General features: G+C 32.3%; 13 protein-coding genes across 19 annotated transcripts; 5 read left to right on the forward strand and 8 right to left on the reverse strand.

The window, feature by feature from the left end:
• The first annotated feature begins 17,783 nt into the window (after positions 1–17,783).
• LOC124538867 lies at positions 17,784–24,570 on the forward strand. Its single transcript, XM_047116104.1, has 4 exons — positions 17,784–17,895; positions 18,098–18,173; positions 23,142–23,303; positions 23,590–24,570. Exons 2-4 carry the CDS (start codon positions 18,098–18,100, stop codon positions 24,408–24,410), a joined length of 1,059 nt encoding a protein of 352 aa, XP_046972060.1. The 5' UTR covers positions 17,784–17,895; the 3' UTR covers positions 24,411–24,570.
• LOC124538866 (coiled-coil domain-containing protein 174) lies at positions 24,564–28,399 on the reverse strand. Of its 2 annotated transcripts, none has more exons than XM_047116103.1 (7): positions 28,342–28,399; positions 27,727–27,938; positions 26,980–27,162; positions 26,491–26,623; positions 26,121–26,271; positions 25,818–26,039; positions 24,564–25,369 (listed from the first exon to the last, which is right to left on the reverse strand). In XM_047116103.1, the coding sequence occupies exons 1-7, from the start codon at positions 28,342–28,344 to the stop codon at positions 24,618–24,620; spliced, it is 1,656 nt and encodes a 551-aa protein (XP_046972059.1). In that variant the 5' UTR covers positions 28,345–28,399; the 3' UTR covers positions 24,564–24,617. The 2 variants fall into 2 exon arrangements, with proteins under 2 accessions (XP_046972059.1, XP_046972058.1); XM_047116102.1 differs by lacking the exon at positions 28,342–28,399 and adding an exon at positions 28,047–28,335.
• Positions 28,400–30,330: 1,931 nt separating this feature from the next.
• LOC124539013 (ubiquitin-conjugating enzyme E2-17 kDa) lies at positions 30,331–32,386 on the forward strand. Its single transcript, XM_047116316.1, has 3 exons — positions 30,331–30,628; positions 30,934–31,219; positions 31,298–32,386. The coding sequence occupies exons 1-3, from the start codon at positions 30,585–30,587 to the stop codon at positions 31,421–31,423; spliced, it is 456 nt and encodes a 151-aa protein (XP_046972272.1). The 5' UTR covers positions 30,331–30,584; the 3' UTR covers positions 31,424–32,386.
• Positions 32,387–32,721: 335 nt separating this feature from the next.
• LOC124539012 (RNA exonuclease 1 homolog) lies at positions 32,722–36,413 on the reverse strand. Its single transcript, XM_047116315.1, has one exon. The coding sequence runs from the start codon at positions 35,976–35,978 to the stop codon at positions 32,829–32,831; it is 3,150 nt and encodes a 1,049-aa protein (XP_046972271.1). The 5' UTR covers positions 35,979–36,413; the 3' UTR covers positions 32,722–32,828.
• An 821-nt stretch (positions 36,414–37,234) lies between these two features.
• LOC124539015 (deoxyuridine 5'-triphosphate nucleotidohydrolase) lies at positions 37,235–39,754 on the reverse strand. Its single transcript, XM_047116317.1, has 3 exons — positions 39,398–39,754; positions 37,914–38,050; positions 37,235–37,579 (listed from the first exon to the last, which is right to left on the reverse strand). The coding sequence occupies exons 1-3, from the start codon at positions 39,505–39,507 to the stop codon at positions 37,377–37,379; spliced, it is 450 nt and encodes a 149-aa protein (XP_046972273.1). The 5' UTR covers positions 39,508–39,754; the 3' UTR covers positions 37,235–37,376.
• Positions 39,755–43,882: 4,128 nt separating this feature from the next.
• LOC124538696 (histone-lysine N-methyltransferase trithorax) lies at positions 43,883–62,326 on the forward strand. Its single transcript, XM_047115836.1, has 13 exons — positions 43,883–44,667; positions 45,690–46,932; positions 47,168–47,359; positions 47,435–47,769; positions 47,851–48,411; positions 48,491–48,664; positions 48,792–49,001; positions 49,266–49,427; positions 49,514–59,104; positions 59,189–59,412; positions 59,522–59,649; positions 59,765–59,955; positions 60,131–62,326. Exons 1-13 carry the CDS (start codon positions 44,515–44,517, stop codon positions 60,302–60,304), a joined length of 13,338 nt encoding a protein of 4,445 aa, XP_046971792.1. The 5' UTR covers positions 43,883–44,514; the 3' UTR covers positions 60,305–62,326.
• An 818-nt stretch (positions 62,327–63,144) lies between these two features.
• On the reverse strand, positions 63,145–65,636 carry LOC124539045 (dynein light chain Tctex-type 1-like). Its single transcript, XM_047116367.1, has 3 exons — positions 65,503–65,636; positions 64,592–64,760; positions 63,145–63,299 (listed from the first exon to the last, which is right to left on the reverse strand). The coding sequence occupies exons 1-3, from the start codon at positions 65,524–65,526 to the stop codon at positions 63,145–63,147; spliced, it is 348 nt and encodes a 115-aa protein (XP_046972323.1). The 5' UTR covers positions 65,527–65,636.
• A 234-nt stretch (positions 65,637–65,870) lies between these two features.
• LOC124538751 (ras association domain-containing protein 8) lies at positions 65,871–71,584 on the forward strand. Its single transcript, XM_047115932.1, has 10 exons — positions 65,871–66,142; positions 66,428–66,538; positions 66,671–66,795; positions 67,054–67,242; positions 67,677–67,905; positions 68,177–68,293; positions 68,688–68,890; positions 69,106–69,220; positions 69,894–70,020; positions 70,208–71,584. The coding sequence occupies exons 1-10, from the start codon at positions 66,071–66,073 to the stop codon at positions 70,306–70,308; spliced, it is 1,389 nt and encodes a 462-aa protein (XP_046971888.1). The 5' UTR covers positions 65,871–66,070; the 3' UTR covers positions 70,309–71,584.
• An 86-nt stretch (positions 71,585–71,670) lies between these two features.
• LOC124538752 (inhibitor of growth protein 1) lies at positions 71,671–74,666 on the reverse strand. The gene is made up of 5 exons (XM_047115933.1): positions 74,420–74,666; positions 73,684–73,890; positions 73,357–73,542; positions 72,791–72,910; positions 71,671–72,612 (listed from the first exon to the last, which is right to left on the reverse strand). Exons 1-5 carry the CDS (start codon positions 74,553–74,555, stop codon positions 72,290–72,292), a joined length of 972 nt encoding a protein of 323 aa, XP_046971889.1. The 5' UTR covers positions 74,556–74,666; the 3' UTR covers positions 71,671–72,289.
• Positions 74,667–77,513: 2,847 nt separating this feature from the next.
• Positions 77,514–204,165, forward strand: LOC124538797 (microtubule-associated protein Jupiter). 6 transcript variants are annotated; one of them, XM_047115996.1, is made up of 6 exons: positions 77,514–77,747; positions 89,516–89,620; positions 199,007–199,160; positions 199,789–199,951; positions 201,040–201,132; positions 202,728–204,165. In XM_047115996.1, the coding sequence occupies exons 1-6, from the start codon at positions 77,689–77,691 to the stop codon at positions 202,859–202,861; spliced, it is 708 nt and encodes a 235-aa protein (XP_046971952.1). In that variant the 5' UTR covers positions 77,514–77,688; the 3' UTR covers positions 202,862–204,165. The 6 variants fall into 6 exon arrangements, with proteins under 6 accessions (XP_046971952.1, XP_046971953.1, XP_046971957.1 ...); XM_047115997.1 differs by having other exon boundaries at positions 199,789–199,927; XM_047116001.1 differs by lacking the exon at positions 201,040–201,132 and having other exon boundaries at positions 199,789–199,927.
• Positions 204,166–205,634: 1,469 nt separating this feature from the next.
• Positions 205,635–207,392, reverse strand: LOC124538843 (D-aminoacyl-tRNA deacylase-like). Its single transcript, XM_047116074.1, has 5 exons — positions 206,913–207,392; positions 206,742–206,832; positions 206,406–206,532; positions 205,937–206,045; positions 205,635–205,757 (listed from the first exon to the last, which is right to left on the reverse strand). The coding sequence occupies exons 1-5, from the start codon at positions 206,953–206,955 to the stop codon at positions 205,660–205,662; spliced, it is 468 nt and encodes a 155-aa protein (XP_046972030.1). The 5' UTR covers positions 206,956–207,392; the 3' UTR covers positions 205,635–205,659.
• A 1,801-nt stretch (positions 207,393–209,193) lies between these two features.
• On the reverse strand, positions 209,194–210,577 carry LOC124538828 (D-aminoacyl-tRNA deacylase 1-like). The gene is made up of 5 exons (XM_047116040.1): positions 210,538–210,577; positions 210,350–210,440; positions 209,921–210,047; positions 209,503–209,611; positions 209,194–209,392 (listed from the first exon to the last, which is right to left on the reverse strand). Exons 1-5 carry the CDS (start codon positions 210,554–210,556, stop codon positions 209,244–209,246), a joined length of 495 nt encoding a protein of 164 aa, XP_046971996.1. The 5' UTR covers positions 210,557–210,577; the 3' UTR covers positions 209,194–209,243.
• A 2,160-nt stretch (positions 210,578–212,737) lies between these two features.
• Positions 212,738–217,789, reverse strand: LOC124538876. The gene is made up of 2 exons (XM_047116120.1): positions 217,631–217,789; positions 212,738–214,674 (listed from the first exon to the last, which is right to left on the reverse strand). The coding sequence occupies exons 1-2, from the start codon at positions 217,662–217,664 to the stop codon at positions 214,307–214,309; spliced, it is 402 nt and encodes a 133-aa protein (XP_046972076.1). The 5' UTR covers positions 217,665–217,789; the 3' UTR covers positions 212,738–214,306.
• Between the last annotated feature and the right edge of the window lie 43,435 nt (positions 217,790–261,224).

Consider the following 261,224-nt stretch of genomic DNA (forward strand, 5'->3'; position numbering starts at 1 on the left):
ATAACGTCCCGCATTGGTTTATTAGGCGACAGATTGCCTCGTGATTTGCGCTTGTCGATTACGTTAAAAAATGTTAGAAATGTTTCCGAAAAATAAGTTAATTTTTCCTTTAGTATTGATATATATGTATTCAATCTTATTGTGTTTCTTAATGCATTTTCCAATAAAAATAAATAGTTATTATAGAAATAAAATTGCCATTTCAATTACAGCCATGTCTTAAAACCTTAAACTAAAGCCTATAATTTTACTTTCAATTTTGAGAGGAGATTTTAAGTTAATCTGCGTGGTGTGAAAAAAGATAAACTGTTTTTCAGCGCAAAATGGGATGAAGCATATGAAACACATTAAAATTCTGAGCTACTTACTTGCCCGGATTTGAACCCTTCAATCTCAGTTAAGATTAACGATTTTAATCACCTCGCTGTTTCACACTAACGCACTGAGGGATGGCTCTGAACAAATATTAAAACCGTATCGTCCAATATATATATGAGGCGCTGATAATATTAAAGATAGTTGCTGTAATGTTTGCTAAATATATTAATAATTAACGAACCCTTCCAGTTTAAGAGCTTAACCAAATCACCCCTAGTTCAAGGGATAATTTATATTGTATGATTGTTCGACAATTTATGGCCCAAAACTGTTTTGCACTGTGATTATCATTTATCGTAAGTTGTCCTAACTAACGCACAAAGATTCTGACTGTTATTATTTAATTAGTTTTAAAAACTGATCTATTTTTCTTAGATAAATTTAAAATGCAAAGTCTCAATAAAATTTAAATAAATGAAACAAAATTAGCCAAGTCGCTGAAGTTGTAATACTCAAATAATTATGTTGATTTATTATAATAGAACAATAGCTAGGTAAACTTAAACTTGCATGTTTAACATCTACGGTAAATAAGTATTACGAAATCACTCACACAAGCCACGCAGCCTATACTTTACTAAGGTACATTTTAACGTACGGCCTACATATGTTATTATACCTAAACGTATATGTGATAAGTGTAAAAACACTTAACTTACTAACATACAAACAGTAAATTAAAAAAAGAAGCACTTAAGATTGCTAAGTTATTTTTCATATGGATTAGAAAATTCCCTCACTCCCTTTGTTCCAATAGTTGGTTGATACACGTGTGGTAGAATTTCGTTAAAATTAGACACGGGCAAGTATCATAGTATAAATTAATTTTCCTACAAATTTGTAATCGTTAAGAGCTGAGATGGCCCAGTGGTTAGAACGCGTGCATCTTAACTGATGATTACAGATTACAGAGATTACAGATTACAGGCAAGCATCACTATATATATATATATATATATATATATATATATGTATTATGTGCTTAATTTGTGTTTATAATTCATCTCGTGCTCGGCGGTGAAGAAAAACATCGTGAGGAAACCTGCATGTGTCTAATTTCATCGAAATTCTGCCACATGTGCATTCCACCAACCCGCATTGGAAAATCGTGGTGGAATACGTTCCAAACCCTCTCCTTAATGGAAGAGGAGGCCTTATCTCAGCAGTGGGAAATGTACAGGCTGTTACTTTACTTTTTTCTTACTTTTAGTTTCATAGCAATATTATGCTTCGATGTCGAGCATAAAATGAATTATAAATACAAATTAAGAACATAAAAATTCAATGCGATCAATGCACGCGTTCTAACTACTGGGCCATCTCGGCTCCTAACGATTACTAATTTGTAGCAAAATTAATTTAAATAAAATTATCGTTTACCCTTTTTGGGCTTTAATCTTTAATGTTAAAATAAATCACAGATTCTTCTCTGGAATTTTTAGGATCACGAACTACGAACCATCCATAAAAAGTTTTCGTGTATCTTTTTTAGAGTTGGCAGCGACTGTCTGGAAATATCCCTAGATCGATTATTTCTTCTCCTGTTACATTTTTTATTTGAAGGTTAAGTTTCAAATGGACCAGTGGACGCTATCTCCCACTAAATTTTGGAGCTACGATGTTATGTCCCTCATGCCTGTGGATACATTAGCTGTTCCTTCAAACCACCACACCGATAAAAAGTATTGTTATTTGCTGGTAGAGTAACTGATGCGTTATTGGTTTTTTGGTTGGAACGCAAACGGGTTCACAGCTATAAAAACATATTAATTATATATGCGATAACCTTTTTTAGCCTCAAATTTAAATGAGAACATGAAATTTCCACAGCAATCGGATTAGTATAATTTTGACCGAATCCAAAAGCGAGAAACACAACATATCTCTCTACATTAAAATGATTATTATATAACAAATCTAAGCATACATTTAATAAATATGAAATTATTAAATATGTTACGTTATAAAGTACATGAAATTTAACTATTATGTGTTTAGTTTCCCGTACCCGCGGACAGTATATTACTAAGCACACTACATTACGGAACGGTCCGCAGCGATTATTTATATTTTCGTCGCCATCGATCCTGGCGCTTTATTTTGTTGCCGGGAGACCTTTTTGAATAGGTAATGTGGCGCATAATTTTCTCTCGCCTCGAAAGAGGACGCTCCTAGTGACTCTCATTTAAAAGGTACTACGAATTAATTTTACCTGACATCGAGGATATACGGAATATGTTACCTCGTAATGAGGTGCTCTCTTCACTTATTTTAGAGGTTTTGCCAAAAACATTTTGCATTAAAATTGTAATGCATTGAGTTTTTCAGCTATTAATATATCTCCACCAATAATATAATGTCAAGGAAATACATTTTTGGTGGGACCTCTAAAGAAACAATGGAGTAAAATACCAACTTACTCGTACTATCTACTCACTCTCGTGTTAAAACTAAGACAATCGCTAAATGGACCGTACCATACACACGACGCAGGCGATTTCACGGACTCATCAATTTTCGGTGCGGACAGCTGCTCTGCAAGTACGCATTGAAACCGAAAATTGAAATCGCTTAAATTTTTACATTACAGGTATAATAATTGGCAAAAAGGAGAGAAATAGAAAAAGTAAATTTAAAAAACCTTCATCAAAATTGAATGTAATTGTGCATCGGAACTTATTGTATGAATATTTCTTAAATTCTCAAAACACTTTAAGCCAATGCCAATTAAATCTTAAGAAACGGAGTCGAGAAGTTTCCTTTGAAGTACCAAGGTATTATTAAGCAGGTTTTAGGAATAGATCTCTATTCTCAGATATATATTCTACGTAATGATGTATACTGTATATTCATCATTATAAATTTATAGTAAGAAAATATTTTAAATAACAGGATTTATATTTTATTTCTTGACTGTTGCTGTTGGCCGTTGAGGAATTCCTTTCTCTGGAACCAATCCTGGGTATCGAATCAGGTCATGCATGCAAAATTTGCCCTAAATAAACTAGCATTGTAAGTTAAACTAGAGCTTGCGAATGAATATTTAATAGGTTATTAAGTATTACTAGTGAGTTTTTTAAATTAACATAGTGATTTTTATTATTACAGTTATTTAATACGGGATATTTATCATGTTTTTTTTTTTAATTTTAGTTGATGGAGCTCGATCGACGTGTCTATAATAATATCGTGAACAAGATACTCGTAGGTAATGTCGAAATAACGAGCACTTGTAATTACTGGTGTGTATACTGCAAGACTTCGCTTTTATTAAGAAGATTACTTAGGAGTTTCGTACCTTTTTCGTCAAACTAAAATGAATTCTTTGTTAAATTTTCAAAATTTAGTAAATTGTAATCAAGAATCCTTTAAAATGAGACCATAACTTATTTTTTTATGTGCAGCTATCATCACAAAATCACTGGGATAAAAATCGCCTTTCGCTATTAATATATGATTTTAAATACAACGCCGTCAAAACTTAAGACAAAACATTATTTATTCAAACAGACTCTTAAAGCGGTTTTGAATCGTCATGTTACGATGTTGAATTAAATGCAAAACTACCAACAGTTTGGAAAGTAGATTCTACCAAGAGGAGCCGGTAAGAAATTCTACAGTTTCTCATTTACGCCATTTTAATTACAGAGCATATCATTTAAGTACCCACGATTAAATTAAGTTATATCATGGCTAGACATTAACGAATACTAAGTCTAAGATATTTTCTTTATTATGATATTGAGAACTATGTTTTATTTATAAATATTATTGGGCATGAGATTAAAATTTTTAGTAGGCCAAGTTAAAAATAACTAAAGAACATTATTAAAGAACGAATATCGTGCCAATATGGATGATACTTTGAGTACTCGGAAACTAGGTGTTATCAAAGTTTGCATTTCCATCTATTAGATCGTATCACATGTATTGCATACAGACGTATCAGCTATGAAACTTTTGATTGTGTACTTGTGTAAGGCACAAAACGCTTATTAAGCCAAAACATTGAGAAATCGTGCCAAAATAGTCCTTACTCGAATATAAATGTATGTACCTTATAATATTCATTATCTCACCAATGCAAAGAATAAAGGACATGACTACACTTTAAACATACTTTTTGAGAAAACATTTTAGTATATATTTTTTATGCAATGTAAACTGTAGTTAAAAGTAATATTTGACTATGAGCAACAATTTATAAGGCAGCAGATTTAGATATTTTCTTTGAAAAGGCGGTTCAAATTGAACTCCACTACTGGGTTGTTCATTGATCAAAATTTGGAATTAAGTTATCAAAAATATTCTTAATCTAAATCCACTTTATGCTAACATTATTATAACTAAATAAATTAATAAAAAATTAGAAAAAATGGTTTAAATAATAATAAAGCATCACAACTAAAATAATATACCTACCTCAAACAATACTTTATTTGTAAAACCATATTTTGTCCGGTTTATTAATTAGTTTAGTTCTTTCTTAAACTTTTTTGTCGAATAGATAATGTATTTCTGAAAAACACGATAATTTTATAACATGACTTAAAGAAAATTTAAATACATAGTCGCTTAAAGGAAGTTCCTTCTGTAGCTTATAATATTAAAGTCTTCTGAAGACACTCGACTTAGTGGAACCCAGCCAAGTCAAGTAGGTCACGACCTAAGTTTAAGGTTCTCGTACACTCCTGAATAATTGTTTTAGTAACAAGTCCATTGCAAACATTTGATTTAATGCCCCACAATCGTACTTGTTTCTAATATTAAATAAATTCTAAGTAATACATATTTTTCAACAATAGGAATGTTTGCAATTCACTTTTCACGTCGCTTTTTGTAATTTTTCTAACCTACATGGTATTTTGAACAATCAACCCAAAAAATACCATTTTTTTATATAATATATACGAGGTAAAAAAAGGAATTATATGCTGTATGATTCGTTTTTTTTACAGATTATATAAATGTTTATTTACTAGCGGCTTGAACCGAGATGGCCCAGTGATTAGTAGGCGTGCAACGATATTTGCGGGTTCAAACCCAGGCAAGCACTGCTGAATATTGATGTGATGTCATAGTTTGTGTTTATAATTCACCTCGTGGTCGGCAGTCGAGGAAAACATCGTGAGGAAACCTGCATATGTCTAATTTCATAAAAATTCTTCCAAATATGTATTCCACCAACCCGCTTTGGAACAGCGTGATAGAATATGTATGTATGAAACCTGCAAACCTTCTCCTCAAAGGGAGAGGAGGCCTTAGCCCACCAGTTAGAAATTTACAGGCTGTTGTTGTTGTTGTTGTACCAGTGACTTCAGTGTTGATGTAAATTCGATCAAAATGAATCAATAAGCTCAATAATTACAATTTATTAATCAATCCTTTACATGTTATAATCAAATTGTACTCTTTATCGTCTACAGAATAATCTCCTTTTAATTAAGGGAGGTATCAATCTCAATCTTAACATTTAATATAATCTTTAACTTTGATCATCAATTGATAATGCTGAAAAATATCTGCAGCATGTGATTAAATATTGAAAAAAGAATATATTACATAAAAAATAACATATTAATCATGTGGATTAAAAAATCGATGTTCGATAAAGTTTATATTTAGTTCGCGTGCTAATTTTGTCCGTATGTGGAGAACCAGTTGTCGCCCGCGTTAAAGGGATCGATCGTCGGGAATTAGACATAAAGTAGCCTTACTTACTACTTTATATCTAACACTAAACTTCCATGATATATGTATCATGTCCTACTGCCAACCTCCGTATAGATTTTGATATAAGTAGAGGTAACATTTCAGATAAATATAGGCGTGATGCAAGACAACGAGGTTAGGATAACCGTAGCCAACATCTTAAGTAGACAGATGGCTAAAACAACGACCCCAGTCAGTAACATCCCGTCGTAATAACAAATCAAGCACTACGTTCAAAGTGTTCTCATATAATGACAAAATACAATATAATAACATATTATATTATATTTTGCCTTAGAATGGGCGTCATTTGGATCCCGAGTTGGCTCAGATTTCAACGTTAAACTTCGTACTCAATTATAATCTAAGAGCAATACCACACTCCGAAAAAAATAGGCAGTTTCATTTGCTCACTGTCTTTTGGCGTTATCACTGTTGACGTTATTTCGTATTCCCTCATATGTTTGTGTTTTCTGTATGATTAAATTGCAAAATTCCCGTCAATTTCAGTTGCTTTTATTCATAAGTTTCGTACTTATCTTTAAAACCTTTCTGGCCGTTATGATATTTTTTCAGGTGAAATAATAAGTGTTTATTTGCAGTATATGAAAATAAGGTAGGAGGAAATCTTAAAGCGATTACATACGAGCGGGCGGTTTGCACAAACAGTTTGCAGCAGAGCTAGCGAGAAACGTAGCCTTTATTGCGTCCTGCTTTGCATTCATATCCCACTGTTTGAACGATTCCGCCTCACTGTTACGTTTCTCATGGAAACTACATTAGGTATAAATGTAGAAACTTCCCACTGCTACATATGACTTCATACATATGCTATACTATATGTTTGTCAAGTTGTATGGCTATAAAGAATAACGCTAATTAAATATTTGATAAAGACCAGTACTAATATTATAAATGTTAAAGCAACTCTAACGCTTACTTTTTCTCGGCCAAACTACTGACCTGAATTTGATAAAATTCGGCTTTATACGAGCTTGAACCTTTTACTATCATCTGATGCCAAATCTCTTAAACACGAGGAAAGTTGCGGGTGACAACTAGTGCTTTTTATAAATATTAAATGTGCAACGATAAAAAATGTAACTGAAGATTAATTTAATTAAATCGATATTTACAAATCATAGACTTAGAAAATAATTACTATATTATTTTTATAATTACAAAATTAAAACAAGATTTAATATTAGAATTTACGACAAGAAGAATCGATTGGATAAAGGTATACGAGAGACGATACTTAATAATTAAATTATTAAGGGATATATGTTGGGGCAATGACTGCGTCGGGGTATATAAAATCGCAGAGCTTAACTAAGTTTGTAAGCATCTTCGAAGTAATATATTATTTATGAGATGGTCTTGGCTTACATGAAATCAATATCCTGATGAAACATTCAGGAAGTTTTATGATTAACCGCCCCAATTAAACTCCTTAGATAATGTACAAAATCATCTACTAACTATAAAACAAGATATCGTGTTGAAAATAGCGATTAATCCTTATTTTAACCATATATGAAAATAAACTAGACAGTAAAAAATTGTCAATTTACGTCATATTAAGTAGTAAAAACAATGTAAATTGGCCAATAAGTTCGAGTGGTTTGTTAAAAAACATTAAAAAGTCGACTATACACTTTCTGGTTTCAATTCTTTTGAGCAGATTCAGGGTTTTGAATATCTATTTAGTCATTCGAGATAGAACACGTGAAGCGAACCAGGAAACAAACTACAGTAATGTCTATTCAATATTACATTTGTTTTGGTAATATTGATTCTGATTGCTCCAAATTTTTGATATTGCTAAATGTCATCGATAAGCATTAAGGAATATTATTCATGGATCTTTACTTGAATTTTATATTTCTATCTCACTTGCACTTCTATTTTAGGTCTTAACTACGTTTCGCCTCCGCAGGAATATATCTGGTAATGCCTCGATGGTGGGCCTGATTATGCAGGACAAACAAGCGAAGTTCCTGGAATACAGAGAACTCTGAACAGTATCCTTGCGACGTTTATGCCGATTGTGGTTGGAAAATGTGCGCGTAGCGGCTCTGCCTGCACTATTCAAAGGTTTTCTTTGGCGAAGCAAGTTAGTGGAGGCACACACTTCACGCACTCGGTCCTTGCCCCCGTTCAGCATTATGATCTACAAAATGACACCATCGTCTTACAGCATACCTTTCAATTCTGAAGATGGCATTGTGATAACCCGCGTAAGCGTATTTTTATAAAATAAAATGTAGAGTAATAAACAAAAACATTTGCCGCAATTTTATGTGTCGTTTTAATACTTGTTGTTCCTAATACTTGTCCTTTTTTGTCTATGAAAAGCACAATTGAATATTATTTAATCAATTCGCAATGCTGCAGTTTATCAACAAGATAATTGAGCAATCGCGTGGCTGTTAATAAAGATACGGAAAAACTAAATTGCAATTCACGCAAAAAGTACCTTAATTGATTATTCTATTGAAATAAAACAGAAATAAATTGGGAAAGTTTCAAGTCATCAATATATAGAAAAACAATTAGATATGGATACCAGATATATCTTTACATTATGTTTTAGATTGAAGAGTAGTTGTAATGTATATGTAGTTGATGAATATAATTAAACTAATCCAAAAACGAAGCCTACGGTGCCAAAACTATAACTTCGAAGAAAAGTTTTTTGATAGAATTAACTAGGTATATTATATTATATAGGAAAATCATATCATCAGATCGTAAGTTTTTTTTTTGTAATAATTATCCTAATCAAAATAAATAAGTATTTTTTTTGAATGTCTGTTAGTAAAATAGAACATTTAGGTATGCATATTTCATTTTGGACCGGTAGTTTTGAATATAATTGGAAAATACGGAAGAAACAAAGACGTAAGTGGATAAAATTAAACATTGCAATTTGGTCTAGTTGCTCAAAAGATATGACAGGAATATGATACAGCAGTTAAAGTACTATTAGTATGGAGGCAAGTCTCCGCACGTGCATTCCCCTAGGGACTGTGCCGTTAGGACATTTGCACGTTTCAACCAAGAAACAAATCCTAAATTGGAATGCCATTACTAAGGAACAGCCAAGTATACAGCAGCGTAAAGTATACAGCAACCCATTAGTCAGTGAGTGAAATAGGAATATTTCAAATTAAAAAATAACCTCGAACCAGTCCTCCTGTTACCAGTAGAGGAAATAAAGTGAGATGTTATACTTTTAATGAAGCTTTTTGCACCACTACTCCGAGGACCTGGAGGAGAATTATTGAGGCGATTTTGTTCTAGATTTATCCCGTGAGAAAATAGAGTGCATTTCTGCTTTAAATTTAATTTAAAAAAAAACCTTTACAAATAAAATCTCATATATATTTTTATGCCTCACAGTCACTAACATATCTTGCAGTGTATGGAGTTATATTCGCTTTTACTGATTTGCAAATGTATAATAATTTGACATTGAAATTCAAGTATGTAATACAATAAAGTACAAATATTATATATATTTGAAATAATGAAAGTTATTTTACATATTTGATATACTAATTTATTATACTTAATGTACATTTCATTATATAGACTTCTATGTAATTCTAAATCTACCTTGTTTTTTCTCTCGGTAAAATCTAAATTCCAAACTGGTGTTTACAATAGATTTTAATTAAAACAAATATGATTACAAATTTCTTAAAAGGACTCATTTGATTTTTTTTATTTACCAGGTATTATTTACATGTTAAGAAAAATCAAAACCTAATGTAAACGATTCCATTCCGTAAATTTGAGCTCTTTTTAAATTGTAAATTTTTATTACTCCTTATACATCAACTTTCTAAAATTCTTTCATTCAACAATTTTTCTTATAAACTGCAGCTTGAGTAGTTTCATTTGATTTCTTATATACTGTACCCTGAGTAGTTCTCTATTAGCGAACAAAAAGAGCTCCTGCCCTTGCTTTTAGCGACTCTCATATGCTTTTATTCAATTCCAATTTTATATTACACAAGTTGAACCCGCGCCTTCACCACGATTAAATTCAGCTAGCTTACTTGCTTGCTATTTTAAAGATTAGGCATTTTATAATGATAATGGATTTAATTGTTTTTATCCTAATCGTTTTTTATTTGTACCGAAAAGCCTTATTAGTGTTCACAGTTGTATGTTTAGAAGTATGGCAACACAAAATGGGCTCCTTTTGTATTTTATTCCTTATAAATTATATGGTACCCATAAATTTTTTCATTGTTTACCTGCAGCTAAAGAACTATATTTAACATTACATATAATTTACTTCTTTTAGATAACATGAAATTTAACTCATCCTGAGTTAACTACCCTTACCTAAAAACTACCTACAACCCAACGATTTAGAAATAAACTTCTATGTGAATATTTTCTTGTGCGAATGTTATCGATAGTTTCTCAAGCGTAACATTTGGAGTATTTCAATGTCGCATACGCTTCATAAATTTCATACCAAAATAAATGCGTTTTTAATAATTGTTTTAATATTCGACGACCTCCATGGTCGAGTGGTGTGTACACCGGTGTTCATGGGTACGCCACTTTGAGGTCCCGGGTTCGATTCCCGGCCGAGTCGATGTAGATTACCATTAGTTTTCTATGTTTTCTTGGGTCTGGGTGTTTGTGGTACCGTCGTTACTTCTGCTTTCCATAACACAAGTGCTTCAGCTACTTAAATTGGGATCTTAGTAATGTATGTGACGTTGTCTCATATTTATTTATTATTATTATTATTATTATATTATCTTTTTTAACTAAACTGAACCATTCAATACATTTTTTTTATGTTAGATCATGTGAAAATATCTACAACTACATCATTTTGATGCTTATTCGTTTTAGTACCTACGATTAAATAACTTATTTTCAAATAATTATTTAAATGTTAGTGTAACAAGTTTTGACGTTTTAAAAATAAATTTAGGGGCTTGGCTAACCTCCAACCATGCGGTTCCAACAACGCCCATGTATATTGACTCAATTGACATGACCTAGATCTGTACATGATGAGACGGTCTGGTATATGGATCAATATTATTTATTTCTAATTTTTAAAACAATAATTCAATTTAAAACCATTTTAGTGTATAACTTAAATTTATATCATGCAAACTTTTTACAAACAGCAAGACATTTATTTAATCATTTAACATGCTTTATTTTATTCAATTATAATGTAGCAAAATATTGTAGAAATTAATAAAAATTAACAGACAACACTATTCACTGAGTGATTTAGATTATGAACTAAAATTAAACATATTGAGCTAATACTCTTCAGTTTCAATATTTGTCATGATTTTTATATTATTGGGTAATTTAAATATTTATCGTACCACATTTATAAGTTTTACAACGCTTACTAGAAAATAAACTGCTCCTTCATATGAAATTTAATAAACAGGATGACAATCTCGACGCTTCTTTTCCTGGTAATACATGAATATTTATTTATATTAAATATTATATATGTAGATATTGTTCGTTAATAACTCCCATTTCAAAACAATAGTATTATTTAAAACTCTTAAGTTATTTGAAAGTAAATGCATATTTCACTCATGAGTCAGGGACGATAAATGTAATTCATTGCAATTGTCAATTGTCGTCTGTCACATCTTGTGATAGCTAATAGGAAATTCCATCTGGAGATACCTGCAGACCGCAAATGCCTTGCATTGCGAAACAGTGACCCAATTACAAATCTCTGGAGCGCGGCCAGTGTTTAAAACATTATCCAGAATATCCAAACCCTACATTGCAGCTTATGAATAAACTATTATTTTCCTTTAAATATTTTATGAATCCCTTAAAAATAACTTTGCCATTACAAGAGGAAATACATGAGAAAAGGCGTTGAGTTAGAAGATATGCGTTGATTTATAAAGGTAGAACTTTGTATTATTTTATTGGTGAAAAAAAAACTACAAATTTTTGGCTTTTATTTTCAGTAATATCCACATTCCGAAACGATGATAAAGTTTACCGGTTCACCCGACCGTAATGTAGGCATTTAACAAAGTGACTAGGTACTCAAAAGAATTTCGTTCAATGTTGAATTAAAAAAATACTTCATATCATTAATTTCCAATCAATGTAAGAAACTCATTATATTAAATAAATTTAAACAGACATACCGGCAAAGTCATTCATATAACAGAAACATACATATACAAGTAGTGAAACTTAAAGTCCAATAATGCATTTTTCGTTGTTAGAAGTGCTTTGTTTTATTTTTTTAATAACTTCCGCATTGTTTAAATAACTCGGCAATTAAAGCATAGAGAAAATATAAGCGAAGTGTATTTTTAATTGATGAATTGTGATTTATTTAGCGATAATTTTGATGTAATGTCGACTACCGGACGACCAGTAGTATGTATTAATGTGTATTACTTAGCACTATTATATTCTAGCAAATATTATATTCATTTTAAATGCGATTTTTTTTATTTCATCTGCTGCAATATTTTTTATTTTACATAAAATCAATATAAAAATTATTTTTGTTTAATTCTATGATTATCTCATCTTATTTAGTGTAATAACAATTTACAAGAGTTTTGCCATTGGATTTGCTAGAGTTGTCCTTGAATAAAGAATTAAAGTTTTTTATAAAAATATGGTTTATTTTATTATTTAAAATGATTATCAAAGTGATATTGAGTTTCATAAAACGTATCAAAATTACAATAAAGATATATAGTATCGCCTGTTTTAACTTGTTGTTTTTTTTTAATTTACGTATTCTATTGATATCACTAAACATTATATGTTTTATAATAAAATTATATAACCAAATAAAATATAACTCACAGCCCTACAAACGCAACGTGCATTGTATTATTAGACCAGCTGGCAAGGTCGAGTGTCGCTCGGATGTCCTGCACTTGAGGTGCATCTCGCATCCTGCATTTATTGCACTTTACACGAGTGTCACACGCTGCGGTCAATATCGCACAAAATATTAAATAATGAAATATTTGCGACAATATTTCATAAAAACAATAATGGAATGCAATTCAATGCAATGGACTCTAGTCATTGAGTAAAAACTTAACATAATATTACCAAATCTTAATATTACAAATTAAAAATAGAATATGGAAGAAATATAATATTATGGCTACATATCACACAAACGTCAAAAGTTATAAATTGTTGTTTACAGAAAAGAAATAAATTAATATTATTTTTGTTTATTTAAAAAGTTTCATTTCATGATAAATTGACGGTTAGATATTGTTAATGAAGTTTTTATTACTTTTAGTAACAGAAGTTGATCGAGCAACTAATAAGGATAATTTAAAACAACAATTGTAACATGCAAACTAAATTCATATTGTAATAAGTAAAGACAGAGAAGTTGTGACAGTGGATGACATTACCCAAATCAGCCTGACGTCGGTCTCATTGTTCTACATAAGCGTTGTATCATCACAGAACCCTTTTGACTCACGTCCCAGTAACGGGAATTAATGTACTCGTATTTGCAATAAATATATGAACCCCAGGGGAAATTGTGGCCGCGAATGCGACAACATAATTCACCGTTCAGGACAAATGTCCTGGTTTATAGTGGGTTTTGTTTGACACGTCGACCTATAACTTAAAATAAATAATTTAAAGCAGCACATTTCAATAATTAATTTCAAATAAAGAAGTATTTGTTTTTGTATCAATATTATCGGTTTTCTTCTGGTTAAAAAAATATTAGTTTTTTTCTATCATGATATAGGTTGTGGCGGACGAGCAAATGGGCCCACCTGATAGTAAGTAGTCATCATAAACCATTCCTTACATCGCTTTGGGCCACTAAGTTAACTAAGATGTTATTTCCCTTGTGCCTAGTTATACTGGCTCACTCAGTCTTCAAGCCGAAAACACAACAAGACTGTGTACTGCTATTTGGCAGTAGAACATCTGTCGGATGGTCGGTAACTAAACAGGCGGTCTATAACTATATTACTTCTGGCTAGATGTTTAAATTAGACTATAATAATAGATATATATGCTTTTAAGATTATTAAATTCTATTTACGATATTCTATTAATTTTAAACTTTGTCACATACAAAATATAAGAAACTAGGAGATAGATAATATAAATACGCAGAACGTTCAAAACACGGCTTGTTTAAGTTATAACCCAACTTCAACTCGTTTATTTCTGTCAATTTAGGACAGGCACAAAGAAAAATTACCTTTGTCCGTTGAAATGAAAGACTTGGCAAGCTTAAGGGCACAAAGGAAAAAATAACATCGGCGGGAGATGGGTTATTCTTGGCATGACGACAGATAAACGAGGGGCGATGGGGGCCGCGTGCAATAATGTAATCACTGCGGTGACTTCATGGTCGATAAATAAATGATTTGCATGTACGATCAACGCGATCAATTGGACAATACAATGTAGAGAGTAGAATATGCAGCAAGCGTAGTATTCGAGCTTATTATATATATATGGTGGAGTAGCGTGGTGGAATATGTTCCAAACCTTCTCCTCAAAGGGAAAGGAGGCCTTTAGCCCAGCAGTGGGAATTTACAGGCTGTTGTTGTTGTTGTTGTTGTTGAAGTATTCGAATAGCAAAATAACAGGCAAACAGACTTTTAAGTGAACTTTAAACAAGAAATAAATAAGACGATTTTATGTTACATATTACGACTTAAGAAAATAATGTGCTTGTGCACCTCGTACGTATAACTTGACAGTTTGTATCGAACAGGTATTCCATGTATTCAACTTCACTTTTATCAGGCCAAATGATTCATATATAAAGTATCAATCGAAGAGATGAAAACAGCGATCAAAGCAGTTCCATAATATACAAATATAGGGACCTAAAATAAAAACCTTGCTCTTGAGAACGATCTTAGCGAAAACATAAAGACTGTACAAGCGGATACTTGAGAATATAAATTCTTGATATTCATGCGTTTTTAAAATAATTTGAATTTTATGGAATGTAGCAAATCTGTACTATTTTTCAGTTATTAGCTTTAAGATTAAAATTGATATTAAGACAATTTAAAAAAGCATTGATCGAAGTAAAGTACATTGTGCGTGCTATTTATATAAACATGCTATTTGCAATTTTATTACTCCCTTCATTTGAATATCAATCTGAATAACGTTATCGTTGTCAATTTGATAACCAACCATATTGCATCCCGGCGGCAACCCCTCTGCCCAAATTGCAAATCTATACAAATAGAGACATTTATTCCGCTCCGCATAACAGCAGTGTCACCTGGAGGTGTACGAAATGAAGATGAAACACCGTCCCGCCTAACCTTTAAATAAATCTCGACGCTCACTCCCCTTCCGATATTTCAGAACCCCTTTTACAACTTTACGTGAGGTACTTATAGATACATTACGAATATTTATATATTTGACAATTACTGTCTTAAAAAATCGTTTCTGAATTTTGTATATTTTAAAATATCAACAATGAACATATTAAGTTAAAGCTTCATTTATAAGTAGTAATAATAAAGGCCACATTATCAATTGTGGTCGTTTGATTCATCGCACTACATAGAAAATCTAAACTCCACATCAAGCACTTTGTATCTTTCAATGAAGATAAGAGTATATATAAAAAAATATAACTTGTAAGCCATTAAATATGTGTAGCACATCGTAAACACAGGAACTACGGTGTACATTCTGTTTCGTATACTACAAGTTGTTCTTTTGCAAAAGAGCATTATGATATGAATGATGCGGCAGCAAGGCAGCGTCGCATTGCAGACTGCACGAAGCGCCGATGACCTACATCACAATACCACACTACAATATCTACAACCTAACGTAAAGAATTTACTAACGAGCTCTTCGTTTACTCCACTTTTAACTATTGTTGTTGCTGTCAAATCTTAGCTGCATTCGTTTGATTTATATTTAATTTATAAACAGCTGTGCTGTTACTACAATTGAAACATAATTTATACCACAGACATTCGCTCCCATGAGAGCTCAATTCATGATAGTTACATAAAACAAAGTTATGTATCCTTTGACACCTTTCATGTCTATAATTATAGGTAAAATTGGACAAATACAATTTATTTATTTATACTATATTGTAACTTGTAAGCAATTGTGATTGAGAATAGCGAGGTCTTATATTTGTTATTTGCAAGAAGATCAAAATGGCATGAAAGTATTTAGAAGTTTGAAACATGTTTAAACTATAAGCTTATAAATGAAACTATGAAGTCGCTTGTAATTGTGTGCCCTTACCTTTTAGTATTGAAACTGAAAAAAAATACTTACAAAACTATAAAGAATTGTGATGTGTGTGTTCAATTATAATGATAAAAAATAAGATTATTTCAAGCTTCTCGCTAGGGATTGCGCATAATATTAAAATTTAATACAATTTCTAAAGAAAATGCTAAATATTAAAAATTTATAAATTATGTTTTCGAATATCATATAAAAATCAATATTCACTTAAAAGCCGTCTATGCTACGTCCGTTTCAGAATTTAATCTAAAATAAACTGATTCACATCAAAATTTATATTGACGTAACTAACACTTACTGTATAATTATAATATGAATGAGAAAACTTTTTTTTTTTTAGTTTTTTTTTTTTTTTTTCAATTTTATTAACATAAGAATTAACAACATTAAATGCTTAAATATATATATACAAATATGAACTAAAACTAGTTACTGTATAAATCTTGACCGCGTGGAATGGTGGCAAGAATGCTAGCAGCATTTCCCCGTTGAATCGCAATTCCGATCCTCTGGACAAAAAACGAACCAGCCCTCCTGTCACCAGTGGAGGCAATGAGGCGAGGTGTTATACTTTTGATACTTTTTTATATGTTATACTAGAATGAGAACGTAGGATTGTAATTTAATAATATGTACATTTTTACAATGCTCTATCATATATCTAATAAAATAGATAAAGTAGTATATCTCAAATATTTAGATAGGATTTAGTAATTAAGAGTACCGATGATATAATCAAAAATTATTTATATTTTTTTAAAACATGATAATCGTCCACACGATAAGAACTTCTGAACGAGTAATCTAGGTATTTCTCGACTTTTCGTAGTCACATATATGATCTGAGAGAATCGGAAAGGCTTCGCATATGAAGTAGAACTATGGAACTCAATTTAGACTTTTAATCTGACTGTACTACAATGATCGTCCAGTTAAAATCATCCGTCGATCGTCCGTCTAAAATATAAAATATTGAATTTGACTGTTTTAAAACTTTTTGTTTGAATGCAGAACGAAAAAGTAAGGTATATTAAGGTATATTTATTTTTTTAAAACTACTTGTACTGATTTCTTTCAAATAGCAGGTTTTAGAATGATAGTTACTAACTACTGTATCATCATATTTAGATAAAATTTTATATTATAATATTTTTTAGGAAAATAACGACCCGAGTACCGTAAATTATACGTTAATGATATTCAAATAACGTGTTCACCTTGCTATTAGGCTTTAGAAAGAAGTTTGTGTCTACGAAAGAGCCCTTCGCAGGTTCGAAGTTCCCGCCTTATACGTATAGACAAGTTTGACATACAACAAATTAAGCGAATGTAACTTCCAACAGTCTCGCTAGTGTCGTATTTATAGCGTGTACGTCACACAGGACTGCTACGTCACCTCTACGAGCTACAGCGCCGTGCAGTCCGCGCGTAGCCACGCGTGCGGTTACGTCCTATTGTCTTATAGATAAAGTAATAAAATATACTTTACAGTTTACAACAATAATTAAGGTAAAAAAAAACTAGTTACTTTTATAACTGAATTTTTAATTGAAAACTATTGTTATATAAAAAAAACAACTCAACGATTTTCATTTGTATTAATTTAATCATTTTGTATAATTTTACTGTTAGGTATAAATAAAATTCATAATATGATAGTTGAAAATTATTTATTGTTAAAAATTCATTTCCTATTACGCTCTGGCATCAGATGGCGGGAACGAAGTTTTGTGGTTCTACTTCGAGATTACTTCTGCTGAGCGTTCCGGCTTTCATTATGCTAAGTGGTGAGTTTATATCCAATAAATAATATGATTATTTATAACAAAGTTATTACGCAAAAACATTATTATTACGGAATATACTTTGTTGGATTCAATTTGATTTCGTGAAATAGGGTTGCGCTTACGACTATGCCTATCATTTTTCTGACATCACTATTTACGAAAAAAAAAAATGTACCCATGTTATTACATTTGGTGGCTTCTGATTTCATGTTCAAATATTTAAAACCAATGTTATAACGAAATAGCATGACATCTATTTAATAACGGACACAGATACAATCAGTGAATTTATGATATCTCATAAACTAATCTATTCATGTTACAAATATAAAGTGACATCAATAAAACTAGGGCCAGACGTTATACATATTTATAGTTATGACAAAAATATATTATATTGACATATTTCAAAACTAAATTGAAATTCGTTTAACTTAAATACTTCTAAACATTTTAATGCTAATTATTGTAACACAATAGAAGCTTAAAATACGTTTGTCTCATTTTTAATTTCATGTTTTAAAATACATATTTCATTTGTATATTAATTTAATTTAGTATTGAATTCTAATTTTAAGGTAGTTTTAATTAGTGGAAGTATTTTTTTATGCAATCGGAACAGAATAAACCTATTTTTTTGCCCTAATAATATTAATCACAAACGAGATGTGCCTTTGGCGTATATTTTCCACAATAAAAATTTAAATTATTTTAATGTGCAATTTTGTTGCCAGACAATAACAATTTTTTTATGGAAATTGAAACATATACAAATAAATGTTGTGTATTTTTTTATTCTACTCCGATTAATTACTCCGCTTACTCTGAATGTTATGTATACAAATGTATTTATAAAGTTCTTATTTTCGGCGTTTTATTTTTCATGCCATAAAGCGTTTAAAAATATATTATTATTATTAATAAATATAAATGTGGACAGACACATCATCAGACAGATCAAATAAAGAATGGATAATTGTAGTCATAATGGTATATACAATTGTACAAATAACGTTTTCGCTTTGATAAAATTTCCTTGAATACTCTTCAAACATCATTATTTCTATAACGTTCGTCTTTGGTAGGTAGATAAAGAAAACAAACGGCATGTGTCTTTAATATTTTATTCAATTTCTTACCAAGCGGGCCTTCAAGGCATATGTTATTTCACACGTATACAATATGTAAGGGTTCTATTACGTTTAAAATTAAATTGATTTTGAAAAAAATATTTTTATTAAGATTATGATATCATAACATACGTTAATAGTGTATTAATAGTAGTATTATATGCAATACTTCATGGGTATTGTAAATTTGTGTTATTTTTCATTTACATTATTTAAAAAAAAAATCAAATATGAATGCCTCAAGGGATTTTTCTACATTACAAATGACATCATTATTATAGAAGAACTGAAAACTTCTTGCTAGAATTTGAAGTAGTATCCCATGGGTATAGTCCCACCACGCGTTTTTCGCGGATGGAATATTATAGCTTCCTTTCTTGAATTGAGAGGATAAATCCGTCACAAAACTTTTGAGATAGCAAGGAAATTAAATATAAAAAAAACATTATTCACTTTTGTAATATTTGTAAACAACACTTGAATAGCATTTGTTTAATTTGTGTGTTATTGACTTTTTAATTGTAACTTCCATTAATAGTGAAATTATAATATTTGTACTTCGGACCGCGCTTAATATGTAGTTCGGAAGGCGTACCCGCCGGGAAGTCGGCTTACCAAAGGAGCTTGTACAATTTATTTTCCTAGTGGTAAATTTCTCTCGACGCGACCCGAGCATAAAACATTCACGCGACAACTTGCGCCTACTTTCCGTGTCAAGTGCTTGCACAGTACCTCAAAGAATAGCAAATCTATTCTTCTTCTTTAAAATAGGTTCGTTTATCAAAGTAAATTATTTATAAAATGGGCGTTTGCATTTTTTCAATAATCTATACATTTTTATGAATAAAATATATGGCTGAATTAAAAAAAAAGACAACATTCAATTATAAACATTTATTTATATCACTTTTACAGTTGCATAAGTAATAATACGTTGAATTGAATTTAATCAGAGTATCAAAAATTGTATATCAAGTATTTGTAAATGAAAAAAAAAAAATTTATCCTACATTTCACTTATTTAATCGGATTTAAATTACTGACACAAAAATTCAGACGACAAAATGCATTCATATCTGAAATACGCATCTACAGTCCTGCACTTTTAGTACATATTTTATTCAACATAACGCCCATAAAGCAACAAAAATTTATAGTCCTACGTGTAGCGACCGCAATATGTGGAACTACACAAAGAAAATAAAATGAATTATACACGTTAAAAGACGGAATTCGAAAACATTGTTTTAACATCATCGTAAAATTAATTCTATAGACAGATTGTACCATAGGTAAGGTTGAATAATTATATAAAAAAAGTGAAACAGTTTGTGTAATCAAAGTGTAAATATATTGTTATGTTTATGTTGGATAAATATGATATTTATGTAATCGTTTAGTATAGAAATATTATCCTAATTTACTTAATTTTTCGCGACAGTATATTCAATACCTTTAATAATAAGTATATTGTCAAGAACTTTTCAATATTTGTTCGATGTAAGTACCACGCCATCTCTAAAAACGTACGGAAGCTATATGGGCTTATTCTAGTATCCATGAGGGACTCTAAAACCACGTTTATTATTCCTAGAAATGACAGCGAAAATATAGAGCAATATTTTACCAAGCGCAATATTTACACTCGCACCGTGGAGAGTAATCAACGCTGCCTCGCCACAAACCTGAATAAATGATCGCACTAACCAATCTTCATCGGAAATGGTATAAACTAATGACGTTAAGGATGCTACATATTAAATGTAATGCACTTAGATGTACTGAGTTACAAAATCTCTAATACTAAGTCTTTTTTTCCGGTATTCGACAACAAAATGACGAATCCTATTATCACTTATTATAATGTCCTCCAGAACAACTCAAGAATCTTTCGACCGCGAAAATTTCTTGATGTTTTACTATCTGCACAAAAAATATTACAACGTATGAAATAAGCTCGAACAGATGGAATTTGTATAGGTACACAAGGTTCAAGAAAATCGACTTCACGAAGTTGCCAAGGAACGAGTGTAGTAAAATACCAACTTTCTAACTTCTACTCAATTTCTTGTCAAAAATGACAGATTTTGAAACAGTTTCTCGAAGTCTGCATCCGTGTAAGTTAACCAATAGAAAAATGGGATGTTTTATACATTGTAATTACCAGTTATATGATATTCAATTATTCAAGTGGGTGTATTGTATTCAGTTAAAAGATCCAATAACAGTAATTTATACTCTCATATACTAAACAATGGTGTTTTATAATCAAGTATATTGTTTAGTATAATTTGCTAAATTTGTTGAGCAATAATTAATTCAGCTCTAGGCTATGTACCATTTACAGTTTAATAAAATATGTATTTGAAAACAATGCAATATATTATGTATTTATCGTAGTAGCAAGAGCGGCGCTAACAAGACTGTGCATATTTATGTCCAATTTAAATATTATTTAGGAATTCAAAAATTAATATGATGACTATAACTAATTTATCAAACTGCAACTGAAATAACAAGAAGATGCGTCTATACAAGAGGAATAATTAAATAAGCTACAAGATATATTCAAACTGTCCAGTAAGTAATGAGTAGGGTCGATCATAATATTAATGAGATTACCAATTATTAAATATTAATTACACCAATAAATGTATTAGATACCTATAATATTACACATACTATACATACCTTTCAAAGGCATGTGAAACAAGAAAGCGGATTTTGGTAGATAGCGATATTGAGTAGGGGCTTGGAAAAGCTTAACTGGAAATCGTCTTACTCTATTTATCAGATTGAACCGCCATCTCGAAAAAAAGGTTAAAAAAAATTATGTGTTCACTCAGCTCTTATGAAACAAAAGACGATTATAAATGATCGAATTAACCAATCTTCATTAGAAATGGTATAAACTAATGACGTTAAAGGAAGCTACGTATTACATACAATGCACTCAGATGTAGTTACAAAGTCTCAAAATACAAAGTCTTTTTTTTATTTTTACGACATGAAAATGACGATCCTTATTATCACTTATGATGGAAGAAATTATGCTCCAAAACAACTCAAGGGTTTTTTGATGACAATTAATCTTAAACACGTATTATCTGCGCATATCTTACTTACTTCTTTTTATTTTGCTTTAAGTTCTATAAATTAAGTCGTACACATTATTTACCTACTTTATGGTCATTGAGATATTTAACGAGAAAGTAAAAAAATAAGATATTGAAATTTTCTTCTATCTTGATAAAACTTTTGGAGTTTGTTGATTATTACAGCTCATAAGTGTTCTTAATGTGTTTGTATGTTCTATCTGATTCTTATTACCCGAAATGATGGCGCTCGAAGAGAATTCAAGCGCAATGCCATTGTTTTACGCGCCAAACATCGAGACATGACATATTCTTGTGGCCGTGGTTTTCTTTCTATTTACTCAAAGCTATTAAAATAAATAGCAATTAATGTTGACATTACAAAATTAACTAAATCTATATCAAACAACGATGCTGAAAATACGTACTCCACAGTTTAAATTCAATCTTCCCTCGTGCAAGAATTTCTTCATCACTGTGTACCGTGATGGAAGAAGGCTATAGGCTCATGTAATACCATTTTACTGGTCTAAATTCTTAGCTATTATCCAGGATTTAAACAAATAACTTCATTATCAGCACATGTAACATATTATATGTATTTGTATTATTATAGCCACTAGAAATACGAAGCAGTCTATAAATTAGGCCTGATATATGAGTCAATTTTCTACAGAGTTATTTATGCGTATGTACAGCAATAATGATGATTATTCTTTTGAAATTTATTCCTTTTTACCTAGGAGCTGTAGTAACGGAGAAGACTCTTAGCTGCTATTGGTGTGGACCACTGGCTGAACAAGTGCATCGAAGCCAGCGCGCTCCACCATGCGAGGCAATTGATGATCAAGTCACTGTCTGCGATCCCGACTTTCCATATTGCGCAGTGATCGCTACTTCGCCACGTCAGTAACAAAAATTTATCTTTTTTCAAGGATTATTTAAAATACGTGGAAACACTTTAACGAGTGATCTCATTTAAAATTACTAATAATATCTAAATCAATTGCCGGTATCTAGAAATCTTAAAGTAATTGGTATATTATACAATTTTGGTCTGTTATGGTGTTAAATAAAAAAAAATGTAGAGCCTTACGATTAACATTGATTAACATCTTGGAAAATTGAACACTCCTTAATTAAATTTGACAATAATACAATTTTCATAAAACAACAAATGTTTCATTCCAGCATATGTCGAATCAAGACTCTGCGTCAAACTCTACCAAGACGAATGCTATCCACTTTTCTGCAATTCAACTAAGACATGGAAAATGACGTGCCCATGTCGAGGCGAATTATGTAACGGCCATAACACCGAAAGAGAAGACGAAGCTTTTGCCATTCTCGCAAAACTAGTCACTAAGACTAGAACTACCCGGATTAAGAAACGAACGCAACAAAGCACTGCGAAATTAATTCCCTCAGGAGATGAAAAAACTTTAATCGTCACAAACATATCTGTTGTAGAAAATAATGAGTTAAATAATAATTCAGACCACAATATAACAGGTAACGTACAAGTGACTGAAATAATGTTAGGAGATGAACCTGTTCTTCAAGATACGAAAAAAGAAGATGTACCTTCATCGGAAATGTCATCTACATCAGACGGAATTAAAGAAATTGACCGAACAACATCAACTCTTGATAATTCGGACAATAATATAAACACATCGCCAGCATCGAAAGATGTTACGATTGCAACCGAAATAACGAAAAGTGAAAAGCTTGTTGATAATATTGTAAAACCGAGTGAAGAATTACCTGCGGCTGAGGCGTTACAGCAAAATACAACCCCTAAAGGTTCTAGTGAAAAAACAACATTACCGACTACTTTGAGCTACGAAACAACTTATCAAACTACAACTGACGGTGATTCAGAGACCACAACGATGAATAATGATAAGAAAAAAAATGGAGGAAACAAAGCATATATTAACATCTATCTTATTTTCGTAACACTTATTCCTTTACATATTTACAAATACTCGTCGTCATATTTGCACTAGATAATTTTACGCTTTAATACAAAATGTTGATCTCTGAATTTAGTTTTAAATTGTATTTAATGCAAGAAATGTAAGTAGATTTGTGATATTCACGTGATATTATTTTTTTGTTAAATTGTCACAGCATATTTTAACACAAATAAAAATGCAACGTTATTTCTTTCGTATATTTATTTAACCTAATTCATAAACTTTTATTTTCCATCATCATTCAAAAGTAAAGTCATAACATTTTGGTAATTGCCTAGTACTCTCTTTGGGTTCTAAGCTCTTAGATCCTTGTGCCATTGCTTCTCTTAAATCAGATGTAAAAGGTTTTTCTCTTCTGGCTTGTTTTGAAGTAGGGCCATAGTATTCGTATGTGGGAGGTGGTTCGACTTCAATACAATCTGTGTCGCATTTTCTCTTTTCAGGCATATTTCTTTCCATACTAGAATCTTCTTCATCACTTAATTCATTGTTTATAGGAATAGGATCTTGGGCCCTCACGAAATTTTTATATTTGACAACTATTTCGTCTTTTTTCGTCGAAAAATATAGACCCTTTTGTGTTGCACTTATATCACCGATAATTGGAGGTGAAGGTACATTTACTGGTCTTACGTCAGCCCAAGATTTATTCTTGCTAGTCTCTGAGTCCATTTTATTGCCTCGTGTATCAAAGCTGTACTTTGATTTAACAGAGTTTGATGTTTTTGGAGGGGCAAACTCATCATTTCGCTTTGATCTTTGTTGTTCAACATATTCTTCCTGTGTCATTTCTCTAAACTTTTTCACACCAGTGTTAGTACCTTCTTTTCCAACATCCCATTCGCGTATGTAAGCTTCACGAAACTTTTGCCTTTCTTTTTCTTTTTCTTCTTTTTTCTTTTCTTCTTCTTCTTTCGCTTTCTTATCAGCTTCAGTTTTTTGTTTTGTAAGAAACTCCAATAAACATGTCGTAAAATCTTTTTTCTTTTCTGTAACACACATCCAAATTATTTAAGTTGAACTTGTTATAACTTAACTTTTAAGAGGTGCAAAAGTCCAACGTCTAAATAACGACGGGATAACAATGTAGGTAAGAATTATTGTTTATATATTATGTACCACGCCAAACGTATGACATCAATCTTTTACAGAATAATCAATAAAGAAACAATTCGAAAGGAAACTACAATAATGGACAAATATAAAAATAGTTGCTATTATACAAGTTCTTGCCCAAGCAGAGAAAATCTCAAAGTGGACCTTACTCTTTATCTTATTTCACAAAAACATGATTTGCCACCGCAGGATCAAAGACCCTTTAATTCAAAATATGTTTTAACGTCTAGGGAAGTATAAGGAATTTGAAAAGGGGAATGTTATTAAAAAAAAAATGACTAGACATCATTTTGCTCTGCCGTTTTTACAAATAACACCAACCTTCAGGATCTTCGGGCGGTAAGCCAGCTCTAGCTCTCTGTCGAGCGCGCGCAGCTGCAACCCTCGCCGCTATTAGTTCGTCCCGTTTCTTCCGTATCTCCTCTGCCTGTTCTTGAGCCCGCAAAGTATCCTGCCTTCGCTTTACAAGCTCTTCCATTTGCTTGCGGCGCTCTGTTTCGTCAGTACTAAAGGCATAGTAACCGACACCATGAATTCTTGCCTCTGTAAAAAAATATTTACTCAATTATAGTTGAAGTGAACTGATACAACATTAGAATCAAAAAGCAAAAAAAAAATACATACCATCAAAAAGTATATCTTGGTAATGGATATCCTTATCCTTGGCTAACAGCTCTCTCTCTTGTTGTTCCCACTTATCCCGCAATGATTGTAGGTAGTCATTTGTCTTTTGCACTAAAAATGGTTTCTCCGGCTGTTGGGGAGGTTCTGGTACCTAAATAAAATACATATTTTTTGTATTACAAGAAATCTTTAACTGGTATACAAAAAAATATTCTTAACAAGTCTTATTCTTAAAAAGTCTCTAAAAGTAAACTTAAATTTATTTTAATAAGCCATCTAGAATAAATACAAGTATTGTTTTATACAAAAAAAAATTACTTGCATTATTTATTCATCATCAAATCAAATCAAATCAAAAAGTTATAATTACCTGTTTATCCAAATCCTCATCCTTAGTTGCATTTGTCATTGCCTTCATGAGTTCCTCATCTCTCTTTCTATAATGCTCCAAATCAGATTTAAGACATTTTCGTGTTCTGCCGAGGAAGTCAGTAAATTCAGTCCTGTGAATTATTAGAATATAAAATTAAATAACTTTTATCACAACAATTAAATCTTGCACTGTTTTTATGACATTCAAGTAGTAATACTGTTAATTTATTCTTTTGGATAAAAATATATGATTCATCATGATTTATCTATTATGTTTACGTTAAAAATAATATATATAATTCTTAACTTTTATGTTCTACTGACTAATTTCAGACACGGTGACTATATCATAATATAGTGGAACAAGTGCACTTTATAGTTTATTACTCTCATAATTCATAAATGTACAATAAGTATGAAATGAACAATTTTTAAATAAACTTCAAAAATTCAAGTGTAAAATATTAAATAAATATCAAATACATACCATTGACTATCATCATCCTCAAAGGGTAATATTTCTTCTGATTCTTCTGATTTGGGTTCAGGTTTTGATAGAACTTCTTGTTTCTTCCCCTTGAAGTCTACCAAGAAATTACTAGCTAGTTGTGAGTTACCTACACCTTCAGATAAATGCTTATATAATTCAGCTTTCTTTTCCAATGCAGATCTTTAAAAAAAGGTTAAATTATATTTTAAAAATCCATAGTGACAAACTATATTATATATATACATTAGCATCAAATCAAATAGGAAATCTTTCAGTAATTCATAAACTTCATGGGATATACATTATAGCTATCAAAATAATAAAAAAAAATTAGCTTATTTATCAAATACCAATATAATAATATATATATAATATGTTTTTATTTCACTAATTTCCATGCTATTTCAAGGGATAGCATGGAAAAATTGGAGTATTGACTTATTCTGTGTCACATTTGAAAAGTATTTTTTTAGTATTGCAAAAACATGAATGTATATAACATAAAAGATAATTCAGATATCCATATTTTGTAGAAGATTACATTAAAGATAAAGGAGAGAAAAATCCAAATACGAAGAGTAAAAAGTCTTATGACTATAGATTATCAGACTGCAGCACTGGCATACTTACTGAGACCTAAGGCATCTTACTAATTTGAGCTACCCAAATTGTTAAATATTTCATCACCAATGTATCTAAGTATCTATATGAACAACATTATAATTCTTTAAATTTGTTACTTACTTTGACCTTCGACAAGCCTCAAACTCTTCAGCATCTACAGCTCTTAAATTATCTTTTAAACTTTTTTTTGTGGGGTTATTCCCTTCGTCTTTATTCTTTTTGTTTTCAGATTGTGAAGGTTTAAAGTTATGCTCTAAATTATGCTGCGGTAGATGTTTCTTTTCTTGTATTTCTTCTTGTTTTTTAAGTAATTCTGCCTTTAAGCTTAATAACTATAACAAAAAAACCTCAAGATATTAAATAACTCTTAATTACTTACGATACGTATTTGGTAAAGGTACATAGGTAGGTATAGGCTTATTATCAAGATTTTTACTTACTGTCGATTTATTAAACAATATTTTCTTTTCTTTTTGTTCGTTCATTTTGGAGATTACGTATATAAATTTAATGGAAAGAAATATACGTCTTTAAAAATGTAGTGTAATTATTTATATTTATCTTAGATAATAACATTACACATATAAGAGAAGTAGTTTTAATAATAATACCATAAAATTACTAAAATTGTTCATCAACTTAATAATAAAAAAAAACTACATTAGCTATATACTATATAGTAGTTGGGATTTGGGTTTTAGAATTTTAGATACATTATTATATTTGTACACTGACCATAGATATAAAACAACAATATGATCAAAATATGGTTATGTACACCGTCAATTGTCAGTTGTCAGCTGTCTGCCATTTAAATACCATAATGATTTACCTCATTATTACAAAATAAAAAAATAAACTTTATTCAACAAAGACTCGTTACTCTTACTTATTAATCCTCAAAATTTAATTTTGAAAATGATGAAAATAATTTATTATGGCGTAATTAAGTTACTGATGCAAGCGAAACCAATGACTAATGAGAGAAAGCAATGTTTATATCAAAATGTATCAAATGATTTATTTTTATTTTACGACATGACAAATCATTCAGGTTAATTCAATAAAGAATTGAACCAAGATAGTAATCTTCAGGGACTGTAGATTAACCATAGCACTGAAAGTTCTGAAGATCGGAAGTAGCTGCGAGCTGCTAAATCTAGTCCATTTCAAGCCCCAAAATGCATAAGTTAAACGCTAAAAAATACCATTTGTCGTATCTCTACAATTTGAGAACATTCCGATATCAGCTAGTATCGTTGGCGTTGATATTTTGAAGCTCGTTTAATTTCGCGGTCAATTGGAAGGCAAAGCCAAATTGGCAAAAAAAGTTGGAGTGCTGACCAAGGCAAGACAGTATTTCATGTCGGCCAATCGCCCTAAGATTTTACAAGGCGCAAATTCGAAACCGAGTACTGCTCTTACCTCTGAAAGGGTGCTCCCCAGTATCCAACGCAAAGTGGCTTGAATTATTGACGGTCGCCTACAATATCGACGAAGTTCTTTCTGATCTGCTTGATTCTTTGGCTTTGTGTAGAGAAATGCTGAATTTCACCTACGGACATCTCGTCAAAATACCAACTTTCACCCGTATAAAGGTGAAACACATCTAGGTGAGATGTCCACAAATCCACAACAGCGTGATTTTTAGACATTTTTTGCCTAGCACAACGATTCTGTCGAGCCACCTTTCGCCGGTGGTTTTCCAAACCGATATGACTCGGGAACCTTCAAGATAAGAGTGTGCACTTTCCGGCCGGACCAACGCACCTGCAAGCCCCCTAGTTTTGCAGATGTTCATGGTCGGTTGGTGATAGTCACTATTTATCAGGTGTACCTCCTATTCTTTTGCCATCTATCAAATAAAGAATAGCTTCTTCAATGCCATGGTGAGATAGATTTGCATTTTGCGGATCGACGCAAACCTTTTACCCGAATAAATTTTTTTCAGACAATCTTTTATTCATTTTAACATGTGTTTTGTACTTTTTTTTCGCTGAAATGCATTGTACAACTACTTAACAATTAAGTAATAACTAACATAAATAACAAATAACTTTTATTGCAAAAACATTTTTTTTTTTGTGAAATAAATTTCTTGTGTGTGATCCTTAATTTGTTGCTCTATTTACCATACTATACCATACCATCAACCATTTCCTGAACAACGTCCCACCCGATTCGACATGCACATTCAACCGAGCTCTATACGTCTATCTTACTAATTTTTTTGACGCATAATACTCTAAAAATGATTATGACTTAATTGTAAAGCACGAAGAAAGCTACGAAAAAGGTTGTTGTAAAAGTTTTCGAATCTCATCGGATAGCCGAGTTATGCTGAAACACAAATTTATCCCTCTTTTCAAGATAGCGGCCTTATAATTCTTCATGTGAAACATTTATAAAGAAAAATTTATTATTCATAAAAAAAATAATAACTAATGAAACTGATACTCTAAATATTATTGCATAAAACATTCATTATAATTCATAACCAAAGCTATCGATGGTATCGATAGTTTTGTGCCATCAACAGTTAGTGATTTTAATACATGATTGTATTGTATTTCTCAAGACATGAAATTATTAGACCAAGTACATAAATATATAGCTATATTTAAATATGTTCACTTCAACTTGCGCCAGTAAAATACAGCTGTAATGTTTGCTTAATCCATAGATTCTGTGGCATAGACTAATGACAAAAGCATTATAGCCAACCTTAAGAAAACTCATGACACACTTTACAATTGACATCTTCGCATCGCAATGATCTCAGTGGTTTTTTTAATGATTTCATGGTCATCCTGACAAACCTTTCATTGGTGGTGACGACGTCTTATTTTGCAAACAAAGAAATATACGCTGATTAAGTTAATTCGATAATATATTAAGTAAACACGAGTACATGAGAGCCACCCTTCTCCATAGTTTCCTTTTCTCCTTCGTATAGTGAATTGAGTGTGTGAAACAAAATGTCAACTCCTGCCAGAAGACGTCTGATGAGAGATTTTAAGCGGTTGGTATATTTGGCCTTAATTAGAAATTAAAGTGAACAAAAATAATGTCGTTGCATGTAAAATATAAAATTAACAATGCTGATTCATCAACTTACATCACTGTCACCTTCATTGATTTCTATTCTGTTCCACATAACAATTCAAGAACAAATCGATTTTTTACTACCTTTCAAATAGTAACCACAATATAAACGGTAGTAAAGCATTACTAAGTGTCGCTAACTCAAATTTAGAATTTCGACGCGAATATTTTAAACTGTATATTGTACAAAAATGTTTTGAACCACAACTTTTCTAATTATAGCTTACAAGAAGACCCACCTACTGGTGTCTCTGGAGCTCCTACGGATAATAATATCATGATCTGGAATGCTGTGATATTTGGACCTCATGATACTCCATTTGAAGATGGAACATTCAAACTAACCATTGAATTTACAGAAGAATACCCCAATAAACCACCAACGGTTCGATTTGTATCCAAAATGTTTCACCCAAATGTATATGCTGATGGTGGTATTTGTTTAGACATATTACAAAACAGATGGAGTCCTACATATGATGTTTCAGCAATTTTAACTTCTATACAGGTAAAAAATGTGAAGTTAATAAGTTACCTAGATATATTTTATGGAAGTTGTTATAATTAATCAAATTCTTCCTTTCAGTCTTTATTAAGTGATCCCAATCCAAATTCACCAGCAAATTCGATGGCTGCACAACTTTACAAGGAGAATCGGCGAGAATATGAAAAAAGAGTCAAAGCATGTGTAGAACAGTCCTTTATTGATTAGCATGGGTCACACATTTCAAACACCATGTTTGAGAAATCTCTGCTGGTATTGGCTGACACCTCCATTCATTGGGACTTGTGTGTAAATTTTGAATTGTAACTTCATTATCAAAACCTGTTTTACTGCAACCACCTATTCAAGCAGTCAAAATACACAATTAATTTTACATAGTTAAAAACTTATTGTAAACATTTGTCACAGGTAGAATACATGATAAAAAATATTCATCAATATTAATATATATATTGACAATATAGGAATGTGTGCATTGCATACCATTAACAATAGGATAGTAGTGAGTTTAAAACATTATAAAATATAATGTATTTTTGTTTTTTTTTTATTCTTATATTCAAATAAACTGTTTTGTATTTTTAAGTGTTTGGCTATATCTTAACAGCATAATGTTGCCAAATTTTCAGCGTTCTTTTTTAACAAATTGTCAAAATAAATTCTCTTTGATATTAAATCACTTTTTCCAATTCCTTTACTACAGTTAAATTCATCAATTTATATATAAACATTGCTTTTTATATTAATATTGCCACACATCTTTAGAAAAAAATACATTATACATTTTTTTCATATTAACAAGTCAAAAATAATTTTTATGTTGTATAGAATATTCTGTAACTGAAAATAATAAATTTTTTTAAAATATTGAAATTTGTTTTGAGTTTAAGCAATGTTGACTAAGAGAAAAAACATATTACTTTGTTTATTTTTTTTTAATTTACTATACTTGTTTAATTAGTTACTATAACTTACTGCTTTAATTTACAAAAAAATAAATAGAATAGTTATCTAAATACACACAAAGTCGAATGGTCCCAATGAAGGATATCTAGGAAGATGTTGAAACAATTTTCTTGCCTTTTGGTGGACTGAAAATTAATAGTTTCAACTGATTAAGTAGGTGTGTGTACAATGTTTGTCTTCTAGTAAATATTATTTTTGGTTTCATTGGTGTTTTAATTACATTTTTATAACAAATGAAAGTTAACACAATCATGTATATTTCTGATCTTAAATATGCTTATGCTTAAGATATATTGAAACTAATTTAGCAAAGCCACACATTAATTAATTGTTTATTAAATAGGATTTGCAATAAAAGCATTTTTATTAAAAAATATTTTATAGAAAAAGCTCTTACACCTTTATAAGAATTGTGAACAATTTTATTGCTATCAAATAAATAAACCTTAATACAATATACAAACTGACCCTTAATGAAATTGAATTACATTACAAAAAAGACTGATCTACACCTATTTATATTATAATACCCATTACACATGATGTTTACATACTGTTTCTGGATATATTATTTTCAACATTTTTAATATCACAACTTGTGTATGATTATGTTATAATCACCTAATAGTTACCATTCCAAAAATTATCATCTAGTCTTAAGATCTTCTTTTACTTTATAAAGAATAAGCTCCATGCACACACATGCATCTTCAGCGCTGTCATGTCCGTCTACTGAATTTTGAATAATTTTTTTTAAGTATTCTGATGATAGGTTTCTTAATGCTCTCTTGTATGGTGGACCCATTTTGTGTGGAAATAAGACACTAGTATCAATAACTGTATCATGGATAAGTTTAAGTGCTTTAAAATCAGACTCTAAACTATGACCTATCAAAATAGTTTGGCTAGTAAACATAGCAAGTAGTGTTGCTTGTACTTCCAGAAGCGTAGTCTTTACTTCTGCCATTTGTTCTTCAGTGATTCCTGAATATCTTGTATTGTAGTCAATAATTGGATGAAGAGGCTTGATAAGAGTCTCATATACTACTTTACATGCTGCATCAATTACTGTTACCCTGGTCAAATCTAACCCTTGTGTTGTATAGCACATTTCACAGTCCAATGAGTATACACCATAATCCTCCATTATATTTTCAGGTGGTAAGGTTTTCACATAACCTTTTAGATTTTCGAAATCAACATATTCATAAACATGACTTGAAGCTATGCAACAACCATCAGAAGTCCCATCCTGACTGCAGCACTGATAGCGAGCCTCGCCCCTCACTCTATATTTATTGTTAGGGTGGTAAATACACTCTTCCTTAATTGCTGCGAAGCCTTTTTTGTCTACTGTATAATTCTTTTTACATCTGCAACAAGTTCTTATAAAGCCTTTCGGGGGATTTTGTTTATTCTGACCATATATGATAGCTCTCCCCTTTACACCACTACTATGTGGCCTGGGATATCCATTTTGTATTAGTTGTTCTTCTGTTAAAATCCATTTTTTTATATAATTATACAGCTTAGCACCAGTTAACTGTTTTGTGTCTATAGCATTATTTCTATTTTTGCTCTCTATACTCCATGAACCAGCTGTGCATGATTTACTTACTGTTCCTTGTTGTCCTCCTTTTTGTAATGTTGATAAGTCTCCTCCAGATTTCTTTACTCCATTACATTCTTGTAGTTCTTTTTTTAATCTACTTATTGTCAGAACCGCAGAATTTTTATAAATTTGTACAGTAGAACATTTTTTACTTGTTGCTAATTCCTCATGCTGGGCTCTGGCATAAGCATCTGTTGCTGAGATGTATATTTTTAAGCTGTGATCGATCATAAGATTTAAATATGTTGACCTTATATTAACTGGAATTTTTGAACCAAGTGGTTCAAGAACCCCAGGTCTATCTATAAACTTTTCATTTGGTATGTGTGCCACTCTTTGGGTACCCTTCTTAACAGTTTGTATAGATGTACTAGGAGAGGGGTCTGTTTGCTTGACAGAGCTTACACTAGAAGGAATAACTTTTTTTGCAGATAACAATGTGGATGCATAGGGAACATGAGCAATGCGAATTTTAGAACTACTCTTAGTAATATCAGGCTTTGGAACTAAATTTGTAGTCATCACATTTTCATTAGTACTTTTTGCAGCATGAAATTCTCGTACTTTGGCTAATCTTTCTGCCATAGCTTGAGCAGCATTACCTTTAAAATCAGGTTTCACTGGAGCTTTGGGTAATATTTTAATATTCTTTTCAATAGTTCTTGATATTCGTTTTTTACTTTGTGTTATGATTTCTTCATTTTCAGTTTCATTTTCTAACTTATCAGGTTCTATTTTGTTTATTTTTTTAGTTGGTACATACTCTTCAAATATTCTTTTACATTCTTGTGCAATAGTTTCTTCATCAGATTCCGACAACTCGTTTAATTCATCTTCAATGAGTTCATCATAATTATGATCCTCTTCATTGTCAGATTTTATTTTTGTAGCTGATTTATCATGTTTCTTTTTATGTTTTTCCCTTTTTTCTTTAGATTCTTTGTGGCGATGTGATTTATGATGATTGTTATCAATGTGCTGTACATCTTTAGCTTTACTTTCATGTTTTGAATGTTTTGATGAACTACTTCTTGAATGTTTAGAACTACTATCTGAACTTTTGTCTCTTGAATGTGACTTTTTGTCTGATTTATCTTTTCTCTCAGACCTGTTCTTATCTTTACTTGAACTTTTATGACTACTTTTTTTATCAGAACTTGTCTTTTTATCTGGGGAATCCTTTTTCTCACTCGTTTTTTCTATTAATTTGTTTGATCTATCTTTATCAGATTTCTTCGAGTCACTTTTATGTTTATCTGATTTAGAGCTTTTTGTTTTATGCCTGTTTTCTTTACATTCCTTAGAATCTTTTTGTGGTATGTTTTTAATATCTTTATCTGTTTTTTCTTCATCAAGAATTTGGTCTAAAATATCAAACTCTGGTCCTAAGTCATCTAATCCATTAAGATCATTTGAAAGTTTTCTTTTCTTTGTGTCTGGTTCATCTTCATCACTTGAAAAACAAGGGACTAATGATTTTGGTGTTGGTTGGTAGGTGACAGATGGTAATTGACTTTTAACCTTTGTCGGTTTATACTCTAATATTTTCTTTTTATTAACATTTTTATCAGAAGGGATATAATTTACTTTGGAATTCTGTGTCTCATTAAGTGTATATTCTGGTATTTCAGCTTCTGATCCGGGCAAGTACTTTTCTTTTGATTCACTCGATCCTTTTGGAGTATAAGGATCCAACGGTACAGTTTCAGAACCTGGGGTATACTTTACAGGTGGTAAATAAGTGAATAGCTTTGAACCATTAGTATCTACAGGTCTCTTAATCGGCAAACTAGCTGGCTTTCTCGGTGTATATGGCACAGGAATATGTCTCTTTTTTTGTTCATTAGTATCATCGTTATCAGAATCGGTATTGTTTATTTTATTTAGTTCGGCTATCGGTGTAGGGTTGTAAGTAGCTTTGGACGACTGAGGTTTTAAGTTATTTGCCTCAGTGTCAGGAGTAGCTTGCGTCGATGAAGATGTGCCACTCTCGGTTTGCTGTAAAACTTTTTGGACTGCAGCTGACACCAGTTTTTGAAGAATAGCTCCGCTTTCCATTCCATCGTTACAAACGTTTTGTGGTTCTTTCTTAACATGACGAAAATGGCAATAGGGACGCTCACACAATCCGCTGTCATAAAAAGGACAATTAATCCCTTTAAAATAACCCGTTGAGGGTAACATTGTAAATATGCTTTCCTATTTCATTCAACAAATTTGAACCACTGCTTTAACTCTTATAACCACAACTGAAAACATACCTACATAACATAATATCAGTTTGATTATAACCAGGCACAGAGTACGTACTAGTACTACATTATGTATTAAATGTCGGAACTTGCATATCCATTATCCATAGACTAGACCATCATCTATATCATGAAAATATATTTTACAACACTATTTAATAATGTCTGTTGCATTATTTTAATTCAATGTTCTGTTCGTGTATTTGAGATTTTATTCATGACATTTTATACATTACTTTAAAATAAAGGCCGGCTTTTAAAAAAATCGAGATATTATACTATATAGCAAAATATAGACAGTCGTTCGGAACTAAGAAATATGAAACTTATGTCGTTTGTTATAGCTTTGGTTTTCCCTTAATATGTATTATCTGGTTATAATCCGTATAACTTAAAAAGTATTACAAAAGTCAGTCTTTAGAACTGGTTGGATACATGTATCTCTCTTTTTTCTGCCTTAATTTAAGAAAAGGAGCAGGAAACCAAGTTTTACTTAGTTACTTTGCGTTTTGGTAACTTATACTGTTAGTAATATTTAAATAAAAAATTATGTCATGGTTATATTTATTTCAAAATTTACGTTTCACAATATAACTTGCATGATCCATGTTTTAGAAAATGGAAACATCTTAGAAAACATTTTGCCAATATGGAAATATTTCTAAAAATTATTAACTTGTTTCCTTTGACTTTTCATGGATTGTCAAAACTAGTGACAGATGTTCTAGATAAAGTAGCGAGTTGTCTAGAATATTTATATCCTGACTTCGGTGTTTAATTTGTTAAAATGTTAAACAATGCTGTGAAAGACTACGCTGAATATTTAAAATTAGATCTGTCCAGTGGTTTTCAAACAGTGCAAAATGTGATTGATAATATGATAACCAGGCTTGAAGAGTTAACTAGTGTTCTACAAATGATAAAGTTAAAAAATAAGGATTGCAGTATAGCTATCACTGAAGATATATGCAAATACCGAAATGAAGTGACGACACTGTCAAAAAAAATAGCAACTTTAAGTGAAATAGTTTCAAAATTACAAAATAATATAGAATTGCTTGAAAAGAGAGTAGAAAAAGCAGAATCTGATTTTGGTATACAAACTGATAATAAACTGAAAAAATTTTTGAAACCATTTCTTATGAGAAAAGAACCACAGCCTACTAATACACCAATAACAACTCAGGATAAAATTGTTCTTTCAAGTGTATTAGATAAATTTGAAGGGAGTAATAATTAGACATACACATATAGTACAAAGATATTTTTAGAATTATTTATCCAGAAAATAAACTTAATTACATATTTCTTAAAATATACATGTTTTATTTTATTGGGTTCCTGTAGAGCCAAATCCACCAGCTGCCCTCTTTGTTTCAGTTAAGTTTTCCACTTCTAGCAAATCAGGATGAAAAATAACTTCACATATAAGCTGAGCTATTCTATCGCCTTTTTTAACAACAAAGTCTTCATCAGAGTGATTAAATAACACTACACCAACATTTCCTCTGTAGTCTTCATCTATAACACCAGCTACAAGTAAAAAAATATTATTATATATCTTTAATAAAAAACACATTTATTCAATTAAAGTTGTAATAAAGTACTGTTTGCCAAATAAATAAAATATGGTTGAGCTTTTAAGTCTGATAATTTTGTACAATCCTGCATGAATTATAGAAAAATTAAAAAAAAAATCTAGCTCTAGATAGAAGACAAATGGTGTTATTTTATTATTATTTAAAGTACTTATTGCCATTTTACTTTAATTAAAGTGTTAATTGTTTTGGCAAGGTACAGAAGGTAAGCAAACTGAACACTGACACCTATAAAGTTAATGCATACAAATTATTGATATTAGACTCACCTCCAACATCAATGAAGTTTTTAACAGCTAAGCCAGATCTCGGGGCTACTCGTCCATAACAACCAGTGGGCAATTCAATTTGTAAATCTGTTTTTACTAATTCTTTGCCCTTTGCTGGTACTTTGTAATCATAAGCACTGAAAAAGTGAAAAGATTAATTTAAGTTTTCAGGGTTAACGGGTTTCATTTGAAAATATTACATATAATTTAAAATCAGTTAAATATACAACAGCATATTTCTGCCCCTGATAGATAACTTACATTAACTATCATTGTTTTAATAAAAAAGAGGTGATAAATAAACTCATATAACCTTACTCAATTTTATTTGTCATAAATTTTAATTCTTATAATACATTAGTTTTAGTAGTACATAAATATTTCTTTAAACATGAAAAAGAATTTGGCAATTTCTTAGTTCTTTTGTTTTATTGTTTCATTGCATATCATTATAAAGTATATAGTTATTTTAATTATATATATTCAAGGTATATATTGTTATACCTTGGAATACAACAAATTTATGTGATAATAGGCTATTTGACAATGTGAAAAATAAGGTGCCATTTATTGTAATCAGTACATATGAGTTTAAAAATGGTTATTTATTAACTAAAGTTGAAAATAATAATCAATTTATTAAAAAATCCAAATTTTATTTGTGGATTTTTTAAAAGTTTGTCTCTTAACACAAAACGCTCCTAATTGGCTGGGCTTATGATGAAGTCACTTGCTTGTTAACCTTGCTTGCCTACTATATGTATGGCAGATTAAAATACAGGCAAGTGACGTCACAGAGCCTATTGCAGCAACATTTTGTCCAAGTAACATTTTCGCTTGCTATTTAAATATGGAACTTTTAATATGATAATTTTCTGCAAATATGCACTAGAAATAAAAAAATCTACTTTTACTGGGTTCCTTACACCTTACCTTTACTAAATAATATAAAATAGATTTTAAAACCAGTCAAATAGCCTATAGTGATAGTATAGGTAGGTGGACTGACAAATGAATGACAAACAAAAAGTCCAAAAATTATTGCTGTCATGTACCAGAATATCGAATACCTGTGGTACTTGGCTGGTACCCACAGGGGCGAACAAAAAGCCCTATTACTAAGTATTAATATATTTTATAATATCTTAATTGTTACTAATATGAAAATCTTAACCCCTGCAAAGTTATAATATTTAATTATATAAACATATTTTATAAATTATTAGTATCAATATATTTTGTACGACACTAAGTAACTGGTTAAATTATTTGCAGATTTTGTCTCTATAGAAAATACTGATATCATACATTACAATTATACAGATAGGTAGGGATACAGTATATGAAATTTATATAATAATTGCTAACTAGCTAGCTTAACTACATGTCAATTTCTTGAATAAAACGTTAGTTTTGGTATGTGCGTATTTGTTCATAACATATTGAAATGTAATTTATTCATCATAATTGAAACACATAATTACCTTTTCAAATCAAATCCTGCTGCACGATCTGAGCCTTTTACAGGCGCGAATGCATTATCAGTAAGGCGTGTGAATTTTAAAAGTGTCCTTAAATCTTTGTTTCCAGGCATGGTGGTTTTAGTTAATAGTGAAAAGCTTTTATGTGCACTTAAATTTTAGCAAAATCTTTTAAGTATCATAGGAATCGATGGGAATATAATATCTCAAATCAATCGAGAATTGTGTGAGACGTAATAAACGAAATACAAACTTCTTAAATATGAATAGCAAATGCCGTTTAACGATTAACGACAAAAATCAAAAATGCCAAAATAATAAAATATATCAGGGAAGAAATGGCGCCAAAACTTCACGTCTAATTCGTGTCTATGGTTATGGCTCTTTGAAGTAGGTAATTGTCCATACACAATTGTACATTATAATTATGTAATTTATTGCATTCTTTTAAAACCGCAAATCTTTAATAAAAATAAAGCATACTTATTTTATTTTGAAATTGTTTCAGGTCTTCAAAGTGAGCTGTTATTGTTGCAAACATAAAAAAATATTTAAAAAAACAACAACTTATATGTAATAACATAACAAAGTTATTCTAAAAAATATTTTTTTGTTTATACATCTGTATTTTCTGTTGAAAAAGTTATAATATTTTTTAATATTTTCTATTCGTTTATGCATGCCAAATGCCAAGTGGCAATATAGAGTGATTAATGATTGTTCACTTTGGACATTATAAAAAGTAAACACAGTAAATATAACGATTCTGTTTGTGTACTCTATACTGAATTGGACCATAGTTAAATAACTCAGAAAGACAACAACAAAATTGAGGTCACTGAACTAATCTATCTATATGTATCTAATAAATATTAATTTTAGTTTCTTTAATATTTATTCTATCATTGTATCAGAGAATATTTTTCTATTTCAAAAAGAAGCTACAAGAAAAGTATACTTAATCAATTATCAGACTTACATAGAACATAATTTTCGAATTCGTTTTCATTCGTGTTTGAATCTTTTTCCTTTGAGTCCAATCATCACAAATAGGTAGTTAATGAAATGCGACGTGCTAAATTCCAACAGCGAAAGATTTAAATATGGCACAGTTTGCATTTTATCAATACGGATACTCGAACCAAATGAATAAATACAGGAATAAATATAATTTAGGTAGTTAATAACACGAATAAAGTAAACACAAATGCTTACATTGATTAAAATATTCTCTATGCAGACATATATTTTTCTTTTTACCAATACCAACTGACAACATGAGAATTTTAAGCCTGGTTTCGAGTGTTTAGGAGTGAGTATAACTTTAAAAAAAAACTTTAATATATTTTAAAATATAAGAACATGTTTAGGTATTTTAAGAGAAAAATTTCATACAAAACTGTCAGTCTGTTATTGAGTACAATGTGTTAGTAGATGATAGGCGGGCTAAAGAAAAAAATGTTGTAAAAATATTTTTAATTTAGCCTACTTAGTTGGCTTAGTGGCTGGGGAGGCATAAGGCCGCATATCTCAAGGTCTTAGGTTCCAACCCTAGGTAGAGGCGATAAAAGGTTTTGCGGTATTCCTATCGACAATAAATCTCAGTAACTGTACAGTCCCGTTCCTCAGAAATCACCTAAAGCAGATGGCCCTGACCTTGAACTCTTTCTGATCGTGTCGGATTTGCCGTCTCATCAGGTTATGGGAATGTCTGCGGAGTTATAGCATAATACGCCCTGCGTAGTTGGTTGGTCTCTCTTAGATTGGCTTGGATTGGAGACAGCATCATGATAAGCATCAGCACAATATTTTTTAAAATACCCTGTTATATCAATAAAGTATAGACATTAATGGGACAAATTTTTTTTCAAATAATCAGCGTTATTCAAACATGCAAGTTAGGAATACGAAATTAGTTTCTAAAAATTCTTATTTCCTTTTTTAATCATTAATCAATCAGTGTAATGAGGAGATTAATATTTTATTCTTAATTATTTGATTGAATCCAATCCTATCAGGGAATGTTTTCTTTAGACGGTATACATATGTATATGTTTAATTATTCGATAATACTTTGATGAATTCGACAAATATTATCGCCTAACCAGTTATCAAGTTGCCCTTGCCAATTTATAGAGGTCAAAATGACAACATATTCTAAGCTTAGGTACTAAAAATAAAACATTAACAATACAAAAAAATCATTTATAGCAAAATAAGGCTATAAATAAATTAATTCGCTCTTAATGTGTTTGTCTTTTAAACAAATGAAGTCTTTATTTTCTCAAATTCAAAAACAAAATTTCTCAATACCTTTTCGCATACTTTTTTGTCGTAAATGCGTTAATAAATGGTTTTTCTTATTGTTACCGTAATTAATTACCAATTATGCTATCAATTAACACATCGTTAATAGCATCGATCAATTTTAAATATTAATAAAATGATGTAAAAGAGAGAGTTACACTTGTGACTCTACTTTATAAATTAAAACTAAATGAAATATTTTTATGTTTCTAAATTAATAATATTCCTATCATATTATGTGCAAAAGAAATAATATCTTTACAATAATTATCATACTAAAAATTTAATTTTATAAATTATTTAAGAGTGTAAAGACTGCATGTCTCTACACTCTTAAGTAATATTAAATAACCATTTTGTTTATTTAGAATGTTTTTTTTTCTTTTTAATTAAATATAAAGTTCTGAGTTTAATCTTATAAATAATTTACGTGTTAACTAATTGATAGAAGTTACTATTGAGAATGCTATGATATATTTTCTATTCAGTAAAACATACATAAGAAAATATTTTTAATATATTGTAACGTAGTTTAGGTATGAATCATTATTTTTTACCTACTCTAGCAAGCAGAACCCAAATAACACAAAAAATTACTACCTGCTATATGGGTCTGTCATACATTTGGACACAATTCGAATAGTAAGCGGCTGATCTACAGCGATTATCCTGCTTCCTTAAATCGGTCTCAGTGAAAAATGTCCACAGGCGGCGGGAGTCGCGTCGATCAATATTTTGTTAAGTACACGGAAGTTAACTTTATAATTCTATACCGCTTAAATTTAAACTGTACACTTCATGTCTGTCTAAATGTAAAGTTGGTTCTTCGAGTTTTTAAATCTAATTTGTTTCAAAACCATCATATAGTGCGAAAGAGTTTTGTAAATTACTGTGATTCATCAGGGTGAGCCCCCAGAAGGGGAGTTTGTCCATTTTTATATTTACACCGTGTCCCTTGCGGCATGCGCGCCGCCTCACCGCCAGTCTCGCTACTACAGTTTCACGCACCAACACCAGTGCAACGAAAGTGATGTAAATATTACTCCTATCACAATATTTACACTTTAAATCTTGTTTACTAAATAAAGGTAACATTGTTCTGTTAAGTGTAAGTGATCAAAACTGATAAGTTATTAACTTTAAGTGAAAATTATTAAGAAAAGTGAGTGCGGACAATTTCACTTCGATCGAAATCATATCTCACGAGGACATACAGCCGTTTCTCTATGTATTTCAGGAAGTGTTTCAGTACAGAACTTTTTGTTCTCATAACTCACGCTAGAGGTCAGTATTAAATAAAACATAGCGCTTTTACAAGTTATTTCATTCTTCTAAAGGATATTTATATCACGTATATGATGTGTATATATAAGTATAGTTATAGGTAGCGTTTAAGGACCGATGCTCTTCCCTTTTTGCATCCCTTCTCCGCCCTTTACGCATGATCGACCGGTAGAGTTTAGGGGTACATTATAAGTAGGGTGCGGGTAGCTACTATAGGTACAATATGTTTAGGGGTATGGATTTTTATCCATTATGCTTAAAAAATTATTTCACCATATGAAACATTTTGTATAAACCAAAATATTTTATAAAGGAATATATGGACCAAATAAAATGAAAGATTGATTGAGAATTTATTCTTATAAATAAAATGTAATGCAAACATGTTAGCTATAAGTCAATTACAAAGCAACAGTACTTATAATGAATTACATTATTAATTTAAAACAAGAACTATATACAAACATGTTAAAAATAATAAATAAATACATACATAGTTAAAAAAAAACGAACAAATGTCTTAATAATATCACAAATGTAAGTTTTTAACTAGGAAAATGTTCTAAATCAACATCACACATCAAAAAATAAATTCAGTAGGTATACTTGATTTATCGACCTTGAAGGCTGAAAGTAATACAAAGTTAAACAAATTATTTGATTTCGTTACATGTAGAGCACTATATTTTGATCCAAAATAAATAAAACGTAATGAAGTTACCACAAAATCATATTAAAATGAGGAAATGTTGTTATTGTGCTTTACAATTAATGGACATTCAAAGCGATCATAAATAATGACCGTAGAGCAATCGCGCAGATAGATGAAAACATTACATTTTTATTGATAAAAAACTGCGAAGAGTGAGTGAAGTGACGCGTCTATGCAGATAGTTACCATATAGAGCAAGACGTAGCGAACGACATCGGACATGTTTGTTTTCATACCGGTCCGAATTAACGTCGCGATTGGTTCAAAATCCATAACTGGCCTCCGAGAGCCAGGTGTCGTTCACACCGCGGCCTCGCGCGCCTCGTCTCGTTAATCACTCGTGTTCGCTATTGTTATAGCGCGTCGCACAGCCATCTTTGTCAAATTACAAGCGATTCATTTCAATAATTTGGTTGTGTTTTAACAAATGGAACAAAACATAGATACTGTTACCGATGTGTCGTGTGATAGAAACGAGTACATTTCTACATTCTCTTTTGTTTTATCGTTGACGCTACGTTGAATGGAAGCGTTACGACGGCTTACAGTGTTAACGATCAGTGTACCATTAAAATGATGGATGATGTCGTCTTTTGCAAAAACTGTGTAAAGTGTCTATCTTGTTAAATTATGTGAAGGGCGCTATTTGTGTTTATGTTTGATTGTACATGTGATGAGAACTGCGTCGTAATTTGTCGTACACATTGCATAAATGAGTGGAATGGCGTTGCGGAGCGCGCGGGCCGGAGCATGCGCGCCAGTTTCCTCGCGACCGCTGGGAACGCACTAAGTGTCCTTCGTTTATGTGCATATCAAAATGGGAAGGTCTAGGTTCCCCGGTAAACCGCTAAAATTCCAGAATAGAAAGCGTATCAGTGTCCTTTCGGGGGCCGTCTATCATGAAACTGCACCAGAAAATCATTCAGCCAGTCGAGGCTCGGCTGCCAACGATTTTGCTGGAGAGAAAGAGGTAAAGCGTATTCCGTGACATTTTTGTTAGTGGAAGAAAGTTACATAAAATAGAAAATGTTTTTGGGATATGTTATGTTTACGTAATAAGTACAAGCATAAATGAAGCGCCAAGCGTATTATGGTGCCAATACAAGAACGTATTTTGACATTCTGGTTTCTGTTCATTATACGATGTCAACAAAGACAATCAAGTTAAATTCAACAAAATAAACATAAAACTAAGGATTCTAACTAAATCTAACAATATTTTAACTTGCACTTTAATTATAACCTAACTTTTGAGTATGGTAGAGCTAATGGTTTGGTAGAGATTTATTATACATAACATTGTGATTCAATACATTTAATGTAGCAATAATGGATTTATTAAGACTTATAGACATAAGGTCTTTGAACTGTTACCAACACTTCATTATTTATTATTAAATTACACTTTTTTTTGTAAACAAATGACAAAGAAAGTCTTTATTGTGAAATTTCATATGGCATTGACAGATCTGTCGTTTATTTTAACTATTAGTTCTGAATCCATAATTAATTATAATAATTGTGAAATTACATGTCTCTCTCATCTCAATGTCATATCATAATTTGTCATGTCATAATATACAACATGTACACATACTTAATATTCTGTTGTTTTTGAAGTATAAAGCTCTATTTCCACAGACATACTTGGTAATTTCTGTATTCTTTTATTACAATTTTCTTTTTTTTAACATTGTGTATTCTAAATTGAGATAACTAATTGAGCAAGAAAGTGTACAACATTATACCACAACATACACGTAATTTTTGTATTTTTTTCATATTTCCCAGATAAAATGGAAAATAAATCCATGATATTTGCTTACAATTTAATTTAAACTTGAAATAATTATAGATTTTTTATAAACTAACATATTTGTCTTTGAGGTAGAGATTTGTCTTAATAACAAAATCTCTTCGTAGAAACTTTAAATAAAATCATTGCTATCCTATAAATAAAGGTCCTTTATCATAAATATGTTAATATTTCAGGAAGAAGAGAAGAAAGAAAATAGTGGTGAGAATGAGGCAAGTTCGGCTAATGAAAATAATGTAACAAATAATATTGTTAAAAATAATCAAGATCCCCAAGATAATACTGATTTGGCAAAATCACCTGTTCGTACAAGATCACAAAATAAAATGGAGTTACCTAAAAATGAAAAGGTTAAACCAGTGAAGAAAACAGTGACATTTGGAACTGTAGAAAGTTGTGAGGATTTGTTTTTGCCACTTAAAAAGGTTCCAATAAAACACCATGCCCCACTCGTGTCTATTATTAAAAAGAAATCATCACTTAAACAGACCGAGTACTCCACATTTAATAGTATATTAAAGCCAGCTAAGTTGACAGATTTAAGTTCAAAATCATCGTTAGAACATCAAGAAGGATATCTGAGGAGAAATTTGAACCCTCTATCTAAACCTATAAATAAATTTTCACAGTTTAGTGACAGTCGTAGTACTTCACCTCCACCAAGGAATATATCACCAATTGAGAGGGATAGCATTAATTCCACCAAATTTGTCTTACCTGTAAGGAGTAGTCACTCATCAAGAGTAATTAAGCCTAATAAAAGATTTATTGAAGGTGATGAACATACATTAGTTGCAAGTAGTTTATCAACAGGAAAAGTCTTAAAGAAGCCAAAATTAAAAAGGCTAGTATTTAACAATCTACATGATGATGAAGATACTCCTGAAGAAGAAGAATCTGAAAAATCTAATGACAATGAGAAAACTAGAGATAAGCCCTTATTAACATCAAGTCTGTTCAAAGACAAAACAACAAACTCATTTTCTAATCTCAGTAACACTAGCTCAAGGAAACCAGTACGAGACTTCTTCTCATGCGAAAGAGAAGCAAAAGAGACGGAAATCTCACAAGATGAAAATTCTAATGTTGAAAGTTTAGAGAAGTTGAAGTCCCCTGAGCCAAATAAAGAGGACAGATCAGGGCATGCCATGAGAAAGCTCATGGACATTTCAGATGCTAGTAGTTCAACAAGCAGTACTGGTTCAGAGTCTGAAGAGAGTTGGGAGAGTGACAGCCTTGAAGGTAGCGGAGAAGAAGGAGAAAGACAGCCTCCTACTAGTCCGGAAAAAGATAAGACATCAGCTTCACAGTTATTGAGTGGTAAAGTTATTATTAGAGAAGCAAGATTACAGTTAACTACCCCAGCACCATCTACAACTGGACTTGATGGCCCATTCTCAGCTCTATCAACAGTATCATGTAAGTTTTTCTTATTTAAATCTGTTTAAGCATCAGTTGATTCAAGTATACTATGTGAAAAAAATCATAATGATCAAGTTCATGTTTTAATTTGCGCATAACTTTTTTTTTTACACAGATTTATCATAATCATAGCTATACAAAGAGAATCTTACCTTTTTGTCTATACTCATAATGATTATCTGAATCAATAATACTTCATTAAACACTTCTTGTAAAAATATCTTTTTTTTAGCTAATAATCCACCTGCAACTGTTACTTGCGGTGTTTGTGGGGCAGTCAGATTCTACAGATTTGTACGCCAAGCAAGAAAATTTGGCATATACTCATGCGAGTCTTGCAGAAAATTTATTTCAAAGCTACTAAAGAAAGACAAAATGGTTTTACGAACACAACCAGTGGTTACACATTGTGTCAGGGGTGAAGGTAATGAATAATTATTATATTAGAAAATTATGTTATTATAAAAAAATATGTTTTATTGATTAATATATTTTTTAGGTAACTGTCATGTTCCCCCAGTAGTTCGATCACAACAGTGGAAATTACTTAAATGTACAAACAAGTCACGTTGTCCGGCTTGTTGGCTCAAATTATGTTTAAAGGCTTTCCAAGTGCCCCCACACATCCGAGCCACTTTAACAGCTATGTTGCCTCCATACATGCGAAGTGGGTCAAAACCTTCCGGACCCTTGACACAAGCACATCCTCTGAGAATAGGGTCCAGTAATACAGCTACTACTCAAGCACCATTTAGTGCATTGGCAACAGAAAATGACACTAATATCTTTGCCATTAAAACAAGCAAAAAAATTGACGAAATTGACAAGGTTGAGGTAAGCTATTTTATTTAAAAAAAAAAAGGGAATATTACATTATCAATTAATATTCTTTAAATGTATTAATAAATGTTACAGAAGGAATCTAAGCCACAAAAAGAAATTCAAGAAAATGATGAGTCTAATGAAGAATTCAGTGCTAATAGAAAGCGTCGCATAACTAGGGTGAAAGTTCGGAAGAAAGATAAAGGTGAATCTAAGCAGAGTGAAGATCCTAAGAGGCAAAAAATGGAACTTAAAGGTCCTAGAGTTAAACATGTGTGCAGGAGTGCATCAATTGTGTTAGGACAACCAATTGCAACATTTCCTACTCTTGAGGGGAAAGAAAAGCAAGACAAACCACTGCAATCTGATGATGATGGCAATTCAATGCTCATTGATGACAAGGAAAGAGTTACTCCAGATATTTCCAGCTGTGACTCTGAATTGGACACTGAGAACAGACCAATGCAAATAGTCCCAGAAGCTATAATTGTAAAGGAAAGTGATTCAGACCCACTAACAGAATCTAAGAAGAGAAAGATAGATTCAACAGTTTTGACAAAAGCACTGAGTAGAATTGATTCTAGTGAAGATGAAACTGTCATGGATCTCGTTCCGAGGAAAACAACATTGAAACCTCTTACAAATATTACCAATGTAACTCAAATAAAAATTTGTTATATAATTATATTTTTTTTGTTTGAGAGCAATCTAAGATTTTTTTATTGTCTTATAGGTGCGTGGCCGCGTTCAGAAATGTGGCCAAAATAGACCAGAATTAATCTGTGTTGACTTTTGGGAGAGCTACGATCCTGACGAAGTTTGCAACTCTGGTTTTGGGCTTATAGGCACTATCCCATTTACTTTAGCAAAGCTTTGCTTTTTGTGTGGAAGTGCAGGGAAAGAAAAGGTAACATTATTGTTTTTATTTTTTAATATTTAGTCATCTGTTATTTCATTATACTATTTAACTAACCACTAGACCAACAAAGATATTTATATACATAAATGTAAAAACATTGTATATGTTCTTTCAGATGCTTGTATGTGGGAGTTGCTGTGAATGGTACCATGTATGGTGCGCAGAGGAGGCAGGTGGCGGCGGCGACTGGACATGTGCGCGGTGTGTGTGGTGTGCAGCTTGTGCGCGCCCTGCAGCCAGGCTTCGTTGCCGCACATGTGCTAGACCCTATCATGCGGCCTGTCTGCCCGCTGCTCCGCCAGATCACCGAAGCGATTGGCCTCAGGTAAAATAGTTTTCTAATAAAAATTTGTACATTTTAGTAAGTTTGTAAATATGAACATTATACTTTGATGAATTACATTATATTAGATGAAAGATGATAGAAAAAATATTTCAAAGTTTTTAACTAACGCGAAAATAGTTCGTAAATAAAAAACAATGTTGAAAATGTGAAATATTGAATATATTATTAAAAAAAAGTAAAAAGTCTAAATAGTATTAATTTTTTTTTCTATTGATTTTAATAGTATGATTTTTAAAATTTCAGATCTGCAGTTCATGCTTAAAGTGCAAGAGTTGCGATAGCAGCCGTGTTAATAAGTTTGTAGGAAGCCTGCCTTTCTGCAGACCCTGTTTTAAACTCCGTCAAAAAGGAAATTACTGTCCTCTGTGTCAGGCTTGTTATAGGGACAATGATTTTGATAGTAAGGTATGTATTTCAGTATTTTTGTTGTTGTTTTGTTAAATTATTACAATAAGTTATTTTTATTGATATCATTATATATCTTATTACAGATGATGGAATGTGGCTGGTGTGGAAGGTGGGTCCATGCTAGTTGTGAAGGCTTATCTGGTGAGGGTTATCAACTCCTGTCTGCTTTACCACCATCTATTGAATACATTTGTTGTAAGTGTATGCCTACTGATCCACCATGGAGAAAAATGCTTACAGAACACCTTAAAGGAAGGCTCTTACACCTTCTCAAATTACTAGCGAAAAATAAAAAGGCTTGTGCTCTACTAAAACTGACACCTCATAAAAATACACCAGTGCCCAACAAGCCATACCGACTTATGTCTCCACAGGCTATAAGAAAACTTCATTTTGATAGTGGTGATGAATCTATGAAGAATACATCAGAAACTAAAGTCTACAGAAACACGTCAAGAGGACGGCGAAATAACAATTTCGGACAAAATAAAAGTGAAGATTCTATCACTTCTCAAATATGGCATTGCTCATCACTGTTGTCTGATGTTGAAATGGAAAAGGAGGATATTCCTCATACTTCCCATAAAGTTGTTAATCTTCAAGAACCTTTGATGCAAAATAAAGAGATATGTTTTTCCACTGGCCTCTACAGTAATAAAGCTGAGTTTAACACCTCTTGTGTGGAGGTTCATGAAAATTACCCTCCCCAAAATAAGACAGAAAAAGCAACAACTATGCTACCAACAACATTACATAATGAAAAATATGAGCCAATATCAGATGATGATGAGCCTTCTAAAGATTTTTCACAAGCTCGAAGTGAACAAGACTTGAGTCCAGCTATTATAAGACATTCCAATGTACCAATGGATGACACAGCACTTGATGATTTAAATAGGCTGATTTCACCATCTCTATTGGATATAAAAAAGAGAGTTAACAGTGATGAATACATTTCTTTAAAAGATTTTAACCATGACATGAAAGATGTAATCGAAAGAACAGCAAGTGTAGATCTGAAAACTATCTACAAAGATTTGTTTTCAGAGACATTTCCATGGTTTGATTGTGAACATAATTGCTTACAACCTAATTTAGAAGTTGAAGGAGAACAGGAAGACTCAGATTCATTAAAAGACATGGAAATGTGTGATACTAAGGGCATTAAAGCAACTGTTCGTGTTGGTCGGCCAGTTGACCAAATTGTGCCAAAACTGGAATCTAATGGAGAAAAAGAAGAAGAAAAACTTCTTGAATTTTATTCTATGGTTGATTCTAGAATTTGTATATTGTGCAAAACAACTGGTGATGGTTTGCCTTTTATGGAGGGACGACTGTTATATTGTGGACAAAATGATTGGATTCACGCTAACTGTGCTTTGTGGTCTGCAGAAGTATTTGAAGAAATTGATGGTTCTCTTCAAAATGTGCATTCTGCTATATCTAGAGGGAAAATGATAAAATGCGCCGAGTGTGAAATAAAAGGAGCAAGTGTAGGATGTTGTGCTAAAAATTGTAGTGAAACTTATCATTACGCTTGCGCACGAAAAGCGAGTTGCGCATTTATGGATGATAAAAGAGTCTTTTGTCCTACTCATGGAAAAGATGTGCCAAAAAAAAGTCTACAAAAAGATGCAGATTTTGAATTAACAAGACCAGTATATGTGGAGCTTGATAAGAAAAAGAAAAGATACAGCGAAATCAATAAAGTACAATTTCTAATGGGATCATTGACCGTACATAGTCTAGGAAAGATAGTCCCATCAGTATCAGATTATGAAGATTTTTTAATGCCTGTTGATTTTTCCTGCAGTCGACTATTCTGGTCATGTAAAAAACCGTCTAAAATTGTAAGATATACTATAAAGACGAAGTTAATACTGGCTGAACCAATGCCAGGATTTGATTTTGGTGTCAATATTACTGTTGACCATAGCATGGATGTTCAAGTCGTAGATCGTGTCATGGCCGAAATAGGAGCATGGCATGAAAGCTTAGAAACTGGGACAAGTAAAAGTGTTCTCATGTTTAAACATGACAAATCACCGATTAAGTTTGGAAATACAGTTACTTTAGAAGACTTGGCAGTAAAACAAGTTGTTGAATATTTATTGGATAATGTTTGTAAACAAGAACAAGATGAAGAAGAACCTCAAAATACAGCTGATCTTCTACCTCCTGAAGTGAAAGATGCAATTTTTGAAGATCTAAATCATGATCTCTTAGATGGTATATCTATGCAAGATATATTTCCAAAGTTGATGTCGTACGAAGATCTTGTTGCAATGGATCTTAAAAATGAATTTATTGGCGTAATAAGTCAGTCAGATGATAAGTCCGATTCACGATCTAGTGATTTTATTGATGAATTCTTTAATGCGCGCTTAGAATCGAGCAATAAGGAATTAAAGAGGAGTAAATCGGAGATGTTGTTGCAAAATCATAGTCTAAAGACATTAACCACAGGGCGAGGCCAACAAAGGTCTACTAGTTTAACTTGGAATAATAAATTTGATACAAGTTTACTGTCGTCGACAATAAAAAGATGTAAAATGGGAAAATCATCAACTGTTACTGGTAAGCTTAGTCCAATTCAGAGAGTTTTTGAAAATTCTTTAGAGACAATTAAGGAAATAGATCGAAGCAATGATAAAAAACCAAAGGTAGAGACAACTACTGGGTCAAACGATTGTCATGAAACACCGCATACTTCAGGGATTAATTATTGTACCACTTCTCCTAAACAAAAAGAAGAAAATAGTACAGATAGTAAAAATGACAAATCTGAAGGTTATTACACAGATGTTATTGACTTTTATACGAAGATACAATGCAGTCCAATTTCACAGTTGGATGGAGCTGCCGACTGGTCAGGGTCGGAGAGTAATTGCAGTTCACGACCAGGTAGTCCTCAAGATGACTTTTCACCTATTCAACAACTTGATGGAGCGGAAGATAATCATTCTGGAATTGAGAATACATTAAAAAGCCAAACAAATCAATTTTTGTATAGAGCCAGTGGTTCTGAAAGCACATATACTGTTACTATAGCTGGTAATTCAATAAGTGGCCAACCAGAATTAGTTATGCGACCTCTAGATGACACTTCCGCGTCAGGACAAATGGAGCAATTAGTTAGATGTGATAGATGTCAATGCACATACAGAAATAAAGAATCATACGACAGACATATGCCTTCTTGTGATATGATGTCCACAAGTGAAAGTGAAAGTGAAAATCCTAAGTCTCCAGAAAATAGAACTTTGACAACTTTGCAAAATGCTTTTCAGGGAGCATTTGCACAACCTATGATAATACATGCAGGAGTTGTTAGTGGTACTGAAAATACTGTAAAGGCGGAAGGCATTTCTGCAAGAAGGACTTCAATCAATACACGCCAAATCACAATAAACGGCACAATCGTTGAAACACCTTCACCAGGTCCAACTAATGAAATGACTATGACAATAACTGAACAAATGAAATCAGGAACAGTTATTTTTGACCAGAGTAAAACAACCAATGTACAAGTGTCAGCAAATCAACAAGTCTTATCATCACCTCAAATTGTTGTAACACCACAGATGCTTTTACCTCCCAAAACTAGTTCAGCTGGAGGACAAAAAATTATGACGCAACAAATAATAACACAACCAGGACTCCTTCCCTATAATATTTGCGTAAAGCCAGGAACAGGCAATACAAACTTACAGCAACTTCAAGGAAATACCGATATGACTCATTTATTATCAGGATCAGGTGGAATTCAAGTTTTAACATCTAATTCTAATCAAGTATTAACCATACCAACAAATCAATCAGGAAATCTAACACCTCTAATTCAAGGTAAAAATCAAGTTGCAAATTTCCCAAATATGGCTAGTGCAACTTCTATAACTCTACCTGTCAATTCAATACAAGGAATGCCAAACGCTTCCATTATTCAAAACATACAACCAATGATCCGGCCACAAATTCAAGGTAACCCAACTATTGTTGTACCCGCCATGACTGCCCAAAGACTTACTTCGCCTAGTTCTCAAAAACAACAAATAATACTACCAAATACTCCGCAAAAGTCACCTAAGAAACAGCCAACTCAAGTGCAACCAAAGCCTATATTTCAAGCTACAAACCGAGGCAGGGGAAGGCCAATGCCTAAACCTACTACTATTAAAAGACAAACAAAGCTCGAAAAAACTTTTACAACAATTAATCAAAGTCCTCTTGGACCGGGAAATACTGTTATACAGTTGCAAACTAATAACCAAACTGGCCAGCCTTCCATTATTGTACAGCCTGTAGCTAATCAGAATATTATGTCAGCATATGTTGAAGCTTTATCACAACAACAGAATCAAAATATGCAGTATATTGCAACTATTGCACCACAAGGAGATTTTAAAACTGGTCCAACACAATTTATTTCTCAAAGTGGTCTTGTACCTCAAACTTTCCAAATACAACAGACAGAATCTGGTGGCTTAGTTGCTGTACCAAGTGGCGGAATACCAGTTCTACTACCGCAAGGAAATGTCGGTATTCTACCGCAAACATTACAACAAGGTGCCACAATATTACCTCAGGGAGCAATTCAAACTCAAGGTATATTGTCGCAGGGCCCAAATGGTCCAACTATATTACCGCAAGCAATCCATACGCAGAATGGCACTACTATAATCCCACAAGGAACTATTCAAGGACTGACATCCGGTAATTTAACATCACAAACTGCTACCCTTATACCGAACAGTACCCTGCAAACAGCAGGGGCGACAGTAGTACCACAAAGTGGAATAGGTAACGGACAAACAACTATAATACCAAACGCATTATCATCTCAAGGCAACACTTTAATATCTTCAGGTCCAGGAACAACAATTCTTCCTCAAGGAACCATATTACCTCAATTTTGCAATGATCAGGTACTATTGGGATCGACACCGACTTTAGAAATGGTTACAGATCCATCAGGTTGCATGTATTTAACGACAACTCAACCAGTGTACTATGGCTTAGAAACGATTGTTCAAAATACGGTTATGTCATCACAACAATTTGTGTCGACAGCTATGCAAGGTGTACTTGCGCAAAATAGTAGTTTTTCTGCAACAACGACACAAGTGTTCCAAGCAAGCAAAATAGAACCAATAGTGGAAGTTCCTACAGGATATGTTGTAGTTAACAACGTAGGTGATACAGTGGTGTCTCAATCATCTAATCAAGGCCCTAATGTTGTTACAGCACATTCGGTACAGTCATCACCTCCTACTTTGAAAAATGTTAAAACTTCGGTACCTAATATTACATTGCAGCCATTGCCGGATAAACAGTCTAATAATAGCCGGCAAACTCCAAAAGTAATTCAAATGAGTTCTTCTCCTCTTAGTATTGGATCACAAGCAATTTTAAACGGGAAAGCAAATTTAAATCCAATAACGTCACAAATACATACTATGACTTTATCCAATACATCGCAAAATCTTCAAAAAATCAATTTTTCTAAACCAAACAATGTTTCTATGTCGCCAAATGTGACACTTGTGGCATCAACAGGACAACCTTTAATGGCTATTTCTCAGTCTGTTCCCAACACAGTCAATTCTTTTTCAATGCAATCCTTACCTTTATCGCAGCCGATTGTTTCAAGTTCAATAGCACCAACAAATAAAAATAACTTAATGAAGATAGAAAATTCACATGTAATAGAAATAAGCGGCAATTTACATGAAAGTTCAAACTGTAATAGTTTACCTACTATAAGTGTGACACAAAGTATTAAGTCACCGACACCTTGGAGGCAACCTGAAAATAAGCTAGAACTGCATAATATTGCCATGAAGACTAACTCTACGCAAAATCACACGATGAATATTCAAAATAATATTGTTGGCGCGAGACAGATGTCGCATAATGAAATTGGAAAAGAAAATCAAAATTGTCTACTTTCAATGAATAATGCTGGGAATTCAATGACGAATACTATCCATTCTCATCAATTCGAATCCAACATTAATGCCAGCCACCACTCAGCGCACTCCTCTTCTAACAATATGATACAAATAACTGCTGGTAATATTTATACACCTTCATCTATGAATAGCAATTTTGATGCTGATACAACGTTAAAACTGAGTAAAATTAATGCTCTCTCAAAGGCAGAAGGTGGACATTTAAATTTCTCACAAGAATTAATGTCATCACATTCACAACAGCATGCTCAAAATGAAAAAAGTTTCCAAAGTATGGGATCAAATGATAATAAACAAAACAATGACATGCAAAATCAAATAAATATTCACAAGTTAAGCAGTTGTCAAGTGGCAGGAAATATGAGCAATTCACCATCGATTAGCATTATACCACCTAATATGATACGTCCACAGATGCAAAATAATCAAAATTCAATAACTATGCCTAATAATAATCAAATGTGCTCAATTTCTAACAGTTCTTCGCATGGCCAGGTTCAATTTATGAATTCTGTAAATACTTCCATGCAAAATGTAAATATGTCATGTCAAGAAATTGTAAACAATAGAGTAAACATGTCAGTTTCTAGTGAAAATAATCAACAACACGAGATGGCTAATGGCGCTTTAAATACATCAAATTTGACACATGGCAATATGCAAATGATGTCACACGAAAATAATCAACTATCGTCAAATCAAATACATATAATGAATGGGCAGATCCAACATAGTCGTCACGTTGAAAATAGCAATCAATTGCAGCAATTAAATCAAGGAACTTCTAATAGACAATTTCATGATAATCTTATTAGTAATCAACAAAATCATAATCAAAATAATATACTTTCTAATCGAAGTACACCCGATAATAGTAACATGATAAATCAGAACATAAACATGCATAATATGGCGAATAATCATCCTTCAAACCGTAATGATCTTGGAGACTTAAATCATATGCACTTGAATCAGTCTTTATCTAACATGAGTAATATGCAGAATAACAGAATGATTATCGATAATATGCAGTCACATGCTATGAATGGATCTAATCATCAAATCCATGCGAATAATAGATCTATGGAGTCTCTACATAACCAGCAAATGCACTCAATGCAGCAAATGAATCATCACGTTACCAGCAATAACAATAGAGCTCAAATGGACAACAATATGCATATGAACCAACAAATGTCAATGCAACAAAATAGACAAATGGATAATATTGTTCATCATCATCAACATCAAATGTCTAATATGATGCAATTGCAAAATAATCGTCCGCATATCGACAATAATCTATTAGGAATGCATCAACATGTGTCAAATCAAATGCACAACAGGCAACAGATGGATAACGGTATGCATATGCATCATATGTCAAGTAACAATGTTAACATGGGCCTCGGAAATCAATTAGATAATACTTCCGCTATGTCGAATATACATAGCAACAGACATGATAATAGCTCTATTGGAATGCAGAATCTAAATACAATGAACCAAATGCAAAATAACAGAAATTCAATGGATCATAACAATCTAATGCAACATCAAATGAACAACATTAATTCAATGAACAATATGAATATGCATAATAATCTAAATAATACTATGCAAATATCTAGCTCTAACCATCAATCTATAAACAATTCTTTGATGCATATGCCTAATATCCCTGATATTAAAAATGAAATACAAAATTCGTGCAGTGGCAGCTGCTCAAACACAAGTAATCAGTTCACTAATAATCAATCATTTGATATGTGCGCAAATTTAAATTCAAATAACAATATGAATATGGGAAATACTTCAAATATGATGCACGGCATGAACATGAATAACGCTAATATTACAAATAATATGATGATGAACAATGTGAACAATAACTCTATGTATGGGACAAACAACCAAAACAATATGTCAGGACATGATATGCTAATGAGTTGCAATAATTCTGTTGAACATAATGTGACCAATCTTATGCCTGGCAATTCTTCTCACATGATGATTAATAATTCACAGACACATACAAATAGTAACCAAAACCAGATTATGGGTGGTCAAGTACCCAGTAATTCACAAATAAATATAAACAGTAGTTGTAGCTTAAATTCAAACAACGCTACGCAAACACCTATGACAAGTATAGAAAACCAGATAAATAGGAATAATATGGTAGTGAACGACCAATCCAAATTTGGGCAGGATTCAGTTCGAGGAAAAAATGTAATGGGACCACCACCAAATCCGAATATTCCAATGACAAACTTACCTAGCAGCGATTGTGCTAAATCTAATATAGTTAGCAATGAACCTAAACCAAACCACACTATATCTGTGAGTAACCAAATAGGATTTATGCAAATGAACCCTCCAAATACAAATAGAGTAATCAACCTTCCTGAAAGAAACAGAATAAACAATTCAAATCATGAAAATAATATCAGTTCACATATTCCTCAACAACATAATATTCGCGTTGTTACAAATAATAGTAACAATAACGTTGCTAACATTACTGATCCTTTGACATATCAACAAAAGAGTGAAAGCAGCACTATGATAAATGTTCCGTTCCAAGCAATACCAAATAGCGCGCCTATGAATATAAATGTTAATTCTAGTAATAATACCGTCAACATTACGGTGCAAAACAATCTTGTCGATCCGAAGATTGCTTCAAAAGCTGCTGCTGATTTAAATTTTCCTTTACAAACGAATTCTAATTTATTACAAAATCAAAATAGTAATAATAATATGATTTGTATACCGGTACAGAATAATACGATTAACTTACCAACACAAAACAGTTCAAGTATAACTCTACCAAAGGCACCGCCTACTCAACAATCAGGAATACCGACTAATGTTGTAAATCCTATGTCTATGCGACCAATGAATAGAGTTTTGCCATTACACAGAGATGGACAAAGTAAGTCTACTAAAACTACAGGCTCCAAAAGTCCTGCAGTCCCAAAACAAAGGGTTGTTAGCAACGATATGCCAGATTTGAACATAAAAGATGAAAATGTTGATAGTGATCTTGAAAAAGCAATCGAAGAATCAAAAAGAATGATGGAATTGGAAAAGGCTAAGAGAGAAAAAGAAGATAGAGACGCGACGCGTGCTCTACAATTGTCCAATCAATTGCAACAACCTAACACTAGTTCCGCTTCCACGTCAGTTCCAGTTCCAGTGTCACGAGTCACTGGCCCTGTGGAGACTATTCCCAAAATGACATCTCTGCCCAGCTTAGATGTTGAACCTGAACCTCCAAAGATTTTGATCGAAAAAGATACTAACAAGACAGCCATAACATCGAAAATAGCTGCTTCCAAAATGTTAAAACGTCCATTACTTGATAAAAAACCTGACACGGATATTATTGTGACAAAGAAACAAAACAAAATTTATAAAGGCCAAGAAAACAAGTTATCACAACCTAAGCATACTCCTGAACCACCTAAAGATGACGGCCCTAAGCTCATATACGAAGTGTCATCAGAAGATGGTTTTAATTACTCTTCTTCATCCTTAACTGACCTTTGGGCCAAAGTTATAGAAGCAGTTCAAGGTGCGAGAAAACAATCGGGGCTGCCACTAATTCAATATAACTTGCCGTCTTCTCCGTCAGGGGCTCATTTACTCGGATTGAATAACAATGCTTTGAGATACCTAATTGAACAACTACCCGGTGTAAGTATTTTTTTTTGTAAATCTTAATCAGTGTATTTCAGTAAGTTTCAATCAGTTATTTTCTTAAATTATTTATCGTTACAGGCAAACCGTTGTACAAAATACAAGATACGCCAAGGCCGCTTACTTAACAGTTGGGATAATGATCTAGATCTAAGCGAAGGATTCAAGGAGAGTCCCTGGGGAAGTGCACGAACGGGACCAATCGCAAGAAAGCAAAACCATGATATGTTTAGTTGGATGGCTTCCCCATTTAGAGAAGAACCTCCGCCTTTTGGTGGACAAGAAGGAGAAAGTACTATTTCAAGGTAAATTTAAAATAACCTTTAAGGATTAGACTTGTTATTTTGAGTACAAGTTTTTATATCAAGATAGGAATTGTAAAAAAAAATATGTTTATAGATTAATTTATTTCAGACGACTGGCGACGTTACCGCCAGCTATGAGATTTAGGCAGTTGAAAGAAACTTCGAAAGTATCTGTCGGCGTGTACAGATCACACATTCACGGACGTGGACTGTTTTGTAAAAGAGACATTGAAGAAGGTATAGTTAAATGCTGATTTATCAAATGGCTGTAATGTAGTCACTATACTCGCAATACAGAATTTGCCTGCTATAATTTTTCCCTTTGGATTTTGTTTAACTGTTATTATTTTAGGTGATATGGTAATCGAATATGCTGGTGAGGTGATTCGAGCGGTACTAGCAGACCAGCGAGAGAAGAAATACGAGGCAATGAGTGGGCGTCGCGGCGTCGGTGGTTGTTACATGTTCCGCATTGATGACAACCTAGTCGTCGATGCCACACTTAAAGGAAATGCTGCGAGATTCATCAACCATTCATGTGATGTAAGCTTTTAATTTAGTAATTTAGTTTTTGAGCCTTAAATTGAAAAAAATCCTTTACACACTAAGTTTATTGTAGATGGCAATTCAACAGTTAAGATATATTGGTTGCATTTAAAAAAAAAAAAAATTCACATTTTCGTATTAGGTAATAAATGTTTTTTTTTTTCTGTTTTAGCCCAACTGTTATTCCCGCGTCGTTGATATTCATGGCCACAAACATATATTGATATTTGCTCTTCGGCGGATCACTATTGGCGAGGAACTGACCTATGATTATAAGTTTCCCTTTGAAGAAGTCAAGATACCCTGCACTTGTGGAGCCAAAAAATGCCGTAAATATTTGAATTGAACAACTCGTACACGATAAATATGGTTGAGTCAATTATGCTGGTCGTAAAGAGGCCAAGTGTGGTGTATGAAATATACACTGTTATGACGTGTAAGCTACCTTGATTATAGTGTTTTTAATGTAAAAAGATAACTAAGCGAAAACACAACTCTATGTTTCGGCTTAATTACTGCATAGCATAATTATAACGTAAGTACATTACTGAAATAGAGATAATTTTAGAAAAAGTAGTCGATGTTAATATATGACAAAAGAATGTTTTATAGCAACATTTGTAACAAACTTAACTCTGAATCTTTTTATGGAATGTAAAGGTGCAGATTGAAATACTGGGTCGAGCACAATTTTCTATGTACATGTATTAGACAATATGTCCAAATCACATATCGTATATTCCCACCTCTTGACATTTGTAGTGCCACTAGAGCAATGGACACAAAAGTTTTCAACTTGAATCTTGTTATGATCTCGTTTTGAATCTACCCAGTGTTTAAAATTGTTGGATAGTGTGTTTCATTGATTTTACATACTTTAAATATTTCTTATTTTGTGATAAGTTTTATACATTGTGTAAATATTTTTAAGTTGTACTGTTTTATTAATTATCTGTGTTGGTTAAAACATTTGTAATGGCTTGAGTGTATACCTAATATGTCTACACTTACTTTGATGTGATATGTGTTAACCCGAACCGGGGTAAATGTATGGTTAGTGGTAGTATATTTGTTCCTCATTTGTTCTTATTTTCTTGACTCGTGATCAGTTAAGTCTCGACTAACATAGCATATTTGTACATATTTAATGGAAAATTAGATTTTATGACATTAGTACATTCGAATGAAGGGTAGCAAAGTTATGAGTACAATGTTACTTTTTTTTAGTTATTTTAATAAGTACTGTATAGAAAATTGTTGTAAATAAGAGAAATTATCTGTCATAATAATATGGTTAAGCGACAAATCGTTTTATTATAGTCATAGTCTTAGGATGTACTTTATAGAATATTACATAATGTGTAAATAATAAGTTATTTGGTGTGTGGGTTGGCTCGGAGAGGTTGTTGTCTGAGGTCAGGCGGACGCAACTACACACGCGATTGCTGTACAACTCCTAGCCACGGGTTTAACGTGAAAATGCACATTTTTAGCTTTAATATTTTTTCAGCACAGCTTGAGTTAAAAATTTTATTTTTTTTAAAGATCAATTTATATTTAAATATTTTGTGTGTGTTTTTACTTAAAAAGAAACTAGAATAAAAAGCATCACATTATCATCACATGAAAATTTAGTCCCAGTGGTTATTCCAAATTTTACAAATTTAGTAATAGACCTAGATGCAGGAACAATACAGCAATAGTTTTAGAACTAAAGTTACTGCATCTATCAAGCAGTATTAACGTATTCTATAGATTAAAGCCAATATATTAAAAATGCAATAGTTTTAGTAATACAGAATTTGTACAGCATTATACATGCACCGATTATTTTATTTATATTTTACTGTAGATTATAAACAATGCAGTTAATCTCTCAGTACCACGGCGCCCTTTATTAACTCGTTAGGCTATTGTCTCGTCATGTTGACGAACATTTAATTCGAGGCGCATTCAAGATAAACATTCATAAATCTGTACTTGTAATTTTTATACGGCTCCTTTTCATGCTATCCAATTTCCGACTGATCTAAAGCTTTATCACAAACAGTTGTACGATATTGTAAGCCACTTTTAGGTTTCCAAAAATAATCTTTATACGTTGTTTACCTTGTTGTTTTGATGCACTCTCATTTTAAACTCAAAATCTTGTGGACTAGTCTTTAGGAATTAAATTTTTATATAGCCATACCATCAAGTATATTTTCCTTAGATAATTATAATACATATTTCAAACATTTTGAACAATAACAGTAGAAGTTGTACATCGAGTAACGATAATAAATATCAAAGTACAGGTAATTTTATTAAATTTACTATTAACATCTATTTTAAATATAAGTTTTTATTCAAATAATATTAATTGAATTTTGTTTTTCATTTCTGTACCTTCTGTATTTGTAAAGTTTTATCTCTAGACCTGGACACTTTTTATTTTCGATTGATTTATTTTTGTAATACGTTTCAGATTATTTCCGAGTTGTATTTAATGTGATCATGCTTTAAAAATTAAGCGCATGTGCATTTTATTAGTCCTGTATACAAATATAAATTAATTAAAAAGACCAAAATCACTAAGTGATAAAAGAATCAATTTTGTTTAGTATATTAAGTGAAAATGTCTGCTCTTGATATTATTTTATGTTAAAAATAATGCTTTTATTTTTAATGTACACATGCCATTTTGCCTAATGTTATTATAAATTATATTATATTGCTTTAAAAGCACCAATTTTACAATGCATAGTTCTATGTCCTGTCTATACATTTTATTACTTTATTTATTTCTATCATTATTTTGTATTGTGGTAAATTTTACCAAAAATAAAAATACTAAAATGTGCTTTATTTTGTTGTTTTATTCGTCATTTATTTCAAAACAAAAATTATGCAAACAATAAAGCGCCTACAAATACAAACCCACAAGTTAATATTATTCTTTTTTAACTCCGTCGAAAAGGAATCAATTGTAACGAGAATAAAGGGGAAATGAGGGCATTTGACAAAAGTCTACCTAATCATGTTAAAAATTCAGCTAGAAGAGTTGAAAGAAGTTCTATTTTTATATTTAAAAAAAAACCTAGTGGAAAATGACACTCATTTTTTGTATTTATTTATACATTATACATATAAAACATGTATTCGTAATTTGTGGAAATAAATAGACAAAGATTTTATAATGTTTTATTATATTTGTAAAGAGAGCGCCCATACATTTATAATGCAATACATGTATTTATTTTCCCAGCGCACAGTGCACGTTCCATCCGTCGCTATATCCCAAAAGTACGCCGCCGCTGTGTGTAAACCAGACCCATTTTTCTGGGTCACCGTCATTCTCACTAAAAATAAATTTGTTATTTGTACTTGGGGCTTGATTTAGAAGTCTGATCGTTTTGGGGAGTAATTTTTTTCTAGGCTGTGTATATTGCAAGATGTAAAATAAGTATCTTGCATTGTACACAGTATATTTACACGACGTTTGGAATGTTTTTTTTTATTCCAGAAATCGCTACTGTGGGTCCCTCTCATGGTTGGCTGGGGGATTGTAACCTCAGACCTTTAAATCCGGCTGCACTTGTATTTGTATATTTAAGTTTTAGAGCGCATATAAAAAATAAATTAGTTTTGTAGCCTAAGTTAGTCTGTATAACATCAATTTTCTGCCAGTGAAAGTCCCGTTCCAGAGATTAGTCGGAACAAACATACTGACAGACAGTCAGGCAAGAGTCGTTTTGGTATATGTACCGTATTTACCTACATACCTAAGCATTTACTAAACAGCGGTTATTATAATACTACAAACAGACATTTACATTATTATAATACTACAATTTTATTAAATGTATATATTTTTTTAAAATTTTCACTCGATGCTATGGCGTTGTAGTAAGCATTTCAATATGGGCTTAACAGAGTTCACATAGAGGTCGATTAATCGATTATTTTACGTGAAATTGAAGTTCAAGTAATTTTTCAGTCAAACTATGTGTTTATATCGATACCTATTTTTGCACTCTTTATTATGAAACATAATATTAGTAAAAAATAGTGAAATAGTCTATGGCTAAATCACATTGTGTTTGATTAGTTTCAGTTATTAAGCAAATATATTTTTTAAGAATACACAATAAACAAATGAATCAATCCTGAACCAGCTAAATATTAAGATACCTCTCCTCAGCATCACTACTACTAACACGTACTTCGTTTCTTTGGCCAAGTAGCTAGGCTGGAGGACAGCCTGGAAAAGAAGCCCGGGGAAGAGAGGTAGAGCGCCGTCTCGGTGGATAGACATAGTCAAGACGTCTAAAGGATCCAGTGCCCAGGCTTGCCTACAAATGGCACAGAATTGGAATCCTTGGAGGAAGGTGGTGCGAAGTATACAGGAGAGCCACAAGCATGGTGGTCAAGGCCCTCAGTAATGAGGAAACGACTAGGAAGAAGAAGAATTATTAAAAGACTAAAAACTCAATGGTGATAATTATATACCCTATTTTTCTACCAAGATAGCTACACAATTTTGTCGAATGAGCAATAAACATAATTTAAAAAGGATCAAAAGTGTTACCCGAACTTACAAGGTAATTATTTTGATTACGCGAACAACATTAATGTAACACAATCAACTTACTAATATATTTAAATGGCTTGTTAAGTTTATTAAGTCTAGTCAACGTCTTTTCTGTAATAACTGTAATCCATTGTGGAACTCGAGAATGGCTATAAGTATTCCCTCCAAGACAAAATTCAATGTTATCTCTCACGATATTTTGTACTTCTTCGACGTTAAACGAAAGGTCCTGAAAAAAGGATTTTACACAAAAATGAGTTAGTTCTGGATGAGAATATATAACACTCTAGCTGTTACCCGCTTTGCGCTTTGAAAATATGAATATATTTACAAATTAACTTAAAATATTACATTAATATAAGACCCCTTTGTTTACAACACTTTTTTTTCAAATTAAAAAGTAAACTATATCCTTTCTCAAGCTCTAGACTATTCGTGTTAGTTAGTTTTTGCGTGGAAGCGAGACAGACAGGAAGAAAGAGTTACTGTCGCATTTATACTGTTAGTATGGATTAGTGTTGGCCCGCGGTCTCGTTCGCGTTTTAGGGGTTGGTTGTGAGTTATTTGTTACATAATATCTTTATAAATTATGACCTACGTGTTAGTGTAAAGCTTTATTAAAATCCATTCGGTGTTTTTTTTGCCCAGAGCCGAGATGTTCTAGTTGAACCGAGATGGCCCAGTGGTTAGAACGCGTTCATCTTAACCGATGATTGCAGGTTCAAACCCAGGGAGCATTATTGCATATTCATGTGCTTAATTTATGTTTATAAAGATGAAATTACTTCTCTACATAATAAAATATATCAAAAACAAGTTTGGTAGAATTCTAGTGAATTCTTTGCTTAATTAGCTTTATATTTCTTGTTCGCAAGTCATAAAACTTACTCGAAGATACAGTATAATAATAATAATGGCTACTAATAAAACCCTTGAATTCCTTTTTAACAGAAAAAATGTGAATATAATACCTCTTCGTCATCATCTTGTGCCATTATGAATTAACAATCGTAACCTTTATTTATATCAGAACCGTTAGTTGAAAATGAATATAATAATTGTATCAAATACAATTATATACAAACAGTCAGATGAAACGTCTGTCTGTCTTTCATCTGAGTTTTTTAAATTTCGATCGGTTCGTTTTTTCTATTATAAAATATTTTTTGAACTACACATCTAATAAAATTGTACTACGGTTAATCATATTAATTTGTCTAGATTAAATTTAACCATTTTAGTAATTATTTAAATTAAAAATACATAAGCTCAAAATAAAGCTTGAGGAATATTATTCGAAATATTTATCTGTCATAGTTATGTAGTCATTAGTCAATCTTATGTATATTTCCGAACGTTTCCGCTCGTAACCCACTTCGAAGTTTTGAGCTTAATATTTTCTATTGTAAATTCGGAATGTTTGCGTTGTATTACTTCCATTTGTTTTTTATAGAAAAAAAGGTTGCGTATGGATTGACCACAATATAGTATAATGGTTTCTTAAATATATGTTAATTGTAAGTTAATTGTTTAAAATTAATGGAGCTGAAGGTCTGGGTCGAGGGAATACAAAGGATTGTTTGTGGGGTGACGGAGACTACCACTTGCCAGGTCAGTAGAATAATTTCGCGTAGCTATTGTTAAATGTTATAAATTTAATTGGAGGTGTTTCATATTCTATAAACAGTAAAAACGCTTAATTGAGTTATGACAATTTTTTTTCATTCTACTTTTTTAGCATACTTTAGGCGGTATAAATTTAGAATCAGTTTAGTTACAGACTATAATAAGCTGGGATAATTTAATTTATTTGTTAAGATTCATTTAGTTTAGTTACATTGGTATTACGTTTTTTTATACTTTTTCATCTAAGATTACGATTTTGTTAAAATTTAGGATGTAGTATTTGCTTTGGCCCATGCTACTGGCAAAGTGGGAAGATTCACATTAATAGAGAGATGGAGAAATAATGAGCGACTTTTAGCTCCACAGGAATATCCCTTAAAGGTAAATCAAATTCAATTTATGATAAAATAAAAAGTATATATACATGTATAAAAACAGTAGTAAGTTTTATTTTTTATGTATGTTTAATGATTATGCCTTTAGATTCCTAAATTATTTATATAATGCTTTTAGATCCTGATGAAATGGGGTGAATATTCAAATGATATACAATTTATATTAAGAAGATCTGATAACAATAGCAACAACCAAAAACCTTTACAATCTACTCATAACTCTAGATCACCAATAGGAAATGGGTTTGTACATTACACTATTAATTGACACTGTTATTTAATTCATGATAGTATAACAAATATTGTATATGTGATTATAATGATATTAAAAAACTCATTCTAAGAGGTTTTCATTGAAAGTAGTTAGTATAATATTTTTATTTGATTTGTTGTTTAATTCACAACATTAGATAACAAATCAAATTATGTATGTAAAAGAACCATTGTTTGTAAGCATAACATTTGTATCTGTTATAATTTCAATTATATTTTTCTTAACAGGAGTCATAATATATCAAATGTGAATGCAGGAGATAAACAAAATTCACCTAATAGGGTGAACACTACCCCTACACTTAATAATGTAAATAACACTTCCCCTGGTAATCCTGTTGGTGTGGTTAAGGGTGTGCAGCAAGCTAAATCTCCCGAATCTAACAGTCCAGTCCTTAAAGATGTCCCACCTTATAGGTAAGAATTCTCAGTGCATACATACAAAACAAAAAATAAATAGTATGAAAATTAAACATGCATGTTAAGTATATCTGTATGCTATAAACCTTTTCATTAAATAGTCATAAGAAATAATGAGTTATGCCAAGGCTATGTGTATGTATTGGTTTGTTTATTTTTAAACCATATCTAATTGGTATTAAATTCATTCCATTGAATTAAAGAGAAATACCAGGTCATGAGGTATATGAGGTTTATAGGTATTGAATTAAATAAGTTAGTATAATGCATAAATACAAAATTCCCATAGTCATAAATTGAGAATAGTTGGGCATTTAAGGTTTATTTTAGTTATTAAACTTAATTAATAAGCGATAAACTATTATATAAACTGACTTTATTAACAAATTTAACAAATGCTTTCATAGGCTAATAATTTTAACATTTAACAGAGACCCGCCACCGCCATATCGATCACCCCCACCGCCTTCAGCTTTAAGGAAATCCCCAAACCGTACAACACGTAGGACTCCACATATGTCACCAGTTAACTTGTCGGAGCGTCCTGAAGAAGAAAAAAGCCCAGAAGCTGTTACTTATAACAGCCAATACAGGGAATTGGTTTCATTAGTAAACTATCAGAGAGAAAAACTATCAAGTCAACAAGTGGATCTTATTAAGGTTATTTCTATTAAGTTTTAAGGTTAAACACTGTTGTATGTCAGCTTAGCACTATTAATCCCTTAATTGCAATTGGCCATGGCTTTATAGGATTACAGGAAAGATTTTAGATAAAAGCATTTATTATAAATATACTAATTATTCTAATTCATATTATGTTACTGACATCCATTTCTGCTCAGTTTGTTCATTAAATTAAGGCGTAAAACATGATATCTGTTTTTGTTTTAAATGCTATAAAATTATAAGTACATTGAGACTGTGTTTTCAGTATGATGCAGAGATTGGTTACTGGGAAAACAAAGGTAGAGAACAGGAACGCCAAGTTGAGTTATTGCAACAACAAATAACATCTGCTGATAACCAACTTCGTATCAGTACCGAACAGGTGATTAGAATATTTTACTGGAACTATTTTGATTTATCTACATATTGTTCATATCATTATTGAATAAAAGTTTACAAAACGTTACATACGTAATTTAGTTATGAATGATATCTAATGTGAACAGATTTTGAAATTACAAATAGCTGTTTTATTGTTCTGAAATAAATTCTCAAGTTATTAAAAGTATGATTTTTTGTATATTTAAATCTAAACAAGTTTAATGTATTTTTCCCACTTTTTATATATATCATAATGATTCATAAGCCAATTTATTTGCTATTGCTGTTAATGTAGCTTAGTTCATACAATTGAAAATCGAAAATTATATATTTTTAATATTATAGTTGCCTCCAGAAAACAATTGCTTATGATATGCAAATGTCATATTTATCAGGTACAATCTCTTAACTATGTGGAAGAAGAAAGTGAAATTGTAAAACAAAATGAAAAAACATTGAAATCGGAAATAGTGCTAGTCCGATCGAAACTAGCTAACTGTGAAACAGAACTACTGCAGTGTAAAAACAAGGTTCGCAAATTGATGGAGGATATACACAATGAACAACGTGTTTTAAATAGCCGACAACAAGAAAATAGGTAACTTTAAAAGTGCATCCCATGCTACCCTTTTACCATTCTTTGTTAAATAGCTGTAAAGGTAATTATGTTCAGATTTTATTTATTAAATTGTCAATTTAACATCAATCAAGTCAAGTTTACTAATACAATTTTAATGATTTCCTATTTAGATTAATGTATGCATTTATAATGCATAAGTGATTTTTTAATCTTTATAAATGCACTTATTTCAGACAAGCTTTAGAGAGGTCTATGCTAGCTGAGATGGAAAACTTACAAACTCAAATACAGCAAGCAAAACATGCAACTGAAATTAATCATCTTACAGCAGAGAATTTAAAACGAGAGGTAGTGTTAAGAATTGTGTTTTCCCTTAATATTTCCTATAAAAATGCTAAATTCCTGTTCACAAATTTTGAGTACTGCACCAAATCCCAAGAACTGGCCCGATTAAGAGACATTATATGGCACCTATACCTTGTCCGACCAGTTATTCAGTTTTTGACTGATAAATAGATTTGTAGTTTTGGATGTTGATTTTGCCATTGAATAAGAAACACAAATAAAAAAAAGTAAAAAGTAAAAAGGAGAAGAAGATTTAGAACATATTCCACCATTCTGTTCCAATGCGGGTTGGTGGAATACATATGTGGCAGAATTTCTATGAAATTAGACACATGCAGGTTTTCTCACAATGTTTTCCTTCGCCGTAGAGCATGAGATGAATTATAATTACAAATTAAGCATATTAATATTCAGTGGTGCTTGCCTGGATTTGAACGCGCAGTCATTGGTTAAGACGCACGCGTTCTAACCACTGGGCCATCTCTGCTCTTCTATTTCAGATATATACTCTTCAACTTTTTAAATATAATAATAACAGTAATCCAATATGACTGGAAAGAGGCACTGGCCAATATTGGCCAAAATTTTATTGTAATAAATGTTTGATTAAAATTATTATTTCATTTAATTACATTAATCACTATAATGTTTAAAAATAAAAAAGTTTTTTCATTAGGTTGGTGTTCTGGAGAATGCGATAATGGAGAAGAAGCGTCAAGTAGAGCGCTTAGTCCAAGAGATGAAAGAAGCAAATCTTCAGAGTTTAACAGGCAGTGTTGATGAACTACGACATCCACTTGATGGTAAGGAATATAGCTAATATTTTGAGGATTATATTTTTAACATGACTTTCATTTTCAATCACTAATTATAATAATAAGATAATAAAAGTAATAATAAAAGTATAATAATAAAAGCAATTCTATTTATGGTTTTTAATTCCATGAATTATTCATAGATAATGATGTGCACTGTCAATTATATTTCTAGGATTGTGCAAGGCGGGAAGTGCTCGTAGAATAATAGGTTCACCAAGACAGCTAGAAAATGCTGCACCAACTAATAAAAATCCTCATGGTGTGTGGGTATAAAAAATCAATAGTATAGTACCTATTTATATGACGTTTGTAAAACAGTATCTAAAGTATGTTTGGTTATTAAGACAATTTCGAATTAATTTTTCAAAGTGATCATTGTTTTATAATAGATTTGTATAGTGGAGATTTTTTAATTATACATAAAAATAGGCAGCTTTCAGCTTGTGTAACATTTAGTATAGTATATAGACAATTATGATTTGAATTTTAGATATTTTAATATAATGATGCAATGTATTATTGTACTGCCATAGACTTTTGTGTGAATATAACTTTAATTCGTTATTTAACTTTCTGGTTTTGTAAGTTATTATTTAGTGAATAATTTATTAGATTTGTGTTCAAATTAGTGTCATATTTAATCATTGTCACAAAGTATTTTATAAGAATTGTGGTTTTGTATGTTGATTATATTATTAAAGTATTAATTTTATCTTGCCATTTCATAATATAATCAATACAATGATATTTACACTTATAAAATTACTGTTAACTACTACAAACATTTTGACGTTGCTAAATTTGATTGAATTAATAAAATAAATAAAGATTACACAATGTTAAAGTCACTGATATTTTTTACTCCTTAGATCAAATATGGAAATTGTATAGAACAATTATGTGCACTATCAAACAACAATTTAATGTAGAAGGTAAACACTGTCAAGTAACTTTAGAGCGGCAAATTTAAAAGTACTAGACTTGTATATGGGTTGCATTTAACATTAATAATACAATTTTACAAGGTTTTTCTTGACATTTGTATGCATTTGAAGCACTTTTTTTTGTAGAAACAAACTAATTATTATAAGTAATTTGTTAATGTTTGAAGTGATCAAAGTGTAGTGCCATGAGTGCGGTCTATGAAATAAATATCTTTTAGGTATCAACAATATATTTTTCGAGTTGGTACTTTAAATATTATGTTATACATAAAAATGGTGTAAAACTTAATATTATGTATTTACACTTTTTATATCATATAAACTTGTAAGGATCTGTCAAATGTAATCAATATCATATGTTCTTGCAATATAGAAATAATGTATTGATAATAATAATCTAGTCGAAAATATAAGCCATTGCAATATGTTATAGACAATTTTCATAGAAGTATGGCCTATCAAATTAAATATGTACATGCGTAATGGATAAAGTTTAAGGTTAATCCTAAATTTTATTTATTTATATATTGAATTATTCTGTGTACTCTGCATGGTTAATTAAGACAGTTTGTGTATATTCATATACAAAATATACTGGATTTAGAAGAAAACTGTAGTTTAATTTTAAAATTATGTTCTTATTATACACATCATTCTAATGATACAAAATGTGATTAAAATAAAACAATCATTAATTGAAAATCTTATATTTAAATTGAAGAAATAAAATGTGTTAACTTCAACTGTATTAGAAAACTACTTTCTGTACAGAATTGTTATAATTGCGTACAAACTTGACGCTTTACAATAATAGTATTATGTCATTAAATTCTCTTCACACTGAGAACAATATCGTAATATATACATATTGTTTGCCAGAATAAGTTATTAAATAAAACGAATCCTTTTCAGTCCCCTTTTTGTAACTGGCAATAAAGTATTTTATTCTTCTTTTACATTATAAAATCTGAATAACATATTCTATCATCACATTATAAATACTTATGTTTGTAAAATAGTCTGTTTGCGGGCATATGTGAGATGACTAAATATATTTCTCTTCATTCAATTTAGATAGTTTTAGAAAATTTAGTTTGCAACGTGATAAGAGATTTTTTCTTATCTTGCCAATTATTTAATAACATTTTTCGATGAACAAAAAATTCTTTACCCTTCCCAAAATTATTAATTAATTTGATATAAATCAGAGTGAAATGATATATATAGATCTCTATTAATTATTTTTGCAACATTGCAAACATTCAAAGCAAAAAATAATCACAGTCATCTCACTTTTAATCGAGCAATCGCTATGCTTTTTCTTCTTTTTCTCTATTATACCGTTCAAGTTCTTTTAGAAATTGTCCCTTAGGTTTCATCACATTTGGACGATCACCACGACACTTTGGACAAAACCATTTCCCTTTTGGCTTTGTTGTGAGAAAGACACAGGAAAAGTGGAACCATTCAATAGGACAGAGATCATTGTCACAGAGAATCATCTCACCATAAGAAATTTGATCACATAGACAGTAACGGGGCTCATCTGGATCTATTGCATCTGTTTCTTCAGGTGGAGTTTCTGAGCGTTGTGCTGTCTGTCGTGCTTTGCGCTTTTTCTTCTTACCTATACCTGCACAATAAAGTTTGATTATATTTAGACAAATCATGGCATCTAAGGAAACTTTTAAAGTTTAATTAAACATGTCAAATGTTTCTTAAGCACTTTCAATTAAAATAGATATAGGCAGTTTATAAAAATACAGTTTATTATTGTTTATTATTAATATTTTTTTATCATTTCGGTATACCTTTCTTATGTGTAGTATTGTGCGTATGTCGGTCGTTGTCGCGGTCGCCTGAGTCAGCACCATCAGTCGCAGCTCCTGCTGTTGTTCTTGACCGTCGTGCTCGTTTCGACCAGCGTTCTCCTATTAATTGGGTGTAGAGTTACATAAATTTCATGTATTTTTTAAGGAGTCCATTATATTATTTTGAGCTATACTTATAAATAACTGATCAAAAAAGATAAATATGTTACTAGTATTTTATAAAGAAAGAGGTTAGTATAATGTTGAGACTTATCAATTTAATATATTATTTTATGCTATACTGATAGATGTTTTAAAAAATATCAGTAAAATATTTAATAAAGAAAGAAAGATGTAATAATGTCGCGACTTAAGTTAATAGCTGTTTATTTTTTATACTTTGGTAAAGTAAATAAATTTGTACTTTTTTAATATCCCAAAGTATCAATTACATCAAAATTGTTTTTTTTTTTTAAATAAGTAAAAGTTTGTGAATAATTTAAACATGGCTACACTTAAAAATATAAGTTTAATATTTTCAAATGTGAAATATATAACTTTCTCACCTCCTGTCTTATCTTTATCTGACTTATCTTTTTCTTTGTCACTGGATCTCTCAGGAGGTGGGGGAGGGGGTGCATGTGTTTGTTGCACTTGTTGTATGCTTGTGTCTTTATCTGCAGACCGAGACTCTGATGCTTGAGGAGATTCTTCTTTAGCTGTGCCATTTGTATTCACTTCTAAAGATGAAACTAAAAATATATAAAATCTCATTCAATCTTCTAAATATATTATTTTGGTGGTAACACATTTAAGGCAAAAACACATAGCACTACTATACTAAATACATGAAGTTTTTTTTTAAAATTTACACTTAAATAGGTTATCCTTACTTAATTTTTTATGGTCTGCATCAAGTGATCTCTGTTTGTTATCAATAAGATCTTGAAGTAATTGAACAACTTGAAGTTTTTCATCACCAATCTCTTGGGCTGCAACCAGAGCAGCTTGTAGACGTAATGCAGCTCTTCCACATCTGCGCTCCTCAGTATTGGGTGCTATACAAACGGCTAAGTGTGTTTCTGCATCACGGAGGCACTCTGATGATAAAAGAGAAAATTTTAAAGCTGACATATCATAAACAAAATGGGCAAGCATTGGATGATTATTGCCACAGAAAAAAGCAAATGAGGCTTTTACTCACAATCGCTTGTGGTACACACACATCATAAAATAAAAACTTTATATTATATTAATTTAAATTTAGTTATCTGTTGTGTGAGAAATAAAGCTGTTATAATCATAGAAATAAAAAAAGTCATAATGCTGTTTATATACTGCACTAAGGTAAATATGAAAGGCATTCAAGGAAGCTAAATTTGATATATTATAGAAATAACAAAGTAATCTAAATTTTTATTTTTGGAACGTAGTTGCTAAGTCATTTTACTGTAGTTGAAAGAAATATTGTCATAATTGAATCAAAATATGCTTGGCAGATTGTTAGAAAATAGTACGTCAACATACGAGTAATCAAATTTCAAATGATTTGTTTAAACTAAAAGTTATATTAGAAACTGTTTGTAGATCATAATAGCAAACTTAAAAGTTATAAATTATATATATTACCCCTGTAAGTCACGTCTAATTCTCGCATACGCGATAAATGTCGTTGCAGGTCATTAGGTAGATTTTCAACGCAATCTAAGTAATTTTCAACATAAGTCGCTGAAAGAAGCGCTTCTGTCGAAGTTTGGTTTAACATGGCTACAGAATTCTTACAGCTTTCATTATAGAAATAATGAGAAACTATAGAAATATAATTAACTTTCAAAGGGAATAACAAGTTACTACAATCCAAAGCCGTCAAACGTTCGTAAACTATTCTAAACCATAGACAAAGATGTTCAGAAACAACAATAAAAAAAAGTAATTTTTGTAACATGTTATATCGGTTAGCTTAAAATTAAGTTTATCAAAGTGCGATAATATAAAAACACAAATACAATATACAAAGTTAATACAAAATTTTGTAAATACTCTAATTTTAGGACAGTAATACAAATTTTAAAATAAAATTTAGTATTTCATTTTATGAAGCTGTTTCTGAACAGATTAAAAAGTTTGGATCAACAGTCTGAAAAATATTTACGTTTTTTATTTATTTGTTATTCAATTAATGTCGAAACTGTACAAAAATGTCAATTTATAACTCGTCGAGGTATTGCATTTCATTTGTTTCGGTTTGTGGGGTAGGGTAGGTCAGCCAGTGCATCTACAGGCTTAAAGGATAATAACATCTTAGTTCGAGGTTGGTGGTGGCCTATTGGTGATCTAAGAAATGCTTAAATTTTTCTTATGTTATTATTCAGTTTGAATCACAATTTATGAGGCGCCCTGTTATATAAAAACTATTGTCTAGCTTTGTAAGCTACTAATATATTTTCAGAATAGTATTAAAATACAGGTGTTTTATTATTTAACACGATTAAATGTCCGAATAATAATCATGATTATTATTTGGAAAGGACATTTAATTGATTTTTATTGGATTTTTTTAATTATAAACTTTATCTTAACAGTATTACCACATACTAGTGTTGTATAAATTATGATTAGCGTAATAAAGAGTAAAGACTTAAGATTAAGACATGGTCTCAAGTCTCAAGATCATGGTTTCTATCGCAATTTATGAGAAGTAGTTCCAAATTTCCATTGACGGTAGGAGGTTCAATTCAATTCTTGGCTTAATGGCTTGTTGTGCCGGCAGGGCACAGATTATTTCGCCAATGTCACGTAGGATGGAGAAGTGAATGGAGGTTGTATTATAATCTTTATTCTATAAAGAAATGTCAATATTAAGTTTCGTTGTGTTGTCGTATTAAAAAAATGTTAAGTCGCTACAGATTAAATATTTTAATAACCCCGATAGATATGGTAATAAAAGCGTACACACTGACGTAGAAAGTTTGAATTAAAGTTGGGCGGAAAGTGGAGATTTGCGTAGTGATGACGTATTGGTAATGTATAGAATGGTTAATATTTATTATGTGCTGATGTCGATGACCGCGTACTAAAAAGTAGCTCATTTTCCAGCCTGCTTTTTTATTCAAAGTAAAATAATACGCATCGGATGATCAATATATATCATTTGAGCACGATATCATAGATATAATAGATTTTTTATTTGAATTTTCTGATAGGTATTTGTCTTATTACAACAACAACCAATTTCAGTCAAAGTTTGTTTTTGTATTGTCAATTGTTGAGTCGAGATGGCCCAGTGGTTAGAACACGTGCATCTTAACCGATGATTGCGGGTTCAAACCTAGGCAAGCACCGCTGTTTCACGTGCTTAATTTGTCTTTATAATTCATCTCGTGCTCAGCAGTGAAGGAAAACATCGTGAGGAAACCTGCATGTGACAAATTTCATAGAAATTCTGCCACATGTGCATTCCACCAACCCGCATTGGAACAGCGTGGTGGAATATGTTCCAAACCTTCTCCTCAAAGGGAGAGGAGGCCTTTAGCCCAGCAGTGGGAATTTACAGGCTGTTGTTGTTGTTGTTGTTGTCAATTGTTGTAGTTATTTGGCTATGTTTTGTTATGGCTGTAACAGAGTATACATAAAAAAAGCCACCCATAGGTACCTATTATATTATTTTAAATTAAGGATGGAAACAGGCTACCTATAATTCCTTCCCCCTTCCCGTAGATGAGAGTGAAGCCGCTAGCGAACACAAATATTAGGCAAAATAAAGCCATAATTCTTATAATTATTATTTAATGATGAATTAACGCTTTCCTAATTTAATCTAATAAAACTGTTTACTAGTATGGGTATTTAAAATGTTTAGCTTAATTTCATTAGTGTAACAAGATCGAAATACATAGGTATTTAAATGAAAGACGAGAAATGTTATCGTTGGGAAATAACGGTTCCTACATCCAATTGCATCCAATATTCAATTCCTGATTGGGTGAACGGTAATTATGACACAGACTATAACTATAGTATAATGAGACATTATAATATTATATTTCTCTCCTAAGACAATAACTCTAACAAAGCACAACAAAGGATTGTACAGTGGTTTTATGCTATGTCTCGAGGATGGTAATGCTAATGAGCTGCTGGCGGAGTTGAAGATGATGATTCATAGAAATTGTTATTTATCTTTTACTTTGATGTTTTGCATGGTTTGGTTCTGAGCGTGTTATTGAAAATACAGTTTGGTCTCATACCAATGAGGTTTTAATAGATAATTAATCTAAATAATAAGTTAATTTACGACTCTATAACGTATCTTAACAATACGTTAGCGTGATTAAGACTAGGAAGACCTATATTTTTGGCGCTTTTTATAGAAATAATGACAATAAACTCCTTTTTTTATTTTAAATCAAGTATATAGTGGTGCCTGTGGTGGCACTATAGCAATATATATGAAGTACAGTGAAACTATTTGTTTTTAAATTGTTATGATTAAGATATTTACTTAACCTGTATATTTAAAACATTTTATGTTTGTGAAAGCAATCCACCAATAAAAACTTCAATCGTTAGAAGTCGTGCAAAATTGTGCAACAGCAGCAAGATTTACGAACAAAGGGAAATCATAATTCTTAATAATAACAGAGGTAACTACCATTTGAGGCCAGCTCGAACACCTACATTTATTTCGCCCACATCCTCCTTTGTCATAAACATAAAATGTGCGGCGACAGTTCGCCCTATAAACCCGACCAAACTGGCACGCGATATCAACTAAAATATTTTTATTAACTAATTTGACATGTGTTAAAAATTTTTGAAGTATCCGTTTTTAACAAAATTTTCTTGTCGGTATTTTTTTAAAATTTTTCGTTAAATTAAGTGTCCAGTGTATTTTACTAATGTCATCTACACTCATATTCGTGGGGCTACCGGAGGACTCCAAGAGCTCGATAACAAAGTAAGTAAAGAATATGTTCCATCCTGAATAAAGCCTGAAGTTTGGCAACGGATTACTATTTATTTATACCTAAGTATGTATATTTATAATAAACGTAGTTTCGTAGTCTATTTATTTAGACGAAGAAGCTCTATTGGCGAAATCCGATATTTAATCAATCAAATTATTCCTGTAAGGGTATTCATTCAAAATGTAAAGCCGCAGAGTATTTAACCCCTGCTGTAAAGCTGCCGCCGGTTCCGAATGAATGAATGAATTATAAATAGGATAGCAAACTGGTGGTAATAACAAGATAAATTATAAATTTCTACAGTAAATATTAGCATAATAAGCTTTAAGCAGTCGTTTGAATTCTTTTGATTTGAAAAAAAGTCTTGGCTGTATGACTAGGACAAGAGTTGAGTACACTACTTAAGTTTTGTAATTAAATAAATACAAAACTTAAGTAGTGTTAAATAAACACAAAAAATAAATACAATTTAGCATATTTTAATCGTTACCTACATAATCGCATTATAATTCATCCAATTTATAAATAAAGTATTTATACTAATATGTAACTAAAAATTTATAGTGTAGTATTTAAATGCAGATATGCTGATACTATATATATTTATTTAAAAGAATTGTTATGATCTATTCGAGCTTTACAGTAGTAATTTAAATGACAAAAGCTGTTATATATGGCGCCAGTGTAGCAGATTCTAGCTCCAGTGTACACGATGCGGACACTAATTGTACGTGTGGGTTGCATCAGATTTATACATTGTGTGCTAGAAGGCGATTTTCGCTTTACCGATATCCTTGACTTTGCCTTATAAGACCATCTCGTATGATATGCTCCAATTGAGTATTATAATTCCAGACAAAACAAGTACCTGATGTCATCATTGCTACTAAAGTAGCAAAAGCATAAGTGTCAAAATTTTCTTATAAATTAATTCATATGAATTCACTGCTTTAACATTTATTACGTCTTTTAAAATTTGTTTGATTTAATAATAATTAAAATCAGTAAATAATTTAATATGAACCAATGAACAAATATGGTAATGGTAAACTTTGAATTTATCGAACCATTTAGTTCCAGGCGCTTCCTTTTATATAAATAAACATTATATAACATATAAACGTTCTGTGTGTTAGATTTTATGCACATTGTATTTTTCAATACAATAATAAATAGAAACCTACGCATTACTTTCTATGAATATATCAATGAACAGGTATTTCACTTTAGGTAGGTATATAATTTTTTAAATAAGGATGGAAAATTTGTTATTAAAAATGATTACTAAAATTTCTTAAGATTAATTTATAAATCACCCCGTAAATTTTACGTAATGAGATTATTGAGAGCTCAGACATGACAGAGTATAACTGGATAATTCTCGGGGAAGCCTCGTAGCTATGCGTCCGAGGTCTGGAACCGAACAATACAGATTGCAGAGACGACGTCTACAACTTGAATTAAAATAATCTATATTGTTTCAAAGGTTAAAAAAAATTATATCATACATTTATGTATGATATCATTATTTTGTTCCAGCGTTTTCTTTCGACTTTGATTTGATTTTAAATTGCGTGATCAATCTAGTCACCTTCGCTTTATGAAGCTGTCACTTGATGAAATATAATTCACTCCATACACTGTCAATGTGTCGCATACCTAGGCACCTAAGATGCTGCTGGTGTTTCATGCCGGTAATTACATGCCATGCCATAAAACGTGACACGGGAACATATATAGCATTTGTGTGTATTTTTAACATAGGAGTGGGAGATACCCAGGCTTTTATTCATAGAGCCATTCGACTAGTGCGGTCTTGAATTTTTACTAAATAATTAATGATTAAACGAACTTACCTGTAAGTGAAGTTCTATCATAATTATACGAAGTGCTTCGTCCGAAGAGATTAGTAATGTGTGAGTATTATTGAACAAAATGTAGTAACGCATAGGTGACACCACTTCATCACTATAGTTTAGAAAAAACAAATAGCCACTACTAAAATGGCAACACTAAAAACAAAAAAATAGACAAGGTATGTTCCTACCCCACCCAAGTCAGCCCACCTGCTATGAATTTACTCCACAGCCCCTCAATTAGTTTAAAGATTATTGGATATTTCCTCCATCAATCATTGCGGGCTGCTTAGGGAGGGTGGGTGTTACTAATCTCTTCGGACGAAGCACTTCGTATAATTATGATAGAACTTCACTTACAGGTAAGTTCGTTTAATCATTAATTATACTCGTGCTTCGTCCTCGAGATTAGTAATGTGTGAGTATTATTGAACAAAATGTAGATGTTGAGAGTGAGTGGAGGGAATATCGTAAATAATAAAGATAATGGTATAGATCACCAATCTTTATTTATCATAAAGAAAAAATAATACATGAAATTAAAATGATCACAAGAAAATACAACTTTGTAATTTTTGATTAATTTACATAGCATACTTAATCAAAGAGAACATACTGTTCGCGCTAGTGCCATGTTATCTTCATTATGAATAACAGGTCTGTTATAAAAACGGGCAAAGGTAGTGGAATTGCCGCTCCATCCGGCAGTTTGCCTAATAACATCTAGATTGACTCCTAGTTTATGGGCAATGGATGTCGAAGCATGCCTAGTGCTGTGGGAAGAAAATACAGAGACGTCAATTCCACTAGCTTTTAAAGCAGACTTAATCCAGCGACTAAGGGTTTGAGTTGAAACGCCTGTATGGGGCTTATGAACTCTAATAAAAAGTTGTGAAGATTGACGCAGGTCTTTAGTTTTATTTACATATGCCATAAGGGTCTTTGCAGGACATATCTCTGGGCGTTCGCCAAAGAAAGGTAAATAAAGGATCGGATGCTTTGCACCTACTTTGGATGATTTAATTAGTTCCGTGATCCTAATAATTATTTGATCTTTTAAGATAATGATTTGATCGGTTTTAATTTTGGATAGCGTTTGCACCCTGTGAGCAGTAACAAGAGCAAGCAGGGTAATACATTTTTTTGAAAGTTGGTCAAGTGTTAAGCTTTCATTAGGAAATAGGGTAGCTAGATGGTTTATAACCAAGCTTGCATCCCATGTAGCGCTATACCGTGGTAGCGGTGGTCTTAGCTTGTACACGCCTTTACAAAATCTCGCAAGTCTATCATCATCGGATATATTACCAACAATTAAGGAAAGCGCAGCTCTATGGCTATTAATTGTCCCATATTGACCGCCATCGTTAAATATTTTTGTAAGGAATTCTATGACCATCGGGATTGATGGCGCATACATGTTAATTGAGTTATTAGAACAAAAATTATACCATCGTTTAAGGCAGACATCATACTGCTTTACAGTGTTTTCCGACAAGGAAGCCAGAACGATGTCTAATGCGGATTCTGGGATGCATCGCTGTTGCAGCGCCGGGCGGATAACATTCCGACCGCCAGGGTAGTGTGTGCTTGAATGTTCTGGCTAGAATTTGGAATTATGACATCATTAGCTCTTAGCTTTATTACATCTGAAGAGAGAAGTCGCGTAAATAGAGGGTACCAGGGTTGTGTAGGCCAATCAGGCATCACGACAATTCCTTTAGCTTTATCTGATATTATTTTTCTTAGTGTTTTAAGTATAACTGCTACTGGTGGAAAAGCATAAAAAAAGTATTTGGACCAGTCTAACGTGAAAGCGTCAAATGCATAGGCTTCAGGGTCTCTGTGCCAAGAGGCATAAATATTACATTTCTTATTAATTCGACTGGCAAATAAATCAATTTCGGGGACTTGAAAATGATCTACTACTTTTTGAAAACCTGAGGCAGATAACTCCCATTCAATATCAGGGTGCGTTCTTCTGGATTCCTTATCAGCAACTACATTATCTGATGATCTTATATATGACGCTACAATAAATATTTTGCGAGTTTCACACCACTGCCATATATCTTTTGTGACCCTATTCAGGTGGGAATATTGGACACCACCCATGCGATTTATATAACTAACGGCAATGGTATTGGCAATACGCATTAAAATTTGACAGTTAAAATATTTTTTGCAAATATTTTTTAGAGCGAAATAGGCAGCTAGAAGTTCTAGTTCGTTAAAATGCAATTGTAATTCACTTTTTGACCAACGACCACCGGCTTTTTGCCCATCACATGCCGCACCCCACCCAGACGTTGAGGCGTCAGAGAATATCTCCAAGACATAGTTATCGTTCCTAATTCTATGTACAGAATCATTGATAACATCAAGCCACCAGTTTATATCGGGCAACAATGATGGTGGTATTAGCATGTATTTATTGTAATCCTCATTGCCTCGTAAATTTAGAAACTTAACGCGTTCTTTTCTTCGTTGATAATAAACCCTAAAGCCTGTAATAACATTTGAGTGATATCAATGTTTTGTATGCACTCTTGATAGGAATAACCCGCTAAAAATAAATCATCTAGATATATAGATGATATAAAACCACATGACCGTAACAAGCTTATGATAGGTTTAATCAGTTTTGTAAAAATGAACGGGGCTGTACAGATACCGAAGGGCAGAACGTTAAATTCGTACAATTGACCATCTATAATAAAGCGGAGACACTTTCGTGAAATTGGATGTACACTAACGAGAAAGTATGCATCTTTCAAGTCCAAAGTCGCGATATAAGACTCATTGGAAATGAGTTGTAGGACAGTACGAATGTCCTCCAATTTAAAGTGTTCCGTATTAATAAATTTATTTAATTTTTTTTTTTTTTAATTTAGGATAAATCTCATTTTGCCATTCGGTTTCGGTACCAAGAATACACGTGATAGAAACTGATCAGAGCAAGGTTCACACTGGGATATTGCTCCAATAGATAAAAGTATACGTAAGGTATCAACCAAGTGGGTTCTTTCAGATTTTGTGAAAGTGTTTGGCTTTGGTAAACAAGGTTGATGGACTGGTTGGTTAAACTTTATTTGGTAACCATTTATCCATGATAAGATAGACTGATCACGTGTTATTAAGGACCATTGTTTACAAAAATGTTTAAGTCTGCCAGCGTAACGTACCGGATCTACGGGCGGCGGGTCTGCTTGAATCGCTGCGCGTAGTTTTGCGACAAGGGCGCGCGATGCTGCACGTTGTGCGTGGCAGGCGGCTGGTAGCGCGGCGACGGATGCCTGCGAGCCGGGGTCCTCGCCTTCCAGTTTAAATGTTTGGTAGAAGCCGCAGGTTTCGGTTTCTTCGGTGCATCCTGTTTAAGATCCGAAATAGATTTTGAAACAGCCTTTGCTGTTTTTAGAGTCTCGGCCAAGTCATTTCCGAATAGGTATTTGTCAATTTTTGTTATTGACAACTGGTCCTTGAGTTCTTTTTTAACAGAATAAAGTGCAAAGTTCCGCCTTGCTTCAGATTCAGTATGTTGGATGTCGCAGAAAATTCTACCAACATCCATAAGGTCTTTTATCAACTCGTTATTTTTATCTTTAGCACCCAGCTGATTAGAAATAATAATGCCTAAAGATGAAATGGCTGCCGCCATTTGCTTTTGTCTTGCTTCGATGGCCCTATCCCTTTTCACCACCTGTTCGGATAGGGCCGCCTTAATTTCAGCATTTAGCTGTGGTGCCGCTATATTTTTACAGTTTTGAGGTACTAAATTCTTCATAAGAAGATTTTTCCGAACCTCTCTGCTTAACCCAGACGTAGCAATGTGAGCAAATCTAGACGCTACGTCTTTGTTAATATCTGGGCCGTATTCAATTGTTACGGACGGATCCGCTCCCAATATGTCCAGTAATTCGGTGTTAACATCGTCGCTTGGTTCTTCATGCGAACATGAAGGCCGTGTATCATCTTGTGAATTATCGTTTATCTCAATGAGCGGTATTTCGTTATTTTGGGCCATAGACGGTTCTACGTCGATCGTTTCGACCCTTGGAACAGTATTTGCAATTGTTTCCTGCCCTGAAACAAGATGATGTGCTTAATGTAATGTCATAAAAACATTATATTATACTGTTGGTTTTATTTTTTGGAGGGTATGTACACATTTGCAACAAAATGTTCGCACAGAATACTGACGCAATTTGAGGTTTTGCTTGTATACGATTCAAGTGCGGCGAGATAGTCCCTCAGACTACTCTGATGCATAATTACAAGTTTGGCGTTTATCTCCATTATAATTTAAATGCGATGAGTTAGTCCCTCAGACTACTCTGATGCATATTAACAAACTTAGCTCTTACAGCCATTACGATACAAATGCGACGAGCTAGTCCTGCAGACTACTCTGGTGCATATTTACAAACTTAGTTCTTACGGACGTTACAATTAAAATGCGACGAGCTAGTCCCGCAGACTACTCTGATGCATATTTATTCGCTTAACGCTAACGGCCGTTACAATGCAAATGCGATGAGCTAGTCCCGCAGACTACTCTGATGCATTTTTATAAAATTGGCGTTTACGCAGGCAATTATGGTACTTTCCCCGATTACGTTAAAAAATAGTTCAAAATATGGCAAATTACTTACATTCTGGGTTTGGCGAGGGTACTCGTGATGAACAAGAAGATGGGCACGACGATGACGATGACGATGACGAACTTAATGAAATATTATTACGTTTTTTTCGACGTGAGCGTTTCACTTCCTTTTCCAACTGTCGCAATTTCTTTGCTATAAATTCTAGGCTATTATCACTTGCACGTTTCGGCATGATTTTTACCTAATTTGTGCGAATGTGAAGTGGTTGAGCACTAAAATGCGAATGAGGGGCTGTGGAGTAAATTCATAGCAGGTGGGCTGACTTGGGTGGGGTAGGAACATACCTTGTCTATTTTTTTGTTTTTAGTGTTGCCATTTTAGTAGTGGCTATTTGTTTTTTCTAAACTATAGTGATGAAGTGGTGTCACCTATGCGTTACTACATTTTGTTCAATAATACTCACACATTACTAATCTCGAGGACGAAGCACGAGTATAATCACAGAGTCAAGTTGTCATTTTGGAGTGATAATTAAACATAATCGTCAACCAAATATACCGCAACAGGTTTAGTTCAACAATATAACCATTCATTAGCGCATAAATATCCATACATTCAAAAGTATGAAACGTTCGAAAGCTCGCTTATGACAGTCACGCACGCCGCGTTAGACAATGGCGGCGCGCCCTCGCGGAAGCTGTGCTATTACATGCTCCGCTACTCGTCTTCCGCCCTGGTATTTTGGACGCAGTATCTAGAATATTATGGGCTATTTCAATGTCACATTGTTCTGCTAAATGATTTTGTGGTTAAAATTGTTATTTGAATTACTATTATTATAGATAGGCGTTGAATAGACCTCGTAGTGAGTTAGTATTTTTGTTTTTCCTTTCAATGTAGCAAATGTATTTTTATAGATACCGTAAATGGCATAGATTATATGCTTTGTTTTCGAAATAAAAAAACCTTTCATTAAAATATATACATATATGAAAAATATTATATAAATAAAACATACACCGAGTGTTAATATTTAGAGCTTGCGTGTAATATCTCTATTAAGTTTCCATAAATTAGAAACCAGGTTTTGACACTTGTGTTATGTCCCACTGACATCCCTATGTCATATATGGTGTCGCCACTTGACCACTTTACTGCCTGGTGACATATCTCGGTCAATCCATTTAGTACCTCGGTTCTATTTCTTTAACGTGTTTTTGCTAGAAATGCACATGTATGGAAGTAAGAATTTATAAAATACAGGGATCGATCCTTTTCTTTCGGTATCATTTGTCTTCGCCGACTTTCTTTTGCTGTGAAATCGATAGCTATTTTATTAAGTTGAAAACGTATAAATTTTATTGAAGATAGTTGTTTTTTTTTATTAAACCAAATGTGTTTTTTTTTAATAATTGTAAATAAATAATAAGATGTTTAACTTGTCATAATACAAGTAATGTTTTCTTAAGATAGTTTTTTTAACAGTAACCTTATCAAATCGATAACTGTGGAATGTATTGTTAGTTCAGCCTATAGCTTACAATTACAAAGGCTGTCTTGGTTTGAAGGAGCGTGATTGTTCATTTGGTTCATCTCAGTTACGATATCTATTAATTAGTGGTCTCGATAGAGAGCTATATAAAAAGAGATAGTGTCAATTAGAGAGTACGGTTGATTGTGTGGTTTTATTTACTCACAAACTGGTAGGGTGTGTTATAAATTACGGAATGTTTTTACAGCACACAAATTGGTTTTAGGAATTTAAAGAGGGTATTGTTTGTAGATTTAAAAATGTAATGTGATAATTTTTTTTAACAGTAAATGTTTTCTTGGTCGTAAGACATACCCATGGCTACAGACAATTCTGTTGAAATATAGAAGTTATATTTATCCCTTTTTTTTTGTTTTATTTATATTAGTAAATTTTAGGACCATTAAAAAGCTTCATTTTCGAGAGAGATTAGATTTATTTGTAATTATCATTCAGAACAATCAAATCTGGCAGCCGTCTTTTTCAATATTCTTCTAAGTAGTCATTATGTGTAGTGCGTAGTGAAAGCATAATACATGTAATTGGCTAAAGCAATTGCCGTCACTTAAATTCTTTGCTTTTTTTCAAAGACTTAAGCATAGCATTAATCATAATATACGTAACTGAATATTTATTAATCTTATGTAACCACACCTCTACTGTCTGCTTTATATTCATTATGATTAATTTCTGGTAAATTATTGTGATCACCACTTTTTGTATGTATCAACTAATTTAGATTATTATGATTATGTAATATTAGTTCAATTAGAGAGATCATTGCTATTGCGTCGCAAGCTTTTTTTATGGTATAGGTTGGCGGACGAGCATGTGGGCCACCTGATGATAAGTGGTCACCATCACCCATAGATTAAGCTGATAGAAATGTTAACTATTCTTTACATCGTCAATGTGCCACCAACCTTGGGAACAAAGATTTTATGTCCCTTGTGCCTGTAGTTACACTGGCTCTCTCACCCTTGAAACCGGAAAACAACACTACTGAGTACTGTTATTTGGCGGTAGAATAACTGATGAGTGGGTGGTACCTACCCAGACGAGCTTGCACAAATCCCTACCACCAAATAAAGCAAAGCATTAAGCAAGCAAGCATAAATACTGGTTTAGTTAGCCTTAGTTGATTATTTCGCTGTTGTTCGAAAGTAAGAAGAATTCTAAGATCACCATGCAAATTAAAATCATCATCATCATCATCATCATCTAGTTGAGCACAAAATACGACTCCTCGTATCAGAATTAGTACTAGTATTCACGAATTTTATCAATATTAAATTCTAAAATTGGTTGGAAAACATAAACAGTATAAAATTATTAGTCCAGTTAGATCGTAATAAGTAAAGTTTATACCTAAATATAATTTATTAAATATGCAAGCTTAAAGTAGAATATTAAATTGAAAAAAAAAACCACTATAATAATCATAGTTAATATTATGTTATTTTAATAGAGAGAATTGTTTGTTTGAAAATTATTGCACTAGAATTCATCCACTTAGTTAAGCTTTAACGTTATAATTATTTTATTGCGACCTTAATAAAGCAAACTTCTTGTTGAATTATGACTAATAAGGAAAGTTATGAGACGCCATCCATCACGAGAAGTGTAATGGGTGTCACATTCTAGTTCTCTTTCACACCTATGCAGCTTCCTTTTACTCTTTACGACGGTCACAGGTTTTTTCCTTTGTACACTACATGAACTGAATTGTTATGGTTGTTTTTGATTATCAATCGTAAACTTTAGCAAGATACAATTTTGCCACATTATACTGAACTGTGTTATCTATCAATTCTATAATAGTGTTGTAAATTTGCAACATCTTGGTAAAATTATAACCCTGAGTATAATAGTAGAAGTCTGCAAAAGTATTCAGACAAATAAAAAAAATTGCTTTAGAGTTCCTGTACCGCGACTCAAAAGTCAAGCCCCAAACTGTACAAATACTGTTGACGGAAAGCATACCTAATATGTAGCCATATGGTTATTGAGAAACTAAAGTATACTTTAAAAAGGGTTTTTTGAAAATTTAAAAACTTATACCAATATAAGAGCGCAATTCATTAGGAGTAAACTTTAGAAGTAACCTACGTATAAAATCAGGGCGTTACCCTAGCGTGCAGCTAGTAAAATAACAATTCCTTAATTAGCTGGAACTCATTATAAGTTTTGGAAATTAGTACCCACATTTCTCCACTTCGGATTGGTAGATAAACATCTAGCAGTATTTCATCAAACACATTAAGATTTTCTTTTGCAATTTTCCGCTACTGTTTAACACGAGATTAATAAATAATATAAATAAAATTGGAGAGTCTGTTTGTAATATTAAAATATCCCTTTTTTACTCAATGCATATATATGTATACACGGTACATATACCGAAATAACATTTTTTTACAATTTTTGTCTGTTTGCCTGTATGTCTGTTTGTTACGGGTAATCTCTGAAACGGCTGGAGCGATTTTGACGGGACTTTCACTTTCAGATAACTGATATAATAAGGAGTAACTTAGGCTACAATATATACTTTTTTTGTTAAATTCAAACGCTTACAAGATCGCGGGCACAGCTACTTATAAATACAAATTATTGTATTGACTATGTCATTTCGGATATCAGTAAAATAAAGTAAATCTTTAAAAAATATTCCCCTCGTGATTTTATGTCATATTAATCAAGGTCTTTATTATTAATAATTAATATTAATTAACGACTTCAGATCTTTTTTTATTAATAAAATTTATTATAATTGAGGGTAGTGATATCAATAAATACTTTAATATTTATTTAATTAAGTATACGTATGACTAAATTATTTATTTATTATGAATAAATTTGTATGTTTAATAGAAAATAAATGACAAGGCATTTGATGCGAGAGAGTCGAATGATTTTCACGGGTCTCGCTTGGCTGACAGTAGCTTCAAGCGGGAAATGGCTAAGTTTCACTTGCGCTAATGATCTATAATATCATAGAGGACTGATACACAAATATCTTTGATACCGTATTAATCTCATTTATTTTTTAATTTCGCTTTCTATGTGTCAAGGAACAATTTAATTGGTATTAAAAACTTTTTTTTTTATTGTATGACATTATTACTTTTTATTATATTTTTAAAATAATTAAAATTATCATAGCATAAATAGTTTTTGGAGTGTAAGAAAATTATGAATTACAATCTTTATTGGTAAAAATTAAATAACTTAGGTCAAGAAAATGCGGTACCTGTATCTGATGTCATGATGATTTTTTTTAATTATTTGAAAAGGTCAATACTACTGAGTGATTTTAAAGTATAAGGACCTTTACAATAGAGGTCTGAAGGAGCCGTGACTATTGCCCGCAGCCGCTGACGTGGCGGCCATTAGCGAATGATTGCTAGTAATTGATTTGTGCCTCTAGTTTATCCGTTCTGGTCAAGCGACTTTTCATTTTCTCGTTTTCTGTTACGTGCAATGACATTTCAATTATTATAAAGACATATTTATGGAACAGTAGCCACAAGTATCATTGAAGAATCGACGCACTTGGATTATAATAGAAAATTGTATTCATAAATTGAATGTTTTGTTTGTTTACAATTTAGAAAATTATTGCAATATCGAGTTGAGTGAAACTAATTTAATTCATGTTTATTTATATAAAAAACAAAGTTTATTTGTATAAATAAAAATAACATGAAACAAATATAAAAAATAAATCCTTTATATCCCTTCCCTGAATCACAAATCCTTTTTCCATATAGAGCCCCATCATCATCGCCAGAACTGGAAACTTTGCACAGCTTGGTGACCACGATAGATTTTGAAAACTCCTCGGTCAATACATGTGCGAAGCTTGTTGAAAGAGGGTAAGTCCGATGACATTGATATCAGTACGTAGAATATGATAATAGATATATAATATATGATAGCAACATAAAAAAATGAACGAAAGATATGTCTTAGTAGTAGATTTGATTTATATTCTAAAATTAGTATTATTTTTATCTTTTGTTTTGTTTGGGTTATGTTTAATTATTAGTGTGACGGAAGTAAAATATTTATTAATTATTCTAAGCTAAAACGATTTCGGAGAGGACATGCAACTTCTAAAACAACGCTACTATTATTTGATTCAAACGTTCTAACGTATCTAGTTCAGGATATTGCACATTGTTGTATGATCGCTTTGTGCTGCAAATGGGAAAGCGAACGAAGGCGTTAATTTTGGCTTTTAGCCAAAGGCGGTTTTCCTGAAACGAGGAGCTGTTTGTTTATGTTTGCAAGTGGAATATACTTTACTACATACATTTGTTATTAACTCGATTTACGATGTGTAGTATTTAGCTCTTTTTTTGTTATTTTTTATTATATGTCGGACGAATAGATAACCTGATAGTACGCGGTTACCACGGGTAGGTACCGTAAAAAAATTACCCATGTCTTAAATTGCCAATATTGCCCTTGGTAGATAACATGTAATTTCCCTTGTGCCTCATCTTTCAAATTGGAATACAACAATACGAAATATTTAAGTTTAACGGTAGAATGTACGACGAGTAGATGGTACCTACCCTGATGGGATTGCATAAAGCCTAGCATCAATTATGAGTATATTTAACACATTAGACTTTTCGGTAGAACGTTCAGAAATCCTTTGAGAAACAAAGAACAATGATGCTAGACATGAAGTAGGTATATATGACATTGTTAGACCGCGCAACCCAAATGAACACGAAATGATCAAACCGTCCCGTCTCCGGCTGGCACGTCCTTATTTATGGCCAACCGATGCCAAACGATCGATAGAATAAATAATGTCGTGATTGATGAGTTGCGCCGACGTACATTGTTACAGAGCGATTGTGATCCCGACCTGCTTTTCAAATAATTATGTATTTGGGTCATGTATCAGAGCTTTTTACATGCATATAAAATATCTGTGTCAAAATAGAAAAAAAAACATATCACCTGTGATACGACTTTATTAAAAAATAACAGCCGCCTTCAATTTCTATCAAACAAATGAGTGCTTTCGTCCTCTAAATAATAAAAGATTTATTGATGGTTATGACTAAAGCTTTTATCATGAATAGCGAATGACATCTTTCAATAAAATGCCTATGTGGAACAAAAAGTTTGTTTATAAATTTGATTAGCATTATTTAGCTAACTTTTCCAGCGTTATAGTATAAATACAAACAATGTAGGCTTTATAGTTTACAACTTTGAGTTTTTTATTTTAGCTGGCGTCATGTGACGGACATTATTAAATGCAAATAAATATAAAAATTATTATTTCAATTTGTTCTATTATGTAGTAAACTAGTCTTTCGAAAGGTTTTTGTTGTTATATTATTACAAATATTTTGATTTTTTAATACTTCGTACCATTTTAACAATCGTTCGAGTTATTCTTTTCGGTAATTATTTAATGACTAATTGCTTATCTCGAGTGTATCAGCTTCCAGGTCAGTTGATTGAATAAACCCTTCCCGTACGATTAAAAACAACCATTAATTGTGGAGAGTAAAAGTCAATTGCTTCTGGCGATATCTAATGGCCGCCGCGGTCGTTCATTACGGGAGATATGTGCTAATGGGATTATTTATTCTTGAACGGAAGGCGTTTTCCTAATCGCATTCTTTCTCTTTCTATTTCTTTATAGAAACAAGAGAATACTTTAATCAATTAACAAAGCCCAAACTGGGGGCCCTAATCAAGTAAAATATGTCGCCCGCTGCTTTGTACGCGTTTTAGAGGGTTAGTTATGATGTGTTAGGCAAAAAAGTAGTCTGTGTAATATAGCCTTTCTTGCAGCTCAACTTTGCTTCATACCAAATTTCATCAAATTCGGTTCAGAGCTTCAGTCGTGAGAGAGCGTCAGATAGACAGAAAGTCAGTTACGTTTTCATTTATAATATTAAATAATATAGATTTCACATTATTCGATTGCCATAGTCACTGTTTTCAAAAGCTATTATAAGTTATTTATTTTAAGTTTCTATTTCGACTCGTCAATTCAAATAGAATTGCAATAACTCTCGAACCAATGTAAAAAATGTAAAGGACCGTTTTTATTTACAACAAACGCCTCATATGCAATTAATTTTATTTCTTCTTTATTTGAAATTAAGTGAAAATTATTTATCTTTAAAATATACGTGCTGTCCCAGACATTTCGGTTAGCATGTGTAAGCGATTCATTAGCATATTAATTTACTGTGTGTATAAAGTGTATGTTTTTGTTTAGTAAACATAAGCCATGTTATCACCATAAAACGTTTGATTACAAATTGTTAAATTTCGTAACGATTATCAAATTAAATAACTATGTACGTAATATACTACAGTTTTTCAAAAAGAAATTGTTGAAATAATGGCTGAGTACCAAATTGAACCTTGATTTAAAAATAAAGAACTCGAAAACAATCTGTATTATGAAAAATTGTGTTCCTGGTAATATATTTTAAAATTATACATTATTTAATGAATTGAATAATTAATATTCTATAATAATTCAAAAGTTCAACACGAATGGATTCGATAATGCGTGTATAAATTGCATTTTGTTGACATTTATACGTGCACTGTCGATGATATAACGTGGAAATGAGTTGTAACGACTTTAACCGCCCGTATTACATATACGCCTGTAATATTGTCACTCGTGACTTGCTAGGAATATTTGCTGCACAAAATATACCATCGCTTTAAGGCAAATGCGATCCCACTCCTACCAGGAATGAAGCACCCAAGTGCTGTATACTATTGGATTGTATGCAATGAATAATGTGGACCAGTTCTTGTAATTTACATTCGAAATGTTTACGCATTGTACGATAAACGAATGTAAAACATATATTCTTGGTGCATAAATTGTGGTGGAAAAGCCTCGCGGGATATTTTACGGTCCCCCGAAGTGTCCAACGCAGTTTCTTGTGCGTGACGTCACGATTTTAGCGAAATAATACATTGATGTATGGGTGACGTTCACATTGCAAGAACAGAAAATTTATCGAGACAAACCTAACGATATCTCGTATTTACTTAGTCTTGTGATGATGATATTTATTTAATCAAAAGTGGGTACTCGTTCAATCAAATATACTTTTTAACGGTTCCATCGCTTTCTTTTTATATTAAGCGTTATGTGAAAGTATATATATTTATTAACTGTAAAAATAATATTTAAACTTTTCTTTTATTTCAATCTCTTTCTACAAAATTTAAACGAAATATACTTAGTTATCTATAACTAGACGTAAATAAAAAAATATTATTATATATTTTACGTCGTAATTAAAAAAATATTATTACATATTTTCATATGATATACGCAGAGTGAATTATTATAAAATTATCTTTATTTAAATGTAAACGTAATCTTACATATGAGGAGTCAGGAGTATTCCTGAGTTTGATATAATTTACGATCATTAACTGTATTGTATTAAAGAATTCTCCTAAATTAACGTTTCCTTGAAAAACTTGGTAAAAGCATTCAACGTGTAAAGAATATATACGTATTTACCTTTTCCATTGAATTTTAGTTTTTATGATAAAGTACTATTAAATAAGAAAAAATATAGGTTACTTTTACGGTATTTTGTATTTACTTTATCTTGGTTGGAATGTGCAGTAAACATCATTATCATGATATATGTTTCTCTCGAGCAAGTGACTATCCAACTCATAATATACTAGAGTCCCCGCGCGGCTTTAACTATTTGTGAAGGGGTTGCGGTAACAAATACATTTTTCTGGGATAAAAAGTTACCTGCTTTTTCTTCTAGACTTTAATCTGTCTCTTTGTCGTATTTCATAGATTTTTTTAAAATATTTGGTGTGATTGTGTAACAAATATTATCAATCCATCCGAACTTTCGAATTGATAACTATGATATAATACTATGATTATAACTAATACATGCACTAGCTTTGTGTGAGTAGAGAACAACAACAACAACAACAACATGTGGCAGAACTTCCATGAAATTTGTCACATGCAGGTTTCCTCACGATGTTTTACTTCACCGTCGAGCACGAGATGAATTATAAAGACAAATTAAGCACATGAATCAGCGGTGCTTGCCTGGGTTTGAACCCGCAATCATCGGTTAAGATGCACGCGTTTTAACCACTGGGCCATCTCGTCTCAGGATTAAATTTTTTTACCTTTAATTTAAAAAAACAATCAGTCCTTTGTTTCGTTTCCTCTCAAAGACTCAAAATGAAGTACCTATAGTTTAGTTATTTGGGGATGATTTATTTAAAGTTCTATATATAGTTAGACAGACGTTGCGTATAAGGTTTTATTATTTAATATTATAATGGTGTGATAAAGTATGCATTTTGTTGAGCCTTAAGTGATCTGCAATTACAGTGCAGAATAGTAGCTGTCGTAAGTGTAATTTTGTAATATCCAAGATACGGGTTGAGAAGTATTATACCTAATTAGGCAATTTACTAGCTCAACAATAACACAATAATAATTAAAATAATAAGAAGTAATCACGTTATTATGTACTCCTCTGTAAGTCTACTATAACAACATACAATTTATCCAAGCAAAACAATACATTCCAGACGTCAGTGTTGCCAGCTCTTTGAAAATAAAAAGCAAAAGCAATCACCATTAAAAAGAACAGAAGAAATAGTGAATCGGTAATTTAATATGATTTACATGCTACAGATATACACGCTATAGAGATAATGTGCGGATATTAATAAATAACTTGAAAAATCTATCGTAAATAATTATACTTTAACTTTTTTTTTTACATATGTATTTTCTTATTATAAAAGATGGCGCTTAATAAGTTACAGGAAAAATAGACTGAAACAGATAACAGAGATCATTACAAAAGTAATAAATCTATTAAAATAGCAATTGGTAACACTGTTTGACGTATTGTTTTCAGATTCGTTATCATTTGTTATGATGAATAAAGTTTTTAACATATTATTTGGACGTATTGAAACTCCCCTTAATAGTATTTGATTTATGTTGCATATTAATCGACGCCTATGTTCCGGCGCGAAGCTTTCGTTTGTTATTTGAATACTATAACGATTGGGTATAAATTGTCGTCGTCGATTTTCTCACAAAATGTTTACAAATAAGGTAGGAGTTCATAAATTACACTACAACACTTAAAAATATGATGATAACATTAAACAATATTAAAGATTTTGGGAGTAAACTTTTAACATTGGTACAAGAAGCAAATACAAATTTATCATTCCTGTTATTCAACTGGAGTCAGTAACATGGAGTCAGTAACTCTTTTGTGGAGCAATGGTTTTACAAGACCCCATTTGAACAATCTGGCGCTGTTCTTACTTTAAAAATAAAAAGGAACATTTGTGTGCGATAGGTTATTATATTAATTAGTGCGTTCATGGATGGAAACACACCATGGGAATAAAAGTACGCCTCCAGCTATTTCTTTACCATATTAAAAATTGTTTACAATTTAAAAAAAAGGATGTTTTTTTTTCTGCATGATTTATATAAAGGAATCAGGGCAAGCATCAGGATAGGAATCGTAAAACAAAAATAAAATTGTAGGTCTCAGATATTTATAAAAATACGGAGGACATGGATTGACATTTCAGAAGTTTTAGAAAGTAAAAATATTGTATTGATAAACTTTGCCATTTCTCCATGCGGCTTATTTATAGACGTCTCATAGTTTAAATTGCATGCGATCCTAATTCCTTTCTGCGAACATTTATTGCTCTGAGATGGATTTAAACGACAGTCACAGCCTTAGAGATTATTTAAATGGTTAGCGAAGACGGTTTTATAGGAATCGGTTTTTGAATTAATGGCATATCACTAAATCCACTTTATAGTACTGATTCTTAGCCAGTCCTGATTGTGCAGAGATCACTTAGGCCAATGGACTATTCTTCAATCCAATTGCACAGTTGATTAGTTGATAGATTGATAGATTATGCGTTGTTTTATTAATGTTCCGGTCGATTTTCCCGTGAGATAACTGTTATGCAAGATGTACAAGTCAGGCTATTATTTATCAAATAAAATTTAATATTTATTTCCAATGTAAATTAGCACTGTGATGCCTATAGTTATATAATAACAAGTATTATTTATAACATTACACGAATATTTTGTTACGTGTGCCCACACGTAAAACATATTAGCGAACAGCGCTAGTTAACGGGAAGTGGTCATATTCTAAGATGAAAGTATCAGCCAATCTTTACACCATCCATCTTAACACTCGCTCTTTTAGCGTTCAAACAGGAGTAAAGCAATATGAAGGTATGTTTGTAATAAAAATCAATGGTAAAAAGCTTAATAATTCCTAAATTATATATAAGTTTCTTCATTCATATACATAGCTCCCAATACTCTCAATCACAATATCAATATACACATATAAAAGAGAAATACTACTCACTGATTATTCACGAATCTTAGAAACTTTAACACATACAAACTTTACATTCGGCAGATAGGTTCCTTTAAAGGTGTAAACATTCGTTAACGGATTTTACGAAAGTCCTCCCCTAAGGAGGTAAAATGGGGATTGGAAATTTGTATGAAAGTCCTATACAGTCATTTATGAATAAGAATTATTTAATTTTTGAAGAATTATTGAAAAATTGAATTTTGAGCTGAGATGGATAAGTGGTTAGAACGCGTGCATCTTAAACGATGAATGTGGTTTCAAGCTTATGCAAGCACCTCTAATATATATGTGCTTAATTGCGTTTATAAATCACCTCATGCTCGGCGGTGAAGGAAAACATCATGAGGAAACCTGCATGTGTCTAATTTCATCGAAATTCGGCCACATGTGCATTCTACCAACCCGCATGGAACAGCGTGGTGAAATATATTCCAAACCTTCTCCTTAGTGGGAGAGGAGGCCTTAGCCCAGCAGTGGGAAATTTACAGGCTGTTACTGTTTACTGTATGAATAAGAATTACGTACAATAATTAGATAGCTATTGCTTATTGCTACATCGGTTATAGATTAATGTATTTATACAAAGTTACTTTGTCACGTCGAGACAGTTCTCTATAGACTCGTTGCTAGCACAGTCGATAAATTATCTAAACCAATAATCAAAACAATAATTATCAAATAGAAAACATTTACACATAACGTAAAATGTTATTTATGGACACGGTAAATTTATTTTCACTTTCAAAGTCTACTCAAATTGTATAATTACCGTTATTAACTTTATAACTAATATTTATCGTAACTAGAGTGTCCGTGTCATTATAATAACACTTCTGCTTGATAATAGTGTACATTAATTATTGACATTTTGACGTATCTTTTGAGCTATTGACAGAAAGACTTTTACCGTGATGGATTAGTCAGATAGCAATATTAAAAAATTCAAAGTTTATTTTACTGCAGTAATAACAATAAAATTAAACGTTATCTGAGTTTTTAGAAGAATAATATCATTATGTATAATTATGTATAAATAGGGTTCGTTGTGTGTTATATATATATTGTAGTCTATGTATTATTCAGATGCATGAGCTATATAACTGTAAAGTTTCACTAATATCGATGCCGTACTTTTGTTGGTGTCAAAGAGTAACATACGACCAGAGACAAACTTTGGCCTATATAATATTAGTAAGGATATATCAATTGGAGTTAATTCGCCTCGTTGCTTTATTATATGAAGGGTTATGAATACGGTTATCACACAAAAGCCTACACAGATTGCATCGTATACCTGATACTCTCGATCTTGGCTCTAATGATTGTTTAAAAAAGGTTATTTGACTATAGTTTTTATTGTTAGAATAATTACAATCACTTTATTGGATAGAGTGTGACATTACATAAACCTTGCCAGCTAATCGTGCATAAAAATATATAACGCTATTTTCAATTAATAGTGAACAAAGGCGGACATATCCTAAAAAGGGATCTCTTTCAGTCAACCTCGAGTGGGTGGAATTAATAGTCTAGAGTTTAATTAATTTGAATAGTAAATTTATATGTTTTAAATATTAATTTGATGTAATTTAATGAATAAATTCATATTGTGACTGTTTATATATTAGCCAGTTTCGCCTACGTGTGATGGGGGTGGCCAGGAGTTCGGTAGCCGATGTGGTCTAAGTAGTTAGAACTAACGTGTAGTAAACAAATTTATATTAGCCTCTCTAATAATTTATAAAAGCTCATACATACTTATAATACAGAATTCGGCAGTTTATAGCTACCCAACTCTTAGTAGTTGTAACTCTACTACATCTATGTATAGATCTCGACGACAGTAATTTAGATTGGAATTACCGACAGACGGAGAGAGAAGCATCACTACTTGTTTGTATCAATGTAGGCACGTTGCGAGATAAGCAATCGGATATCATTCCGTCTTCTACAGATGACGGCTTTGATGCGTCCGATTGTTTGCGCTACGAATAGATTTCGACAAAATCTCGTATTCGTAGATACTCCATTCACTGGATGGAAATATATAAGACGGTTATTTAATTTATTTACAGTATTGTTTTGAATTGTATATAATTATTCAAATGAATTATTTCTTTAGTGGCTAGCTATATTGATCTGGTCAGAGGTTCTGAGTTGAAAGGATTATTACAGGTCGAGATGATATTTGTTTCAAAATGTTTCCGATGTTCGGAAGTTTTTGGTGTTAACTTTTTCTGTTCTATCCTTGGATCAACACTTGGAATATTTCCAGTCCGGGAAAATCGTCGTCCCATTAGCTTATAAGGCAGTGGTATATATACCGTTAAGCACTATAAAAACTCTTACAGTTTTTTAGAAAGAACGTGACTGAAATCGGTTGTCATATTGTATATTTTATTTGTAATCATTATGATTAGTTCTGTTATTTTATGTATCAGTTATATTGTCAGCCATTGTTACTAATGGATTAAGTCTCATAACAACAGGGATCCCACGGCTAGTAGCGTGTTATATTAAGTGTTAAATAACAATACCGTAAAAATCAGCAGAGACGAATCAGACTTTCGCACCTCACGGACTCTAAAGCCTTTTAAATTAATTGTTATTATTATTTGTATTATATCAACTATAGTTAACCTATTATGTGAAAGTGGGTAGGTATAACCGTTCTACAGCCTTGTAAAACAGACATGTAGACTTTTTGTAAAAGGATTTGGCTGTAGAAAAAGTTCCTGGAGTTATATGTTAATTTTGGGATTTAATATTTTCAATGTCATATCATCTTATGATATTTGAAATATTACAGCTTATTTTTTTATTTTATAGATGTGGACGAATCCAGATTGGTAGTATTCCATGTTTTCTTATTTCCATCCAGACTCATTCGCGGAACAATGCGCAGAAAGGGTCGTTGAACCAACGTATATACTAATCTATATTACCATCATTAATAGTTCAGTTACTTCTATAAATTAAATGATGAAATATACTGAGGATTTAATAAATTACGTATGAATTGGTTGTTTCGACATAAAACAGTTCTTCATAATATATAATTTCAATTAGATAAATTTATTCAAACGTTTTTAATGAGGTCAGGTATAAATATAATAGAGTAATAATATTATTTATAAAGAGAGGCATACACAAGTGGATGTTACAAAAGCTAACGGGCTACCGGCCACAAATCATAGCAATCTATGCATCTCCGGCGTGCGAATAGGGGCCTGCCTTGCAACGACCCGTATTGATTTATTGAAAACATCGCTTCAGATTTGCTAAATTGTAGACGCATCGTGGAAAGTCTCTTCTCAATACTTTGTACTAATAACAAAAGGTCATATAAATGTATAAAAGCGTAGGCATATATAAGAGAGTAAAAGTTTATAATGAATATTGTAAACTGTCAAATGGTCGAAATTGAGTTAATAAGAAACGTACTAATCTAACGTAACCTAAAAGAATATAATCTATGAAAATATTATGCATTTTATTGCATTTTGAATACGTAATAAAATCTGATATATAAATTATACATCATATAATATGTATAATTTTGGAAAGAAATATTGCAATATTAGGTTTTAAATTTTAATAGCATTAATTTTTTTTTAGTATAACAATATTATAGATATGATCAAGATATCTTAGGATACATTAATTTACATTTGCTTTCTCTAGATATTTACATGTGACAGTATCTTGAAGATCTAATTATGATTTTTTACATTTCGCTAACATAAAGTTAACAAAGGTAGTTATTTTCGTATTTCTAGGTAATCATGACAGGAGGACTACACTTGGGAAGTATTAAAAAGCCTTTTTAGTATTAATACATGTCCGTAGATCTTATTTATAGGTTTTCTTGTATAGAATCTTGCTTATAGGTTTCCTCAATTCTTGCAGAAATTCCTTAAGGTGATATTTAGCATACGCAAGCTCCACGGGACGCATTGCTAGTTACTAGTGAGTATCAAAGGTACAATCTAACACCAATAAATTATTCTAATCGTTCTAATAGACACGCATAACTCATGAGTAATAAATTATATTTTCTCGTTTCTAATGATGTATCATGAAATAGTGCATTTTGCTCGAGTTGAAATGTTCAGAGAGATTGGTAAGGTGTAGGTACATTTTATTCGATCTAAATATTTTTGTTTAAGATAGTACTATATTTTTTTAAATACGCTACGATCGTTTTTTAAAAGAAATGTAGGTTGTAGGTAAATATGTTATAATGAAAGTAGGGTAATATCCCGTATATGCTCATGGCTGGACAAAGATATACTGTTAAAGAGAAGCATATAAGGCTTACAAATGTCAGAGTTTGTGTTGAATTAATCTACATGTTTTTATATAAGATTTTAAATTAACATGGTTATTTTTATTATTAGTTCCTAATTTCGGGATATTTTTAATTTTTTTTAATTTTTATTTTTTATGGTATAGGTTGGCGGACTAGCATATGGGCCACCTGATAGTAAGTGGTTACATACCACCACCACCACCACCACCACCACCACCACATAGACAATGACGCTGTAAGAAATATTAACTATTTCTTACATCGTTAATGTGCCACCAACATTGGGAACTAAGATGTTAGGTCCCTTGTGCCTGTAGTTACTCTGGTTCACTCACCCTTCAAACCGGAACACAACAATACTGAGTACTGTTATTTGGTGGTAGAATAACTGATGAGTGGGTAGTACCTATCCAGACGGGCTTGCACAAAGCCCTATTACCAAGTTGTACCAATATTTACCATGTTTTTTTTATATTTGTTCGTTCGTTGTTTAAATGTACATGTTTCTTCTGACATATGCCTGATTTACGATCATACTGATAACGAAATAAATTTATTTTATTTGTTCTTGATTTCTAACAATAAGAGTGTTCATTAATTTTCATTAATTAATTAATGATGCATTAATTATTGTTAATATTAATTTTAAATATGTGTATTTGCTTCTTGTTGAATTAATAGTATATTTTTATTTGTATCCATAGTATTTGTTAAATATATGATTGCCTGGGCTGAGATGGCCCAGTGCTTAGAACGCGTGTATGGTAACTGATGATTGCGGATTCAAACCTAGGCATGCACCACTATATATATATGCTCAATTTGTATTTATAATTCTTTTCGTGCTCGGCGGTGAAGGAAAACATCGTGAGGAAACCTGCATGTGTCTAACTTCATCGAAATTCTGCCACATGTGCACTCAACCACCCCTCATTGGAACAGCGTGGTGGAATGTTTCAAACCCTCTCCTTAATGGAAGCGGAGGCCTTATCCCACTAGTGGGAAATTTACAGGCTGTTACTTTAGTTTGCTTTACTTTACTTTACTTTTATATGATTGTCTGAATACGAATTACTTTTTATCTTTTGTGTTTATCTCTGTATAATTCGTACAAATAAATAAATAATGCAAAAGGTGAAAAATAAAACAATTGAAAACTCGCAACTTTCATTTAGACTTCGGGTTTTTAATGTATGGGTAGAGGTGCATTTTACATATGTATATACGAATTGGTAATTATTCATTTCATGCTATAATTTATCGTGATATAGGTACTTATTTTCATTTTTTTTAATTTTAGTCATTTAAACAAACATGTTTTGATGTATAATGTAATTGTACATGCTTGTTGAAAAATGAAATTCCGGATGTTCGAATGGTTTTAAAAATATAATACGGTCAAGTGCAATTATGATTTATAATAACATGCATGTTTGTAGGTCGTTATTGTTAAGGAAAGGAAAGAAATAATTGATTTGCATAAAATGTTTCTAATTAAAAGTTAAAATAAAACATTAATGATTACTTATAAGATTAACGAATACAAGCTCATTTATCTCACTTTCATTTCATTAGTCATCGTGTAATAATTTTCTACCCGTTAGCTTAATAGTAAGTACTAACTAATGTACATAATTATAAGAAATAAATATCTTATCTCGTGTGCTTATTAACTTCGGACGAACGTAGTGAAAATAACATTTTAAAATCGCATGAGCCAGACACGATTTTATAATGAGTTCATATCGCAAGATGTTCACGGAAGCGTTGTTCGAATACACGACCCGCCCAAACAGTCCAATGGTTCCGTAGCTAATTTTAGTCGATCGTTCTGACTAGGAAGCAGTCCGCCCTATTTCAGCCTAGCCGCGTAGCCCTTTGTTGCTCCGGTTTATTTCTGTTTACGTGTTTCGTAATTTTACGAGCGAGTCTGATGCGCCCGCGCAGCAAGCTGTTGCAACCGTATAGTTATTAACGGCCACCCCGGGGCAGTTCAAATAGCGAACTCTGGTTAACGTTTTCCAACATGGCAGTTTGGACGTCAACAAATTGATTTTGGTGTTCGTTTTATAATCTCGGAATATATTACAACCAATTCGAGAGCAAGCAATGTTGATATATACCATACTGATTATATCATGAGATATGTCTTAAATTCAAGAAATGGTATTTAATAAAATGAGAATTATGATTTCTTTTAACTTTATAAGTGTTATTAGTTGTGCTGTTAGCTAAGGGTTAAGATTAATTGAGTGTTTGTAGTGTTTTTTATTATTCGATAATTTACTCGTATTTTGAAACTGTCGATGATTGGGTTTAGTTTATTCGCAATTGGTTTTGCTTATCTATGTAAGTAATGATTATTGTGAATTCCGTGCATGTAAATTCACGGCCGATCATTAATTCAGTAATTAATGTATTACGGATGGTTCGTGTATTTACTTATCACGGCTCGTAAGAACATAGTTAGATATTGATTGGTCATTAGTTTGCATATCACGGGAGCGATTTACCAACCTTTGCCCTTTTCCCACATTTAATTCGAAACGCGAGAAAGCTATCCGCTCCGGCGCACTCGTTAATGATATTATACCATCGCATTAGAGTATTTGTAATGTATATACTCTCACACACTCAACTATGTATTTTGGTATTATCTACACGCTTTATAAAATATCAACATTTTTTTTTGTTCGTATATATTGAATAAATGAGTAAGATCGCTTACGGCTTCGCATAGGTGAAATTTATTAATAAAGAAAATGAGAACTAATTATTGAATAGGTATATTTATTTATTTATTAATTGATTGATAAGTACGTCATTAATGAAAAATATTAATAATGTAAAATATGGCTAGTGTCGTAATTTTATTACAAGTCATAGATCAAAGTTTATTTTACTTTACGCTGATAGAGTTGATAGATTTTATATAACTGCACTTCGCAGTTTCACCCCATTTTCATGTTCTTATAACTTATTTGTTCTATAGTATTTATTTATAAAGATAGCTATTAAACATACAAAATTATTATCAACTTATGTATGTAATCACACGAAGTGATTGGTTTTTAGGGCTGCAATCAACATTGTTTGTAGGAAAAAATATACTATAGTATTATGTAGTACAATAGGATAATTTTATACACAGTTTGATATTATAATATAATAAGTAATCCGCTGGTTTGTTTAAAATTTATAAAACTTAAAAGCTTCAAACCTTTACCTCGTGTATCATCAACAGTATTAAGCCAATTCCTTCTCTAATACTCCAACTACCCCTATACCAAATTTCATCTAAATTGGTAGAGAATTTCACATTTTCACATCCCAGATATAATTTCACATTTATAATAATTGTAGGGATTCTTAAAAAAAGTAGTTTAAAAAACCATGTGTTTATTAACAATATCTAAAGTAAGGAGAAGTCTTTATAAATATATCGATGTTTAATATGTTGCTATATACATATGTTATTGAATATTCTCTTAGTGTAACTAGTTTATGAATTCAAATGTCGGCTTGGGGCAATAAACGTTACTGAGATTTTCTGTTAAAATTAATAATATAACCCTGAATTAGGTGGTTAGCATTGGTCTATTCCCGGGTCTCGTAAAGCTTGTACTCTGTGAAGCTTTTGTTTCTGCACTCGATCTTTTCGATCGTTCGTTTGCCGTCCCAGTAGATAACGAATTTTAGGGAATGGTGAGTGCACTCGTGTTGCTCCATATTTTTTTATAAACTACAGTGTAAACTCCATGTAACGTCACTCGATTTAACGGCAAACTCTCTAAAGCGTCGAAATCAATTGGTTTTAGTTGGTTTAGCTTGTATTCTATACAATGATACACTCTACAGCATCACACCCACTCTCAATAACGACAAAAATTGAGATATAAAAATTAAGTTTTTTTCCTTTTAAGTTGCTAAAATTAGAAAAAACTGCGCATCTGTGTACGTCCTTTTGTCGCTTTATTATTCTAGCCCTCAATAAACTCGAATGTCGGCACCACGCATTAGGAACTTTCTAAGAAATTCGTTAATTTGTTTACAAATTGGGATTGCTTGCACGTGTAGACTGTGACCAAGCCTAATAAGTAGGAGTCTTGGATTACAACGTTATCATATGTATTCTACGATTGATGAGGTGGAAACAGAACTTGAGTTTGATAGCGACGACGACCTTCCATTAACTGAGTGGATTCAGCAGGTCAACATGGCAGGAAATACGGTAAATTTTCAAACCTACATCGAAGTAGACAACTGCCTGTTTACAACGGCTTCACTCACAGACAGAAATTTTGGATTCAGTGAGAAAAAACTGAGGTTCAAGAATAAAGAGATGAAGAAGATGAGACGGATGAGCTTGAGCCTCCACCGAGCTTTAAAGAAGTTCTGAAAGCAGCTAAATTATTGGAAAATTACTTCCTTTATATAAGATATAAGTAAAAAAATTAAAAATATATGTCGGAGTCAGTCGTCACATCAACGCAAAGATAAAAGTACCCACCTTGACTTGATTGATTTGTTGTTTACTCAATGATTATTACAATTAGCTAGATTTTTAATGCAAATCTTTTACGACAATTCCTAATTATATCTGGTATGATTTACTAGCTACCTGCTAATTGATTTATGACGACTAGTTTCGACATATAGAACAAAATTGGTCGTGCAGCAAAAGGCGTCAGACAAAAATAACAGAGTATACGCAATAGCGTTCAAATAAGATATATATTTTTTTTGTACATAACTACTAACAATAGACTAAAATAAACTTTTTTTTCGAATTCTGATTTTTCTTCTCTTCATTTAACGACCACTCTCTATAACGCCATAAAATGCACAGTCCGTTCAGTGTCGTTATATACAGTTTACACTGTATATAAAGCACAGGTGACTTGAAATTAGGATTGGTTGAAAATCAAGTCGGAAGGAAGTTATACGTATAGTATATTAGATTATATAGATTAAATTATTATTAACATTAAAAATAATTTTACAATTATCAAATAAATTGTTTTGGTTTATATTCAAACTTCTGACGTTGTATCCATGAAATCTACGATGTTATTGTTCATTGTATCTTTAATAACACTTCAATCATACTCAAACCGGAACACAATAATAAAAAGTATTGCTGTTTAGACCTGCACAAAGGTCTATCGCCGGCAAATACATAACTTTATATAAAACTAGCGACTCGCCCCAGCTTTGGACGCATGCAATACTGATACTAAATATTCTACGGAATTTATTTACGACATCACAATAGAAACTTCTAAAATTATCAGTGTTTCTTTACTGTATTGTCCAATTTATATTTATATTTATTGTCCATGCATAATATATGGTCAATAAATATAAACATAAAACCTTCCTCTCGAATCACTCAATCTAGTAAAAAAAAACCGCATCAAAATCCGTTGCGTAATTTCAAAGGTCTAAGCATACATAGGGATAGACCGCGGTAAGCGACTTTGTTTTATAATATTTAATGATGATGACACAGAATGTTAAAATAAAATTAAGTCTTAGTGTACTGTTTCTCTGTTATGATTAGAGTTCCAACAGAGTCGTCCTCTTTACGTCAAGTGCTTCCTTGATCTGTGTAAGATTATTTTCTTTAGACATTAAAGCAACCAATTACTTCGATAAAATTATAAGCAATGACTTATAACAGTCGCAGTGAACACAGGAAATGTGTTTTTTATTGACAACGATTAGAATAAAGGAGGAAACTAGTAAATTAATTGATAAATGTAGTTAAGTGAAATCAGTGTAATGAATTGATTAACGTGTTCTTAAAACAAAGTAGATTATATTTTTAAAAATCCAGCTAAGTTCTTTGATTTGTGAAAATACCCATACTGAAAATTCCAAAAAGATTTCTAAGTTTTTATGTACGAGTAAGTCAAGTTCCAGAAGTATCTGTGATAAACATTGATGAAACATATGATGAAATGACAAATTTATTACACCAAGCTTTCGACTAAGTAAATCCTTCGTAATATACGATTCTTTAATAAAATTCAACAGACTATTTTACACTTATCTAACAAAATTTAAAACAGGTGGTAAAAGTAATAATACATAAAGCTTACTATACTGTAGAGGCTAAATCATAAATATACAAATGAAAGGCATATTTCGACTTCGATGTCCTGCGATGTTGTTGATGTACCTATGTAAGATATTATACGTATTTTGGGTATAAAAATGGTGCCAAATATTTCTAAAAAAAAAATTAATAGTATAATTCTTACCAATCATCCGATTGAATACCCACAAATTGCAAAATGTCTGGTCAGATTATCCGAATTGTTATTACCTTTCTAATTTCAAAAGGTAGCGTAATTAACTTTTCATCGTTACGTAAGAGTATTCCGATTGGCTGTGACTTATTTGCATTATCCGTGCAAATTATAGAGTACTTCGTTTTATTTCATGCTGTTTTCGTTTATTATTTGATGTAAGCTATGTGTATTTGCGATTATCGCAGTCATTCTTTAAGTTACCAGATTAACATGCAAACAGTTAGTAACAAGATAAACTCTTTTATGTGTTTAGCATAGTTTATAATTATAATTATCAATTATTATTTTTTGCTTTATTCATGACTTTTCTCTGGAGTGTCTTTTTTATGTTTTTTTTTGACAATTGATTATCGCGCCTAACCACTTATATTGACGCATAGTACAGTACGATAGCCTTTTTTTAAAAAGTAGTATGAGGTCTTGTAATTACGATCAGACGCTTTTTTTTTAAATCGCTAACTCTAATCGGTGTTTTTACTTCAATATGATTAAAATAAAGACGTGTTTTAATTTAACTTTCTAAAATTTGGAAGCTAGTGTGTATAGGCCTTTAATAAGATTCAGTGTAGTTTCGTAATCGTGGCAAAAATAAAGAACAGAATCTATATAGATCGGCAATTTGATTTTATGATCGAAAGTTCAGATGGATGATTGCACTACTTTGATTGTAAGTAATTTATTATTATTATAGTTGAAGAGGAAAGACTTGTACTTTTAATGATTAATAAAGAAGCCGTCTCAAAGATTTTTGTTTAGATTATTTACAATGAAAGTTTATGAGATTTTTTATGTAACTTTTGCTATAGAAGAATATAAAAAATATTGATAATGTCAACGCAAAGAATAGACAGACATTCAACGGTTTTTAAATGTTCTGTTTTATTAGATATTAATCTATATTAACAGGTCTGTGTAAAAACAGCGTATCTTTGTTCCTGTCGCGTAAATATTGTTATTTTATTGAGTTGATGCATAGACTTATCGAAAAATCAAAATCAAAGTATACTTTATTCAAGTGGGCAACAAGCACTTTTGAATCGTCATTTAACAATTAAGTGAAGCTACTAGTAAATTATTGTATTCTATTTTTCTAAGACGTTCATAATTAATTTCGACCCCATTTTGTTTTGTATTGATGGGCATCTAGATCTTCCTGTTTTCGCTTTACCGACCTATCGAATAAGAAGTAAATTATTATTTAAAAGCACGAAATCGAACTAAGTTTATTTCTAAGTTGTTTTACATAGAAAGGCTCTCATGCGGTGGCTAGCTTGAAACGTTACATGTACAGTTAAGCGAAAATAGCAATTATAACACGTGGCGGATTGAGAAATTATTTTCCTTAGGCCTGATCGACCACGTCATGTCCAGTGCTAAATAGCGCTAAAATGCTTTAATTTGTACGTGTTATAAATATTTATCATTTAGCACATTACTCAATACAAGATTACATGCAGGATAAAAAGAGTGCAATTAGTTTTCGTTTTCCACATTCCCGAATTAGATGCTTACATTTAATTTAATCTTCCAGTGCTTAAAAATTGGTTTTATAAGACTTCTGAATAAAGTATACTTTTTTAATTTGCACAATTATACTAGTTTGATTAAAAATAAACGTAATGGGTAATAATATATAAAATATTTTATTAAACATATAATTTTAACTATTCAAAGGTAAATTTTAGTGCACAAAATTTTAATACAGATTCTCGACATTCAAGATTAAATTAAATCCAGGAAAATATCTCAAAATAAAAGTTTTACTTTTAAATATAATTTTTACTTTTTTTACACGTAGCGATAGAAATTTAATTCTTACTTATTTTTCTATAATGTATGATAAATGTATAATGTAATAAACTGTAATAACATCTTAGCTTTCGAATTGCTTCTTCTGTGTAGTATAATCCTTAAATGATGTCTATTTAATACGACTTAGCGGAAAATGCAAATTGACTTTGAAGTCAATAAGATTTGAATAACGTACTGTATCCTTCTGATTATAATCTGTTAGCGTTCTTATGGCATATATTATACATACATAAGAATATTTATGAGGGAAATTATTGACATTACCAGCTAATTTAGCTTAAGTAGATATTCATATTAGTTTATCAAAATGGAACTCTAAGTCTGGTTAGAGTTTATTCGACGCTATTCCAATTTGGTTGGTGAATAAAGAGGCAGAATTTCATTCGTCTCATGCAGGATTCCTCACGATGAGATGAATTGATTTCAGACATCTGTTATAAATTAATTAAAATATTCAAATATTTTTTCGTGAGCTGATTTTTTTTTAGTTTAGTAATTTAATTTTGTTTAAATCATCAGTGTGATTTAATATACCATTTCTCGATCAAAATATAGAAAATCTTAAATAGAGAACTTTGTTTACTTATTGCAATATGTATCTTATTATATTAATTAAAAAATTTCTAAGTATAAAATTAACTAGATAAAATATGAACATTGTTCTCTTTCTATTAATCGATTTTATAACCACAAGATAGAATGAGTGCATATAGACATAGCGTTATCGCTCCGAATCTCGAACTGGGCGGTGTACGAACGAAGATACAATAAATCATTGTCGAAATTCCACCGAGTATTGTACACTTTCTTCTAAATATTTACTAATTGTAGTCGTTATGAGGGCGCAAGATCGCTTATCTCAACTCCGCTCGATTTGTTATAAAGGTACGTCTATACAGAACGAACAGCGAAATACAGGCTGAAATGGAATTTAAAATAAGATTTTCCAATCATAGTCTAACTGATAACGATTGCTCGACTAATGACTTTCGTTGGAATTTATTGTTTACGAAAGTTTTTAATGGCTTCGTTTTCATTAAATCGGATATAAATTAATATAATTTAAATGGTGAAGAAGTGTTGTAACTACCAAGTTAATTTATGGTATTTAAATTGATTAGTTAGCACAACGTGACCTTAACACCTTTAAACTCGTTTCGTTATCATCTTTGATTTAACTTTTTTTTTTTATTGAGGAAATCAATTTTTAATCATTGTCGTTTATAAATATACAATGAAAATACCGTTTAAACATAATCATTAAATTATAATGTAAAGAGAAATGCAAAAGCCTCTATATGTGAAACTTGTGGACTAAAACCTCTTTTAGAGGAGAAGCTTAGGAACTTATACCTCGAAGCTGCTTTAAATCGTATTGATGGCTACAAGCGTTACAAATTTTCAGTCATATGCAGATTGTCTTATATGGTTCCGACACCTTCGGCGCAATTAAGCACGTGAAAAACAGTGGTGTTTACATTTGAAGACATAATTTATGATCCATTACCCTTGTAATCTCGGCTTATTATTACCCAGTCTCGGCTTATTATATCATAAACCAGCTGTAATCGTGACTTTGCGCGCGTTTTAATTAAACTGAAATTTTCTACATAATCTTAAAATAAAAGTAGCCTGAGTTACTCCTTATTACATCATATGGTTAGCCGCAACACAGACAGAAAATATGAATGATATACGTACCATAGATAGATAAATATGCATTCACTAAAAGGCGGTTATTTTAGTATCACAAACAGACACTTCAATTTTATTATATGTATGGATTATAAAAAAAAATTTGCTCATAAAAAACTCAAAGCTGGCGAGGCCGATTCTTTCGCCTTCCTGGCTATTGATATAAATAAAAAAGTTGATAAACCATTTTTAAAAAAGGAAAGTACAGTCTGTTAACAAAGGATAATAATTATTTTCTCGTCGATGTTTAGCCTATGTTTATTGCCATTATTGCCAATGCTGAGAAAGTAATAAAATTCTTCCTGTTCTTAATGTTTAAATTAATTTATACGATTCTTAATTCACGGAAAACTACTTATTTACAACTATTTGAATACACAGTAAATGCTAGTAATTGTTATTAAGACTGCTTTCTAAGAATTATAAATTATATGTTGTTATTACGTTATTAAATTATATGTGAGCCTTATGTACAGTCGGGGTAAGAAAACCTACGTCACCTTAAGATCTACTTTCGTGTGCTCAGTGTGAGCGATAATCTGCTTTACCGATCAAGAATGACATATTGCGTCGCAATGACTTAATGTTTAGATTCATAAGGTACTAAGAGCTTACGACTTGATAAAATAATGAATTTGAAAACTTAGGTTTTCTTACTATAATACATATTTATGACCACCCCTGTGTATATCCAACTACACGTAAGCCTTAGGAAGTCAGACTTGCTTTCGAATTTAAAACTCAAAGCTGGACCTTCACACTTCCTACTGTTAAGCTTCAGTTCTGTTTAAATGATGTATTTAATCCGATACTGTTTAATCTCGCTGGTAGAATTGACAGTAAGTCGGATATTCTTATGGTATATGATACGATTACTATTTCTATAACCATAACGATTTCTGATAGTTATCGATTTTTGTGCTTGCTACTTTGGCAATAATTGTTGAGAATTTTAGGGCATTAAATATACTTGGCGGTAGGGCTTTGTGCAAGCCCGTCTGGGTAGGTACCATCCACTCACCAGATATTCTACCGCCAAATAACAGTACTCAGTATTATTGTGGTCCGGTTTGAAGGGTGAGTGAACCAGTGTAACTACAGGCACAAGGGACATAACATTTTAATTCCCAATGTTGGTGGAACATTGACGATGTAAGGAATTGTTATATTTTTTACAGCGTCATTTTCTATGGGTGATGGTGAATTACCATTAGGTGGTCCATATGCTCGTCCGCCAAACTATATCATAAAAAAATAAGCTTGAATTGTGATGTTACAGCACTATTAAATGTAAAGTTATTATCGGTTCAGATTGTTGAAGCTACTAAGAAGAATCTGGAATAAAATTAGTTGGTTACTTTTTTCCACACATTAAATACTTTTTTCTTCTCGAATGCAATTTAAACGAATACTAACTAATTCGTTTTATTAGTTATCTATATTGTCTATTATTATCAAAGCATTATGTTTCATAATTAATATTGACAACATAATATTAATTTGCGTTTTCATGGAAATGCAACTTTACTTTTAAAATAACGGTTCAGTTATAACGTGGGCCTATCTAATTCGTACTGGTCGTTCTCACTTTTAACTTTAAACCATCGAGGAACATAGTAATTAGAACATATGTATTTTTGAAAATTACGAGTATTTAACTTACTTAACTGTAAGTAACGGACTTAAGCAAAAGCATTCGAGTCGTAACGATTTTTATCGTCTTAATTTCTTATGGATCACGTTAGATATTTAAAACAAAAAACATCTACTATAATTTGATGAAATATTAAATTAAAGTGGTGCTAAGTGCAATGGTGTTCTGAGACAACATCACATACATTAATCTGATCCCAATGTAAGTAACTAAAGCACTTGTGTTATGGAAAATCAGAAGTAACGACGGTACCACAAACACCCAGACCCAAGACAACATAGAAAACTAATGATAATCTACATTGACTCGGCCGGGAATCGAACCCGGGACCTCGGAGTGGTAGTACCCATGAAAACCGGTGTGCACACCACTCGACCACGGAGGTCGTCAAATATATATATATACATATAAATCTTACGCAATGTTTTATTTATTTATTTGACAACAACAAAAACAAATCTACACAGTATATCAAAAGACATAACAAGTAAATGGGTAATTGCCTACCTTTTTTACAGGTGTTCTAAGATTACTTGGAAATTAAAATATAATTCAACATTGTAAAAAGTTAATTGATAAAATAAAACATTATAGAATTAATAAAAATAAAGCGACAATCGGAAAACAGTCTTAAGACGGTTTTTATGTCAAAATGTTAAAAATATATTAAATTAATTAAATTAAGCAATATATCGATTGTGAGTTTAAACACATTGTTAGAGATTGTAAAATGTCACATGTTAGATAATGTTTATACATTTTGGTGTTTTCTAGAATACGTAAAGTTATTTTTAGCTTCGTGGTGATTTAAATAATTTAGAGTGGCGAGGTACATGTCACAGTTATAATAAACACCTAAAAACTCTCGTTTATTTCTCAGATCAACGGCAAAGTTGTTTGAAGCGTCACGTACGTTGTCGACTGACGAGGTTTAACAGTAATCGATTTTTTGTTTAAATTTCAAATGTAGCAATGGAACAAGCGATGATCTTCTTCACAGTCATAAAAAAATACATTTTACATTATGATGGAAATTAAGTAATCTTCGTAGTGTTTTAGGGGTTGTTCGCCAGGTATTAATCATCATAAAAAAGTAGTCTTTGCCTTTTCTTCAAGCATGCCTCATTTCTTTATCAAATTTGGTTCAGTGGTTTGGTCAAGACAGACAGACAGACAGGGTTACTTTCGCATTCATAATATTAATTAAAATGACGTCTGGGTATTGTTAAACTTTTTTTTAAAGTTATTAACAGTATCTCTTGCAACGGTCCTTATGGACTTGAATTAAATTCAATATAAATATGAGTGCTGCTCAATATATACAAAAACAAAATTTGATGTGCGTATTTATCACAATATAATACTTTATTTATACATATTTAAGTGTATACACAATGATGTATTTAACTACACAATACAAAGAGACATTCTTTAAATAATACATTAGTATGTATATGTTTATTATATGTTTAGAAAACACCTTTATATAACAGACGTGTTTTATAAATCAGTACATTATATTAAGTAGGTACAGACTCAGAATAAGTGGCTAGTGTTTAGCAGTGTCCAGTGTCAGTGAAATTTATGGCTTGCTTTTTGCCTCTTGCTGGCTGAGTGGTCGTGCTTGAGACGCGTGAGCCGCTCCGATGGTAGCCATTGTCGTGCTTAAATTTATGACCATTAATGGAGCTCGGTAGATCGATGACGAACATTGCTCTTGTTCTACGTTTTTATAGTGAGCATACCTAGAGATCAAAACAACCTGTGCCGTTATATTGTGAAATTGTACATTGAAAGATTATTATGAAAATTATTATAAGTAGGTACCTATTTAGAAACCGACAAGATTTTAATATTTATTTATTGAAAAGTAAAGTAAATAGTTGTGAAATATTAGCTCAATAAGCTGGATTTAAGACTTAGGTTCCTTTACAAATAGTGGGTATATGACATTTTGTTCTAATTAATATAAATTAGCTTAATGAAATTTTAAATGTTTCAGATAATGTTTTGTACGGAAATGTTATAAATTTTGTCAGAACGGATGTTTAATTTTATGTTTTCTTTTCTAAAAGAAATGTCAATGACTCCTATTCTTGTGGTCACTTCCTGGTGAATATTCTGGGGTTAAATCCCCTACTGCTGTCCCCTAAATCACGCTCTGTGATTCTACTTTAGTAGTAAAGTGGTACTAACAGTCCAGTGTACAATCAGCAATTATACGAAGCATTTGTAATCTGACTGTTACAATGATAAGAAGTAACCAGTAATAAATAAGAGCCATACCTATTAACTAACACCGATTGATATTGGCTTAATTAACAGATATTCCGATAGAAAGCTGAAGCTGTTCTTCTCTGTAATTGGAAAATTTAATATTGTGTAATTACATAGCCATTGCTTGTAGATGGAAGCCTTAATAATGAATACGTAGCTTACAATGCGTAGCCTAGCCTTTTCATAACATAAGTAATTTCTTATCAATGGTTTTGAGTTTTTTTTTTGGCATAGATTTGAATTAGGTCTTACAAATAGTTAATCTGTTAATGGAAAAGGGCTCACCACTGTGCATAGGCATTGGTAATGTAAAATTTTTAGCCATATCTTACATCGCCAATACGCCACCGACCTTGGGAACTAAGATGCTATGTCCCGTACGTGTCACCCTTCAAACCGGAACTCAACTTAACTAAACATTCCTGCTTGGCAGTTATATGATGAAGCCCTATCGCCAAATAGCGTTTTGTTAGATTATAATGATTTAGAAATGTTATGAGTTGTGTGATACTTTATACGGACATGATTTAAAATTGAAAAAAATGGTTACAAAACTTATTAATCCCGTTGCAATTATTGCAAAAGGCACTTTATGGCTTATTTTCCATGTTTCCTGGGACAGAATGCGTTCTCAGGAGTCCTCAATCGAAAAGAGTCTTCACACATCATTTCACTTGACATTTTTGCGATGCACTTCGCTTCTATCAACACGGTGCGAGGTCATGTTTGTTGTCATTATCCTTTAAGAAATAGGAAATCGCTTATTTGTGAATGTGGGGTATCTCTACAGAAATTGCTTGTTCTGGCGATATATCGGGCCAAGCATAGATCATCTCTAGTAATTAATGGATTTTTACCAACAGTCCTTAGAGGTGATCTATGCTTTGCTCGATATTCTCGAAACCGTATTCTCGATATTTATTACGAGTTTTTTTACACTTTCTTTTACAATTCCTAACTATAAGGTAACATTAATTTGTAGTTTGAACCAAACAATTGTCAACTGACCATTTCTCAACTGCGCGAAAATAGCTTTCCTTTTGATGAACCACAAATTTACTTAATAAGCTGGCTAAATGCTAGTTTTTATTAACTTTGTATTACAAACCCACCGAAAAGTAGTACGACATCATTGTCTAATACTAAATAAGAGATGATAAATCGAATTAAAGTTAGGTACGTGTTACTGAAGGGAATATTGAAACAGTTTTGTCAGGATCCTTTTATACGGTCCATCATCAAAGCATAATAGACACATTACACTCTAATTAATACACAGTTATCTGAAACTGATAGCATCTGATCGCGTAAACATTTGGACGGGTCGGACGGGTGCGCGCGCAGCTCACGAACTCCATTGTGTTGCATTTCACGCCTGCGCTCGATTCGAAAGTTATAACGTCTGCCTCAGCTAGGAATGCGATTAAAAATACTATTTGGTGCGATTACAAGCAAGAATGTTTGCTTAATTGGAATGTTAGTGGAATTGCTACTTCAATATAAGTAGATATTTCAATTATTTCGATCAATTGTAAATTCAAAGTCAATTAAATGTAATTTATTGAATAATAAATACTACCATACTTATAAAATTTTACTATATAATATATCATAAATCGTATCCATTTATTTTAAATCCATAGAGAGAGTATTTTCCTTATAAAACTGTAAATTATTTCACGCTCGAATTTATGCATTAAGCGATTCAACAAAAGTTGATTAAGGCGTAAATCAATAGAATATAGCTTGGCAGATGGAGGCCAATTTTTAATGTACCTATCTACGAAGTCTCTCACGGTGTTAGTTGAATTTCATTAGATAGATAGCTACACCCGTGCGAACATAGTACCCTGTCAATCAAAAGTCGGCAAACGATCGCCCGATTGATTGTCAGTTGCTACATTCATTTGTCATTGGTTTGGATACGGTATTTCACTCTATTAAGATACATTATGATGGATTAAAACAACTCTAGCAGGGTAATTTATGTATGTGTAATTGGTTCAAATCATCGTGAATATAAATCATATTGTCTTGTTTGAATTGGAGCATAAAACAAAAAAATATATAAAGAATTGTAAAATTCGATATAGTGTTAACGTTATAATTTTAAATTTCATCCATAATTTATTTCAAACTGTATCATTTTAATAACTGTACTTAAAACGCTTTTGTTAGTATACCTAATAATGATAAGCTCCTTTTTTGAAGTCGCTTAAAATAAAATGTTGCAGTTTTATCAGCATGTGAAGCTCTGAATTACGTGGTCACGTTAGCAAATACCTAAGATAAGTGAAAGAGAGGAGGCTTCACGAATACAAAACTATCGTATGTTTGATTTGCGATAAGACAGTTATTGAAAACAAAAATAAAAAGGGTGTAAAACCTTTTTACTGGAATTTTAAGTCAAATCTCGTAAATTCTTTTTGAAATTATTATATAAATATTTGAATTCTTACTCATTACGGTGGTAAAAAATTTAATCTGAGTTCTTTAATCACAAAGATTGAATAAATTCGAGCACAAAGAAACTCAATCTTCATTAACAACATTTAATTTTTTCTTTAACGTTTACTTTCAAAAAAAAAATACAATGATTAAATATACAAAACCGTAAGTTGTCTTTATTGGTCAGTTTATTAGTTAAAATAGATATAATATTTATTGGAAAACAGAATTTAATGCCTGTTTAATTATTTAATGTTCATAATATGGTAGATGGTATATTGCTGATCCGGTTCGCTTTCCATTAGTCTTATAATTACAGCATCGCGTAGATTGCTCAACGTTGTACTTTTCGCATCCTCAGTAAAAATTGTAGAGGAAAAAGGTTGTTTATTTTACGACTTCTTGATACATTATATTAATTGAATGGATTGTGGATATAAAATGATTTTAATATCTCAACACATACTGCAGTATGTAAGTTTGTAAGCGAACGGTCGTGTGCTCCAGTTTTTGTCTAAGGTACGACGCAACATAAAATGAAATCAATCGTAACGTTGATATTGTTATGTTTATGTTGGGTGATATATTTACTGGTGAAAAATACTTATGTTAATTCAATTTATTGCTATATATAGGCATCTAGATGTCTAAACAATTGCATTAATTTGAATAAAAGTCAATATTCTTTCACCGGTGTGAATTTGGGTATGTTCTTGTGCACTATTATCATATTTTGGTATTGGTCTATTTACTATAGACAATGTCAAAAAGTACTCGAAAATTTGGTAAGGAGGAAATTATATTGATACTTTACCAACTTAAATTGCATAATAATTTAATATCTTATGTAAGTGCTTTGGGTTGCGATTTGACCAAAATTTATAAACGGAAGTGTAAATGAGCCAACGGTAGTAGAATATACGGTACTAATGACTAATATATATAGACCCCACTAGAAGTAAAGGAAATGTGCTTGTGCTCTAATATCTTTGAAGAAAAATCAAGTAAGTAAGATAATTATATTACATACAAGGCTTTTTTGCTCTCTGATCCAAATGAGAAAAAATAGTAAGTACTCGTAAATGATAATATGCATTTATAAATTTCAATTTTGCCAAATCGTTATCAGATCGTTTTAGTAGTCAACGTCATAGTGTCAACAGGTTACAGATTTCACAAAAGAAAACATAACGTAATTGGATTGGCGTATCAAATCTCTCATTATCGTAGTCGATTAATTAACCACGATGCCAGTTTACTAATATGATAAATTAACTTAGTTATAAATTGTAAAGCATTTTGTATCAGATATCGTTGATATTACAAGTTTTCTTGACTTGGAAGTAATCAAGTTTGACTTCATTAAATAAGTTCGAGATAACGCTCGACGTGCGGTAGGTAAATACGGCGGAAAGATTAACGGATATGATGGAGATTGAATAACACGATAGTTTTATTAGTTTTAATTGCTATTGGTATCGGACACAGAATGTTTTATAATATAGAACGTACTTTGTAGTTGTGTATGAAATATATCAATGTAACATTTGCTATGTACCGACTCGTATCACAGAGGAAATCAGAGAGTATGATTTCCTCCTTCAAAGATATTTCGTGCGGTACATTCGAAAAGCAATAATTGCTGACAGAGAAACAAATGGAAAGTATGACATATGTATTTATGACAGTCAAAATAGATGCTTTAACTACCGGTAAAATAAAAATATACTGATCAATTATGTTATATATTTTTTGTGTCAAATATTAATTCTACTGTATAATTAAGTATATGAATATTAAACTAATTCGTGCATTGTTTTTATAGTAGGCAGTTGTAACGTCACGTGTTTCTGAATCGCCTAAAGGTTGATTGGTAGAGCATGCCTTTAGGCATGGAGCTCGCCTTATGATTTAAATTCACAGTTTTCTTGGTCAATAAGGTTTTAATAAATAATATAATATAAATATGTTCTTGTTACTTATATATACAGACTTAAATGTATACATTAGAATAATGAAATATTTTATAAAAAGTCAGAATTATTTTTTTATACAGAAAAAATAAAGATTTTTTCAGACTAGATCTGGTTTAATTCGGATGGAAAAAATCGTGAAACGTCTGGTCATCGTCTAATCCGCCGGGAAATAGCGTGGCGGATAAGATTATGCGTATTTTCTATAACAAGAAAGACGTCAGAGCTGTAATATAAATTAGGTATAAATGAAGGAGTTTCACTTAAGTACCTTTAAGTAAAAAAACGATTTTGTTAATGTGGAATCTAAGTATGCTACATACTCGTATAAATTTTTTGCAGTTTTCAAAAATTACGGTAAAACTCAAACTCAAACTCAAATTCCTTTATTTAATATAGAAGCATTACACTTACTTATTGATTGTCAAATAAACAATTAAATAAAATAAAATAATTTAACTACTAATAATTTTTAATGTACTTCTTTCATATTTTTAAAGAACTAAAAAAAGTACAATACTAATAATAGGGTGTTAAAATTACGAGTTAAAAAGAGATTTTGCAAGCCAATGTTAAAAAAATCCAATTAAACAAAAACAGTCTTTGTCTCTAAAATTATGATGACACGATTCTGTGTGTTTGTGTCAGATGTAACAGCTATCTCCGCAGCATTACAGTTCGATGCGTCAATAACTTAAACACGACTAATTTACTCTTTGGGCTTCTAACTAAGTCTTTAGATAAGTGCTTTCCAGGACAAGGAATTGAAACATTGAAATCTTCTTAATGATAATTTCTTGATATAAAACTCAATAACTTTCCTTACCTTGATATGAGAACCAAGCTAGGAATCCCTTGGTATGCAGGCAAACCAGCCAATACGACATTAAGGCAGTTATTCGATAAGAATACTAACAACAAATAGTTGAAGTATTAACCTAATAAATATAAGCCGAGATAAAGAAGGAATAGTACAACGAACAAAAGCCAAAGATATTAAGTACAATGCAAAACAAGACAAATACGTGTGTACTGGAATTGTAAGCAGTTTATCAGAAGGTACGTTAGTTAAAGGTTAGCTACGACATGCTGTGCCGTGTCATTCGGCCCTTATCTGTTGTATTTTCGAGTAAGATAAGGGAGGGCGCAGACATTAGTCGAGACACATTGGAAATGTCTATCAATAGTCGACTTACGAGCCGTACATAAAAATAAGTTTTCTAAGCTTACGTCACGAGGAGGAGAAAATGTTTTGCATGACATAATGAAAGCTAGTGTGACGTAAAGAACTGTGTTGCCATGTTTTTAGATGTAATTGCAAGGTTTTAATTTTAAAAATATATTAATCGATTACTGATATCAAAAACATAATAAAAGAATAGTTCGTTTGTGGGATGTCGTCCTTCGTGTTAAATTTTATTTAAAAGCAGTCACCGACATGTTCAATTAATTTTAAAAATATTAATTAGTACAAATAGTTGGAGCATAATTGATAGATATTTATATAAAGTATTTAATTAATTATATAAATACTTATATTGTAGACTGAATTTCTATCAATTTAATTGTTTGTTGTTGAATATAACTAATTAGGATGAGCTATTTGCGTTGTTAACTTGGAGGATATGTTCAAAGGTTTAGCGTTACACGAAATCGGAGACAGATTCATCTGAGATGGGTCACGAAGCTTTTGTTCTAAGCTGTTTTTACGGTCAAGTTCCACTCGGTGCACTTTGCGCATGCGACCTCGTTTCATCGGTTTTATTTCACTACGTCTTGGCCTTTACAAGCGCTAGATAAAATTATTATCTATTTAAAGCGTACTATTATAATAATTTCACTCAAAGATCTTGAGAATTTTCGCAGTGAATGTAAAAAAAATTTTGCTCTCTAAAACGATTGTAGTAGTAGGATCGAAGTAGGAAACGACATTCACAAATTATATATCAAACGAAAATATGAAACTTAAAGAGTCTGCAAAGGTTAGGTTGACTACATTTTTGCCGTTATAACTGTTGGGTAGGCATCTATTAACAATTAAGGCGATACGGATACATGGTATACGACTGTTTAATAAGCTTACAGTGATCTGCGAAATATGCCTTGAATGCTGTGTTTTTGTATGTTCGACAGAAACTTTTTGTTTGTTTACATTTATTTTGCTGATAAAACAAATAACATTATTTTCAATAGATATGTATCGCTACATATATAAAATATATCATCATATACATGTATAAAATATATCATTCAATAGTTAAAAAATATTCATATAATATTATGCACATTATACAATTCATATATATTTATTAACCAATACAAACAATACAAAGACTAATTCTATGATGTACTACTTCTGATGTTTGTAATATTATGGTAGTAAGTCATTTCAAGATATATTTGCAAAAAATATTCTCTAAAAGTGCTCTTTAATGTTTTTTAATGGGCAAGTAAGTGCTTTAATATTTCTTATAGATTGATTTTTCGTCGAGTCATAAATTCTTTGATAAAATAACATTAAAACAGTAAGTGATCCGAGCAATACAGTGAAGTTTAAATTCATTTAGATGGGTTTACCTTGATTAATGAAGAGGGGAGTGAAAGTCTTGCTTCTTATCGCTGGCTTTGTTTGATGCGCGATCTGTTTTAACTTTACTTTCATATTTTACTTACAATTGTGATCTATTGCATATTATAAAATTTTTGACGCCTCTTAAAAAACACATTCACAAACAGTGAAAACGTTTTAAACGATCAATTTAATGATATAACATAAAGCTACTCTATCGTGAGATTTGCAATATTTTTTTATGAATCTTATTAGAAACTGCACAATTGTTCATTCAACTGTAGAAAAGTTACAATGTTAATGCATTTACATGATGTAAAATGCTTTGACATGATACTCGCATTCCTTGATGACAATTAATAAATTAATTCTTAAACAGAACTCGTTTTTATATTTTATTATCGAGATTTGTTTCAAATAGCAAACGGAGCATAAAAGTAATTATTTTACAAATGAATATAGCGATCATTATTGGTAAAGAATTTCCTTTTTATGATTTTTAAAGAGCTGAGATATCGAGTAGATTAAGCACGTAGACGTGATTTGAATTGCGCGAACTCATTTTTTTTATGTTTTCATAATCCGATGTCATAGTAAGTAAGTATATCATAGAGTCGAGATGGCTCAGTGGTTAAAACGCGTGCATCTTAACCGATGATTGCGGGTTCAAATCCAGGCAAGCACCGCTGATTCGTGTGCTTAATTTGTCTTTATAATTCATCTCGTGTTCAGCGGTAAAGGAAAACATCGTGAGGAAACCTGCATGTGACAAATTTCGTAGAAATTCTGCCACATGTGTATTCCACCAACCCGCATTGGAACAGCGTGGTGGAATATGTTCCAAACCCTCAAAGGGAGAGGAGCCCAGCAGTGGGAATTTACAGGCTGTTGTTGTTGTTGTTGTTGTTGTATATCATTTGATAATTTGAAAATAATATGGCAATGCTAGGCTTAGTTTTGTAATTAAACACCTCTGTACAAATAATTACGCTTTAATAATTGATTTTGAATTAGCAGTGTTAAATAAATATGAATAAATGACGATTCTTGGCTTTCTATGTAATATAGTATTTGACTTTCGTTCGATGCGAATGAGTATGCACACAATGTAATGATAAGTGGTCAGATAATTAGATCTGACACAAAAACATTTTTAAAGTGGAGGTAATTTTTGGATAGTGGGTCACTATACCGCTTATTATTTTACCGTTTATGGAAAGTGTCTTTTATAGCATGAGTTTATGGTATGTCGTTTAATGCATCACAATAGAGCACGTCAATAGTCATTACGGGCGTCGTTGCGGCCAATTTGATTTTTTTTTTGTACCTCATCCGTCATTAACTGTAATTTTGGAACATTTTACGAACCGTTAGAACGTCAGTCGTTCATTCAAACGACTGCACTTCCAAGAATACCAAAAAAAAACAAGATAATTTGAGGATTTGATTTATCTTATATTTTACTTAAGATTTACTTCAATATGCGTTTATTTTTAATTTAATACGTTAATCTTATCCGAATATTGGGTCAATTTTCACGTGTTAATGCATTCTTTATAATTCATAAGGTAAATAATATTTAGAAACAAAAGCAGGCATGTGTTTGTATTGTGATTGGGGTGGAGTGCGTTTTACCTAAGAGTTGGAATTTACTTATCAAAATTTTTTCTTGATTGTAAAATTCAATTAATATCTATAAAATATATATTTAAATAAAACTATTTATAACGGATTTGAATCGCGTATATTAATTATTTTTGACATCCCGACGTTTCGAGCATTTTACAGGTTCGTGGTCACGGATAGACTCAGTCTACCTGGTTTTATTTAAATGTGTAATGATCGCGAAAATTTGAGACAACATTATGTATATTTAATCTGCGAAAATTTCACTTTCGTTTTGAAATCGCCGTCATTGTTCGAAGCATATCATTATGAGTCATTGTGCTCCTCGATGTCATTTTGTGATAAATCGGTGTAATTAGACTAAAACGCTATTAAACCGTAATTTCGGCAAGTTCCTCTGTTTAACGTGGCATGTAACTTTCTTTTAGACGAGCTCAAGTGATTAAATAGACTGTGAACTGAGCTGTAAGCACTGCACTGCCTGTAGAAAGCGGCGCTAATTTTTGGCTAAGTCTAAAAGTATTCATCTTAAATCTTAATTGCCTTAAGTTAAGTAAATGTAAAATATATAGAATCTATGTCCCTGCTTGTGTGATAAATAAATTAAATTAACTTAATTAATTAAAATATTTTTTTCGCTCATTTTTATTTTTAGTTTTATATGAAATAAAACTAATTAAATAATTTGTATAGTCTATTAGTTTTTTTTGCTTTGTGTGAATTAGTTTAAGTGAAAACTTTTTGGTTTATGAATAATTCATTACAAATTTATATTTTAGCTGTCTGTATACTAGTTATCCATCCGGCTCTGCTTATGCACAGTTGGACATAAGACAAATGACAATATGAACATATAAATAAATATCTTATTTTTTTTTAATCAGGATCCTTTTAGAGTGTACGCAGAACGCCTTTCATAATAATGTGATTAATGGATTACGAACGCATAAAGAGAAGACATACAAATATTAATTTTTACCTATTAAATTTATCAAAGGGTAGAGCAACTCCCATTAAATATTTAATCAAATATTAAGGAGGTTAGCTATATTAGTGATTACTTCATGCGACCGGTGACATTACATGCAAATTCGTAATTTTGCTATCAATTACTTGATGTTGCTGTTGCGAAAATGACGACACTAGATGTCGTTTCGGGGACCGATTTATCCTTTTACCAGTTTGTGGCTATAAATCATTGCAACTTGATTAACGAAAAGCTCAGGAGTCATTTGAAATTATATATATATAATTACATTTTATGAAACAAAGTCCCCCGGCCGCGTCTGTCTGTCTGTATGTTCGCGATAAATTCGAAAACTACTGAACGGATTTTCATGCGGATTTCACTAATATACTGAGGGGATAAGGAGGGTTTAGGTAGATAATTTTAATGAGGTTTTTGGGTAAATAAGTTGAAATAGACAGACAATTGATAAACATGTCGGAGAAAGTTACAAAAATTCATAAATAAAAGATATTAAAAAAAAACTTATGTCGTCACCGGCGAGGCCAGGACAGGCCGCTAGTATGACAAAAACTATTATTGGTCGTAGTAAAAGCCTTTTAACTTCCCACTGCTGGGCTAAGGCCGGTTCTCCCTGTGAGGATAAGGTTAGGAGCATATTCCACCATGTTGTTCCAATGCGGGTTGGTTTATTCACGTGTGAAGAATTTCGTTTAAACTAGACACATGCAGGTTTTCTCACGATGTTTTTCTTCAATGCCGAGCTCGTGATGAATTGTAATACAAATTACATAATGAAATTCAGTGGTTTTCTGCTTTTGTTTGAACCCGCATTCATCGGTCCATATGTATGCGCTGTGGCGACTGGGCTACCTCAGTTCTTACAATAACTATACTAAAATATAATTGTTAAATGTTTTTGGCATTGTTACAATGTTGCTGTTTTTATTTAACGCATTAAAACTAATTCTCATTAAAACTAGAATAACTTTAATTAGGCGTTGTATTTAAATAATTGTATTGTTCAAAAGACTTTTTTTAAGAGAAAAATAATTAAAAGAATATTTTTACAATTATAAAATAAAAGTAAAAGTAGTCATAAATTAGCGCTATGTTAATGAAAAATAAGCCGAATGTATGGTATACACCTAATTTGGAGGTGCTTGTTAAATCTGGCTTATTAAAGAAAGGAAAAGTGCCCGACAATTACTTTCTTAAATCATACTATTTAATATAAAATTGTACAGAAATTAAAACAACTTTTACAGTACATTTGTTTGTAAACAGTCGGATGATTGTGATGATTTAAGAATAATGATAACTGTATCGATTGCTGTCAATCTCCTTTCCGTTATGGCGCCTGAATTGACAACAGATTATAAATAACAACTTAAGTGCAATTCAACCTTTTTTCATAACTTATTCGGTAAAGTAACGTAAACCGTTATATTTTAATGTACTGCTATAGTAATTGCAAAATAATTATGAATCATTATAACATATGATATTAAAGTAGGTACATATAGTGTTTGCTGATGCAATCTGATTTATATTTTTAATAAGTTAATCTTACTAAAACCTGTTTAGTTCTTTAATTAATACGTTAAAAAAAGTAAATAAATACGAAAACCGGTTGCTATCATATAAGGTTAAGAAAGTTCTATTTTGGGCGAAAGGCTGAAATAAAAAAAATAAAAAAGTTGAAATGTAAACAATTCAATAACAACGATACAGCAAATAACTCATTGCTAGATCACGAAGAGCATAAACCTCCGTGGTCGAGTAGTGTGTACAGCGGTTTTCATGAGTACGCCACCCCAAGGTCCCCGGGTTCGATTCCCGGCCGAGTCGATGTAGAAAAAGTTCATTAATTTTCTATGTTGCTTTGGGTCTGGGTGTTTGTGGTACCGTCGTTACTTCTGATTTTCCATAACACAAGTGCATCAGCTGCTTACATTGGGATCAGAGATATATAATATATAATGTTGTCCAATATTTTTTTTATAAATACATATTATACAATGATGGTATTTCAACATTGAATGTTATAAATAATTACTAATACAATTCTCACAGTAAAGAAGGTCGATAGAGAAATTCGAATACCTAACAGATACTTGTTATATTGTTCTGTTTACATCTGGACGTACCATCGCGCACAAAATTATTAACGGTGCAAACTCAATATGCACTTAAATCTAGATATGAGTGTGTCGCGTGTGCAGCGACCATTCGTTGCGCCTGTATCCGTTATCTTAGTCGGCTGCTGTTGATGTTGTCTCCTACAGCCAACCGCACAACCTATCCGCTAATATATCGTTGATGCAAACACTATATTCGTCTGATTGCCGTAAATCTTCGTAGAAAACCGGTGTCAACACTGCGGAAACAACATGTACGTACTCGTATCACTAGATTTATTTCATGCAGACACTTTTGAAGAAATCTTTTAAATATTCGACAATATCAAATACGCTCGTGATTTAATATGTGTATGTGTAGGTACAGAATATATAAACAAAAAAAAAGTAGCCCCTGAATAAAATTATTTTCAAAGTTTTTATTCTAGACATGCTTTAGTTATGATTCATTTTATCATTACACATTATTTTTCGTTATAAAACTTTTACCGATAAGTGTACTACCCGAACATTTCCCTGCAATTAATGCGGTAGCTTATTTAGCACGATTATTGTTGTAAATTTGTTGGGCCTCTTATCGACAGTAATTTTCTAATATTACTAGTTCGACGATGGTATAACAAATTTGATATTTAAACAGATATTAAAGTACACACGGCTCGCTCATTTTCTCGGTTTATATAGCATTCGTGCAATGTAAACGGGTTTATATTTATTGTAAGTAATAGTATTGTATTACTAGCAATCAGTTTAAAAATAAAATGTTTATAAGTAACGGCGTTTATATAATAATAACGATTAAGAGTTTATTACCCAACTGAGTACAATTGCGGCTTTTAAAATGCGCTATAGTCAGTGTTTGACTTTCTCTAAACGTGCTTTTACTATCTGCATATTATATCCCTGGGATAATACAGTTTATGTTGGACAGGATAAAATAATTTCGTTTAATTGCTACTAACGAAACTGTTACAGTTTTGAAATTGTACGGTTCAGGGTTGAATTGATGATAATAGAATATCAGCAAAGATATTGTTTCAATTGTTCATTCGTGATACGTCCGCTGAAATACAGATCTGTCTGCACGAGACATTTATGATTAAAATGTAAACAACGATTAACATTGTCTAATATTTCCTACTTAAAAATTTAATTAACAAATTTGATTATTAGCAAATAAATTATTACTATGATTTGTGTTTATTTTATGAAAAAGGTACCGATGCAAATTATGACTTATTAAAATTATATTTATAACAATTAAAAAATAAAATAAAAAGCACACTAGTGTTCTAGTATCGTAATAGAATACATGTGTATTATCAAACTCAGAGAAGTCTATAAATTCTCGTTTGGACTAGGTATTTGTCTCTATAATAAAAGTTTAGTTCAATATTTTATCAGTACACAATTATACGTCACATAAGGAATGTTATACGTATGTTTATATAATGTTTGCTAACAACTATATATATAGTGATATTTTAATGGAATTATATAAAATATATTTTATTAAATTCTTCTGGATTGGAAGTATAGAAATAATGGGATATCATCGTTTACCCCAATTGCTTATGAGGCTGAAAAAATATACATATTAAAACATTCATTTTACTGAATTTTTTGTGACTGGATAGGAAGATATTTGTTTTCGACATGTTTGATAAAGGTGGTCGTTTATGCCAGATTAGGCTTACAAAGCGATGGTAAGATAACGACTACACGTTGCTGTGTGATTATGAGTTGCACTTGATTGTTACGCAAACAAACTCCGTACAGAGCTTTGGCATACATTAAAGATTTGTTTCACTTTGAGCCGTTAAAAGGTAAAATTATGGCATTCATATTAGTTATACCGTAATTAATAATAAATTTAAGCTAGTTTTTTGAGGCAGAGAATAAAAAAACTACTTTTAACTAAGAATGTGAGTATTATAATATCGAGGCTAATATTCTTTATGCCGAAATTAGATCTACTTACTTCACGACAATACGAACCGATCGCGAGTAAAACTAGCATGAAATGAAATCTGAATTTTATTAATGATTCTAAGATAGCGAACCAAACATAATTAAAAATATACATATTTTTTATTTATAGTTAGGCTTCACTTAGCTCAAGCAAAATACTGGAGTGTGCACAATGAATATTTGTATATAGCACACGCTATGATACTTATAAGTAAAAAGTAAGTAACAGCCTGTAAATTTCCCACTGCTGGGCTAATGGCCTCCTCTCCCATCAAGGAGAGGACTTGGAACATATTCCACCACGCTGTTCTAATACGAGTTGGTGGAATGCACATGTGGCAGAATTTCAATGAAATTAGACACATGCAGGTTTCCTCACGATGTTTTCTTTCACCGCCGAGCACGAAATGAATTATAAACACAAACTAAGCACATATATATAGTGGTGCTTGCCTGGGTTTGATTCCGAAATTATCGGTTAAGATGCACGTGTGATGTACATGCATTAATTTTCACAAAAAAATACGGTAGTATCATCAAAATGCAAGGAAATCTATAGAGATGGGTGGACACGGGCTTTTTCTTTGTGACGTCAGCAAAATTCATAAAACTGAAAACTTTCTTCGTATATTTTTCGTTCATTATATTATGTTTTGGAACGATATAAGTCGATCGTAAAGGATCATTAGTATTTAAACATTCACTAAGTGCATTTACGGAGTGTGCTCGCTCAATGTTCGCTATCGGGCTGCGATCTCAGCAACACGCTCTTTAGACCAGACAATTTGCTGTTGAAATGTTCCGATAACAGCCAATACGTTAACGCAGCCTGCGTTTATTGCCGGAACAGAGATTTATTCAATTGTATAGCAATTGCTATACAATTGTATAATGCGAATAGGAAAAAGATATTCTATACGAGGATAATTTGCATTCAATATTAAATGATGAAATCTATAAAACTTTGTTCGTTCTAAATTCATTACATGATTCATAAAACACCCTTTTGTGACGGTTTATAGTCATCATTAAAACCTTTTTGATGGACATCACAAAAGGTCGAACAAATGGGATACATGCTGGACGATTTAAAATTAGTAACCTTTGCCTGTCCAGCCCTGTGAAAATATATAAACTACTTCTTACACCGTTAATGAGCCAACAACCACAGAATCTCAGATGATCCTTTGTGTGTGTCATTGAGGCTTAATTACAGACAGTAATTACAGCTCACTGATCATTAAAACCGCAATAAAGCAATACTAAAAGGTACTTTTAGTATACCTATTGCCGTTTGGCGATAAAATAACGGGTGATTGGTTCGAACTTATATAAACAGACCTATACATACCAATAAACTACCATTACTAAACCATAGATTAATAAAAATATTTAAGCGATTTTTTGTGTCACATTGAAGTAATCCTAAATAATAAAGTTTAATTAAAATTTTGTTTATTTTCAGCGTAATATTTCTTTGTGATTGTACATATAATCTGTGGGCTTGTTGTTAGTTTAATTTAACGATTTCAATTAACGGCAGGTGTAGAAGAATCATAGTAGGGTGGAAATTAATCGTCGGATAACAATTTGTAATACTGTAATCGAGCTTAACGCACGCAAGACGCAATTACTCGCACCTAATCTTAGATATTATATGTGATCAATGGCCTGCATCCTATACAAGAAAATGAGCGTCGTACACTCCGGGTTGATTACTCTTGGCGTAATTTATACATAGTTTAGTTTGTGTGGATTTCTGCCGTCTTTGCTTTTACCGAAATCTTATTAGCCCAATTGTGAATCGAGCGAATAATTAATTGAAATAGGTTTTATTAAATCTGAGTAAAACTTGATGCTGGTTTGACATAAGAGGACATCGACATCATTCACGGTGAAGGTTGGTACATAATGTATGTATTTTTTTCATAGGGGTTTTTTTTATATGCTGCAGTAAGTTTTTTGGAACTCAGCAATAAAATCAAAATATACTTTATTCAAGTAGGCTTTTATAAGTACTTTTGAATAGTCATTTAAAAACAATGTTAGGTGAAGCTCTAATCTATTGCGAACCGGTCGGTTTTCAGTTTTCGGCTAGAAAGTAGATTCTAATGAAAATAATCGACAAGAAACTCAGTAGTTACTCTTTTTGACATTTAAAAATACAAAGTCATAAATGTTAAATCACAATTTCTGTACATATAATGTAATTTTAAATCGCCCTAAAATTAGTAAATTGTTTTGGTCAAGTTTTATATGAAGCCATTGCATGATATTTTATATCCTGTAATTAAAATCATTACGATTAAAACTGTGAATCACAGTTTCAATATAATTCAGTAATATTTTAAATATGAACATGTATGTAATTATGGAATTAAAATATTTTATAATTAATTATGGAATGAAAACGGAAATGGTGTCCTTACAGACTTGGTGTACATTATGTCAGGGTTGAGCAGAAATATAAACAATTGAAAGGGTACTGTGGTTATCAAGAGTTGGTTTGGTCACGGAATTGTTCTATAGAGAAGTGGTTGACTAAATGGTAAACAATAAACGTTAAGATATGTACTGACTTCTGAGAATAGATTACTAAAATCATAGAAAGATAAAGCATAGTTATTTGAATGGGATGCCGTAGATTCGAGGTTTTTTTATCTGTATCTAATACATAATTGTAAAGTAAAGTAAAGCAACAGCCTGTACATTTCCCACTGCTGAGATAACGCCTCCTCTTCCATTAAGGCTCTCTTTAATTGTAATAATAAATAATAATCCATTGGAACATATTCCACCATGCTGTTCCAATGCGGTTTGGTGGAATGCACATGTGGCAGAATTTCGATGAAATTAGATACATGCAAGTTTCCTCACGATGTAATGAAACATAATTGTTATTTTACAAAATCAAATTCTTTATAAAAGATGATTAAATTCGACAGAAATCCAAAAAAGGAAACTGACACATACCGAGATAAAGATAAACCACAAACAACCGCAACCCACAGCTACCAAATTCAACCAAACAGTAGTAAGATACGTCAGTGAATCATCAAGACGTGATTAATTGAATGTAAAAATTCATTTACTACCGGTTTCGGGATGTTTAAAAAAACAAACAACAAACTCATAATATAATGTAGTTATTCGTTGTTCGATATTATTAACAACTATGTGTACCCGCAACCTTGTATGCGTTTAAATTTAACAAGAAAATAAAAAATCGTTATAGCCTAAGTTACTCCCTATTATATCAGTTATCTGCCAGTGACAGTCCCGTCAAAATCGGTCCAGCCGTTCCAGAGATTAGCCGGAACAAACAGACAGAACGACAGACAAAAATTGTAAATGATGATAAATGCATCGAGTAAAAATTTGAAAAGAGGGTTATTTTAATATTGCAAACAGACACTCCAATTTTATTATATGCTTAGATGTTGACCATGAAATAGAACTCTAGGAATCTTCTGTGGAATAATTAATTAATCATCTTTTTCTCTGCTCTGCTTTGTGCAAGTCCGCCTGGGTAGGTATCGCCTGCTAGGTATCAGAAATTCTACCGCCAAACATCAACATTTTTCGTGCAGTATTGTTGTGTTCCCGTTTGAAGCATGAGTCAATGTAACTACAGTCTCAAGAGATATAATATTTTTTCGCTTAACCTATTACATGAAAAAACTTAGGTATATTAACTTAGGTTAGGATATTCGAGTAGTAATCTTAGGTATGTATATATTAATAGCGAATGTTGATTTTTGTCTAGTGATTGTGGGACGATAACTGTACATCGGTTATCGTTATCTTGAAGAGCTTCAACCGTAGATTTTTATTAAATTTTTACGTCTTTACAAATAATTAATTTTAGAATTTTTAAGTTAATTAATAATTCATAGGTACTGTTTGCTATGTTTTGTTGATAGACTTTTATGCTGATGGATAATTACTTAAAAAGCCGGGGTTCATTTCAAGGCATGGAATGTTGTCGGTTTCTTTACACTAAGCAATTTTCTACTAGATCTACGTAAAGAGCATTCCATTAGTAGTCTTAAATGCGTTGCAATTCCACTTGTAAGTTGTATGGTGTTCAATGTTTTCCTATAAATAATGGGATAGCAGGAATTCTCGTACAAATATATTTCAATTAGGAACACTTGTAATACCTATGTCTTTAAGAGAACATTCGTGCAAATGGCCGCTTAAATTGTAATTTCTATAGAATTGTCTCAGACAAGTTCTTGTTTATAAACGGTAGCTATGATGACCCTAATTGTTATATTCATGCCTCGAATTTAATATGTTTTTTAAAAATATGATTTATTTCCAGATTTCATAAAAAATGTCTTCACATAAATATTAATAAAAGTCTTTTAATGTGTCGTATCGTTATACGACCAAGGTCAACGTTATACGGTGTCAAAGAGAACAATGAAGAGGCGATGAATTTAACTGATGAGATTTAAAAGACAGTCGCTCATTCTATTGTTTTTTAATACTTAAAAGAACATTAGGCATCAAAGAGATGCGAGGACATTTGAATAGCTTTCCCTGACTCGTTTTAATTTACCTTCAACTATTAAACTGTCTCTACATTATGACGACGGAAAGGAAGTGTCTGTGAGTACATAGCAAATCCTCTGACGATTTTATCAATTACTACTTTAAATGTCAAACAATACAGTCTAAAATGGTTTGTATGCAGATAATCCCTCTGTGTTCGTTGTACAAAGCATTGTTGATTGAATCCACGGAACGGACCCTATTCAAATATGGCCATTGTTTCTTTCGTGTTTAAAAATGGAACTCCTTTCAAGGCGGACCGTTGAATGGTGAGGGTTGCCACATTCTGCGGTTTTACGGTTTCTGAATACCGTGAACTTGTGATGATTGAATAGTTTAGAAATCTTGTTAAAGTTATGATTTTTTTAAATAGAATTTTTCGTTATTACATTGAAGATTTATTTGTGTATCAGTCAATGATATTCTAATAAACAGATATGTTATACCCATACTAAAAAACAGAAAAAAGTGTGCCGCGCCGGGCACCGTTTATTTTACATTTCGTTACAAGTGAAAAGGATAGCTTGATAAAAACAATAAGTAAAAGGGATAACTAAAGGGTTTAATAGAACATAATTGTTGATCAGTAATATTAAAGTTCAATTTCATTGAAGAATTTATAATATGATCTTAGTATAAGTAGTATTATAAAAATAAAATACCCATATGAATATGAAAAGTTTGTCAAACTTCAATGGCGGTAGCTACATTATTGTTCTAGTATCTGGTTTGCACGGCTACGGGTAAGAAGCATTTCGAATTATTGGGTTATAAATTTAATTTTTAATCTCACAGTTGATTGTGTTACAGTCAAATATGTCAGAGAGGACTTAGTAATTGATATAGTGTCAAGCTCTTGTGGTTTGGTGTTTCATTAAGTGATGAGCAAGAGATAATAGTGAATACACGTAATACTAAAAAAATAATATTTTGAACTGAAAAAACATTATCAATTGGGTGGTCGGTAAGATTGATGGGTCTCAAATATGCGTATACCAATAGCACGTCTTTTTTCCATTTACGAAATTAATCAAATCAATTTTTTTTTATTCGAGTAAACTTTACAAGCAAGCGTTTTTGAATCGTCAATATTTAAACACGATCACCGTTTCGGAAAACCACCTTCAGCGAGGAGAAATGGAAAGAAACTCTCAGTTACTCTTTTCATATGCAGTACTCGTTAAAACAGATTTACGATGCTGTTATTCAAAATTCGTATTCAATCAAACCTAGGCAGAGTTTTTATCTAAAGTCTTATGATAATTATTAATAAATAAATATATAAATAATAAATAAATATGATACAACATCACATACATTACTCTGATCCCAATGTAAGTAGCTAAAGCACTTGTGTTATGGAAAATCAGAAGTAACGAAGGTACCACAAACACCCAGACCCAAGACAACATAGAAAACTAATATTAATCTATGTCGACTTGGCCGGGAATCGAACCCGGGACCTCGGAGTGGCGTACCCTTGAAAACCGCTGTACACATCACTCGACCAAGAAGGTCGTCAATTAATAAAATATATTAATTAATCATATCGTAGTCTCGTCCTTTACATGTTTTTTTTTCTAATATTCATACACTCTTATGCATACATTGTCAGCCCTAACGGTTAAAGTAATATATGAACTGTGAACGCCAAAGGGATGTCTACAGAGTGATGTTAGTATGACATCGTATATATCAGTCTGATATATTGTGATAGTTTAGAGTACAGTTACCGCATAATAATCGAATATAAATTATGTATATTAATGTAAGAAAATATGATGTTAATTTATAATTATAAATGATTTCACTTTTAATTGAAAAACGCCCGTCAAGCTTTCCAATGCTACTTTATTATTTTTTTCGTTTATAATTATTCATTATAACTCACGCGCCACATTTTCTACGTTGTTATTACTGTGATAGAAAACTTCTTGTTAGTAGATGAATGATGCGTGTGTGCGCATGCGCAAAGAGTACAGACAAAATCAAACATTCAGTTGCTTATATACAAAATATTCAGACAGGGGGATGTTTGATAAAATATGGCCACTATTTATGACTACATAACATAAATGTATTATTAAAAATGAACAAAATATGAATATTAACCTGCGTGGATATTTATTATATATCTCTGAAAGTCAAAAACAATTCAACTATAATGCAAGTGTGTAAAAATGGATCCAATTGAAATGCAAAAATACTTTTAAATGTTATCGTAAATATATCTAATAGTATGTTATTTGAACTCGAGTCTGCTAATATCTTGACCGAAAGATACAGGAGTCATAACACTGTTTATAATAAACTTTAGTAAATATGTATGCCTAAACTAATACAGAACTTATTTTCTGCTTAAAACCGCTCTCTACTGCTTATACATAGCAGTATAGATCGGTTGAAAAACCCTTAAAGAGTTTATCTCTTTATAAAATATATTTATTTTAATGTTATTAGTCAAATATATTGATATTCATGCCGAGAACAATTATTATCTTTATACTTGGAACTTTGTGCAAGCTCGTCTGGATAGATACCAGCTAATCATCACAACTACATAACAGCTAACCTTAGTTGTTGCCGTTCATTTCAATATAAAAGATGCTTACAGTGCTAATGCTTAGGTATAGCCGGTATCGACCAATTAACGTTAGATATTGTTAAAAATACAAAAGTACGTACAGGTAGGTTTTATTAAAAATATAAAAATACAATGTATCGTTCGAGATGTTTCGTAGATTTATAAATAGACTAAATGTTTATAGAAGCCATTTGGCCCGAAGCTAGCTAGTTATCTTTTTAACGGTCCTTCAATAATCTGTTACCTTATGAACTGATAAGCCTTTTCAGTCACTAAGTGCACATAATGGTACACCAAGTCGTGTAATAGATACTTGTCGTAGAAATTTTCGATCGCAATCGCGTTGCGTGCGCACGCATTTAAGATAACGTGATTTCTTACGTGATAATCATTGTAATATAATAATCGTTACGGCGTTTATGGGAATGTAAAAAAAAAAAACGATTTCTCAATTTATTGCGGATTTTTATGATTTTGTCATAGTTCTAATATACAGCACGACATGTTATTTCATATTTTTATTTATTATTTTATCTTTTAATAGATTAGTTGTTGTTGTTGGAGCATGAACAGGTGTGTAATCTTTTATCTGGGGGCATTTTTTATTTGTTCGTTAGGTATTCTTAATTATTGTATTAGAGCATGTAGTCGGTAGTGACCATCATGATTCACACATAACAAATAATATGATCACAGTAGCTTTTAATTTTTGTGCTCATTGCTAAGCCACTATAATTATAATATACAGAAAACTATTGATACAGTTACTAAATGTTAATTTATAACTACAAAATAATTTGAATAGGACTTGGCTTGTATGAGATCTCAAAACTTTTTACGATGGAAAGACTGCATCGAGAGACTTGGCATTTTTTTACATTTAATGTTTTTGGTGGGATGTATTTTTAAAATCCGTTAGTTTCGTTCGAACGTTCTACCAAAATTTTACCTTCGCTGTCATCGCGATAAAAAAATGTTTTGGTATTATTGTGTTCTTATTTCAAAATCATACTGTTTGTGTTGCACTAATCGACCTCTAGTATAAAATTAATCTCATCTGACCTTTGTCATTAGGAATAGCTTTACCGTATTAATATTCATCCTGAGTGCAAGATAAAGCTTAAGATTTCATACTGGGATGTAACATAGGTAAACTTTCCCTTGGTAAGTTGCTAATTAGCTGAAGTACTAATAAACTAAACGAGTTTTAATGATTATCTTAGGTGGTAACACTAATAGGCCCAACGAAACAAATTATGTTTCTGATTGTACAATGATAAGGCTACTTATTTTACTTGTTTGTTTACAAATTAAAATTCGTATTGGTAATGATAGTTTATACCTAAACTCTTAATATCAAATATGATCTTAATTAATAAACCTACTTGGCTGTTCTTTTTAAAAATTTTACAAAATCTTATTGAAAATACATTTAATATACCCAAAACTTTGAAATAAAAAAAGTACTGTATTTTTTAGACTTAACATGATGTAACGACAAAATATAATATACCTCCTTACAAATTTCTCGACAAAATATGTTGAAATTAATAAAAATTGCAATTTATCATCGCGATTCGTACAAAGACAATCAATATTAGCAGTAAACACTATTGCTCGCCGCATGTATATAAACATTAAAAAAGGTTGCGACTCGGTCAGTCGATTCGTAGAAACGGCCAGCGGTATTGTTTGGATTGCAATTCTAATTCAAATGTTCCTACTTATTAATTCAACTTGAAGATAAGAGACCGCGAGCATGAAATAGATTATCGTCTGCACGAAAATACTCCGAGTATAACGGTGAAGGATTTAGTTTGAAATGCTCTTCGAAATCAATTTGCTTATAAGCTATCTCTCTTCGAGCAGTCTTCAGACGGGATTCATATCAGTGAATACTTATATTGTATATTTTTATAAATAATCTTTGTATTCTGAAACTAAAACTAGAATATTTAGTACTATAACAGTAACTAAACCTATGTGGGTAATCAAATACTTAAAATCTAAAAACGTCAGGGGGCAAGCAGTGTCCTGGTCATCTCGCCATCCCCGAAGGACGAATTTTAAAAGACCTTAATAATTTTCTCAGACTTGATGATTATCATTGCTCTCCAACGTGCAGAATTTTATGCTCTGCTGCTCTTTTGGTTAACACTGATCTGCTTATAGACAGTGGTAATGTACAAGTCGGGTTAAGAAGAGGTTCGTCACCTTAACATATATTTTCGTATGTTCAGTCAAAAATCAAAATCAAAATTAACTTTATTCATGTAGGCTTTTACAAGCACTTTTGAATCGTCATTTTACAATTAAGTGAAGCTATTATGAGCGATAATCCGCTTTACCGATTGAGAGTGACATATTCCCTCGCAATGATTTCGTGTTTAGTTTTAAAAAAATGCAGGGTCTAAGGTGTTATTCCCTTATACCTGTAATTTCACTGGCTCACTAACCTTTCAAACCGGAACACAGCTATGCACGGTAATTTGTGTTAATGGGATAATTGGTAAGCTGGTGGTACCTGCTCAAATCCGAATGGTCATGTTCTAAGTCCTACCACCGGTAAATAGGTAACTTTTTATTTTAACAATAATAACAGGTGTGTTTATAAAACATACTTTATGTTTCCTTCTTATTGGGATTACAGAATTATTTTATTTAAGTGTATATATAACATAAGTTCCGCTCGTAGTATTGTAATTGAAAATACATGAATATTTTATTAAGCGGACAGTTTATTTGTTAGGTTAGATAGGTTTCGATAAGTTGACTACATGTTGTTATTGTTTAAAATAAAAGAGGCCGGGAAATAAACTTAAACAATGTTGTTATTGCACATAGTTTTCTTATAGGTATGTTTATATTAATTACATTGAACATAGCTTCTATGTTTCAAGTCAATGATCAAAATATAAAAGAAAGACTCAGATAAACCTCTTCATTTCTTAATAATCAGATAATATTTAGTAGTTTTTTTTTCCGTAAGGCATCACAATAATGTTCGTCATTTATTGGTACATATAGATTACTATTTACTGGACATACATACATATATTTAGATTATCTTAAAAAACACTAAAGATGAAATCAAACCATATTTACATTTCCGCTTTCCAAGCGGTTTGTTGAGACCTACTTAATCAAAAGGCGATTTAAAACCTGAATAAATTTGAATTGAGTATGAAGAAAAATAAATATTATTTAAGATAGCTGTTTCCATGCATGCAATGCGTTAAACAGCACAAAATGTGAAGTCAGCTGAAACATGCAAAATCAGGCCGTTAGCGAACACGCATTTTTGCCAATGAAATGAGATCATATAGATTTCTTTCTAGCTTAGTATCTAAAAAACAGATATATAATAATCTCATAAACAATTATACCTACGCATTTAAAATACCAACGTTAAAAATATCTATACCAATAATATAAGTGTGAAAATAGGTCTATACGTTTCTTGCTCTTTTAAATTTAGAATGCCACAATTTTGAACTTTAAAGAAGGTTCCTTTTTTAATCGTATACGTTGGCGGACGAGCATATGGGCCACCCGATGGTAAGTGGTCAGCATCACCCATAGATAATGACTCTGTAAGAAATATTAACTAATCCTTACGTCGTCAATGTGCCACCAACCTTGGGAACTAAGATGTTACGTCCCTTGTGCCTGTAGTTACACTGGCTCACTCACCCTTCAAACCGGAACACAACAATACTGAGTACTGTTATTTGGCGGTAGAATAACTGATGAGTGGGTGGTACCTACCATATATATTCGAGCGAAGCCGCGGCTCATGACTACATTACAATATTATTGTCTTGAAACCTGTTGTAAGTGTCAAGCTTTTAAGGAATCGGAAAATTAAATTAAAGAGCTGACTAAATTAATGTTTATTTTTCGAGATTTTATATTTTACTTTGCTCTGTAAGGTACATCCATACTCATTATAAAAGGTAACAATGAGGCGGCCTAATCTCCTTATTTGCATTATGGTGTTTGATACCGAATCTCTTACAGCTGGAAACAATAAAACTATAAAAATTCTATTTCGTTGATGATTAGGGTACTTAGTAGGTAACATTGTTCTGCCTACGATTCAATGTTCTGTAATGATCTATATCTTCTGGCAGGAAGCGAGGTGTAAACAATAATTTCCGTGAAAGCTGATGTCGGTGCATTTCCAGATATTTGTAAACGCAATCAAGTGCGTGCACTGGCCCTTGCTTCGAAACGAGCACGCGCAATTATCAGACAATTTTGATTCAATTTAGCTACTTAAGTGTTTGATACTAGGTTCAAATCCGCTTGTTACTGAGCCTGTGCTGTGTGAAATAGTTGTACAAATTGTATATGTTGTAATGGGTAAGTGTTGAAACAGGGAAACCCTCGATTGTTTGACGTGTGCCGCGTCGAAGATGGATGGCGGTTATACGGAGCCGTGATGGGAAACATATGGGAGATTGATTGATTTACAATTGTTGCGAAATTAATGTATTTCGTGTCACGTAACCAATGAGTTATTAATGTAGCACGTCAGGTGCTTTGTTGTGGGTCCTTTGAATTTTATATCGTTTTGTTAAATAACCATTCAAACGATATTACTGTAATTAATATTGTTATGGGAGTATTAGCGTGAGCCTTAGTCCAGCTTTATCGAGACTTAAAATTATTGGGCAAGGTCGTTTCTATAATAAAATTCAGTACAAGATTAGTCTTACCAGTTATAAAAATTCAAATCTCATGTTCAAAAAACATTAATAAATAATATATATGAATCATTACGACGTTTTATTCGTTGATTTTCATGCTTACTGGATAATTTAATTGTATAAAATTAACATAGCTATGTAATTTAATTAGCGAAAAAGAGTAACTTCTTGAATCCTAGCCGGTTCTCCTCTGTAGAATTAACACCCCAAATCGTCGGTAGCTTTAAATTTGAAAAACTTTTGGATTCAATTTTTTATTGGGAAATCTCTCACCAAACGAACGATTAACTCGTTGAATAAACTTAAAACCTTTTCCTGATGTCTATTGAAATGCTTACAGACTATAACTTTAATCATAATGATAATTATTATATAAGATTTTAAATTAACATGGTTATTTTTATTATTAAATTTGTATTATTTATCATGTCACATTATCTACGAATGCCTTGTTCACAAGACTGAACTCGTGAACAAGACATTCGTAGATAATGTCGAAATATCGAACTCCACCGAACAAAAATAAAAAACATGGTAAATATCCCGAAATCAATAACTTTAATGATAATTATTGTCTATTTATATACTCTTTATTTATGTAAAGCTAATCGTGCAAACAAATAATCATTTTAAATAAATTTACGAAGTTTTAAAAGCAAATAATAATATTTGATTACGATAACAATATGAAACTGAGCGCGTATAAAACCCGTCGCGTTATGTGATGTGAAATCGTTCCCTGTGTTTACACAGCAACATTAGTTGAAGTTTACGGTTCAGTACTTAATGGACCCGTGATGATTTGAACTCGAATACCTGTCTACAGACCGTATCTCTACTCACAGTGTAATAGGAAAAATTCAATTACCTCATATAAATGTTCCTTTTGTAAGATGTAAGCTCTTCCAAGGGGATTCGATATAAAAATACAAAAGCTTAATTGAGTTTATTAAGTACATGCGCTTAATTTGATAAGACTTGAAATAAATGAGCCGTAATGGATCAGTGGATAGATACGTGTAACTGAACAGATCCTTACGATCCGGGCGAGTTGTTCTGTTATCGACTACTTTGTTTACAATTCATCTCGTGCACGTTGCAGGACGCATACATTCATGTAACGGATACAATTCTGCCTCAAGTATATCCACACGCTCACATGGGATAAGCGTCGGAAAAAATTCAAGCCTTTTCAAATATCGGTCACATTTGTATAGAGAAAATATATTTATGGGTTTGTAATTTACATTTTAAAGTTACATTACAATTTAAAAGATAATTGATTTTTATTTTAAAAAAAATATTGTTCTTGAATTTCTTGGTCGTCGATAAAGCTACACTCGTAGTGTTGTTCAGCGCCTCTATTTAATTGTATCTTAAATCTCAAGCGCAAGAGATTATAGGAATTAGAAGATACCTCGCATTAATCAATGTCCGCGGACGCACGACTCAAACACCGTATCGGATTTCAGTGGTCGTTCATTAAACAGTAGCCAATTATATGCTTCGAGCGGATTAGCATGCGTGATTACTTAAGTTGGCGATAAGGCATGAAAGTAAATATACACTATATTATACCAGTTATATTTATACATTTTATAAATAAATGTATGAATCATTTTGAAAGTTTGCTTGATTTGGGGTTTAACGCCTAGATATAAAAGTAATAATTAAATATGATTGCTTCAAAGAGACGTTTAAAACTTGTGCTTGACGTTGAAATAAATCATCAATAATAATGTAATTGTTTATATTATTTATTGCACCTTTTAAAACCATACCGCTTTAAAAGAATAATTACATATTTGTAAATATTACGAGATTCAAGATGAAATCATAAAAAGTAAACGCAAACTGGTCGTTAGTGTTTTAAGGATAAATAGACATAAGCATAATCTAAATATTTTCCGTTGACTTACAGCTACATGAATTGGCTCACTTTCTGTCATCGGATATTTACGGTCGTACTCGAGCCCGTATCCCTATCTGTTGACATAAGTCATCTATTCCGCACAGATGTCAAACAGGAAAGGCCAGGTGCTGGTTAGCTAGAAAAAAATAAAAGAAAAAAAGCATAACAAGAGGTGCGGAAGCGCATGCGCGGTTCACTTTTCACGCGCGGGCGGAGGGTGGCAGCATCGACTTAAGCAAGGGTACTGACGGCGCGCGCTCAGTCAGCTGACGTTCGTCGACTCGTTCGCACGTACATAAATCTCTGCCGGATTCGCGCAGTGACCGCACTTGTGTTAAAATCGTGGTTAATATTTAAAGAAAAGCCTTTTTTTACAATGGCCACATACGCCCAATTCAAGCACGTCGAGCTCTACAAGATTGGTCATGGAAAGAATAGGTGAGTGTGGTCGATTTTCAGATGCGCGGATGCTGTAAATTTTCAGTGAAACGGGAGGGACACCTCTTTGTGGATGGGGTTGTACTGGGCTTACAAATATTACTGGCTGTTTCATAAATTTATGTTTTATTAATTCTCCGGTATCTCTGGGTCTTATACGAAAATTATGACTAAAAACAATTTAACTCCAAATAATATTTATTACATTACTTAGCTTCTTAAATTTTATATTTTTGTATGTTAAAGTTATAATTTATTTTATGAAACTAATAGTTTTCGTCGATGATATATTTTCTTGCTGTAAAGTATATTGAACTCTAGGTCATTGTTATGCGGAGGTCACGCTTCGTTGTTCATATCGCGATTTCAGTTTCAGACGAAGAAATTATAAAGCGCTTAAGATTTAATATATAATTATTATTTAAACTAAAATCGTGATAAATAGTTTTAGTTCTTTAGGAACAAGATACGAGCACCTTAAAATATTATGGATGTATTTTATGCAAATAAAAAATCAGATTTAGCCAATTAGATTTTATCAAATATTTTAGGGATATTTTTAATTTAATGTAATTTAAAAAATACGTGCGCGTTTTTGTTTGAATTGTTTTTTTAAATATTTGCATCTTCCGAGAGACTTCTCTCTAGAACAGTTGCTTTGCATTTTACATTATGTGATATACTTAAGTATATAAAAGTACAATCCGCGTTGCAAAGTATTAAATTTTGGTATTTAAGTAATGCTACATTTCTAAAAGTATAAAGAGATAAATGGTGCATTCAGATTGGCAATGATGAGTAAAAAACAACACTCATGGCATTCAGAAAATAGCGAAGCTAGCGGTTCTACGAAATTTTAATAGGGCGTCGTAAGTGCCGTGATACTTGCTTACTTATAAAGGGGAGAAGTATAGAGAGTATAAAGTCTGTTTAAATATATTTTTAACAAAGATTAGGTAAAAACGTCTGTTATCCTACGTATATCAAAATTTTAAACGTTATCGAACCAAAATAAAAATTTAAAATAAAACATTTAATATATTTCTGTCTAAATGTTACTTTGGTTTATTGTGGCCTTTTCATATTGTTATATCGTATAGAAAATAACTTACGTCTTAATTTCATTGTTTTGAACTCGTCAAAGGGTGAGTGATAAAGGTGTTTCAGATGAACAACGATTGATACACAATTGGACAAATATTATTTGAGGCGAAATAAATACTAACATATATCTTGAATAATAAATAAAAATACATGTTTGTTTCTCTAAAAGTTTGAAGAGTTTTTCCAATGTTTGTCTGATTATAACTTATACTAAAAACGGTGTAATGTTGTCTATGTTGCGATAAATAAATTGCTCTACATCGTAAATATCTGTGTCGTCTATGTACACACGTTCCACATCGGCAAAAGCCGCATATCTGAAGCGGCACTAGAGTCGCGTGCCAGCGAGGCACATTAGCATATCCATAGGAAGTGACGTGATTACTTGGGGCGAGCAGACAGACGCATAACCTCCCTTAACTTTGGATTTACGAAATGATTTCTGCGCTTACAGCAATAGCAGTTTCATCAAAAATCTTTATAATTTTTTAGTATAAAGCAATTATCTATTCTGGCGTTAACTAAATAGTGAATATGTTGACATTGCTATTGCATGCATGATGCAATGCTAAGAAAAAATACTAGTACCTATTAGGAAGCCTTTTTCAAGTAAGATTTTCTTACTTACTTACTACAGTTTCTTTGTAAACTTATTAACGAGACACATTTATTCAAATAAGTAAATTTTAATTAAATAAAATGAGATACCCCAGTGGTTAAAACTCGTTCATCTTAACAGATGATTATGGGTTCAAACTCAGGCTGAAATTTCATGAGTTAATTATCATTCTAAACTGGAAAAGGTTGAATGTACTGTGCTTTTTATTGAATTATAAGTATTCATCAAATTTCATAGTCATATGGTGTTGAAATTTCTATGTTATCTTATGTTTAGGAAAATAAAAAAGTTTCTAATTCTATTTTTCGTTTCGACTGAAAAAGGCGTCCTTGGTTGGCAAGATATATGGCTCAGTAAAATGGTCGGCGCTTAATAGAAACAACTAGGTCATTTATAAACACGATTGGAAAAGCAGATACGTTAATATATTAGGCTATGAAAATCTAAGGTCTCACGCTAAGGACGACTGAACGGCCGGGCAATTCTAGACTCCACCTTTAGAGAGTATTTTTATAAATTGTATAATTATGTTTTTATAAATGCTAAACAAAACCTTGGTTAAAAGTATAATCTATAAAGTGAGAGTCTATAATTGACTCAGTCCAGCTTAGGTTTGCTCTCCTCTTTTCCAGAACCTAGATGTATAACCTTATAGTTGTATCGTCAGTTAAAAGATATGTACTCGTACATACAAAATTCGTCCGAGATATAAAGATCTAATTAAGACCTTTTCTCTAAGCATGACATAGATTACAAACAAAAAGAAAAGATTTTTTGTAATGAAATCAGTTTAAGAAAGTAGAAAATTATAATCGGCAGTGTTTGTTGTTAGTTTAAAGTAACGAGAACGCAACGGACTCGTAAATTCGCTTCTGCGTTATTCGTCACGTATAAAAAGTTATTTATATCACCGCGTCATCGTACGGCTAGGAAACTCGTATTTTCTCATACTAAATTACCACATTCTAGGAACTAAATAACGATCCCATTTTCTGACGAAAATGCCATAAAAAACGCCCTAAACCGTGAGGCTAGAAGACAGTGTAAATTACGAAGCAATTTATGGTGACGGTCTTACAATGTTGATCCGGGTAATGGTAGTCGGATGGTGACGTTTAACTTTATGTGTCGCTACCATTAAATATAGATGTCAATCTTTATCGATACTTATTATAATACCAGAGTCTAACAACCGATTTCCGAGTAAATTGCCTATAAATATATGCAAGACGTAATAATCGGTAGTTATTCTAATGATGTCTTTTAACGGCTATGATCGGAATCCTTTTAAGATATCTGGGTGTGCGACAGTCTATCGCTAAGTACTGCAATTTGATAGGTTTATTAGAGATTAAATTGTCCGTGTGTCTTATGTATCTATTCATTGTGGTTGCTAAATTGCTTGTTTATTGATACTGGATGAACTTGGCTTTACCGTGCAAAAATTATAAAATGAAAATTTTAAACACCGTTTTACCCTTTAGAGGTAGACTTTACTAAAATACATTCTTAGAGGATGTCTTTATCTTATAGCTGCCTGCCAAATATCAAGTTGTTAGGTGTTATTATTTCTAAGGTTTCGTGATTAATCAGTAAGTGATATTTCGTTTATATATATGTCGGCATTAGTGAGAGACATGAGTACGAACATAAAGCCCCAAAAAGATCGAAATTCGAATATACGTAACCCGCGAAAATTCAAAATTCGCGATACTTTTTGAACACAACTATAAAGATTATTAAAGATCTTGATTTAATAGTTGGCATGTAACGTATCTGGTGTTGAAATAAAGAATGTTTCAACTCTCGAGAGCTGTCACGTAAAATAGTTAGGAGGAGTTAATTTAAGAGTGTCGCTAAATGTTTTAAATGGTCAACAACTTTCACATAATGTTGCTTTTAAACGTAAACATTTCCGATTTATGTTTAAAGTGGTACCACGACGATTATTAGCCTCACGTAAACACTTCAGCATGCATTCTCTAGTGTTTGTACATCTACAGGTTAGTTTGGGCCGAGCCGAACAAACATGTTATAAAAAATATAGTTCAGAAATTCGGGTATATTTTATCAAGTACTTGTCTTGTCTTGTTTTTCGCCATGAGATATCCATCTCCACATATTTCTAGAGGAGAGAAAGAGAGAAATGCCCTGTACTGGTTGTAAATAAATGGTACGTAGTAAGGTCCAAAAGTTTCCGGCCTACCCGCTTTGGATTCATCAATGATATTAAACTAGCTTGACATTGAAAAATTACACTTTTGTGTTCTACCCACAATTTAAAATATTCTTCTATTTCATTTATTGTCAAAGTTATAACCTTTTGAAATCAGAAAGTCAGCAAAAATTCGAAATGGATAAGATTGAGTATCGAGCCGTGATCAAATTTTTGACAAAAGAGGGGAGGACGCCGTCTGAAATCAAACAACGTTTGGATGCTGTATATGGACAATCCTCTCCTTCATATTCCACCGTAAAAGAATGGGCGAAACAATTTCGTTTAGGAAGACAATCAATTGAAGATGAACCCCGCCCAGGACGTCCGTCTGAGGCCATTACGGACGAAAACATTCAGTTTGTCGAAGAGAAAGTACTGGAGGACAGGCGGCTAAAGACAAAAGAATTAGCAGCTATGACGGGTCTTTCGAAAACAACTGTGCTCAGAATCCTCCATGAGCATTTGGGCATGAATAAGGTCAGTGCAAGATGGGTCTAAAAACTTCTTTCTGCTATTCAGAAGCAAGAACGTGTGAAGTGCTGTACTCAATTTTTATCTCTTTGTGAAGGCCGACAAAAAGAAGTTTTGGATTCAATTGTAACAGGAGACGAATCTATGGTTCTTTACTATGATTCTTTGTCTAAAAGAGAATCGATGGAGTGGCGTCGTCCAAGCTCACCACGGCCCAATAAAGCCAAGGTCTCAGTCACAAAAAAAGATCATGGCCACAATATTTTGGGATTCCCAGGGAATATTAGTAGCGGATTTTAAAGAGCGTAACACAACTATAACAGGCGAGTACTACGCTTCCTTACTACATCAATTGCGAGATGCTATTAAAGAAAAGCGTCGAGGAAAATTGTCTCGAGGAGTGTTGCTGCTTCATGACAATGCGCCGGTCCTCACAGCGGGTGTTTCCAAGACTGCCATCAAAGAATGCGGGTTCACTGAGCTCGACCATCCACCATATAGCCCTGACTTGGCCCCAAGCGATTATTATTTATTTTCAAAACTGAAATCTGACTTGCGTGGAAAAAGGTTTAACACGGATGAAGAGGTGAAGTCCGCGGTTTTGGCACATTTTGAAGATAAAACTGCAGACTATTTTTTTAAAGGAATTGAAATGTTAGTAAAGCGATGCGAAAAGTGTATTCAAATAAAAGGGGACTATATTGAAAAATGATAAACGTTGTTTGCGATTTATCCTTCATTTTATAGTTCAGGCCGGAAACTTTTGGACCTTACTACGTATATGGTTTAGCGAATGAAAAAATATTTGGTTACTAATGTGTATATATTCATTATATAATAACATCGTTTTCGTTTTTATTTAATCATAAATAGCTAAAAACAAAACAAGTTCGAGACGAAGCAATTAGTTTCACACAAAACCTTACTTGCGTGTGCTTATGTGATCACACTATATAAAAGCTATATCGACGCACACGCACGTTTTTGTAGAAACTTACACCGCTAATGGAATTACGACATAGTGATAGAACAAAAACTCGGTAAAATGCGCCATTGCTATGAAGCTTCAGTCGAGGTCGTAAAAACGCGGCATCATGTAAATATTTTAATTAAATATATTTTTTATAATTATTTTGGAATACGTGAAAACGTAGTCTTATCTTATACATTTATATTAAATATAATATTATGTTTCTAATCTTACGTGACCTTTTTTTCTATTGACGTAAAACATGAGCTTATTATAATTCACCCTAAATCACAAGGCCAATGGTCGCGTGCCATTGCGAAACAAATACCTATAGGATGATTTCATGCCGCAGTACAGAGTTTCATGACAGTTCGCAGTGATTACGAATATCTGCAAAGCTACATGTAACACACGATTATGTATTATACTGGTTACCTAATTTGGTTTATTTCATTGTAGCATAATAACAATATTCTATACGGTTCAACCTAATTTAAAAATTATTTTTATTATTCGATATTCAAATTAAATTGTATTATATATAAATATTCCATACAATATTTCGTTTATATTTGATGAATTACATCATTTGTTATGTTTTATTGTTATTATTAAATACAAATAGTGTATTTTTATTATATTTTAAATGAAAAGATTAAAAATAGATATGTGCATTGGTACATGCATTAACAATTGTAAAGATTTCGTTTGTTTAGGTATTCTAAGAAAAAATATAACTTTCTAACTACCATATAAAACATTGAGATAACTGTTTTTACAATTTTATAGTAAAATCTGTTTGCCAATTTATACTCGTTAAGCTTAACGATCATTTGTTTGCTATCATGGTTTTTTATCAGTCTTATTTTTACACTCTTTTATTTGTAAAAACAAATTTAAAAAGAAGGTTTACATTTTTTTCCTTTTTGACTTAGGTAAGTGAAAGACTTTTTAGTATCTTTTTTAAAGAATTTAAATTGTAAAAGTGAAGTGCAGTCGGGCTTTACTTTTAATGATTATGATCTTTGGTGATTTTCGAACTTGAATTTATATCTTTCAAGCATATGCAATATGCATTTGAACGAACTAACTATAAATTTGTAAACGTCTTGAAATAAATTAAACAGGTATTTACAATAAGTAATATACGTATTATAAAACAGCTTTAATTTTGTCATGAATAAGTTCCCACAGCAATGTCTATTAGGTTCTTTCATTGCATCAATCACATAAAAGTCGTTTGTACAAAGGGCCCTTAATGCTCGTGTCTTTTATTTCTCATAAAAACTAAACTGTTAATGCATTAGTCAACAGTCGAGTTAGTTACGGTGCCATCTAAATCTTATTATAGTAATTGTTAGAAACATTTTGTTTCGTTCAAATCTGTTTATTTATTTCATTTAAATAAATTATTATTATTCTGTTAATAACGTTAACGTTATATCAGGCACTAAAGACTAATATCGATTCGTGGTTGCTTGTAAAATTTTATTGATTTCTGATAGCAATCCTTTCTACATTACAAGTTTTAATAATATTCATCTTTTCGTCATCTATTTATATAATTTATCAAGTTCAGCTAAGTCTCCTTAGCCTTAGCCACTGCTAAGGCTAAGGGCTAAGGCATTTTTTTTTTTTTTTTTTTTTTTTTTTTTTTTTTTTTTTTTTTTTTTTTATTTTTTTTTTGGCGCTGGAAAAACGCCTTACGCGCTTCCCCCACGTGATGGAAAGTGGGGGGGTGTGTGGGACTCCCCGGAGCCCTGGACGCCGAGTGCGCCCAAGTACGCCGGGTTTACCCACTAAAAAACCAGCGGTACCCTCTGCGTCTTTCGATGGACGCCACGGGATCGCTTACGCATGCTACCGTGACGCCCTGACGGTCGGCCCACCTATGCGGGCCTCTTACACCTAGGGGTGATTCCCGGGGTACTGGGACCCCCCTAGTCCCTGCGGCGCCTATTGAGGCGGCGGGAGAAGGTGCGCGTAGCGCCTTTTCCTCCTCCCCGGTCGTCTTCTGCGGAGCGAGTCAGCGGCGGCACTCTCTTCCCGCTCCCGCTCCGCGGCTCCCTTCTGCGACATGACACTTTCGCAGAAGGAGCGCATCTCTGACCAGCACATCTCGCTACCGAGCATGGCGTTGATGATGCTCGGCAGCGAAAGGTCTCCGCCCATAGTCGCCGCAAGGGTGTGCCTCTGGGGCCCCCACGCAGCACACTCGTACAGGGTGTGGTACGCCGTATCCACTGGCGCACCACACTCGTGGCAGGAGGGTGTCTCCTCCCGCCGCGCTATCCCGTGCAGGTACTTACCGAAGCATCCGTGTCCAGTAAGTACCTGCGTCATTCTGTACGACAGTGTGCCGTGCTTCCTCTCGACCCAGCGACTCAAGTGGGGACGGATCGCCTCCACTGTCGCTAGGCCCGCCGTGGGTGACCCCAGATCTTCCTGCCATCGGACGATCAGGGCTTGCTGGGCTAGAGCCCTGATCCGCCCGATCTCCGCCGACCCTGGAGGTTCGCCGCGGTCCCTCGCCTCGACCCAGAACCGGTACACTTCCGCGAGCACCTCCGCCTGGAGCTCCCAGGGCGGATCGCCCGCGAGAAGTGTCGCCGCAGTCCACGACACCGTACGGTACCCTCTGATGCCTCTCACCGCTATGACCCTCTGCGGCTTGCGCAGCAGGGCCCGATTTTTAGTGGTGAGGGCATCTATCCAGATCGGGGCACCGTACAGCGCCATCGACCTCACTACGCCGGAATAGAGACGCCGGCATAGTGACCCCGGCCCCCCCACATTCGGAAGGAGGCGACCAAGAGCGGCGGCGGCGTTGATGAGCCTCGGGCCGAGATGGATAAAATGCTGCCCGAAACTCCATCGACCGTCCAGGATCAGGCCCAGATACTTCATCTGGGCCTGCACCTTGATCACCGTCCCGTGGACGGTGATACTCGCACCTCGTGGGGGTCCTTTCCGTGGACCGTGGAAGAGAAGGGCCTCCGTTTTGGATATGGAGACCCTCAAGCCCAGCATTTCCATGCGGTCCACGGTGAGAGCCGTTCCGACTTCGGCGAGGCGAGCCGCCTCCCGGAAGTCCCGCCCAATCGCCGTGACGAGGGTGTCGTCAGCGTAACACAACACCCCCATCCCGGGAAGGACGGGAGCCCGCAGGAGCCAGTCGAAACCGACATTCCACAGAATTGGGCCGAGAACCGACCCCTGTGGAACGCCGCAGCTCACTCGATGCCGGATGAGCCTCCCATCGACCCCCGCCCAGAGGATCTCCCTGTCCTGGAGGTACGCCTCCAACAGCCTCCTGAGATAGGACGGCACCTCATGATATCGAAGTGCCTCCCGTATAGTCTCAAAGGGGAGACTGTTGAAGGCGTTAGCCACGTCGAGCGAAACCGCCAAGACGACTTGCCCCTGAGCCACCGCTTCCGTCGTCCGAGTCTTCAGGGCGTCCAAGGCGTCGACCGTCGATCGGCCTGCCCTGAACCCGTACTGAGCCTGCGAGAGACCCGGACCGACCTCCTCGAGGTGCTGAACGAGACGGGCTGCGAGGATCTTCTCGAAGAGTTTTCCAGTCTCGTTCAGCAGCACGATTGGCCTGTATGCCGAAGGGGAATCTAACGGCCGACCTTCCTTCGGCAACAGGACCAATTTCCCTTCTTTCCAAGGCTTCGGAAACTGCCCACTGCACAGACACTCGTCGAACAGCTCCCGAAGCCTTGCACCTAGGTATTCCAGGGCGTCGCATAGAACACGCCCAGGAACCCCGTCCGGACCCGGCGCCGTTTTCTTGGCCTTCAAGCGACCGAGGGCCATCTCCATTTCCCGCTCCGTGATCAATGGTGAAGCCACTGCGTCTTCGGTCACGGAGCTGGGGGCCATCTGTGGAGGGACATGCTCGCCTGGGTGGGGAAAGAGTTCCCCGACCAGGCGTAGAAGGAGTTCCGGCGGCAGCGTCTCGGTGAGAGGGGCGCCTTGGGTGCGGAACTTCCCGCGCACACCGCGGTACGGACGCCCCCACGGGTCGTGATTGAGACCCGCCAGAAGCTCCTCCCTGGCCTCCTCTTTAGCCTTCCTTATCGCCAGCTGCAGATCTTTTTTCAACTGGCGATAAATGTCTAGCAACTGTCCCTCCAGATCCGTGTCGAGGCCGTTGCGCCTTCGACAGCGGACATAGGCCCTCCGCGCCCGGCAGCACGTCGCCCGAAGGTCGGCGATTTCGGGCGACCACCAATAGACCTGCCGGCGCTTTACTCTGCGCCGGGTCCGAGGCATGGCCGCATCACAGATCTTCTTGAGTGAACTGCGCATGCGGCCCGCCAGCTCCTCTGCGTTTGCGCCCTCCCTCCTCCCTGCGGAACCCCACCGCTGCACGATGGCGGCCTCCTTGACCAGCTCTCGATCGACCTGGCCGAGAGACCATCTCGGCAGCGTGGTCGGCACCCTCTGGGATTCCGCCGGCCTGCGAGAGGTGGAGATCTCGAATCGGATGTAGCGGTGATCCGATAGAGTCTCCGCCTCCTCCTCTACTCTCCAGTTCCGCACTATGCGAGCCACCACAGGGGTGGCGAACGATACGTCCACCACGGAACCCCCCTGTTGGCGAACGCAGGTATGAACCTGCCCCCTGTTGAGAAGGGACAGGTTGGAGAGCAGGGCCCACACTTGAACGGCCCTCCCTCGCGGATTCGTAGCGGGGTTGCCCCAGGCACGCGACTTCGCGTTTAAGTCACCGAGAACCAGTGTCGGTTTCGGCGACTGCCTGGCCACCGCAGCTCTGACAAAGCCGAGATATGTCTCGAACTCAGCCAGGCTGCGGTTAGGGGAGAAGTACGTACCGACGATGACGTACTTCCCCCATCCCACCACTACATAGCCCGAGCCCCTCTCGATGAGTGAGAGGGGGGGCCCCGTTCCACTCCTCGCGAGGACCGCCACAGTGCCGTCCACGTCCCCTACCCAATGGGTTAAGGGAGGAACGTAATAGGGCTCGCAGGCCACAGCCAGGTCAATCCCCCACTCCGCCATGGACTGCAGCAGTAGATCCTGAGCCCCGGCGCAGTGGTTGAGATTAGTCTGAAGGAAGCTGAAGTCGGCACTCATGTTGACATTGCAGCTTCCTCCTCGGCCTGGCGCCGTCCAACGTTGTTGGTGGTCTGGGTAGCTAGGACCACCTTACCTTTCGTGATGGGGGGGCTACATTCTTTCGACCCCATCACGTGCCCGGAGGGCTTTCCGGCTTCTGCGCACACCGCGCAGCGCAGCTTCCCGGTGCATTCAGCCGATTTATGACCTTCAACGCCGCACCGGAAGCAAAGGTTCCCTCGATCCGCATTGAATGGGCATAATATTCTAGTATGGCCAAGGCCCATGCACTTGTAGCAGCGCAAAGGGCGCTGCTCTAGCACGCATACCCTGGCCGAGCTCCACCCAACCAAGAGACGACCGGCGTCAGACAGTTTCTTCGCCGCAGCTATTGGACATGTCACGCGGACCATACCCATGTAACCGGGCCCACGTGCAATCTCTCCACATCTTAGGTCTTCAGGGGCACAATTCCCCTCGCGGGCGACTGCGGCGATAATCTTAACTTTGGTGACGGAGTCATCTAGCCCCGTCACCTTAATGTCCACTTTTTTTACGGGATGAACGACGCTGGCCACCCCATCCAACACTGTGCGGAGCTTATCGGCTAGTTTTTCGGCCTGGTCCGACTGTGATCTCGGCAGCTCCAGCACCCTGGCTCCCGTCGCGGAGCGTCGGACTTTTAACCCTCCATTGATGCCGAGTTCTTGCAGTTTAATGCCTTGCTCAGCGCGCTCCAAGATCTGAGCATATGTGACACCTTTCTGCTCCGCTTCTGGCTGCAGCGTAACCACTACTGCAGCTGTGCGAGGAGCAGTCAGCTTAGGCTTGGCCGCTTGAGGTGTCTTAAGCACCGTGTTCGCCACCGTGGTATTCGTTCCAGCCGGAGAGTGAGCCTGTTTCCCCTTCTTCCAAAAGGGCTAAGGCCTCCTTTCTCTTCGAGAAAATAGTTTTGGAATATATTTCACGCTGTCCCAATGCGGGTTGGTGGAATACACATTTGGCATGTATAATATCTATGAAATTAGACACATGCAGGTTTTCTCATGATGTCCTCATGAAAGACAAATTATATTGTTTTTATATTATCCAATTTATATTAATGGATAATATAAAAACCTTTATAATTAATTTGGATGCTTATGTATAAACAAAAATTGTGAGTTAAATCGAGGCAACGAAAAGGTGATTTGATCGTGTTGACAGGCAGAGCGCATCGGGATCCGTTATATCAACGCCGGAGTTAGTTATCTGCGCGCGAAGTTTTTATCTGTTCATTTTGTTTTTATCTGTGTGATTATCGCGCGCCGTTAGAATGCACGCGCCGAGCTGCAACTTAAATAAAACTCTTGTTAGATCGTTTAATTGTCTTTGTAATTGTATAACATCAGTTGCTACACATAGTAATCTCCTTTGGAGCGGCGTGTTGGAATTAACTCTCAACCTTTTCCTCGATGAGAGGAGGCCTTAGGAGTTCCTTAAAAAAAATTAAGTGGCAAATTCAGTAAGAGCTGTCGTGGTCAGTTTTGGCATAAAAATCTATAAATTTATTCTTGTAATTTATCAAATATAATACAAAAATTAAATTTTCATGCACAATGATAAAAAGTATGTTATTTGTGTAAGTTTTTTGAATTCAAATACCCGTATTTAACTTTTAAATAATAAGTTGTCTATCATATCCGAACTATCGGTAGAGTTGTTACGTTCAAATCTTGTATAAATAAATAAATTAACATTTAAATGCACTTCGTTTTAGAATCTTTAATATTCATGAAACTTAAGGGTATCGTTTACAAATTGCGTTATTCCTTTTTTTTCAATGAATAAATAAAAATGTGAGTAAAATTATGTTCATTTATGTTATATTTACCTTTAAAAATGTCTTCTTCAGCCAGGGTATTTAACGGTGTATTTACAATCTTTAGACTAGTTCTTAAAGTAAGGCCTTTCTAAAAATATTGTGATGTTTATTGTAATTGTTAATGTACAGTTTATGCATTTCTCGTTATGATACTTTACTGTTCATGCTAATGAAACTTTTGATATCAGTGAAATGCAGATATGATACATTTGAATTATTACACACTAGTGATCCGTCTTGGCTTTTCACGGATGCAGTTTATTAATAAACAATTTCTGTGATATAAAGGGTTAGGTTAGGACATTTAAACATATTTTTTAGAAGTGGTTCAATAGTATGGGGTTATGGGGTTTATGATGAGTACGACTTTACTTTATACGTGATATTTAGAATATATGTTTAACAGCAATAGTAGAATACATTGATACAACACCATAAAATATACGGCATTATCATATATTTTAAAGTAATTTTCAACTTATTAAGACGCGATGATCGCTCTTACTAGAGTGTATGTATTATTTATTACAAACTCGTTTATCGGGCAAGGTGCTAATTGAAGTTCTCACAGTACCCGTTTATGCGAAACGTTCATAAACAGATATAATCGTAACGATTTGTTTGAACTTCTCTCATATATCAAGTGTTATATGCACTTATTCAATAAATGTGTTTCTTTTAACTACATGAATAATGATTTCACTATAAAATTAAAACAGTGGCTTAACATATGTAAATTGAAATATTAATACATTGCTTATTTTGAGGAAAATATATATCAATAGTTTTCCTAAAATTTTGAAATTCTTTACGAAATCAGCGAAAGTGGTCGTGAGCGTGTAAATAGGAACTAACGGACCGTATTCGTGACCGACGCGTGCGCGTGCTACGTCTAAATTTACAGGTGCGCGCGCGCACGAAAAGTACGATCCGTCGAGAGATAACCGACTTTATTACCGCGCTGAGTTATGGCGACCCACCGTCAGTTCTAGCGATGCAATACTCTAGTTGATGAGTTTCAGATAACAGAATGCATGCCAGAAGGAAATTGGATAGTACTAATGTAGATTATCAAAATTGTAATGCATGTATCATGTGGAGAAAAGCTTTAATTATTTCAAATTATGTCTATTATTTAGATTGAAGAATGTACGTAAAAACATATTGTATTTTACATGAGAAAGATAATTTCTAAAATCATGCAGGTCATTAGTGTATCTACAAATTAATTAAATAATATCATAAAGCTAAAGCTCATTTAATTTAGTAACAAAAAATATAGTAATCACGTTTTTATATTTATATAAAAGGTCAGGTCAAAGTAATTATTTAGTGAAATGAGTCACCATTCCGTGTTAGAAGGCGACAGAGATTCATTTGTTTTAGTTGTCGTGTTGTATCCTAATTGTTGAGCCAAAGCTTGACACCACATTCTCATACAATCACCGTGTACAAAAGTGAAATAATCTGAATGATGTGATTATTTTTTATCCGTCGTAATGCGGTGTGAAATTAACACCATCGCTATCTTCTGTGAGATGAAATTATCGTATTCTAGTTTTTATGTTGATCTTGCAAATGATAAATTAACTATACCGATAATATGTAAATGTTAAGACCTTCTTTGTTGGTGTGTGTATCTCTTACACATATATGTTACATCCAATTTACTTTACTTTAGGTGTTTTTTTGCCCTGATTTGAATAATTTAACTAATAACGCAGATTTTAAAACGAAATTCATGAATTACTATTAAGCCAAATAAAATCTTATATTATATCCAAGTGACTAAGAAGTCTGTTTCAATCGAAGATAGTTAAACGTTCACCCAATCGTTGAAAACTCAATACCTTAAAATTTTATAATGTATTTCCTATAGATTATTTATTACAAAAACTGCCGTGACGAAAAGCGGCGTGACCAATTAGATTTTATTACGTAGTGTCGAATAATTTCTTTAGAATAGTTTCGTAATTGTTGCAGCCTAAATCGAGTCCAATGATTATTGCTGGTCTCGAAAAAGTTTGTTTTTAAATTGTATAATTGTGATCAGTTGTTGTTGCCTAACTTCCTTTGTCGACGAATATTTTTTTGTTATTTCTAGTTTATTGCTTTCTATTGTATCTGTATATATCTGGCTTATCAGCACAAAGTAAGGCACTACCAGTAATTAAATTAATATGAAAATCATCCAGTAGGCATGATATCTTCTCTTACAGATTTTATTAAGATTCCGTTATGCACACAGAATCATTCTGCTTTCTTTGCAAACGTTTGTACAGTCAGAATAATAATTATATTATGATAGCGTTCGTTTATTGACTGATTTTATTTATATGCAGACATTTGAAGCCTTTGGAAATTTTGTCAAAAATGGCAGAGTAGAATCGTTTCTCTAATATAATAATATGTTTGGTTGTATTGACAAAAAGATACATTCATTTTTTTATTTTGGTTTCTATTTTTGCCTAAGAGGCACAGATTATACATAAATTTTACATTTGATTTGTAATTTTTTCTTTACACAATGACAGCCACTACATAAAATTATTAGGTGTAAAAATGAGCCATCTTATGCTTAGGGCCCCGTTCATTAAAATGTATTCTTACTGATTTCTATTATCTATTCTCCCATTAATCTAATCCGCGCTGTTCAGATATCCCAGGAGTAAGAGGTGTAACATACCATTCGTGTATAAATATGTATATTCAAATAACAGTTATCATTGCAATGCACTACTTTCTGAGATTTCTAAACGCGTGTCGGTTGGAATTGTGATTTTTTTTTATGAAAACGTACGCGCTACGCCGGCGCAGGCGCATGATTACTTTAGAAATGTGCGTATGCGCATTTATAATGAGGTGTCAGTTATATGAAAACGAGTTAAAGAATATTTTATGCAAAGTTGTCCCGTGATTATTTTTTATTTGTCAATCAACCGGCAAACTAACTTATGTTTATCTTGTCAGACGATTTTTTTTAACTCAATTAGCAACTTATCATATTAAATTGATTCGTTATCTTTAGACAGTCAAATGTATAGATAGTCGTTAAAAAAAAACTCAGCCTCACAGCTTTTATATTATTTTTAGATGTGCGATAATTCTAGAGTAAATATTAAAACGTAATAGATCATTGGATTAAGATACTGATACTGCGATATCTTGTTGGTAGGGCAGTACGTAGTATATCTTCTAGCGAAACTAATATGCAAAGCTATACAAACAAATCAGTTCCAAGCTCGTAAGTCGATATCGCGTTAACGGGCATTGATTATGTTTGGTGGTGTTCAATTATTGTATGCCCGTGTCATATTACTATTTCCATCAGAATACGAGAGTGTGGGAATGGTGTCGGAATAGTGCACAAGTATGTGCGTAGACCCACTCGGTCTGCGCACATACTTGTGCACTTCCATATCCGAGCTGCACTTACTTGGTCAGTTTTTGTTAAGATCTGATTCAGTCACTCTGGCAGATTCATAAAACATACCCCATTCATATATTTGTTTGTCTAGTACACATTTAAATTACCATTTTGACACTTGCCTGATTTTTCATCTCGCCCAAAGTCTGGAAGTGTCATTTAAATTTATTTTATTTATGTTCAAATATTTTATCGCTAAACAAAATTGTCTTACATAATTTATATCAAACATGCAAACCGTTCTTTGTAACTAAGCTATCTAGATTGCTGTTCATAAAGACAATAGTTTTCACTGAAATGTTAAATTTAAACTTTCGATTGCAAATAACAGTATTTAAAAGTAAGAGGGTGGTCGTAGATAGTAATTTCGTGGCGGAATTATTTATATAAGTGGCGTTGTAATGGATTCATTTCTGCCTTGTCATTGATTGTCAATTGAGATGTAGATTTTTGATTTCACTTTCACGGAGAGCGGTTCCGTGAAACGAACGTTAAAAAAATATTGAAACATTTGCAATTGTTTTTTTTTTTTAATTTTAGTTTAGCGAACGTAATAAATATAATGAATTATATTGACTTGTTTAAATAATATAAATTACTTGTTCAATTAATATTTGTGACATTATTATAAATACAAATTAAACTGGTGTTATTCTTATTTCGTATTTAATTCTGGTGGCATATATAAGAACGCAACCTACTTTGTTTAGTAGTTGACAATTATATGTCTTCTTAGTTTAAATATATTTTTCAATTGACATGTAAGCTTGTACAACTATTATTCCAACAATATACGTCGTTGCATTTTCTATGTAATCGTTTTTTATTTATTTCCACCGAAATATCAACAAATTCAAAAGACATTAAAATTGTATATGAAAAATATTAGCACACAAATGTTAATAACGGTAAATGATTGAACGTCAAAATTCTGCGATAGTATGTCAGTATTGTAATATCAAAGTTATGCTAATGTTGGTAATACTTAAGGCAGGTTTATTGACCGTAATTCAGCGATTAAATGAAGACGATTCGAGACGGGTTATAAGATGCAATTGAATGCGATTTCCGTTTGACCGGTGCTATTACATTAGTACATTGCCCGGGAGTCGGGACTGCAGGAATCTAATTTCTCTCCTGGTTTGTGATTGTCGTTATAATGAAATTACGTAGTTTGTATTTTACAAAGTTTATATAAAAACTTTTTTTACTTATTTCGACATTTTTTATTTATTAGTTTATTTCAAAAGATGTATTGTAAATAGAAAAAAAAAAATATAATGATAATTCTATACTATAAAAAAACATTCTCGATGCTTAGATCCAATATAGGCATCGAGTTACCCGGGTATGTTTATAGATTCAATCTGGAATCTGGGTCTTTTGCAATTTCGTTGTTTAATCTAACGCCTATTAATTATCATTAATTTGAATTGAAAATAAAACAATAGACGATTTTTGCGTACCCCACGTCGTTTTCCATGAAAATTGGCACGTGGCATTTCTATTCAATTCATAAGTTTCATTGTTTTACCAAAAAATCTCATAATTTTAATACCGTAGGTGTATTGTTTTATACGCACATGGCGTTAGGCGCGGCTATTGCTAACAATGCCGCATTATGTACGATATGCATGAATGGTTGATTTTTGTTAATTTTATAGCGGCATTTTTTTGATTACCTTGTAATTGACGCTGTAAAGGTTTTTACGCAATATGCGTTCAACATGTACTCGGTTGTCATTTAAAAATGTTTTTTTTTTTCTATAAAAGTTTAAAGTATACCAAAATGAAATATATTTAAAACAGTCCCAGCTAATCTATTGGCGATATAAATATTTCGCAGGCTAAGAATGTTGACTATAACAGAGGTAGATAATCATATTTGCACTTTATAATTTTTTTTAAAATATGTGTATTCTAAAAATTTTCAATTCTACTATTTAGGTATATGTTTTGTATGTTATAAAGCTAACTCATCACTATTGTACTATATTTGAAAAAATACTAAAAGCAAGCATAGTGCCGTCGCTCGTTATATTAATCATCCTATGATTATTATTGGGGTTTTTGGAAAGTGATTTTAATAATTCATACTTTAATAATAATTTTTCACATTTTAAATAATAACGCACGTACAAAATGTTTTTTCTCCGAATTTTAATCGCTGATCTGATGAGTCGTGATTTGCTAATTTTGTATTTTTAATTGTTATCAAGAAGGTTTTATTTTAAAGTCACGTTTAAGATAATGTTTATTACAAATAATATGAGTATTGTTAGTTTATTCATATTTTTCAAATGGAAGAAAGCGTGATCAGTGCCAAATAAACGCTTATGGTGTGGAAAGCAATATGCGCCTATAACTATAGAAAGCTGCATTACAAATAATTTCGACTGTAAGTTTTTATAGTATTTTATCAATTAATAAATGGTTACGTTGCATTTATAATCAATTTAGAATATTTTCCTTTGCAAATTGTAATAATTAAATATTAACTTGATTTTATTAGAATTTAAAACTAAAAGTGTTAGGTATATTATAATTATATGAACTGTGTGAAAAAGAGAATGGACGAATACGATATGGTCTGTGGCGCATGGACCACGGTTTCGTTAGCTCAGCCAAGACGTCAAACAATGCTAGATCCATATCTGGCGGAAGAGGGCTATTACCTTAGCAAATATCGAACATCAATGTATCGTTCGAATATAACATTAAATCAAAGAACATGCCTTTTCCGGTTATTGTTCATATCAATGTGTTGGAACCTCATTGTCTTATTTGTAAATTCAAACTCACGTAATGACCATTGTTATACATAATCAATGACAATATTTAAATATGCAGAAAAGTATATGATTAACGTTTGAATTTAGAATGTATTTTTTTTTCATAAACTCTCAGATCTTATAAAGATAAATAGGTTAGCATTGATTTGTATTATCATGTTTCTAGTAATTATAAAAAGGTATTTTTAAAGTGGTATATACCTACTGTAATATTTACTTCAATTGAATTGTTGTCAAATACGTTTTTGTTACTGATTGTTTCCCTTGAATTATACGTTAATAAATAAAATCATATTTTCTTGTATCCTTAATTATTAATATCGTTAAATTTATCTTATAAAATACTAAATACAAATTTTCTCGACTTACCGAGGACATGTTTATGCGATACTTTGTATTATCCGCTGGCGTAGTGTTGCCCTCGCAATTATTATTTATATAAAACCGGTAGCTGGTGAGAAGTAACAATTATTGTTATTAATACTTTATAGGTAAATAAATTTTATAAAACATAAGACTACTTTAGCAGGGTATATAATTATTTATACAATATTTTATGACTCATAAAAATGAAATTTATCTTTTAATAAATGTTTTGTTTTTTTTACACAATTAATTTATAATCTTATTTTTTTTTCAGGTAAGCTAATTTCTTAATACGGATTGAATAATGATGGCGAATAAAGTGAGTTAAAAATATACTTATTAAATTATCATAATTATATTGATGTCAAATTAGAACTGCAGTCAATAAAATACAACTTCCATAGACATAAATTAATTTTTTCATAGGATCCTTATATCAAGATGTAGGTAGGAGAAGATTCATAGATAGATCTATAAATAAATAAGCTTGTCTTGAGAAGGATATCGCCGTTGTTGTTGCAGACGGTAATGAAAATTAATAGCTACAGCGCCATCTGTTGCCATAAGCTTAACTTGTCAGTTATTAATAAATCTTTCTTGACATATGAACACTTCACTAACTTGTTAAGCGTTTACGAATAAATTAATAATATGAAAACTTCGATAACTCAAGTTTATTTTCATTAGTTATGAACTTATTTTAAAACAATTTTAATATGCATTTTTGCCAAATGATCGTTCTTTTTTATTATTATTATTCAATATAATAGAAGAAATAATATAATATTGGTCAAGTTTTTACATTTACATATATTAACAACCAGTAAATTTCCCACTGCTGGGCTATGGCCTTTTCTGCTTAAGAAGGTTTGAGTACTTTCCACCACGCTTCTTCAATGCGGATTGGTGAATACACGTGTAGCCGAATTTCATTGAAATGACTATTATTATTAATTGACGAGCACGAGATGAATTATAAACACAAATTAAACACATAAAATGTTACATAATTGTATTTATGTATACATCAAGTAAAGAAAATTAATTTATAAGCTCTTTATTACACAAACATAAATAATCTGTATTATACATGACGTTCGTGACTTACGAATTAAATACATTACATTGTATATAAAACTTTCACAACACAATAAAAAATATATATCTTAAGATTAAACTAACAAATGAATAGAGATAGCATTGCTTTAATAAGAGATATCTTCATACAAATAACTCATTACTATGAACCGTGTATGAAACCTACATGCATCAAAAAGGATTCTTATATACTTAGATAACAACGTGTGTCGTACTGAGACTGACGTTTGATCTGATATCGTCGTACAATGAATGAATGAATCTACAATTCTTTGTTAGTCCCTATCATTCACGGTTCTGGATTTAATGTATGTAAATAGCTTGATATGCTAATTTTTATTCAAATTTTTTATTTTAAGAAAGTTTTAAAAATATCTTACCTGATTTATTTACGTAAATATGTATATGAACGCGTGCAGGTGTCAAATAATTAATTAATTGTAATTAAAATTGATTTTAATGAATTCGATTTCGAATGTGTGAAAAAAAATAAAGAATCTAAGCAGAAATGAACAAAATAAAATCTATTGATTCCGTTTGAATTTTAGAATAAAAAGTTAAAAACATATGGTATCATGGTATGATTCGGTAGGTGTAACCTACGGAAACATAATAGGTATTTATGACATTTATGATATGGTACTTTCAGTTGAGTAAGATTGAAATATACAGGTTATATTTGTTACCTGAAAGAAAAAACCTAATTTACCGATCGTATTAAGATCATAAAAATAAGAAATTTAAAACTTTAAATGCAATGATAAATTGCAATCGAAGACTAAGTGTCCGCTATAAATAAAATCACTAATTCCTAATACGCCTTACACTATTCTGATTTCTGACACAAGACGACACAAAACCGATCGTAATCCTATCACGATGACGCCCCAGATAACTAACGTACAACCCACGCATTCTATAACCCTTATTTATATGCAACAAGCGATACTCGTATGATATTCAATCCCAGATCACATTATTTGCATCGTTCATTCGTTCCAGATGCACTTTCGAACGGTTAAATAACTAGAACCTTTAGGGAATATAAAGTCCGCATAGCAATATCACGCTTACAATATTAATAGATGCCTATTCGGGAATTCGGTCACGTATAATTGCATCCTTTACACGAAATAACGGGATGTTTTATGGATCGCTATTATTTTGTTATTAGTTTAGTAGGTGGGAGATTCGGGTCGACTCTGATGCCCTTTCACTCATTGTTTCGAAGTCTAGTTTTTTTTTTACGGCGACACGATGGCGTCTACGTAGTCTAGTCAACTTAATGCTGAACACTTATTGGTCGCCTGCTAACGTCATCGTTTGCAATCCATCTAAGATGCGTTCATTTTAGTGGAACTTTTAAAATATTTTAGTAGAACCTCACAGTCTTTAGAATAAATTTTAAATTAATAAACATTGATGTAAAAATTAGTGCTTATTTTTGTTTGTATACTCTGTGTGGTCTACATAATTCATCCGATTTATTGCAAACTTTAGGAGTTATTAGTGGCTATTGAGTGTTGGCGTAGGAGTATAGGCATAGTAGGCACCATCAATATACCAATATATAATAGATGGCTTACGATTCATTACTTGTTAGATGAATGAAATTATATAAAATATCTTTGTTTAAAGACAAGAACAAAAACTGAAATCATAAAACGGTAATTCCATGATTTGTTGTTCATATAATTTTGGATTTACACAAATATTCCTCATACAATCTTAGTTGGTATTTACGAGTTCAATTATTAGATTACAATTTTGTGTGAACGTTTTCCTGTATTTATTTCAAATACTTTTGTTCACGAAATACGGTAAATCTTGTGTGCGGATATTAGTTTACTGTTACCATTCGTTTTCCTTATATTTGGACAATATCCAATTGAATGTTTTTACTTTACAAACATTTTGGTGCTAGTGACATTACAATCTGTTAAGCTAAACTGTGTTTTATCGTATTACACTGATTAAAGAGCTGAGATGGCCCAGTGGTTAGAACACGTGCATCTTAACTGATGATTGCGGGTTCTAACCCAGGCAAGCGCCACTATATATATGTGCTTAATTCGTGTTTATAATTCACCTCGTGCTCGGCGGTGAAGGAAGACATCGTGAGGAAATCTATATGTGTCTAATTTTATCGAAATTCTGCCACATGTGAATTCCACCAATCCATTTTGGAACAGCGTGGTGGTATGTTCCAAACCCTTTCCTTAATGGATGAAGAGGCCTTATCTCAGCATTGAGAAATTTACAGGCTGTTACTTTACTTTTTTACTGTTACACTGATTAAATTATATTTAATAAGCTAAGCTTTGGTACATGGACGGAAGCTTAAAGCTCTTACATGACTATCAAATGAGTTAACATAGCATCACTTTCCAAAACGAAAACTTTAAAACTGCGGTTATTTTTGAGCTATCTGAATACGGTTTTGTAAGGGAGGATATATTTATATTAATGTTATTGTTTTAAATGTATGTACATATGTATGTATAAAGAAAACAGCTGTTGCGTACTTCAAATCACATTAAATCGTTTGCGCATCCCCTGTCATCCATGCATGCATATGCATCCAATCACAGCTCAAACCTATGTAAATAATTGCTAGTGATGTTGTAACTATAAAATCGATATAGGCTTAACGGTCTGGTGGAGGCTATTAATTATTATATATAAATTTAGACGTATTAGTGATATCTTGACACTAGGTATTGTTTCTTTAATGAAAGATATAGAAAACTTTTTGCTTATATTACAATATAATGTCAATTAATGACAGGACTTGATATGTTTTCGTGTGATTCGGCACATTATCAAATAGTATTATCGTACTCCTAATTTTTTAATATACATGAAATTCTCTTTGCTATGAAAAAAGCAAATTAATATTAACCTAATGAGAATTATGACCTCATTGAATTAATTTATAAATAAATTACAACATATTTCTTTCTCATGAAAACGCTGAACTTAAAATGCCTGATTGATTGATGTTCTGTATCTATTTAATTTACCAATTTTCGTCGATTGCCCGTAAACCGCTTGTTATTATGGGAATTGAATCGAAGACAACCGCGATAGGATATAACTACCCACGACCGGTAGTTATACCTAACGTAATCGCTGTTATATCCCATTATTTTATCTGACGTAATCATTGTAATGATTGTTTATTGAATTGGATGTTGATAGGGAGCGTGTTCTATCTTTAAGAAAACTTGAACTGATTTATTTCGCGGTCGATCGTAAAAGGTAGATCGACCGTTTCCATATAAAGATCGAAATAGAAACCGTAAAATGTTATTTTCAGACGTTCTATTAATGTCTGTAATAAAATGTTTTATAGAAAAATAATCCGGGGTTATCAGGTCTCAGCGTGGATTAGTCACCTTCTTTAAGCTATTCAAACTCATGAGTTAATTTTTAATATACACTTGAATTTTACTATCAAATAACACTTTTCTTCTAAAATTAGACATAAAAACTTTACTAATACATTTGGAGACTTTTTATCTTAATTGATTAATTTAAAACAAAAAAACGAATATATAAGAAAGTTATACCGGAAGTTGCAGCGCGTGTCGGTGAATATTTTCTTTAATAATGTAATAAATAAATAAGTTGCGGTATATAATATCATTCGCTTTAAATTTAATATTTATTTTTATACTTTTATAATATACATAATTTTGAAATGTAAATAGTAGTTAATCATCAATTAATAATTATATAGGTAGGTATTTGTAGTTTTAAAAATAGTAATCAAGTCGTAGTTTCACGTAAAACACAGTGGAATTTACTTGAAAACCAAATTGCATCTAAACATCAGTTATCTAAATACTTAAAGAACTCATTATCATTCCTAAGCTCCTAAAGGGCAACAAATTCAATCAGGGTGGTCTCCTTAAGCACTAGACAATCATTTATCGAAGGCATCGTTCCATCACGACTTTATTGGACCAGTTAGATTACAAACAGACCGCAGTAGTAATCAAATTAAATACACACATGTCAAACTGTTACTAAAAATGTTTTCATTATTAAATTAATTTGATAAAAATAGTTTTACTTAAATACAGTAAATCATTTAAGTAACATAAAAGACATAACAAGAAAGAAAATAAAAACTGTAAGACAGAAACGTTGTTTGTGATGCTGCTTAGGAATAAAAATAATAGAAGATATACCGTCCCTACGTACGGATAACACGTCTTCGGAGTTTCGAAGGAGGGATTGTGGAGGAAAAAACCTTTCAAACGATTTAACCGTTGCTGTTACCAGCTTCAAAATAAAATATTATTTCTTAAGGAAAATATTTTCATATTATTATAGGTACAGCTTATTTTATGCACTGGAATCAAGTAGGCATCTTGACGTGTAATTGATTTTAACCGCCGTTTCTCAGTTGTCGTATCGATTAAATTAATACATTGATCATGTCCCGGCGAGAGGTATTATTATAGAAATGCAATTAATGGGGTCCACCTATAGCGGGTTAGTCGTAATGACGTATCGCTCGTATCATGTTCCAGACGTAGCGTGACGTGACATAGGCTCGCCGTCCACTGTAAACAGGACTATTTCAAGCTATAATTCAAAGATTTATAGCGCACACTTTTCCGTAGTTTTAGTTTGTGATGGGAGTAAAAAAATGTTAATGTTTTAAATAAACTGAAACTGAAATATGAACGCTAAGCTTTTCGTTAATCTGTATCAATAAATTGCTATTCCATGAAAAGTAATTAATTACTTATTCAGTGAATTCGAACTACGTACCATCGTATCATTTTATGTTCACAAAAGATTTAGTGGTTGTGTTAAAGTATCAATAAAATAGTAACACATTTCGTAATTGTTGAATATTGGCAACACTTGCGAACGCATAAACTGTAAACTGTTTTGTTTAATAAGCACCATAGCTGGGAAACAGATTAAAAATAAACATCTCAAGTGATGTACAAAAAGTTTTCTCAAAAAAGTATACATTGCCTGTTTTCGAGGAATAAAATATACTATTAATAATCCAAAGGGTCAGCATCGAACCTGGTGCTTTCACATAATCATACACCTACATCTCTAGACGGCTTTATACGCCGTACACCGCAGGTATCGAGGCTTAAAATATGTGTCGAGAATATGGTGGGCAGTCTTAAACGAGATGGTTGAAAGCGGTCGGCGACATCTCCACGAGTATCGTGATCGGGACGCTTATTGGCAATCACGCGCCGTCGTTAGCGAAGCTTCTAATAAAGATATAAATTACTAAAAGTTAATTAAAACGCTTATCTCCAGTAGACATGCCAGCAGAAAGACGCTGCACGAAGACGAATTTAGTAGAATATTGGATTTAATAAATATATAATTTCTTTCTTTTATACACAAAACATTTGACATAAAGTTTCCATTCCAAATTGGGGGAGGTACATCCTAAGAGACCCATACTAAAATATTCAAAAAACCTACCGAATAATTTGATTAACCTCTTTGATTGATTGAAAATAAAATAAAATTGAGAAAATAATGTTTTAATTTAGTTTCCGTTATCGTCGATTAAGGTGCAAATTTTATTTAAATTAAGTAGAGCGTGTCGGCAAACAATCTTAGCTTTGCATTAATCGATTGCTTGCGGTAGGGAATGTCCAATTTCACTCCATTCTCAGATACGGAAATGCATTAGCGCGATAACTGTCACTTCTTCCGTTAGTCCTATCTATACAATGAACGGTCCGGTGGCCGGTGATGCGCCTGCGCAGCGAAATGGACGCGTTTCTCACGAGCGTCATTCCGGCAGACATTATCTATCTCATTGCCTTTTTACCCGTGGAATGATGAATCACATGCTCTTAGAGATTAAATACTTTAAATCATTTTCCATCATAAATGATCGTTTTATGTTAATTAAACTGTACGTTGATGTTGTTTTTTTTTATTCTTTACTCGGTCATTTCCACGTTTGCAATTTATTCGCTTTTGTAAATTTTCTCCATTGTTTTAAGCACGACTGTATATAACAGGTGCAGGTGAAATAACAAAGGTGAAAGGAACGACCAACGGGTCGGCACTTTGCATAATCAGGGAACTGACACCACAATTAATTGTTTCTGCCATTGGTCAGATACGACTCAGCGGCATCGACGCTCTCTGAAAATTTATATTCTTGAGTTTAAATTTGAGAAAAACAATACTTATTTTAGAAATTAATTTGTATTTATGCTTTTAATAATAGCTTTTATTTATCACTTGGTGGTAGAGCTTTCTGCAAGCTTTGGATATCGATAATTATACCGAAAAACCACCACATATTATAGCGAACAAATTTAGTATTGTTCGGTTTTATAGGTTAATGATATAAAGTCCCAGTTGCCTTTTACGATGGTTAATATTTCTTTCAGTGTCTATGGGTGGTGGTGATCGTTTACCATTTAATGACCTCTGCCAGTCCCCCTAATTATAAAAATAAAAACATCAGATCATGACTTCATAATTACCTATTCAAATGTCAGTTGAATTTGTGATAGTACATCATTATAACTACACGTATTTACATGTATAGAGTTTTTTTTTTAATATATAAAGCTCACAGTAGATAGGAAGTGAGCGGCTAGCGGAGCGATAAAGTTGACAACTCAATTTAAGCGCTGTTGATTGATCGCCTTCATTGCGGACATAATTGTGATACCTATACATTAATGACGTAACAAAACACATATTTCATACTTTCTAAGAATAAAATGTAAGCAATCTATATTATCGCATACGTGTTTTGACATTTTAGTTCCGATTTTTTTATTTCTATATACATCGCGAATAGATTAAAACATCCGTAGTGTATGAAAGTGTGTCCACGGAATAATGGCGTCATTTAATAAGACTGGTAGAAATAATATGAGATTAATTACAGGAAATATCAACATTATATAAATACGGAAACAGCCTCAATAGTTCCGATAAATCCGTTAGATTTGACCCAATTCTTACATCCTGCAGTAAAAAGCTGTGTTAAGTCGAATAGCATGAATTGTTAACGTAGCGCTTACGTAGCGTCGTAAATCGTAATTAAGAATAAGGCACCAATTTAAATTTGTGTTTTTTTTTCGATTATCTATTTTCTTTAAAATAATTCATATATATTATTTTAGATTAGAATACAAATTAATTTTTTGGTATACATTTTGCTGTAGATACATTATAAGTGTAGTTCAGAATCAAAAACGCTTCATTGTTAAGTTAACTTGAATAAAATTGATTTGATTTAATTATAAGCGCTTTAAGTAAAATAATCTAGTCTAGATTTCCAAAATTCATAAAGTAGCAGTTAGAAATTATATAAATTTGCCTGATATTTATCTACATACAGCATATTATTTATAATTTTAATTAATAGTATAAAACAGTTTTTTTTTGTATGAAGTTAGAGCTCGTTATATTAATTTTAATGGGAGGTGAAAGAATATGTAAAAATTCCTTTAAACCGGATGTGTAAAGTAATTTTAAAATACTCCTTATAAATAATTGATCGATAAATTAATTTTAAAATTTCGAAAATATATAATACTCATAAATTTAAATGTCAGTTAAAATAAAAGTCATCTATTAGAAGTGAGAGGCTCTGAAAGATGGACAGATAAAGTTCATAAGCGATTAGGTCGAAGAGCTGACACGAGTCCATTAACTATATTCTTTTTCTAATGGCCTGTGCGCAGATATAACTGCTATTGTATATAAGAATTTCTGTATTGTATAATGAGGTACCTACGTATTTGTGATCGTATTTGATCTTTTTTTAACTTTTAATAGTTAATAATGCGTCAATAGCGCAACGGTTTACAGGTCGCCTAAAAAAGTCGCATGATCGATTCTGACCACTTGGGCTATTGTCATAATTAGGAATATAAATAATTTCAGACTTCATTTCATGGTCGGCGATGATAGAACCGAATGAAAATCGGACACATATTTATCAATGAATTTCCTACTATAAACTCAAACAACAACAACCACAAACAACAACAGCCTGTAAATTCCCACTGCTGGGCTAATGGCCTCCTCTCCCTTTGAGAAGAAGGTTTCATATTCAGGTTCCCTCACGATGTTTTCCTTCACCGCTGATCACGAGATGAATTATAAAGACAAATTAAGTACATGAATCAGCGGTGCTTGCCTGGGTTTGAACCCGCAATCATCGGTTAAGATGCACTCGTTCTAACCACTGGGCGATCTCGACTATATAAACTCAAAAAATGTAACAAATAAAAGGAGAAATATTTTAGCTCAACAGTGCGTGGTTGTTTTACTACTTGCTCGTAGTCTTAATATATACCTATATATTTTTTACTTTAAGCTTACATGCTATAAACAATGAAGAACCACCGACCTTCGCTTCCGCGGTCCCAACGTTTAGAAATTGTGGAGATAGCGTAAAATCGTGACTTGATGTCTCGCAGATAGAATGCAGTTGTATATACTTTGTAATAATAAGTGTCAAAATGTATATTCCCTTTATACTTATTTGCTGGAAGTCGATCCCGGTATTATATTTCATCTCTGTTAAACGTCTAATACATTGTTTTATATATCTGATGCCTACATAAATGTTTTTTTTCTTACCACGTGATGGTAAGTGGTCACCATCACTCATAGACAATGACGCTGTAAGAAATATTAACTATTCCTTACATCGTCAATGTGCCACTAACCTTGGGAATAAGATGCTATGTCCCTTGTGCCTGTAGTTACACTGGCTCACTCACCATTCAAACCAGACCACAACAATACTGCGTACTATTGTTTAGCGGTATAATATCTGATGAGTGGGTGGTACCTACCCAGGCGGGCTTGCACAAAGTCCTACCACCAAGTAAAATGAAAAGTATATATGTAATTTTATCGAATATAATTCTTCAAACAAACAACATTATGATATAGACAATATAGTAGGTATGTACTACAACGAATATTTTTATTAAATAAAATGATTGAAATGAGTCAATGTTACTAAGATGAATACGAAAAACAATCACGGGACTTATCTTTTTACCGGTTTTACGCGCGGAGATATAATGACAGGTGGTTTCCTTGATTAATTTAACATTTAATATATCTGAACGGCCCGTCATCGAGCGTGAAATGAATATGTAAAGAGAAAACCGATAGTTATCTGTCACTGTCGGTCCGTATATTAGCTCAATTGAATCAGTACTGTTATTAGAGTTTCTAATTGAGTTCGACGGTATTCACTGTATCGATATCTCTCGTTATTTAATTAAGTGCAATCGAGACATCGATTAGCTATGTGCTGTATCGATTGTGAAAAGGTTATTTAATTGTTGTCTGTTTGCGATTATGTGATTATCTTATTATTTTAATTGACACGTTTTAAGTGGGTTTCTATTATGCGAACATTGTCCGATTATAGAGTGATTATTTAATACTAGTAGGTACGTTTGTCGAGCCATTTTTTATTCTTCCGTATGGAATATTAATATTCAAATCGTATGAGTTTCATTCCCCTCTTATACTAAATATTTAATAAGTGCACAATCATTGTATGTCTTTATATAATATTATAAATGGGAAAGTAAGATATGTCTGTCTGTCACCATATAATCAACTAATGAAATCAAATGTCAAATTTAATTGAGAAGCATGCAAATTGCGGGATTTATAAATGTCCATGCCCATGTAGAGTTTTGTAAATGCCCTAAATGATTGTCTAAAAAGGATGGATGTTCATCACGTATTTTCTTTCTTTCATTATTTCGCTATGCAGTAATAATTAGTATTACTGTGTTCCATTTTAATGGATGAACTAGTGATTTTTACCACATCCCAGTTGCCGAGAGTGGTGGCTACTGGTGACCACTTACATTCAGATGGTCCATGTGCCCGTTCAAAAAAAATTGAAAAATATATTTCAGTTGGAGTTAGTATGAAGCCATAATAATTTCATACGCTTATATTGCATGGTTATATTTTACACCTTATTTTTTGAATGCAAAAATTCATTTCGTAAAAATAAGTTATTTAAAATAATTAATTTTAGTTTATTAAACAATTGTGAGCAATAAAAGCTTAACGTTGCGGTTAATTTATACGAAATTCTTATTTTTTTGTCGATGACGGTCAATTTAAAAGAATGAATTTATTATTACGCTAGTTATGTATTTTTTACATTTCAGTCGGATGTTCAAATAGGAATATTAATGGAAAACTTTTCCATTCGGGCAATAGTTAACGCTTTTTGAATACTGTAAAAAGTTACATTGAGGTGTATATTTTTCTACAACAATTCAATAAAAGAAATTATTCAAATCGAGTGGCTCACGACATCACATCATAAGTGCAATACAATATAATAATACTTGAACATTTGACAGTTGTTGAATAGCACTCAAGTTTTGTGGTCTGATTCGGCTTATTTCGTATTATTCTCGGCTGTTGTGAAAGTAGAGGTCGTCGGGTTAGCGTCAGACACTTAAGTCTTTTTTTTGTGTTGAATTTACCCACTTTCCTCTAAGATTTTATATTATTATACAATGACTCAACATTATAATGACGGTTTAATTGTCTGATATGAAGTTTATATGCATGAAAAAGAGAAATCACTTTTTTTGCATTTAAAGCAATCACACATTTCTAAAAATACAAAATATTTTTAAAAAAAATAATAATAAAGATGAAGGCTTTGTCTGTTCGAATTTAGCACTCGTATTCGATTATATTTTTTTGCGATTTCTTATTTTATTGAAAAAAGTATAACATGACACTTTCTTCTATAATTCTTAATATTTAATGAATATTTAATTTCGATTCTATAGCTGATATTTAGATTGTTTATATAACTAGATAGAGTACCGCACTACAAATAAATGCAACAAATAGGCCAACTTTGTTATCTTGGTGTGCGTGTCAGCGACGCTTGACACTCGCCATACGTTACATTATTTTACTGCTCACGCGGTATGTTCCGAGGAATTATTCGGATTAATCCCAGCTGCTGAATTTCACCGACATCTCGTTAAAATTCGAAACTTCACCCTTACCTTGATGTTCAAAAAACCAGAACAGCGCTATTTTTAAGGCATTTTCTGCGTCCCACGACCACTCTGTTGAACCAGCTTTTGCCAGCGGTTTTTCCGAACCGATACGTCTGTGGAACTTTCAAGAAAAGAACGTAATCCTTCCTTAAAGGCTGGAAACGCACCTGCAAGCCCGCTGGTGTTACAGATGTCCATGGGCGATGATAATCACCTTTCATCAGGTTTGCACCCTATAACATAAAAAAAGTTAGCCACTTATATTTGAGAGGCGTCTCTAACAAATTATATACACTTATGTATAAGTAATCAAAGAGCTGATTGGGCTTTGGTAGCATAAATAATCTCCGCTTACAATGCTATAGGTGACCAAATGCCTTATTTCCGATACCGCTTTCCTTCTATAAATAAAAAACCATTAGGTTATTCATAAAATATCGTAGCGATATTCTAGTATAAATAAATTGTTCAAATAAAAATGTTCAGTAATGATTTTTATGGAACTACGGCTGACCCTCGACATTTGTGCGCTGAAAGATCTATTAGTTTTCAAGCCACGAAGGTCGTTGATAAGTTTACTCGACGATATAACAAGGTTTTTAAGTATACGAGAACAAGAGCCAACCTTAATCGAGTTTGCGTTTACTCGGTTAAAAATGAATAGTGCGGTGAATACATTTTGATACTATTCTAGTTTATTTAAAATCCGTTCAAAATTTGTGTGATATCATAAGTTTCCGCAACGAAATTATGAAATGATATCGTGTTCAAAAGTAGTTGGTAAAGTCTTTTTGATTTTATATTTATCTTTACATTAGTCCAATGTGCCATATTTTCAGAACTTATCGTCCGAAATAAATAAAATTAGTCAATCAAGTAAATAATTTAAAATATTAAGATGTGTCAATAAAAACCTAGAGCGATAAGATATAGATAATGTATAGATGATTAATCTATGTATCTTTTTCTTAACTAATTATTTCATCTTTATCTTTAACTAAAATATGCATAATTGTTTACAAAATCGATACAAAACCGTAACATGTTTACACGTTAATGGTAGCAGGGTGTCAGGAACCATAGTACACAGGGGTCGACAACACGTCCACAAATAGAACTGAACAGACGAGCTGTTATTAGCTTTGAAACTTCCAATTATAGTTTAACTAAAAACATGATGTTCCGCATTACATACATACACACATACATAACAGGAAAAATGGTCCGAATATTTATAAACAAAGTTCAATGTTTAATTAAATTTAGAAACCCCTGTGTCTGTACTACTAATAGAATAACAGTATGCTGTGTGTTTATAAAAAAAAGAACGCTTTTTTGATTCAGGCTGTTTTTTTTTAATAGCGATAATACTTTTTAAAACGCCTTTCAAGAAGTACCACGCGTTTCAACTCCAGCAAAGATCTGCTGAAGTTTAGTAAATATGAATTATAAACCACCACGTCTAATAAAAAGAAAACACATCACTGTTATCTCTGTGGCATCATCTATCTATCTACATTTATACATGCAGCTCTATTGAAAATGTTTTAATGGGTTAAATGAATAATATTTAAAAAAGATACTCTGTATCCATAAATTAATTGACTATATTATCATCTTCTACAATTCAAACCCTTCAATGTCTTCATAAGTATGATTGTCGTTGCGTAATTTCGCTTTCTATTGCGAAATCTTGCTTTTTATTAAAATTATTGAAAGCCTAACAAATTGACTCGTGATCGCTTTACTGGCTGACATAACCGTTGTATCATTGCATTCCGAAATGTTGTACAGCTTCGAATGACTTTTTTTTATAATAATTACGTAATAGTAAAATTAATTACGTACTTCTATAAGTGATCTATACGTACTTATAAAAAATGTATTAGTCAATATTATTTAGTAACATGCATGTATTTATCAACGCAAATGAAATACTGGCTAATTTGATATGAATATACGTTTTGAATTATTAATATTACGAAGTGAAATAATGGGTTGGTCACCTTAATTTTTTTTTAACGGACAAAAATTGATTGAAAATGCACTGCACTTATTCCTAAATGGACTAAATTGATAATTGAACTGATCGTAAGTTTTATTAGATATTTATTTACGCCAACGAAGACTAAAAATAACTTACTTTAATCATTAATTCCTCCTTAACCATGTATTGTATGCGTGCATCGTTCATACTAGTATCAGATGGGCACAGGGGCTTTTCAAAATATTGATAAAACAACGTCAGCCCGTGCCTGCCCGGGTTATCACCGGCTGAAAAATACTGTAAAAACGAATCCCTTTGCATGAATATCGTGCCACGTGCCATTATTTTACTTACTGTTATGAAGAAATATTTGATTGCTTAAATGTTTCGAGATAATTTTACTACTGTCCTACTCTATTGTGCTTATTTACCTGTAAGATCAGTACCAATATATTTTTTTTTTGAATAAATATATAAATATAATGTTATTATTTTTTAATTGTTTAACATATTGAATATTTAAGTATTATTATATCATACGATAGAATTGTCCCTTGACATTAAGGGTTATGTTATCGTAGACAAGGTAGCAAAATACTATTCCTTCGTTTTTCGTTACTTCAGTTGTTTGCAAAGAGTCTTCAAAGGGATTATAATGACAATCATTATTTGGTGACTCGTAAGTCGTAGTAATAATGACCTTTTTTATAAATAGTTTCTAGTTTATAGGTCTTTTTTATATAAAGTTAGAAATTTATTATTTACCATTTCATTCATCGTTTCAATTTGGGCATTAATATCACTCGAAGCCCTCACTACGAAAGAGGGGGAGATCTTAGCACAGCAATGAATCAATTTTATAAGTGTTAATTTACTTCATATACGCAGTGTGATCTAAATAATACTGAAGTAAAGCAGATCGTTTTAAAAAGGTCACGCCGCTCATTCCTAGCGACAGAGATATAAAAGTATCTTCAAGTACTATTTCTTGACGTAAAACAGACGCATACAAGTGTCACTGGTTTTGCAAACTATTTAAATGTTTAAATAGGTGAATAATATCCATTAGGCCACTCAAAAGACCTACTTACGATAATTGAGTCGATACTCGTGATCGGTGGAACGTTTGAACGCAGTTAACTGCTACCGTTTGGCAGATTTCTCGTTCGACGATCTCGTGCTCGCTACTTCGTTTGATTTGCGATGATGCTAATACAGGCATTAATACTTTTACCTACCATTTTGAAGTCGTTATATTAGGAATGTTAAAAATCAGCTTGAGCTTCAATTTAAGCACTAATATCGTTGAAAAAGGAATTCCCATTTAATTTTTGGAGAAAAAAATAAAGCGCTTTTATATATTGTTGTAGACGTGATTATTTTTTTCACATTATGTATTAAGGTTTCGGAATACATTTTTAGCTGTAAACATTTAATTGTAAATTAATGAATTAAAATTGTTACTGTCAAATGAGGACAACTGAAGCGCAATGAGGGCGTCTGACATCCCGCGGAAAGGCTTAATTGGACGTATTCGCAGACAAGGAGTGTAAATGATGCGGAGTTGTGTGATGCCTTTGATATTACCGATTTCTGCGTACCGTATGACGTGATATATGATGTCTTAATTTTATTAAATACGTATGTATGTTCTTTTGAAATCTAAGGAAGATTACACACACACACACACACACACACACACACACACACACACACACACAGACATCAAAACTTTATCAAGTATATTGTGAATAAATTTTATGATATCTTCATTTACTTTAATAAAGTAAGAACTGAAAGTAATGTTCGCGGAATAATGTAGCGTGGATGAAAACCAAGATTTTAGCTGCAATGAAATGACTCTCTGTGAAATGTCCTTTGATGTTAGATTTCCTTTATGCTTTTATGACTTAAACTTGATTCACAAAGGAATCGACGATAACGTCGATATTGAAAGTGCAATGCCTAGTTATAATAATTTAGCTTTAACATAATAAATGTTTCATTTTGTGAATGGATAAAGAGTGTAATATTTGTGTATGTAGGTAGAATCGTAAACAATAAATCGACGGGTGAGCTCCACTCAATTTTTAAGCCGATCTCGACATAAAAAAAACGACGAAGAACAATAAAGGCAACCCCTAAGGCGCAGCACGCTTTAATTGGACATAACAGGGCGCACGCGACTCGAGCGCATTTATGCAGCAATGAGACTCTTTGAGATGCCGCCATCTGCGTCTATGATGACATGTTACAGAAATAGAGCGATGTCGGAGAGATGGTACAGATATTATTGTTAGTTTTGCGATTGTTCTGCTCTTAATAGGGTACCGATTCAATGGCCCATCCATAGAATCCTTGCAACGTTCTTATTATATAGATTCTGACATCGATGTTTTGACATTTACTTGGTGTTAGGATACGTACAGGAATGTGTGATGTGATGGTAATCATCATATAGTATGTATTATACCGCAAAATAGTACTGTTGGATATCTTTTTTGATGATTTTATGAATTTATAATGACTTACTCATAGACGGAACCAATTTCTTAAATATTATCAAGAACTTGTTTTGACTTGTTTGAATATAAAAAATAAGGCTAATACCGTACCTAAACGAATGCGACTCATGACGTGATTATTATGATTAAGTTGTAGATAAAATGTGGGCATGTAATTTAATGACAGATGCCATCTTTCCTCAGACGATTCGAGATATGAAAGGTATAGAAGGCATTAGCGAATGCACTCGAGCATATTCTGTGCAAGTATGTAAGTTATTTGTACCAAGGAGGCTATTATTCATCTCGATCACGCAAGCGAACGATGTATGAATATTCATTATATCGAACGTCGTTGATTGTGCTCCATATTTTTATGTCCCGCAATGTATTGACTCAACTTTACATCACGTAGATTACGTTTGATGTCACCTGTGTTGGTGAATTCAGAAAAGTGAGACTTTGTAATTTGCCACTCCATACACGGTCATGTTTGTGACTTCAATTGTTCACATCCGATGAATAATTTTACGTCTGACGTACAATATTCTTCTAAGAATATTCAAGTCTACGTTTATAATATTGTATGGTGGTTCTATATAAAAATAAACTTTTCCTCATTATAATATGAATGTTGAGTATGCAATTATTTTTGAATCTAAATATAGAATCACCCGCTGTCTGCCACAAATGACTAAACTAAACTTTGACATTTCAAAATATACAATTTCCTTAACAAGAGAACGCTTGTTTACAGAGTACACAAAAATGAAGCTGAGCAAACTTATTCTTTATATAATAGCAATATTTTTAGAGAATATCATGACAGACGTAACGCAGCTTAAAAAACAATAATAATAAGCTTATATTTTAGCTTTAACTTGTCTCTAATTTTTTTTGTTTTTAAAGAAATGCTACGTAAAATGTTTCGTAGGCGAACATAAAAGTATTCATATCAGACTTTTCTGTTAAGAATGGGAGCATCGATCGATTGTCGGCTTCCGTTTGATCGAATTATGAAACGATCGATTCGTTCCGCGTTCGGAACGTGTTCTAAGGGCGCGAACAGACTGTATTGATATATTAGATTTTATGTTATCGTTTGTTTCTTGTAAGTATGGAATGATGTGAAAGGGATGATAATATTAATGTTAGAACAAAAGGTTTATTGAATTGGAATATGATAGTTATTATAAAAAACATAAAAGAGGGGTCGACTAATGCACAATAAGCCTAATCTTCAAAGGGTTAGGGGTACATTTATTAATTAAACATTTGTTCAAAATCATTTGTGTTCAAAGAGATTTTGGCTTCGTTGATTACGATTCTGACGTCGGAATTAGGAAATTTAAGATGGCGAACTCTATGTCTTTTGATTTTCAAATAATTCGACCGATCGAATAATATGAAAGAAACATCGTTCGAGAAGAAATTATGGAAAAAATGCACTAGCACATGCACATTGTAGATTATATTACTTCTTACACTAGAATTTACTTTTTTACTAGATATAAAAAATTTGCTGAGAGATAATAATTGTAGGTACATGCTTCGTCTATTTAAGTTGTTTCTTTGTAAGAATTACGAGAAACCATTTCTCAACTCAGAATGCTTTCTCAGACTGTAAATAATAAGCAACGGATTTTGAACGTGATTAGACGAACATTTTGAAATCGTTTATCGTCTCGCTGTCTTGTTGTATAATTAAAGTCTTATTAACTTAAAATTATCTGTGAATATAATCTTTTGTTATAATTAATCACACGATACGTAACTAAATAATATGTTAATATGAACTTGGAATTATTTAACACCTTTTGTTTTACTGTTAATTTGCGCAGGCTTAACCGTTCGTATTTTCATCGTTTTTGCTTGATGATATTCAGAGCGCGACCGGTCCAGTACCGTTTCTCGTTGCTTGTCGTCCAAGCGACCGGAACAGACTAATGAGTTCATTTTAAGCCTCGTTTGTATGATAACTTGATAAGCATCTATCGAAGCGCAAAATGCCCGTAGACATTTTGTGATACCTTAAACACGAGCTATTAAATTGACGATGAACGCTTGGCGCGTTGACGCGATATATGGGCCAAATAAAAGTAATGATATATTATATGTTAAATGTATGATTTTATATTAAGAATTTTTTTTTAATAACTCTTTACTAATGTACTTTTTTTTGTTTTTTCAGGTATGTATTGCAGAGTTATAATAAAATTAAAAGCAAGAGCTTCGTTTGGTATGTATGGGTAGTAATATATGGCTTGATTGGGATGGTTCTATAGAGGAAGACTTAATCTAACAGAATTTCCTTGATGTTATTTTAAAAAGACGTGAACTATTAATAATAATTAAAATTCTTCTCGAACGCCAAATGCAAACTAATTTACAATAGCAAAAGAAAATGTTATATATACAGAGTTTGTTAATACTTTTGTATTTTAATACAATATTATGTTAACTTAAAATAACAATTACGCAGCAGTAGGTCGATCTTTGTATTTAAAACAGAAACGTTGAATTCATTATTGAGTAATGAGATGAATATATTCTACCATAATTGCTGTTAAGATCTAAATCCTTCTATTGTAGGCCTTCTTTGAATAATTTACTATAGTTAAACGGATATGTGGGCGTTATTGTGTCGTTAATTCAACTATATTTGGTAATTAACCTACACATATACAATATCCTACAATATCTTTAAATAGTATTATGTAAAAACAATCGTTAAAAATCTTTTGAATGTATATACCATTTTATGACGTTATCCGAAACTTAAAAGTCGGAAAAATACAAAAAGTATGTTATTCGAAAACCATACATAGCTGAAAATGATAAGTTTGTTTAGACAAATGAAACATCAAATAATATATATGTATATATATCTCAAGACCCTAACACTTGCAAAAGATAATACTTGTTTATGTACGCATTATGTGAGCTCAAACATAATTCTTTCGAATGAGTCTAAATAGCCGTAGTTGTTCTTCGCACTTGCGTGTGGAGCTTAAATCGATTTAGGCGTGAGCTTCGAGGTTTGCCTCACTACCTGAGCTCTGGTTCGTAGGTCTCTCGCATAATATCATCAATTTACAACGTGAGACACACGGACCATATCAAGTAATTGCTTGCAAATATATAAAGAATAAAGAGGAATTGCAACAAATATTTATTATTTTATATTTTAAGTAAAATTCCATTAAAGTAAAACCACAATTACACGTGAACAAACTTAAACGCTTAGATGGCCCAGTGGTTAGAACACGTGCATCTTAACCGATAATTGCGGGTTCAAACCCAGGCAAGCACCACTATATATATGTGCTTAATTTGTGTTTATAATTCATCTCGTGCTCGGCGGTGTATCTACTGTAGTTAAAGTTTAACGTAAACTACAGTAGGTGAGTTTAGCAACTAATGCGGAATGTGAAAATCTGTTTACTCTAATTACCTACATTACACATAATTAGGAGCACGATCATGTCGTCCGGCACACTGCCTTCGCTAATTTAATTTACTTATGCACTGATCGCGGAAGGGCTTCATATGTTACACCTATTTCCCTATATATTAGTATGCTAGTGGAGACAAATGCAAGCATATGCATATACTTGATCTGACTTTTTATTTTTAATCAATAAACATTATCTGAAATATAAATAGTCTAGATACACATTCATTTATACAAAAAATATTCAATTATTTGGATAAACAGAATATTTTTTTCTTTATGTCTCGAGCTTAATTCACCACGCTGCCGCAGACGCAGCAATTTTCACCCCACACATACAGGATGTAGGACATAATATGAAGGTTACCTCTCGAAATATTCCTTCATCACCCAGCATATGAGATTTACTATGATGTTGATGTCAAACACTACCCTTAGTAGTTTTCGTACGAGCTTTAAACCGCAATATTTAGCTAGAATGCATTTCTGTTGCTCACGTATCAGCTTCAGCTATTTAATTACAAATTATATATATTTTCAAATATATATATCATATTTTCTAAGTCTTAGTTTTCCTTTATGTAAAAACCGCCGTGCATTTATCTTAAGACTTTAGAATTTCATTCTATCTGTATTCAACGATTGCAACTACGTGTAATGCTGTTTGTATTTAATCCTTCAATTTGTAGATAATTTAGCCACTTGTCGACTAGCCATTCCCACGTACGGCCGCAACATTCTAATCACTAAAGCCAAAGGTGCCTGGGTACTAACCATCGTTACGTAAAGTGGAGTAACCATGTTTTCGATGCGACTTACTATTATTTTAGAAATATATTTTCGATACATACACATGGAAGTATGTTTTATGGCAAATATATAGTTCTTTTTTTGTGAAATGTTTTTAAGTTTAGAATGGGTAAGATAAAGATTTTGCTTGATAAAATGAAAGCTATCTGTTTTGAATTAAAATTATGACCAATATAATATTCAAAGTCTTATAATATTAACTTAATAGTCGATTTATTTAAAACGATAATAATTTTTATAATCTAATTTGCTTATATTCTGAAAATATTTGCTTTCGGTTTTCCAGCTATGTATATACCTACACAAAGAGTATATATTTAATATCAAAAATAGGCAACCATTTAAGCATTGAATTTCAAACCTTAATGGTTAAGCAAGTATGTGTAAAACTTACATTTGCCGACAGTTTCCACGAGGTACTAATATTTCAATATCAGAGTTATCCAAAATAATCTCAATTCGTGGTAACTCTAGCGAAGGGACGTGTAACTGCAAGAATTATTGCTGGTAGTATTGAATTACCTCGCTATGCCTTGCATTGATTGTAGAAGTTCTCACACGTAGCTAATCTTCTCTGAAGATAATAATGTTTCTATAAAATTGAGACGTATTTAATAAATATCATTTGAATATATTACATTTTCTGGAATTTGACGGTCATTTTACGTTTAGCAGCAAAAATAATATGTATGTAGTTAATATAAGTAATTTGGTATTTTCGTCTTTAAGAAATATAGTTTTCGTGTAATGAAAGTAACATTATATCTACCTAGTACATGCATTAATTCATTTTCTATTTCTGATTTAGTTGTATATATATTCGGTATATCTGATCAACTTATTTTCATCCGGATGAATATTCATCTAAAATGCCGAATTAAATTCAAATACGTATACATATAGAGCCATATTAAAATATTCAGTTAATTAAAAAGTTTCTACCACATAATTGATTTTTGATTATGACAACACCTCATAACTAATAAGTAGCTAATCTAATGCGGATGTAATATGATAATATTATAGTCTTCGCCTTTCTATTTAGTTATAATTTTGACAGTCGGCGAGTGCGCGTTCGGTTTTTTTTTTTTTGTAAGCCCCCATATGACAAGCGAACGAGTAATTAAATTAATAGTCCGTTAACGGAACAACTATATCAATTAGTGTCGTTATCGATACGACGGATGAAATAGAAATTGTATCGCTTTGTAATCGAAAGGTATGTTTTTTTTTCAGAATATACTCGTACCTACACGTATTTCGATTATAAAAAGATATTAATATAACGGTTTTACATAACAATAAAACCGATATTATGTGCCGAGAGGAAAACATACAGCATTGCTTTGAAGAAGCAGTGTATACTTAGCCTTATATTTGCGGTCTATGCTTTCGAGTAGGATAGTTCAACATCTCCCTCACCAGATGGCGTCAGTGACGCACCAGCAAGACGGGAACCGTTTTCATTTCGAATTTCATAGTCTTCACCAGGAAGAACTTCCTGCAATGCTGTATGTTTTCCTCTCGGCACATAATATCGGTTTTATTGTTATGTAAAACCGTTATATTGATGTGCCTTCGGAAAACATACAGCATTGCTTTGAAGACGTGTTTGTTATCTGCTGGTGAAATAAACATAAATACACAACGCTATGATGATTAGGAATGATTCATAATTAAATATAAAACATATTAATAGTAACTTATTAATTTTTATTTTATTTAGTATTTCTAATGATCGCATAAGAAAATTATTATAATTAGGAGGTCATAATACATGACGTGAATCAATTGAAACAATAATAAGAATTGCACTTAGAATATTACTATTTATGTAATCATAAGTATACTTATTCTTTTAATTAAATAAGATTTAGGATGGCATAAATGTTTTGAAGAACTCGTTACAATTATCTTTAGGAAGGTCTATCGCGCGACAGTAATGATTAAAAAACGTATTAGAAGATTTCCAATTACCACGTGCTAAAATATCATCAATTGATTGATTAAGTGACCATTCTAAGGAAGCTACTGCGGATCTACAGCTACCTGGGGGTGCATGAATACCACTATCTTTAAGAACGGTGCGCACCCAGTTGCCAATTACAGTACGCGAAGCTGCTTTTATTATTTTATTACTGACCGTAATAAAAAGATTATCTAAATTTTTTACTTCAGATCTTCGTACTTTACTTTTTTCTATTAAAAGTCTAACGAGCGTAATTGGGCAAATATTCGTATCGTGGTGCTTAGAAAGCTTCCACGCGGATTGACGATAATTATGTGTATCCGTCTTAGATCCAAACTCTGGTATTAAAAATATATTTTCACCATTATCAAAATAACTACCGTTAGAGATTTTGAGCAAGGTAAGATCGTGAATCCTACGACCAGATGCTAATAATAATACCATGGCAGTTCTACGAGCTACATCAAATAGGGTGTCTTTCTGTGGAGTTGAAGAGAGCCAATCTAAGATTATTCGTGGATCCCACGTAAATAATGGTCTTATTATTTTCGGTTTAGCTACTCCTATTGCTTTAAGGGTATGTTTTATTATAAAGTTAGAAAATGTTTGTTGTTCTACGTGTGGGCCACAAAAAGTCAATACTGCTGATTTATGTACTAGGATAGTACTATGAGATAACTTTTCTTGAATAAAAAGATGTATTAAAAATTTAGCGATATCAGCAGGTCGGGGGGATTTTGGATCTACTTCAGATTTGGAACACCATTTAAGCCATCTTCTAATTGCTGGTAAATAAGTAGATAACGTTGATTGTCGCCAACTATTTTTCAGTAGTTCTTTCTCTTGTGTTGACCATTCCTTTATTTGGGCACCCCACCCCCAATTTTCCAAACTTTCAGGGTTAATGTCTCTGCTTGCGGTGGAGGTCGTGATGTCACTACATCTATCATGTTCTCTGTCAGGTTCTGAAGTTCGTGTGGAACGTCTAAAGCTCTCGATTTCAAATCTTGGAGCCAGAAAGCTCGAGGCCAATCCGGAGCGACTATCAAATATGTTCCCACTGCTTTGTTCAGGTGTGCTAGGACTCTGGGTATTAGGGAGGGAGGGGGGAACACCCATGCTAGTTGATAGACCCATGGTCTGCTGAATGCATCTATATAATTTGCTGATCGATCTCTGCAGTCTATCGATACGTAATTGGGAACCACAGCAGTCTCTTTTGTCGCAAACAGGTCTATCTCTGGGAGACCCCACTTCCGAAAAACTTCGGTGGTTGCTGGAGGCAGGAGATGCCATTCTGCGGGTTGTTTTCCTCGTGATAGTCTGTCTGCTATCACGTTGTATCGTCCCGGTATGTGATGCGCTGATAGGGTTATCTTGAACTTGTCCGTCAAGCTCAAGAGTTTGTAAGTTAGTGCTAGTAATGCCAACGATCTGGTCCCCCCTTCCTTCCGAATATATGCAATTAAGGTCCGATTGTCGGACTGAATTAGGACATGTGATTTTTGTAATGTTGTCACATTCAACTCGATCGATGCTATCACTGCATAGAGTTCCTTTTTGTTGCTGTGCCAACTTTTTTGACGAGATGACCACACTCCCGACATTAGTTTGCCGTCTAGATGGGCTCCCCAACCCGTGTCTGAAGCGTCCGTCGCTAAGAAATGGGTTGCTGGCTTCTTGTGTATCGGAGTTGAGTGGCGTGTGGCTCCGCGCCACCACGTCATCTCTCGATAAACAGCTTGAGGAATCGGCTGGGCTTGTCGGGGTCTGTTCTTGTCGTAGTGACGTAAGAATATTTGAATTTTGCGACAGTGCAATCGGCCCCGGGGTATTACAAAGTTGGCGAAGTTTAATTGTCCCAGCAGACTTTGTAATTCTCTGAGGTTGATTTGATCTCTTACGATCAACTTGCCTATCGTACTGTTGATGCTGTGTTGTCTCTTTGTTGGCAGTGACATTGTATTGATTGCAGTTTGCCATCGAATACCTAGGTATTCTAAATCTCGAGTCGGTGTTAGTATTGATTTCTGGTAGTTGATTTGCCAGCCGAGATATTCCAAGTGCCTCACAGCTTCCGCAGCTTGAAGACATAACTTGGATTGGTCTTGGTTTACCAAAAGGAAGTCGTCTAGGTAGACTAGAACCCGACATCCCTTCGCACGTAGGGTCTCCGCGACCCAACATGTTACCGAAGAAAATAGATGCGGCGCTGAAGCCAGGCCGAAAGGCAAACACATCATTTCGTAAAGCTGATTGCTGTAACTGACCCTTAAGAACGGTCGGTGAGATTTTGCTGCCGGTATGTGAAAGTAAGCCTGAGAAATGTCCAGCTTTACCATCCAGTCCCCCGGTTGAAGAAAATCTGGAACTGAGCTGTGGGAAATGAGTCTGAAATGTTTTGCTCTGACAAATTTGTTCAATTCCCGAAGATCGAAAATTGGACGCATTGATCCGTCGCTTTTCTTTCTTAGAAAAAGCTTGGAGATAAAACTGGGTGTTTTTGGGGCAACACGTTGCAGTACACCCTGATTTATGAGATCTTCTATTATTTGGGACATTGCAGGTGACGTTTTGGTTGCATATTGCCTCATGACACGTTTGTTTGGTTTTATTAAGGGAGGTTTCTTGTAAAAGGGTATTCGAAAACCAGTGATTGTTGAAATTATAAAATTGTTTGCACCCAGTGACTGCCAACGGTTTTTGTACATAATTAGGCAACCCCCCTTGAAATGAGTCGGATAGTCACTTTTTTCTTTCTTTTTGAAATGAGGAATTTTTATTTTGTTTGTAAGTGTCAGTCTTTCCTTTGTATGTTTGATTTGACCTTTGTTGTTTTTTGTGGGTATCTCGAAAAATATTTTTATTTTGCGTTTGATGTCGGTATTTGGATGTAGACGGTACGGACTCTTTGTATTTGTTTCTTAATGTTTCTCTATTTTTGGAAAACGTAGATGGAGACATCCAAAATTTGGGCCCTCCGAGAGATTGTATAAGTGACATTAGTTTTGTTTTGTCAAACAAAAATTCCTCACTTGGAGGTATGTTATTAAGAGCAACTTGAATATTTCTATCTGGTATTTCGGAGATTATTCTTCTACGTCTAGTCTCTATACATTCTGATCTTTTGCCGCAGACTATTTGCAATGTTTGTTCGGATAATTTGTACGATTGAGACGAAATCCCGAATGTTTCAGAAATTTTATTAAAAAGATTGTCAGGTGTTAGTTCAGATGAATTATTATGAGCCCAATCAATTATTCCTTGTAACCCGGATTGTAATAATTCTCTTTGATATAACAAGGCGTTGGTAGTTGCCGCCATAATTTCTTCCGTTGGGGCCAAAAAATCTTTTCCTTTATTTAAACAACACAACTCGTCATTAATTTTTAAATTGCAAAAACCAGGGTATGCGAGCATATCTGTCAACGCCTTTTTATAACGAATATGCTGCCACATGGGAGTATTAAACTGTTGAAGGTTTATTAGTTGACTTAAACGTTTTTCATTAGCCGGTTTAAGAACTTTTCTTTCGTCAAAATCTGTCTTACATGAGCCTAAGTCTAGCGATTTCGATAAGTTCGATGATGGGTTACACAAAAAATCATGATCATTTCTATCGGGTTGTTCAATTATATCACTTTTATTCGAGTTTTCATTCGGTAAACATTGCTGATGCATAATAAAATTAGTAAGGGCACTGACCTGGTCATATAACGCGTCGATCCGAGGATCGACCGTTACCTGAGTTTCTCGCTTATGTCTCTTTCGTGGAGGTTCATCATCGCTGTCCGATGAGCTGCTCGAACTAGCCCCCGATGCCTCCTCGTTGTCACGGCGCACATTTCTCTCGGACACCGGTGCATCCGAAACGACCACTCGATCGGCTCCGAGGGCCTCATCGGTGTCGTTATTCGACGCGAAATTCATAACGAAATACGATTTAACACTAAATAAGCACTTCCTTACACTTAAAAAATTATTAATTTATGAATTATAAGAAAACGTCTTAAGAACGACCGCACGCGGCGAAAGTACACAACGCTATGAAATTCGAAATGAAAACGGTTCCCGTCTTGCTGGTGCGTCACTGACGCCATCTGGTGAGGGAGATGTTGAACTACCCTACTCGAAAGCATAGACCGCAAATATAAGGCTAAGTATACACTGCTTCTTCAAAGCAATGCTGTATGTTTTCCGAAGGCACATCAATAAATATTTTGGTAATTAAATTGTATATTGACAGACGTAGCGGAAATAATTAAGCTGAATTTGAAAGTAATGACTTTTCCAAAGTGTTTGAAATTATTACTATACCTTTTTTGTTAATTAATTAAATAATAACACACATGTTATGCTAATTAGATATATCTGTGGCACGCTTTCGGAATGGTTTAGTTCGTTCATTATATAAACGCGTTTACCTTTTGTATTTATTAATGGCACTTAGAAGCTCTTTGACTACATCGTCCATTATTTACTAAGTATATTGTCCGTTGTCAGTTTGTCCGTAAACTCCGATGAGTCAACAGCCTACGCGATCGTTTACTAAACTTATTGCCAGTAACGTTCTTAGTTTACTTTTAAATTACTTTAATTGCTCACGCCTTGTATTTTATTTTGCGGACAAAACGTACTGTGCGAGATCTTTATATTCCCTGATTATTCAAAATACATATATAACAATCTATATATATTACAATAATGTAATTTACAAGTAAAATCAGTAATACTTTCCCAAAAAAACCTACTACACCGTGTGTGTGCCGAGATGGCCCAGTGGTTAGAACGCGTGCATCTTAACCGATGAATTCGGGTTCAAACCCAAGCAAGCACCATGCATGCATATGGGGAAACCTGCATGTGCCTAATTTCATTGAATTTCTGCCACATGTGCATTCCACCAACCCGCATTGGAAGAGCGTGGTGGAATATGTTCCAAACCCTCTCCTTAATAGGAGAGGAGGCTTTGGCCCAGCATTGGGAAATTTACAGACTGTTACTTTACTTACCAACTACACAATATAAGCCACGATCTACATGTAGTAGTTTACTAAATCTGCTGACAACCTCAGTCTGGCCGGTGCTGGCCGACCGCCAGTTCAACTTTATTGATTCAAGCGTACAACTAATAATAACTCAATTAAAAGTTCTCATGTATAAATCTATTCCATACATTTTGTTCGTTGATTTATGAGAAATCCGCAACTGCGAAGCATCAATTAGACGAGTTCGTGTACGCCTATGCTCTTATAAATTTTATTATCTGTGCCGTGCGCGAAATCACGATCTTATCTACAATTCAACAATAATTCGCGGATAGATATCGATTTCTCCCCGATCGCGATCTAACGTCAGAGGAACGAAACGCCTTGATCGATACGAGATTTTATCGATTCTGACGCAGACTTGTTTATTCAGAGTTTGTAATACTACATATTTTGTACGTACGCTATGCTTCGATCGCCTGGGTCGCTATACAATGCTTATTTTCTATGAGGCATCGGATTTATTGGACGTTTTTAATATTCAGTGTACATTAAATATGGATATTTTTTAATGTAAAACAGTAGGGGAAGGTCGTAGACGCTTACCAGACGGGCGCTGAGGGCAACGACCGCATTTCGTGCCTAAAGTAGAACTACAAATGACTAAAGGCTGATAAAGAAATTGTTATTCCTTGTCAAGTTGTCTAAGTCGATGTCCCTGTAGCCTAGATCGTGTATGCTGAATATTTTATAAGTTAAATTTATGACCAAAGTTCGTTAATACTCAGATACATTGGGTTGGTACTTCTGTGTATTGAACCATAATAAACGTACTATGTTTTTAAAGTCATAGACACATAAATCACGGGAAAATATAATATTTATTGATTTCATTATATATTTTAAGGAATGTGGGTAATAGTTAAAAAAGGAATAACAACCTAATATTTTCGAATCAAAACCTTCACAAAGTATGGACATTATTCATAAGCACGTTTTTATCTCACGTTTTAAAGATCTTTACTTCGTGACCTCGTTAGTCGGAGAAAATCCTAATGCATTTTAAAAGCCCGAGTTTAAGCGTTTTTTTAAGAAACGTTTTTATACAGGCAAGTACGTAAAGAAAACTACCCGCGCGGTACATATTACTTGTACATTTACGACTTTGTTAGTGGGCGTATTTTTCTTTAGTACATAATTCCTTTAGACGCGAATGTTAGTTCTAATTCGTGTTACTAAATGCCGTTAATTAGTTTGTAATCTAGGGTTGCCACTGACTCATATAAAGCTAACTACATTTTGTTAATTTTATAAAATAATCCTCTATAAATGAGCGTCATTTATTTATATCAAAGTAATAACAGCGGGTATGTACTTTGCGATAAATAGTTAAAAAACCTAGGTTAAGTTATATTAGACAACCCTATAGAAATTTCTAATAAATGGAAAGAATGTGTACACGAACAAGCAATGCCTTGTTTAATGTTATAATGGCATGCCCTAACTTAGTTACTTATATACGGTGGCTTTCAAAATACCTCGTGGATTTTATTATGTACATATTTCATGTAGGTATTTGAAGTTTTATTCTCTCCTTAAGTAATGGTTAAGGGTACAAAATACGTCAATGTCGCGGGTTCGTTCGCGTTTTAGGAGTTTTTTGGTATTGTAAGGTTTCGTTAAAATCCAATTTCGTTTTTATACTTATTAAGGATTGGCTCTGTATAAATCTTTTAACAGCAATTAAAGGAAATTTAGAAACATACCTCGAAACCTATAGTGGTTTTTGCAATATATCAAGAATCATTAAAGCTTTTAGTTGCAGCCTTTTTCAGTATTTAATTCATTTCGTATAAATAGTTATGAAATGTTTTATACGCTGTGTGTTAAATACATGAAAAAATGCCTTTCATGACTGGGAAATAATAACATAACCTTGATGTTTATTAATGACCGCAGGTCGGCCGTTTATAGAATCATTTTCTAAATTAAGTTTGTTACCTTAATATAAGTTATGGTTGAAATGAAATGCTTAGGAATTTTACGATGGTTGTGGGTTCTAAGAAAGGTAAGCACAGCAGAATTTCCTTGTGCTTTTGTGTGTATATATATAATTTTTATCTCGTACTTGGCCGTAAATAAAATTTTATTTGTCTAGTTTTACTGAAATTTTGTTAAATGCGTATCCACCAACCCGCATTAGACCAGTGTGGTGGAATAAGTTCTAAAAGTTCCCGCAAAAAGCGAGAGGTCTTAGCCCAGTTGTGAGACAATATATTTATTTTACTTTTCTATTTCACATGTACACTTTTATTCATTACACTAAGTCTCGTCCAATAGCTGTCGACATAAAGCGTTTAATTAAAAAAAAGGTCACACAGGTACTAACCGTTTTTATCTTTAAGTATTTAAATGTAGATTATTGTATCTACTTGCATTGTATAGAATAGAAAAACATTAATAAAAGTAGATTTATCACGATAAATAGAAAAAAATGATGATGAAATGCGTTGCAATCAACGATTGTATATCTGTAGTCACGGAACGACAACTTAATGATACACTAAAAAGCAACGTCGAGAAATTTTCGGATCATACTAATTACATACATACATATGTAGTATTTAAAGCCTGCTACACACTTAGCGTCATAATATTATAATATTTTATATTTCGAAAATCGAATTAAATTTATAATTTACGTTAATATTAAGTAAAAGGTTATGATTCGATTTAAAAAAAGTAACTTTTGGTTTGTACTAAGTATTTAAAAAAGTTTAAATGAGTATGAGTTTCGTTTTTTGTAAGAATTAATTAAATGTTTATTAATTAAACCTATCATGGTAAAGTACTCAATTCAGGAAATTAATTATTGTATATTATTTTGTGTTGATTAATCTTACATTATTATGAATAAGAATTATATCTATCTTCTTATATCTTGCATGAAAATTAAGGAAGACTCATCCTACACTTTATTGTTATCTATATAATCATACTTATACTACTTTTTTATATTTCTATTACATCATTCTTGCGTTAATATATTTCTATTTTCATATATTATTTCTGTGTCTGTGAAAATAGTCCGTGCATGACAAGAAGCGACTACGATTCAACGTTGTACGCGTAATTTCATCCAATTTGTTTTTTGTCTTATCTGAGTAGCGCCGTCGTTGTTGGAGTCGTTCCTCCACACAGTCGTGGAGAGATTGTTCAATTATAAAATGACTATTATCATTTCCGTGTCGATTTCTAATTTTCCAACTAAATAAAGGTGGAACCATATACAATACTTTGGGCACTTTCTTTGATCAAAATTTGATGAATAAAAAACGTGCAATCATAAAATGTATAGTAATAGTAATGACTTCTATGGCTCGATCGATTCATTCGACCTTAGTTATTTCTCATAATCATTTTACGAAAATAAATAGATAATATACACATATTTCGTTTTCTGTTATCTGTGGAAGTATGATGGCTTTAAATTTGAACACCGTATATTAACATTGACCAGTACAATTTGACATATATGCCCTAGCCGTTATGTGAATTTATAACTATATACATAAAAACAGTATGTGTAGATATGTGAAAAAATAATAGTTTAAATTTGGCTGTAAAATTATTGAAATTATCCTGTTCAACCAAACAAAGCCTCCTACCATAATTTTTCCTCTTCATTTCAATAGTACTGTAATAAAATATCTTCTGCAATCGATATTGCAAATATACTACTAACGATTCGTTCTCCGAGTATATCTTCCGTTTAATAATTCTTAAAGCGTTACAGACGTATCTTTTGTACTTTCATAGCTCGGATCGGATAAATTTCTCTGTACAGTAACAGAGACACATTAAAAAGAAGACCTTTAGAATCCATTTATCGATGCCTAATTGAATAGATCCGAGTAAGCGCATTACATGACCGCGTTTCGCTCGTCGATGTAAATTGACTTGTTTATTATTTACGATTCACGTTCCCACAAACTTTGCTGTACAGACAGCAGAATTATTCGAGACTTATTTAATTTCGGTTTATTTATTGTTTCTTGAATAAATTTATACAATTAATTTTAATTGTTTATGACGACCTCCATGGTCGAGTGGTGTGTACACCGGTTTTCATGGGTACGCCACTCTGAGGTCCCGGGTTCGATTCCCGGCCGAGTTGACGTAGATGACCATTAGTTTTCTATGTTGTCTATGGTCTGGGTGTTTGTGGTACCGTCGTTACTTCTGATTTCCATAACACAAGTGCTTCAGCTACTTACATTGGGATCAGAGTAATGTATGTGATGTTGTCTCATATTTATTATTTATTAAATTAAATGAACTTATTCTCTTCAGGCATCATATACATTTTCATTCACCGCTGAGATGAATAAGTGCTAAATTAAAAGAAAAAAAGAAATGTTTTAACAGTCTGCTATTTTTCTTTGTTCTCTAGATGTCTGGTGCTAACGCTTCTGAATGGCGACGCTTACTCTTGTTCTCATAATATAGCAGTTTGTCATAAAGGCTTCTATATTCATATTTATATGTATTTTTAATTGTTCCACCAACAAAGATGAAAAAAAAAATTATTGCACAATATTAATACTTTATTTAATGTAGTTTTTATTTGCGTATTAAATTAAATGGATATTTGATTCGATGTTTTATTGTTTTGCTAACCCTAATCGTTTTGTTAGCTACGTAATTGGATTATTGTAATGAAATACATTTGCATAACAAAACAAACGTGTAAAGAAATTTCATGTTCGAATAGATTATCTTGTAACACTTAATTCTAAATTGTAAATATTGTAATAAATGTCATGTTAATTGTCATGGTAACATAACATGATATTTTAATATTATTTTTGTTCTAAGTGTTTTAAATCGTGAAACTTCGTGAAAGTTTGTAATCTTTGCTCTCTTTATCTTAATGTATCGCCTTTCGTTCGAAAACTAAAAGCAATTTCTCCTGTCGTTCCACATATGATAAAGTTACGCGGTCTCTCATTACCATGGATATCATTACTGTGCTTGTAACAGCAGGTTGTAATGGAATTTTATGAAAATTAAGCCCTTATTACTAATATTATAAGGCGTTAGGAATTGTAGTCGTATTTTACCGTACAGGTATGAATTATGAAGTAAAAAATGTTGACTAATTATATATTACAACTTTGTTAATAGATTTACGGTGGGTAGTTTAATTGTAATCGTAAAATATGTGGTAGGGGTGTTACTACATGTTGAGTTTAACACATAATTGACAATTTAGTATTTATTTGTAGGTATGTATTCTAAAAAGATTTTAGAAACTTATTTTTTCAAAGAAAGCTTTAAAAGAAGTTAATATTATTTTGTTCTAGAAATGAATGAACACGAAATGCTATTAACACATTATAACCTTAAGCCGCCTTAGTGTCAAATAAATATAAATAATATAACCAACAAAAGACATTACTACTACAACAATATTTCCCCTATCTCATTTATTTTCGTATTCTCGATTGAATTACGATGAGCAATTATAAAGTGATGTACAGCATTCGAGCTGAAAATTATGTACGCTAATGATAATAAATCCTATATACTATCATATAAATCACAAGCCGATGTTACGTTAAATGCCCGCCATGCATTCATAGTGAATCGCTGAACATGCGACGTTATCTTCGTCGTCATCGGAGAAAAACATTTACAGTCTACTATTGACGTGATAATTACTCGTTAATTCGATTTTAATGTAAAACCTCTTTGCTTTGATTGATCAGCGATTGGCGAAATGTCGTAAATATCTACGTTGTTCCTATTTGATACATTTCGCGAAAACTTTCTTTTAGACTTTAATTAAGTCTTAATTAAATACTTACAAGAATATATACGCAGTCCATTACGAATTATGTACTAAAAACTTCTTTAAACGCGCTCCTATACCTTTTATGTGTAGTCGTTTTCTTTTTCAATGAGGTACTACAAAAATGTCTTCCCATAAAATAATATAGATTAAGGTATAATATACAGCTAAGATAATTTTCTGTTAATAACGCAGTGAGTGTGGAATTTATTAATGACAGTCCAAATATTTCCAAGCAAACATAATTGTGTTCCGGCTTTTGTTTTATGTTTTTTTTTTTTTTGACAGATGTCTATTTCAGTATCACCCTCGGCGCTATCTTAATTCATCGCGAGTGGCGCATGCACTATTGCGGCTGATATTTGTATTACAAAACCATGATATTTGCTCTCACACGCTTTCTTACTACGAATAATTATAGGACCGGCCCTAGCAATTTTAAAGTGTGCCGTTATTAAGGTTTATGTAGTGTAACGTAATTATATATGCAAGATATCTTTTTTTTTTTTATTTCCGTCCAGTTTCACTGTTTATGTAATCATGTTTAATATGTTTATAGTACAAGTAAATTATAGTAGTAGTTTGTTTATAGCAAATCCTTTTATTTTAGTGATTTTATATGAACAATTTTAAAACTGCGAAATTATTATTATTCTTTTGGTAGCTATCTACTTGTCTCAGCTCTGCACGAGTAGAATAAATGTTTATATATTTGATGTTGAAGGACAAAGTTTTCATTTTAATTTATATTGATAAATTTAAAAAAAATTCTAAATTAACACGAATATATCTGAAATGGTAAAGTGAAAAGTATTTTTGAATATTGAGTCAATCAAGGATTCTATCATAGTCTTTTAGAGTTACAATCATTGTTACATTTGGTTGATTTTTCAATCGGATGCTATTACATCAATCTTCGAAGCGTGGATATTGCGCGGTTAGTGTGATGACGTATAATTTACGCGATGCACTCTCTACCACCGCACGCGCGAAATGGTTTTTCATATGATTAGTTTCCTACCACAACTTCAGAATTACTTTCTATTAAAGTTATTATAGTTTCATCTGTAAAGATTATATAAGAATTATTAAATAAAACTTGTAAACTATAATATAGCCTATAGTAGCCTATAATGTTTCACTATTGGGCAACACCAGAGTTACGAAGATACGGAATATCGATATTAAATAAAAAAATATGCGTTAAACGAGACGGTTAACTAAAATACAACTAAAGTTATAAAAAGTTTAGTCGTTCTCATTTACATCGTAATATTAAATAACACAATACTAACTTCAGCTTTGGCTTTTCCTTTGTAGAATATATTCTTAAAGTTTTATTTACGTAATCAATACGTGCATATCGGTCACCCTATAAAACTATAAGATGATATGTTACGCTGATCGGACTTGTGACTTTATTCTCAGCTATTACAAGGCATTGTGGATGTGAGGCTTCCGCATGGCTTATTTTTTGGTATTTCCCTTTCGAGCTGCTTTATTCAAGCATGCTATTCTAATGCGATGAAATCAAGCACATAAAAATTAGGCAAGCACTACTTGTGCTTGCCCGGATTTGAATTAGCAATCTTCGACAAACAATCACGTGTCCTGCCACAACGCTATCGCAGCTTCTATGTAACATGTATTTATAATTATTCAATACATTAACGTACCTATTGTAGGATCGGGCGATTGTAATTTCCTGAGGCACACTAATGCGTGGGTATAGTGTAAGGCTCGGTAAATGCATTACGTATGTTGTATGCAAGTACACAACCCTCTGCGTCGACGGTGAATTGCCCTTTATTTATTGTACCGAGGCAGGGGGCACTCAATAGCACGCCTACGTAGACAGCAACCATCGTGCCGAGCTTAAATTAAATGTCGGATAATTTCACTCATAAATTGATATTTTATAGGTATCTGTTTGTTGATAGTGTCTTAAACATAGTTAATAATTCTGATACGAAATACATTGTAATATTGAAATTATTTCAAGAATATTACACCTCGAAAGATGCCTTGAATATAATACGTTTTACGGTACAGTTTGCAGATAATAGAGTGTAATGATGTATAAATATATATATGTATATCATATTAATAAATAGGGGCCTTCTTTTTGGCACAAACCAATACTGTTACGTTATCGCATATTTGTAATGTTAGCATGTACCATGTAAATATTATATAATTGGTTTTAAATTTATAATTGCCTCAATAATTTAGATATGCCTTTTCTTAAACGAAAATAATTAACTAGAATATTTCGGGGAAGTTTTTTTTGTTTTTATATCATATTGTAATATATCTAACTCACAGCTCTTCGCAGTTTCATTCGCTTTGAAATGAGCCTTCTGACTTGTCAAGCGTGAATTTTATGGTTATGATAAATTATATACACTTGTAAGTAGTGCTTAGTAGTGGGTTTGAGCTGTCACAGAAGGCAGTGGTGCATAGCGTCGGACCGGAAGCCGCAGTGCTGCGGTATTGATTCTGCTAGTTGACTTCACAGCGATCCGGTTGCTAGTTGGCTCACTGACTGACTGCTCCTTTGTATATCACTCTCTTGACAGGTTGACAACTTCAACTTGAACTGATTCGAAATACAATAATCATTTGATGTTGTTATCGTTCGTTAAATTGAATACATATAACATACCAAATTTAAATGTTGACCAAGGATAAGAATGGCAATTAACAATTAATTTGAAATATAAGTATAAACTACGCAGTTCATTTGTAAAAGGATTAGTAAGCAATATATACATGTACATATTGGTTAGTTTGACTTAAGGTAACTCAATAGTAAATCGATAATAAATATTCAACTACAATACATATTTAAAATGAAAATCGATTTTTTTTTTAATTTTAAATCGATTGTTTAGTTTATGTTCGATTTCGTTTCAAAATTCGACTCGTATTGTTTAGGATTAACCTCAAACGAAATCGCTTACAAGTTAAGCTACACATTTGCGGTACTCCGCTATCTAGCGATCAAGTAGCTCCCATTAAATAGGCGTCTAGATTTATAATCGACTGTTTTCTGTTCACGGAGAGCTTATTAGTTGCACCCACACCGCATCGATGTTACTTGCTTACTTGTAATGATCTATTCTAGAAAATTGCTTTTGAGACGCTCACCTTTAAATTATCGTCTGTAATAACTTTACACTAAAGATGAGAAGAAAATTCAAATACCTTTTTTTTAGAAGAATTTTATTTTCGAAGCCGATGGTAGTCTTTTATTTGATAATTAATAAATAAGTGTAAAGTACAGCCTGTAAATTGCCATTGCCAAGAGGCCATTAGCCCACTGCTGGCCTCCTCTCCCATTAAGGAGAGGGCTTTGGAACATATTCCACCACGCAGTTCCAATGCGGGTTGGTGAAATGCACATGTGGCAGAATTTCAATGAAATTAGACACATACAGGTTTCCTCACGATGAATTATAAACACAAATTAAACACATATATATAGTGGTGCTTGCCTGGGTTTGAACCCGAAATCATCGGTTAAGATGCACGTGTTCTAACCACAGGGCCATCTCAGCAAATAAGTGTAATGCTTTTATATTGAATAAACGATTGTTAGTAAAATAATAAGTAGATGTATATGTTTCTAGTTTGAGCTCCTTCATCATTTTTTATGTTACAAATTTGTGGATTTACCTATACGCAATATAGTTATTAATTTATGTTAATTTAAAAAATATGCCTATTATTTGACAATTTAAATACTATACAAATAAGGTGTCTATTGTTTATTGATTGTTATCTTTTGTAAATAATGTCAATGAACTGTATCCCCACAAAAACTTGTATGGGTTTTTAACTGGAACTCACCGATTCATTTGTAATATTTATTGACTATGAAGGTTCCCCCTACGGAAGTAAGTTCATGCATATGAAACGGTAATGGCTTTGCGTGTCCACTGTCCAGTCAGGTGTGGGGTGACCAATATCAAATTTTTCTATTAATTTTCTAGGTATAAAATTTCAGTAATTAGATATTATTTAGGGAGGGCTCAAGTATCCAATCATACATTTGGGATGTAATTTACTTAATGCATACCAATTCGAATGCAATGCTTACTATGTATAATTATACTATACAAAAAAAAACTAAACCATCTCTGTGAAAGATTATTTCATGAACAACGTGACTAAACATTTAAATGATGTTTATTATTTCTTTCCAGAGTTCCAAATGCTCCCAAGAGCTGTATCGGCGAGATCTTCAGCACCGATGGCACAGACGGCGGCAGTCCCGTGAAGAACGGTTCCAGCCGCTCGCGCGTCGTAAGGGACACGCCCACCCGCCCACGAGACACACACTCGAGGCTTTTCGGACAAGTAATTAAACATTTTACAGTTTATAGTTTAAATGACATTCGCATATTACAAAATCAAAATATACTTTATCCAAGTAGACTTTTAAAAGTGGACTATTTTTTACTTGGTGGTAGGGCTTTGAGCAAGCCTGCCTGGGTAGGTACCACCCACTCATAAGATATTCTACCGCTAAACAACAGTACGCAGTAAAGTTGTGTTCCGGTTTGAAAGGTGAGTAAGCCAGTGTAACTACAGGCACAAGGGACATAGCATCTTAGTTCCCAAGGTTGGTGGCGCATTGACGATCGAAGGAATAGTTAATATATCTTACAGCGTCATTGTCTATGGATGATGGTGACCACTTACCATCGGGTGGCCCATATGCTCGTCCGCCAACCTATTCCATAAAAAAAGCGCTATTGAATCGTCATTCAACAACTATTTTAAGTGAAGTTACCACCGGTTCGGAAAGTAGATTCTACCAAGAGGAACCGGAAAGAAACTCTATAGTTACTCTACAGTAACTCACATATTAAATAAAATAAATGTAAACTTTAATTCTTTTGTGCATTATGTAGTGTTCAAAAAGAATAACAAGTGATTAATAATAATTTATCAAAATTAAAGAAATATTATTTATTTCTTTCAGGCAGCCAACAACTCAGGAAACGCACCAATGATAACTGATACGATTCGGAGCCACATCCAGTTCGGTGATAGTGAAATGAACGGCAGTCCTGCGCATTCGCCTAAGGTCAACGGTAGCGCTAACTCCACGCCCAGCCGAGGTGAGACGGACCTCGCCGACCACTGTGAGTCGATCAAGATGTAGGCACGCCAGCACGTAACGCATCGCTATGCTGGGAAAAACGAATGTGGAATAGAATATAATGCACTATGAATACATGCTAACGTTCATAATAATATTATTATTTTTTTCCACTCGAGTGCTTCGTTTGAACGTTAAGTTAAAGGCGATTCCTTGGTGTCCAGTAGGTTTACGTTTGATCCTTTTAAAGTGTATGTTTAACAATGCTATATATTGCATTCGTATTTTCTGTATATTTGTCATAAAGATCCATTTTGAACTGGATAATGTGAACGGCACAGCACATCCCGTAGATAGATTTGTAGAGCTATTTAATCGTGCCTTGTAAATAAACACAAATAAGTGCACGCATTGTGATTTCAAGAACCCCGTTACCTGTAATAGAGAGGAATATAACGTTTTAAATATTTCTACTTAGTAGATAGAAATGGTTCATTTCATACTTATTATTACTATAATATTGATGAATATTAGAATTCCATTCCACTTTCGAAAAATTCGTACTTCACACAGAGCATGCACTAGGTTTTGCTTTAAAATATTGACACATTAACACCTTGTGTCTAATTTACGGTTTTACGGACATATTATAATGCTCAGTTCACCTTCAATAGCACGTACGCACTATAAAATAATTCAGGGCTTCTGAACGTAACCTATGAATATACGATCTCATTTTATATTAATTGTAACAAAATTTCACCTACCATACACATACACTTAAATTCGAAGGTTTTAATATATCAAAATAAAGCTTGTTTCACATTAAAAAATTCTAATTCATCCTTAAACAATAATTGTGATTATTTCATAGGTCTGTAATTGATGCAATGGCAACAACTAACTTTTGAATTTGTATATTGAAAACGTTTCATGTATTATTGAAAATAAGTAATGAATATGAATTTTATTATAAAGTCCAAAAGACTGTCTAGCTATTAAGTAAACGCAGGATAGAGTATGAATATGCAATGCTGTTTGTCTGATCGACTTTACGTGTGAATTTTATAATTGTTAGTAATCTAATATTGTCGTTGGTTCGAATGAAAACCGTTTGTTCTAAATGGTCAGTATCATACACGCCACCGAAGAGGAATCCGGTGACCGGTGACGGAGTGATCTTGCCGCCTCCGCGTCGCAGACATCCGGCCGCCAGCCAGCGAGGTGCCTCACCAAACAATCCTAATACCTACCCGCTCGAATACCTCGAACCCCAACCCACCCATAGATATTACACTCGAGAATGGCCTCCTCTTCCAGCTGAATATTATGTTCATTCTACCTCAAAACCTTGTCTAAATATTCGCCAAACTCCTTATACCTTATTGGGTCTGAAAACTGATGATCCTGAAAGAGAACATCCTATTATAGATTCGAATTCTCTTTCCCCGCAGTTAGTACTTGATAAACATTGGCCCCCATTTCCAGCTCAACACTATTTGGAGCCACGAGAACATTATATTCCTCACCATCCTCTACCACCGTACGCCTTTGTCGGCATGACTTCAGCCCTAGGAGAACGTCCTCAACTTGATTATAAATATAATCCTATACCCACTATGGACGGACCAATTGATCCTTTTCTCATTTCTAATTTAGATCCTCCTCCAACTCTTTTCAAATATGAACGTGACGGTCCAATTCCAGATGTCACATTAGTTCCAACTACACCGGGGCCTGGTCCTAGTACTTTAAGTGGGTTTCCTCCAATATTCCATAAATATGTTCCCGGATACCTTTTTAAACTCGACCGGCATGCTGAGGACTTCAATCATAAGACGTACTATGTAGACTATGTTCGCCGAAGAGAAATGGGTGGGTGCTTAATTTCGACATTGAAGGCACTGTTTAATCTGACAAAATATTAATTAATCCTGAAGAAGATATTTTGTCGGTCAATTTGCACAATGCTACCAACGTACAAAATGCTTGATTTTAAAAGAACGTCGAGACGATTCCTTCAAGTCTTTTAATTAAGCACTCAACTTTATTATTATTTGCTTTTTTGAATCTAAACGATAGAGTTTATGATAATTTTAATGTACTCGTAAATTAGAAATTGTTAGGTACTGGTAGTTTTAATTAGGTATTGTCTTCTAATATTTAGCCTTGTCGCGTTGTCAATGTAATAGGATTAGCTCTTACTTTTTAAAATTAGTGTAATGCTATAGTGACTGTTTCTTTTTTATGTTTGCACGCATATTTTATCTTTCTATTGTTTCAATATTTTTTTTTTTTACAGATGAGTACGTATTTTTAGTAGCACTATAATATTAATTTGTATATTATTTTTGTATTTTAGCATAGATTGTTTATCTATTAAAATGCAATCTACTTTTTATTTGGTTTAACAATTATGTTAAATGTGTCCAATGTGCATGACTTTAAATTGTTAATAGATAATTAATTTTTATTGTATTCAAATTCAAAATGACACATTTTTATTGATATCTACTCTTTTATTGGTGTAATGTTAGATATTATTTTAACATAAGAGCACCTGAAAAAAAATACTAGATTTATTAATATAGTAAAATTAGTTGAAATGACTATAATGCCTATGAATTGCATTTTAAAAGTTCATTGTTATTAAATAATTCATTAACGAATAAAATACATAATTAAGATTCTCCTTAAAAACAAAATATTCCCAATATTATCAAAATTTACATGTTGTTTTGCATTTCAAAGCTTTAAATGTGTCCATTATTTTAGGTACAAATTGATTTTTTATGTAAATGTTATGCATAATTTTACAGAAGGCAACCCGATCACTGGCGACGGCTACAAGTCTCTAAACGGTCAAATCAACACAGTGACGTCAATAAACGGTAACAGCAACATTCTTCACAATCGCGTTCCTCCTGGCGGATTTTCTTCAGGACTCTGGTAGACTACTGATACCTGACAGAATCACAGCGGCCAAAACTATATCAACTGCCGCATTTCCAACTGGCCGTTGATAACTTTATCGTGCGATTCTTATTAGAATAATTGTACTGTCCTTAAATTTGAAAAAGGTTAAATTTTTAGCGAAGTTAACCCACTTTTTTAGTAATTTTAACAAAAAATAAAATCATCGTATTTGAAAATGGACCACAATATATAAACAATATTGCTTGCTCGGTATTGCTCTAATAAGAATCGTATTTTCCATTTAAACTTTAAGATAAGTAGTTTGGTTTGTGGTTCAAAACGACGCATTTATTTCGCTGATATGACATTATTGTACTTTCTTTAATAAACTAAATCATGTAGAGTTTGAGATGTTAAGTAACTTGCACATAAAATCTACGTCCACTAAAATTGAAAGGGTATATGTTGTTCATAAAATCCTTAGCCTGTCCCAGTAACATTTTATTGGAATAATTTAGTATAGATTATAGATATTTTTGTAATAGTAACATTTCGATAGATATAAAAATCATAAATTACTAGTGCGGAGATTTGAATGTTTAGTTATCGTTTTTGGGCTCAAATATTTATGCGTTGCCAACGTCTCGAGTTCAATAATTCAAATCCCCGCTAATTTAACTTAAGTACATAAAATTGTAATCTATCACTTGCAAGCGCATGTTACGCAAATATTGAGAATTAGGAGTGAGGATACGTATCAGCAATATACCAAAACGAATAGTGCCTTGATTGGTTATGAAGTGAAAATTCTTAAAGAATCAGAGAACTTGTGTAGGTGTTTGTGTAAAAGAAAAGACAGTGATTATATTATCTATATTTCACAGTATAGAAATAGTAATCATGCGGCACTCGGGCTAATTGATATATTATTAAATTAACTTATGTATTATTCGACACTATTTAAGGATCTTAATCTCGTTTGTTGAATTTCATTATCATAATTTAAAATAGATGGTATATAGAACGCATTTATTTTGTCTGTTTATACATTTTTTTAGTTTATTTTCTACTCGTTTAGATTAAATGTAAATGTCTTTGAATCTTGGTAGATTATCTGTTAACAGATTTAAAGGACCATACTTTGTAGTTTTTGTGTTCGTATTTAAGTATATGACGATTATTCTAATTGTGAATCAAATGTAACAGACGTTTAGAATTAGCATATCATCTTTGTAAAAATGTTTAATAATTCTAACACTAAGATGCTGACACCTGGCCTAAATTTAACATGTTAATAGATAATAACCACTATTTCAAAATAAAGTTTTTTTTAATTATTAATGTTATATTTTTATATTTTCCTTCTCGTGTCTTATTCCTGTATTTTTTTATAATCATAATATTTTTTTTCGATTTCAACGACAATTTTTAATTCGATACGGGATTGTCATTTGAATTCCATTTCCTGGGAAATTTTTGAAATATTTCAAGTAATAAAAAACAAAAATATATAAGATATTGTCCTTTTATAAATAATTTAACAATACCTATACACAATCATTTTGGGATTTAAATAACCGTATGTTAATATGGCAATATTTTTATTTATAACGCTTTTACAAGAAGGTTTCAAATTTGAATATAAAACTTAAATTAATTGGAAATTGAAGCTTTTTGTGGGGGGGGGGGGGGCGGTTTATGTCGCCAATGTTTGCGACAAGATAGAGACAAAACGATGAAGATTGATTGTTGTGATCGAGACTAACATTACATTTTTTAAATAAATTGTAAAACAAAACTTTAATCCTCAATCTAAAACGACAGAGGTAATTAAAGTTAATATAGTAAGTTTGTGTTAGAAAAACATGGAATAGGCCCATGTACATGTGAGTGTTTATAACTATTTTATTACCTTAAATATATGTAGATGAACACAATGAACTAAATAGAACATCAAAAGTGGGATGAAGGAATTTGGGTCAGTTCATAATGCAAACTCGTCTAGCGTAATTTTTTTCCGAATTGAGTTTATGTGTCAAATAGCCTAGATATGATCACCAGGCGGGGTTGTAAGTCTTAAAATCAACCGGACGCTAGGAGCACAGTGCCTACTTAAAGGTGCTTTTGGTGCGTCGTAAGGGTGCCTTTAATATCAACTATTCAGTCCGAGACCAATTCATGTTACCTAACTAAGTACTAGTAATTTTTCAGAATGTACTAAATATGCCTCAGATGCTATGTAGGAATTAAAAGATGCCTTGATATGTATCGGAGTATCATAAGGATAAGCTCGCTACCAAAAATTTAATACTGCTTAGGGAAAATTGATGGATCTTCTATTTGTCAGCAATAAGCTTTGTGGTAGAAATTAACGTTTTACTTGATTCAGAAAATTTTACCAAAAATGTGTCTAGTATAGTACGACACAACTTAGATGTCGCATCGGAAAAATTCGTAAAACCGATCACATCCGAATTTAGTACGATACGCCAAATTATCAATATTTATTTCTCATGCCAATATGATCTTTGCACAAACGTAATATCTTGTAATTTCCATAAACCTAATATATTCGACAATATGACACGTCGATTTACATGCACTTGCTTTCTCTGACGCGAGAATCTATAGCGACGAATAGCGTCGAATGGCGCGATAGGGAGTTATTTCTATTGGTTGTGTAAATCGGAAGTAATTGGTTTTATTTTCATTCCATTGCATTTTCCGATGCTACATCTAATTTGTGTCGTACTATACATACAAAATCCCATACATTTACTTACTAATAGAATTCAATTAAAGGCACTCATTTTTTGATTTTTTTATTAAATTATTTTACTTTTCTTCTCGGCAAGATGGAGGGGAGTCAATTTGAAATGTCACTGGGCCATCATTCTCCAAGTACAGCTGTCTATAAATTCCAAATACACCATCTAGAATGTATAACATTTAATTAGATATATTACATTAACTGTAATACTTGCCTTGAAATAGAATGATTTAGTGTCAAAAAAAACTATCTATACTAGGTACTTAAAGAACTTAACATGCAAAATCTCTTTTAGTATGAGGATACAGTCAATGATAAGAGATATAATAAAAATGATACAACCTTTTACCTTCTCTGGATCATACATTTCTCTAGCCAAATCTATTAATTTAGTATAAAATTCCTGAGATTTTTCACCATCCATTGTTTTGTGAAAATCTGGCGTGTTACCCTATGACAAAATGAAGTCATCATTTACACATTAAAGTTATACAATCAAATCATCAAATTAGAATAAAGATAATTCTAGCCTTAGATTTTGATTTTGATTCTGAGTTCTGTTTTGTGAAGCATATACCAGGCATATAATATCAGTACCATGGAGTATGAAACAATTGTACTACTACTAAGGTGTATGAAATACCAACACATAAGCTAAAAACATCAAGAAGAAGTTTGATGTTAAGAAAGCAGGTGTACAAGTTAGTCAAATTCTTCTTTATATAGTTAAATATTTTAACACAAATTTTATGCTATATTGCTAGGTGTATAATCTTTTATTTTAACTCTTAATTTTAATATAAATACTGACCTTCCAACCATTGTAAATAGTGTATTGGCTTATAATAAGCACCTCTAGCTGTTTATCCATTACACTATTTTGCCATTTTTTATTATTGTCATCAGTAAACAGCCTTACACTCAATATTTTTTTAACGCTAAAATTGTGAAGTAAAACATTATAATATATTTGAAACCCATTTTAAGTACAGTAAAAAAATAGTAAACTAAAAAAATAACTTGTAGGTATTGCTAATTTCAAATATTATTTCTTGCTAACTGCAAGTTTTTGAACAATTGGAATGGAACAGATTAATTCAGATGTTTTCTATAATTCTAAATAGATATTATGGCAACGATAGATTACATGTATTCTAAGTCTTTAAGTGTATCTTCTTTATGGAAGCCGACTAAGACACAAATTCCATTGCTTATACTAACTGGAATTTCATCATTCACTGTAAAAGATAAGTTAATTTTTAATCACTACAATTTTGACAAATTATTAATAATAGTACCAGCAAATCATAAAACTTACATATAACTTTGGCATTGGTAACACGCTGTATTATAGCTTTCATAATAAAAGAATTTACTTTGGATATTATGTATCTACAATAATACAATATGTATTGTATAATATTATAACTAAGTATTTTGTAAAAAATATGTATGTGTGAATTAACTAGCAAATAGCAATGAACTTCGATTAATTCCTGCCACTTTGGGTATTAATGTATTTATTGTGAAAATGTAAGGCCTATCTTTTAATTATTTAAAGTTATTAGACGTCTTTTAAATATTAAAGTATTAATTCGCTCTGAATCAGTTCTGACACTTCGAAATAGTATTTATACTCTTCTCTTTTCTTAAGTATTTTTTTAAAGTAGTACGTATATAGCACGTAGTAACTAGATCGAAAAAGCGGCTCCACAGGTGAACTACTTAAGCAAACTAGATCGGAGATCCCCGGGGCCCGATCTGTTTTCCCTATAATTCAGTCAGCCCATAGCTGACAGCTCGTTACTTAAAAAAATACTGACGAGTAAATTTGGCACTAAACGAACCAATGTCGTTTCGCTCGCACGGAAGAGTTCTGTCAGAGATCTGTCAGAAGAGTTCAGTTCAATAAATCTAAAATAACAATTATCAAGTTTGTAATATAAAATAAAAAGGAATTTTAATCACTACCTAAACAATATATATTTATTATCAATAAATAAAATGTATATGAGTATTCCCTCGTAGATTTATCTTAGCAGTATCAAAACGAACGAACGGTCTTCCTTTTTTATATCAACAATATTGGATCATTGTTTTATTTTACCAGTTTGATGTTTATCGATGCTCGGTAAGCAGCTCGGAGCTAAAAAACTGAAAGAGCGAATTAGTTTGGTTAGATGCGGCGAACAAAACCAAGTGATCTCATTAGCAAACTATTACGCAACTGAGATCTTATTTCCTTTTCCAGGACGCAAACTATCATCACGCCAAATTTCATCTTAATCAGTTCAGTTTAAGAGTAAAACGGTAAACGACAGATATAAGTTTGCTTTTTTAATATTCGTATTAGAGAAGAATCTTTGTATACCAAAAGTATCCTTATTAATTGTATAAAATAAATCTGTATTTTTGGCTCTGCAGAACTAGAGGATGAATTTTGAAGAATTTATAAATAAGTAATCAATAAAACGAAACAAGAAAAAATAAGTCCGACCCTAAAAAGGGCGCTATTTTCAAATTGGTCTACTAATGAAATTTATACATTCATAGTAGTATTCGTAGCTAGTAATTTTAGTGCCATTCTAGTAATTTATGTAATCCTTATTTAACTCATATCGATAGCTACTTTTTTCGGCGTTGCTCGATTGGACGATGTCGATAAATATTTCAAGCAGAAACCTTACATCACATCACCTATACCCTGTGTCTGTAAAAAGAAATGGCACAGACCATTTTAGAACAAAGTCTCGACCCGATAGTCAAGATGAATACCCATAATTTTAGAAGATATTGAATACTTATTTCTAATTGTTTTTTTTTTCGGACGATAAGAAATTTATGATGTAGGTGTAACATATTTTTTTTTAGAAGTTTCATTGGATTGCCTGAATTTAATATAAAATGTGCGCTTATTATATTGGTTCGGTATCAGAATAATTGATATGTTGCTCTTTATGTATAACTAGTAAACACTAAGGCAGTTTTCAATAATCTATCTATCCCTTGTTAAATAATAACACAAATTTATATTTTCAAATCACAAAGACATACATGTTTTATAGTCACTCAGTCTTTCCTATCAAAAAAAAATATGCTCTGAAAATATTACATCTATTAGTTTAGTTACCAACTTATATAGATATATTATTAAATACTGTTAAAGTAATATTTAAATGACTTGTTAAGAAATACCCTACCCTACCCTATGAATAGAATTACTGATGTCAAAAATTTCATCAATTTCATGATATTTAAAAGAGCATAAGACTTAGTATTGATGACTTCTTGTGTGGAATAAATAATAAATTGATTATATTTAATTGATATTTAGGTAATTTGATAATTGGAAAAGTTTACCAACATTCCTGGACTTTCTTTTTATTAGAATGTTTATTACAAAGAAAATTATAGAAAAGTCAAGTTGAATAAGTAACATTTGAGATATTTAGATTTAACACTCTCTAAAAATTTCATTGCAACAAAATAAAATCCTATATTGAAATCATGTCTGGATCAAAACACAATAATGATCATTGTTTTATTGACCACCAATAAACAGACTAAGGAAAAAGTTGTTTACAATGAAAACAATTACATTGATTGTAATTTTTAATAAATTATTAGGAAGTACTATTAAAATTATAGATTATCTATCAGCATTATCCTCTACTTCAGTAGATTTTAGTGGTTTGGTTTTCTTGATTCCTTTTTCAATCTGAATTGGTGATTCAATTTCTAATGTGACTGGGCCATCATTTTGTAATGCTACTTGCATATAGGCTCCAAAAACACCACCTGTAATGAATTTAATTGCAATTTTATTAATAAAAATAATCCTTCTATTTTTATTTTGTAAAAATTGAATGTTTTATGTATTTTGATTATCTTTATACTATACGAATTACCTTTAACTTTTTCTGGTTTGTAACTGCTTCTTAATAATTGAATAAATTTGTCATAAAACTCTTTGGATTCTTGCGAAGGCATGGCATTGTGAAAATCAGGTTTATTGCCCTGAAAATATTAATAAAATAAATTAAAATTATTTGATAATATAAAAAATATATAATTTATCTTGGCAAAATAAAACCTTATGATTAAAAAGAATTAAATCAATTATATAATTATTATAACTACACTTTTTTATGTCATTAATAGTAACAAATGTTTTATAATAATCAAGGTTTTATAGACCAAATCTGAGACTATAAGGAACACTAACAAATGATAAAATTTGGAATTGTTTCATTAAAATTTTAATATCAAAAACATATTAATTTTAAATATTTACTATCTACTGTTGTAAAAAACAGTATCCAATACCTTCCAAGTGTTGTATAAGGTGAATTGACTAACACATAAAATTTCAAAATCTTTGTCAACTATGCTTTTCTTCCATTTTTTCTCATTTTCATCATCAAATAGCTTAATGCTTAATAGCTTGCGAGCCCTGAAATAAATTATTCAATTTTATACTAACATAGGTACAAACACCTTTCAATGCTAACTTATTTTAAAGAGACTAGTCTTATGATTGAAGCATATAAATTTTTGTACTACAGTGTCAATTACCTTGGAGTAGTAGTGCAAATAGCTTAATTTAAAGAATAACACCAGGCTTCATTGCCTGCATTAATGATATAAGGACTGGTTCATTTTTTGCAGAGGATAGGAAATGCTGCTATTATTATTTGTTAAGGACTTGATGTTATTGAATAGATGTTTATTGTATAACTAATTGATATAACTTACATATATTCCATATCTTTTGAGTTATCATTGTTACAAATACCAATAAGTATGCAAGCTCCTTGACCTATACTACTTACAACTTCACCATTTACTGTAAAAAATAATATTTCCCATCAGTAATATTCCTTTTTACTATAACATGTTCATTTAAAGGTTAATAGATTTTTTTAACAGCTTAATTTATTCACCAGAAACATTTGCATTCATAACGCGTTGAAATATTGCCTTTAATATTGCGTTTAATATTGCCTTCATTGTGTTATCATATATTATTTCATTCAAAAATAATTAAATTATTTAATATTTTGAGAATTCGAATTCAACACCAAGTTGACACTTGACATTACATCAACTTGTCAAATGTAAACTGCCAACTTGACATTGATTACCGTATTATATTTTTTTAGTTTATTTGTTTAGCCTACGTGAAATTATCTTAAACTTTTATGCCACACGTATAAATTACGAATTAATATCAAATCAATTTGTATTGCCTGTTTTGTACATTATTCGGAAGAATATGGTATCGTTAACTTAACTATAACTGGTAGGTATTTTTTATGGATAATATGTTTTCATTTCGGTTATCCGATTTTTTTGGTTAAAGTTACGGAGTTCCATGACATGCCTGGTAATTAATACAAAGCGTTGTCATTTTCTTTCTGTAGTCCTCTTGTTTCGACAGCGTTCTAGAGTAATATCCCTGTGGCCGGGTAAATGTATATTTTGCGCCTGTTTGTGTAAAAATGCAATACCTTTTAAAGAAATTTGAACTATTGCTCGCGTAGAAGATCCAATGGAATCCTATTTGGCGCATGAGAGTAAATAACGGGGGCGACTTTGAAGAGAATTGTAATGTTGTACTATATTTTTTTTACGGACAATTTAACTCACAAAGGCATTATTAGTTTTGCAGTGGATAAATTTAATAAAATTGCACCTAACATAATTTTTTTCATAAAGATACACTTTGCCTCCTTGGTGCACCACTATTTGATGAGGGTATAGAACCTATTCTTAACGATAAAATTAAAATATTTTCGCACAATATTGACAGATCGGGCATTTTATTATTATATTAGCTATATTCTCATATAGCTTATACCATTTTAAAACATTGCCTTTTTGTTCAAAAATTGATGTACATTCTACGTGCGAGCCCAATCTCGAAATATCCTAGTCTTACCAATCAAATCGATGCCAAACTTAAAAAAGCTTTAGAAAAAATTCTAAATTTATCTCTTGATGAATATTCTTGGACTCAAGCTAGACTTTCCATTGCTTTTGTTGGCATCGGCGCGAGAAAAATTTCAAGTTTTGCCCCGGCCTTTCTTTCTTCTGTACATAGCATTTCAGGCCTTTGTTCAGAAATGTTAAAATCATGAATGTTACTGAGGCGATAGAGACTTGGATGGTAAAGTGCTCTAATGATGATATCCCTAAGGAAGTTACAAAACAAAAACATTGGGATTCGTCATCGGTCCACGCTACACAACACAGTTTGGCACAAAATTTAACAAGTGCCCAAGACCGTACCAGGTTTCTAGTGTTATCATCTAAAGAGTCAAGTCACTGGTTAAATTCTTTACCCTCTAAAAATCTTGGGACACTTTTAGATAATGTATGTTTTCGCGTATCGATTGGTCTACGACTTGGAACACCTCTGTGCTCTGAGCACAGATGCCCGTGTGGAAGGGAGGTGGACTCTTTCGGTTTACATGGTCTCTCTTGCCCAAGGAGTTCAGGCAGGCTTTTCCACCACGGTTCTTTTCACGGTTCTCTAATGACATAATAAAAAGGGTTCATGCCACCATCGTCGTTCCTGTTTTTACTGAACTCGTGGAATTAGTCGTGATGATGGTAAGAGATCTGATGGATTAACATTGGTTCCCTGGGAACGAGGACGGGCCCTTGCGTGGGAAGCTACATGCATTAACACGTTGGCCCCCTCTCATATCCGAGAAACAATGTTAAGAGCCGGTGCCGCTGCGGTAAAAGCTGAAGCAAAGAAAAGAACTAAATATTCGTGTATTATATCAAATTACTTTTTTGTTCCATTCGCAGTCGAAACGCTTGGCCCTTGGAGTAGTGGTGCAAAAAGCTTCATCAAAAGTATAACACCTCGCCTCATTGCCTCCACTTGTGACAGGAGGGCTGGTTCGTTTTTTGCCTGGAGGATCGGAATTCAATGCGTTTCAACGGGCAAATGCTGCTAGCATTCTTGCTTTTAATGTTATTAATTAATAATGTTAATAAAATGTATAAGAGTTAATAATTAACGTTTAAGTAAATTTTTTTCACGAGCATTTTCTTCTCAACTTCGTATTCATTATTTTGGAAGGAATTGGTAGGATTGTTGGATAGAATATATTTATAACAAAAATATGATTATAATTCAGACTAGTTTATTTTCAAAATAACAACGAAAACTTATTAACATATATTATAAACCGAAACAAATTTAAGCGTAAATCTTTAAGTTTATCTTAATATTAAATAGGGAGTGTTGTGCTATTCAAATAACAATATTATTAATACTTTCTAACGATCTTATTATATTCGAAATAATTCCCCCATCATTACATCGATAAATTGATAAGGTGGTGTTTACACTTGTACCCTTTCTACGTGTATTATCCGCCAAGGAATCAGTTAAATAATATTGATAAGGTCACATGTTCCAGGATCGTCCAAATAATTTTACAAGAGTAATCACTGGTTAAGGTTCGAATGTAAACACTACTTATGAAACATAATGTTTGTAAGTAGGTATTTCAATTCGATTGGTACAAAAGGTAACATAAAGCAGGTTTTGTAGTAATTTCTTGGATATAGATTAGTACAATCATCATTTTGTATTTGTAAGCTAAGTATATGGGTTATTCCATTACGAAGTGCGTTCTATAAAGTTCCGTTTACATTATACAAATCAAATGGAAATAGAGAATAAATATAAAAACCGAGTATAAACATAAATTATTAATCGTTTATCTATTCTAGAAACTGGCACAGATAACAATGAACACAGAATATTTTAAAAGACATACACCTAATGTACGTAAAATGAACACAGTGGTTGATCTGTGTGTGCAGCTTAGATAACTAACAACTATTAAATGCCTTCTACATAAATAAAAACAAATGATAAAATAGTATTTAAATAGACCACATTTAAAAGTAAAAAATTAAAAGTTTTATTTTTATGAAATTCATGTTATCCAGTATTAGGGTCAAACTGACAGTAATGGTTTATAATCATTACTTTATTTAAAATCTAGGAGTATTTTTAAGCTTCTTCAGCTTTATAAAACTATTTCTAAATATTCCTAAATTTTTGATTAAATAGACAAAAATCACAATGTACAAGTTTTTCAAGTAAGTCTTAAGAAATTACACATTCCGTATTATTATTATCCAGTTTATTTTTACATATATATATTTTTAATTTCTTTGAATTAAGAATTTGTTCCTAACTATAAATGTTAACTCATATGGGTATTGGACGAATAGATTAAAGAGTTACAATTATTTTTCTTTTAGTTCCTTTTCCTACATACTCGGGCATATCAACAAAATATTTCTTACAATGTTTATATTTTTTCTTAAAATTATATTAAATTCAATCCTATTAAATAAATGACACATAGATATTCTAGAAACATCAACAGCCTCGTATATAACAACCTCAATATGTTTACAACAAAAAAGGGTTTCCTATATTAGCCACAACGTTTTTAATTAAGACACTGCATTTAAATATTATTGCCGGAAGGTAAAAATACAGTACGTACTAATACCTTCATCAATAAGTACTTAAACAAAATAACAAAAGCTGATCACAATTATCATTACTTATACTCGCAGCTCTATTATTACCCTGAATCTAAGTCAGAACATACTTAATATGTTCAGTCTTCACTTCATATCTTCATACCATTATTTAAAAGAAAAAACAATTTAGTCTTTGGGTTCTAATTTTAAAGGCTTATTTCGAGCTTCCGTCGTTGGTGTTAAGGTGATGAGACCAGCGGTATAAAGGCGTACATGTTCCAAGTAACGCTGTTTATTTTCTGGATTGCTCATGACAGCTGCGACGAATTCAGATGTTTCTCTCTGTAGAGCAATGATCTTTTGTTGTATGAGCCTGTTTTTCTGCATGAGTGCAATTGTTTTCCATGCCAACTCGAGTATGACTCTATTTTGAGCTGCCTTGTCTACGGCCGGCTGCTGTGGTGGAGGTGCAACCTCTTCACTTGGTGGTGGTGTAGGGATCCATTGTAGCCTCTGTAGGCGTCTTGCTTCACGCAGTCGAGCTATTTGTGAACCTGTAACAATAAAGATTTCATTGTTATTACTAAAGTTTTAAAAATAGTACAGTAACTAAATATATATATATATTCGACCAGTGTCAGTACATTTGAGCTAGTACAAGAGATAAGAACAATATTTTATTTGATTGATAAAACATTTTGGTTAAAAATATGTATGATTCATTCTGTTCAATGGGCCTTGATCGACAAATTGTTTATTTAAAATTAAAATCATAGTACCATATCCTAAATATATTTCCCTAATAAAAACGCGATGAGAATAGTGTATTTGTGAAGGTATGATATCTGTGAGTAAGTGCGACGCGTACTGGTTTAAAATTATTATATATAATTATGTTATTCAATAAATATCAAGTGTAAATTAAATAGAACTGAATATTAATGGCGCAAAATAGCTTCGTGAACTTCAGTCACGTTATGAGCGCGTATGCTCAAAAACTACCCAGTGAATACAACGTGCTTGCGACACGTGCGAATTTTATCATCGGAACAACTATGTTCTATATATGAGTTATTGTCTTTGTTTGATAGTGGAACGATAATAATTAATTACATGTTTCTTGGCTATTTAAGTGTACTTGCGATATGGGTCGGCTATTTGTTCTACGTCGAAGTCTTTACATTACGCATTGTATTTAGGTCAACAGAAAATAGGAAAATCAATATGTAGTTTCATGGAAATTTTATGTAAACTTTGGCAATTATATTATTTATTAATTATAATATTTAATGCATAAAATATAGTTCGACTTTTGATTTCTGGTTTAATTGCGCATAACATAGTCCAAGAATGAGTGCAAACATTAGGTAAGTTAGGTAAATTCTCTATCATCTAACTTTCATAGCCCAATAAGAGATTAAACTAACACGACCAGATAATGATGTCTCATTCTTTCAGCTTTACATTTTTCTCAGAAAAGAAAGACAACACCGTCAATTTTCCTAAGTCATTCTACGAGTTAGGAAAATTGAACATTAAAAAAAATTATTTCTGTCTTTGGATTTCAACCTAGGGCATTGAGATCTGTAATGTAAACTGGCTACTAGATCAACGGACTAGTCAAGCAGAAGAAATCACGAGTCTATATTTAACATTATTTTGATTTGACAAAAACTTTAACAGTAGTATGGGTCAGATAATGAATATATAAATGATTTTGAATATTTATCGTGAGTATATGATTTACGAAAGCATCAAATTTATTTTTAGATTTCTTTGTATTAAAATGTTTTCTATTAACGCATGTAGGTCATATTTTGAACATTTCGTTATTTTAAAGAATATTGAACTAATATTTGTATATTGTTATAAATTAATCATATTATGATCGCTTTATATTGTATTGTTATAGTGACTATGACTTATTGTCAATAAAAATAATGCTAAGTTGAGTCATTTCACGTTTGTAAAATCAATACCGGGCTATTCGATTCTCTTCTGGGAAAGTGCATAAATCTATTGTTCATATATAATCGTGTTTATTTATTTATCATTGTAAATCATTTTTGAATTTTTTTAAATGTTTTACTTAAAATTATCAGCGTTTTTTCTTGTCTTGTCTTTTAAAATATGTTTAATACGACAATTTCGCAAATATCCTCATTGTAAAGATTGAAAAATTGGGATTTTAAATTGGTAATAGTATTCAAGACTGGACCCACCAATTCAAATCAAGGTTAAATTTCAATTCAGTAAAATTCGTAAACAGGAAAGAGGGTGAATCAAAACCAGTCATTTAAATGCGGATGTTGTTATGTTTTTTTTTTAGATTGACACAAGTGAAATCTTAACGGTTTTATTTAATTTTAGTGTAGGTTTAGAAAAATTACAAGAATGAACATACATTTAATATTTAATATTGAGCTGTAGGCAATTTAATAATGAACAGGAAATTCTATGTATAGCTTTGTATACGATTTTCAAATAATAAAAAATATAAATGAAGATGCATGCATGTTAAGTGTTACAGGTATGACATTCCATTAATTGATTATCTTTTCGCAGATGGAATTGCCGTTTGCAATTTCTCAGGCTACATTTTTAGAAAGTAATGCGAATGTAGTATAATTAAAACGTCATATTAATATAATTTTTTTTTATAAATGCGGATAATATATTGATCCATATCACAGATGTATATCTGGGTTTTTGATTCATTCAACGATCTAGGTATACTTTATCTGTCTTAAAAAATTAATTCTCTATATATTTTTTTTCTCTTAATATGTCCGAGAAGCGAGAGGTGTATTTTATAGACTGTTATATAAATTATATTTAAAATAACATTTTATTTTGATAATATTGTTTTATAAACTGGCAAATAATATAAAATGCAAAAAATATAAATTATAGCTATAATACGATTATCGGTATAGAATTGACTTAATATGTTATTAAGGCCGTAGTAGAGCGAAGGGCCCGTGGTTATTGTCAATGTATATAGAAAATGATATAAATATAAGTATATAAATTGACCAAAATTATCGGATTTTTTTAAATTAAGTGATTTTATCTTGGAAATGGCAAAGATATACCAGCAAAAATACTGCGATATAAACACTAAACTGAAATATTTTCATAAGCATTATACGTAAGTTTTAGACATTCTTTTTTTTACAATGTTTCAACTATATTTGGTATATAGATATGACTACTACAACTTCGTACTTTATTACTAGTTCTAGTTGTGAAAACATTAACTGAAAATATTGCGATCTACTTATTACTGCAACTGTAATATTTAAATAAAAAAAGAAATAACTATTGGAAAATATTAATTAATTAAAGAAAACTACTCTTATTTAAAACGCAACCGAATGATATTAATATGAAACAAATATATGTAGACGCATACAACAGTTTCCCATGAAGTGCGGTAGGTCAGTGTTCAGTCTGTAAAACAGTTATTTTTTTTCAATTTATAATAGTTATTATTAAAGAATAACTAACCTTTTTTGATTTTCCTTATCCTTTTTTCACACATGTTTGAATAACACAGGTTGTTTTTACAAACACAAAAACAAACAAATTTGAAAATAGAATGCGATCACGTACTAAGGACGCGTGTGTATCGCTCGAGATTCAAACGCGAAGTTAGCGTGCTGGGCTGGGTTTTCAAATCGAAGGCCCGGGCGACCGCTCTCGCCGCGAGGCGCCATAGAGCGAGATGGAAAGTTTTATTGTCATGCGAAAATTCGAATTTCCACGAATAAGTGAAATAATTATTAAATTTATGAATTGCAGGTACATTTTACTCAATTTACAATTAATGCTTAACTAATCAAAAATTGGGATTTAAGTAGAGTCTGTCTATAACTTATCTGTAAAAAAAATTCTTGACACATCGTTTTATTTATAAGAACTGCATTTTTTCTATTATGTGGCGCTCTTCATTTTAAATAGCATTATCATGAGTATGAGTAAATAAATGTTAATTAAAATGTAGAACTAATGTTACGTATTGCCTAGACGTTAATTTATTAAAATAATAACGTTTCTGGTTAGACCATTTCCATTTTCAAAAATTAAACAAACCGAAATTGTGTAAAATTATTTTTGTATTAATAAATAAGAATGTGTATTTTTAAAACGTAGATTATATTTTGTGTTTTTGAGATATGTTTTTTCCCTAAATATGGGGTGATTTACCCGCAAAGTGTAGGCGCGGTCGTTTGCTAGACGGAACTCGCATTGAACAACACGTGTAGACATGGTGCCAGGGAGTGTTATCATTATCAATCAGAAAGGATTCACAATGACTGGATATGATGTCGTACGTGTTCAAAAATTAAATAACATATTATAAAGTCGTCATATGCGTTGCAAATAGAAATTATCTTTATTATACACTGCAATATTTAAAACAACAGTTAAAACTAAAGGTACATTATAAAATAATTACAGATATTTTTTTCCTAATTTTTTATTATTGGAATATTTGTCTTTTGCAAAAGAGAGAAGCAGAAAATTTAGTTTTAAAAAGCATATTCGCATGTACTGAAATGGTCTCATTATGTGATAAGAGTCATCCATTTAAAAAAGACTTAGTTTATAGTTCAAATAATTGAATGGAAAACGCGTAAAGGCGATTTCCAATAAAAAATATATGATCAAATGAATGAATAAATGAATAATTTGATTGCAAAGTTATTATATTACTTACATGAATTGAATTGCAATTACTCCTTTTGTCTAATTAAATTAAAATTAAGAATTATTGTCGTTTATATGTTCGTGTTATATTTTATATTTGTTGAAAACTAAGAATTAACAGAAATAAGTAAGTAGTAAGCTCTACGTAAGATATACGTTGCAGTGACGAGATACGTATGATCGCGACTTCTGACTCACCGTACCAATTATGAGAATAGTCATTGTTGTTATGCAGACGTAACGCAGTCATCACTACGTCTGTCGTCTATGGCAAATGTTGCGCGCACGAAGAAATATTCAAATCATTTAATAAATTATATACGAACATGATGCACACACATATAAATAAAGATTATACATGCTGTAGAGATTAAATGATAACAAACGGGTTTATTGAAAAGTCTAAAATGTTTTGGAATTCAAATATAACGGATTTAAAAAGATTTGATGTCTTATTAAATATTGATCGGAAATATCGAATATATTGTAATATGATTGAAATATAAATGTATTCAGACGTGCTATGATCCACATTGTCGTCCACGTGGATGAAAAAATGGCTCGACATATAACGTGCTCGGTAGAGACGCATTGTTTTTCTAAACGTTTCGTTTTAATAAATATCAATGGAAAATATGTGATGTATGTCCTATTTAACCACGAAAGAACACTTTGGAATAAGATAACTGATATTTGTATTTGTGTAAGTTGAAGTCACGTCAATTTTTTTTTTAATATTAATGTTGTTGCTACGATTGTTGCTGTAATGTTTTTGAAGTGTGCAACATTAGAAAAAAGAAAACATTGGCAGGAAATTGAAGACTGGACTGTATCTTACATTACTGAATTTCTCTACATTCATTCAAAAATTTAATTAATTTCGAGAGTGGTACATACAACTCATATTAATACTCTGTAAAATAAACAGTCAACAATTATTCAACGGATAACTTTAACTTACATTTTTTACTCTATATATCCTAATATATAGAGTAATGTAAGTTATAGTATACATTACTACCAGTATCCCGTTTTCATCCGGTTTCATTCGGATTAAACTTTGATAATGCTCGTTTACTTTACTTTACTTTAATTGACGTCTATCAACGTTTTGGAAATCTCAATATTTCTAGTTAGTTGGATACCGATAATGTTTGTGTTAAACACTACGTTTGAAAGCTAAAGGTACTGAACAGAGATGGTCTTCTTCAACGATTCGCTCGTTCATAGATTTGGTAGTTTTTTTTTATGAAAAACGAAATATCTTACATTACCAATGTGCTAACAAGCTTGGGAGATAAGATGTCATGTCCCTTGTGCCTGTGCTAAATACTAAGGACTACTCTATGGCGGAAGGATATGTGATAAGTATAGTAGCTCCTACTTAGAGAGGCTTGCACAAAGTGCTACCTCCAAGTAAAATTAAGTTAGATGGACCTGTAATCAAGTTATTAATAAATTATATATACAGGAACTGATATTGCATATTTGTTTATGTAACGGTTTGGGACCAAAAAGATTATCATAAAACTGGACCCAATAATTAATTAATACTTACGTATATACATTTATATATACAATTGAAATAATGTTATCAATGCCACTGAAGTCATAATACTATGGAGTTAACATGGCTAATCTATACCAAGAGGTTATTGTAAGTTTGAATATATAAGGGACGATCTCCCGGAACCAATGTTCCAATTATAACTTGAATCTAGATCGTATTGATACCATATAATTTTCTATTTTTTAATCAAATGCACCCAAGTACGACGGGTCACTACTCACTAGTATATGTACATTTTATTATTACTTCAGTATACCGTCTACCTATAATGATTTACGTAAATTGAATGGGGATGTTAGTGCTTTCATTAATAAAGTGCTGACCAGTAATTGTATTACTAGTCAATAAAGCCCTATTCGCCCTTTGAACTAATAATAAAAAAAAATAATAAATTAATGTATTGTTCGTAAATAACTACAATACCGGTTGTTTAATAACAGTGTTATTTTTAATTTATAAGCGTATGTGCTTAATATTTTGATATAGGTATACGACTTATGAAGAGCTGAGATGGCCCAGGGGTTAGAATGCGTGCATCTTAACCGATTATTTCGGGTTCAAACCCACGCAAGCACTACATATATGTGCTTAATTTATGTTTATAATTCATCTCGTGCTCGGCGGTGAAGGAAAACATCGTGAGGAAACCCGCATGTATCTAATTTCATCGAAACTGTGCCACATGTGCATTCCACCAACCCGCATTGGAACTGCGTGGTTGAATATGTTTCAAACCCTCTCCCTATTGGGAGAGGAGGCCTTAGCCCAGCACTGGGAAAAATACAGGCTGTTACTTTATTTTACTTTATACGACCTATGATTGTCTATAAAGAAACTCATAGTACGTTTTTTTTTTAATATTTTAAATTTATAACAATAAATAAATAAAATAGAAGTTATCAAATTCTAATTTATAATTAAAATACCTACAATAAAATGATTGAATAGTTAATAGTATTTTTATAATTTGTTTAAGGCTATTAATTCGGTAACAACTAAAGGTTAAGTTTTACATACAAGTTATATGTCATCTATATAAATGGAGCATAACAAATCTCATGTATGGGAAGACTTAGATCTTGTCGCTTAAGTGGTTCTTAGAGGGTTATGAAAAGTAAGACACAAAGCGTTACCAACTTTTCTATGTTGATTATCTACCATTTTTTTTTAAATATTTCGATCTTTTAAACACACTGCGACTTGTAATATATAATTTAAAAAATATATTTAAATTAAGATATACCCAGTAATTATTAATAAATGATATGAAAAAGTTAGCTTTGCTCAGTAATTAGCGAACCCGCTCGATATTATAAATTCATATAACTATGTAAGTATATGTAAAATACCAGGTATTCGTATCTCATTTGCGTATTGTTGTTCGTCCTTGAAGCTAAGCGCATGCAAAATAACGTGCACTATCAACGTGCGTCGACCTTCCACAACCTCGTGTTGATGCATGCCGCTACGGATTAAGCATCGAATACCGGCGCGACCAATCACTAGACGACAGTGATGTAGCGTCAACTCTTGGAGTTCGGCCACACCTGAGCAGTCAAGCGAAAGGACGATATAGGTATATATACAGGTATACATCGCAGGTACAAGACTTGCATCTTAACCGAGTTTCGCCTTCAAATTTTGTTCAAGTAAAATTTTATGTTCCAAAAGTTTTTCTTTTTTTGTTTATGTTATGTTTTGTGGTGAACAGTTGGAAAATATTCTGAAAAATATACATTTAATTCAGACCACAATATTTCAAAAGTTTTGGTAAAATAAATTAAATTTAGAACGAATATTGTATATATTAATACCTACAACCTAATTCAGTTAAACTGTGTTACTAACAAAACATCGACTGACATTTGCATAAAAATATATAAGTATATGTACTTATATATTCTGTACTTATTCATTATGTACCAATGTAGGTATGCATCGGTACATTTTTTTTTATGGAATAGGTGGCAAACGCGCAGGAGGCTCACCTGATGGAAAGTGACTACCACCGCCCATGGACATCTGCAACACATGATGAACAAATAGATAATTCTATAAATTTCGTAATCTAGGTATAAAAAAAAGAATGAATGTCGAACATTATAATATATACTGGCCCAATATTTTATATAATATGGTGCTCGTAAGTGCTCAACACCGTTCATAGACAGTAGTGTTATAAGATATAATAACCATTCTCTATATCGCCAAGGCACCACAACCTTGACAACTAAGATGCTATGTCCCTTGTGCCTGTAGTTACACTGGCTCTCGGCCAACCGGAACACACTGACTATTTCTTGCATGCTTATCCTTAAATTGCAATCATGTCTTTATTATGCCCGTGTAACAACGGGTCGGGTCGCTAGTAGTTTAAATATATATGCTATTGTTTATTCCATATACATATTAGTAAAATCCATGACGCTTCAGATAAGTTTGAGCGTACGTCTCGAGCACGTGACAGACGTCAAACACTTCTCGTTTACAGGAAGTATATCCTCTGTATTTGTACTGACTAATTCAGCATGTCCTGTTACAATGAAATACAACGTGACAAATTAATTGTAAGGATTAATTTACAAATAATTATATGTGTACCCTTTAATGATACTGTCGATTGTTTTAGCGTAAACAGTGGAAAATATGTGGCTAAATATTATGAGATTTTTTCGAGTTAATTATATTTATTGCAACGAAGTGTTTTTACTGTAGAGTCAACTGGCAGATACCGCCATGTAAGAAAATATTGTTACGTCAGGTTTGTTGTTGTGTTATTTCACACGCGATTTTTAATGATGATTTTGCTATTGTCATTTACTTATTCACAAACGTTGTAAACCTCCTTCCAGTCGGTATTACACCTTTGATTATGACCTAAAAATAGCTAATATACAAATCTTGGTCAAATAGTGGCACTAAACAGAAATATAGAATACTTATTTTTTTTCCCCGTAGGTAGAAATTCCAATTATCCGAGTGTAAAATTAAAAATATTTAACAAATTAAAGATATACAAATGTAATAAGTTATTACTCTAAGGAAAAAGAAAATGACTTAGTACTAAAAAAATAATAAAATAATATAATTAAATTCTTGACAAGAAAATTGTTCATGAAATGTATTTTTTTCATTATTGTATTAACTTAACGTGGGCATATATCTACTGCACTAAAATCCAAGTATCAGTAGTTCGCAATTAACTATACAAGGTATTTTTGTAATTGCAAAGAAATTCTATAATGTCCTAAGTTTCCATGAGCTATCAGTATAAAATTAATATTCTTGCTATTATGATAAATTACAATCGAATGAATTATGTAACGCTAGTTAGTTGTACAATGGAATTCTTCATGTAACCGAGGAAGTATCGCAGACGATCAATTAACTATGAGACAGTAAGTCGGCAGTCACGTTTGATACCATGTTACGCTTACAACGTGCCCCCTTTATGTGACTGTTATACTCCTGAACGCGAGTCGAGCGATTGTTATTGAAGGTAACACAAAATGCACGTTGAGACGATGAATCAGCATCGCACAAAAGACCAACGCTGCCGTTCGATCGTCAAACATATCTATATATAGACTATATAAGTATGTATGTACTTAGTTCTGTAAAGTTAATTAGCCAATATATTATTTTATGATGTATTTATTTAATACTATGCAATATATACACTAATAAGTTTCAAATTCATAAGTTATAACTGGCCATATTCACATAATTACTTTAATTGTGTAACTATGGCAACGGAAAAATAAAGAAGAGGAGACTTGACATTTTTTGTTGAATATTTTTTATATTGATTTGTGAATAATAAAATTTTAATAACAAAAATAATCTACTTTACTTGGAGATAATCTTAGATCCTTTTAGTTCCTTGTAGTTCAAATGTAAATATGGCTAATCTTATTTTACTATCTTCCGCCGGCAGTTACAATCACGTGTGAGATGGAATATTTCAAGATCGGGTGACTTGGTAAGGTAAAGTATAACAAATAAATAAGTAAACAAAACTGACATTCGCATTAATGATTGGATGTTAGGTAATGTTGACGTTAGCCGTCTGTCGTATCTTCTGAAGGATTATTTCATTCTGGAATATTAAATTTGATATCTTATAAGGACTATCATGATTTAATAATAATCATGTTTAATTAATAAAGATGAAAATATAGACACGACATATGCAAAAGGGGCGTTATTGTTGACAGCGCTCTATTTTTTGATGATTGATTGTGCATTGATTGACAGTAGATGTTTATTACGGAGCGCGGGAAAGAGGGGTGAATGGGTGGATCTTTTTTGCTAGGAATACAAATCGTACACAAATGATATTTTCACTTGGTTATTGGTAGTAACCCTGCACTCATCATATACTCTAAGCTGTAATACTTAGTACTGTTGTTTCGATTTGAAAGAGTCAGTTTAACAGGCACAAAGGACACAACATTTTATTTCCCGAGGTTGATGGTGCAAGAAATGTTACTATACTATTAGGGCTAAAAAAAGGTAGCAAGGTTTAATTCATATTAATTAGTTTAGTGATTGCAACTGTATCTCATCTTTAGGGATCATTTAATTTTTCAGTTTGACTAAATATCTATTGTTACTAATGGGTAAAAATTACTTGTTTTAAGAAGGAAGAGGGCTCGGAGTCTATGGATATAGATATCGCAATATCTGACACGTGCTTGCTTCGGCGCAACGTTTTCCATAACAAAGAGCGAGCACACAATTATAAACAAATTTAGCACATGAAAAATCTATGGTAAGATACCGGAGGTTAACGCGACCTTCGGTTAAAAAGCACGTGTTTTACTCAGTAGACCGTCTCGGCTCTCGTTTTCTCAACTATAGTTGAAAAACTCAACATTTAAATTTAGCCCAGCGAACTAGTCCTTGAACTCCATTTCACTGTTGACTTTGTTACACGACCTATATTTAAATTTGTAATAACGTTTTTGAACTAAGTTATGGTCACGTGCAGGAGCAGAAAGTTTCTTGCACGCTTTTCGGCCATAGCTAGTAATAATAACCTAAAGTCACCTGACAAAATTACCGTCACAAGATAAAAACCTAAACATTTTTTTTTTATTTAAATACCAAATGATTGCATTATATGTGACTTTTGAGTTTTCCATTAAATAGGCACTTAGGTATAACTTTACTCTTTATTATAGATCAACTTACTCGATTTCTTGGCAGGTATATATGTGTAGGTACATATTTAATTTTATTTTATTTGCATATTATTATATTCATTTTGACATTATTACATGAACATGTAAATACAGAGCTACATTACAATGTGAGTTTAAATTTTCTAAAAGGTAAAATTGTGTATTTTTCCGCAGTCACGTTACGTTGCGTTACGTTAAATGAACGTGCCCCGAGCGTCGAAGCTGACATGCTTTTGTTGATTGGCTTTGCGAAAGTGGAGAACAGACCACGTGTATCAGAAATTGTATGAAGTATTGTTGGTCTAGGGGCTAGTTAAAAGGGTAATTAGGCTCAAATTTAGGGTCAAACGAATGACAAGTTTTGGATTTTATGTCAAGAATATTCTCAGAAGTTGCTTGGATGTTAGCGTTGTCTGCACTCCCATGCTTCGGAAGCATATCAAGCAAGTTAGTGTGGCGTCCGAACTCTACCCAGGCGTGACAGATTGTGTTTCCAAAGGCTTATTGGCGAATTACCACGGAGAATGCACCAGTGTTTGGTTATACACTTATGCTGTGTAACAAATCCTGCGATGTTTGAGAGTCTCGTTTGAACGCCATTTGTAGACGTATTTTCAAGAGGATACTTTAAATACTGTTTTAAAGAATATTTTTTAATATCTTATAGAGAAGTAGACGTTCTTCTGTAAACTCTGACATTGTTAAAATGTTGATCATATCTTGGACATAATGCTTCGCGAAACAATACACTTATTGGAGTTATGCCCCTTATGTTTACAACTTTTACTTATAAACTAATCGTATCTTTTCTTTCGTATAGTAATCGTCTTGTACTTAAAATTAAAATTACTCATCTATTCATTTAAAAAAATAAGGTTTAATTTTATATAATATTTCAGGATTTTCACAAGTGTTCATTTTAAGTAATATTTAGTATTTTAGGTTTTTTTATTTGATGTAAGATCAAACAAGACAGCTATTTTTTTTAAATAACTTTCTGTCCTAATTAGATAGATAGATATGATTTCAAATAAATTAATATATTTCGCATAGGTAATTTATAAAAATAACCGATATAAGAAATTGTTGATGCCTACATACAAAATAGTGCATATATACAAAATTAAATTTATCAATAATTAAGATAAAACGAAAAAAACGTTCGTGTTATGATTTCTTTCATTGGTGACCGACGTGCCAGCATAAACGTGAGGCTGTAATTGTGGGCCCGGTGATCACACGGATAGCACCGTGACAAAATTAAAACGTGCTGCGTAAATGCATGCTAGGTATAACTCTTGACTATAAATATTAGTCAGATCATTAAAAGGTTTAGTCTTTATAATAGTTTATATGAGATTATTAACAAATTTTGAGATTTGGAGCGTTTTTTATCGAGGAAATAAAACTTGCCAGTGATATGTTTTTTTTTATTTCTTACATTATAGAGGTTATAATAAATAAGTTTGAGTATACAGTTCAAAAATAATGAGCGTGACCTGCATGCATAAATAATAAAATTATTGTATATGTCGGAGCATGAGATAATTAAAGAGGTTTGATTCTGACCAGTGAGAATCATGTTAGAAAAACAAGAAATGTCAGCTGGCAAAAAAGAAGAATAACGGATGGGGGCTTATAAAGAAGATTGTAACAAACCAATATACGAATCCAGCTATAGTTTTGTTGTATTATTCCCTGAATGTATGTCGAAAATGATGACCCTTAACCAAACAATATTGCCGGCTCTCCGTTATATATATTCATTCATAGTAAATCTAAAGTTCGAATAGGATTAAAGATTTAATTTTTTTTAATAATAATCAAGTAACGAACGTTTTAATTTTTTTTATAACGTTTCAATTATTTATTTTAACTAAATTAGTGCAGTTTGTATCATTAAATTTCAATTACAAATTATGCGTAGCCATTACAACTTAGCCACGTGACAACTCATTAATTTCCAAGCTGATAATGATTTATCATTTGCAAATGTTAAGTTCAATTAAGTGATTAACAGTAATACCTATTGCAATGTCAATACACTTGAACGATGAACCATTTATCCAATTAAATATACAAATAGTACGTTTGTGGGAATTATGTTCTATGTTGTCGTTCTTAAAAAATAAAACAAATATAAAAAAGAATGTTTCCATCCATTTTAATGACTACGTTTTTGAAAAAAGAAGAAGTCGTTTTAATTTTATGTTATCTATATTATATATGCATTATCTGTAAGCTTTTGCTAGTGATGTAGATGCGATTAAAATAATCGCCTAAATCAAAACAGACGAATAAACAATACAATTCTCGAATTTATTATTTTATCAGTATATAATTTCCTTCTTTTCTTCTAGTGTGTCGGTTGCAACGATTTTTATACAAATATGCTACATAATTCAACGCAAAGATTAAATTGGTCTATCTTAATAATCAACAAATTAAGCGTCGCGTTATATGCACATGTTCTCGTACGTTTGATGCGTCACATTTTATTACGTAAGGTAAGAACAAACATCGCGCACGTTTACATACACGAACTTTACAATTCCTCGCCGTGTTTATACGGATATGTTTTAATATATACATTTATTATTATGGAATCATTTATTAAGAACAAATTAGAATAGCGCAGTTTCTTTAACCGGATCTTCTCCTTTGGTAAAATAAGTGGTATTTTTTACAATCAATAAACAAATAATGTTTGATGTAACCTAATTATATTTTATAGTTTTTGTTTACTTGTATTTAAATTTATTTTAGATTTTTTTTTGTATTGAATAATTTATATAATGTTATTTCAGTAGTTCGGGATGGCCAAAATAATATTATCGTTTTTACAATGATGCTTCAATGTCTCTATCTTTTTCTAGAATGCCCCACGCTATAGTCCAATTGTTTTATAATGACAGCTCAATCATATTTAAAATAAGAAATAGTGTTATATGCTAGTATTAAATGCCATGCCATATAAAATAATATTAATTACAGTTTTACAAATTATTGGTCAATTAATTACAATAATAATTGTATATAATAAAGTAAATTCAATAGCTCCTGCTATATTAATAATGTGATATAAATGATGATATAGAATTAAATGTCATCAAACCGTATTGAAGGCTAAGGTTACTCTCGTAACAATACGGATATATATGTCTCAGGTAACGTGCTAGTAACTAAAGCGTCATAGCACGCGGTATTTACTATTTTAGTGTAATAGGTATCATAGTCACTACTACTATTGTAATTTTTTTGGATCTTGTATTTTGATTCATATGCTATTCCGGTATAGCGGAAATACAATTTTTTTATTTATTATCTAGTTTTTTGGTAACAAGTTTTCTGCGGATATATTTTTTTAAAACTTTGACGCTTTTACCGTTTTACATGCATTAATCATTTTAACAGTTTCTCAAATTATATAATAAAATTTAGTGTAATGTGACATATGGCAGTCATTTTAAAGGGAGACTAGTTAATAAACACAGCTACACTCTGTTCGTCTTTTTGTTAAGTAACGCCTGTGTGTACAAAAATAACTAATACCCCTATTTCTCCAGCATTAGGTAGAAGTTCTAGGTAAAGCATAAATTATATTCATGCGTAGATCATATTTTTTTTATCTATTGGTTGGCTGACGAGCATATGGGTCACCAGATGGTAAGTTGTTATCACCGCCCATAGACAATGCAACTGTAAGAAACATTAACCATCCCTTTCATCGGATATGCCTTGTGCCTGTAGTTACACTGGCTCACTCACTCTTCAAACCGGAACACAACAATACCAAATAATATTGTTTGGGGGTAGAATATCTGATGAGTGGATGGTATTTACCCAGACGGGCTTGCACAAAGCTATACCACCAAGTGTCATCATGATAAACTGAATATTCGCGGTATTACGATATGTGAAGCCAAATCTTCGTGCTGTCTCTGTCCGTTCGCTCACACTTCGCTCTGCTATGCAATGTTGTGCATTTGTGGGTTTTATCGCATTGGGTAATATCACGTGTCAACAACAATAACAAAAAGCCTAGTAAGTACGGTACGTATAATATAATATATGTATTACGATAGAACGATCTAGTTACAAACCTCATTAGTCTCTTCATTGTTCTTTATTATATACATATTGTTCTTCGTCATTAGAAACCTATAAAAGAATAAAAAGTTTAAATTCATTAATGATTGAAATTGAATAATAACATTCTATTAGTAGTCAATGACTTATTCAGTCTTTTCGTTAAAATAATTTATATGATTATTATTGCAGACTATTCAAAATTATTGAAGGAACATTTCTTTTTATAAAAAAGGTAATTTTTCTTTCATCAACTGAAGATATTTTATATAATTGTCGAATTCAGATATACTTTTTCAATTGTTTATTACAACACTTATGTTACTTATGTTGTATTTTACGTGCTCGGGAGATATTTACGTAAGGTAACACAGCATAAAGCCTCCATGACGGATAAGGAAATCAATCAATTCAGTGACTATGTTGAAGTCACGTTGGTGTCACGGGGGCGCCGCCGCATGATGCGACTCGGAATGCGCAATTTAAAAAACCGCGTGAAAAATGGATCTGTTATCATATTATTTTGCTGTTTTCAGGGATGACAGGATTTATTTATTTTATCATAGAATCACGAACAGAAATAACGAAACAAATATTTTTATTTCTAAATTTTGAATATAGTTTAAAAAACTATCTGATATTATCACCAATTCTACCATGAGAATACATATAATATTTATGATATACAACCGATTCGTTTTAAATTATTTATAACTTCGCCATGATTATCAAATTAATGTATATACTGAGGAAACGATATTGAACAGTTTTAATACATCCCATGTGGATCGACCACATGGGATGTATTAAAACTGTTCAATATCGGAACAGCAAAAACATACTGTAACTGACTTTGTAACTCACTATTGAAGTCTTGAAAATGACATGTTTATGTTAAATCGTATCTGCGATGAGTTTCGTTCTCATAGAAACTACAGACGTTTGATATATTAAAATGTATTTAATATTTTAGGGTACCTACAATGTAATATTTTACTTTATTAAATTTTATATAAAATGTATCAATGTACGTTCTTTGTTATTTATTTATAATCACGTGGACTACCATACTATACATAGTTAATGTCCACGTGATATCCTCGCATCACCAATATTCCAAATTATTTCACCTGAATTACATGACATATAATATAAATATTTTTATTTGAAGCTGTTTATTTTAGATCACAAATTACTGGTGGTTTTTTTGCCACATAAATCCATTTAATTGTTTTTATTAAATGTTTAAAATTGTGTATTATAAAATAAATAAAAGAAATAATTATCTAGTATGTAAAATATAGTCTTTTATTCATTTACACAAATATATTCAAACACTTTGTATTATTAAAACAACGAATTAAATGCTTAAAAAATAGTTTATATTATTATCTTGATACTAATAAAAACTAATTAGGTACCTCGAATTCATGATAAATATTTCCTCTTATCTTTTTACTTGAACATTTGTAATTTATTTCTATTTTATTTTAATTTACTATATTTATTTAATTATATTCAACATTATAAATTACATGATGATCATCATTGTTGACGCATGTAGGTTGCCAACCATACGTCATGGAAATATGATTCGGAAATGCACATGGCCGGCCACGCCTCACGTTGTTAAAGACATCGGGGATATATTATTATTTTATGTATCGTCATTTTCGTCATGAACTACGTACATCGAACCAATGTAAAATTAAGTGATACTAAAAATAAATTATATTTGGCATGTTCGATCTATCAAAACGCTACGTGTAGCCAACCCTAAGTCACGTTGCTGCCACGATTCGGATGTGCACATGGCTGACCATGCCTCACGTTGTCACACTGACACTGCCGATATTTTATAGCATTTTTACTGTTGACACGGTTTAGCTGCTTGATATTTAAACGACGAATAGAAACAAAACAATTTATTTATAAGCACCGCATACACTAAGGTCGGTTCTATGTTCGGTCAAATGTTTTTCAAATTAAGAATACAATAGTTAAACATATAAACAAAATGAAAACTGAAATGATGAAAAATTTTAATAACAAAAGCCGTGAACTTGGTATTTATTAAAGTATCTGTAAATACTTAATAAAAAACACGTTTAATTAAATTAATGATCTTATTCCTGTAATACACAGTCATTAATATTAATATTATTTTCTTAATCGTAAGCATTATGTGCCGACTTCAAAGTATTTTATAATCGTTTTATTTATTTTTTTAAAGTCGTTTGTTTTCATTTTGTTATTGACATTTAGCCAATTACCATAATTGAGTTTGAATCTACCCTTATTACTTTAAAACCGTATACGCAGATGTTTTGCACTTCCAAAGGCCTTGATGCCACAATGTCTTGAATAATTTATATTAAATGAATTGACACGGTGCATTATTCAACTGAATACTTTATAACAGATTCGTTTTACCCTACAAAGATTTTTGGGTTAAATTATATATGCTATAAAACATGCAACGTCGTACATCTTTGGCTCAAAGACCACACCTACACGGCGAAGTGAAGCGTATATCCGTCGGAATTGTATCTCGCTCGGTAACACGGGGGTGGCTTTACAAATAAAATCAAGGTCATCCATTTCTCATTAATACACGTGTATGTAAAATACGATGTATCCCATCTTTAAATATAAATATTTTATTTGTATGCAGTTTTCATCTTTTACTACACTTCCTTAGAGTGACGTCACTGTTGCAGATTTTTTATAGTCATTGGACAAGCGTCAACTCTAATGGAATGTACGTGTTATTAGGCAGATAACTAATACACAAATTTCAATGGAGTCCATGCAAAGAGACATCTAAATCAAAATGAAAGTTAGTTTTTTTTAAATCTAAAAACAGTTTTCAGACGACTCATTTTTAAAATTGGAAAAGATTTTTTTTATAACAGATTCATTATTATATACCATAAGTTTTAAGTTGGCTAAGGAGATTCATTCCGAAATCTGTCTGTTTTACTTGATAATCCATAATTGCCCGGACTAAATCTATAAATTATTCAAAGATTTGGCGGTATTCATGCTCGTAGGCATGCGCAGAAGTGAACGTCGACCGACCATGACATCTTACTGATGCGTTTATAGCGTCATCTAATTACGGTGTGATTAACATAATCATTAATAACACCATTCATAATGGATGCTTATTTTTATACTTGTATCATTCAAATACAGTTTTTTTCTATGAATAATACAATGATACTTTTTTAAATTATTTATTTAAAAAACAATTTTGACAAAAACAAAAACAATTTTGAAGTAAAACGAAAACAGTTTCACTTTTTATTGTTTTATGCAATAATTAACATGTAATTTATTTTATAATAGGTAATATATTTATTATCCATGAAAACAATTTATTAATTAATTTGAAAAATAACCATTCAAGCTATACATAGTTAAAGAAAAATTCCCATCAGTTCGGAAACGAGCCCCATAAAAACCGATGGAAGGAACTTACTTTTGTTTGTTATTGCTTACAATTATCAACGTCCGTAAATAGTCAATATGCGATGTTCGTAATCTAGGTAGGTATGCTATAATTTGTAAATTGTATAAAAACCTTTGTATGCAAATAATTGTTTAAAATTAGCAATTTTTATGACATTAGGGAATCTGTAGCATGAACCAAAATAAAGAACGATGAGCACTCTTGGTAGTTATATAGGTATTTTTTGGTAGCATATTATATGCTTGTTACTACATAATTCACGTTCCCATGGAAACGTCGCGCGTCACGCGCCAGCCGGTTCAATAAAATTGATGTCTTCTCGGAAATGACTAATCTATTTAATTCAAACGAAAATAAATAAATTCCAATTTTGAACTTTTACGTTTCCATAGTTAAGGGAAGTGATAATGTAATAATATCTCTAGGTTTATAGTAAACCTACCATAAATGTATATTCCTTAAGTAGGTCGCGCGGCTCGCTGCATCGAGCACGTGTATAAGGCCCCTGACACTAATTCGTCGCTTACAATTTCGTCGAGTCAACTAGGGTACAAATCGTAGTGATTCACCTGTAGTTGGCCTATTAGGTAAGCAATAACCAATAAAATGTAATGGTCATCTGTTTTTTAACTAACTTACATCAAGCTGATTAAATGCGGGCTGGTAGATTCAAATGTGGCGGAAATTCATTGAATATAGACTTATGTAGGTTTCCTTATGATGTTTTCCATTACTTATTTCACAGAAATGAATGCGTTTGACCTTTAAAATTTCGCGACCGCAAATTTCGATCATGATTCTCGAGTGTCGCTGAAATTTGGGGCCGTTCTTTTTATCGGATTCTAAATTAATTTAGAATCAATAATTAAGAAAATAATTATTTATATTTCTTAGTGGAATATTTGTGATTATGGAAACAGATTAACGCTAAGAAAGAACAATACTGTGACAGAATCAAGAGGTGGTCTATTCAAATTATGGTGAAGATTATATATATTCACATGTCACATGTAATCATCAAACAAAACATTGCCTATCCGTTTACATCACGTTGCACCGCCGTTTCCGCGTTGCGTGACGCGTAATGTTGTTATCGTAAATACAAGTACAGCGATCACGTTAAAATCGTAAACAAAACTTCAATATATTCGAAGACTTCTTCAAATGAAGTTGCTTTATATTGACATAAGGAAAATCGTCACGGATTAATTTCTTAAAAAAAATCTTGTATTCTATACATTTTTCATTTATCATTTCACACATCAAATGACACTAATAATAACAGATGTTCCTAATGTCATGAAACTTAATGTACTTTTTTTTTAATGGCTTTTGAGATTTGATGAGAGAACGGTGCAATTGAGATTGCAGGCTTAAATTAATTTTAAGGGCGCAATAGCAATGAACTCTCTGTTAACCCATAACCTAAAACTTAATGTAATAAATAATTTAAGGCCTGCCCTTTGAATAATGACATTGACAGCTAGAGTCATCATTCACACTGTAGTGTGCTGTTATTCATTGCGGAACGTAACCAGATATTTATGTTTAAAATATCTAGGTTTATTTTGGACGAGAATTTGATTCAAGTGCAACTTAAAAAAATAAATCTTTCTTAACATTAAGTAAAGTTCATGTTTTTTCTATCACACGTTAATTACACCAGATCGACAATAAGAGAGATACATATTTGTTAATACAAATATTATCTACGATTATTGTCTTGATTTATTTATTTATTTATGAAGGCAAACACAACAGGTTACAATCACATAGAGAATATTTCTTAAACATTAATAGTATCGAACAGATTATAACCCTAAGGGTGCATGCACAACATGACGGGATTGCCAATTACCTATTACAGTTATCAAATTCTAATTTAGGGGATAACTATGTATTAGTACTAAACAATAACAACAGTAGGTATATCAAGAACATAATAAAATTAAATTACATGGACTAAACAAAAAAGACAAAAATAAAATATTAAAATTGATATTCAATGAAGTAACACGAATTAAATTTACAAGAATAAAATAAATAAATGGTATAATAAACAATGTTGGTTTGAATTTACAAAAAAGACAAAAGAAATATACTTAATCGTTAATAATTACATTTTTTTAAATTTACAAATTGCATTTTTAAAATAGAATTTTTTTTACAATTTTTACAAAGGTCATTTGATTTGTATTAAAAATATCATTTTCATGATTATTATTTTTAGTTATTTCATTATAAAGGCGGCACATTCTGATAACTGGATTATAAAAAGAGGTATTGTTTTTAATTTGTTAAAAACTTGTAAAGAATATGTTTTTGGCTTGCGGCAGTTGTATCTCGTATTAATATTTATGTAAATCACACTGTCTCTGTAATCTACATCCCGGGTAATCCACAATAAAGGCAAGACTACTTTATTGCATAAGTCGGAGTATTTAACAATATCTTGTGATGTATGTCGAGGCCGCTTTGGCCACGTGCAGCTAGTGACGTTTGAGACAAGTCATCTTACTATAAATATAATATTATTTAGACTACATAAAACCACTGCAGTCTCAATTTAATTTCAATTCAATACAGTTTCAAAAAGGATGGATAAAAATTAAATATAATATAATTTTCAATATTATTTTTGTAACCATAAATACTAAATCAGTTTATTAAATGAAAGAAAACTTACGAATAAATATAACAGCTAAAAATCTTATGTAAATAAAGCTATATCTACTAAATTTACATTAGAATGAATAATTAATTATCAAAGATTATATCATTAGAAGGAGCCTGTAATTATGCGTTATTTGTTTATAATTAAGTTGATTTATAAATTTAATCGACGTCATTAGAAAAAAAAATGTCTCTTAAAAGGAATAATAAATAACCAGATTTGCGTTTCAAGCTTATTGACAACGCTCGAGCTAATTAAAATAAATGACGCATCAAAATAAAACACTAAACAACAAAATATTCCTACGAAAAGCTCAGATATACATATTAAAACAACAACAACAGCCTGTAAATTCCCACTGCTGGGCTAAAGGCCTCCTCTCCCTTTGAGGAGAAGGTATGGAACAAATTCCACCACGCTGTTCCAATGCGGGTAGGTAGAATACACATGTGGCAGATTTTTTATGAAATTTGTCACATGCAGGTTTCCTCACGATGTTTTCCTTCACCGCTGAGCACGAGATGAATAATAAAGACAAATTAAACACATGAATCAGCGGTGCTTGCCTGGGTTTGAACCCGCAATCATCGGTTAAGATGCACGTGTTCTAACCACTGGGCCATCTCGGCTCGATATACATATTATTTTGGGGAAATTAAATTATGGTCTTCGTTTACAATATTCGATATTCTTTATTGAAAATCGATCATTAGTTTTTTTTTTATTATATATTATATACGGTTTTATTTTATTCGTCTACTTCTGTACGGTATTAAAATTCAGTATATCCAATTCACGTGGACTTTTTCATTAGGGCTATTAAATGGACACGTGATTCGATAATTCCATATATTCTTCGAACACGATCTAGAGATTTGTTACAAATCCTTATTAAATATCTATTGACGTCAGTATAACTTAATTTTATTTATGATGTCTTTAAGAAAAAAACAATAACTTAAGTGACTAATTCGCGGGAGTTCACAATCTATGCTAAAATATTATAGGTATACATATATAGGTTGTATATCGCACAGTATAGTATCTAGCAATAATCTTCAATATATGTATTTCATATTTAATTACTTTCTATATACACATACCTACCTACATTTCATTACATAAAAATTAGAAACTTTACATAATTTCTTAAACTAGAATTTATTAATCTCCCACGTATACAGAAAAAAGGTACTCGTAGGTGTTCTATGGAAACTAAGACCAGATCAAAAAGAACTGTTGCTATTTTCGTGCTCCTTTTGGGCATATTAGAGCTAAGTTAATTAATTTATTCCAGGTAAAACTTTTGAGTCAGAGAAAAGGAAAATTAGGGTATATAATATAGATATACATAAAAATGAAACAATGGTTTACTGTTAGTTTTTAATCAAATAAAGTTGCGTGTCCCTCCCCTCCCTCTTACGAAATGTTAAGTTATGCTTACGGGAATAAGAAGATTTTAATTTCTTTTTCAGATGTATCTATCCCATGAATGTTAAAACTACAAGTGACACGTGTCGATTATATTGTGTATTTTAATAGTGATATGTCGTCATTTCAGAGGCCAATGACTTGATTACAAGCTATTTTTACTGTAACAGTCAATTTTTAATACATTTTCAGTTCGTTTAAATGAAATTAAAGTTTTAAAGTTAAATCGTATACTCATAACCATTAACTGCAGTCATTTTTCTATAATTGAATAAAAATTTCTCTGAAATTTATTATAATTAATTCAATAATATCTCCGTTAATGATATTATTCTACATTTACATAATAATGATTGACGTTTAGGAATTAATTGTATATAATTTACTTTTTAATTTATTTATATTTACTTGGTGGTAGGGCCTTGTGAAAGCCCGTCTGGGTAGGTACTACCCACTTATCAGTTATTCTACCGCCAAATAACAGTAATCAGTATTGTTGTGTTCCGGTTTGAAGGGTGAGTGAGCCAGTGCAACTACAGGCACAAGGGACATGACATCTTAGTTCCCAAGGTTGGTGGCACATTGACGATGTAAGGAATTGTAATATTTCTTACAGCATCATTATCTATGGGTGATGGTGATCACTTACTATCAGGTGGCACATATGCTCGTCCGCCAAACTATATCATATAAAAAATACTACACAAAATATTATATTCTGTATGACTAATATTTTATCAATAAATAAAAAAAGAATCCAAACAATTTGTAAAACACACATTTTGTAGAGGAGTGGTATTCTGTGAAAAGTCATTTCATATCTCACTGTATTGCTGATAAACGACTAGCGGTGATACGCCGTTTTGATGCATTACCTTCAAACGCCATCATTATCATAGTCATGTGTCAGGCAGGTGTCCTTTTCTGTATGCAAAACTTGATGGCCGGTAGTGCAACGTAAAAATTTAATAAACAAACTTTTCACTTTTTCATCAATAATATTAGTTAGGAATACGCATGTGACTTTGATATTTCATGATCATGTTTTGTGGTGAATTTCGAATTTGCTTTTATTGACGTATAATTCTGGCATGTATTATTTAGCAGTTATTCGAGTATAAAGTAGGTATTGAGTTATAACGCGTTACTTTTAAATAAAGCTAAGACGACATATCGACACGTGTTCCTAGTATTTTTCCACTATTTTTTTATCATTTATGATGTAAACACTTTTGTTATAAATATAAGAACATAATAATGTCTACTTAAATAAATGATTCGAATATATACTTAAATGATTACATTTAGATTGAAATACATATAATTAAAATTAGAATTGAATATAAATACAATTGATTTTAGTAATTAAAATCAGGTTATATGCAGCAGAAAATTAAAGAATAATATAAAACAACAAAATCAATAAATTATACAGTCTGGTAATAAGTAATTTAATAATATATCCGCCTGCACATTCACTCTCTTTTAAAAACAAGGAGCAGAGCAGTTACAGGGTGATATTTATTACAAATTGTATCTAAGTCAATTGTTTTGTTTATGCTTAATTGAGGAAATCAGACTTTCACATTTAATATCTTAATATCGGATTGTTTTTAACAAGTAATATAGACTTATAGAAACCGTAATAAACAAATTAAATAATTCACGTGTTGACGATCGTCTCTTCCAGTGAATAATTACGCTCAATATAATTTATTCACGTGTTAACTTAATTCAGTAGATAACGCAGCACGTGGCTGAACCAAAATAGATTATACGATCAGGCGCCAATCTTATCATTATGCGTAGGCCTCGTGCAAACAATATTAAGAACCACTTTGGATATTGGACATCCAAATGTATTACGATTATTCTTTTCATCTTTCATTATCTATCACTTATCATTTCATTGAATTGAAAAAGTACTCATTGAATACAGTGTTTATATTTTTTTTAAGATTTCTAGGTATTTGTGTGTTCTTTTATGTGAAACATTGACGCGACTTAACGGGAATATCGATTGATGTCTTGACGGCACATGTCATGTGCATTTTTTTTTGTGTATAATTTTATCTCGTGTGTGTTAACTAACTATAAACCGCGTTGCCATATCTTTACTAACACATATAAACGATCGTAGACAGAAATATAGTAACTATTTAATGCTTACCAAAAACAAAAATAAAATCAAATAACGATCAATTTCTACATTACAATATACATTTAATATACTAAGTAGTCACGAACACATTACTTCTTATATCTAAATTATTACTGATGTCCTAAATATGTAAAATTACTTAAATAAAGGTCATATATTAAAATGGTAAAAACCTCAACTTATGCTAATTGAGTTGGATACATACAAAAATATATACAACCATTTAAAAATTGTATACATATGAGTAGAACTTTGAATGAAATGTTGGATAAGTAAGTTGCTTTATTTTTTCCGTTTGGAAGAGACGAGAAAATTAGCCGCCTAACCTGTAATATAAACATTAGCACTAGTTAATCAGTAGTTTTTTCAAGGACATACTTGTACCATTTTTGTTTTCTTTCCCAAAACTATAATTATGAAAACTATGGTCATAATTAACTGTGCGCGCAGTTTCGGTGCGTGCGAAACCGTGACAGCAGCAAAGTGTCATCATTGATGGAAAATCGAAAAAAGATTTATTAGAATGTCAAAGACTAGACTCATATTTCGAATATCATCATCTGATAACGAGTTGACGCCTAAACCCTCGTGATATATAAATAGGAAAGTAACATTGTCTGCTTGTTACTCCGACCAAACCACTGTACTGAATTTGAAGATAGCTGGTAGCAAGCTCATAGGCTTCTTATTTATACAATAATCTAACCAAACCCTAAAACCCTAGCGCAGCCGTGGGTATCAACTAGTGTAGAATCAATTTGCAACTAATGCCGTGACTGCATTCCGTTTTACTTACATTGTCTAACACACTAAATGTAATTCTAATTAACACATTATAAGAACATACGATAACTTAAGGTCGGGTAGATGTTTTGCAAGGTGACAAATAGTTCTGCTGCTTAATAGGTTTTAACATGTTAAGCATAATGGCATCCTAAATAGGTCGTGTATGTAGAAAACAATTTAAATAAGGAATATTATTACTGACGCATATCAAAATGTTTTATTATATACTTAAATGTAGATATATTACATACATCGATAGTTAGAAAAGAGATAGTCAATAAAATGTTCGTATTATTTCTATTCCATAAAATTGTTCAAAAAAGAAAACAGTAGTATTCTGTAGCTATTAACTCGAAGGTAACCTCAAAACTGTGAGAAAGTGATAAGCGCTATTGAATTAAACAAGTATAATAACAATATATTTGAACATTGTGTATTGTTCTTACATTATTTTTATTTTACAATTTGTAATGACTTAGATCTGGACATGCAACTAGGCCAGCTTAAGCATCTGAGGAAAAGTGACACTCCCAATTATGAAGTATTTGGTGTATTAGAAGATGTTTCACACTTGGCAAATGTCCATCACAGCTTGAGAGGATCACTAAAATATGGACTTAATTTAAATTCGTTTAATATTTGTGTTTTTAATTCTACTCTTAGTAAGCCTTTCCAGTATTTCAGCAATTAAATTATATGAATTTGTTAGTAATTCTCTCATACTGATTTAGTCTTATACTTTTTTGATTGAATTTTGCGTATGATGAGGCCGACATATAGGCTGCCTATAAAGGTCTCTTGAAATAAAAGAAAAATAAAAGAAAATAATGGTGATATTTAATAACGAAGTATTTTTCGCTGCTTACAATAGAAAAAAAATGTTATCATACCCATTACCAACCATTTCGTTTCTTTCTATCTATTTTAAATAAATACAGCTCAATATTCAAAATCATATTTTATTAATGTCTTTATTCACACTGAATTTTCAAATCGAGTCAAACGTGACACATTTTATATTATTCCATATATTTGCTGTTTAAATAAATAAATATATTAAATACGATATGAGGTCTTACTGTATAGCACCGTCATAAGCCAGAGACCGAGATTCAAGATACGTAAAATTGATGCATCGAATTGTGTCACGTTTTCGAACACGTTCGAATTTGTTGCCTATTATTAAAATGTATGTGTATTATGAATATTTTATCAGTATTTTATATTCATTATAGAAAATTCCATTCTTTTGTATTATCACTTTATAAATAAAATATATACGATATGTAAATAAATAAGGAACAACCCGTGAATGTCTGAGTTGAGAGATAAGGTTAATCAGGTAAGTAACTACGCACGTTTAACTTTGTGATCATATATTATAGATCCGAACGGCTCAGTGGTTAGAAAGCATGCTTCTTGACCGATGATTGCAGTTCCAACCCCGGCGAGAAGCACTGATTTTTATGTATTTGATTTTTGTTTGTCATCTCGTGCTTGTCGTTGAAAGAAAACAATGCGTGGAAACCAGCATGTGTTTAAATTGTATAAAATTATTCAAAGCGTATTGGAGCAACAAGATGGATTTGTTCAAAATATTCTCTTCAAAGGAAGATTGTATCGTTCCTATTATCTTCATACTAATCGCTTAAGAAATTCCAATTTTGATGAGTAACAACTATTGACGAGTCTCGGCGGTAAGACCTACACTTACGTCTTAATAGACTTTCTACTCGAGAGTTATTCTTTAGAGTGTAGGTTGTGCGTAAAGCGCATACATTTCATTGCCTTATAAGTATCTCTTTAATAATATATTTTTTTTTATTATATTATTTCATTTCTATAATAATGTACTATTTTAGTAGACATTACGATGTTTCACAGCTTTTTTCATCAGTTATATTTTAGATAGGATCATGGATGGAATTTTTTTTATGTTACAAACTTCGCTAATAGCAATGCGTTTTGCAAATAATTTGCAACGTTGATCATATAGCATCAAATTATTTTAATATCTATACGTACAATAAAGAAACAAGGCATATAATTAAGAAATATTTTCAAGCAATAAGACATTATTTAAAAATAGATTTTTAATTATATGATTACAACATTGAACATTCTATTATTAAAACCGCGCTCTTCAAAAAACGCTCACGTATAAAATTAGATTGTTTCAGGACTGCGAGTGATGTATACGTAAATATTAAAAAAATCTCTCACATGAGCCGACACGCGCTCTGAGTAATATTTATACATTATATATTCAATTGTATGACTGCGTAAACCGGGAATCGGCGTACTCGTTCTAATACATCGAGCAATGAAACTTTAAACGAAACTGACTTTTAAAGTAGAATTTTTGACAAATGAATAGAAATATCTTCAGTTTTTGTTTTGCAATATTATGTACTAGCAAGTAAGAAGTTACTTTTACGTAAACCGGCTTAGCTAATAGAAGGATTTACCTACGTACCTACGTATTATACAGAATACAGAATTGATTATAAAATAATATTATTCCAATGAAAGAATCCAAATTGGTCGTAAATACTTGTACTATGTACGGAGGAAACAATTAACTCTTCTTTTGTTGCCAATCGTACAAGCAATAAGTTAAGTTGAAATAATGCAGTCTATTTTATTAAATTGTGTAATAGTGTCACTGTCAACAAAAAGGATATATAGAATGTTTTAATATAGATTGTAAACATTGATAATTATTTTTATATAGTGTGTATTTATGTATCTGTTTTTTTTTCATATCACTACATAGTATAAAAGAAAGATTCTTTCTCTGTCTATATGTCCCTATGTATGCTTAAATCTTTAAAAATGCGCAACGGATTTTGATGCTGTTTTTTTTAATAGATAGAGTGATTCCAGAAGAAGGTTTTTACATTGAATACAGGGACAATTTATTAAAGAATTTCTGATAATTTTAGAAATTTCTACTGTGATGTCATATCATTGTACCCGTGCGAAGCCGGGGCGAGTCGCTAGTTTTTTTTATACAAGTAAGTATATTTTTAGTTTTCTGTTTGACCTACAGTTTGACAGATAATGTTTATTCGAAATTAAGTCCGCCTTTTGTTCCATTTACTTTGTGGTGAATTTGATAGCCGGAGAAAGACCACAGTGGCGTGCACTTGGAGAGGCCTATGTCCAGCAGTGGACAAACATGGGCTGATGATATGATATGGGATGGATGTGAATTTGATTTTGACTTCATCGAATGCGTTGCTGAAAATTCACGAAGTTCATAAAGTTTTCATAGAAAAAAAAACGTACGCAAAATATATTATTTTAGAGGCACGGTATAGTTACAACTACTTCTATATTTAGAACATAGAGTGAGCGAATGAGTTCATTATGTCATTACTGCACGTGTAGGGTAGTCACGTGTCAGGAATTTGTGTTGAATGTGGCTTGACGAGATTTTAAATTGAACTGCATTCATTATTTTTACTTTTGTTTCGGGCTTTAAATATTCCAATACTGGGCTAGAGGAGAGGGCTTGGAGCTACGTCCACCGCACCAGTCCGATGCGGATACAAGGTCACATATTGTAATAGCATACATATGTAAGGGTACAATTAGCAGATTTTCATTAAAATTAAGCATATGTACTTCCTCATAGTGGTTTCCTTCACCATCAATCACGAGCTTAATTATAAACACAAATGTGCTTTGCATGGAAAATCAGTGTTACTGAATCCTGCAATCATTGGATAAGATGTGCGTTCTAACCTATCAGCCATCTCGACTCGTATTTCCTAAAATAACTGGTATACAAATTTAATTCGATTCGCTGAAAATAAAACAAAACACTTCATTTAAAATGCATTACACTGCATAATACAAAATTTGCCTACAAAATGGCTCCGCTACTGGCACCACGTGATCGACGCTCACGTGCTTGGCATAGATAACAACTACAAAAGCGCTAGAAGTTGTTTTATGTAACAAAAAACGACTTTAGAAACAGCAATTATTATTTATTTTGTCATGTTTAAATATGATTTTTCAGCATATTACAAAACGTCACCGGAAGGACGCCTTCTTTCCTATATTCTGATATATTAAAGCTTAACAATTTATGTATTTATATTTATAATCTCGGCATCTATGTGCCAGATAAAAATATTTGCGTTAGATTGTTTATTTATTGAGAAAGGAAATAGACTAGATGAGATCACGCTACGATTCACACAGAAGTCGAACACGGGTGCAGCGTGACACAGATATGTTTCAAAATGATAAAACTCATTACATTATACGCATTTCCTAAGATCTTTTCATAAAAAATGAAAAATATACAGGCAATAAAAATGTCTATTGAAAAAAAAGGTTTCATGTATTTACCTATTAATTGTTGCATTCTTAAATAAAAGTACTACTTTTTAAATGCCCTAGTTAAATCGAATCGATTAGATAAAGGAACAATGAAATAACGCCTTCATGTAATAATAATAACTGAATAAGAGTACACGTGCTTAGCTCTCGCTAGGTCAATGACCCGCATCGCGATTCTATGAGAATTGTTGACAACCGACTTTACACGTTAATTTGTTACGTTTATCGTGTAAATTTTATAATTATTACAGTCAAATTCCCACATTCTGAATTTTCACGATTTTGTATTTCGAGTTTCATTTTACAGAATATCAGTAGTGTTTTTAGAACATAGTTCGTGGGATAATTTTAATATACACATATATATGTACAGTGTATATATATACGGTTGCTACGATATATGTTTCCGCATTTGTGCTTTATGTTTTAACGATGTATTTTGTTTTACTTTTATTTTTGTTTCATAAGAATTGTTTCCTAATTATAGCAGTGCTTCTGTGTATTTGTACAGCGTTGCACAATATCATCGTATTATACAATCGAACTATTGAAATATCTCCAAAAATACATTTTCAAATGATGTCATATTACTTGTATTGAAAGTTTCACCTTAAGAGCAGAGTTCAATGTAACACATTTCATGTATAAAGTCAAGTATGCCAAGATGTTCAATAAGCTTAAAAACAAAACACAATTTAAAAGATAATACAATGTTAATCTATTTCAAAACAAGAAACAACTTGATTTATACGCATATTGTAATGGAAGCCGTAGAAAAGTTTCTGTAAATTAACCTTTATTTTAATTTCCCGACAACTGCGACAAGACAACGACCTCTTAACACGGCTAAAAATAACTCTTGGCATATAAAATGCATTAAAACTTAATATTTATAATATATTTCGCAAGTCATAAATATTACATATTAAAATATGTAAATTAATTGTTTTATACAAGTTTGTCTTTTGTTTCGGCCTGAATATACGAATATTAATAAGCCATTATTATTATTGACCTAAATCATGGTATCTGTAGGCGGATAAACAAATCCGCCACCTGATGGTAAGTGGTCACCACAGGTCAGTGACATTAGCACTGGGCAGGACTGGTAAACTTTTACCAATCCTTACACCAATGCACCAATCTCGGGAACTACATATATTTTATATATCACTTACGCCTATAGCTTCACTGGTTCATTCACCCTTTCTACGGGAAAACAACAATATTAACAGTCTGGGTGGTAGAATATCGGATGAAAGAGTGGTATCCAATTAAAAGACCAAGTATTAAAGTATAACTAACAGAATAATATTTAAATGTTTAAAGCTTTAATGAGCTTTTTAATCCCATAAGCAACAATTAAGAATAACATTACGTCACCATGTAACATGCATATTCGCAATCGAGTTGGCCTTAATCTGCGTCGCAAGAAGCGACGACCTCAAGTCACGTGTGTATGATGCTGCAGCTGTACTGAGAAGCGAAGCGAATGATATCGTTGAAATTAATCAAACCATTCGTACCATAAATACGAGTAAAACTGATTTATATCGTAATATTCTTAAAGAAAAATTACCTGATTACTTATAGTGTTACCAGATTAGCACAGAGCAAGTTGGCACAAAAAATAGGGTGAGCCTGTAATTACACATTACTCATATAAAACGGCTCTATATACAACAACAATAACAAAAACAACCTGTAAATTTCCCACGGCGGGGCTAAAGCCTCCTCTCCATGAGGTCTATTCCACAACGCTGTTCCAATGCGGTTTGGTGGAACACATATGTGGCATTATTTCTATGACATTAGACACATGCAGATTTCCTCACGATGTTTTCCTTCACCGCCGAGCCGCCGATCAATTATGAACACAAATTAAGAACATGAATATTCAGTGGTGCTTGCCTGGGTTTGAACCTTCAATACTAGTTAACATACACGTGTTTTAACCACTGGTCCATCTCTACTCTGGTTCTATATACCGTTGAACTATTAAAACTTTAAAAATTTTACCCTAACTTAGTTGCTATCCGAGTAATTGTTAAGGAAGCGAATTAAACAAAAAAAATATTTACCTTTTCTTACTATATAAATATATTCAAGTTTATAATGTATTTTTTTCTATCTGTGGCACCAAACCTGTAAGTAAATATATTTTTTAAACTAAGTTTATTTCATGGTAGGGTTTTGTAGGCAGATATTCTACATTTAATCAAGAGTACTTCTTATTGTGTTCTGACAGTGTTCCGTTTGGGAAGTGAATGAATCAGACTACAGGCATGGGGGATGTAAAGTCGAAGTTCTCAATATTGCCGCATTGGGGAATGCAAGTGATACTTACTATTTCTTATTTTATATTTCTAAAATCGGTGGTGATAACTCACCATCAGGTAACACGTTTTATTAAATATTCTGTAATTAAATAATAATTTATCATGATGACTGTATTTGTATGGTGGCCTTGCCAAAATCTTAACCAGATTCGATATTATAGAGCAAAGGAAAGCCTGCATGAAAGAACAAGTGCTCTGTGCTCCGTTTATTTCCTTACTTTCACTGTCCTATTGAATAACACGACAAACAGAAAAAAGAGTACCCATAGAACTAACAACTTTAGATGCTTCTGCATGAAGGCACAGTGCCAACTTCTAAGCTCCGGGTTATATCAGAGAATTTCTCGAAAGAAAAATGTAATAACATCGATCACGACGAGTAAATAGAATACTTTATAATTTAAATGCCATTTTATGTATCTTCATTTACTTTATATTATTCTAAATTTATTATGGTTACAGTTTTGTTACAGAAAATATAATATTAATTTTTAGATTCATTATAGTTGTAAAATCATTATTAAAATATTCTTAAGATGTTGTGTTTCGTGTATAGTTTAGTTTGTTCCGCAGACATTTTTAACTTTACCGTTTTGTAAGTTCAAATCGTTTGTAAAAAATACATTGGTAAAAAAGGCATATTATTTGATACAAGATTTTGTAGATGATAAAAAGCGTGGAATTAAATACCTGTTGACTTCCAGGCAGGATACATTACATACATATAAAATTATGTTTAATTAATATGACTGTATTTTTTAAATGTTGAAATAGAGTAACTATTGAGTTTCTTGCCGGTTCTTCGGAAGAATCTACTTTCCGAACCGGTGGTAGCTTCAGTTAATTGTAAAATGACGATTCAAAAGTGCTTGTAAAAGCCTACTCGAATAAAGCTTATTTTGATTATGATTTTGTAAATTAATTATGATATATTATTTTTATAAAACGTACTTCGTTGAGCAACATCTTAAATTAAAGGTGAATTTAATGCCTCAAGGCGTTGGCGACTAGTCGACCCTTAGGAGTTCAGACTAAACAAATATTAATGAAGCCGATGTACTAAGATTCTTATTTATTGTTTCTGTGTCTTATTCTCTATGTATAGTTAAATAGTTATGACTATATGGATATTAATAATTAAAAATAAAAAGGATAGTATATGACTTTGTTTCATACTGTGTAATGGTGATAATGATGATGATGCTGATAACGAATAAACCTTTTATGTCACTTAGAACATATTTTTTTTTTTACTTTTTATCGTGTAGTTGACACATTCACAACTACAGATATAGTAAACTAGAAATTATGTCTAAGCCTGTAAAGGTTGCTTTAATTCTTAGATAGTACTATGTCATGTTTTCATACGAGTATTGTATTTGCAGTTGACAGATGACTGCAATTGCTCGACCGACCTCTAGCTTTTATTATGTCACGTGTTCGCGGGTTATCGATTGAAGTCCGGTTACTATATTAAAAAAAAAAATTGTTTACGGCTAGTTGAATTGTCTACGAGACATGATTTACTGAGCAGTTCAGAGTTCGTCTAAAAAAGTTTTTGTAATTACAAAGTTAAAAGTCTTAGAACAACTTTAAGGATTATTTAATCTTTAATTTGTTTCAAAACATATTATATAACTATAAAGAAAAAATGTTTCCCTTTGCCAATTATATTTAGCATTCATGTATTTAGAATTTCGAAGTCTTTAAACTCAGCTTGAGCTTACTTAAAGGTTAATAATGGACAATATTATTCTTTATATTTTGCGGTCTTTACAATATTAAATGTCTGTATTTTAAAAAGTGTCCTTAATTGGGCATATGACCTTAACATATCACCATTGAAATTAAATTTAAATTTTACTTTCATGGTGGTGGTGAAGAATATCCTGAGAAAATCTGCAAGTGTCGGGTGAAGCGTTCCCTGAAGTGAGTCGACCAAACAGCGTTGGAACAGTAGGTATAGTGGAAATAGCTCAAATCGTTTCGCTAAGAGTATCTGTATTTAACTACAATTTTATTATGAATGTAAGTGTAAAGTGGTTATTTATGAGTCTCGAATTGACACTACCAATATACAATTATTTGTCGATAAACGAACACACTTTGATAAGCATTATGTCACGTGTTTCAAAGTGATTCCTTGTAGGGTCGATGACCGATAACAATGCAAACATTTCAAGTTTCGAAATCACTAAATAAATAATTACAGTTCAAAAATCCTTAATAAAAAATCATTAACATAAAATATTTTGCCAAGATAAAGTATTCTGCTTTAATGCATACATTTCCATTTTTGTCCGACTTGTACGACAATCATGGTGAGGTTTTACACATTTTTGGTATTTTATTTGTTAAATTTTAATAAGTGCACTACATCTTAAATTAAAATCCTTTTTAGTTATATAGTGGTCTTTAAAATATTTTTATTACAAATGCTGGCTTTCTTTGAAGCGTGTGTTACTTATAATATAAAAACGCAAGGTGTGAATCATATCGTTATCTCTGCACCAGATCATCAAGCTATAACAGAGGCTGTCTCAGGCGCCTCTGTCCTTTTCTACACTGTGTGAGAATAACGCCATATCCCGCTCACACGCACACATCTACTACTCTCTATTTGAAGGCCTCGTGGTGTTCTATTTCGCATTCTGCCTTGTTATTACGAACAATGACAGTTTCCCTAATGAGATGGCTTCGCTGGCATGAACCACTGTGATTAATGTGAGAAGTACCAGGAGCGACCCATATATGTATGAAAAGCACTGCTGACACGAAAGTCGTACATCATGGCCAGAAGATACTGCAAGTATGCCCGAACGTACTAGGGTCCACTACAAGATAAGTGACTTGGATTCGACGAAAAGACGGATGAATTGGATGAAAAGAGCTACGTAATATTTAACAATAGTGGCTGTTAAGTCTATAGGAGTCAATCGAGAATTCTTTAATATAATAATGAAATCGATATTTTTTTTCGAGTCGTTTATTGCAAGGCTTTTTTATTGATAGGGCTTTTACTTGAAACAATGTATTTCTTTTCTAAATTAGTCCAGTCATTATATACAAAAACTGTCATTTTTTTATTGCTATCAAGCTGTGGTTGTGAAAGGAGCTGGCAGATAACAATGAATGAATCATATTTTTTACTGCACGTTTATTATTACGCTGATGATTATTCGTCGTATGAGGTCAATGTTAGCTTCATTTAATTTACAATTGGTTCCAACTAAAGATTGCGATAAAAAAATTGATTATTTTAAAACTTATATTTAATTTTATTTTCATATTATCATATTTTCTGATTATTTTATGAGTATACGAACTAAAATTCTTATATCATTAAATAAATTTAATTTTGCTTATGACAATTCCCCGTCTCCAACTATTATTTTGTACTTACATTACAATTATGCTATTGATTTCGAGCTAGTCACGTGTTCAAACATGTGAGTCGTATCAGGTGAAGTCGGGTCAGCTGCATCCTATACCAAAGATAAGACCATCAGCATTTATGTAACTTAATATTTTTATTGAGAATTAAATTTAAGGAAGAATTAAAGGAATTTTATTTAATACAAATCTAGTCGTTCGAGCTATGATTACAAAATTTAAATTTACATATGACATAAATAATATTATGATTATCTTAAGTACTTTTAAGTTTACAAAAAAATTGTTTTTTTTTTATGGAATAGGACGAGCATATGGGCCACCTGATGGTAAGTGGTCACCATCACCCATAGACAATGACGCTGTAAGAAATATTAACTATTCCTTACATCGTCAATGTGCCAACAACCTTGGGAACTAAGATGTTATGTCCCTTGTGCCTTTAGTTACACTGGCTCACTCACCCTTCAAACCGAAACACAACAATACTGAGTACTGTTATTTGGCGGTAGAATAACTGATTAGTGGGTGGTACCTATACAGACGGGCTTGCACAAAGCCCAGTAAATATCATTAAAGTAAATTATTTGTATAAAGCGACAGTCATTATGTGATACACAATTTATGGAGTCCGCAACTTAATTCTGGATAAGTTATATGAATATTTTTATATTTTTTCAACAATTAATAAATGAAAATGTAACTAATTGTAAGCAAATTTGACTGTTAAATTGCTAGGACAAAATTGCTCGTCTTTTGAAAATTAATAAAAAGGTAAAAATAATAAAATTTACTAATTCTGTCAAATATACATATATGTGACAGAATTTTTGGCTGATAAGTGTTCAATGTGATGTGTTTCTTCACCGCGAAGTGTACCTTCAATGTCGAGCATGAGATGAATTATAAACACAAATTAAACACAAAATTATGATACACGTGTGATCCATGTGTGTCAAGAACTCGGCGGCCAATTGTAGTTATTATAAATATTCATTGGTTAATATAGAAAACAGAGGAAGATAAGGAAAGATAGTTAGAATATAAAAGTAGAAATGCAAAGGCTACAAACCTCAGACTGATGTCTGTAGTACAAAAATATACCTTGATAGTATTAGTGTAATATTTATTATTAGATACATGCTAGATCGCCTCTGTACATACTGTTTATTTTTTGTATCATGTTCGTGTATGAAATAGTGCTGTTGGCCCTACTGGCCTTTACAGCAACACCGGACGTTGGGCGAGTACTAGACTCGGCCTTGAAATTTGCCCTTTCGAGCACGATAGTGAGGTTAATCCTGAGGTTGTTTTCTATGAAATCGCACCTCGGCTCAGGACGTAGTCGGTGGGGTGGGAAACACTTCTAATCGGAGCACTGATTGATTCTATTGACGTCACCGCCGCCTCCGTGACGTCACTAACCTGGGTCCTCGTTTCCGCCGGCGGTAACACTGTGAGTGTGAGGTCTGTGGTGTAGTTTTCCCTACGAATGGCGCTTTCGCGATAGGGAAGCTATCGTATTCATAGTTCAGCACGTGCATAGGACGCCTGTATCTGTTTATATACTGGTATGTCTGGTACTAAGTCTAAGTAATCGATTTTCCGGTTTAAAAGGTATAAAGGTAGGTTAGCATAATTGGACCACGGTTGTCATTCATTACGGCGCGTCTACACCTACACCATAAATATGTATATGTTCGTTTACATTTCTTACAGCAATAATGTAAGGGCAGGGCTGTGCACTTACCATTAGCGTAATTATTCTGTTTTCCTATAATTTATCAAAAACAAAGATATGTACAAGCTACTTATTTATATGAAGATAGTATGAAGAACATAAAAATAATGTAAATAGAACTATTGACTCGACAAATAGAGATCTAATAACAGTCGCGGTCTATTTATCTTAACCTTACTACAAGTTAAAAAAGCTATTCCATTGCAACATAGGCTCTTGTTTTCTTACCGTCTTGGTCCGTTTTTGACAACAAGAAACTCGATTACGAAATATAATATAATTTGCAACAAACGTTTAATTTTCTTCTCTATTTACTAGTTAAGTTGTGAAGTGAATCGAGGCCAGCGCGTTCCTTGTTCGCGATTAAAAAATTAATAAAAATAGATAATAATCTTTAAGGTTGACGGATTATTATCTATTACTTTTCTTCATTTGAGTTATTTAATATAACTTACATACAATTAAGGAGACACGTTCATTACTGGCGAACGGGAAACGAGTTTTATGGCTCATGTAAATATTTATTTCATAGATATATTAGCAAATTGATTTTTTTCTAATAACACTTAATATCATAATTAAGTCATTCCATAATTCAATAATAAAATAAAAATTAAAAGGTAAATAGTTTTCTGTTTATGAATTACTAGTAGACTCGCGCGCGTTTTAGGGTCTTGGTTATCACGTAGGTATTAGGCAAAAAATTAGCCTACCTGCATATGTCTTGGAGTTCCAGTTTGCATCATACCCAATTTTATCAAATTCGGTTCAGTGGTTTGGTGTTTCTTTTTGTGTTCACCATCACCCATAGTATATGTAAGAAATTTTAACTATTCTTTACATCCCGTCCCTTGTGCCTGTAGTTACACGGGCTCACTCACCCTTCAAACGGAACACAACAATACTGATTACTGTTATTTGGCGGAAGAATAACTGATGAGTGGGTGGTACTGACCCAGACGGGCTAGCACAAAGCCCTACCACCAAGTAAAAGAAAGGTCGTGAAAGAGCGACAGAAAGACAGAGTTACATTTACATTTATAATATTGATATAGATTATTATTTATTTATAATCTACTTACATGATAAACAATACAGATTCCAGCCACGATAGACGTAAAGAGAAATAAACAACTTTGACATTGAATTGATGAGACATCATTGAGATGTTGAATAATAATCTGTAATATTCAATATTCGCGAAGCATTTCTTCGCGAATATTGAATATTACAGTGCGTTTCGAAATGCCGGTCACCGTTATGGGTAATTTGGAGTTAAAAATAAAGTGGATGGAATGGAAGTTGAAACGTGTTATCTCATTACTAATTATGTTAATTTTTTTCTGTAATGCACAATAGAGCTGTAATCCTATGGAATTTATTTTTGTATCCTCCTTTAATTAGACTAGGATAATGCAAGATCTCAATATTTAACATTAATAATTTTTGACGCGAAATTTATGTTTTACATTTCGAATTAAGCCAAGGCGAGTAATTTTTAAAGCTGACTTTATTAGAGATATAACACAGGTCTAATCACTATTCTCTTAACCTCGACATCCGATATCATATTTAGCACGACAGGAGATATAAAGAATAGGATCACCATTCGTAAGTTGAACTTGCTTTGTAAATTTGCATGACTGCTAACTACTATAAATATGTTATGTTACGCGTTGCTATAGAAAACGTTCGTGTAATTAGTTATTCGGGATGCCAAGGGTAGTGGTTAGAAAACGTGCATCTTAACCGATGATTGCGGGTTCAAACCCAGGCAAGCACCAATATATATATGTGTGCTTAATTTGTGTTTATAATTCATCTCGTGCTCGGCTGTGAAGGAAAACATCGTGAGGAAACCTGCATGTTCCTAATTTCATCGAAATTCTGCCACATGTGCATTCCACCAACCCGTATTGGAACAGCGTGGTGGAATATGTTTCAAACCCTCTCCTTATTGGAAGAGGAGGCCTTATCCCAGCAGTGGGAAATTTACAGGCTGTTACTTTACTTACTATACTACTTTACTTTAAGGGCAACTTCCTCCTAGCAATAAATTATCAAGCAAATTGACGTATTCTTTCTTAATCCACAAATATCTCTCTAAACATACACTTACTTTTATCATTATTAATTATAGTCGTACATAATGACGAATCGTATATATTTTTCTACAATGTAAAGTCTCATATCTCGTAGTATTATATGAACGATGCAACATGAAGCAACAACAAAGCGAATCAAGTCCCTTTACTAACCCAAACAATTGCGGCGTCATGTCTACTGTATTCGGTGCACGTGGCGAGAGCACGTGAGCTGCGCGCACGCACCTGATCGCCGCGCCCGGGGGGAACGACCTTGCTGTCTCTATTTGAACGAACGTATCCAGGCAGAATAGTTCATTACTTCATTCATTCAATAATTACCTTATCTATATGTTATAAGCCTAACAAACAACCACGTATAAATTGTATTTTGATAGTCTACTATATATAAAAAAAAACAAATGAGATACTAAGAAAAACTATTTAGGTACATAACTACGAACAAAATAAGTTTGATAATAATGAGGTACTAGTTTATTCGTAATTAAACTTAGGGTTACTATCAGCTTAATTACTTTTAAATTCAAAGTGATGCGAATACGACATAATATATTATATCATGATTATAAATAAATCGTTTCGCAATGCATAACTTTGGTTATTTTCTTATTAACCCCGACGTAAAAACGACGGGGTGTTATAAGTTTGACGTGTCGTCTAAATGTGTATGTCTGTATGTGGCATCGTAGGTCCCAAACGAATGATCCGATTTTAATGCGTCTTTTTTTGTTTGAAAGATATATCAGTTGGGAGTGTTCTTAGCTATGTTTGGTGGAAATCAGTCATCAGGTTATTTGTTACTTACATAGTGTTAAAAGTAATTTTTTGCTCTTTATAGGGTTTAGCATTGTTAACCTCTTTTTTTAATAATTGCATATTTTTTGGCCGGGGTTTTTTAAATTTTTAATTTAATTTTTTCGTTTTTAATATCTACTTGGAGTTACATATAAGCTAATGGCTTATGCTATATAGAATAATAAAGCACGATTATTATAGATAGCTTGCATTGCATTACAATAAAAATCTAAAATATAATGTAAGTTTTAGCGTGATTAAATTGTATATAGTAATAATAACAACACTACCATCTTTCGTCAATTTTACACATTAATACAGCGCCATCTATTAATACTTTATGAATTAATAGACAAGACTAAATTTTAATGATGACGTTCCAGTAATTCGGTACAAGACCAACAGATGGCAGTATAGACTAATTAATTATATCAATTATTATTTAAGGCATTTGAATCCTTAAACAATTTTAAGGGCATTTGCTTATATGTGAAAAAAATATCACTATCAAAACATTAAAATACGACAAATAAAATAAAGCTCAAAATACTCTCAATTGTAACTAGTAAGATCCTTAGAATGAAATTATGTTAATTATATAATCTCAAGAACAATAATAAGTAGATAAAATTAATTCACTATGAGCAATAAAGTTGCATATTTTGAGAGATTATAGCAAAATGACAAATTAACTAATTAAATATTCATTTACAATCCGGAACACAAAAATGCTAGGTATTGCTGTTTGGCAGTAGAACAATACAATATGATGTATGCATGCAACTTACATACACGACGGGCTTGCACAAAACCTAGGGTCGGATTTAGGGTAGGGCAATTTTTCACAACACTTTCTGAACGCATCCATAAGCTTGAAGCATGGCCGCCCCTTGAACTGTCACTGTCATTGAATTTTATAGATTTCATTTCGAAATAACTCTATCATACGAATTCTACGGATATGTTATGTTGACGACTGAAAAAAATCATTATTATTTAACAATCTGTCTATCGTACACCTTCACGAAATTATTAATAAAGACAAGGAAAAAAAGCGAGTAATTTATTATTGCTTAATTTATTATGCTTCTGAATTGAATCAATTTTGACGGGCCTTTTCTATTAAATCATACAGATTAGTAAAGTATAGTAAAGTAACAGCCTGTACATTTCTCAGTGCTAAGATAATGCCTCCTCTTCCATTAAGGAAAGGGTTTGGAACATATTCCACCACGCTGTTCCAATACGGGTTGGTCGAATGCACATGTGGCAGAATTTCGATGAAATTAGACACATGCAGATTTCCTCACGATGTTTTCCTTCACCGCCGAGCACGAGATGAATTATAAATTCAAATTAAGCACATATACATATATACATATATAGTGGTGCTCGCCTGGGTTTGAACCCGCAATCATCGGTTAAGATGCACGCGTTCTAACTACTGGGCCATCTCAGCTCTTGCATACAGATTACAGATTCTTATTTATGGAATAAAAAAAGACATGATAATGTTTTTACCAATTCATTGTGAAACGAGGAAGGTAACAATCCCTATTGAGAAATATTATTATGTAAAATGTTTCCTTATTATTTTCAGCTTAAAATCGTGAGAAAACAAACTACGATGGCTAATTGCAAGCTTCTGAAATGAATTGCGTGACCAGATAGTCTTTTTTTGCAAATGTAGAATTTTTTGTAGTTTTAGAGATAAACAACTCAATATAATGATTAAAGGCAATGTAATGTAATGTTCACATGTAAGATCTATGTACAAGTTACATTCAATATATATTATATTTAAATATCCGCTCGCCGTGCACACACACCGTCCTCAGCCGCGCCAATTTCATAAAATATTTTATATTACCGCGCTTTCCTCGATGTGTGCCACGCAGATAATATATATTCATAAACTATACAAGTCCATAATAAGTTAATAATTATAATTATAATTTTATTACAGATTTGTGTACACTACAGTCATATTTAGATTTTATAGAGAGATCTCTGTAATATTTGATTGTGGAATTAACATTTTCTTCTGGACTACTAAGAGCATAACTACAATATGATAATCAGACAAAAACAGTGCTTGCTAGCCAAATCTCATAATTCCATGTTACTGAAAATTATGATCTTGAAATGTTGGACACATTGATCTGGATAATTCTCTAAAAGGCTCGATGACGAATGGCATTTCTTATTGGGTTGAAATAAAAAAAAAAGTGTCTTTAGCTCGCTAGCCCACAAGGCCGAAATCACTTCGTTCCGCCCTTCAAAATAGTCACATTGAACGAGGCGATTGACGCCCAAGTAAATGATTTATATAATAACTAGTTCAACCTACGGCTTTACCCGCATATATAATTAACAAACAGTTATACCCCTTTTACCCCTTCAAAGTGTGAATTTTAAAAAGAAGCCTTTGTCTGCCGGGTCTCATAAAATCTCCATATCAAATTTTATCTAAATTATTTTAGCGGTTTAATCGCAAAGAGGTAACAAACAGAAACTTTCGCATTTATTATACATTTATAAGTTGTGCGCGTTACATTCGTGTAATTTTAAAAACATATGTGATCACAATACTATTAGTTTTGCTGGAAGCTGTGGGAAAAGAAATAAATGCCGAACAACCATTATGTATAGGTTTTGCGCTCGCAATCTTGACTACGCTTCTCTTGACTTACAAAATTAAGGACTCATCCGCATTGTAACGAAACGTATACCTACCCAATAGTCTAATTAAATGAAACCTAAGGACTGTTATTCACGTTGTTTAATACCAACCGCTAATGGAAAGTGTGAAACAGTTTAATGCTCGATTTACAATACCGCCGTGTGGAAGCATGACATTTGAAACGAGTGTATTATGTATCATTGCTCTTAAGAACATGTTCATGTTATATGTATCTTTTTCTCTTGAATTTCATACTATGAATATGAATGAATGAATTATACTTTATTGCACACCACAAACAAAAAACAAAGAAAAAAGAAAGTAACACAAAATTAATAAAATACAAAAAAAAGAATATAAAAAAGAAGTACATTAAAAGTGATATACAACGGGCGGACTTATGGCTTATTTGTCATCTCTTCCAAACAACCCAATATATGTATGTTGTATAATTGGATAATACACACATCGTTCATAATGGTTAGCAAGTTGGTGGTCATTTCATTTAAATTTATATTTTTCATCATTATAATTAGTCTAATTAATAAAAGTAATAGCCTGCGTCGATATTGTCGTAGCGTTTACATTCTTATTGTTCTTAAACTTAGCTTTAGACAAGTCAGAGGTATCGACATGAATTGCCCATTTTTGTGATCTGTCATCAGTCATTTCAACGATTCAAGTCAGCCATATTGTGTGCTTTAAATGTACAATTGTCGACATTGTAGTAGGTGCCTATTACGATTTTTTTTATGACTTTTCTAATTTTTAAATCTCTGGATAGTCAATTTAAGAAACAGTCATGAACAAATCGTATAAAACATTTTTTTTTAAATCATTCATTAATAGCAATGAATTATTTAAAAAAGCCGATTAATAAAGAGCCCAATCTCTCAATATGCGTTTTTATAAATCGGCTCTTATTGTTTCTGGTGCAATTTAGTACCAAAATCATTATAATCGCATGTGAAATTTGTTCGTCAACCTTATTATGACAATATTTATATATAATATCAATACTGTTATAGTTAAGTTTATACCTGGCTTGTGATAGAAGAATAAAGTTAGTTGTTAATGACGTGATGTCTTTAATTTACAACAAATACTAATGTTATAAATGTATCTCTGTCTGTTTATTGATATGGAGCAATCTTAAACTTCATGGACAGGCTACTTGGCGACTGAAGCCTTCAGCGAAATCTATGTCCGCTGAGGACTTCGGTCGCGATTTATAATATCTCCAAATAATGTTTAGAAATTATACTTGTTTATGTATGCCTTGAGTAAAAAAGAGTCGAAATGGCCCGGTGGTTAGAACGCGTACATCTTAACCGATGATTACGGGTTCAAACCCAGTCAAGCGCCGCTGATTCATGTGCTTAATTTGTCTTTATAATTCATTTCGTGCTCAGCGGCGAAGGAAAACATCGTGAGGAAACCTGCATGTGACAAATTTCATAGAAATTCTGGCACGTGTGTATTCCACCAACCCGCATTGGAACAGCGTGATGGAATATGTTCCAAACCTTCTCCTCAAAGGGAGAGGAGGCCTTTAGCCCAGTAGTGAGAATTTACAGGCTGTTGTTGTTTATTGTTAATTAAAAAAATGATGAAATATGAATATAAGTATGAATAGGACTCGACGCCATATTTGCTCTGCTTTATAATAACATGTCCTAATAAGAAACACTTTTTTATTGGTAAGCACCGACTATATAATTTGTGATCGTCATAACATTGTTTCTTATTACACGACCAAAATGGTTAGCGAATTTTAAAATGACCTTTAAATTAGTACGTTTAATTAAAGTATTTTAACGTTATAGATTATTGTAAGGTTATTATTTTGTGTCTGGAAAATGTATTTTTACGTGGGGAAGCTTAACTATTCACTTAAAACTTATATAATACTATATTTGATAGTAACGCCTTTGGACCTGAGTTTCTTTCGCCGGTTCTTCTCAGGTCAGGGTATTTTCTTTTCGAACCGGTGGTAGTGTTTCAATTGACCATCAATAAGAAAGTGTAATGCTTCTATATTGAATAAAGATATTTGAGTTTGAGTTTGAGTTTGGACCGCTCGCTACCGTAAATTTAAGAACAAAAGTCATTATAATAACAAACAAAAGTAAGAACAGACCATGGGAATAAAGTACTTTTTTTAAACTACTATAGTTATATATAAATTTATATTATATTTAATATATTACGACCTCCGTGGTCAAGTGGTGTGTACACCGGTTTTCATGGGTATGCCACTCTGAGGTCCCGGGTTCGATTCCCGGCCGAGTCGATGTAGAAGGTTTATTAGTGCTCTATGTCGTCTTGGGTCTGGGTGTTTGTGGTACCGTCGTTATTTTTGATTTTCCATAACACAAGTGCTTCAGCTACTTACATTGGGATCAGAGTAATGTATGTGAAGTTGTCCAATGTTTATTTATTTGTTTTATTTATTTATTATGTAATGTGTGTAACAAATATTATAGTTTTACAAGAATGAAATTTTACATATCCTACTGAAACGTTCACTTTTCATACAAATATGGATGCACATTGAATTTTTTTTTTGGCCAAGCGTCATGAAAGATTATGAGTTCCAGCCGGGCTAAACCCAGGTACACATTGCGATCCCCTGGGCATGCCGTCATAAAACACAATATAAGGCTAAACCGATGAATCCACATCGGTCCACAGGTCAGGAGTCATAACAGTCTTTATCAATTTTCAAAACGTACAATTTGGGAACTAATTATTCAAATTAAGTTTGATTTATCACTCTGTCCAACACATATATAATTCTTTACTTTGAACAATGATCAATATGAGGGCAATGTGGGAACAACTGTTGATACAGGTAATTTAATTATCCGGGCATTATAAATAATATCTATCGTCTATTGGGCAAAGTCATAAATCAAACTTTATTAAGATTAAAATAACTTAGAATGAACAAAACTTTAAATTAATAATTTGAATAATTGATTAATAGTAATAATAGTGATTTATTAATCACTTAGCTTATAACACAATATATATTATGTATATATATCAATACTAATATTATTGAAGTTAAATACATTCAACGGCTTATAATACCCTACTTAATAGGCTTATTTGTTCAACAACTAATGTATATATCTAAAATAAGATTATATTTAGCTGTTGAATTCATAATTTTATAAAGATCTTTTTTTATCTTATGTTTATAAATGTTTCTATATTTAACATAATATTTTTCCTGCTATAAAAAAACTGCCATTTGAAATCAACGAAACACTAAAATATTTCGTTTATTTATAAATTTTTGACGGTTTCGCTCGCATTTTAGGGGTACGTTAGGCATTAAATCCGGTTCAGTGATTTGGCCTCACGGTCAAGAGCAACTTACAGACAGACAGATAAGAGTTATTTTCGCATTTATTAACAAAATAAAATATCACTTTAGATAATTAATGAAATTAAATAATCAAAAAGTTAATTATTTTTGTACTTTAAAATTGAAAAGAAATACATAAAAAAATATCACATCAATACATATTATAAATGTGTGTCTAAACCAACTCTCGTAATAATAATATAGGCATAACAATTATGGAGTTAAATTGGG

The sequence above is a fragment of the Vanessa cardui genome, chromosome 21, assembly GCF_905220365.1.
Source record: "Vanessa cardui chromosome 21, ilVanCard2.1, whole genome shotgun sequence".
NCBI classification, from domain to species: domain Eukaryota; kingdom Metazoa; phylum Arthropoda; class Insecta; order Lepidoptera; family Nymphalidae; genus Vanessa; species Vanessa cardui.

Excerpts from the sequence above, each read along its gene's own strand:
- LOC124538867 (XM_047116104.1), top strand. The coding sequence starts at position 18,098 with ATGGCGGGAACGAAGTTTTGTGGTTCTACTTCGAGATTACTTCTGCTG. Across the intron at positions 18,174-23,141 it reads GGCTTTCATTATGCTAAGTG|GAGCTGTAGTAACGGAGAAG; the intron begins GTGAGTTTATAT and ends CTTTTTACCTAG. Across the intron at positions 23,304-23,589 it reads AGTGATCGCTACTTCGCCAC|CATATGTCGAATCAAGACTC; the intron begins GTCAGTAACAAA and ends GTTTCATTCCAG.
- LOC124538866 (XM_047116102.1), bottom strand. The coding sequence starts at position 28,091 with ATGAACGAACAAAAAGAAAAGAAAATATTGTTTAATAAATCGACA. Across the intron at positions 27,163-27,726 it reads GAGGCTTGTCGAAGGTCAAA|ATCTGCATTGGAAAAGAAAG; the intron begins GTAAGTAACAAA and ends CTTTTTTTAAAG. Across the intron at positions 25,370-25,817 it reads ACCGCCCGAAGATCCTGAAG|AAAAGAAAAAAGATTTTACG; the intron begins GTTGGTGTTATT and ends TGTGTGTTACAG.
- LOC124539013 (XM_047116316.1), top strand. The coding sequence starts at position 30,585 with ATGTCAACTCCTGCCAGAAGACGTCTGATGAGAGATTTTAAGCG. Across the intron at positions 30,629-30,933 it reads CTGATGAGAGATTTTAAGCG|CTTACAAGAAGACCCACCTA; the intron begins GTTGGTATATTT and ends TTCTAATTATAG. Across the intron at positions 31,220-31,297 it reads CAATTTTAACTTCTATACAG|TCTTTATTAAGTGATCCCAA; the intron begins GTAAAAAATGTG and ends TCTTCCTTTCAG.
- LOC124539012 (XM_047116315.1), bottom strand. The coding sequence starts at position 35,978 with ATGTTACCCTCAACGGGTTATTTTAAAGGGATTAATTGTCCTTTTTAT.
- LOC124539015 (XM_047116317.1), bottom strand. The coding sequence starts at position 39,507 with ATGCCTGGAAACAAAGATTTAAGGACACTTTTAAAATTCACACGCCTT. Across the intron at positions 38,051-39,397 it reads GCAGGATTTGATTTGAAAAG|TGCTTATGATTACAAAGTAC; the intron begins GTAATTATGTGT and ends TCACTTTTTCAG. Across the intron at positions 37,580-37,913 it reads AAACTTCATTGATGTTGGAG|CTGGTGTTATAGATGAAGAC; the intron begins GTGAGTCTAATA and ends TTTTACTTGTAG.
- LOC124538696 (XM_047115836.1), top strand. The coding sequence starts at position 44,515 with ATGGGAAGGTCTAGGTTCCCCGGTAAACCGCTAAAATTCCAGAATAGA. Across the intron at positions 48,412-48,490 it reads CTCTTACAAATATTACCAAT|GTGCGTGGCCGCGTTCAGAA; the intron begins GTAACTCAAATA and ends ATTGTCTTATAG. Across the intron at positions 59,650-59,764 it reads TAAAAGAGACATTGAAGAAG|GTGATATGGTAATCGAATAT; the intron begins GTATAGTTAAAT and ends TTATTATTTTAG.
- LOC124539045 (XM_047116367.1), bottom strand. The coding sequence starts at position 65,526 with ATGGCACAAGATGATGACGAAGAG. Across the intron at positions 64,761-65,502 it reads CACAAGATGATGACGAAGAG|GACCTTTCGTTTAACGTCGA; the intron begins GTATTATATTCA and ends TCCTTTTTTCAG. Across the intron at positions 63,300-64,591 it reads CAAGCCATTTAAATATATTA|TGAGAATGACGGTGACCCAG; the intron begins GTAAGTTGATTG and ends ATTTATTTTTAG.
- LOC124538751 (XM_047115932.1), top strand. The coding sequence starts at position 66,071 with ATGGAGCTGAAGGTCTGGGTCGAGGGAATACAAAGGATTGTTTGTGGG. Across the intron at positions 66,143-66,427 it reads CGGAGACTACCACTTGCCAG|GATGTAGTATTTGCTTTGGC; the intron begins GTCAGTAGAATA and ends GTTAAAATTTAG. Across the intron at positions 68,294-68,687 it reads TTCGTATCAGTACCGAACAG|GTACAATCTCTTAACTATGT; the intron begins GTGATTAGAATA and ends CATATTTATCAG.
- LOC124538752 (XM_047115933.1), bottom strand. The coding sequence starts at position 74,555 with ATGTTAAACCAAACTTCGACAGAAGCGCTTCTTTCAGCGACTTATGTT. Across the intron at positions 73,543-73,683 it reads TGCAGACCATAAAAAATTAA|TTTCATCTTTAGAAGTGAAT; the intron begins GTAAGGATAACC and ends ATATATTTTTAG. Across the intron at positions 72,613-72,790 it reads CAATACTACACATAAGAAAG|GTATAGGTAAGAAGAAAAAG; the intron begins GTATACCGAAAT and ends TTTATTGTGCAG.
- LOC124538797 (XM_047115996.1), top strand. The coding sequence starts at position 77,689 with ATGTCATCTACACTCATATTCGTGGGGCTACCGGAGGACTCCAAGAGC. Across the intron at positions 77,748-89,515 it reads TCCAAGAGCTCGATAACAAA|AGCCCCATCATCATCGCCAG; the intron begins GTAAGTAAAGAA and ends TTTTCCATATAG. Across the intron at positions 199,952-201,039 it reads GACGGACCTCGCCGACCACT|TATCATACACGCCACCGAAG; the intron begins GTGAGTCGATCA and ends CTAAATGGTCAG.
- LOC124538843 (XM_047116074.1), bottom strand. The coding sequence starts at position 206,955 with ATGAAAGCTATAATACAGCGTGTTACCAATGCCAAAGTTATAT. Across the intron at positions 206,533-206,741 it reads CTTAAAGACTTAGAATACAT|CGTTAAAAAAATATTGAGTG; the intron begins GTAATCTATCGT and ends TCACAATTTTAG. Across the intron at positions 205,758-205,936 it reads TGATCCAGAGAAGGTAAAAG|ATGGTGTATTTGGAATTTAT; the intron begins GTTGTATCATTT and ends TATACATTCTAG.
- LOC124538828 (XM_047116040.1), bottom strand. Across the intron at positions 210,048-210,349 it reads TCAAAAGATATGGAATATAT|GGCTCGCAAGCTATTAAGCA; the intron begins GTAAGTTATATC and ends AATTTATTTCAG. Across the intron at positions 209,612-209,920 it reads CCTTATACAACACTTGGAAG|GGCAATAAACCTGATTTTCA; the intron begins GTATTGGATACT and ends TAATATTTTCAG.
- LOC124538876 (XM_047116120.1), bottom strand. The coding sequence starts at position 217,664 with ATGTGTGAAAAAAGGATAAGGAAAATCAAAAAAG. Across the intron at positions 214,675-217,630 it reads GATAAGGAAAATCAAAAAAG|GTTCACAAATAGCTCGACTG; the intron begins GTTAGTTATTCT and ends TTATTGTTACAG.